The sequence below is a fragment of the Amphiura filiformis genome, chromosome 10, assembly GCF_039555335.1.
Source record: "Amphiura filiformis chromosome 10, Afil_fr2py, whole genome shotgun sequence".
In the NCBI taxonomy this organism is placed as follows: domain Eukaryota; kingdom Metazoa; phylum Echinodermata; class Ophiuroidea; order Amphilepidida; family Amphiuridae; genus Amphiura; species Amphiura filiformis.
The window spans coordinates 18749620-19037977 of record NC_092637.1 but is presented as its reverse complement, the minus strand read 5'-3'; the positions used below and the strand labels follow the sequence as shown (position 1 = coordinate 19037977).

General features: G+C 38.7%; 5 protein-coding genes across 5 annotated transcripts; 3 read left to right on the top strand and 2 right to left on the bottom strand.

The window, feature by feature from the left end:
• Positions 1-7677: 7677 nt before the first annotated feature.
• Positions 7678-20079, bottom strand: LOC140162607 (diamine acetyltransferase 1-like). The gene is made up of 5 exons (XM_072185875.1): positions 19986-20079; positions 15227-15355; positions 11687-11875; positions 10268-10308; positions 7678-8025 (listed from the first exon to the last, which is right to left on the bottom strand). Exons 2-5 carry the CDS (start codon positions 15345-15347, stop codon positions 7759-7761), a joined length of 618 nt encoding a protein of 205 aa, XP_072041976.1. The 5' UTR covers positions 15348-15355; positions 19986-20079; the 3' UTR covers positions 7678-7758.
• A 44900-nt stretch (positions 20080-64979) lies between these two features.
• On the top strand, positions 64980-77439 carry LOC140163240 (E3 ubiquitin-protein ligase TRIM56-like). The gene is made up of 3 exons (XM_072186637.1): positions 64980-65249; positions 76149-77348; positions 77425-77439. The coding sequence occupies exons 1-3, from the start codon at positions 64980-64982 to the stop codon at positions 77437-77439; spliced, it is 1485 nt and encodes a 494-aa protein (XP_072042738.1).
• On the top strand, positions 77426-80332 carry LOC140162148 (uncharacterized). Its single transcript, XM_072185422.1, has 3 exons — positions 77426-78706; positions 79507-79750; positions 80222-80332. Exons 1-3 carry the CDS (start codon positions 77448-77450, stop codon positions 80276-80278), a joined length of 1560 nt encoding a protein of 519 aa, XP_072041523.1. The 5' UTR covers positions 77426-77447; the 3' UTR covers positions 80279-80332.
• A 3351-nt stretch (positions 80333-83683) lies between these two features.
• On the bottom strand, positions 83684-246307 carry LOC140162614 (transformation/transcription domain-associated protein-like). Its single transcript, XM_072185881.1, is given in 82 exon segments — positions 83684-85881; positions 86889-87027; positions 88989-89042; positions 89925-90130; positions 91174-91315; positions 92619-92834; positions 107826-107858; positions 108657-108773; positions 109245-109352; positions 110003-110204; positions 110684-110981; positions 111469-111568; positions 112180-112367; positions 114300-114548; positions 124360-124508; positions 126229-126417; positions 129266-129376; positions 129915-130127; positions 130815-130930; positions 131709-131826; positions 132493-132707; positions 133514-133609; positions 134311-134538; positions 135109-135170; positions 135173-135266; positions 136841-136990; positions 137449-137592; positions 138011-138130; positions 141876-142034; positions 149849-150028; positions 151359-151469; positions 152305-152407; positions 153265-153407; positions 154732-154910; positions 157359-157528; positions 158844-158937; positions 160656-160794; positions 161135-161206; positions 162084-162354; positions 163545-163645; positions 163875-164076; positions 165644-165825; positions 180955-181108; positions 181635-181819; positions 182581-182733; positions 183833-183944; positions 185253-185377; positions 186208-186423; positions 187468-187587; positions 188133-188318; positions 189359-189529; positions 190642-190763; positions 191965-192061; positions 193018-193254; positions 194001-194192; positions 195418-195615; positions 196621-196796; positions 199512-199607; positions 201168-201268; positions 201612-201763; positions 201917-202006; positions 202709-202819; positions 204030-204119; positions 204993-205159; positions 205738-205903; positions 206756-206850; positions 208060-208249; positions 208773-208900; positions 209050-209373; positions 210230-210387; positions 211012-211103; positions 212067-212271; positions 213800-213878; positions 214896-215034; positions 215807-215903; positions 216199-216365; positions 217322-217450; positions 218227-218283; positions 241314-241502; positions 243055-243165; positions 243639-243688; positions 246192-246307. Coding segments are annotated over 82 exon segments (11988 nt in total). The 5' UTR covers positions 246280-246307; the 3' UTR covers positions 83684-85771.
• Positions 246308-253096: 6789 nt separating this feature from the next.
• On the top strand, positions 253097-284591 carry LOC140162606 (ribonuclease P protein subunit p25-like protein). Its single transcript, XM_072185874.1, has 6 exons — positions 253097-253235; positions 259660-259842; positions 260795-260922; positions 261982-262023; positions 263250-263324; positions 283435-284591. The coding sequence occupies exons 2-6, from the start codon at positions 259681-259683 to the stop codon at positions 283700-283702; spliced, it is 675 nt and encodes a 224-aa protein (XP_072041975.1). The 5' UTR covers positions 253097-253235; positions 259660-259680; the 3' UTR covers positions 283703-284591.
• Positions 284592-288358: the final 3767 nt, after the last annotated feature.

Genomic DNA, 288358 nt, shown 5'->3' with positions numbered 1-288358 from the left:
GTGAATAATTTTGTAAAAGAAGGGAAATCAAAGTTGAGAATGACTCAAAAGCATCTGTATACATTAGCATGATATCACATTTAGCTCTTTAAACCTAAAATTTGCTTGTATGTGATATTTTGTTTGGAAAACTAATAAATGATCCCATCAAACAACCGTGTGGTGCCTATAGAAAGATTCCTATTACTAAACCAAACTTTTAAGACAGTTTGTATGTTTAAAGATACAAAATTAACCATAGGGCACGCTGTTTTACCGTTGCAATCAGAAATTGCAGTCAATACGACTCATTTCTGAGTTTGATTGACAGGTGGTGTCAGACGCAAACTATTTCTCAAGAGCCAATTTATCCCGTCATATCTCGCTAACATAATGTCAATTCAGGTCAAATACGTGGGGCCAGATGACTGTAGAGCTTTTTGACTGTGCCAATTAGTGGTAAGCCTAATGGGTGGCAGGGGGAACTGTCCCCTGACAACTCGATAAAAGAAAAAGAAATATTCTTTGTTCGTAGTACTGTTTAAATATGCACACATTCGGTAAACACCTTGATTTGGGTATAAAATAGAGTAAAAATGCAAATTTCTGTGCAAAATAAACCCAATGTGTATCAACTTTCACTTCATATAGAAAACTGAACATCTTTATAGTAGGGCATGATTCGCACACAAGACTCCACTCTTCCGTTCATACAAAGCATCATTTAAAGAGGAAGCCCCGCCAGAGCAGTTCTTCTGGGGTGAACCAAACCTGCCTGGTTATCAAATTAATCAGTGACAAGGTTATCTCTGAATTTGACAGGTGTAATTAATGTTTAAATATCATTTCATCAATTAGCACCTTCAAATTCATAGGTAACCTTGTCTCTGATTAATTTGATAACCAGGCAGGTTTGGTTCACCCTAGCAAACTGCTCTGGTGGGGCTTCCTCTTTAAAGACTTGATTTTCTGCTGTAGTATAAACTAAAGCTCTTTTTAAAACCAACTGTAGTTAAGAGTCACATTGAAATATGATGCAAGATTCTGATGTATTAGTGATGATTCAAAACAATGAAATATCATGAAATGAAGAATTTCTTAAATGTAAACCATGCACTACACCATATCAAATGTTTTACGTAGTTCCAATGTATTATGTCTATAAGAACTGTATGAATCACACCCAACATGGTATTAAAAAAACGATGAAACATATTGCAAAAGTTATACAAGTGTTTATCGTATCATTATTTTATCTGTTACAAAATGATAATCATCCAAAATATTTGGGCTATTCCAGTTGAATTCCATACCTGCACCCCTATGGAGGACATTACTTTAATCATAATCGAACATAATACTACTACTAATATGGGGGTACGGTGGCCAAGCGGAACGGGCACTGACTCATAATCGAAAGGTTATGGTTCGAGCCCGGCGACGCCATCGTGTTGTGCCCTTGAGTAAGGCACTTTATCTCGATTACTCCTCTCCACCCAGGTGTTTAAATGGGTACCGGCATTCTTAAATGCTGGGAAGGTAACAGACTCGGGCTGTAGAGGAGGTGTAGCGATCCCCTATAGCAACATTATATGGAGGAGTCTGGCCCAATCGCCAATGAAAGAGAGATGGGCACTCCGATCACTGTTTATACAGGATCGACTCCTTTACCTTTACCTTATGGGGGTAGGCAGTCTGACCAGAAAACTTCATTCGAAATATGATCACAGACCCTACAATTAGGGTCTGTCTCTCCCCACATGTATGAAATCTATACCTAGCACCACCACACCACCTCAGGACACCACCACCACTTTTGCAAGGCCTGAATAGTACATATTATATACTTCATTAATATATTCTTGTTCATTGATTGGTTAAAAGTGGATCACATGACCAAAAATAGTTCTACCATCAGTACTCTTATCCGTAAATAGTACCTCTAAGCCGTAAATAGTATTTTCAATGTCCCGGATGAGCCGTAAATAGTACCTCCAAGCCGTAAATAGTACTTTTGACCATGCCTTCGGCGGCGCGCATTCGATGCGACGGAACAGTTCACGCAGCGAAACTGCCATAGCGTGGTTTCGCGCTGCTGTAATTGGTTAGCCCTTTTAGCCTATTCGATTTTTTTTGAAGGGCAAAATATAGGTTGTGCTTAAATTGGTCGTGCTGTTCACTCAGGATAGAAGCTGGAGAGTCAAAACGTCAAATAATTTTCTTTTAACTAATCAATGAACAAAGAACATATCAATGAAGTATATAAAACAAATATATACTGCCTTTATTCGAAGTTCTGGTTAAAACTATGGTCCCTCGTTGAGATCAATTAGTACTATTGATCTCACCTCGGGCCCATAGTTTTAACCAGAACCTCTCATGGCAGTATATATTTGTATACTATACTACTAAACTAGGGTATAATAGAAATATTATATTATGTTTGTTTGCTTCGTATGAGATATGTTGTCATATTGCCAGGTGAATAAATAAACATCTCAAAAAAAGTAACTAACCCCCTTAAAGGAGTATCTCGTGATCCTAGCATCCTCTATTTATGTCATTTTTCATTAGATATCCACGAAAAAACCTATTCCCAAAATTTCAGTTGATTCCGATTTTGCGTTCGCGAGTTATGCATGATTATGTGTATTACACTGCTCCATAGACAAAAAATTATCCGTAGACAATGCGTTGTAATTTCGTTCCGGTGCACCAGAACTAAATTCAAATTTCACGATATCTTTGCTAAACGAATTAATCTGCAAGAAATATTTTGTACATAAACATTATGTAGCCAAAGGTTTCCAGTGATATAAAAATCTCAACTTTTTTGAGAAAAGTGGGGGGATGAGGCTGTGGATCACGAAATGCCCTTTTAAATAATGGCTATTATTCAAAAAGGGGCTATTGTATAACAAATCTGTAAGATGCGTTGGAAGCAGAATTCATTTCCTTCCATTACACTGAATACAAAATCAATACAATGTACTGCAACTTTCAAATCTTGGGTTACATTGATTTAAATGTACGATGTGACGTCAATATTAAGTCAATTGCTGCAAATGAGGTGTCAAAATGTGCAGAAATAAATTCTGCTTCCTACACATTTTACAGATTTGTAATACAATCACCCGTTTGTGAATAATGGTCATTATTTAAGGGGTTAGTTACTTTTTTTGAGATGTTTATGAAGAGGATATGGTATGAATGCAAATAAGTTTGACTGTGCATTTTAAATCCCAATGTACGATTTCCTTACAATTTTAAATTTGTTATCCTATACTAAAAATGCTGAAATAATACTAGTAATAATTGTTGGGAAGGGCTTCTGTCCATTTTGAGCTGAAATAACAAGGTAAAGTGAAAGAAACCCTACTGGTTATTTTCGCTGTTTAACATAGTTCTATAGAAGGACATAAAGTCATAATGTTGACCTACAAACGCAACAATTTTGGCTGAGTCTATTTAGGTGCAAGTTGGGACATGTGTAAACATTACAAATATGCTAAAAAATGAGGTTTGACAAAAAATAACCAATTTCATATTATAAGATCGTACATTATGGCTTTAACTCTGATGTTTCACTGTGTCAGTGAACTCACCTTCTGATCAGTACACTGTAAAAAATATTTTACTCAACTCTGAGTAAAAAGGTCACAGCTCAACAGTTGAGTAAAAAATTACTCAACATTGAGCTCATATCGGTCAGAACTCAACAAATGAGTAAAAAATTACTCGATGTTGAGTAATTTTTTACTTAACAGTTAAGTTGTTACATATTATTTGTTTGTTTGTTTGTTTGTTTACCCAGGTTGGTCCGTGAGGAACACATGCTAATCCATGGAAAACCATGGACCGTTCCAAGCTCATACAAATGCACAAGCCTGGATAGCCAGTGTAGGCTAATATATGCATGCTTGCCTAGATAGCTTTGATAAACAAAGCAAGAAATGGAAGAAAATAGCTAGGAAAAAGAGAAAAGAGAGAAGGCCACTCCCAAACACAATTGTACAATTTTACTCTTAGCCCTTACTTCGTGAGAAAGGAAACTGGAATTCCAATCTCAGGCCCCGATGCAAAGGCTGTTGATGAGCTCAATGTTGAGTAATGTTTTACTCAACTGTTGAGCTGTGACCTTTTTACAGTGTAGGGGAGTGTCGAGTGAAGCCATAATGGAATACAGTCAATTTTTAATTTTGTTATTCTTTGCAAAAAATATTACATAATACTAGTAATAACTGTCAAGGAGATTTGATTAACTTTCAGTCTAAATTAATGGACAACAATTCAGACATTTTACATAATATTTTGGGCAAATTATAACTAAAATTTGTTGAATTTTGCCCAATAAGTTTGACTGTTCATATTAGACCTAACGTCGGGCAATGCTAATTTGCAGTGTCAGTACCAGAGAAGTATACAGTGAAAGGAACAGGATAATACATAGGCCAATACTTGATAAGTTTCCAATTTCGTCGAGATATTGCTCTCAAAAGGTCATAGAAAACCAAGTCGATTTGTCTGGAGAGTAATTCCGTCTGTCATAATTCATTGTCAATGTGAACATTAATGATTTATTTGATGTTCTCTGAGTTGAAAGTACTTCTAGTGTTGTGTGCTTAATTGCTTTGAGCGGGTTGTTTCTTTAATTGAAAGCTTTTTCACCAGCCTTCATTCGCAAAGGTCTTTACACCAAAAATAGGCCCAAAATGCCAAAGCTCCATCAGCCTATGTTCACAAAGGTCTTGGCACCAAATATATGGTCCAAAATGCCCAGGCTCCATCAACTTTCATCAACAAAGGTCTTGACACTAAAAAGTCTAAAATGCCCAGGCTCCATTTTTAACACATAGGGGCGCTATAATCTAAGACCCAATTAAAAGGATTAATTTGCGTCTGACATCAAGGTAAACATGGTAACAGCGCAGCGTGATTGGTTGCTGACCTGCGCAGTCGCGAATTTTCGGTCTGGTTGACAGGATAACGCAAACTAATCTTTTTAATTCGGTCTCAGATTATAATGGTGCAGGTGAACTTGTATTATATAAATACCATATTTAGCGCTATATACGAGTAAATACTGGTTTCATAATGCATGCCGCTTGTTGCTGGGCGAAGTGACGCACGCGCATTGCAGACAATCGGATACAATCAAGGCTTGTCATTGGTTGATACGTCATGCTGCGACAATCGGCAGGAAAGTCTGACATGGGCATATTAGCCTATTGAAAAAAGATGACAAAAGAAAGATAGCACTGACTATCTGACTTATACCGAAAAACCTCGTCTACAAACATATAGAGTGCCTCTGATAAAAGCTAAATTATTCCAGGCACCATTATGGAGTTAGAGCAAATAAATTACAGATCCAAGCATATGCAAACAAGTATTATTGTATGACCAATCTATTGTATTGGTATATTTACGCTTGTTTCGTATTAATCTAGCTTTAATCAAAAACACTATAGGCATATATGCTTGCAGACGAGGTTTTACATCGTGACGTAGAGGAGTTTTCTTCAGAAGGGACTTTTAGGCGGGCATGGTGAGGGAAGGAGGTGTGACAACATTTGACGAAAATTGTCACAAATGATTGGAAAAGGCTTAAAAATTTGATATATTCAGACGACCTGCATCTTATATAGAGGGAGGACAAGATGGAGCAGGATGTTATACAGGGGCAGATGTCCATTTAACACCCTTTTTGGGTACCAGCACCCCTTTTTGCTCCCTCTACTGCATAGGCCTACATCTTATAGCATCGCGTCAATGGATTGATTCTAATTTGCTTCTTGAAGGGCAGTTGGCTAATACAGTACGCCTATACAGTGCGACGTTTTACGTGTCCTTCGGTGGCGCGGCGGTACCGGCTTCGGCTCACAATCTGAAGGTCGCGGGTTCGAACCCAGGCAGTGGTGCTATAGTGGTGTGCACTTAGACATTGTACTTAACCTCTATTGTCTCTCTTCACCCAGGTGTATATCGGTCATTGGCATTTTGCCCCCCCCCTTTTTTTGCAGTTCAGGGTATGCCCCTGTTTATATTAGGCCTATATAGGCATTAAGGTCACTATAACTATATAGCTTTAAAATGTCAAGTGAAATCAAGGTCATGCATATGCTGTTTGATTATAGCCGTCATAATTTATATATTTCATATACAAAATGATTTGCGAGTTGAAAGCACTTCCCTAAGTCCTCATTAAAAGGTCTTGACACGTTTTTCACAAATAAATGCAAATCAGTACACCAAATATGAACCATTTCGACAGTCAACCGACCGAGTAAATTAGATTTTGATTCAAGGGTGGCACCATAAAATAATTTCTTTTTACAGTCTATGGTGGCACCCAAACACTAAAAGCAGACGTCACGTGTTTGTCGCCCGTATTTCTTGTTTTCAATCATCAACATTATACCACCCATTACCAGCACTTCTTTTGACTCAAATGGCTTTCAAAAACAAAATTGTCCAAATTTGATCAAAATCGTCAAGTCGCTGCAAAATTGCCGCAAAAGCGCCAGAAAAGACCACTGATTAAGGTAATTTGATCATTTTGCATTAAAAATTGTTTATATGATTCGGTATAAATTCCTACTTAATTGTTTAGTGACATTTTTAGAAACACAGATGGCAATTGCCCATTATGATTGATTTAGTAAAAGACCATGTATGTATGTATCATGCATGAAAATCTGAAAAATCTTTTATAATTCGAATTTATGGTAGTGACTAGTGAGCCCTCTATAGTTGTAGCTTATTGAGAATCTACAGATGAGAGCGCAATGCAGAAAAAAATCAATGGAACTTGGAAGTATAGAAAAATACTGGATTACTCAGTCGTGTTCACAAAAAATTACATTATTATCTAAATGAAGATACTGGAAAATGTTATTCCATATACCACAAATGAAAAAAAACCCATCTTGATGGAGAAGTACTAATATGATACTGCTAATTGTATAAAATTATGTTAGAACACACAAAATAATGTTACGGAAGGCAAACGTTATGGTTAATGTCTTTATTACTCACTATCCCTTCATCAGTACATTGTACCAGTTGTAAATAAATATGACTGTGTCTATAATAAACTTATCGTGCGTCATGCACTAAATCCCAACCCCACACAAGCCACACTAACGCAGGCTCACCCCCCCCCAACATACCACTATCCAAACACCTCTCTTACTTCGTGCAAATTAAAAAAGTAATATAAAAATACATGGCAAATGTAAGACGAAACTTACGCCTACTCTTAAAACAAACAGGAAAATGAAATGGCGATTATAGAGTTGCTTACACATCTTTACTCAGATCACAATTTATTCTTTTGCTCGAGTGGGTCAAAGTAAGAAAGGTGGTCCCACACAGCGTCATCATCCCTATATCTTCGTGCCAAAAATTGCCGTGATAGTACGACGAATCCTCTCGTTTTTCAAAAGCTACGCATAGCGATTTTGTTCGAGATAGGCCGAGCGGCTCAGGCTAGGCATACCATTTACACGATATGAGATACCACAGAGTTTCTATTCTATACGTTTTTACGATTTGCGCCAGCTCAGTACCCCATATGGTGTTGCCATTACAAGAAAATTCGATTTGTTGTCAGGTAAAACCCAGGTTTTGTTTCCAATACACTAACTGTGAATGCAATACACTAATTAGCGGCGATTGCTGTTTGCTGCGGATATATTTTACTGCATTTTATCCATAACGATTCATCAAAATTGTGATATATTTTTGAATTTCGCACTGGGTTGATTTCGTTTTCACCTACAATTTGGCGTTATCGAGATCATCAATGATTATGTGAGTTTCAGACGAGGCGTCGTCATATTCACATTTAGCATAGAGTGCCTGTACTTCTTTCATGTGCGCCATCATTGAATCCAAAGACGCAGCGAAGTAGTGTTGTCTCTCGGCGTCAGGGACCTCTGTGGAGTAATCGATGGCGCCAACAGCGCTATAGAATCGCCTGGCACCAGTGTTCCATTCACTAACTATACCGCACATCTTCACCACCTTGTTGGCTTTGACAATCTAATGCAAACACCCGGAATAAAAAAGTGACAAGTTAAGGGATCTGGAATGAGCGTTTCGACAGTATTTTTTGTGGGACATGAGAGCACATCAGACGTATCGAATTGCATTCTGAATACGAAGAATGTCTTTCTAATATTTTCATCCCACTTTAAGTATAAATCATCAGATTTATAAAGTTTACTTCGAGTACTGTTAAATATCAAAAATATCAATTTTTAATCATTTGCCATAAAATGTGTATTACATTGCGAATTTCAAAAATCAAAATTATTTGATATCAGAAGGACATTCTTCGTATTCAGAATGCAATTCGATATGTCTGATGTGCTCTAATGTCCCACAAAAAATACTGCCGAAACGTTCATACCCCATCCCTTAAGCACAACATCAAATTTGGTCCTATAGAGCTATCGATGTCCCGATGGCGCTTTCTATCGTACCCTGAACACTATGCAAATGTTAATTATTACGCTTGTTAAAATAAAACTCTAATTAATTTCGTGCTATTAATTTTGTTTAAATAGAATCCGTACTCATTTGTTCTTGATCCCGTGCTGCAACACAAGGCTATCAAGAACCTGCACCACATTAAATTAAATAAATTATTCGTTTTGATGAGATATACTGTTCATTTTGTATAAGAAGTATGTTATCACTTTGAACCGATACTCTTATCAAAATGAATAGTTTCCGTTTTATTTTAACAAGTAACTATATTCAAATTGACAAGATATTCAACTCATTATTTGACAAGATTATATACGGTACCCATTTTATTTTGTCACGATTCTGTTAAGTCTACCTCTGACAAGACAAACTATTCAAACTTGATTTTATGGTCATTTTTGACAAGAAAAACTACTCCAATTTGATAAGATGTGTTATTTTTGACAAGAACCTATTCATTATTTTAAATGACAATGGAATCTTATCAAATTTGATTTGGTAATTCGGGAGCCCGCCGTATCCGTGAAGCAATCTGGATAAGGAAGAGAGCACCGAACATCATGAACAGAGACGAGGGGGCCCATTACCTTAGTCATGTGTACGACCCACTTCTGGGCGCTGGTGCGCCCTCTGTTGGTGTACAGAAGTCGGAAAAAACATCACTCTGAAGATGACCATCGTCCAAGATGGTCGAAACTGTCAGGTCAGTAAAACAAATTGGTTTTGTCAAGATGAAATATTGTATTTGAGTTTCTACAAACCTAATGAACCTCTTCAAGAATACATTATATCGATTATGATAAACATTTTAGGATGGGCGGTCGTAACCAAATCTCCAAAGGCCAAAAAGGTCCATTTGGCGATCGTTGCGGATGGGTGAAAAAACAGTTTTTTAAATGGTTTTTCGGCCAAAAAAAGGTCAAAATTTGCCCATTTGCATGCAAGCGGAGCGAGCGATAAATTATGTTAAGCATAAAGCTTTCTTGGTCAAAAAAGTTTTGAATGTCCACTTTGCGAGCGTTGCGGGTGTCGGTACAAAAATTGAACTTCGTCATTGGTGTAAGTGTTGGGAAAGTGATAATATCCCAGCAAACACAAAACGTTTTCGACATCATTCGCAAAAGGTTATAAAAGGTTGTCAGAAAACGTTTAAATGTCGGGTTATATAAAGGGTATATTAAGGGTATAAAACGTTTTCATAACCTTAAAAAACATTTTTGATAATCTACTGCTCAGCAAACAAAAATGCTTTATAGAAAACGTTTAAATGTCGGGTTATATAAAGGGTATAAAAACGTTATAATAACATTCCAAAAACATTCTTGAAAACTTGATACAAAACATTCTAAACAGAATGATATTTTGGGATTGAAAAAATATTTTGCGTAAAATGTTTGCACAAAATATTTTCAATAACGTTTTAAAAACGTTTTCATGACCTTTATATAACCCGACATTTAAATGTTATTAAAAGGTTTTGAAAAAACATTTTAAGAACATTTCTGTGTTTACTGGGTTCAAATATTTTAACATAATGTTATTTAAGTATTGACACAATATTTGGCAAAAATGTTTACAAAAATAGTTTACAATGACATTTTTGAAAACATTTAAAAATATTGTTGTAGTGTGTTTTCATACAAAACGTTTTAAAACGTTATCATGACCTTTATATGACCCGACATTTTAATGTTATTAAAACGTTTTTACCTAAACCAAAAGCCAAAATATAACTTATTTAAAACGTTTTTAAAACGTTTTTGTGTTTGCTGGGATATTGATTTAAACTTACCAATCCAAGTCGCATTAGAATAAGGAGGCCCAGTTTTGTGGCTGAAAGAAAAAAATCACAAACCATGCCAATCAGAATGCAGCGACCAGTGGCGTAGATATTTTTAGACATTGGGGGGGGGGGGGGGGGGTTGAAAAAAAATTCTTGAAGTACGTAATTTTGCCATTTTGAAGCTAAACTGTTGAAATATGGTGCAAAAGAGGAATAAATTCGCGCGAAAACTTGCTCTTTGGGGGCTAATAGGCAAATATGAGGTTAATTTGGTCAGAAACCCACATACAGACCTCAACATTTTGGGGTGGGGGATGATTGTATGGACCATCCCCCTTGCAAGATATTGGGGAATTTATCCCCCCCATGCCCAGGGATCTACGCCTATGGCAGGGACGTGGAAAGCACATAACCCTGCCACCGTCAGTGGCGTAGCTAGGGGTCGTGGCGCACGGGGCCAAGGATACATAATACCATGCTACCCGGAAAGGCTCCTGTTTGTGGACCATGCAGCTTCCAGCTCGAGAGACCTCTAAATTTGACTAAAATAGAGCGCTGAAAGACCCCTGATTTTGATAATTTCAGCTCTAAAAGACCCCTAAATTGCTCATTCCTCACATTGCTGGTATTTTTAAGGCAATTTTCAACCACAAAGCCAAGAAAGACCCTTGATTTTGACTGCTCGCAGCTCCGAAAGACCCCGTTTACGCCGTCAGCTCCCAAAGACGCACCATCTCCGAATTCCGGGGGGGGCATACCCACCCTGCCGCGCCCGCGGGAGCTACCTGCACACAAAAGCGGAATAACTTGATGTGTCCATTCGACTGAGCCTGAATGATACTAGATATCGATATCATTGAGAAATTTTAGATGTAACAATCAAAATGAGCTTTAAAAAAAAAGCAAAATAGTATTTATCGGGTCAACACTCAAATTTTGTGTGGCGTTGTCCCTCACATCCACTTACTAAAATTAATAAATAAATTTGACAAAACGAACATTATTTCTTTTAAGACCCTGAGCACTACCTGCCGATCTAGCATTGCCTCTGATTGGTCAATTACATGATATCTTCACTTAAATCACCAATCAGAATGGAGCTTTGCAAATAATTCACCCCAATTTTTTTATGTCAGTATGTGCCACTGGGTGAAATTATTCTAACAATGTTGCTGATTGGTCCAATTGATAATGAAAATTTCTTTTTGGCCAATCGGCAGGTAGTTCTCATGGGGTTTTAAAACTCTTTTAGTGTTGCCACTCTTTGACATTGTTTGAGGCACGCAGAGCCAGCAAGATATTTTTGATAAATTTACAGCAATGAGATATGACAACATTTTCAGTGCGTAGGGCCCCTTAATTTTCGTGGGCCCCACGACCCCGGGATCCGGATTCGGGGGTAACACACCCCCTTGTCAGAACGCTTACCTCTATGGTCATCAGTAATATAGAAATCAGTTACATTCAGCACTCGACCTTTCCATCCATCGTATCCAAATGTGTACATGACAAAGCCAACGATCTCCTTGCTCTCTTCTCTGCTTCCCTTGTTTTCTACATATTCTGCCACAATACACTTAAACCAGGATTGCTCCCCAAATCCATCGGCCATCAGTGCTTTTAGAAAAACAAAAACATAGTTTAAGCCGGTGAATTGTCTGTACTTGGGACCAACGAGACAATGGTACCACTTTTATGAATAGCATGTCGGCAAATCAAATCGGCATCAAATGAACAATGCGTTACGTAATCTATTTTTCTCCATGTTTATATAACCTCCTTGCTTGAGACCACAAGTTATTTCAACCTGTCATTATATTTCCTTTGTTTCATTTCGGAGATAATTAAGTCATTTAAAAAAAATGCCTTTTCATTTTCGACATTTTTGTCAGATAATGTGGCTTCCTTTCAAGTCCTAGAGTTGTTGAAGTTGAAAGATTTCCCGTTTCCACTCAAGTTTAAGGGATCTAGAATGAGCGTTTATGGCGTTTCGACAGTATTTTTTGTGGGACATGAGAGCACCTCAGACGTATCGAATTGCATTCTGAATACGAAGCATGTCTTTCTGATACCAAATAATTTTCATTTTTTGAAATTCACGATTAAATTTTATGACAAATTATCAAAATTTGATATTTTTCAAATTTTTGATATATAACTGTCCTCGAAGTAAATTTTATAAATCTAATGATATATTTTAAAGTGTATGTAGCTGGGAGGAAAAGCCGACGATCAATTGAAAATTTTGACCTTTTATATTGAAGATATGGATTTTTCCCAAAAGACCTCATTTTTTTGGTGTTTTGGGAAAAACAATCCATTCTTCAATACGAAAGGTCAAAATTTTCAATCGATCGTCGGCTTTTCATCCCACCTACATACACTTTAAGTATAAATCATCAGATTTATAAATTTTACTTTGAGTACTGTTAAATATAAAAAATATCAATTTTTAATGATTTGCCATAAAATGTGTATTACATTGCGAATTTCAAAAAAATCAAAATTATTTGATATCAGAATGACATTCTTCGTATTCAGAATGCAATTCGATATGTCTGATGTGCTCTAATGTCCCACAATAAATACTGTCCAAACGTTCATACCCCTTCCCTTAATGGTAAGTTTTATTTTAATTTTAAGGCAGACTCGGGATCTATTGTTTCTTCCTGCCTAAAACAAGATATCTTCACCATGTACTTTCTGTAATCTGACGTTTTAAACACATCATTTTACTCTAAAAGGCCCAACTTTTTGGGTGATTTTGCAGTGTCCGTAGACTGATTTTATGCCAATGCTGTTACGTAATCAGTATGTGCTTGTGGTTTATACATACGTGGTTTGAAAGACAGTGTTCATGTGATAATAAAGATATTCCATCAAAATATTCAATATAATCGTCGGCCGTATCACATAGTGACGTATTCGACATTTTTAACATTTTTGAGAAAATTGGTATATTAGTTTGTTATGTTCTACTCTATATATTCACCAAAAACCATGCCTCAAAGTGGCTTAATTTGTAAGATATTAATCAATTTAATTATGTCGTATTTGCAAAACCTTGAAATGTCTGTATCACATAACGACGTATTTGCCGATCACATACTGCGCAAGCCTAGTATGTCGTATCTGCAAGCATTTGCCGTTTCACATAGTGACGTATTTGCACGACGTATTTGCGCGACTTTGTAAATGCATGGTAAAATTGCTGTTTTGTGCTTTTCCCATACTCACGTATTTGCGCAACTGTTTCACATAGTGACGGTTGCACGAAGTATTTAATTTAATATTGATATTTTGTAGAGTACGTAAGGGAACAAACCAAAAGATCGATGACGTCCTATAAACGTAACTAGTTTCGTTTCTCAGCCAACCCCCTCCCTCCCTGCCAGAAACGTAATAAAGAAATGTTGAAAATTTTGACATAATAATAATAATTACACATTCTTCAGACCGATGTTTTTGTACAAACGTAATTGAGTATTTTTACCCCCTCCCCCCTAAACGAAACTAGTTTCGTTTATAGGACGTCATCGATCTTTTGGTTTGTTCCCTAATGCTCTGACAGTGATAAGTCAATTACATTGAAAATATGTGACGTATCATGTCAAAAGGAGACACTTTTGGGCAGGATCGTAAATGGAGAAATAGCAAAAAATCTGCCCGGGAGTGATTTTTTCACAATTTGGGTTTGTTGCGGATTTGTGATGTTCTTAATGTTAAAAATATTGTCTGATAGTTTCAGACCGGAATATAACTGGCATCTTGTATTTTTGAGACATTTTTCAAAGTAATTCCTACTCTCAACATTGTCAATAATATTTTTAAAGGCCGATATTTCAATTTCCAATTTTATAATACCATAACTTACGAACTCAATATCTTCGCTTAGGAATGTCCGATTTCATTGGGGAAAACGGCGTTGTGGAGCAAAATACATTTATATTTAAAATAGGTAAAAACCTCAAAATTGATAACCTGCCCAAAACTGTCTCCTTTTGACATGACACGTCACATATATATTTGCATTACTTTTGACCAGGTTTTAATCAATCGACAATAATTAATCAAGATTATGCAGCAAATGAAAATTGCTAAATTATCACATTCGATTTTCTCGAAATGCGTATTTTGCAAACACGTCAGAATGTGATATGGCCGATAAGGTCAAAGGTATTGCTGTTTGAAAATATGACCATTTAAAAAGTGTCCGACCAAAGTTACCCCATTTTACGGTAATCTATGTGCAATGCAGAGGAACGGAGTAACGTCTACACGGTTGTTTGATGGGATCATTTATTAGTTTTTCAAACAAAACATAATGTACAACCAAATTTTAGGCTTAAACAGCTAAAAGCGATATCATGCTAATGTATACAGATGCTTTTGAGTCATTCGCAGCTTTACTTACCCCTCTTTCACAAAATTATTCACTTTTATAGCATTTTTTAAAGCTTTTTCGGATATAAAATGTGCCTATTATTGACAAAATTGGTGGCGCTATTTAATTACAGTAAATTACTCTTTCAAGCTTTTAATACAAATAATTCCTTTTATTGTTTGATAAAATATGTTTATAGGCCTACAATTTCCTTGTTGCTTATTTCACCTATTCCATCTGTTTTAATGGCAGTATTAATCACCTACCTCTTGCAAATAAAGAAATATGATTTAGGATAAATAGCGCCATCTATAGTTTGCATTTAGTTAATAATGAAGCCAATTCTATATACATCAAACAACCGTGTCTAGTGCAGGGCAATACATTCAAAAATAGTTTAAACCCCATCAGCTTTTTCGAGATATGGCGGACACAATAGGATGGCGCTGCACGAAGTGGGTAAAGTCTTTTGAATGTGTCGTCCTTTTGTGTACGCCATACATCGAAAAGGCTAATTGCTATGATAATTAATCCTGTTACATCACTACTTCAACAGTGAATTAAAGGGAAAAAATATCACTTACTCTCAATATTGTTTTGATAAGCTTCTGGTTTCTTGTCGTATTTGGTGAATTCTTCAAGTAGGTTATGAATCCTACGACAATCATCAATACACGCTTCACGTAAGATGTATTTGCCAGCCATTGTTTCACCTAATTAAGAATACAATAATATTATGAATCTAAATTGGGGAATTAGTCCAAGGGAAAAGCAGATGTACCAGGGATAATCAACTTCATTATCTTGGGAAAATCCCTTGGATTGTGAAATGGACATAATTTTGGAAATTCCCCAGGAAGTAAATGTGACAGAATGGTGTATTAATAGATTGTGTGTATAAAAGGTGAAGATTTGGAGTTTGGTGTTACAGAATGTCATGGGAGATTGTGAAACTCCACATGTGTGTGTTGGTCTTCGTGCTTCAAAAAAGAAGTACAATTTAACCAGTTTACATAGGCAATAATTGAGCTATTTTAATACAGCAACGAAGGAGATTTTTGAGTACACAAATGTGCTCTTCTTCATCGAAGGATTAAAGTTCTTCTGTCGACTTGCTGGAGTCTGGTAATTGTTTTAAACAACACATCTGTCAAATACAGTGGAGCAATGCAGAAAAAGCCTGTTCCCTGGAGAAAGAGTGATTGGTGAAAGAAACACCATTTTTGGAGAAAGCAGCGTAAGGAGATAAATTTGTCCTGAAGAAGTCAGAGCTACTCCTGACGAAAGCTTGACAGTTCTAAACTTGTCCGACGGCGAACCCGCTAAAAACCCACTAATTGTTATGAATTCCCGTCGTAAAAGCCTATCCCACAAATTGCAAGAACTGTTATCTTCAAGAAGAAGAATGCTGGTTAAGTACTGATTAATTTTAAAACTATGATTGTGTGATTATTTTTGTATGTGCATTTGTTGTCATATTGTAACAATCATATTTTGCTTTCAATTAAGGGCTGGGGTATGAGCGACCTTGAAGTTCCGGTATCTGGAGAGGGGAAGCAATGAGTTACCCCAAATCACAGCGGCAGGTAGTGACTGGGCCGCCGAGTGCTAATATATATTTATTTTGGAAGGTTCGTGTTTGTTTTAAATTTTGGGGCGTTTTTCCAAAATTTGATATTTTTGGTCATATTTCAAAAAGCGACATGCCAAAGACAACTCTTTGGGCACATAGTTTGTTATTGTTATTGCAGTTCTTTTCCACATACCTACGTTAACATTCGATTGGGTGATTTACTAATATTATATATTTTATGACTGCAATTTGGCGTTTTCAAGCGTTTTACACGTATCATGAAATTAACGCAAATATCTAGTCACGCTGCTTTTAGAAATTTTACCTGATCGTCGGCTTTTGCAGGCAACAGAATGCAGATTGGCTCACGATAGATGTCGTATTCCTCTATGTGGTTCACTCATTGATAAAATGAGTTTGCATTCCTTGTGACAACACACACATTGCCGTCTGGAAACCGGGTCTGGTACTGATTTTGGGACAGCCAATAGACTTCAGCGCCGTATCAAATCTCATAAAAACCACACGACTGACGACTATGTGTTTATGTTTCCCGCACGAAAGCTTGTGTCTACATCTATTACTATACTTCTTTGGAAACGTTGACCTTTGACCATTCTTTGTATAACGCCCTGAAATGACCTTGATATGTTCGCTTGATTGGGTACGTTATAGCATCCATTTCATTGAGGTGTTAGGACTTGGTCAGTACTATACTTGCAGGGATACAATAGTTTAACATGGTGTGTGAGCATGGTGAAAGACTCATTATTGATTAGGCGCGGACATATTAAAGGCACAGGTCCTTTGCGTGTATAGCAGAAAATTATAATAGAATGTGTGAATAGAATGTTTGAATTTTGCAACTAAAATACTAACTGCATTCTGCATTATGTATTTATTTATTTATTTAGGCCTATGCCTATTTATTTATTTACTGACTTATTTATTTATTTTATTTATTTGGTATATTAGTTAGTAGGCCTAGTTAGTAATATTCCATGATAGGCCTACGTCGGTTTATTATTGATTGTTGATAACTTGACAACTTGATTGATTGATCGATTGATAGTCATTTCACATTATATTCCTAGTTTATAGGCCAATTTGAATAACATCGTACATTAGATAAATAGACCTATCAGTATTGATTTATTCTATTCAGCAATATCAAGGATTACTATCAAACTTCTCATAGCTGATTGTAAGTTGGCTCAGTGGTAACGCAGTAGGTTTTACAACACCGAAGTCCCGGGTTCGATTCCCACCTCTGCCTATTTTTTGCAAGGCTGAGAAAAAAATGAAATTTCTGGACTGCAAACTTATTTGGCGCGCGATCTGAGCTGGTCCTTTTCTGGTGGCTGTGTCTGTTACAGGCACACTCCCTCTGCATCCAAACCAGGTTCACGCTCATTACACCTCCCTTAAAGACTTAGATTTTATTAGCTTAAGGTGGTACTACACCACTTGATAAATTTGTGACTATTTTTGCATTTTTCTCAACAACTAATAAAACACTGGTAACAAAAGTTATGTATATTATAGGGGCAAGGAATCCAGTTACTACAGTGGAATTTCAGTGACTCAAGACAAGTAGTTATTGATTTATTGATTGGGTTTCCCTCATTTTCGACTCGACTATAACTCCACAACTGTTGTCTGTGTTGAAACAAAATTTTCAGTGCAGTAGTTGTAGTTCTTGCCCCTATAATATACATATCTTATTTGTCACCAATGCGCTATAATTTTTGAGAAAAATGCAAAAATATGCACAAAATTGCCCAGGGGTGTAGGACCACCTTTACCAAACAGTGTATTTGTGTTGTGCATTCGTGTGAATTCGGGTAAAAGGTGATTTTGGCCTTAAGTCAAGTACAACTCGTAACAACTGAAGTGTACAGGTGTTTGGATATAACCATGATATTTTCCTAAACAGTGGCACAAAAGGGTTTTCATACATTGTGCTTAGTGAAGCAGATCTCTGGATTGCCGAAACCAAAATGCATGAAACAAACAAACGGTGTTTGAAAGCTAGGACTGCTCCCTTGACGCACAGTGTCGACAGCGTCTAAATAAATACTTTTTCCCTGAAATGAATCACGTCCTAATACTCCGTTGGTGAGCGTGGTATTTCACTAATAAGAGACCTCGCCTTTCCGAACGCAAGAAAAGGAGTCCTATCTGATTGGCTAGAAACCGATCGCCAGATCGCTCAGTGACGAGTGTACAAACTCATGTATTCAATTCCATTTAAATCAATAGTCAATTATTGACGCAGATAAAGAAAGTTTTATAACTATTCAATGTGCTGTATTGTATTATAGATTTGTGATTTAATATTCTATTGCCAGTGTACAGCACCGTGGTCTTAGCTGAATGGGCTTTCATTTCGTTCTTTTCATAAATAATATTCTCAAACAGTTTAATATATCACAATTTTGATGCACGATTTAAAATCTTTATGCTGAAAATGCAGTAAAATATGTCTACACCAAACAGCAATCCCCGCTTATTAGTGTATTGCATTTCCAGTTAGTGTATTGGAAACAAATCCTGCGTTTTACCTGACAACAAATCAAATTTTCTTGTAATACCAACACCATATGGCGACGGTTCGCTATCTCTAAGGTCCGCTATCGCTAATTTAAAGTAAGGTCCGCTATTTTCACACTCCCAGTATCCCTAAGGTTCGCTATCTCTAATTTTTAAATAAGGTCCGCTATCTCTAAGGTTCGCTATCTCTAAGGTTCGCTATCTCTAATTTTAAATATGGCTCGCTATCTCTAATTTTAAATAAGGTTCGCTATCACTAATTTCAAATAAAGCCCGATATCTCTAATTAAAAATAAAGCTCGCTATCTCTAATTTAAAATAAATCCCGCTATCTCTAATTAAAAATAAAGCCCGCTATTTTAACCTATCTAATTTAAAATAGGGCCCGTTATCTCTAATTCGTAATGAGGTTCGCTATGATCAGTAATTTTATTGTTCACGGAGTGAACATTTACAGTTTATCCCTTACATACACTGTGTCTTGAATAGCTATTGTATCCCATCAACCCTGTGGTTAAGAGGCTAGGAAATAATTCCTAATGTCTCATACCCAGGTTTGTATCCCTTTATCTAATCTTGCTCCACATGACAAGTATTTTTTAACACATCTTATCTTGTATTGAGACAATGGCAGCCAGGACTATTGTTTTGCCTTTTTTCTAATTTACTTTTTTACTATGATGGATTGAGCCATCACATGATTATAATAGGCTTTATTGATTGATGGGTAAGGTCAACGCTATTGTTTATTTTGGGATACGGCTGAGCATATTACTGCATATATGAAAAATACACTGCTATTTTGATACAGGCGATTTACTCAATTTAATACTAGAGATAGCGGTCCTTAGAGATAGCGGGATGTCACTCACCATATGGGGTACTGAGCATGCACAGATTTCATAAACGTGTATGAATGGAAACGCTGCGGTATCTCATATCATGTAATTGATATGCTTTGCCTGAGTCGCTCGGCCTATCTCAAACAAAATCGTCATGCGTAGCTTCTGAAGAAAGAGTGGACTCGCCGTACTATCACGGCAATTTTTGACACGAAGATATAGGATGATGACGCTGTGTGACGTTGATGTAAGCATGCAACACAGTATTTTCTGATTGCCAAAGATGGCCACTTGCACATATTTTAGACAGGCTGCATTGGCTAAAATGTCACTCATTATGGAGGTCAAAAATATTTAAATTAATGAAAATCTTACCTGCTTTGCGACACACAATAACAACGCAACCAATGTTCCTTTTTTCCTCGTATGGCTGCCAATGTCATCATACATATAATATACGGAATATATAGCAATCTGTCATTAATTGGATTTTCCGCTCCAAAGAATATCACACACAACTGAACACAGCACAAAAGATTTTATTAGGTTTCAAGTTCAGGTCCAAGGTGAAACTGGTGATCCGTACCATTTCCAAAATAGACAATATGTTACCTAATTTTGGATTTGACCACTTACCCCGATCGGAAAAAATGGAAACATATTTTTTATTTCATTACTTGCCACCAAAATAACTCCTGAACTAAGCACCCTTGAGCATGTTGAGCAATATGTCAATTGACTTTTTTTTTATTCCTAGCAAGGGCTGTGCAATAATTATGAGCCCCGGGGGAATTTCAAATGGGTCGTCAAAAATTGCTTGCCCTTCTCGGCTTGCCAAAAATCGCTTACCCCCTCTCGGCTTGCCAAAATATATATCTTTGCTCAGTCTAAACCTCGCAACATATATCTAGCCCATGTTGCGAGCGCAGCGAACAGGAAAATTTGCATAGAAAATTTGCATAAGCGTTTCCATACTGTTTTCCTAAGTCTTTTTCAGAGCGATTTATTTAAAGTATTTGTCTTTACAAGGACAAAGTTCACGGATCAGGTGTCATAGTACTTACCTTCTCTACACTGATTTGACAATAAATAAGTGAAAATAGTTTTTTAAACCTAATTTTGCACTAACGTTTTTGAGCCACCTACAGGAAACAAATTTGGCTATTACTACCGAAGAAAATCACATCAAAATATCCACTATATCAGCCCATCAGATGCTATTTCCCGTTGGATGCCATATTCCTTTTTAAAAGAAGTTTTTTATTTGGAAGCATATCGCCTAATGTGCTGCTAGATGCCTTATCACTGAAGTATACAAATTACACATGCATTGTGGTCTTGCTATAGCTTTTGTCAGGGATATTTGTCTCATTTCCTTGATTTCTTGAACACGAATTATCGCCTATTGTAGCTTGCTGAATAGTTTTCTATACAGATGATATGCCTTATCACTAAGTGAACAAATTACACTGACCATTGTGACCTGCCTATAGCTTTTATTAACCAATCAGTTACGTGTATTGTCAGCATGTGATGGCTATATAAGCCAATTGTAAATATGTTTATAAAAAGATAAAAAAATCCTACACTGAACAGTCTCACTACCAGATTAAATGGGCTAAATAGTCCTTGTCATGTGGGGCAGGATTAGATAAACGTATACAAACGAGGGTATGAGACATTAGGAATTATATATTTCCTAGCCTCTTAACCACAGGATTGGTGGGCTACAATAGCTATTCAAGACACAGTGTAGGTAAGGACAAACTGTGCATATGAGATGTGGGTGCAAGTGGCATTAACGTTCACTTGCGTGAACAAAAAAGGCGCTCCATGAATGTGTGCCAAAAATTGCTAATACGATATCGTCTGCGTGATTATGCGCGGACCTTAACGCCCATACATAAGCTATACGCTGGCGAAGTTACGTAATTAATCGGATTAACTACCATAGCAATAGGTCAAAACAATTTGAACATATCGCGCTGCACTACAAGCAGGTTGAACTAATCACCTGTGTATGTCTGCAATCATAGATTGAATACAATACTGGTCTTTTCAAAGATACTAATCTTACAGGTGCAAGTGATCAGCATGATATGGTTCAATGCAGAGGTACCGCGTGAACGTATCATTGCAGCGCGGTATATTCAACAATTGTTTTGACCTATTGCTATGGTAGTTAATCCGATTATTACATAACTTCGCCAGCGTATTGACAGTATTCATGGTATTGCCAAACCTACTTGCAAACACACGTACATTGGTCACCATATAAAAAGGTGGTCATCTATCACAGGGCTCCAAATGGAGGACGTGGCAACACTGATCTAGGCTATTCCAGGCTCAATCCACATGCCTCCGCTTAATAACCTATATTGATATATGTGAAGACTTTTAATTGACTAAACGTTGCTGAGTACCAGTTTTGATAACAAAAACGATGTACATTGTACGGCTGAAGCGATGAAATCGCCACTAGATTTATTGACATTTTATGATTAAAATGATATTTGCTATATGATGATTGGGCCTATCTATATTGCAAAAACTGTTTTGAAATATGATACTATTACTCCTAAAATTTGGGGCACACAACCCATAGGCCCTATTATACATTATTATGTTTTGATGAATCCAAGTGTGTGAAAATATTGGATCCAACACATAATAATGATAAAATTGGATGCTTTACGCCCAATATTTATTGGTCTCGCTATGAGTTTTGAAATATTGGACTCGACTACGTCTCGTCCAATATTTCAAAACTCATAGCTCGACCAATAAATATGGGCTCAATCGATCCAATTTTATATCATTATGACGTGACTAATAATGTGATCCACTAGTTCCAAAGATTAATTACAATGTTTCAAAAATTATGCTAGCCTAAGACAAGATGCTAAGACTAAATGCAAACTGGACCAGATAAGTTAATTTATATCAAATTAAGAATGTATTTATTTATTCAAAAAAAATAGTCTTTATGCTTTCAAAAAAAATCTTACAATTTGTTTCAAAAGATACATATACTGGATCTCAGCACCCAAGTTGCAAAGTGGTAAAATATAAAATTTTGGTGTCACAACCCTATGGGTAAATGAGCTCCCTACATGTTGATCGCAAAATATGATTGGTAAAATATATGACAACGAATGCATATCCAAAAATAATCACACAATCACAATAATTATTTTATGGCTGATGTAAATATCCTTAATCACTTGTCCTGCGAAAATCAGCGAAGTCCTTTGTACACTTGCACCTATAAATATCCTTGCGTATAAAATCCCCCACAAAAATGGTGCTGCTTACTCCAAATAATGATCTCCCTGCGCTGCTTTCTCCAAACGCATATCTCCTTGCGCTGCTTTCTCCAAACGCTGATCTCCTTGCGCTGCTTTCTCCAAACATTTATCTCCTTGCGCTGCTTTCTCCAAAATGGTGTTTCTTTCACCAATCAGTCTTTCTCCACGGAACAGGCTTCTTTAACACTGCTCCGCTGTATTTGACAGATGTGGTGTTTTTATAAACCCAGCAAACTCCAGCAATTCGACAGAAGAACTTTAATCCTTTGATGCGGAAACCCACATTTGTGTACTCGAAATCTCCTTCGTTGCTGTATTAAAAATAGCTCAATTATTGGCTATGTAAACTGGTTAAAATGTACTTCTTTTTTGAAGCACGAAGACCACACACATGTGGAGTTTTACAATCTCCCATGACATTCTGTCATAATAAAGGCTATTGCAGCCTGTCAGATCTGTATCCAGATGATAATAATTGTAACATTTTCCATAAAGTCCTTCACAATCCGCAGTAGACCGTATGTCTCACTTTGGTCCATTTTCATAGCTTATAACCATACCAAGGGGGTGACACTAGATTCACGGTTGTTCTATTATCAACGCAAACCTATGACATATCCCGCTGGCTTGCTACTTAGAAAATGAGGCCAGTTATCGATCGGTTATGGATAATTAATTTCGATCCCTTGATCATGTTAATTAGGGTTGGCGAATAACGACGCCGTTAGTTTTGCGAACTCTGCCTGTTGAATGCGAGTAGCAAGCTTGAAAGAGCGCCAGCTAGCAGAGCAGGGAGCAATCCGGTGATGGCGTACTAGTATTTCCCATCAGGCACCAGTGATTTGTTTTTTACAGAAAGTCTACTAATTTGATAATGGAATAACCTTTCGCAATATTAATGTCGAAATTGGGAATTGGTGTCAATTATACGACGGTAGTGTATCACTTGAATTTGATACGATATACAGCCAGCGATTTAGCGATAAAAACCTTTGACCACTGACCTGACCTACCGTCACGTGAAGCGCCATATTCGTTTGTTTTATTTCCTCGTGTGATAATAAATATCATTCAAACTATAGTTGTCGGCCGTAAACGTAGTTTATTACTGGCCTATGAAGTTTATTTTTAAAAATAAGTAAATAATCATTACTCACCGTTCTATTTGATCTTGTGGATTTCTAAACACGTAATAAATTGAAACGCCACAACCGGATTGCTCTCAGGTAGTAAAGCGGGCGCACTTTCAAGCTTTGAAGCTTGCTGTTCACTACCGGTAGTAATATTAATTAAGTGATGTCACTGATGTGCAGAGTTTCTGGAATACCACTTGTATCGCGCATGTATAATTTGAATGCAGCTTGCTGTATTTAATATGTGTAGGCCTATTACAAGAGTTTAGGCCCATCGAAAACAAGATATTCCTGTAAAAAATTGGTGTCAGTTCCAATTTACAATGTAATTATTATTTGAATGTTATGTTAAAGATGGTTCCGAAAAATGGCCCAAAGCAATTCGACAAATAAAAAAATAGGCAAATGTGGTGACTAATTTGCATATCTTGCGACAAAAATTGCATCGGATCTTACGACTGCCGCTTACCACAACCTCATCAAGTTACATCCCTATACACCTCACCAGTTCTTCGAAATGGCAAAAAAACCACTTAAAAACAATTTTAAAGTTAAATATGCAAATTAGTTACCTAATTTGCGCCAAAAATTGCATCAAGTCTTAGGGCAGCCACTTACCACCACCCTACCAAGTTATACCCCAATACACCTCAACAGCTCCGTGAAACTGCCGCTTACCACAACCTCATCAAGTTATATCCCTATACGCTTCACCAGTTCTTCGGAAAAAAAACCCAAAAAACAATTTTTCAGTTAAATATGCAAATTAGCTACTTAATTTGCATATTTTGCGCCAAAAAATGCATCAAGTCTTAGGGCAGCCACTTACCACCACCCTACCAAGTTACACCCAGATACACCTCACCAGCTCCGAGAAACTATTAACCTGGAAGCCAAAGGCATTTAAAAACAAAGTTCACACAATACAAATGTATAAGACCCCATTATAGCATAAGGCAATTTATAAGTCATTTTAAATGATTTTGAATGTGACGTATACAATTTGTCTATAACACAGGGAGATATAAAATGTAGGGATTTGGGTACTTTTTGTTCAATTTTCACAGAAATTGAAGGATTTTGACTTATGTTTTTGTTTGTCTGTTTACCCCTGGGTCGCTGAAACAAATAATTATATTAATTAAATCACATAATTTATAATTAATAAAGGACAAAGAAAGATAAAAGCAAAAGTATGCTTCATTTAGTTAAAACAATAGTAACATCCCTGTTGTGTACAAAAATATAACTCTATACGACAATGCAAATCAGGATCAATTCATGCACAGGGAAATGTTGAGTATGTAAATTAAATGGAACAACCAAAATGCCAATGGGTATGTAATTTCACTAGAACAGCCTTAAATTGATATCGATATTAATATTGACGTCACAGATTCGATTTGTCACGTGATCGTCAAACCTGTACTAAAGGTGTCAGTTCTGCAGGAACTGACACAAAAACAATTGAATAATTTTGGAGATTATCAGGGGCTGTGCAATAGTTTTGAGTCCTGGGGAGGGTAAAATTAGGTGGGGGAGGGGTGCGATTTAAAACGCTTTATAAAAGGCTTAGGATAACGGGGGGTACTTGGATTATTTTTCGACGGGGATGTGCGGCCCGAGCTTCCGAACCCATAACCATTTCTAAGGGTCACGATTTTACCGAAAATAGGTACCCATATCTAAGGATTGTTAGGAAAGTAAGGACCCATATCTAAGGATTTGAGCTTGAAAATAGTAAAAGCAACATGTTTTCCCGCATGTTTTTCCTTTCCACACATAGCACGGAAAATCTAAAAGGGAGACCCATGTCTAAGGATTTTTTCTTCAGTAGACCCATGTCTAAGGATTTTTCGTGGGAAACCTTGTACGTCCGGAAACGCTTATGATATGGAAATTTTATTTTGAACAAAAATTATTTAATCACTATTGACAGTTTCGCCTACCATGGTCAATAATGAGTAGAATATCGGTTTATTTTTTTAAAAAGTTTTCTTACTGTAGGCCTACATCAACAAATCTGATGTATTTAATCATTATTTGGAATCCCAATAATTTGAATGTCCAAGGGGGGGGGGGGTCACAATATTTTTGGCAGGCTGAGAGGGGGAAGCTATTTATTTATTTATTTATTTATTTATTTATTTATTTATTTATTTATTTATTTATTTATTTATTTATTTATTTATTTATTTATTTATTTATTTATTTATTTATTTATTTATTTATTTATTTATTTATTTATGCAAGAAGTATCAAACTGCCCGGTGGAAAAGTGCTCAATTCATTTGAAGAGCGAAATATAGTATTGTCCAAAAGGCAGATTTATAATTTACATTCTAGCTAAAACAGTTTCATGTAGCAGTTTGCTGGCAATCATCGAATTTGTAAAAATTTGCACACATTGTTATTATGTGTGGAATATTTTACACCAGTTCGATGATTGCCAGCAAACTGCTGGCATGAAACTGTCAGTAGCTAGAATGTAAATTATAAATCTGCCTTTTGGACAATACTATATTTATTTATTTATTTATTTATTATAATTATTAAGGCTTGTTCAAGTAACTCGCCGCTAACATTTCACGCACTCACTTGCACCGGCTCAACAAATCAATCAATCAGTTAATTAATCAATTAATCAATCAATCAATCAATTCACAAACAATGAATATGAATAAATTATATGATATTCAATTTCGATCAACAGACGTATCAAACCATCAAACAATGAATAAATGAACTGATCGACCAAGAGCCTTTTTTTCTAAAGAGTGTGAGTGAGTGATTAAACAAAATAAATACATAATTATTTACATTTAAAAAAAAAAAAAAAAAAAAAAAAAAAAAAATAATAATAATAAATAAATAAATAAATAAATAAATAAATAAATAAATAAATAAATAAATAAATAAATAAATAAATAAATAAATAAATAAATAAAATTGAACAAATGGTATCGTACCATTGCATTCACAAAAATAAACATTGCTGACAGGAGGACTCGAACCAACAATCTTGGCATCATTAGTCTGATGCTCTACCACTGACCTACGATGGCAGTTTGTGGTGAGGATCTGATTTTTAGCCTATACAGTGTTCGTCTGTGATAATGCCGCCTCGTGAAATAAATAAATATAAAATAGACAAGTTATTTTGATATCAATCTTTTTTTTCAATAGAGCCGTAACATTTTGTTTAAAGATCTCAATTTTTATTTTCTTTAGAGCAGGGAAAAATATTTCCCCTTTTCTACCATTTGAGCCCAAAATAAGAACCTACTTCTTTTATTACTGATTTAATGTTACACGTCTCACAACAGATATTTAGCTGGCTTAGTGTGTCTTGCACTGTGCTTTTTAACCGGGAGGTACCGAGATCGATTCCCAACTCTGCCTACAATTTTTTTTTCAAGCCTGGGAAATAATAAGTTTATTTGGCTTCACAACGCTAAATTATTCATGACTTGCCTAACCTGGTGGTGTAAAGTGCTCCACATAACATATGAATATTAAGCAATAACAGAGTGGCTAATTTAAATAAGAATGCGGCACATGCAAATGAGGGATTGCCCTCTCCAGGAATTGCTTCATGACCATACTTCCAGCTTGTCGGTGAAAACCTCCATCCATCTTCATCGCTCAGAGCATGGAAGAAAGAGATAAGAAGGAACCACAACGACTTCGATCGGCCAAGTTTTAATCCGCTTATCTATTGACGCATGAAAAGAAAAGCTATCAATGGTACTTCCTTTCATGTATGATCCATTTTATTTATACCGCGATCGATGCGTGGCGAAATCATTAGTGGAAAAAACTATAACAAACCCATCCACGAACAAACAAACGTTACCCGGAAGTAAGATTCTGGAATTTCACTGATGCTCTAAACATGTATAGTAGCTTTGTTTTAGGATCTACAGTCAAACTGTTTTCTTGACGGTGTTGTGTAGAAAATGTACTTTAAAACATCGAAAAGGTCATCAAAATCGGCCGTTTTTTTTGCTGAGTTTCATCTTTATCATATAATGTAAGATTTTGGTGACTTTTTCGATGAAAAATAGATGTAAAATGTTCTTAAATAATGCACAATGTTCCGGTTGAGTCAGGTACATGAAACCTGTTTAATTTAAAAGCTTACATGTGTATAATCGTAACTAGCTAACTCGTTTCAGTGCCAAAGACTGCCAACTCTGAGAAAAAAGTCATCAAAGTTCGGGAAAATTGGGCAAAATGGAAGAAAGAGATGTAGGCCATCAATGACCGATGATCACGTCACCAGAGAAAATCCTATAGGGTGCTTGCACGGAAGGTCATTTGTTCAAATCATCCCAGGAGGGTGAAAGTGCATAGGAACAATGCCGGAAACTACGTCACTCTATTGTTCGACTTAAACTACATCATTTTTAACGCATGCGTGTTCCTTAATACAGCTTTAGTCTCCTCCACCTTCTCAACATGGTACGTGGAATGTCTGGAATCACACTGACGGCGGAGGAGAATACTAGTTGGTCAGACAGTTTAATTTTATCAAGCATATAATACCTAAACAATCACCGTCATTTGATCGATTTACTACAGAATATAATTGATTATTCAAAATATAATTTTAATATTGTAAACATGTTAACTTATATATTTGTGTACTAAAGTATAAGGACACGTGAATAAAATCATGTCGAAGACAAAATGGCCGCTAATCCGCCTATTGTCTAGACTTAAACTACATCTTCCGGTTTGTTACGTAATACTATAGGATGCCCATCCCTTTGTATCGATCCCTGATCATCCTCCAGACACGCTCCAGAAGACATGCAAATGCATGGAGTACAATACCAATCACCTATTTAACGCGGGGTATTGATCAAAGTAAATCCTCATGAATAACAATGTCAATTAAATGTCGGTAAAGGGAGTGGACAAAGTGAATGCGTTCGTTGTGGTTCCTTCTTATCGCTTTCTTCCATGCTCAGAGGCTGTTTTAAATAGCACTGTAGGAAACTCATGATCTCCATGGCACACCGTCATCATCCCTATAGACGAATCTAAATTCACGCATTCCTACACCTGACTAGCAGCCTTTAGTTGGGTAGCGTCGGCTACAATGCACTCAAAATGTGAAATTATTCAGCCTTGGCGGAAATTTTAAACTGCATTCCATCACCCGTTTTACACCTTTCGCGAAAACACAGGTAGACAAAAGAATAACACAATACAGTTCCCTTCGACAAAACACACAGCATGGTCTATTCGTTGTTGAAGTGACATATTAATAATCGGATTAACTATACGCGGTATCTATGCATTGACGTACTTGCGAACAAAAGGATTATATGTATGTATAGATGCGACGGGATTACCTGCGGAATTATCTCCATTATATATATTATTAGCTATTATTCTATTAACCCTCCTCGTCCTTACATCTTCTCTAGGTGTTAGGCGGATTTTATTTGCACAATTGGACGCTCAAAACATCAGGTTGGTGCTAGCGGCTACCCAAAGATGTCCGACCAAATCCTGACCATGACTTGGCTACTTGGATTCGTCTATATCTTCGTGTTAAAAATTGCCGTGATAGTACGATGAATCCTCACGTTTTTCAACAACTACGCATGGTGAATTTGTTCGAGATAGCCCGTGCGACTCAGGCTAAGCATACAATTTGAGATTTTGAGAGCCGGCCACACTGTTTCTATTCTATGTTTTACGATTTTCGCATGATCAATATATGGCTGGCCGTAACCGCCACAACGTGGAGCTGCTACGCGTAGCTTACTTTTCGCTTCGCGGAGCTAAATTGACCAATCATGTTAGATCTTTTCATTACGCGGAGCCAGTGGATGCATCCTCGATCCAGAGAGAAAACTCTTGCCAAAATTAATGTTTACTATGGGGATTTTAAATGAATCGATTGTAAATAAACCACGACCAGTTGTACAGGATCAATACCATTGTTTGATTAGTGTATAGCTAATGTTACCTTGCATGCATGTGTCATGTGTGTGGCGTGTTTGTTTGTCTGCTGTGTCAGGCCAGGATCACTGACACCCACGGTACTGATACTCTCATACTATCACGGTGATCATATTGTTGAATGTTGTTGACTTTAAAATAAATAATCATGATACAGTCATGTCTACAGTAGAACTCACCACGACCTTTGAAGGACTTAAACCCTATTAAAAGCTATTAAACCAAGATAACACTCAATGAAAACAGCTCAACTATGTTACATCAGATCTTCTCTGGTTAAATACACACTGCACTTGTGTCTGTTTTACCTGTGCAATGAGCAATGAGCTGGTATTATAGTTTCAGTTGGGTGAACGATTATAAAGCGAACGCAAGGTAACAATACTGTGGGCTTTTGTTTACGAAATGAGACAATAGTCTGCTTATTGTTAACCAGCGTTCTTGAAAATGAGAAGCTTAATGACTTAACACGGTTTAGAAATAATTTCTTCATATTTTTTGGTGTTATCTGTCGTTTACATATCCTTCCTAAAACACTAAAGTACCAATATTTCCAAACACCTAAATTAGCTATAAAAATTTAGGACATGTTACAAAACTATATTTTCTAGAATTTCAGAGAATACTTTAAATATTGGCCGGTTATTTTTTACACAGTGACGTCAACTAGGCAATGGCCTATATTTCTAACATACACTATTTGTAGAGGTCACGCGTCAATGGTGAGCGCACTGAGTATTGTGTATAGGAAAACGGACAGTAACTACAGTATGTATGGCCTACTACTAGTATATAAAGTAAATCCGAACTGGTTTGCAGTTTGCTGAAGGTCGAATTCCGCAGGGACACCGCGCAAGTTATACAAATTAGCTCCCGGCGATACACTGCAGATCGCAGAACTGTGTGCATAGTTTACCACCACTCTGCCTAGCTATATAGTTATGTACAATACTGTATGAGTTTCTTATGAGTGCATGTCCATCTTAATAATAAGTCAGTTCGTACTTTTCATAAACTACTTTTTGAATCATAACTTTCGTGACCGAGGATATCTTGCAACTACGTGACGCTCGTCTGGCAAATTCTTAATGAATAAATTCGCTTCACGTAATGAGTAAGTCGTACTTAATTAGTCAGTTTTACCTCCGAGTAATGAAAAACTCTAACATGATCATGATTGGTCAATTTGGTTCCACGGAGCAAAAAGTCAGCTACGCGTAGCAGCTCCACGTTGTGGCGGTTGCGGCCTACCATATCAGTATCCCATATGATATTTCTATTGCAAGAAAATTTTATTTGTTGTCAGGTTTTATCTTAAATACACTAACTAGAAATTAAATACACTAATTAGTGAGGACCGGTATTTTGCTGTGGATATGTTTAACTGCAATTTGCGGGTAAAAAATTTGAAATCCTGAGTAAAAATTGTGATCATATTCAACTCTTTGAGAAAAATTTATATAAAAGAATGCATGTAAAATCCAGCTGCAATACAATGTACATTATTGACACACTATCACTCTCTTTATCTACGGCAATAATAGAATATCGATTTCAATCGAATTGAATACGATGCTCAGTTTTGAGTTTGTAGTTGACTACTAAGCGACCTAAGCGATCGATTGCTAGCCAATCAGATAGAACTCCTTTTCTTGCGTTCGGTGAAATACCAGTCGCCCGTCGCTCACCAACGGAGTATTAAATTTATATTTATCGTATAGGAAGTCGACACTGTGCATGGTCACACTCAGTAATACTCTTTGAGTATCCTGATTTTAACTGGTCAACATTATTTACTCTAAGAAGTAAAAAGATTAAAACTTTCAACTGCACTCACCAGGTTATTTTCCCAAATATTTCAGAACCAACTGGTTCCTTCCTCAGTGGGTGATGGTGTGTGAGATGTTGCTGAAATCAGTGTTTCTAGAAGATCTTCTACTAGAGTTGCCAGTTAGTTTCACTGATTTCAGCAAGCTGTTGTAAACTGGAGATAGTTCATACCCCTGCGAGGTGTTGATTTTGGGCTGCGGGTCTCTCCTAATGTGGATCGCTTCGCGAATTTTCCTTGTATCGTTCCTGCTGTCCTTTTCCAAGATAGTAACTCCGTCCCAGTCAATATTGTGACCGGACTTATTATGAGCAGATACAGGAGAATTGGCGCTTGGAGCAACTGATTTATGCTCCTTAAGTCTGAACTTGAGTTTCCTTCCGGTTTCACCAATGTAAACAGAGCTACAATCCGTGCATGGAATGTGGTATATAACTCCTGTTTGATCTTCTTTTCAGTGCGGTCCTTAGGTGCTACCAGATTCTTACGCAGCGTGGTGAGGGGTCTAAAGGTGGAAAAAACCCCATACTGCTGAAACACACGGCGAAGTTTCTCACTGGTACCCTTGACATATGGCAAGTTGATATTAGCTTTGCATTTGGTGTTAGCATTCGCCGCAGAAGAGTTATCTGTTTGTTTTTTCGGTTTGCGAGCTTTGTGAAATGTCCAACGCTCATATCCACAATTCTGGAGCGCGGACTGCACATGCGAGATTTCTTTCTCTCTGTCTAATGGGTCCGTAACTGCGAAATACGCCCGGTGGAACAAGGTCCTGATTACGCTCAACTTATGCTCTAGCGGATGGTGGCTGTCAAAATTGAGGTACTGGTCAGTGTGTGTAGGTTTACGATACACACTGACCCGTAATGAACCGTCCTCGGAGCGCTTGACCAAAGTATCTAAGAAAGGAAGCTGCCCATCCGCCTCCACTTCACTTGTGAACTTTATGTGATCACTTTGCGAGTTGATATGCTCTGTGAATTCGCTGAAATGCTCCCGTTTAATAACTACGAACGTGTCGTCCACGTAGCGAAGCCACACTCTGGGTGGATGTGGTGCAGATTCAAGGGCTAAGCTTTCAAACTGTTCCATAAAATATTGCATGTCGTTGGTGAAACAGGACCACCCATGGCGGCGCCATGTTTTTGTTTGAAGAATTGTCCGCGGAAAACAAAATAAGTTGTATTTAGACAAAACTTTAACAGTCGAAGCACTTGCTCGGCGTTAAGATATGTCCTGGTTTTCCACGAAGTATCCTCCTCTAGGCGTGCGCGAATTGCTTCAATAGCGTTGTCTACAGGTACACTGGTAAACAATGCAGTGACATCATAAGAAACAATCAATTCATCCGGGGCAATATTGAGGTCACTCACAAAATCCACAAATTGCTTAGTGTCTTCATGGAAGAAAGAGATGAGAAGGAACCACAACGACTTCGATCGGCCAAGTTTTAATCCGCTTATCTATTGACGTATGAAAAGAAAAGCTATCAATGGTACTTCCTTTCATGTATAATCCATTTACCGCGATCGATGCTTGGCGAAATCATTACTGGAAAAAACCCAGAAGTAAGATTATGGAATTTCACTGATGCTCTGAACATGTATAGTAGCTTTGTTTTGGGATCTACAGTCAAACTGTTTTCTTGATCGTGTTGTGGAGAAAATGTCCTCTAAAACATCGAAAAGGTAATCAAAATCGGCCGGTTTTTTGCTGAGTTTCATCTTTAGCAAATAAGGTAAGATTTTGGTGACTTTTTCGATGAAAAATAGATGTAAAATGTTCTTAAATAATGCACAATGTTCCGGTTGAGTCCGGTACATAAAACCTGTTTAATTGAATAGTTTATATGTGAATAATCGTAACTAGCTAACTCGTTTCAGTGCCAAAGACTGCCAACTCTGAGAAAAAAAATCATCAAAGTTCGGAAAAATTGGGCAAAATGGAAGAAAAAGATGTAGGCCATCAATGACCGATGATCACGTCACCAGAGAAAATCCTATAGCTGCTGAAATCAGTGAAACTAACTGGCAACTCTAGTAGAAGATCTTCTAGAAACACTGATTTCAGCAACATCTCACACACCATCACCCACTGAGGAAGGAACCAGTTGGTTCTGAAATATTTGGGAAAAATAACCTGGTGAGTGCAGTTGAAAGTTTTAATCTTTTTACTTCTTGTTTACTACCTGCACGTATGAACTTACACAACTGTATAATTATTTACTCTCTTTTTGAGAGCTATAGCTACATCCATTCACATTACAATCATATTGATACAGGTCTGCCAAGAATTACTACCAACATGATGTTTTGTAGTAAATCTTGGATTTTTCCAATGTTTTAATAATAAGCATTAATATTTCACTTTACATCACTTCCTGTGGGTTTTTCCCGTGATGTCATTCTTTCTTTACAATCTCAGGGATTTCCCCTTGACATAAATAGTCTTGATAAATGATGTTGTTATTGCAGTCATCTGGGTTTTCCCCACGATGTCATAATAAACAAACTATTGCATGATCATAATAGGCCTAGGTAACTTCCCCTATTTCATGACATAGGATTATACAGGGTACGTCACAGTGTGTACACCACCGCTTTGACCGAACGCTAGCAAGTGAGGCTGCGCCTAATGAAATTCGCACAGTACTGACGTCACTGCCACATCAAGGTGAAAAATAGTATAGCCTATCGCAAACCAGCCAAATTTGTCATATGTTTGAATAGCTAGTAGAAAAACCGTGAATATGGTGTGAGAAATCTTAGTATAACCTTGTCGTTAATGTGATACCGAAGGCAGCGCCATATTTGGAATATATCCGAACCAGCAACGAACATTGAGTCAAGACTACGTGATCACGTGAGAAGTTTGGGGTAAGTAAAGCATTCTCTTGTTATAAAAAAAGCAGTCTTTTATCACAACGCGATATATTAAAAAATTACATTTTGAGAGGGCCTACGCTGGTTCTTTTAATTCTAGTTTAAAATCTGTTGATCGCCTGCAGTCTGATATGATATATGGTTTCATTGGAAAATAATGTGGATGGTATTTTGGTTAAAAAACCGATACTGTAAAAAATCAGTATTTATGCAAGCGACATTTCTAGTGTGTAAATTGAAAATTATCGGCTAAAGAGTGCATAAATTAAAATCACGAACAGTAATATCAATAATAACTATCTACATTCCATGCGGAAACGCTTTTCAAAAACATATCATCTTTTTTCGGGCAATCGCTGAAACCGAAATATGCAATTCCAGGCCATCTGTAAATAAGGTGCGTAAACGTAAATAACCATGAACTTGGTGTCAGACCTTTCATAGTGATACCACAATTAGCCCCCAATAGTGGCTTTCATTTTGACCATTATTTGTTGAACTGCGATTTTTACTTTTTGATAAATTAATGAACGTATCAAAAAACTTTTTGGAGATCGCTTTAAATGACCAGACCCGTTAAGCGTAAAATGTTGGAAAATGTTGTTGAATTTAGAGTGACAAAATAGAATGTTGGAAATTGAAGTTTCCAAGCGTGTAAAATCAGGTAGAATATTCTGCATTGATGAGGTTCAAACATGCGTTTGTTGATCTTGTAAGTTGTATATAAACATAATTCGTATTTTAGGGTTTTGAGTAGGGTTGGCGCGATTTAAATCAATTGATTTAAATCACGATTTAAATCACGATTTAAATCAAATGATTTTTTTTTTAAATCACTGATTTAAATCAACTTTTTCAGTTTTTACCGTTTTTGATCAATTTAAGTTAATTTCTATCTTGAATTGCCTGTTTTACTTCATTTGTAATGTTTCTACCATTTGTCTACTGTGATGTGCCCTCAGTAATTTAATTTAATTATTTAACTTTGTTTACCATCTGAAAGTATGTCATGAGATGGGAAACCCCCTTGTACGTGCAAGATAATGGTGTGGAAAGCAGGGGCGTAGCAAACGGGGGGACAGGGTGGACGAAGTCCATGGGTCCCGAGAGTTCAGGGGCCCCAAGCAAAAGAGAACATGAAATAAGCGCTGATTAAGGCGATGCTAAAAGGCAGGGCCGAATTTACCCGGGCCTGGCCAAAATTTGGAGGCCCCAAACTCACCGGGAGGAAGGCAAAAGAGGCCAAGTTTAATTTACAAATTGGGGGCCTACTATAAGATCGACAGTGGTGGTAGAAATTCCAGATTAAGCATGGATAAGCAAGATAAGCATATTAAATATACAAAATTTCAGACCATTTTAGCCCAATTTTAGGTAAATTCTGCTATGTGAAGGGTTAGAATTATATGCACAAATCGCGCAAAATTTTTTTTGCAATTTACCACATTTTGGTCCAAAACATGGTGAGGAACATGCACAGGCCCAATTGTAAATCTAGCCCTGCTAAAAGGGCCCCGCACTTTTCTTGTCCATGGGCCCCCGAGGCTCTTGCTACGCCCCTGGTGGAAAGTAATTTTTGGAATTCCCCCAAAATTATTGTAAACAAAATCAGAGCTATGTTTGGAACTTGGAAATCCCCAGTTCATTATTGCACCATCAGGAAAACCCCCAGGAAGTGATGTAATGTGAAAGGTGAATGTGTATAATTAATCTTGGGAAATCCCAAGATTGCAGCAATGTTATGAAAATGTGATTGAAGTAATGGTTTATTAATAGATGATGGGTTTTTGCATGAGTACTGATATAAAAGCTTGAAGCTTTTGTTTGGACTTTACAGAATGTCATGGGAGATTGTGAAACTCCACATGTGTGTGATGGTCTTCGTGCTTCAAAAAAGAAGTCCATTTTAACCAGTTTACATAGCCAATAATTGAGCTAATTTTAATACAGCAACGAAGGAGATTGCGAGCATACAAAAGTGCTCTTCCTCATCAAAGGATTAAAGTTCTTCTGTCGAATTGCTGGAGTTTGCTGGGTTTGTGAAGGCCACGCATCTGTCAAAAACAGCGGAGCTGTGTTAAAGAAACCTGTTCCCTGGAAAAAGAGTGATTGGTGAAAGAAACACCATTATTGGAGAAAGCAGCGCAAGGAGATATATGTGGAGAAAGCAGCGCAAGAAGATAAGTAATAGGAGCAAGCAGCATCATTTTTCGTGTGAGGATTTCATACGCACTGATATTTATAAACGCAAGTGTACACTGGACTTCGCTGATTTTCGCAGGACAAGTGAATAAGGATATATTACATCAGTCGTCCAGAACATTAACATTGCAAGAACTCTAGGATCACCAACAAGAAGACCGCTGGTTAAGTACTGATAGAATAAAACTGTATTGTGTGATTTTATTGTATCGCAATATTGTTGTTATATGTACCAAGCATACTTTGTTTTCAATTAAAGACTTAGATTATGTTAGCTTAATCAAACAGTGTATTTGTGTTGTGCATTCGTGTGAGTTCGGGTAAAAGGTGATTTTGGCCGTGAGTCAGTACGACTCGTAACACTACACCTTTTGGATACAATTAAATAATACCTCTATTGCTAAAAATCATTTTCAAGGTGCAGAATTCAACAGGTTTTTTCCCACGATTTTACCAAATTTTTTCTTTGAAATTTTCACATCTGAAAACATGTTTTGATTTTTTGTAAATACTTGATAGGATTGTGCATATGTCTAGCATTGCACTGGTCTCTTTAGACTTTATCATGGGGTATAGCAGTTCTTGGGGGAAAAAAATATATAAATATATGTCTAGATTACAAACCCCTCAAATTGACCACATTTTTACAAAAAAGATGCACTTATGTCTTAGAGTTGCTTAAAATAGATTAATATAATGTTTTTTTCGGCAACTCCTTAGATATGCATGGGTCTCTATGGCTTTTCGGGAAAATCGCTCAAAACAGATGAGTAAGAATGCAGACTTTTTATTAGACGTACAATATTGTATGTAACATATCTACATTATTTAATCTATTGCCATTCTATTTCCAGTAATGTTTAAGTTCTAACGAATGTTTGATGACGTAAAATCGATAATATATTTCTACCAGATATTATACGTAACATATTATCGATTTTACGTCATCAAACATTCGTTAGAACTTAAATATTACTGGAAATAGAATGGCAATAGATTAAATAACGTAGATATGTTACATACAATATTGTACGTCTAATACTCGGAGTCTGCATACTGCTTAAAGATAGTAAAACCTTCTGCGGTCAAAATTAAAATTGCTCCAATTTAGCTCGAATTTCATAAAACTTAAAACACCATATTGTTTTCGAGAACGTAGGAAAATCCGCTCCAATTATGCTAACGCTAGTTAAACTAATTGGCATCATATTGTTTTCGGGAGAGCACAATGAGCTAATCAGCGCTCATTACCACACTAAATTGGCACCATATGGTTTTTTAAAACGTATGAAAACCACGACAATTACGCCAACGCTAATTAAACTAATTGGCATCATTGTTTTTTGTAGCGAGAGAAATCCCAGAACCGACTTAGGCATACCACAATCAACATTGGGCTATTCCAGTTGAAATCCATACACCCTCTACGGAAGACATGACCTTAATCTCCCACACAGGGGGTGTAGATTTCAAATGCAGTAACCTATTTAGGTAACCCCATTTAAACTTCACACTCCCTGTGTGGGAGATTAAGGTCATGTCTTCCATAGGGGGTGTATGGCTTTCAACTGGAATAGCGCATTATTATTGTCTTCAGAATTACGCAATGAGCACGCACTTTTTTTTTTTATCTGCGAACGTATAAGTAAATTACTGCAGTATTACGATGCAATATGCCTCACGATTATGACTTTTAACAAGATGATAATTGGATGGTTTTGCATTATTCTATAAGTACCTTCTTTCATCATACACGCAGGGGACTGAAAAACAACTGTTGTCTTCGCAATCGATACAAAATTGATTGTCAACAAGTTTACAAGGAAACAGCATATTTCGCTAGTGAAATACTATTCAATCAATGATATAAATGTGAACTTCGAATGTATCCAGAATTAACAACATAAGAACCGAGCAACCTTATCTATCTACCGCAAAGAGCGTTTTTCCGGGAGATCGTCAATATATTCATATGATTTTTACAACATCTTATGTTTAGGACCCAGGAACCAGTATTCTTTCCGTATTATCCACGAAATAATCAACATTGTCAACACAATATATGCTGTACTCTGGAGGACCGAATAACCAGCATAATATTGTGTTATTTATGTAAAGATAAAATTTTGTATTGGACACCAGTGACACTGACAGTGTCTTTGACTGATTTGAACGAACTGGAAAATATCAGCCCAAAATATGGTACTGTGAGATTGGCAACTATAGAAAAACGAGCACAGGTCTGCAGGAGATAGTTTGTAGTGCAGCTCTTCCTCCAGGAGGTTTAGTTTGTTTTATTGAGATTGAGGCAAACAGCATATCTTATTACGCGCTGCTTAAACGCGAATACAACATTTTCTAACGCGTTTGCGCCACATGTTATATACACAAACATTGAAATCCTTGTACTGGGGAGTCGTCTTACCGCAGCAGCTAAGGGCCAGCTCCCCTTCTGAAAAATTTACCGGTCTAGCTGTTATGAGCGAAAGACATAAAGTGACAACGCCTAGATTCTTTCCGAATCACATGACATGCCCAAGTGAACAAACTCTGAAACGCCTTTACTTTGTTAATCGATAACAATTACGATATCGATAAACGCTTCTCAAAATACATTTTCTGTTAACTCAACTCAACTATCACGTGATCACAGAATGCGCATGACAGAGACGAGGCGGTTAAGTTACTGAGGATACGGATAGATCGGTTTTTGACATCTCCACGATGAATTACATGAAGGATCGACCCAACGATGAATATATTTAAAAGTATTTTGAAGCGCTGCTGGTGAAAATATTGGTTTATACAGTGTACATGTTGTATATTATCTGATCTATATAATATACATGAGTAACATCAGGTTTTATCCTAGACGCTATTATATAGAATGACAGTCATCGTCTTTCTAACTTCCAAAAACTAGTTCAGTTCCATTTGCATCGTTACTTCATTATTGTCGTTTTCGCCGATCCAAGTATCTGGTGAGAATTGTTGAGCAACAAAACGTAAAGGAAGATCTGGACATATCTTGCCTTATTTTCAACATATTTCCGATTTTAGATGTTATATGACTACCTTATTCTATGAACATTTTATGTCCTATCGATGCCGGGTATCGATGCCATTGAAACCAGAGTATCTTACGTTTCTGTTCTAACGCATGTGGCACATTACTCCATAAATCTGTGGTTCCCGATCTGTGCTGTGCAGCATGTTCGGGAAAACATTTGAAGAATCAGTTCTTAAATGACCTGTTGTAACCAACATTGTGACAAATGGATTAATGTTTCTAGCTGAAACATACAATTTAATAGTTTTGAATAAATCTGTGACTTCAATTCTGCGGAATTCTGTAGAAGAAAATAACCCAGCAAGATCTTGTGAACAAAGACGCGTTTCAACGAACAACGATTCGTTCAAACATGAAGAATAGGAAATGTCGAAATCTTTAAAAACTAAGTCTTGGATAATAGGTTAATGCAAAACGGAGGAGAGGAAGAGGAAAGAAAATCCAACATATCCGGAGAACAAGTGAACGAGAGTACTATGTGTTTCAACCTTGTATTTTGAAATTTGACAAGATGGAGCGATTGATCTCAATTTGAGAATCAGGAACTTCAGTCTTCAGTCTTCAGAAGGCTAAACTAGGAGGAAACTTGCCGATGACCTCTCGGCCGGTGCAGTATCATCTCAAGGGGCAGAATAAAGAAATTCAGGAGACGGGTGCCATCAAACAGATGTATAATACAGGAAAACGTGCTGGTGCGGATGCTGTAAAACAAATATATTACGTACTCTTGTAGCCTATAGCTTTGTATAAACATAGTGTAATCCTAATCTTGATGTTTTAAATCGCCATAATTATTTTCTCCCAAATTTGTATCTGAACATCTGCAGGACAAGAAACAAAATTAATATTTATCTCACGTATGTTTTGTCGTAATGAAAATTGTGAACTACGAGTGTGGCTACGAGTACATGTTGGAAAGCCATTGGTCTGGATGATCTTTACACATACATTATTTAAAACCCCGTGAGAACTACCTGCCGATTGGCCAAAAAGAAGTTTCCATTATCAAATGGACAAATCAGCAACAATGTTAGAATAATTTCACACAAAAAAATTGGGGTGAATTATTTGCAAAGCTCCATTCTGATTGGTGATTAAAGTGAATATATCATGTAATTGACCAATCAGAGGCAATGTTAGATCGGCAGGTAGTACTCAGGTGGTTAAGGATATTTCCAAGAGACTATCAAGAATCATTGAGCCAAGACTAGGCATTGCAGTCGTTGGACAAGTCTCGATAATGGGCATCAAAATATAAAATATCGACATTGCAATTTGTGGCAAATTTCACTACCATGAAAAGGAAACATTAAACCATGTATCCTGCAGAACCCTCCACGTTGTTCAACATTTTAACCGCGATAATAGTTGGCATAATATTCATCGTAATTCTTTTAGGAAATATATTTGTTTTATTGATCCTTCGCCAAGTGAATAGTTCTGGGATTAATGACGTCACCAAGTTTTTCATGAAGTCGTTGACAATCTCCGATCTTTTAGTAGGGCTATTCGTTGTCTTACCAAATGTAGGAAAATGGGCAAATGGCGGGGAATGGCCAAGCGAATACGGTGTGTATTTTCCCGCCTTTTATCTCAAGGTGCATATTCTTGTTTTGATGTCAGGTCTTCTATCCCTGTTGGTTATAACCGTAGAGCGATATATAGCCATATCGTATGCACTAAGATATCAGACTTTGGTAACTCAAAAAAGGGCGCGAATGGTCGTTACTGCCGTTTGGTTTATTTCCATAGTTTTTGCGCTAGCAATTCAATCTTCAACGGTATCACCAGACGACGTCAGCTCCGACGTTGACGTTAATTCCACGGTATCTATATCAAGTGACTACAAAGATGGCACAATCGATCAGCGAGTAGAAACTAAAACACAAGAGAGCATTACTTCTTTATGGACCAACTTTTTCTTGTTAGTAGCAGTTCCAATATCTACAATAATAGTACTCAGTATAAAGCTGTATCTTATCGCTAGAAAACAAGCGAGACGCATAAACGAGCAACAAAGACAATTTATAGTCGCTAAAAAGGATTACAAAGCAGCGGTGACATTTTTCATCGTAGCCGGTGGTTTTGCCGCGGCATGGTTGCCGAATTTTGTTCTTAGTTTGTACGTAGCTTATAGGGGTTACACCAATAGTGGTAACACCAATTCCACGGTTAATCCAGTTATATATTTTTTCGTGCGTATATTGATCTACAGTAATTCTTGGTGGAACGTATGTATTTATTATTTTCGTAATCGTTCGTTTCGTCACGCGGCGAGAAGGATGTTGATCACGCTGAGGCTAAGATGCAGGTGGTTTCGACCGAACGCCGTGGGAGAGGCGAACGAAAGCAACACTGCCAGTAGAAACGTTGTACAAGTTGTGCCGTCAATCGAAAGCAACACTGCCAGTAGAAACGTTGTACCGCGACCGTCAATCGAAATAATAAGTTAACATTAGATTTACACGTGCCTTGTGGCTTTAAGTTTATTATTAGTCTAGATAATGTGATGTCATTGTGCCAGCTCAGTCAATATGACAACGAAACTAAATTGCAGTGGTTAAGGATGGAGAATTTATGTTAATCGTCTTGACCCCAATTTGGGTGTCCCAATACCAAATTGATGTCTTTGATTTTGAAAGGTCCAATAGATTTCTTTATTTATATAATATGGCAAATTTTGACAAATTACGACATGAACGGGTAAAACAATAGGGTAATGTGCACCAAGTCTGCACGCAAGCCATTTGGACCATTATGTATTCAGACAATGCGTTGCTTTCGAATGCAGTGCGTTTCTTTCATGAAAGCAACGCCTTGTTGCCAATAGAAATGTAGCTTTTGGCAACGAGTTGCTTTTGAAAATTATATAAACATGCACTATCTAAAAGCCGCAAAGTTCAACAATAGACAATAGATTCTAGATAATACGTGCACACTTAAATACTAGAAATACTACTTTCACATTACTTATAACTTGTCTGTTCGATATATATACCATCAAAAAAGATACTAATATACATGCTGTGGTGTTAAAATAATTATAGTTTAAACATCAAATGAGAATAATCGAGCTTCTATTAATTAAAAATGGCTATGTTGGGGTTTGTATGCTCCCTACCCACCCCACAAACACCCAAGTCACTAGAGGGTATATCAACAAAAGGGGATTACGATGGTATTAAATGTTATTTTATTTATTTTTTTAACAAAACCTTTTTGTGGTAATTTTTATTCTATTAATTGTATATTTGTGTGTAAATTGAGGGCGCTATTTACATATATTTTGAGGTTTGATTTAGCCCAATAATATGAGTTTTTCCTTTTCATTTCATGATAAATGTGTTTAATTCCTTGCTATTTTGTAATTCATTTTTTTGATGTTTTAATATCTATATACAAGTGTCTATCCCTTGTAAAGATGCAAACAAGATTTACGATAAATAGCGCCATCAGTTACAGTTCTACATGCCATCAAACAACCGAGGTCATCTACTGCCAAGTTTCAAATGTTTTTTTTTTTGCTTTATAACTTTCAAATTGGTAGAATTGTCACTGGTGTTAGTATTAACTGTTGTTAGGACAAGATTGACTCACTAGTTTCTTATCTCTCGCTACAAACAACATTGTTATTTGTTTGTTGGGAGCCTTCTTTCTTGACGCTGTAGCAGAATTCAACCCAAGTGTGGTTTAACTCAAAACTCAAGTGTGGTTTTGTAAGTCAAGTGTGGTATAAGCATGATAAGTGTGGAAGTACATGTAAGACCCATGTTAAATATAACTATTCACATATAAAAATTCAAAATTCCAGAATATCAGTAGGCCAAAATATGCAGTGATGCTATTGTTAAAACGTTATTATTATCCTGTTGAAAACGTTGTATTTTGTTGAAAATGAAATAAAATAACAATACTTATTGCTGTTGATGTTCAAAATGGGACCAAGTTGCCAAAAGTGAGTCGATGCTTTTTAAACTTGCTGCTTTCTTTACGTTGTCAAGGTTTTTGTTGTTGTTGTTGTTGTTGTTGTTGTTGTTGTTGCCTAGCTTGGAAAGTTATCACGTTACGAAGTAGTCGAACAAAACGAGGAATGAGTGTTTGACATGAGGAGTGAAAATGAGAATTGAAAATGAGGATTGGGTGGTAGGATATTGTGTATAATTATAATACACCCACTCAACCACCAACCAAACAGGGAACAGTCCGGAGGGTCATTAGTCCAAATATGGTTAAGTTAAGGTTTACGGCATTCAACACACAAAACAAAGTAACAAGCAATTCAATTAAAATAAATTCAATTTAATTAAAAATTAATAAAATTACATATGATGAAACAAAGTAGGCCAATTGTAAGACATTCCTATAAATTCTGAAAATATCATTATCTGATTCAAATAATAATACTTCAACAAAATCATAAATGAATAAAAAAATACAAATACAAATAAATAAAATCACTGTTGCTACCCAAAAGTATTAAGCATGAAATATTATTTTTAGGCAATTTGAAGTAAACAGTTTGTGTCAATATTCAAAACTGGACTTTAACCCCTAGATATAATTATGCTAGAGGCTGAGGCGACATCGCCAAACTTTGTGAGCCTAAATTGCAGGGGGAAATCCCTTTAAAGGGATTGTTATTTAATTATGTGCGGATTTGCTAAACCAGAACCAAGGACCAGAACACGCTCGAATTCATAATAATTCAGATGTTTGCATTTTTGTCGCAAGCCTAGATGTGCTATTCGCTGTCGAAGTAGTGTAATAATCGAATTAACTACCATAGTAATAGGTTCAAACAATTTTTGAATATATCGCGCTGCACTACAAGCAGGTTGCACTTGTGTTTGGCATGCAATCATACTAGATTGAATACAATACCGCTCTTTTTAAAGATAATAATCTTACAGGTGCGAGTGAACAACATGATATGAATATTTTATAGAATTACGACCGTGTTTATAGTGGCTGTATGCGGAAAGATTATACTGTAATAACAATTAATTTCGCAGTACTTATAGGCTTACGCTATATACGCTAAATACCGGATAATCTGGCTCACTATAAACACGCTCTACGATCCAGGTCTTTATCCCTAATCTTTGACATCTATGATTCAATGCAGAGGTACCGTGTGAACGCACTAGTGCAGCGCGATATATTCAAAAATTGTTTTAATCTATTGCTATGGTAGTTAATCCGATTATTGCGTCACTTCGCTGACGAATTCACTGTCGAAGTGACGTAAATCACGTAATAATCGGATTAACTCCCATAGCAATAGATTAATACAATTATTTAATAGATCGCCCTGCACTACAACGTTCAAGCGGTACCGGTACCTATGCAGTGAACCATAGATGTCAAAGAAATGCTGATCACTCGCACCTGTAAGATTAGTATCTTTGAAAAGAGCGGTATTGTATTCAATCTATGATGGCAGACATACACAGGTGATGAGTGCAACTTGCTTGTAGTGCAGGGCGATCTATTCAAAAATTGTATTCATCTATTGCTATGGTAGTTAATCCGATTATTACGACATCACTTCGACAGCGAATAGAGCAAGCAAATGGCAAACGTTAATGATAGATATGAAATTCTGACATCAAAATGTAGGTTGAATTAAAGCCATAATGTGTGATTTGCTTCACAGCGACGCCCTCAATTTTACTCGGATTTCTACTTTTTGCATAATTATAGTGCCCGGTGGTATACTAAAATGCCACGTAAAAGACTAAGCCTGAAGTGCTTTAATAACAGTAAAATTTAATTTTTTGTATTAAGACCGGGTCGACCCGGTTTTATTTAGAGTTCAACGATCGAGTACTTGCTAACATGTACACGTCGAGCGCGACGCTCCGTGCAGTTACATGTAATACGATCGGCGAGCGTAGTACAAGATTAAATTATATTAGCAGTCGACGCCGGGGCTCGGGCGTACAATTTTATTGGATAAAAGTAATTTTATAAAAGTTTATATTCAGAGATAGAGATTATTGAAGTCCCAGTGTAACCGTGAAGTTGTGTACTAATGATTTCAAGTATTAAAGGAGGGTATGTTGATTCAGAATCTGCCAGGTGCCAATTAAAGAAGGCATCCTTGAGCAAATTGAGTTATTGAGGTCACACAGGATTGTATTTGAAAATGGTTTGATCAAGTTGTATTTCGTGATCCTAACATATTCTCTTTATGACATTTTTCAGTAGATATCCACGAAAATAGCTTATTCCCAAAATTTCAGTTGAGTTCCGATTTTGCGTTTGCGAGTTATGCGTGATTATGTATATTGCACTGGATCACGAAATGCCCTTTTAAATGATTATTAGTTAAAAGTTATTCGTCCCAAGGAATAGAAAATGTCAGTGGTCACGTATCTGCAGGATGCTTCTCCAGGATAGGTCAAAGGTACAATAACAATGTCATAGGTCAACTCTTTAAACTATGCCCCAAATTGAACAAAAATACTATAAACTTATACGTCTTTATAAATGATTATCATAATTACAAAAAATGTACAATTTGCTATATCGTCGGGTGCATTACATAGTGACAAATGTCAAACCCAGGGTGTTTTACATAGTGACGGATGTTGATCGCCAAAAAATGGGCATCGGGAAAACGTTGAGTAGGTAAATTGTATTGGGCATAGATCACAAACTAGCCATTAATGTTCAGCAATTCGTGTGTATTAAAAGTGGACTCTTGAAAGATATTTTCAAAACGTTAAAATGTAGTAATATCGTACATCTCACATAAGTAATAGATTGCCAAAGTTATCCGTCACTGTCTTGCGCAATTGAGATCTCAACATCCGTCACCATCCCGTAAAGTGCAGATCCGTCAGTATGTAATGCACCTGACGATAATGAGAAGTCATCTTATTCTAGAATCATGGACCAGGTTCAACCATACCTATGATTCTTGTTTGGAAGAGCTTTCTATTTACAGATGAAATTCACCCCAAGTGCGCCATTAGGCGAATCTCTACGGTATGATTGTTTATAATAATCATTTGGCATACAAAATGTATAGAAATCCTCTGATTGCCCCTTTAAATGCAACCACTGGGCATGTTGACATTCAATGATTAAAATGATATTGTTGATATAAATCTCTTTATCATATTCAAACAGCGTTTTGAAATATGATACAATTAGCCCAAAATTTAGGGTGAAAATCAATATTCTAAATCATGACGTGACTAACTAAGTTAGATGTGATCAACTTACTTCAAAGATTTAAATCAACTTTACAAGAATTGTGTAAGTCCATTAATGCAACAGAATGTGTAAGAAACAATACTTATTTATGATATGTAACAACAATATTATGTCAACACAATATCGATACTGCGCTACTGTCTGCCTGAGACGAATATACCTTAGTTATATTCGCCTCAGCTGTCTGCTAGAGAGCTATTTTAATTTGACACTTCGCTTACTACGCCCTTCTTGTATCCGCCATGGATGCCAGTGACTTTGTACAGAAACTTGATCGGGACTTTTTGAAATGTGGGGTCTGTTTACTTCGCTACAATAAACCAAGAGAACTACCATGTCAACATTGTTTCTGTCATGACTGTTTAAAGGCGCTTTGCGAAGGAAAGAAGGCAGTTATGTGTCCCATCTGTAAAACACTAATACAAGTACCAACAGAAGGCGTATCTGAATTTCCTGCACACTTTTTTATGAACACTTTAAAAGAAGCACTTGATCTGGAGAAACATAAGGTAAGAAAACCTACTAAGGGTCGAGGGATCTGGTTTACCACAGTGGCATAGCGTCATAGGGGCACGGAGGATCCAATCGAACTGAAATTTTAAAATATCCCACAGGAAAATTGCCAAAAAACGGCTTGTGCCCCCCAATCAGACCCGGTGCACACCGACATTGCCTGGCTAATAATTATTTGGTGCAGCAGAGATACTAAAATAAATACCCGGGATCGATACGCGTGAATTGCTATGCACGATTTTGATATCAGACGAAAATCTCCGGATACCGGGTAGAAAATGATGAATATCTCCCGTAAATGATTTCGTCTCAAGAAACCAGATCTGGTCTCATACACTTGAGAATACGTGTTGAACAGATATGATAGTCGTTAGCTTGCGTCTTGAGAAAAGGCCGTGCGTCTTGAACTCAAAAACTGACCAAAATCCTAATTTTATATTGCGTTGGTCCTGTATGGACTACAGCGCGCAGGCTATAGCAGGGCCGTGACACTCGTATTCAATCCCTGTATAAAAAGTGAAGTCACTTCGCCGGCAGTTTGATTGACATTGATTGACGGTTGCTATGCCGATTGCTATGCAATCCAGTGCGCAGCCTAAAACTTACGCACTTGTGCACGTATTCAATTAGCGTACGGCCAAAGGAACTTATCCTGTATTGCATTGACAGCTTTCGTCAATGATTGACAGTTCTTGAACATTTCAGTGCGCAAATTAGTCTTAGTTCCAGACGTGCAAGTACACATACGATTGTAACGCAATTTGAAAGTACGTTTATTTGTTTTAGGAAAGAAATATCCTTTTCATTACATTTTGTGTTAGTAGAGAGAAAATTAGACGCATTCTTTACTTGTTTTATTGATTTTCGAGCTCATTTTATGTACGAAATATGCACATTTAGACCGCTACAGTACAAACGACAGTCCGTCTTGATCAAGTCTAACATCGTCAGGCTAAAATCTCCTCAATCTTGAACGACTGTCGAGGAAGTCTACTTCGAGCTATTTTTCCAAGATGGCGCCCATCGACTGCCAATTATTCGGACCCTTTCCGGCAAAAATACAGCTAATTTAGCCAGTCTCGTCATAGGGTCTTCGGTTATAATATTTTCCTACCATATTGAGCTAACTCCTCAGCTATTTGGTATTTCACGATATGATAGTAATGGAAAGATTCGACCAAATGTTCGCCGTTTTTCGCCATTTAATTTTTTTTGAAACGATGACGTAAACATGCATCATCTCTTCCACAGAAAATACACTCCTACACAGCTATGCCATCACATGCATGAAGGCGCATAGGCTGAATGACTGACTTCGTTTGCGCAAACGAGTGGCTTATCCTATAGTATATTAGTACTCGAGAATCCTTGGCTATAGCTGCACTCACTACTCCAGTGGAGGCAGTATGACCAATTACCGCAATGTCGTATACAAGCTTACTCACACAGCGAGAAATCAATTACCCCGGCTATTGTCAGTAGACTTAGTCAGGTCACTTGGCTAATTATGCGTCTCATAAGGTCGGAATAAAATGGCCATGCGTGGCTGTGGATTCAACCTACCATGGCGATTTCTACCATGAAGATATCGGGGCGATGGCACTGTGCGATGCCCCCAATCATGGTCGGTGTCCCTCCATGTGATGACCTACGCTACGCCACTAGTTTACCAAATACTCTAAATCTGCCACTTCGAAATCAGCGTCGTACTTTTCGTTGATAAATTCATTGACCAATATATCTCGGGGTCTTTGTAAAACATTCGAGTAATTTCGCGCGCATGTCATAACCGCAACAATGTTTTCAGGGTTCCTTATTGGTATCCATATTAAAGACGTACGCTCGAGGAAAGGGTTTCTCGATCTTGGTAGGAAGTTTATCGCTGGGTAGAACATTTCCGAATATTTCGCGTACGATATGATCGGATTTCGCGCATCGAAGCAGATCTACCGTATCCATCTTAGTAATCGATGACGATGGATCGAGATTTGGTAATTTCCAGCATGGAATCCCACTCGGCATAGACTACCTGGTTGTTTTAAACGGCTTTTTTCAGGGAATTTGGAGCCGTGCCGTGTTGGCTTGGCACGGGCGCTTGAGTTTCGCCGAGGAATTCATATGACGACCGTGCCTAAGACGGGGGCTAGAAGAGCTCTGACAAATCCTCCCTTCTGGTTAAGAATGGCTCTCTTTCGTTTGTGCCCCACCTTTTTATCGGTTAGCGAACATAGACGCTGTTTGTGAAGCGAAAGTTTGTCCCTTGAGTACGTTGAGCGCGCATTCCCCGGGGCGCATTCGTACAACGAATCTACCAGAGCATTGTCGGCGTGATGTATGATGGCGAGGATTACATTTGACCAAGTAACGGGGAGCGTTGGCGTTCTGCTTCAGTCTCTTAGACATGTTTGTAGATGAATGAGCGTGATCGATGCGCGCGACGACTTTTATACTCTTGGCGTAGTCCTCTTGCACGTACTTGAACGCATCCATGAAAGATCAGTTTGGCTAGAAGAATAATGGTCCAGATGGTCTATGAGGGAGGTGTAGAAGTCCTCCTTTGCTGCAAAAAACTGATGATGAACACTCAGTAGGAGCATTATAATGCTTACATGAGGGTTTCCATGCAATGTTGCAAATAGAATTCTCTCAGTGGTGACTTCTACCCTCTGCAGGCAAGAAGACATAGTGCTCCTGGAGCTTGTGTGTTGACGATAACTCAATTAATCTATAGTCTTACTCTTTCACAGTGGGCACACCTGACGTTGAAATCAGGTTGAAATCACGTATTTGCAAATGGACTTTATTCAACCTGATTTCAGTCTCCTTAATTTTTGCATTGAAAGTTTGTTGAAATCAGGTTGAAATTTCAACTTTGTATCAACGTTGAAAAACCTGATTTCAACTAACCTCTAAGTTGAAATCAGGTTAGGTTGAAACTTCGACGTTGTATCAACGTTGATTCAACGTCCAAATCCTAACACGTGCCCACTGGGTTTTTATTAATCGATCAAATTTACTGATCGCTCTCCCACTTCCATGCTCTCCCCCACCGAGACTGTTTGATCTTATTTGAGATGTCCCTTCCAAATAATTTTCAAAATATATATGGTGACTTTGGTGTCAATAGAGGGTATCAACTTTACTCATGCGTGACTTCTAACAAAAGGCGCTGATTCCCGTAGTATTCCTCATTCAAACCAATTCAATGCACGACCTCGGAATTACCTGCATGACTTTCAGACTTTGGCGGGCTATTTTGAAGCAGTTATGGTTGCACATGCAGGTACTTCTTTTGAAAGTCCTAAACAAGGTATAGCAGTCGCTGATAGGATATGCAACTTATAGAACAAGGATAACATCTATTATGATATCCCCGCCCCATCGTCAAATCAAATATGGTTATAGTTATATTGTAATTTTTGCGTCCGCGACAAGTTGTTATCAATAGACTATCGATGAAAGCTTCTTCAAATATCTCATCACGTGAGCTGCATTGATTGGTTAGGCTAAGTAGCTGCTTAGGAAGGCATCTTTATTACCAGTCGTAATCCACGGACCCGAGCGAGGTTTAAAACCATGGTTAATATATTGCGAATGCAAGAAGTCGATGCCGGAAATAAGCATGATTATGTTATGGTTAAATTGACATAATTATTACGTTTACTGATCAACAAAACATTTCCCCAAATATTGGTGGTGCATGCAGTTTAGCAAAATATTTTGTAAAGAAAGTCCTATACGAGTCCAGGGCCTTTCCAAAAATCCTGAAGTGTGCCACCCCAAATGTATAACATTATTCATTGTTTTCATTTACAGGTAGGCCGGTGTACTAACTGCAATCTACCAGACAAGAAAGCCGTCGTCCGCTGCATAGACTGCAAGAAATACTTCTGCCAAGCCTGCCAAGAACGTCACGATGGCGTGGAAACCACGCACAATCACATGGTTGTCAATGTTGAACAGAAATGCGAGGATCATGAAGGAGAGACCAAGAAGTTCTACTGTGAGACTTGTAAGAAGCCTGTATGCCGAGACTGCATTGTAATGAGACAACACTGCCGAGATCATGACTATACCACTCTAAAAGAAGCGTCTGAGAAGCAAGCTGCAAGACTGGTCCAACTTGCGAAGGAGGGTGTGGAGCTGACGAAGAAATATCAAGATGCTGTAGAGGAGACTGAAGCAATAGAAGAGAGGCTGACTAAATCTTCAAAAGATGCCGAGAAAAGAGTGGATGATATAAAGAACCAACACTTACAGAAGGTTGCTGCAGTTTACGACAAGTATAAAACTGAGCTGAGAAAGAAGAAAGATGACAACTCTGTCAAGATACGACAATCCAAAAAAGAGCTTGAGACATCTCTAGCTAAAGTTGAAAACACCTGTGCCTTAGCCAATAAGGTCACCCAGATGGGATCAGATTATGAAATTGTGTCACATTACCCAACCTTATCAGCTAGTCTTGAAGAGATGAATGATATGGCCAAACCTGAAACTACAGATGAGATTTTGATGTATGTCAGTGTAGAGGAAATCAGAAAGCTAAAGGTTCCTGATGTGGTTAGTGTATTGAGCCATGCGGGATGGACATCGGAATATGCTAAAGGAATACAAAGAATTCCAGCTGACAGTCCAGAAAGTGCTGTTGGAGGCTCCTGGCTCCAAACACCAGAACCAGCGAAAAATATCAACTTTGCACCAATCAAATACCAGTTAAGACATGGTAGATTATCCTTCCGAACTTCCGAGGGTCTGAAGGTCAGGGTGTACCAAGGTGATATCACAAAAGAGAAGATTGGAGCCATTGCTAATGCAGCTAATGAAGGACTCATCCATGCAGGAGGTGTTGCAGGTGCCATTGAGAAAGTTGCTGGTCCTGCGATGACAACGGAATGTAAATGGCACATCACCAAACATGGCCTGATGTATCCGTCTCAAGTTGTTTGCACAAACGCAGGGAATTTACCATGCCGTTATGTCATCCATGCTGTCGGACCACGCTGGAACGAGTACAAGAATAAAGAAGAGTGCTATGAGACGCTGAAGACGACCTTTTTCAAGTGCCTAGAAGTAGCTGACAGAAAACTACTAGTGGCCGGAATTTGTATGCCTCTCATCAGCTCAGGTATGTCTTTAAAAAAATTCAAGAAATGGCATGGTGCCTTTTTGCCAATACATGATCTTTAAAACAAAAAGAAGGAAGATGGTCTGCTCAACATTCAAAAACTTCATCCCTACTATTTCTTCATCTAAATGAAGTTTTGTAGCAGTAGTGTAAAGTCAGTACTGATCTCACTAACCCTCGCCTTTAATACCAAGAGGGCTATCAAGGAGGGGGGAGGGGTTGTACCTCAATAACAGATTTATTCCTGGTACACTACAACACTAATACAAGCATTCAAATGATTCGAGCTGATAGTAAGTCCATCCCCTTGTGCTCATTTTAGCGGAAAATATACCTTGGCCGAGGGTAGGATGGTTGTTCAAATTCCGGTGAAAACCACTGGATAGAGGAGATCCATAGCTATCCATTGGTAATTAGAAGAACACCATAGGGGTTCTGAAACCTTCAGTCTTCAGCTGGGTTGTCAAGGTATTCTTTGGTTACACGTTTTACAACGACCCGTCTTCTGGAATTCAATATTAAAATTTAAGTGTGTCAAACAAAAGGGGGTACCAATCACGCTTTGGAAGGGCATTAAAGGGTTAAATATTTACTTTTATGCTCAAGAACGTTATTGCAATTTTAGTAAAATTATGATATTATTGCCAATTGACAGTTGTTGGAAATAAAACAATTTCTCTAAATTTCCTTACATTTGTTTCTGAAATTTTGGATACCAATACCAACGCATTATTTTACTCGATCTATATTTTTGTACAGGTATATTTGAAATACCTATTACTGCATGTATCGATCACACAATTCAGCCAGGTGTGGCAGCGAGATACAAACCTCTTGCAAGAAGTCAATGTGGTTGAGATAGACGAAGATTGCGTTAAAACGGTCCAAGAACATCTCATTGGCAAGCTTACAGGAGATGGGCATGGAGCGGTTGTAAGACACAGTGATCCTGGGAATCAAGAATCTGATGATGTTTTGGGAGACAGAAGATACAAAACAGGATCATCCGATGCGAGAAATTCTGATGGAAGAGGTAACCATGGTGATGGTAATATGAGACCATCGTCAACAGGATTGCTGGACAGACGGAATCAGCAAGAAGTAGATAACTTATTTGAGGCGAATCGATCCAGATTGATGTATGAAGGAAGCCAGACCAGTTTCCTATCTTCAAATGTTAAGGATCTTCACAGAGATAACAGGTTTCCTGGTCCTTCACAATCAGAGACAAATAATGATGATTTGAACAGATTTGGGATGCACAAATTCTCCTCTTTGCCAAATCATCGATCAAAACGTGATGATGGTTATATGGAAGATTTGCCAGGAAATTACAGGTATGGATCAGGATCAGGAGAAGGTTCCAGATCGACACATTTATCTACGCATAACATAGACGCTGGTACAACTGGTTATAGCAGAGAGGCATCATCAAAACAAGGTCATGAGAGATTGCTAAATGATATAGGTCAAAGAGAATATGGTATTCACACTACATCTGGACGTCCACCATCATATCACAGTAGTGTAGATGATTTAGCTCCTGGGGCCACCGGAGGGGTAGAAAATAAAAGCAACGAGTCCTTGGATGCAAGGGTCAAGAGGAGGGATGACGACGATGAGGAGTTCAGAAAATGCTCGGTGTGCTTTTCCAGAAGAGATTTGACTGCAAGAAAAGATTGCGATCATATGCTGTGCCGAAGTTGTCACAGAATTGGGTTATTCAAAGGGGCATGTTGTTTGTGTAAGAGTAAAAGTAAAAAAGTAGGACTCCAAGAGATGGTGATGATCAGAGAGAACGATCAAAGACTAAGAAGACCCCACTGCCAGATTCCAAGCGAAGTTTAAATACTCTACATGAACCTAAAGATTTTCATGGTGTCCACTGGGCTCCTGTGACTGGACATAGAAAAAAGACCTCTTCAACAACCCCATCATCAAGTCCTGATCTTGCTGGAGATCCTGCTTATCAGAATATGAGGTTGGATCCTGTTGGCCATGCACCTGAGAGAGGGACTGATTATTATAATAGGCATTTGTTGGGCAGCAGAACTCTTCCAGACAGCAGAAAGAATAGCTCCAGCACAGAGGCATGGGTGGCAACGTCTGATCTCGGATCATCTACCAAAACCTATGATCACACCAACATTTTTATGGATAATATAGGAGCCAGGAATGAAAGCTGCAGGTAAGTGTGCAGTGGGCTGGATGCAAGGGTCAAGAGGAGGGCCCGGGGGAGGGCACTCCAACTTTGGAGGTGACGCGTATGTAGGGCTGTTAAGATCCCCTTTTTCAGCATCGCTGTCACCCAAAGACCCCATATTTTTTTACAAACACATGCCCTGTCATTCAAAGACCCCCTATTTTTCCATTTGATCTGTCACCCAAAGACCCTTACAAGTTCAATTTGAGTTCTACTTCAAATGATTAGTGTAGTTCATTAATGGACAAAATTTAAAGGTTACGGTTCGCTATCTCTAAGGACCGCTATCTCTATAAGGTTCGCTATCCCTAAGGCTCGTTATCACTAATTACGAAAAAGGTCCACTATACCTAAGGTTCGATATCACTAATTTTGAAAAAGGTTCGGTATTCCTAAGGTTCGATATCACTAATTTTAAATAAGGTTCGCTATCTCTAATTTTAAATAAGGTCCGCTATCACTAATTTATTGAAGGTTCGCTATCTCTAAGGTTCGCTATCACTAATTTAAAATAAGGTCCGCTATCTCTAATTTTAACAATCCCGGTATCCCTAAGATTCGCTATCTCTAAGGTTTGCTATCTCTAAGGTTCGCTATCACTAATTTCAAATAAGGTTCGCTATCTCTAATTTTAAACAAGGTTCGCTATCTCTAATTTATAATAAGGTTCGCCATCTCTAATTTATAATAAGGTTCGCTATCTCTAATATGAAATAAGGTTCGCTACCTCTAATTTTAAATAAGGTATAGATAGCGGACCTTACTTTAAATTAGTGATAGCGAACCTTATTTTAAATTAGTGATATCGAACCTTAGAACTAGCGAACCTAAATGAGTGATATCGAACCTTAGGAAGTAGCGGACCTTTTTTTAGGTATAGCGAACCCTCTTCTCTATTAGAGATAGCGGGATTCTGATCTCCATAGACTTTACACGTTATAGATAGCGAACCTTAGAGATAGCGAACCTTAGAGATAGCGATCCTTAGAGATAGCGGGATGTCACCAAATTCAAATAGTATATTGTCAGCTGATTAATCAGATAAAGTACTCTTATGTTTCCTTGCACGGTTAAGTCGGTTAATCAGTTAATGGTTTAAGTACCTTATGATTTCTTGTACAGGTCATTGTACTTTTAAAATAGAAGAGTATTTTCGAGAGAACAGCGTGTACTTCAGACTCCTACTAACTTTCTGAAAATATATTTTAAATATTGATTTTTATAGGGCTTCTCGTCGTCAGCGAAGACGTCAAGAAAGGGAACTGGCAGCAAATCATTTACCTGAGAATCATGGGATGACATCAAGAGATCAACAAGAAGGAGACATGGGAGGAGCAACAGGAGGAAATGACACAGCTCCATCACCACCACCTAGTAACGCATCTTGTCCGATTTGTATGGATACAATGACAAATCCAAAGACACGCAGTGAATGCAAACATAGTTTTTGTGCAGCTTGCATAGACAAAGCTATGAAGGTATGAGGGGATCTCTATCGCTTTCTAGTTCACAAGGGGGAGTACCTTATTTAAAACATCAAAATGCTGTCTTTGTCTCTTTATCTTTTCCTCTTTTGCTGACAGATTTAGGAAATAATAAAAATGGATTCAAAGTAACACAATATTTCTGATTCATTTATTTCAGCTTAAAGCTTTGTGTCCTGTTTGTGGTGTAGTGTACGGGCAATTGTACGGCAACCAACCTGCAGGGACGATGACCAATGACGTTGAGCCAACTGACATACCTGGGTATGAAGGATGCGGCACCATTGTTATCAGCTATAGATTCCCTGGTGGCACCCAAGGGGTGAGTTTGAGACATATTCTTATGGAGATATTACAGACTATATACTGAGCAAGACCTAATAGTAATGGCAATTGCCTTTAGAGTGCTAGGTCCTGGGTTTAGTTCCCAGTGGTGGTGACTTTCTGGGTATTATTGACTAGGAAAAAAGTCTGAATTCAATTGGCATATCTGTGGTGCATATAAAATTAGGCATTATGAACCAAATAAAACATATCCAATAAAATTGGGTTCTTCTGCAGGAGGACCATCCTAACCCAGGCCAACCATTCAGAGGGATAGCACGCATGGCTTACATACCCAACGATATAGAGGGCCAAGAGATATTCAGGCTATTGGAGAAAGCCTTCAAAGCAAGGTTATTGTTCACCATAGGACAGTCTGTTACTACAGGAGAACAGAACACAGTGATTTGGAATGATATACATCATAAGACTAGGAGAACAGGTGGGGCTGAAAAGTAAGTGAATTACTAAGTCTATATAGGGTAATGACTATCAGCAATATAATACTTTTCAAAGCAAGGAACTAGAATTATTCGTTTAGGTTTTTATTTCACACAACTTTAATAGTATACAATTATTTAGCTTGCTGAAATGGGAAGTTTCCATAGAACTCTTTGAACATTACCAATGTGACGCATAGTTTTGAGTCATTGACACCAGATATTTTTAACAATCTTAGGGACTGTGCAATAATTATGAGCACTAGGGGAGGGAAAAATGGGGGGGCAAGACATTTTGGCGAGCAGAAAGGGGGGGCAAGCAATTTTGGCAAGCCGAGAGGGGGGGGCAAGCGATTTTGGCACACATTCTTGGGGCGGCTTTTAAAGAAAGCGCGTTAAAATGGCTTAGGAAAACTGTACAGAAACGCTTATAGTGGGAATTCCAATTGAATGAACGCAGCTTTCAATAGCTGTACTCGATCCAACCGCGATCATATATCGCGTATTTCAAACTACAACGCGAACGCACGACCTTATACAATGCTAACCAATCACGAGTGCGTTGGCATGGTTAGATTCACTTCCTCGTTGCTCACGCACAGTTGCACACGCTGGCGTATATCGCGGAGTGTACGCAAATATTCGTCATGCTATTGAAAGCTGCATTCATTCAATTGGAATTCCCACTATGCCAATTTTCCTGCTCGCTGCGCTCGCAACATGTATATAGACCATTTAAGGTTTGCAAATTGGGATCCCAGAAAATTGGCATGTGCAAAGGGTGGAGGGGCAAAGATTTTTGGCGGGCCGAGGAGGGGGGCAAGCGATTGTTGGCGAGCCATTTGGAAATTTTACCCCCCCTCCCGGGCTCATAATTATTGCACAGCCCCTTAGTGCAATTAGCAAAATATTATAAAGAGCAGATTAATATGGTAGTTTATAGGTACTGAACATGCGATTTCAGTTTGATGATATTTGAGATTGCTGATTGGTTACAGCATTGGAGTGACATCATATGTTCAAGTATGCATCCTGATATGATAAAACAGGCGTTGCCGTTTGAGCCACCGCTCGCCCAAACTCAATTTCTAGTGAGCGATTTTCCACTCGCCATAGGCACTAATATCGCTCGCTCGCTGCGAATCGCCCAAAATTGAACTACGTTCAAGTTTCAGCACTTTCAATATGTATTTGATTTGTCGTATATAACTTGGCCTTAATACTGGTATGAATGATCTTTCAGACCTAGAGAGTGATAGGGAGTGATTCAGCTCTGAAAGTGATTCGACCACTCGCCTAGCATCATGCTAGAGAGTGATTGACCACTCGCCTTTAAATCTAGACGGCAAGGCCTGTAAAACTGATCTTGTCATTTGTATTCTTTCTTGCATTGAATCTGTTAGACAATATCACACGGATCAAACGTCTAAATGTTAACTCTGTGTTGATACCTTTTGTTTTTAATAGCCATGGATACCCTGATCCAGATTATCTGAAGAGAGTGAGAGAGCAACTTTCTGCTAAAGGGATTAAATGACCGAAGGACTTATTAAGAAGAGTAAGGGGTGATTGTGATAATATGCATTACAATATCATTTGTATTTTATGAGGTGGCCGACGAATGACAGAGCAGAGATTCACAGAGCAGAGATCCAAGGCCAACTGGATCGGGTCAAACATCAAAAATCAGAAACAGTTCTTGCAATAGAGTTCATTTTCCACTGCAATGGATTGAGAATGAGAAAACATTAGTTGAGAAAATTTGGTATTATGTACAAATGATGTAAGGTCAAAATGTGGGATTGTTTCGCCGCTGCTTGTGAGAGGATAAAATTAAGACTCCACTTTTTGGCCCCACACATGTGTAGGGCTTATGTTGTAGGCCTAACTCAAATGGTGTGTACCGGGCTGTTTGGCTGTCCGTCCCCGGGCAGAAGCAAAACCATTAATCCACTCTGCAGCTTAAACGCAATAACTGATCAACTTCAAACTTAGCAAGGTGATAGAATATGGCTGCCTGATGTGCTGTATAGTTTTGTGTCATGTTATTTGCATGAATATTAATGAGCTTATTTGCATATTTTACCTACAGTTTTCATTGATCCACTCTGCAGCTTAAACGTAATAACCGATCAACTTCTAACTTGGTATGATGATATATTTGGTGGCATGGTGTGCTGTATAGTTTTGTGTCGCGTTATTCGCATATATATTTTATGAATATTAAGGTTGGTCTGAACCCTGGAATTATGGAAACTTTCGGGCCTCATAACTTCTAAATTGTTTGTCTAAAGTATATAAAAGTATACATATTTAGAATGGCAAAGACTGGATAAGTTCATCTGTGAGGTCAAATTTGGGCCAAAATGGCACTTTTGGCCCAACATCCCAAAAATACCGGTTTTTGGCCCACTTCTTTTTTTTGTGCACCGTAACAAAAAGTCTTGAGCAAAATTTAATTTTTATTAATTTTAAAAACTAGATCAAAATATCTAGGACCCGTTTTTCATTTTTTAATTTTGACCAATTTCACCAAAAATATTTGAAATTTGTGCCAAAATCGGGCTTTTTATGATTTTTTGAAAATCAACATTTTTTGACCATTTTTGGCGCAAATTTCTCAAAGTTAGTCGAAATTCAAAAAAATGAAAAAACGGGTCCTAGATATTTTGATCTAGTTTTTAAAAATTAATAACAAAAAAATTTTGGCCCAAGAATTTTTTTGTTATGGTGCACAAAAAAGAAGTGGGCCAAAAAACGTTATTTTTGGGATTTTGGGCCAAAAGTGCCATTTTGGCCCAAATTTGACCTCATCAGATGAACTTATCAAGTCTTTGCCATTCTAAATATGTATACTTTTATATACTTTAGACCAACAATTTAGAAGTTATGAGGCCCGAAAGTGTCCATAATTCCAGGGTTCAGACCAACCTTAATGAGCATATTTGCATATCTTGCCTATATTTTCATTAATCCACTCTGCAGCTTAAACGCAATAACCGATCAACTTAAAAATTGGTATGGTGATAGTATATGGTGGCCTGATGTGCTGTATAGTTTTATGTAATGACTTCAATGCCTACATAAAATTAGCCTACTGACAAGACTCTTTAAGGGATTATATAGCTTTATTCCATATGCTGTATTATCTCTTTCATGATACTATCTGATGTTGATTAGGATGAATACCTCATGGTAGTAGATCGCCATACTCGCATCAATGTTGGAAAATGTTATTCCTTCATGGATAATATTAATGTGATGGTTGCAACTGACGAATCCCCAGTCACTAAATAAACGGGTTTTTTTATTTTATGACTTTAGAGGCGAACATTATCAACTTCTTTGCGATGCAAGATCATCTTTGCCATTGCTGCTACTTATACACTAAGCCAAAAAAGAAACTTATAATTTTTCACAAGGTCATAAAATCTTGTCCAATCAAAATTACACACAGGATTGCCTCAATACTCTACTCTAAACACATGTCAGCCCAATAATTAGCACTCAGCACAAGAAATCTGTGAGAATTGTTTAACAGATGATAATTTACAAAACGTTGCTGCTTTCTGCTTTTAACGCACTTTCTTTAAGAAACAGCTCTTGTTCCACACTATTCCACATACTCTTTGGGAATTATCATCTGTGCAAGGACCTTGGTCACATTCTCACAGATTTCTTGTGCTGGGTGCCAATTATTGGACTGTGAATGCGGTTAAGGAAGCTGCTCCATGTCAGTGTATTTTGCTGTTGTGTCAGTTGGACAACTGCTTGGTTACTGACATGTGTTTAGAGTAGACTATTGAAGCAATCATGTGTGTAATTTTGGTTAATTTTGATGGACAGGATTTTAAGATATGACCTTGTGAAAAAATACAAGTTTCTTTTTTTGGCTTAGTGTATGTACCTTAGGAAAATCATGCACAACACCTCCTGTTTCAAAGGGGTTTACAGTATTTGTCAGTTTGGGAAATTATAATGATATCTCAGCCACCAAAACACATAATAAGTGTACATCAAAACTGGACCAATTTCACATGATCAATGAGAAAGTGTAAAAATATATATATTAAATATAGGGAAAAAGTGAAGGGTAAAAGGTAAGTCTAAACTTACTCGACTCATTATATCAGATCAGAATGACAACGAAAATACCACGATTCAATATTTGGATGTTCTATTGACATACTTTGTTTACATATTTATTCTTCATTTCATGTTCATAGTTTTTACATACAATAAACAGTATGCTTTATTTACATTGGTTTTTGTACATACATGTACAAGCCATTTGTACACAACATAAGCAATAATTGATCTTTTTAATTTAAAAAATAGTAGTACTGAAGTTCACTAAATCTCCAATTAGAGCAACAAGCAGCCAACAGGTATATGAAATGTAATAATGCGCCCTGTTCCCGCAAAATGAGAGGAAAGTTGCAAATCTTTGTTTTCAGGTTATGTCCAAAGGTGTATTTCACTAAACGTTTTGTAGCTCAAGTAACCGTTCGTAAGTTACATTCATATACCCTTTTACTAGACGTAACTTTAAGAAGGATCCTGTTGTAAACCCTATTACTTACAAAGGGTACCGATCATAAGTCTTTTTATTGAAATGTCGTAAGTTACGATTAACCCTAAAACCCTAAGATTTTTATCCGTCATAATAAAAACCCACGCGTTTACGCCCAAACGATCTAAGCTAATGCCATATCTTCGCTTGTAGACCACCGATATAAATAAATAAAGATTATGTAGTAGCTTAAGATATTACCTTGACGACCAAGTAAAACTCAAAACAATCAATACGTGATATGTTTGCCTAATAATATTTTCTAAATTGTGTTAATTTTTGTTACAACCTGTATAGCTTACCAGGATTGCTCCCTCAAAGAAGAATGTTCTATTCTTTATTGGCATGTTCTACCCTTTTCTTGTCTGACGACTTTCTGCTCATTTTGTGAAAACAGGTCTTAATGTTATATTTCAAAGTCAATTCGTGTGCCTTATTAAGGTTATTAATTATCTTAAACTGTTGTGATTTGGTAGTTCACAGCATCTTACGAATGGTAGTGAGCTTTGGCAAAAACTGCATTGCTCAATTCATAGCGAGCGTGTAGAAGAATTAAAATATCACCGATATACTTTTATAGGTGCTGCGGTTCTTGAGTTATGTTGTAAAGAGGGCTGAAACAACAACACTTTTGTAAAACGTACATAACTCATTAACAGCAATAAATTAAGCAAGTTTGCAAAGTATACAATTTGTAGAACTTTTGCAAAACATCAAGGTGTTAATTTTCAATAATATATTGATCTAGATAATGAAAATCGATTTTTAGGTTGCTTCGACCAACAATACCTCGTCTACCCTTAACATAGTTTGCTGGATACAATTACCGTACTTCAGGACATTTACTCAAGTATCGTACTTCGTGCTTTTTTGCAGCTAAATTCAAAAGCTCATGAAAATATTTCACCCAAATGGTAGGCCTATGTGTAGGTTTTTTTAAAACTAAAAACAGCAAGACAGTTCGGAACTACTAATAATAACTGTGAACAAATTAGCACAATATTTTGGCTTGTTCCCTTGTGCTGTTAGCAATCTTTTGGTTTGTTCCCTTCCCGTCAACAGAACACGTTCTGACCAATGTTGCAAGAAATACGCTTTTTATAAGTTATTCATACACTCTTAGATAGTGAGAACCAATAAAAGCAAATGTTACAAAAATGCGAACCATGCATTGATTGTATATAATGCACGGGTGCGCACTCTGCGTGCTTAAGGACACGCTCATTTTTCTTACAGGTTGATGCATTTATATTTTTGTCTGTATTTTCCAACATTTTTAGTGACAATTATGTTATACAAATATCAAAAATCATGGAATTTTTATCTCGTGTATGAAATAGGTTAATAAATGTGTATCACTTGCTGCTCGAGAAATTGTAAAAAATAATGCACTAGTACTAAGATGTTGGAGCCCCTAAACCCATATAGGCCTAATCCTGATAATAATGTAAAAATGGTGCACCAAATGTCTTCAATTGGGACTTCATTTTTCAAAATTCTTCACATAAATATTGCACAATCACTTTGTATTATTTAGTAAGGGATGAAATCAAAATTCGACCACCGGTTCCGGGCGGTTCCGTCCAGTTGGCGCGTCTATTGTTCTATAATGGGACGCGGTTCAACCACCGGTCAACAGGCGATCGAGTTTTGGTCTCTCGTAAGTATGTTAAACCCATTCTAGCGAAACAAGGAAAAAGTATAAGTATAAATAAGTATGATTACGTAAGTGAGTGAGTGAGTGAGTGGGGGGGGGGGGAGTGAGTGAGTGAGAGAGTGAGTGAGTGAGAAAGAGAGTTAGTGAGTGAGTGCGTGAGCAAGTATGTGTGAAGGTAAGTAAAAGGGCATATCTATTGCAAAAACAAGTTTAACTCCATTCGAAGAGAATAATTATTACATTACAAGTTGACACTCGTTGCAATTTTTTTATTCGTATTTCCCCTGAAAAAAGACAAATTGTGTTGGTAAAATGCTGGCTCGTACTGCCCTTTTCAGGATTCGAAGCGAAATTGATTTCCAATGAAGCAGACTGATGACGTAAATTTATGAACAGTTCACGGGCAGGCCTACACATGTTCATTGATGTATGTAATGCGCGACCTTGTACACGAGAAATTGGGAAGACACAGCAAAAGGTAGTTCCCGGGCCATGGAAATTGATCTAAAATATTATTTTTTAATTTTTAATCCAAGTATTTCTCATCAAGTTGATATACTGTACATATGAATTGTAATATCACAATTTACTAATATGTAATAAAGAAGCGGCCTGAATTTATCCATGTGTGAAAACCATTAAATTTGTAATACTTGATTCAGATTTTTTTTCTGATAACAAATACAGCATAGGTTCTGTGTATTGAGAGTTTTGACATTCCATTCTCTCAAAGCTGGCCATGTTCATATTTTTACGTCACTGTAGTTTCTAGGTCAAATCTGTCTCATTCGAAGGAACTCACCGCTTACAGTTGGTTTTTGCGGAATATCAATTTAAACGACTTTTTTTCTCAAAAAAGGAGTGATTTCCATTGTCCTCATCCAATGATATGATGTTGTCCGAGCAATATAGGCCTATGCCCTTTAAGTAAAAAAGTAAGTAGGCCTAAACAAGTAGGCCTACATAGCTATTTTGCAAAATATTTGAGAGACAAACTATTTTGTTTTTGATCTATTAAAGAATCTCAGGGAAAACAATTTGAATAAAATTGTATAGTCTCACCATCACTGATTGTTCCTTTAATATTTCATGCCACGCACATAATAGTAATCATGGTAACGCAGGTTCACGAACTTTCCTGGAGGGGTTCATGGGTAATGATGCAGTTTGTTTAGTCATTGTCCAATGACTCATAGATTTTAAAATCTATGTATGAATCCATATTGCAGCACAGGGAAATTCCCCGTGCTGCAATCCTCTTGACATGCACACGTTCAACATGTTCAAAAGCTTTCAAAGCAGCCACATAATGTATTCTGCAGTTGCCAGACATATATATAGCTACATGTATACCTGACATACTTTCTTATAGGCCTTGGTCTATGTATATGAGGCATCATTGAGATATTTATGTACTTAAAATCATGGCTGCAGCACATGAACTCATACAAAATCTTGATCAGGATTTGTTGGAGTGTGGGATCTGTTTGTATCGATACAATCAACCCAGAGCACTACCATGTCTACATTGCTTCTGTCATGAGTGTCTGCAAAATTACTGTGAAGCAAAGAAGCAAATTTTATGCCCAAATTGTCGGGAACCAACAGCAGTACCAAAAGAAGGCGTTTCTGGATTTCCTGCACATTCCATTGCTAATACTCTACAAGAAACACTCGACATGGAAAAACTTAAGGTAATAATAGTATACTTAAGCTACTGTGGCCTAATAAATTCTTCCCAATTATAGCCTGAATATGATACAGCTGAAGCCGAGCTGAAAATGATTTAATATTGTATTCATTATGCAAATAACCACTTTCCTTGCTCCACAGTATATCGTATAACAAACCCTTTGTTATGCTATAGCCTTCCCAATTATACGTGTTGAAGGCCACACTCTCCATACCTCAGTAAACATCAAAAGAGAAGCTAGCTGTTTTCCGTGTCAAAAATGACACGGAATTTTTAATATTAATGCTATCGAGAGGGCCGGGCCCCGGGTGGGTAGTAAAAGTAATGTATCCCGAGGCTGACAGCACGCAAAGGCCAAAAGTTAGCCAATTTTGAAACAAACAACTTGCAAGTTGGCAAATTTAAGGGCGGTGCAACAATTATGTTTTGGCCCTATTTGAGGGCAAGCATATTTAGCAAGCCGCAGGTGAGGAGAACAAGGAAACTTTATAATACTAGCATGCAGAATGTCCTAGTTGCCGTGCTCGCATCACACGATTTGAGTTCCCACAAATTTGTCAAAGCGAGGGTTTAGAGCAAGAAAGCCTTAACTCACAAAGGATTGTATATATACTGCGCCAATAAAGTATCCTTACACTTGGAAAAATAATCACAATTTCAAAACTGAACAATATTGGGGTAATTTTTTTTTAAATAGATGCACTATCTAATCCTGCACATTATGACACCACATTGAATCAAATGTGACCTCAAGAAGTAATGTTACAAGCAATTGAATAGACGATGGTCCCGTTTTAAAAGTGACAAACTGGCATATAAGGCGCAAAAAGATTCCAACAAGCGCAACAAAGAGAAAACACGGATTCTTCAATGAAGCGTTATTTAAAGCAATTTTTATTTCAGTTTTTACTTCTCTGTACTTTTCATAACTTTCATTTTATTGTCAGTTCTTTTGTTTCAGTTTTCTTTTTTGTTCCTTTTGTTTTAAATTAAAGCCAAATGCATAAATTAGCCATTTACCACTCTCAAACCAGATGTCTAGTCTGTGGAGTTTTGAATAGGCCAGTTTGTCACTTTTAAAATGGGACCATCGTCTAATCAAATGCTTGTAACTTTGCTTCTTGAAGTCACATTGGATTCAATGTGGTGTCATAATGTGCAGGATTAGATAGTGCATTTATTTAAAAAACAAATTTACCCCAATTTTGTTTAGTTTGGAAATTGTGAGTATTTTTCCAAGTGTAAGGATACTTTATTGGCGCAGTATAGTTCTAAACCCTCGATTTTTAAAGGAGGGAGGGGGCGCAATTTTGGTAGGTCGTTTTGAGAATTCTGCCAGAGATGCATCATTATTATTATTATTAAACGACACTTATAGAGCGTTATATTAAAATTGTCAAAGCGCTTTACAATAAAAAACATTAAAATGCAGATACAAGAATATACATCAAACTATATCTTAAAAAGTACATAATTATTAAGAAATATACATGATATACATATCAAAATCACATGAAAAATACACATTAAAAATTTAAGTAAAACCAAAGAACTAATGAGTGTGGCAAGAAAATCAAAATAATCACGAAACCTGGGGAAAATGAGGCAAACCCCTTCTGTCAACGTGTTTGAGAAGTAAATCCCTATTCAGGTGGGAAGAGGTACGTTTTTAGGTGCTTCTTAAACACGTTGACAGAAGGTGCGAAACGAAGATGACCTGGAAGTGCGTTCCAGTGGCGTGGGCCAGCCGAACAGAAGGCGTTGTCACCAATGGATCGTGAAGTGCGAGGAACATGAAGCATAGTTATTGCTGGATCGCATGCTATCTCTACCAGGAACGTAGAGGACGAGGTGATCCGACAAGTAGGCCGGAGCTACATCATGCAGAGCTTTAAACACTAGCAGCAGCACTTTGAAAATGATCCTTTCGGCAACTGGCACCCAGTGAAGGTCTCTAAGCAAAGGTGCAGATGGTTCCAGTCTATTGCATTTGTAGACAACTTTGCCGGCTCTATTTTGAAGCCTCTGCAGTTGTTTCCTACCCTTTGCCGAAATGCCAAGTAGAAGTGAGTTCGCATAATCAAGTCTAGACAAAATGAGAGACCTAGCAAGATGGTGACAGCTTTCAGTTGTGATATACCTCCGAATTCTGTACATGTTTCTGAGATGAAAGTTCACTGATTTAGTGAGTGATTTCACATGAGCATTCATGGACATTGTTTGATCGAAGACAACTCCAAGGTTCTTAATGGTCAAAGAGGGTCTAATGTCCATATTACCAATTTTGATAGATACAGTCTGTAACTTCTTTAGATTATGAGACGAGCCTGCTACAAAAAACTCCGTTTTGGAGTCATTGAGCTTCAGCAAATTCATCATCATCCATTATGTTAGTGTGTTTCATCATGCAGTGTTTGTATTACTGCTTTTTGATGGATAGTAAGACAAGGCCTCTTACTTACTTACCTACCTACCTACCTACCTACCTAGTACCTACCTACCTACCTACCTATATACACTGCCTACCTACCTACCTACCAACGTACCTACCGACCTATCTACCTACATGTACCTACCAACCAACCACTCTCCCAACCACCCAACCAACCAACCAATCAGCATTTCTGCATCTCCTTGACGTAGGAGAAACTTCCATATGACCCGGTCCTTATGTTGGCAACTTTGGCTACTTCAACAGACCATCTGGAGCCAAGTAGTCCCTTTGAATAACATTTTCTAACTTGTTCTAGGGTGTCCAGGTCTCCTCTTTCCTTGGGTAGGACACCAGTAATAGAGTGTTCTTGGGATGTGACTCCATCCATTCTCAGCAGATAGCATAATCACTGTAAGCGGCGCTTTCTAATGTTAGTGGTAAGCTTCTCTTGGTTTGTCGTGGATCTTATAAAGTCGTTGGGGATATGCCGTGTCCATTTCCCGCTTCTCCGTCCCCATGTTAGGTGTGTGTGTGTGTGTGTGGGGAGCAGTCTGCCCCCCTGCTCGCTACGCTACTGCATCTAATACTCATCTCTTTCAGTAAGAGTCCCACATTTAGAAGCATAGGGAAGGTTGGAAAGAACATAGTATAGTATGCATTAGAATTTCATCTTGGTGTCTAAATTGACGTTCCGGTCCTTTTACACCTTATCAAGTTCTTTAAAAGCACCTGATGCCTATGCCAATCCTATGATGCAGCTAGCTACATAGCATTTGGTCCGTCGGCGCTACAATATGCTCCCAAATACTGAAGGGTAGACTGGGTATTATTGGTCAAAGCGGCCATTTTCATTTTCTAAATCAATATATTTTTGAAAAATAACACTTTGATGTTTTGCAAAAGTTCATTCTACAAATCATATACTTTGACAACTTGCTTAATTTATTGTTGTGAATGAGTTATGTACGTTTTACAAAAGTGTTGTTGTTTCATCCCTTTTACACGAAACTCAAAAGACCTACAAAAGTATAGCTGTGATATTTGAATTCTTCCACACATTCGCTATGAAATGATCAATGCAATTTTTGCCAAAGCTCACTACCATTCGCAAGATGCTGTGAACTACCAAATCGCAACAGTTTAAAATAGTTGCTATAAACCTTACAATAATCCACAACCTTAATGGTGCCTTCATCTCCCATTGGAACAGAAGGTGCTCAGCTAGAATGACCAGAGTGACATAATTTCTATTTTCTTACAGCTCATTTTAAGTCTCAACGTTCCAACTGTTTCACGGATGGCTTCATTTGTTTCGGTCATCTTAGCATCGGATTCTTCTAGGAGGGGTCTGCATAGTCTAGATCAGACAGCTTTACCTCCGGATACACTGAGCTTCGCCTAGTTAGAAGGGTTATACCTTTCTTGTTTTCATATATGACTGACTTCATTACGAAGTCGATGGCAAGGCCAAAAAGCAGTGGCGACCAAATGTCACCATGTCTTACGCCAGAGACTGTACTGAAGAATTTTGATTTGATCGCATTATGTTGTGTCATGATAAGAATTAAGGCAGCCTTAAAGTTAATGAAGTTAATTAGGCAAGGCAGCGGTTAGTTCAGGTAATTCTCAATGACTTTGTTAAGGCTGATTGATCCTGGCATAAGCGTCCCTTACTAAAACCATGCAACTTGGTTTTCGCTCACTTTTACGTCAACGTCATCCTTCACTCTCAAAAGTAAGATTGTAGAGAAAACGTTGCCCGCAATGCCAAGTAGAGTGTGGCGGGACGGCCGAATAAAAGGGGATGACGAACAAACGGGACGAACCCTTGTTTTGAACGGACTGTCTCAATGTGTATTAAATTATGAAACCTGATTGGTCGGTAACTTGAGTATAAAGTCAGGTGGCCGGTTTGACACCAGTTCCCAAAATGGGAACACGAAAAGTTTTGTATTGAGACGTGGGCAAGTCGCGGGGGCAGAACCCCACCTTTGATTTCTTTTACAAACAGGAGTGCATCTAAACAAGTAGGTCTTTCCGATTCAACTTCAACAGTACTTTATTTACTTGTTTCCAGACTACAACATACAGCATTCAGTCACACCCCTTTTCAATACTCTGGGACCTCACTCCTACAATGGCTTCTGTAATTCTACTCGGCTAGCACCCTCCCTCACCTATCAATCGGATCCAACGAGTAAAAGAAAGCGTTAAAGCACGTTAAAAAGTGTTAAAATATGATCTCACATTAAAGACGTACAAAAAAACCCCCAAGTTATTTGGCACAAAATGAAAAATTGGGCAGCATGGCTCCGCTCAGCGCATGCTAATAGTAATGACACTTACGAACACATGCAAGCATGTATTAGTAAAGTATCATCATAAAATCTATCGAAAATCCTATAAAACACAACTACCTTTTGCCAAATGAAAATGGCTCCCCTCTAGGTGCTGACCAGATTTTCGATAATACATAAAAAATGTCACACCTGAGGTATGCATCTTTATGTATTATCACCATTTCATAATACACATAATAAAACAATATGATCCCAAAGGACTGTGCTTATCATCACATAACATAATAAAATATGTACCATGTAAAAATAAATTATCTCACCTACTGCACTCACAAAAATAAACTCCGCTCTAAAATATAATTTAAGAAAAATAAAAAGGGGGTAAATTTTGTACATCAAAATTTGTCCATGCCTCTTCCATATAAAACACCCTCACCTCCCTCTACTATAATGTAAAACTCGTCTCCTCCAATGTAAATAATTTGGCTCACAATTTGACTCCTCCCTCAAACGTAAAAGAATATATAACTCACCAAAAGAGCCACCTCCCTCAATCGTAAAATATATATAACTCACCAAAATAGCCTCCTCCCTCAATCGTAAAATATGTATAACTCACCAAATATATCCTCTCTTAATTAAAAAAACAACAACTTATGACTTACAAAATATACTCCACTCAGTGAATAGGCTCCCAGACCTCCTCTTTGTTGATATACCTTAGGCATAACTCCGGTCCACTAAGAACCAGTGTTACCCCTTTACTCCTCTTTGTTGATATACCTTAGGCATAACTCCGGTCCACTAAGAACCAGTGTTACCCCCTTACTCCTCTTTGTTGATATACCTTAGGCATAACTCCGGTCCACTAAGAACCAGTGTTACCCCTTTACTCCTCTTTGTTGATATCTCCTTAGGCATAACTCCGGTCCACTAAGAACCAGTGTTACCCCTTTACTCCTCTTTGTTGATATACCTTAGGCATAACTCCGGTCCACTAAGAACCAGTGTTACCCCTTTACTCCTCTTTGTTGATATCTCCTTAGGCATAACTCCGGTCCACTAAGAACCAGTGTTACCCCTTTACTCCTCTTTGTTGATATACCTTAGGCATAACTCCGGTCCACTAAGAACCAGTGTTACCCCTTTACTCCTCTTTGTTGATATCTCCTTAGGCATAACTCCGGTCCACTAAGAACCAGTGTTACCCCCTTTACTCCTCTTTGTTGATATACCTTAGGCATAACTCCGGTCCACTAAGAACCAGTGTTACCCCTTTACTCCTCTTTGTTGATATCTCCTTAGGCATAACTCCGGTCCACTAAGAACCAGTGTTACCCCTTTACTCCTCTTTGTTGATATCTCCTTAGGTATAACTCCGATCCACTAAGAACCAGTGTTACCCCTTTACTCCTCTTTGTTGATATCTCCTTAGGTATAACTCCGGTCCACTAAGAACCAGTGTTACCCCTTTACTCCTCTTTGTTGATATACCTTAGGCATAACTCCGGTCCACTAAGAACCAGTGTTACCCCTTTACTCCTCTTTGTTGATATCTCCTTAGGTATAACTCCGGTCCACTAAGAACCAGTGTTACCCTTTACTCCTCTTTGTTGATATTCCTTAGGCATAACTCCGGTCCACTAAGAACCAGTGTTACCCCTTTACTCCTCTTTGTTGATATACCTTAGGCATAACTCCGGTCCACTAAGAACCAGTGTTACCCCTTTACTCCTCTTTGTTGATATACCACTCAGTATATCCTACAAAGAGCAAACATGCACAAAGTCCGTTGGAATCAATAAAAATAATTAATAAATACTGCCCATCACTTACCACGTCTTTCCGTGAACGCTAAACATTCACAAAAAAAATATGAATATTTAAATACTTTTTCACACAACGCATAGGCCTAAATAGGATCATAGGCCCTGTACATGTCAATCTAGGTATACTTTCAACAATGCATAAATAAAATCACATGACATTTTAAGTATCTTTCTCCAAAGCAGAAATAAAATAAAAGTGGCTTACATGACAATTAGAATATTTGGTATGGGTGTGACCGATAATAATAATCCTAATTTTATATTGTTTTTACATGTTTTAGAGAACGTCAATATTCTTTGTTTACATATGACATGCATGTATTTATTTAAGAGATTCAAGATGCAGGACGTTAGAACATGACCAAACCTGCCTGTATATAATCTCAAAAAGTTTACATAAATGTCTGAGAAAAACTTGAGCAAGGCGACACACACCGACATCGCCTGGCTAATAATTATTTGGTGCAGCAGAGACATTAAAATGAATACACGGGATCCATACACGTGAATTGCTATGCACGATTTTGATATCAGACGAAAATCTTCGGATACTGGGTTACAAAATGATGAATATCTCCCGTAAATGAATTTTTCTCAAGAAACCAGATGTGGTCTCATACACTTGAAAATACGTGTTGAACAGATATTATAGTCGTTAGCGTGCGCTTTGAAAATTGGCCGTGCGCTTTGAAGTCAAAATTTGACCAAAACTCTCAATTTTATATTGCGTTGGTTCTATATGGACTACAGCGCGCAGCAGGCTATAGCGGCACTCACTCAAGTGGAGAGAGTATAACCATTGACCGCAATGTCGTATACAAGCTTGCTCACAGAGCGAGAAATCAATTACCCCGTCTATACAGTAGCCTTAGTCAAGTCACTTCGCTAATAATATGCATCTCATAAGGTCCGAATAAAATGGTCATAGGTGGCTGTGGATTCAACCTACCATGGCGATTTCTACTATGAAGATATCGGGGCGATGTCACTGTGCGACATGACATAAATAAATACAGCGCATTGCAATTAATAAGATGGCGAAAGGGAAGGATAACCTGAAGAAAATAATCCAGCAATTAAATGTCAACATAAACATTTGTGCCATCACACTCCAATAATATAAAATAGACATCCCCAGGTTAATCAGATGGTACATGCACACGCGCACTCATGCACTCAGCGCGTTGATTTTGAACTCAAAACATGGCGACTATTTTCATAATTTTTCATATCGCCAAAATATTTAAAATACCTTCCCCTTGGCCAGTCTGAGCGCCCCAAATGCAAACAATGATATCAAACTGGTCAGGAATATTTGCTGATCCGTATGAGCCCAGAGGTTTGACAATATTACGTGCACAGGATGACTTTAAAGAGAAAAATGGAAGACGCAATCTTTAGATTTTTGATAACCCACACCCTCACACACAGGGCCATGAGCGAACTGCAACAAGCAATTCTGACAAAATTTAAACAAAGATATTCATCTAATTACACATTTTACAACTAGACCACATCCAAAATAACTCATATGAAGGATCTATAACATATTCCTGACAGTCTAATATCACTTAAATTCATCCAAACCGCGATTTATGTGAAATATCTGAATTTTTAACAGCGAATCTCAAAAACTTGCCTATCAATCGGATCCAACGAGTAAAAGAAAGATTACCACGAGGAAGACTGGCAGGGCCCAGCCATCGCGCGCTCTGATTGGATGACGAAGATAATTGATTGAATACGTACGGCACGCTGATTGGCTGACGGAGATAATTGATTGAACCGAATATGCGCAGCGCGGTGACAATTAATTGAACCGAACATGCGCAGAGCGACCATAAATACGGGTTTCATTTCTCCGTATCGTATGTGCATTTATTGTTCATGTACAGGGTGTCCCAGAAAAAAATATCGAGTGAATAAAATTGAACGTAAGTCAAGAAATAGACATCAGAATCAAAAAATTTAAAATGTAGCGCATAGCCTATTTTGTTGTGCATCACATTCGAAATTTTGATTTGATTGGGTTGACTGGTTTCGAAGAAATGAACGATTGCATAAATGCGTACATCAATGCAGTTCATTCCAAGTTTGATCAACAGGCGCTTTTTTCATACTCGCTCACTATTTGTGTCTCTCATTAAATTTAGTCCACATTATCTATTAAAATCCGACGGTGTTATGTCATTCATGCTTTAATTGAAGATGAATAACAGTTTGAGAAAAGGCAATTGGAAGCTCTCCAGCTTTAATTCTTTATGTTGTGCAAATATATTATATTTTAACTTTACAAAAAAAAAAACCATTTGAGCCAAGAATGGCAATGATCAAGTGCTTACAGCTTTACGTGTGATTTTTGATACCATGCAACATTAATGTTGAAGTTTTGAACGATTTAAACTTTGCATTACAATTTCTTGAAAATATTCCGAAAACATTAATGTGTGTGAGAATTTTTTGCCAGCTGGAATTCTTTATGTAGAATTCTGTATGCAACATTTATATCAACATTAACGAAAAAGGATATTTACAAATACCGTGCATCATCTTACATGCAAGCTTTCATTTTCAATATCGTGCAGGTTTTCAAATTTGAACAAAATCTAATAAAATGTTTTTCAAGAAACATGTTGTTTAAAAAGAATGAAAAGGATTTCATAGAACAAAATATCAAGCCCATTGACAGTGTAACCACTAGTGTGCATTGTGTTGAATGATCTTTCTTTCAAACTTGGAATGAACTGAATTGACACATGCGTTATGCAATTGCTCATTTCTTCGCGATCAGTCAACCGATTCCAGTAAAATTAGCGTATATAAGATGCAGAATAAGATGGGCTACAGGCTGATATTTAGATTTGTGAATTCTGATCTCTATTTCTCGACTTACGTCCAAATTCATTTGCCCGGTAATTTTTTCTGGGACACCCTGTATACAATCATTATCAATCATATTTTACTTTTCATTGAAGATTCAGATATTGTTAATTTAATCAAACAGTGTGTTTTGTTGTACATTCGTGTGACAACTGGAAAAAAGTGATTTTGGCCTTGAGTCATTACGGCTCATAACACAGGTTTTACCCTGACCGGGCCTGTGAAGTTCAGTCAAAGCTACCAAGTCCAAATCGTAGTTGCTGTATTCTTCAGTAAGGACATCGATCTTTCCTGGTGAATTTAAACCTTGTACATTCCAATTTCCTATCCTCACTTGGCTTTGGTGATGTTTATGTGAGATGTTTCCTTTGCTTTGTACCTAATCTTCCCCGCTCTAGCTCTAGTTGGACTAATGGCTTTCTGAGGAGGGCTTTCACCACTAACCTTCATTCTGACTGGCAAGTCTGAGGTGGCTTTTCGGTACGAGTCATATTTGTTTCTCTTTCGTCAGGCTTCGTAGCTGCTCCCCCTTTATTATGACAATCTGCTGAAGACATTCTGTAAATACTGGTTTTAGATTTAGCCTCAAACTTATTTATTGCTAAATTAATTTTCCTCAAAGGGTATTTGTTGGGAAGAAGACACTTGACGTTTTAATGTTGGTGAATTCTACAATGCCAATCTTTCAAGTGACATTGTGTAACATGGTATTTAAGTTATAGTTCTGGATGTTAAACGATTTTGTTGAAAATGGTAGTAAACTTTATATAGTTCTGTATGTGATATGACCAACGAATTGTGTCCTTGATGAAAATAAGCCAAGGGGAAACCTTTGCTGGTTTAGGGTTTTACTTCCCATACACAGAGCCCTGTCGGTCTCCTCTAGCAGCAAAGCCCGATTTATTCACCTGGTATAAGTTAGGAAGTGGGGTTGAGTTGCGAGCAGAGAGGCGATTATGGAAATTACAGGTGGGCTGCTGGCATTGGCACATGTACATACAGCTGAGAGAGTTAAAGTGAAATAAGGAATTCTTATTCAATGAAGAGCAAGAAGGGGAGAGTTAAAGTGAAATAAGAATGAAGAGCAAGAAGGGGGAAGGCATGCAAGAAGAAATGCAGGAGTGTAATAAAACAGAGGTGGAAAAGAAAGAGAAAAGCAAGCTGGAACTGCTCATCTACAAGCCATTCACCAATTGCCCCTCTTACAAATCTTTACAAAACGATTAATGCAACATGGCAAACAATTGGTTAAAATATGAACAATAGTTTGTGACAAGATTGAAAAATATGAGCAGTTTCAAGATTTTAACCCTTGATGATGAGCCCAAAATTTGATGACCTTTTCTCACCAAAACTCTGGGCCGATGCAATATAGCTCAAGTGCTAAAAGGCCCGCGGATGGCACTTGAAAGTTTGTGGCTTATTTCTAACACTGGTTGATTTCCATTTTTTTACAGGTAGGAGAGGCTACAGCTTACACCCAGTGCTATAACTGCAACCTACCAGACAAGAAAGCCGTAGTCCGCTGCTTAGACTGCGAGGAATTCTTCTGCCAAACGTGCCACACATACCATGACTCTTTTAAGGCCATGCAAGACCACAATATAGTCAGTATTGATGCTTTTCAACCAGAATGCACTGTGCAGCCATCAGCAAAAAAAGGGGACCGGAAATGCAAGGATCACGAAGGAGAGAGCAAGAAGTTCTACTGTGAGACTTGTAAGAAGCCTGTATGCCGAGACTGCATTGTGATGAAACAACACTGCCGAGATCATGACTACGTCACTATGAAAGAAGCATCTAAGGAGCAAGCTGCAAGACTGGTCCAACTTGCGAAGGAAGCTGAGGATCTGAAGAAAAAATATCAAGATGCTATAGAGGAGACTGAAGCAATAGAAGGGAGGCTGACTACTTCTTCAAAAAATGCCGAGAAAAGAGTGGATGATATAAAGAACCAACACTTACAGATGGTTACCGCAGTTTATGACAAATATAAAGCTGAGCTGAGAAAGAAGAAAGATAACAACTCTGTCAAGATACGACAATCCAAAAAAGAGCTTGAGACATCAAAAGCTAAAGTTGAAAACACCTGTGCCTTAGCCAATAAGATCACCCAGATGGGATCAGATTATGACATTGCATCACTTTACCCAACCTTATCAGCTAGTCTTGAAGAGCTGAATGAGATGACCAAACCTGAAACTGCAGATGATATTTTGATTTATGTCAGTGTAGAGGAAATCAGAAAGCTAAAGGTTCCTGATGTAGTAAGTGTCTTGAGGCATGCGAGATGGACATCGGAATATGCTAAAGGAACACAAAGAATTCCAGCTGACAGTCCAGAAAGTGCTGTTGGAGGATCCAGGTTCCAAACACCAGAACCAGAAGAAAGTATCGACTTTGTTCCCTTTGATCAGGGAGTATTTGCCTACATGAAGAAGATGTTTGGTTCACAGATTAAAGATGTAGAGAAACAATTTAATGTGAAGATTACGACCGAAGATACGGATGTGAACGAAACCGCAACATTGAAGATCACACCAGTTGGGACTGCCAGTGAGGAGATCATCCGAGGAGCAAATGAAGCTATTGTTGATCTGTACTCATCAGTATTTCGCCAACTTAACCATCGAGTTGTGGAGCTGGAAGGTTCTTCGGTAAGGAAGGGAGCGCTTCAGAGAGCCATAGGGGATGTTGAAAAGTTATATCAGGAACTGATGGTGAAATTATCAGGGAGTAAAGTACTGATTTATGGAATGAAGGAACTTGATGTCAAAGTGGCAAATGCAATGATAACCAATAGGCTGTATGAAGCAGCAAGATTGGCACCAAGTGTTCAGCAGCAAACAGTTAGAAATGATGAAGAGACAAATCAAGATGATTTGAACAGATTTGGGATGCACAAATTCTCCACTTTGCCTAATCTTCGATCGAAACGTGACGATGGTTATACGAAAGATTTGCCAGGAAATTATAGATATGGGTCAGGATCAGGAGGAGGTTCTAGGACAACACAGTTACCTACGCATACTAACATAGAATCAGGTTCAAGTGGTAATAGCAGAGAGTCATCAAAGATGTCGCATGGACATAATTTCCAAAATGATACAGGTCAGAGAGGTTATGGCCTTCACGCTACATCTGGACGTCCGCCATCATATCAGAATAGTGTAGCTGATGCTACATCTGGACGTCCACCGTCGTATCAGAGTAGTGTAGCTGATTCACCTCCAGGGGCCACTGGCGGGGTAGAAAACAACAGCAACGAGTCCTTGATAGAGAGCATTTTGAATCGACATGAAAGCGGTCATCAAACTCCAGAACAGGTTGCAGAAACTCAAAAACTCCTGGATAATTTGTTGGGTGCTCAAGGCCGAAGCTCAATTGAGAAAAGTCAAAGAAGAAGAACACAAAGTTTGGATAGAGCTACCTGGAAATCTAAACAGAGAGATGAGGATTTAACTGGTTATGATTTGCATATGGATGCAAGGGTCAAGAGGAGGAATGATGATGATGTTCAGGAGTTCAGAAAATGCTCAGTGTGCTTTTCCAGAAGAGATTTGACTGCAAGAAAAGATTGTGATCATATGATGTGCCGAAGTTGTCACAGAATTGGTTTATTCAAAGGGGCATGTTGTTTGTGCAAGAGTAAAAGTAAGAAGACTAGGACTTCAAGATATGGTGATGATCATAGAGAACGATCAAAGACCAAGAAGACCCCTCTATATGGACATAGAAAGGGTCCAATGATTTCGCAGACCTCATCAAAAACCCCTTCATCAAGTGCAGATCTTGCTGGAGATCCTGCTTATCAAAATATGAGGTTGGATTCGGTTGGCCATGCACCTGAGAGAGGGAGTAATTATTATAATAGGCATTTGTTGGCAGGCAGAACTCCTCCAGAGAGCAGGAAGAATAGCTCCAGAACAGAGGCATGGGTGGCAACGTCTGATCTTGGATCATCTACCAAAACCTACTCTACGGACAATCTAGGAGCCAGGAATGAAAGCGGCAGGTGAGTTGATTGAAAAAATGAGTGAGTGAATGTTTTATCAAGTGGCTATACATGAGAAGTCAATGTTATTACATGCATCATCACTCTTATGACTTATGAATTGGTAAAGAAGAACCAGGTGTGAGTGATAGTGAAGCAACATGTGGAAGCTGATTAATTAGGTAAGTACATTACAATTCCCTGTACGAGCCACTGTACTTTTAGAATTACATCAGAAGACAGGCGCGTAGCCAGCATTGTCAGTCCGGGGTGGCAAACGTCAGTGTCATCCCATTTTTATTCTCCTCTCCTCCCTTTTCCCTCCCCTTCCCATTCTCTTTCCCATCTCCCTTCTTTTTCTCCCTCTCGTCCCCCTCTCTTGTCGCTTTCTCCCTCTCCTTCCCCTTCTTCTCGTCCCGATTTTTCCGTGTAGTCTGCCCCCCCTGCCGGCTACGCTACTGTCAGAAGAGTTTTTTTTAGAGATAAGGCAATAGAAACAAATTAGTTTGACGATTTTGATCTTTGGATCGAACATCTATGCTTACTATTTACGAAATCAATTAATTAACTACAGTTAATTGTGATAACATATGAATATTTGCCAGTATTGTGATATTGACCAATACAAATTTAGCATTTATTTTGATTATTTAGTTGTTAGTACATTAATAACAAGCATCAAAGCAACATCGACGGTTGATCTAAAGATCAAACAAATTTGGTTCTGGTGCCTAACAGTAAATGGTCTTTCATTCTCACTCTGGATGTGTCAGCTATACTTTAACTTTCTGAAAATATATTTTAAATTGTGATTTTCACAGGGTTTCCCCTCGCCAGCAAAGACGTCATGAAAGGGAACTGGCAGCAAATCTCTCATCTGAAGGTCAACATCAAAGGATGGTATCAAGATATAACGAAGGAGGAGGAGAAGCATCAGGAGGAAGAAGGGATGCAGGTACATCACCACCTTGTCCAATTTGTATGGATACTGTGATGAGAAATCCAAAGACACTCAGTGAATGCAAACACACTTTCTGTGGAGCCTGTATAGATGAAGCTACGAAGGTCAGTGTTCTCTTTCTGTCTATTACCCTTTCTCTTTCCATTTTCATGTATCAGTCTTATACCGTAAAACCTATATAGAGTGCCTCTGATGAAAGCTAAATTAATTCAGGTGCCATTATGTAGTTAAATTAATTAAATTAATTAAAGACAGATCCAAGCATATAAGAGCAAGCATTATTGCAAGACCAATCTTTTGCATTGGCATATTTACGATTGTTTCGTATTAACTTAGCTTTAATCAAAAACACTAATGCTTGTACATGTAGACAAGGTTTTACGGTAGTTGATCTAGACCAAGGCCATCTGGATGACTTGTTTGTCCATTGGTGTTCCACAATGGGGAGGACCTATTTTAAAACTAATAAAAATACTGTCGTTGTCTCTTTATCTTTTCCTCTTTTGCGGACAGATTTAGGAAATAATAAAAAAAGGATCAGAAGTAATACAATATTTCTGTCTTATTTATTTCAGCTTAAAGCTTTGTGTCCTGTTTGTGGTATAGCGTATGGAATACTGGAAGGTAATTAGGCTAGCGGTTATCTTACCACTATTTGCTCAGAAACCATTTAATTACCATTCATTCCAGAAAAGCATATTTAATAACACATCAAAAGTCCCCAAAAATCCAAGTTGTGAAACAGTGCTTAATTTGCATAAATACAAAATGGCTGCTTATTATGCAGGGGGTAAAATTTCAAGTTGGTCAAATCTTTTAAAAACCCATACCAATGTATTGCTCCCAACATAAGAATTCAGAAAAAGTAATGTTTGGCGTAACTTCAACATTCAGTTCTCGAGTTATAGGCAAAAAGGTCAAAGGTCAAATTTTGAGCTCAACATGCGTCTACAGTTAAAAAATGCTTCCACCTGATCTCAACTTGTTCCTTTGGCAAAAATGAATCCAAATGAGAAATGTTGCATTGTTTTAGATGTTTTGTTACATGATAAGTAATGTCACAAAATGGGTCAAAGTCAACAGGGCTCAATGGATTTTGATCTTTTTTGTTATGTTACCAAGGTAAAAAAACCAAAAAAACAAACCATCTGAGATACGGCAAACTATTCTTTTTAAAAAAAAATGTTCTTGCAAGTGGAGTAATCTGTTACCATTTTTTTAAAATCAAAATTAGGCACTGTGCCACTACTTGAATTTTCGGGGACTTTTGATGAGTAACTTAGTATGCTTTTCTAAAATGGATGGTAATTAAATGGATTGTTGCAATTAGTGGTGGGTGATTTCATACTTTCACTGGCCTAAATCTGTGAAGATTGCAGACTGACGAATGCCCGACAGCTATAAACTAGCCTTCTGTTTTATGACCACAGAGGCAGTGCAAAATCATTTTACATGTGGACGGTTTATAATGGATATTGTCAGTATGCGTAAGTCACAACAATATCTGATCCACCAAAACACTGATATAAGGCCAAAAAAAAGATTGTTTGCTTGTCCTCCACCGACCCTGATCTGGAAAATCTGGAAAAATTTTGTTTTGTTTTACTGTGCAAATGAATACCGACCCTAATTTTGGAAATTCCAGAAAAAAGTTTTCTTTTTCCTTTTCAACATTTTTGACATCCTGCAAAGTTTCTTTTTTTTTTACAGTTTCTACACACTTCTGTTTTAAAAACATGAATGAAGTAGTAGAGAAATATCCCAATTCACAACTATTTGGGCTATTTATTAAGCTTATTAAAAGCATACAGTACATGTTTTAGCTATGACTTAAAAAACAACAACATTACAACCGACCCAATTCTGAAAAAGTTGTGGAGGACAAGCAAACTATCTTTTTTTTGTGCCTAATTGTACACAAACACTTGAACCAACTTGACATGTTAAAGGAACTATTTATGATCCCAGAGTATAAAAATATTTTAAAATTAATAACTTACAGGTGAAGGGTAAGTCAGAACTTACCATTTAGACTTACCCCAGAGAAGATATCTTCCCCTTTCCAGAATCCTTTGCAACATAATACATCACCTCACTACATCAATGACACTGCTATTACTTTGTACAGGTTCCCTTTGTTTTCATGTTGAGAATAGCCTGGCTAACCATGGTTCGATAGTTAAGATCTGGATGTGCTCAAGGTACATTTCGTCACAATCGACCCATGTTAGCAAATCAGTACAGAGCATTGAGAGAAATGCATTATGGGAAGTGTCTACTCACCAGTATTACATCAGAATGACAATGAAAATAACAAGATTCAATATTTGGATGATCTATTGACATATTTATTCTTTGTTTCATACTTTTTTACATAGTACAGAGTATGCTTATTCACATTTTTTTTACACAATTCATTTTATAACATGTACAAGCCATTTGTTCACAACATGAGCAATAATAATGATCTTTTTAGAAAATTGTGTTCAAATTAAAAAATAGTTGTACATAAGTTCACTACCTAATCGATGTGAGCGACCAACACTTTGACACATACTCGGCCAATCAGGTCTGTTGTAGACAATCAAATTAGCCAATCAGAACCACTTTTACCCTGTGTATGCTCTCAAAGTGTAAACAAGCGCCATTCTTTTCTGCCAGAAAGTGTAGTCTCTTCAATTGGCAGAGTAACTTGTACACAAATTGACTCTCAATATTATTAGTTATTAGGTGAAGCGAAGGTATGGTACGGGAAATTATCGTGCGCGAAGTGTCATACTGGGCAGGGTGAAGCCGAAGGCTGACCCCAGTATGACACTGAGCGATCGATATTTTCCCGTACCATACCGACGCTGAACCTAATAACGAATTTATCATAACACCATGTCATTCTAAATATTGAAATAATGACATTTTTATACACTTTATTTGTTGCAAAATAAGAAAAACATTACAAAAATTAAATGACTGTTCCGCGTATTACTGGCGCCTGGTTTCTGTGAGTTGCCTTTATACGCCGTACCTCACCATATACACGTAACGTGCTTGCGCATTACGCTGTCACTGACTAGATATAAAGCGTAAAACGCACTCACTGACTAGATACGAAAATATATCCGGTTAGCGGTGTTCTTTGATGTTTCCCTTAGTGGTATGATAAAAATTCATTGAACAAGCTCAGACTAATATTATATCTGCGCATCCATTACGATTATTGGAAAGGATTTTGAGAATTACCAAAATGGTTAATTGAAAGGCATCAGGATCATATTAATGATCCGAGTTATTTCTAGCTCTTGACCATTCCATAAAATATATAAAAAGTACTGTAGCAATTTAAAAAAACAAACCCTGTAGATACCTCTTCATTCATAAACAGTCAATTCAACATTATAACATCATCTGAGACTTGTTGCCACATTGAATGGTAAGTTCCCCTTTTTAGGTTCAATTAAAGGAACAGCATCAATCAAAAATGAGTGTCATTTTAAATTTAATTCATTTCATGTTGCCAGTTTAAGGGATCTAGAATGAGCGTATATGGCGTTTCGACAGTATTTTTTGTGGGACATGAGAGCACCTCAGGCGTATCGAATTGCATTCTGAATCTGAAGCATGTCTTTCTGATATCAAATAATTTTCATTTTTGAAATTCACGATATAATACAAATTTTATGACAAATTATTAAAATTTGATATTTTTCAAATTTTTGATATATAACAGTCCTCGAAATAAATTTTATAAATCTAATGATATATTCTTAAAGTGTATGTAGCTGGGAGGAAAAGCCGACGATCAATTGAAAATTTTGACCTTTTATATTGAAGATATGGATTTTTTCCCAAAAAGACCTATTTTTTTTTATTTTTTTTTAAAAAAAATCCGTATCTTCAATACGAAAGGTCAAAATTTTCAATTGATCGTCGGCTTTTCATCCCACCTACATACACTTTAAGTATAAATCATCAGATTTATAAAGTTTACTTCAAGTACTGTTAAATATCAAAAATATAAATTTTAATGATTTATGAATTTCAAAAAATCAAAATTATTTGATATCAGAAGGACATTCTTCTTATTCAGAATGCAATTCGATATATCTGATGTGCTCTAATGTCCCACAATAAATACTGTCCAAACGTTCATGCCCCTTCCCTTAAAGCACCAGAAATATAGTCACTGTTTTACATGTGTTCCACCGTTGCTACAAACGAAGCAGAAATTTTACCCAGCAGCTTTTTCTGTAGCGGCAAAACGCTTCCGCAGGGATTTTTCACCGCAGAAAACATCAAGAAGAAAAACAAAACCCCTAAAATAAACATTTGAGCTAAAAATCAAAGCCTAGAACTGAAATAGCAGCCTAGAACTGAAAATTGCTGTAGAGAACCGGCAATCGCTGACGAGGACCGAAAATGCAATGTTTGTCGCAGCGGAAAAACACACACCAAAAAAAAAAAATCTGATAATCTACTGTCATTAAGAGACTAAAATAACCCAGCAAACACAAAACATGTTCACAAACATTTGCATATGGTTAGAAAAAGTTGTCAGGAAAATGTTTCAATGTCGGACTATATAAAGGGTATAAACATTTCAATGACACTTAAAAACAATATTTTGCGACAAATTGTTGCAAAACATTCTAACATATTGTTATTTAAGTGTTGACAAAAATATTTACACGAATGTTTACAAAACAAAACAATATTTACATGTATAAATTTTTTGCATTCAAAAAAAGATTTTCATGACCCTTTTATAATCCGACATTTACAGTTAAGTTAAAGTTATCAAAACGTTTCGACTTGAAACTGACAAAACTTTTTTTAAACGTTTTAAAAACTTTTTGTGTTTGCTTGGTAATATGTGACACGATCTGGTCCATGGGGGCCAAAGGAGGCATTTTGAAAATTGAGTTACTGTAATTATTACATTATACATACAATGGGCTATCATTTACTGAAAACACCAAAGGTCTAGCACACTTGGTTCTAAAGTTATGAAATTTTGTGATGTCTATTTTATTATGTATTTTATTGTTTTTTGACTCCATATTTTTGCCCTTATCAATCAGTATCAAATTTGCCGCCTTTGGCCCCATGGACCAGATCGTGTCACATATATTCTTTATGCTTGAAATACAAGGAAATAAACATTTTAAGTTCTCAATTTCTTAATTGAAATGTACTAACTGGAAGTATACATAATAAAAATAAGTTAGTGAATACAAAATATGTCATCCACAATGTCATGATTGGGTTCATGTGAATAGGTAGTTCTTTACAAGCCACAATCTGATACCAATTTTTACATTATTATTTTGAGTGCTTGGAACACAAAAATGTTAAAGTGCATTGATTTATAAAACAGTGTAATAACAAATATGTGCTCCAAACACTCAATTTATTTATTCATACGAGATGGTATAAAAACTGATTAATATTAGCACCATATCATCCAAGACTTAATAAAAGTGATGTTCACTTTCTTTGGGGAAAAGTACAACATATTTACTCAGCAATTATTAAGTCCATAATGGCAGCCCTCAGTCTGAACTAGAAAACGTAACAAATAAGCCAAAATTATCCGTACTGGTAGCAGCTACAGGTGGGTTGACACTTGAGGGCCATGTACTTAGGCTATAACCATGGATGCCAGGCTGTGTCTATTCTGCCCAAGTTATCTGGACTGGTAGCAGCTGCAGGCGGGTTGACACTTGAGGGCCATGTACTTAGGCTATAACCATGGATGCCAGGCTGTGTCTATTCTGCCCAAGTTATCTGGACTGGTAGCAGCTGCAGGCGGGTTGACACTTGAGGGCCATGTACTTAGGCTATAACCATGGATGCCAGGCTGTGTCTATTCTGCCCAAGTTATCTGGACTGGTAGCAGCTGCAGGCGGGTTGACACTTGAGGGCCATGTACTTAGGCTATAACCATGGATGCCAGGCTGGGTCCATTCTGCCTAAGTTATCCGGACTGTTAACACCTGCTGTCAGGTTTACACTTGAGGGCCATGTATTTAGGCTATAACCATGGATGCCAGGCTGGGTCCATTCTGCACAAGTTATCCGGACTGTTAACACCTGCTGTCAGGTTGACACTTGAGGGCCATGTACTTAGGCTATAACCATGGGTGCCAGGCTGGGTCCATTCTGCACAAGTTATCTGGGCTGTTAGCAGCTGCAACTAATGTGCTTACTTTGCTCTCTCCACCTTCAAATTGCGCAAGATCTGTTGGGAAAAAAAGCAGGACAATATTTAGCATAGACATGTTCAAAATAAACTCGGTATTTCCAAAACTGATGAATTTTAAATTGCTAAATATACTTTATTGTTTTAACCCTAACACTGGACCCTGCTTTTTGGGATCGGAAGTCAAAGAAGATCCGAAAAAGTCAAGGAGAAGAAGAATTTTGACTTGGCACCCCGGGATTGAACCTTTGACCCCTCGCATGCCAAGCACACGATCACGGACCGGTAGCTACACGGGTTATTGCTGCCCGGCCAGCAATTCCGTGCGCATATAACACTTAGGGTGATTGCGTCATCGCAGACCCTGGGATTCATGCATGCGCAGATTTTTTCATTGTAAGATTTTGTAAGATTTTTGGGTGTTAGGGTTAGGGTAGGCTCTAATCTGGAAAAATACATCTTAGTTAACCCTAACACTGGACCCTGCTTTTTGGGATCGAAAGTCAAAGAAGATCCGAAAAAGTCAAGGAGAAGAAGAATTTTGACTTGGCACCCCGGGATTGAACCTTTGACCCTCCCATGCCAAGCACACGGCCAGCAATTCCGTGCGCATATAACACTTAGGGTGATTGCGTCATCGCAGACCCTGGGATTCATGCATGCGCAGATTTTTTCATCGTAAGATTTTGTAAGATTTTTGGGTGTTAGGGTTAATAACAGCGCGATCTTGTCACAACAGCGTGGTACAATGGTGCAGTACACAGGCGCCGTTAGTCAGTCACGCTATGGCGCACAACCAAAGTCGGGAGAAAATATTTTCATGAGTCCAACACAATATTAACTGAGTTATTGAGTCAACACTACGAAGCATAACACAAGTGCATGCGCAGAGTAGACGACTGATGGAGTGGCTCTGAAAAGCAGGTGCCCCTTTCCTACTTAGAATTGGCGACTCTGAAATAGCCATTCAAGTGATTCAGTATATATGCATAAATTTGGATATGTAAACATCACACAATGGGTCATGTATGTCTGCAAGTACTTACTTTGTAGCCTTGTCATAATAGCATTGACTGCCTTAGTAACGGTTGCTATGAGTACTTCACTGTCCATATCTGCCTGGGTACTGCCTGCTGCAGCTACTGCTGCTGATGTTGATGTTGCTGTAGAACTATCACCACTCTTCTGTAAAGAATTAAAAGAATATTTTGTAATCACACCTAGGTTTCATTATCATTTTGTTATTTTTTCCGGAGAAGAGCAGATAGGGCAACTACTTTATTATATTTCTACATGTTCATACTATATGTGGCTGGACGCGGCGAATGAGCCGTAAACTCGGCAAACTTCATTTCGAGCTACAGGTGAAAATATTATGCAAATCTCGTATTTTGGCGAAGTTGAGATTTTTGCAGATTTGAAATGTTTAAGCTTTCTTCTAAACACATACAAAGTTTTATTTTAAAGAAATAAGTGTAAATATGAAATAATCTACATTTTCTGAGGCCCATCTGATGAATGGTCATTTTGCTTCCCTAACTTTGAACGCGTTTTTCTCGGTTTCGCGTTTTGATTTATGACAACCTATAACAAGCCATAACTTCGCTTCTGATTGTCATATGAAGTTCATTGAGGTGCCATTTTAATCCCTGAAATATGCTCTTTGCAACTATGTAAAAAAGTAAAAATTACCAAAGGGGGACTTTACGGCTTATTCGAGGTGTCCAGGCACATATACTCTGACAAGTTTAAGATATTAGCTCGGGTCATTTAAAAAAAAAAAATCACATTTTTGTTACTAAAATGGGGGTTATAGCGCCCTCAACAGGCATTCTCTCCATAGGGCTACATGTAAAGACCAGTTATAGAAAAATGGCCCTAAAATAAAAAGGCCCCATTCATTTTTCCTCAAATTTTGCATATGCTGTAGATTTAACATCTGGAATGTAATGTAAGTGGTGTCGTTGCTGCCCTTCTAAATTCATTTATAAAATGTCAGCCCAAGACCATGGTGATCTCTGAGATGAAAGGACCGCGATAAAATAAGCTAAAAGGTGAACTAGGGTACAAACTGACCAGCAGGGGCAATTTGAATGGACCTAAGAAGATTCAATAAGTGTACATCGCTAAGGAAAATAAATAATAAATTCTAATTCCAAAATTCGAGTTTAATGATCAACTATCGACCTAGGTAAACCTTTGTGCTGAGTATGATGGACTCAAGCACAAATCAGGTCCACGGTGACAACGTCTAACGACCCAACTATCGACCTAGGTAAACCTTTGTACTGAGTATGATGGACTCAAGCACGAATCAGGTCCACGGTGACAACGTCCAGGGACCAAAATTCAGGTTTAACAGGTCCGATGATTGAAAAACATCACATACATAATTATGACAAATATTGTTCATAAAATTCTTCATAGGCGGCAGAAAGTGAAATGTAAGGTTTCATTGGTCCATTCCATTGAAAATCTGCCATACCGTAAAACCTCTACAAGCATATATGGTGTTTTTTATGAAAGCTAAATTAATTCGAAGCAAGCGTAAATATACCAATACAATAGATTGGTCTTAAAATAATACTTGTTTGTATATGCTTGAATCTGTAATTTATTTGCTCAAACTCCATAATGGCGCCTGGATTAATGTAGCTTTCATCAGAAGCACTCTATTTGCTTGTAGACGGGGTTTTACGGTATGCCTAGTGGAAAATTTAAGACAAGTCTTGCACAGAGGGAGTATGGTTTTCAAATTAAATTGGCTATGGGTTAATGATTTAACTCCCCTTGTACATGGCTTGACCCGTATCTTCCACAACTGGAGCAGTATTTTCAAATTCAAGTGACCCAATTATATATTCTATTTGAAACTTATACTCCCTCTGTGAAGACTTAAGCTAAATCTTCCATACACTAGGATCCACAACATGCTCATCTATCAGGGCACAGTTCTTTAACCCCAATACATTTGTACATTCATTGAATGACCTTTGAAAATTTGGGTACAAAAACTCATACCCTGCAACTTGAGGTCAAATTTTGCACTCTGATTGTTTAGTTGAGGTTATTGAACTATGCCATTGTGCTGAGGCCATTGTGGTCCATAGTGATAGGTAGAGTGTGGAGCCCATTAGAATACTTACAGAATCTGTAGATGTACTGGATGACTTGGCTGAATGTTTACCACGACTTGCATTCTGTAAAGACCCAGAAAAGAAACACAAAATGAATTATTGTTAAGGGGGTACTACACCCCTGCCCAATTTTGTGCCTATTTTTGCATTTTTCTCAAAAATTATAGCGCATTTGTGACAAGTAAGATATGTATATTATAGGGGCAAGGACTACAATTACTGCACTGGAAATTTTATTTCAGCACAGACAACAGTTGTGGAGTTACAGTCAAAAATGAGGGGAAACCACTATTTGATCAATAAATTAATAACTACTTGCCTTGAGTTGCTGAATTTTCAGTGCAGTAGTTGTAGTCTGTGCCCCTATAATATACATATCTTACATGTCACCAATGCACTATAATTTTTGAGAAAAATGCAAAAATAGGCACTAAATTGGCCAAGGGTGTAGTACCCCCTTAAAGTGCTTTAAAGTGTGCTACGCTCAGGCATACGTATAAACCCACAAGCTTCACTAGAATTACAGGTCTCACAGGCCTGGAAGTTGTCAATTTGCACAGATTCTGTATACTTTCTTGCTGCTCTCTGTTATACGGCTGTAAAATCTTCACAGGAAAACATGTTTCTGACAATATGGCACCTTGATTCCATGCTCTGAATGCTTAGAATGACATATCTATGCATAAAGCAGTCAAATGCCATCATTTAGTGTTATTACCCCATGTTGCAACATTCTTTTGTTGGGACAGTCAATACAGAATTACATGTAATTCACTTATCCAGATTTTTCACTTATCCAGACAAAGCTTGGTCCCATGGTCGGATAAAAGAGGTCGAATCTTGATATATTTTGAGTCTCACTCTCTGTATGACGACATCATTCACAATGTCAGATGAATGGGGAAGATTCACTCAAAATACTCAAAATTGGGCTAAAAATATTACCTTGCCAACTTTCTTATCCCAAGCGATGACCTCATCCTTCAGGATTGCCCGTAGTAACGCCGGCAGCTGGAATGTTGGTTGCACAAAGCACCTAGCAACAGCAATCATGGATGCTGTCAGGACTCCGTTTACTCCTACCGTGGTGAGGAATTCAGCAATGTTGGGAGTGAGACGGAATGGCACTGGACGATTGGCATCTAGCTCACCTGTAAAATCATTAGCATATTGATTATTAAAATATTACAGTCAAACTAAGAACAAAGGTGAATCATGAGAAGATTTTCCATAAGATTTGTCATAACTTGCTTGAAGGTGAGTTTCTCTTCTGTGGTGTAGCCAGGATTTTACCAGGGGGTAGGCAGTGATGGCAAGGGGAGCCAGATGACTTTCAGGCAGGTAAAATCTGACGACAAATGGCCAAAAATGGCCTAAAAATCCAACATATCATGACATTCAGCATCGGGGGGAGGGGGGGGGGCAAGGGTCAAGAGCAGCTGCCCCCCTTGGCCTTGCCAATTACTGTTACTGTTTTAAACAAACATTACCCCGATGCTTATCATCTGTTCTCAGTGATCTCTAACCTACCATAAAGTATGATGAATGAGCAGTATAATGTATCATTGGTGTATTGTTAATGTCAGTGCAAGCCATTTTTGTAATGGTACGCTTTGAACAGTCGACTGCAACTTAATTATTATAGTTCAAACGCTTTATTCAGATGCCAGAGGGTGGTGAGCAAGCAAGTCGAGTTTTCCTCTAACACTTTGAAAATATAAAGTTGCTCAATTTCATCCAAAGAGTACAATCATGTGTGAAATAGACTTTTGTCAAGTGGATGTTTATTTTACCCTTTATTAATGGTACACAATGTATTGTTGGTCGAAGCAGCCAAAAAAAATTATTTTCATTATCAAAATCAATATAATTATTGAAAAATAACACTTTGATGTTTTGCAAAAGTTCATTCTACAAATCATAAACTTTGAAAACTTTGAAAATAAAATTTATTGTTGTTAATGAGTTATGTACATTTTACAAAAGTTTTGTTGTTTCAGCCCTCTTTACAACATAACTCAAGAACCACAGGGCCTACTAAAGTATACATGTGATATTTGAATTCTTCTACAAGGTCGCTATGAAATGATCAATGCAAATTTTACCAAAGCTCACTACCATTAGCAAGATGCTGTGAACTACTAAATCGCAACAATTTAAAATAGTTGTTAACCTTAATAATTTATATTCTTACCAGTTGCATCATCCAGGTCAAATCTGAAGTAGAACACAGAGAGTAGACCCGAGTTCCTCTCTATCTGCAGAATCTCTGGGTTGAGTCGACTCAGATGAAGAACAAACTCAGCTAGGCCTATTTGAGCGAGCTGGGTGGTAAACTACAAGAAAATAGAATACACCATATTTTACTTGTTACAGTTTTAAGAAGCATTGTCACTGATAAGAGCACACTTGGTGATGTAAAAAAATCGAAAGAAGATGATTAAAAAGTTGAGATTCAAAATGTATACAGATTCCAATGAATATAAAGTCCAATTACCAGGTTACTTAGTACATTACTGTATTCATTCAAAACTGTTTCAAAATGTTTTTTGTTTTTTTCAAAATTTTGAATTAAGTTGCAATGAGTACAAATACGCAAATTCATACCATTTTTTCACGGTTCAGTCCCGGTCCCCGCACTCCGTGCATCCGCGGGTATTCATGCTTGTCGTAAATTTCGTGAAATACACAAAAAAGGGGTGTTTTTTCAAACCACATGTTCGCGAAATTGAAAAAAGGGTATTTTCATCGAGCAGCCTACGCGTATCTGCCAGAAAAGGGTATACTAGAAATATCGTTCGTGTTTTAGCGAAAATAGGGCTTTTGTCGTAGGGCAAATAATTCGCGAAATCGCTAAAAAAAGGGTTGTTTTTCCCCTAAAAACTTCGCGAAATGAGATGCAAAAGGCGATGTTTTTAAAGTTCACTGACAAGCATGAATACCCGCGGATGCACAAAGTACGGGGACCGGGGGTTCAGGGTAAACCCATGAAACATGTGAATCTGATCATCTGTTTCTTGCAAAGAAATCCCACAAAGCACATTGTTTTCCACCTTACCACATCTTATTCAACAGTCAAGGGTTTAGTGCAAGAAAAGCCTACCTGCAATAGCTGCCCTGTACAAGCCGTTGACCTCCGTTGACAACAAATCCGATTCAGAAGTCAAATTTGTATTTTTTTGTGGTTTGTCCCTTTTCAAATCGGCCAAAATACTACCATTTCTATAACTTTCGATATGGGGCCTCCAGCCAACAACAAAAATAAAGACTCTCCTCTACATGTCCATGTGTTCAGCTTCACATAAAATGCAATTTTTGCCAAGTATTTAACCTTTATTTTACCGAAATCGGCCCAGAAATTTGCTTGATTCTAGGTCAAAACAGAATGTAAACAAACTGAGTCAGCTCTGCTACAAGTCTTCAACTAGTCGCTCTGCTCCATGATCTATTGTGGGTTGAAAAGCGTAAGTGTAGCGTCATGTAAAATAAGTACCCGGATGGCCCGGGTCATCTATAGACAAATTGACCATTTATACATTCTCTATTGTACACATATGACACCTGGCAGCTATTGCAGATAGACCTTTCTTGCACTACACCCCAAAGTGTTCAAATAAAACCAAACATGGCTAGCCTTACCATTTTCCTGAATGCAAAGTAATCTGTAGCATTAGGGAGCGTGTGAATAGCCCATTCCTTCAGCATGCCTCTGGGTATCATGTTCGTCTGAACCTCCTTCAGTACATCCCGTAACACTTGGTGGCTGACTTGTGAGCCTCGGGATTGGACGGTTGCTAATCTCTCGTAGTAACGGTTGATGGGGGCGTCATACTCGACCTGTCCTTTGGTTGCACGCTGTGGGGACAAAACAGAAAGTTGAATAAAATCTTGTTACTTAATTTCATAGTCATAATTATAATGAGTTATGCAAATGAACCTCAAAATATGTTAATTAAGGAAGTAAGCAGATGTGTTATAAATAGCTACAAAAATTTGGAAATTATCCATTAATTGCACAAGTAGAAGCATGTAATATGTGCAAGAAAGTTTATTGTAGTGAAAAGCAGATTTCATGGATGAACAAAATTCCTCTTTATCCCAGGAAATGGTCAACATGTAGATGCATCTTGCGAGTGCAGCAAGTCAGAAAATTTGCATATTTAAGCGTTTCCGTACTGTTTTCCTAACTCTTTTTTAGAGCGTTTTATTTAAAAGGTGCCCCTAGAATTGGTGCCAAAAATGTCTTGCCCCCTGGCTTGCCAAAAATTGCTTGCCCCCCCCCCAATTTTACCCTCACACCAGGGCTCATAATATATTGCACAGCCCCTAAATAATGCAAAAGTTTGGTGTTTAAAAATGTGACAATATAATAATACAGTCTGCATAATCATGTGTGGACCTTAACCCCAGATATAAGCTACTGACAGATTGTATTGCCAAACATTCCAGTCTAAATTTGAGATAAAAGTAACTACTGATCACCAAATACTTAAGTATCAGATATGTGACCATCTATCAGGGATCAAGTTTGAAAGGTCATCTGATATCTCTAGTGACTATTAGTTTGTTGCAGGAAACCATTCAAATATCACCCAATTGGGCTACAAATGGTGGGTGTGGCAACACTTATTTCACTGGCTTAGAAACATTTTTAAGTTTCAACAAAGGGGGGGGGGTAATCAATAATATTGGGGTCCTCGGAGTCAGAAAATTTTGCAAAATATAGGTCACAAACACCCATTTTCCCTCTATTTTATCACAATTTTTTAACTTCACCGAGGATTATTGGGGGGGGGGGGGGCTGAAAGGTATTCCAACCCCCGCACCAAAATTATTGAGGGGGCTGAGCTCCTCAAGCTCCCCGGTCCCTAAGCTTATGCATTTATGTTAGTTCAGGGGCATTCCAAAATGCCTCAGTTCAATGTCCTCATGATCCAATTCACTTGTGAAAAGACTCAACCATTAACCACATGTTGTTGGCTACAAGATTTTATATAAACAATGAAAAGTTTATAACATGGCAAAGTGGTGAATTATTCTGCCTCAGTGTTCAGAAATATACCCTGGTGGGGGTCAAAAAAGTTTTAGATCTCTAAAAAGAAGAGGGGGTGAAAAATGTTTCTGGTTTGCAAAAAAGGAGGTGCCAAAAAGTTCCCATTCATAAAAAAAATATTCCAAGTCCCGCCAAGGTATATCTGAACACTCCCTAAAGCATCACTAGGTATCGTATTATTGACAATCAATGATGAAAATGATATTTGCTATGATTATGATAACAGTGTTTTGAAATTATGACACAATTACCTACAAATTTGAGTAAAAACCCATATTCTAAACTATGATAAATAAGTGATAATTCAGTGATCCACTAGTTAAAAAGATTTAAATCAATACTTCAAAAATTATGCTAACGAGCAACAAACATTATAGAAAATTTAATTTACGATATGTAAACATATGTCAACACAGCGTTGTGACTTTTGTTTACTGCTTGCATAGAGGTGCAGGTCATGCCCCTTTTGATCTGACATGGCTGCCAGTGCAAACATAGAAAAAAGTTGATCTTGACTTTTCATCTTTAGCATGTTTAGTGTGGGATGTTAAAATACTGCACATGTGCTATGTTGCAAGGCACAAAGCATAACCTGCTGGTTTGACAACCAGCTGAACTTTGCTAAAAGTTCAACTGAAATTCACTGAGCGTGAAAATGTAACCATTGCGGTGAAAGGGACTTTCCCTTGTTTGTGCAACATAATTACTGCTGTGAATGACACGGAACTTGATGCAAGGGAATTAAAGTTGTTTGTTCATGCATAAAGTTGACAGTAAACTCCCCCCTTTTCAAATCTGTAATGGCTGATCATGAACTGATACAAAAACTTGCATTGCATAGCTACTAGCAACCAAGAGGACTCCCCTAGGTCCCTGGCTTTTGCCACAGCTGATTGGATTAAGATATTGTAAAGGACAGAGACAACTGTAGGAGTTAGTAACGACAGGAGGAGTGTCTGGATTCCCTACAGAAGGAGTGTCTTGATTCCCAGCTCATTTCATCATGAATACTTCAAAAGACACTGTGCATTCGGACAAACTTAAGGTATGAAAAAGAACAAACTTTGTAGTTTTTAAATGCAACAAATTTCAATAAGGCCTAAAAAATTGTTTGATTGGCATAAACCGACCGACTCTAAAAATAGGCCCCACCCTAGACATTTTTTCATATTTTTTTTGCAAAGAATTTTTAAAACAATTGAAATAAAAAAAAAAATTTAAAAAAAAGTTCCAAGGCATTTATTAGAGGGCCTCTAGAGACGCAATTTACAGCTTAAAATGCGTGTGTAAAAAAAATGCTGACCGACTTACCCTAATTTTTTTTGTGTTATGCCAATCTTTTAGGCCTAATTGGGAATTAACAGACCCCAAGGGTACAGGGGCATTATGAAAATAGCGTAATTACATTCCGACTATGATATAAAATTGGATCGATTGAGCCCATATTTATTGGTCGAGCTATGAGTTTAATTAAATATTGGGTGCACTGAAGAGGCTGCATGTCGCAATTTTGGCCCAGTGAAAATTATATTTGATGCACACATAAATTTGCAATGTTGTAATACAATCAGGGTTGTTGATTTTTTTGATTTAAATCGGATTTTTTTAAATTTAAATTGATTTTTTATATTTTTTTTATTCCAAGAACTGCTATACCCCATGATAAAGTAAAAAGAGTACCAGTGGAATGCCAGTCATATGCACAATCCTACCAGGTATTTACAAAAAATCAAAATGTGTTTTTACATGTGAAAATTTCAAAGAAAAAAAATTGGTAAAATCATGGGAAACAAATCTGATGAATTCTGCACCTCAAAGGTATTTAATTGTATCCAAAAGTTGTAGAAGCATTAAGAATGAAGTTAAACAGTCAATTTAAGCTAGAAATTAACATACATTTATCAAAAATGGTAAAAAATGGAAAAAGTTGATTTAAATCAGTGATTTTTATTAAAAAATCAAGTGATTTAAATCACTGATTTAAATCGGCGTGATTTAAATCAAACAACCCTGAATACAATTGGTCAATTTGAAGAATTACTGAGCCAAAATCGGGCAAATTTTTTGGGAAAATGCATCATTTGGCACACTCAATTTCCAAAGAGAGTAAACACTGATTGGACGAGATGTCAAGTTAGTCTCAGACCTCCACTCAAGTGGGAAAAGTCAACTACTTTTGGTAAAAACTTTGAAATAGGCCTTCTTTGAAGGAAAAATTAACCAAAGTTCTACTTTTGAGCCCAATGTATCCCGCCCCAAAATAAATCCTCACTATGGGCTTGAATATGGCCAGTCGACTCTGGAGATAGCAAATTAAAGTTCCAAGTAATTTTCAACATAAACACTTAGTGCACTGACGATTAAATTGACTTAATTAATGCTTGTTGAATGTTGAACAACGCAGTGAAGTAAAATGTTTTGTAAAGAAAGTCTGATTGTGTTAAGCCCAAGAATCACTGGCCTTATCAATTGAGCTTTTAGTTAGAATGTGAATTATCTTACCCTCTCCACACGGCTAATCAAGTTTTAGATTTGCTAAAAAATTAGAAACATTCAGAATTGTTAATGTCATGACCATATTTGGAATCAGCATGAAAAATGAATTAAAATGAGTACAAACAAGCCTAGTATTGGTTCAGTGGTTCTTGTGAAAGCCCTTGATATTTTGAGTAAATATCTCAAAACTTGGACTTTTATGTTGAAGCCTATGGCTAGCAAGCCAAAGTCTTTCCTCAAAATCTACAATTATGCTTTCCCAAATTTACAGCTTAAAACTCATTCTTTTTTCTTTAAAGGTAGGAGACGCTTACACACAATGTACCAACTGCAATCTACCAGACCACAAAGCAACAGTCAACTGCTTAGACTGCAAGGAATTCTTCTGCCAAACCTGCCACACATCACACAACTCTTTCAAAGCCATGCAAAACCACAACATAGTCAGTATTGGTGATCTAGAATCACCAAGTACCTCGCAGACATTTGCAACGAGCCAAGATCATCAATGCAACGATCACAAGGGAAAGACCATGGAGCTCTACTGTGAGACTTGTAAAAAGCCTGTATGCCGAAACTGCATTGCGATGAGACAACACTGCCGAGATCATGACTATACCACTCTGAAAGAAGCATCTGAGGAGCAAGCTGCATGGCTGGTCCAACTTGCTAAGAAAGGTGACAAGCTGAAGAAGGAATGCCAAGATGCTATCCAGGAGACTGCCAGAGTGGAGAGGAAGCTTATTACTTCTTTAGGAGAAGCAAGTAGGCAGGTGGATGTCATTGAGTCCAACTACAAGCAGCAGGTGGATCGATACCGACAAGATCTAGCTGAAATAGAAGATGCCAGAATGCTTTACCTGCGTCAAACAAAAGAAGAGCTTCTGGAATCTCTGGCCGAAGTTGAGAATGCCTGTGATCTTGCCGCTAAAGCCACCCAGAGGGGATCAGATTATTCCATAGTATCATTTTCCCCGAAATTATCGGCAAGGCTAGAGAACCTCGATAAGCTGACTAAACCTAAGGCTGCAGATGAGATGTTGGGGTATGTTGATGTAGAGGAAATCACAAAGATACCAGTTCCTGATGCAGTTAGCGAGTTGAAAGGTGAGAGATGGAAGCAAATCGGACAGTTTAGTACAAAGCCTGAATTGAATCGCCCACTGGGAATTGCTGTTCACCCAGACGGCGATATTGCAGTAACGCATTCCAAGAGTTCCGTAAACAACAAGTACGCCAAAGTATTTTCACCGACTGGAGAGGTCAAGCATACCTTCCAAGGTCCATTTTGCGCCGACCTGTACGACATAACCATCACTCCAGATAATAGATACATCCTCCCAGGCAAAGCTAAGCTTATATTTTATGACAGCCAAGGGAAGAAGCTGAATAGTCCCCAAGAAGGAGGGAGGGATGGAGGGGAGGAGGGAGGGATGAAAAGAGGGATATCACTAGCAGAGAGAAGATTGAGAGTGGACGGGAGGAGAGATTTAGAGAGGGAGGGGAGGCATGTACCTATGATACAAACAACCAACCATCCACTCCTAGGGCACTAGCTGTAGACTCAAGAGGCAGGATCATAGCTGGGTTACACGGCAAAACAATCTCCATCCACTATGCAGACGGCCAACTCATATCCAAGTTTGCTACATCTGATGCACCGGATTGGCTTGCTGTCACCTCCAAGGGAGACATTGCTGCTGCGATTGGTGACACCATACAACTGATGGATTACTCTGGGAATAATGTCAGAGAAGTGCAGCCTCCTCAAGGAGTCACTGATTGGAAGCCTTACGGTGTCTGCTGTAGTAGGCAAAGCGAGATATTTGTTGTGAATCGTGGGAACCCTATAGCCGTGTATCGGTACACAGCAGATGGTGATCAGTGTCTGGGATGTGTCGCCACCGGACTTGATCAGCCTGAAGGTATCACTGTATCTGAGGATGGAAAGCAGGTATATGTAGCAGAACACAGGCTGAGTGTAGTAAAAATATTTCAAAGACAATGACTTGTTTTTCAGATGGTCCCCCAAGAAAAAATATGTATGTCACAAAGTTTTAAAATCCAATGCGGAATGCAATTTTCCTACTCTCCTCCGACTCAAGTTTGAAAATATACATTCATTCTTATACATAATGAAATATTTTCACTAATACTGTTAATTATTTTGTAAATTAAATCTAATACTTGAACAAAAATTTGCAACTCATTTTGCTGTGTTTTGGTTTATGAATGGGTCCTTTTTTCAAAAATGTTCTCAATTTTCTTTTTGGAATATATCCCCATTTTGCCTCACTGTAGCCACAATTTTAAAGTTTCCCAAAATTTATGGAAAAATTGTAAAAACTAAGAAAATTTGTGTTTGACTTGGCAAAACAATTTGTTTGAAAAATTGGTCTATTGATTGCTATAATGCGCCTGTGAAGTGCAACCGAAAACTTGAAAAATATATCTTTGGCAAACATATTTTGAAAATGTTCGGAATTGTTTACAACAAATTTCAGTCAAAATCATTTGGCCAAAAAATGGTGGAATTTTGCATGATTTTAGCAAACTAATAAAAAATATTCTCCCAAAATGCAAAATCTGGGTCAGTCGGCCTGTACAACAGGATTGTTTTTCATTGCTGCAAATAATCCTACTATATCAATACAATCAAAGATAGACCTTCATATCAAGTTTTTTTTTTATCTCTAATTTTACGACAGTTGATAAATAAAGTCTCCAACTGATGTACTTTTAATGAGTCTATACAGAGCAAGGGATGGTACAATTAGGCCAAAAAATTGTTTGATTGGCATCACTCGACCTAACCTAAATATACTACCAACCTTGCCAATATTAAATGCTCTAAAATGGAGCAAAGTAGTTTGTGACAGTTTGAAGTTGAAAAGAAGTCAAAAATAAAGAAAATAACTATACATTTTAACCGTCTCATAATACCCTGTATGTATCACTGTCTCTTCGTTTATGAAAACTGATAAGATTTAGTAGTCTTTAACCAAAAAAATACCAACCTACCTACCCCAATTTATTTTATGTTACGCTAATCAATTTTTTTTGTCTTATAGCATGTCACTGGTGTATTTGCACAATTGTAAGGTTGAGGTTTAAAATTTCACTAAGAAATTGGATAAAAGTGCATTCTGAATACGAGGAATGTCATTCAGATATCAAATAATTTTGATTTTTTGAATTTCGCGATAAATTGAAAAGTTTATGGCAAATTATTAAAATTTAATATTTTTGATATTTAACAGTCCCCGAAGTCAACTTAATAAATCTAATGATATATATACTTAAAGTGTATGTAGCTGGGATAAAAAGCTGACCATCAATTGAAACTTTTGACCTTTCATATTGAAGATATACATTTTTTCCCCAAAAGACCTAAATTGTTTTGGTGTTTTTGGAAAATAAATCTATATATCTTCAATAGGAAAGGTCAAAGTTTTTATATGATGGAAGGCTTTTTGTCTCAGCTACATAGTACACTTTTTATCATTAGATTATAATTTACTTTGATGACTGTGAAATATCAAAAATATCAATTTTTAATCATTTACCTTAAAATGTGTATTATTTTTCCCGAATTAAAAAAAAAAATCAAAATTATTTGATTTCAAAAGGACATTCCTTGTTTTCAAAATGCAATTCCATATGTCTGCTCTCAGGTCCCGCAAAAAATACATGAAAACATTGCTATCCGAGCCCTTAAAGTTTGATCCGCTGCAATTTTCAGCTTCTTTCTTCAACCTACATTAGTTACAGATATGTTTACATGATATACCCTAACTTAATGATACGATCATGTCCATCCTTGATAAATATTGTTATCTATCATTAATCATTTCGGCAAACAAGTGTTAAAACAACCTGTTTTGACCACTATATTTTCACTACAAACTTTAGTAAAACTTGCCATGACCTAAATACCCACTTGCGTAAATTTCTAATAATTTTCTAAACACATGACAAGCTAAGAATAAATCTACTGGGAATTAACCCTAGGATATATATATATCTACTATGTAATGCATAATCAAAACAAATGTTTATGCTATGCAATCACAAGTTGATAGTCTTACTGTGTAATGCGGAATTGTTATCACATTTTATTGTGGTAGCATCATCTGATACCAGGGTTGCTAAACATTGTCAGCCCAAATCGCAAAAAAAAAAACCCACCCAATTTTACTTTTAACCAATGGTTTCTATGGGGCACAATGTTACCAAAAATAACAAAAGCCAATGTCGAACATCCACCAATTTTTTTTCTAAACATTTGGTCTCTATGGGAGAGAAAACAGTTTCAATTTTGCGGGGACATTTTGGAAGTCGCCCAATTGGGCTACCAAATTGTGGTGTTGGCAACCCTGTCTGATATTGACATCATCACAAGGATGTTATCACAGATTTTATAAAGAAGACATTACAGATGCTGGGTTGCCAAAATGCACTTAAACCTCACAATTGGGCTACTTCCAATGGCTCCAAGCACCTCAGAAAAAGCCACCTTGCTGCAATGATACAAGTGTCAGAGCCTGGTATTTTTATGATATTTGACTTAAATTGATGAATTTTGCAAATTCTTATGACTGGCAACTTTATATTGATCAGTTTTAAGCATGTGGGCTCTTCTCTATTCAATGACTTCTTAACAGTTAAAGCACCCAAATAGTACGCTTTTCCCCATTATGACTTGAAATTTGGCTACTTGAGTGCCGCATGATACCACCTTAACAAGGTGCTTAATATACCACACTAACAAAAGTATGGCAACATGTACACAAGCTGATCAATCTCATTTGAGATCCATAATGGCTACCAGTAAGTTGGTGGAGAAAATTGACCGCGATCTGCTAGAGTGCGGAATCTGTTTGGATCGATATAAAGAACCCAAAGCTCTGCCGTGCCTACACTGTTTTTGCCATGTATGTCTGGAGCGGTATTGCAAAGAACAGAAGCACATTGTATGTCCGAATTGTAAGAGACCAGCGGTAGTCCCTAAAGAAGGCGTGTCGGGATTTCCTACTCATTTTATGGTTAATTCCCTCCAAGAAACTCTGGATTTGGAGAAACTCCAGGTAAGTACATGTAATGGGCTATTCTATCAGAAAATCACATGCCCCCTGTGGAAGATTTAGCTAATGTCATCCACAGAGGGAGTATGGGTTTCAAATACAATAGACAAATGGGTAACTTCCATTTAAAATACTTACTCTAGTTGTGGAAGATATGGGCAAAGCCATACAGGGGGAGTACGAGTTGCAAAATAATGAACCTTAGTCAATTCCATTTGAAAAACATACTCCCTCTGTGGAAGACCTTTCTTAAATCTTCCACAGGGGTGTGGCAATATGAATACACTTTCCTCAGTTTACTGAACTGATTTTGAACATATTATAGGCTGAATTGACTTTTGACCTTTCAAAGATGAAACTGTCTACGCTTGTACTTGTAAACTTGGTTTGCAGTTTTCTCAATTGCCGTCAGTGCGCGAGATATAACCAATTTGACTCTGGATGACCTTGAATGACCCCATAATGACCTTGACATTTTAAAATTCCAAGTAATCAAAATAGTAATGATATTTCCTCTCAATTTAATTTCAGCTGGATGATAACATGAACACCCCGGTACTGTGCAGTAATTGTAATCTACCAGACAGGAAAGCAACAGTCCGCTGCTTAGACTGCAAGGAATTCTTCTGCCAAACCTGCCACAAATCGCACAACTCTTTCAAAGCCATGCAAAACCACAACATAGTCAACATTAAAGAGCTCCAATCTGGAAGCATTGTGCTGCCGCTGACCACCAGCCAAGATCAGAAGTGCCAAGATCACGACGGTGAGATCAAGAAGTTCTACTGTGAGACGTGTAAGAAGCCTGTGTGTCGAGACTGCATGGTTATGAAAAAGTACTGTCGGGATCACGACTGTATCGGTCTGTCAGAAGCGTCCGATAAGCAATCGGCAAGACTCAGCCAACTTGTGAAGCAAGGGGAAGAATTGAAAAATAGATGCAAGGATGCTATTAAGCGGACAGAAGCGGTAGAGGAGACACTTGCTTCTTCATTGACAGACGCTAAGAATAAGCTGAACACAGTGCAAAGAAAGTACAAGGAACAGGTTGACGCTCTTTTTGAAAAACACAAAACCGGGCTGCTCAAAGTTGAAGCAGTAAGGCGGATCAAATTACAGCAGACTAAAGATGAGCTACAGGCATCTTTCGCAAAAGCTGAGAACGCTTGCGAACTTGTGAACGCAATAATCCAAATGGGATCAAAATATGACATCTCCTCTGTGTACTCTTCGTTAACTACCAGTCTCGAAGAGCTGAATTCGATGACGAATACCGACGTAGTTGACGAGATGCTCGGATGTCTAGCGGTTCAAGAGATTGGGAATATGTCTGTACCAAATGTGGTAGGTGTGTTAAAAGGTGAAAGATGGCAGCTAATGGCTGGGTTTAGTACATCCCCAGACGTCGCTTATCCGTCAGGGATCGCGGTGCATCCGTACGGCGATATTTCGGTCACTCGTAATGACTGGAGCAACATCAGAGATGCTAAAGTCTACTCAAAACACGGACGATTGAGGGGTACTCTCAAAGGCTCTTTCGATGCGCATCTATGTGACATTGCAATTACTCCAGACAACCGATGTATTCTCCCCGGTGACGGAGAAATCCTGTTTTATGATTGCCATGGCAACAGGCTGAAATACCATAAAGCTGTTACGTGCGATATGAACGAAAGACCGTCTAACCCTAAAGCACTCACTGTTGACTCAAGAGGTAGGATTATAGCTGCTCTATCATGGGGGAACACCATTTCCATTCACCATGCCGATGGCAAATTTATAACCAAGTTTGCGACACTCGACAAGCCATGGTGGCTTGCGGTCACCTCAAAAGGAGACATCGCTGCTACGTTCTTAAACAACAACACTTTACAAGTGATGGACTACGCCGGTAATAACATCCGGGTGGTGCAGCCTCCACCAGATGCCAGTCGCTGGGAACCTTTCTCTGTTTGTTGCAGTAAACAAGGCGAGATATTTGTAGTGAATTGGAGCGATAAGTCTGTGTATCGCTATGCGGCGGATCGTGAGCAGGGTTTAGGGCGCGTTATAAGTGGGTTGGACAATCCGCAAGGTATAGCCATGTCGGAGGATGGACAGAAATTGTATGTTACGGAGTGGAGCCAGCATATGGTAAAGGTATTTCAAAGACAATAACAATATATCAGTCTGAAAGACTTTGCTTCAAGCTAGTGTTATTTCGATTCAGAAAATGAATTTCAATTCAATTCAGATTCAATTCTTATTTTATAAAATCATTTTGATGCAATTTCAATTCAATTCTTCTCTGGTTTAAATCATTTTGATTCAATTCCAATTCAATGCATTGAAATTAACTGCTAACCAATTTCAATTCCAATTCACAGCATTTGAATTCAATTCATATTCAAATTCAATTCTTATTACCAACACTGATGCATTTTGCCGGGCATTTGGCTAAAAGCAGTTCAGGGAGAAAGTTTATTGTAACTAATATAAGCTGACAATACTGGTGAAATAGCAGAATCAAAATACAAAATATATTTTTGATTCAATGAATTGAATTGAAATGAACAAAAACACATTTTGATTCAATGCACTGAATTGAAATGAAAGAATAACAACATTTCGATTCAATGCATTGAATTGAAATAAAAAAATAAACATTTCGAAAAATCAATTTCAATTCGATTCCTATTCCAATGCGTTGAAATAACACTACTTCAAACTAGCACATTATGATTATATCATCACCTACTTAAATCATGAGCTATCAGATCTGTAAGAAATACCAATTTTTTTAAATGAAAAAAAGACCCAAATGCATAAATTCAGGGTGTTCATTATTATTATTATCTCCAGTCTGCACAATAAATAAAGTACCAGTTTTGGAACATGACCCCATGAACCTGACCCAAGATTTTTAATTTTTTCGGCCGGCCGCTGAGGGCAACCAAACAATATTTTTTGGCCTAAGCCCTAAGATGTTATCTTTAATTTGAGATATTAATAATGGCAATTGAAGCAGATATCGCCAAGTTATGAAGGAAACACCGATGGAAGGTAGAGATTCAAAAATTGCAATTTTCATCTATGTTTACTGTAGCATGTCCCATTGATTTATACACATTGTGCATGTCATGAGTGCACACACTTAGGGCCTACAGGACAATACCCCAAGTATCCTTCATGAGTACGGATAACAAGGCTTGCTGTGGTAAATATTTCATTTCATTGATATTTTTTATCATCAGAGATGACGATGATAAACCTATGACGAACAACAATGTCAACAACGACAATAAATAAATAAAATAAATACATAAATAAAATTAAAATCAATGATGTAAGAAAAGTATTGATGTTGTTGTCTTGCTCATATAAGGCCTGAAAAAATTGTTTGATTGGCGTAACCCCTAAAAATAGGCCCGACCCTAGACTTTAAAAAAATTAGTGAAAAAAAAAAGAAAGAAGAAAATTAAAAATAAAGAAACAAAAAAAAAGTTCCAAGGCCTTTATCATGTATACGCAATTTACCGCTTAACATGTGTGTAAACAAAAATTGCCGACCGACCTACCCAATTTTTTTATGTTATGCCAATCAAACAATTATTTTTTATGCCTAATGATGAAATCCTATTTTCACATACGTTGTTGCAAAAGTGTCACAAACAATAATAAGAGTAACAGACAAAGGGCTAACTATAATGAAAGACAGAGATAAAAAGACTAAATCGCGTCTGACGCCATCTGTCAATCAAACTTGTGCACAGTTTGTTTACAAGTGTTGTGATGATGACTTGCTGAACGCAGCGGTATTACCGGGTGCCTTATTGTTAATTTTGCACCTTCAAACATTTAAACCATCTCAAAAGTTAGGCCTTTATAGTAGGAAACTTTCTTTCCCGAAGGCACCATGTCAACAATGCCAAGAAAAGTTGCTTTTACCTTGAAAAAGTATGTAATTTTTCGCCATTTTTTGCTATTCCTTTTCTCCGATCGGCACCAGATAAATTGGCCTTCCTTTTACGCGCTATTAACCTATCAGGGAATTTGATTGACTGTGACGTCAGACGTGATTTAGTCTTTTTATCTGTCTTTCATTATTCATTATACATCATTATTTATGAATCGACTAGAAATATAATGAGCATGCAGAACAAAGGAGTTGCTTCTAAGGGAACAAACCAAGAGTTCAATGACTTCCCAAAAACCGAAAGTAATTTAGTTAGGAGGCTGACCCCCCTTCATGAAACGTAAGTGTGAAATGTTGAAAATTCCAACCCAAAAGTAATTATTTTATTTCCAAAGCATGGTGCAACCAACTGATTGAAAAGCCTGCCTGCTTACTATAAAAGGACAATCTCTGTGGTATGGATAGCACATGCTACAATATTGATCAACAGCTTCAAGATATAACACAAGAGAAATGTTTTTTTAACAAAAGCCTTCCCATACAAAAAATAACAGAAAAAAAAAATCACTGACCCTCCAGGATTTGAACCAGGGACCTTTGGACCACTGGACCGATGCTCTACCAACTGAGCTAATGAGTCAGATGGTGAAGAGCAATGATGTTATTATCTATAATAGGTCTTCATTTCAACACCTGCCCTCAAGAGCATCTTTTGGTCTTGGTATTGGGCTATTCCATTTAAAAGCCACACTATAATTAAAGACAGAGATAAATGCAATTTATCGCGCCTGATGTCACTATCAATTACGATCCTTGATTGGTTTACACAGGTTAATCAGCGCCAGTAAAAAGGAAGACCGATCTATCTGGTGCTGATCGGAGAAAAGGAATAGCAGCAAATGGCGAAAAAGTTCGTACTTTTACAAGGCAAAAAGCAGCTTTTCTAGGGATTGTGGACATGGTGCATTCACCAAAGAATGTTTCTTACTATAAAGCCCTAACTTTTGAGATGGTTTGCATGTCGAAAGGTGCAAAATCAACAATAAGGCGCCCGGTTATAAATCCGTGTTCAGCAAGTCATCATCACGACACTTGTAAACAAACCGTGCTCGAGTTTGATTGACAGGTGACGTCAGACACGATAAATTGTCTTTATCTTTGTCTTTCATTATACCCCTGTGGAAGATTCAGCTAAAATCTTCCATGGAGGGAGTATGAGTTTCAAATAGAATAGACAATTGGGTAGTTTCCATTTTAAATACTCACTCCAGTTGTGGATGATAAAGGTAAAGCCATAACACAGGGGGAGTATGAGTTTCAAAATGATTAACCCTGACCAATTCCATTGTTCCCCTATTGAACATATTTCCAAAATCTTCCACAGGGGTAGTGTGGATTTCAACTGGAATAGCCCATCCCAGTTGATATCCCTACACCCCTATGGAAGACATGACCTTAATCTTCCACAGAGGGAGTGTGAATTTCAAATAGGATTACCTGAATGTATGACTCCATTTGAAAGCTACACCCCCTGTGTGGGAGATTAATTCAGATATTGTCTTTTTCCATAGGGGGGTATATGGATTTAAACTAGACAGTTGGTCAATAGCACAAAACCAGAGCTCTATAGATAGAGGACATGCAACTCTATTTATTGATCAAGTTTATTTTTTGATTTCTTATCGACTGGAGTTTACATAGTTCAGTGAAATTGAAGCTCGAATATCTGTGACATGTATTTCAAAATTTAACCACACAAATTAAACCTATAAATGTGCAGGTGACCTTAGTGAAATAGTTTACCCAGTGGGTGATTCCAGTTGAAATCCATATACAACCACTATGGAAGACATGATCTTAATCTCCCACACAGGAGCAAATAAAGTCAACCATTCAGGTAACCCCATTTGATATTCACATGTCCTGTGTGGAAGTTTTAGGTCATGACTTTCACAGAGGGTGTACAGATTATAACTGGAATAGCCCATAGCCAACAAGTTGATAAGGAAAAAATACAGTAGAATATAAGGGACCATTCACAAACACTTGTAAGGCGGGACCTGATGCAAAAAAATTTTATCGCGAAATTTTTTTTGGGGCCCCCCTTTACAGACCTCAAAATTTTCAGGGCCCCCCCTTTTGACATGAAAATTATGGGTCAACCCCATAGAAAAGCATATAAACTTAATTTTTCCAGGAAAATTTGTGGTCATTTTTTTCCGGGCCCCCCTAGGGGGGGCAAAAATTTTGCATCAGGCCCCCCCCCCCCCTTACAAGTGCTTGTGAACAGTCCCTAATAGTATAATAGTTAGTCTTACCTTGCCCATCTGGTTCATAGCTTTTAATATTTTCTGAAAGACACAAAGTTTCAATTGGACTGGATGTAATTTATCTGTAATAAAATATCATCCTTCTCCAAAATAAATGATGAGTCCCAAGCAGTAAAAACATAAATAATGGGTGAGGCCCAGCCTAACCCATTATTTAAATGTTTTTACTGCCAAGGACACATTATTATTCTATTACCATAAAATAGTGTGATTAATAGAGAAAATATGATTTTAAGTTGTTAACTTCAAAGTTGAGCGCGTACGCGTAGCCAAAGACTACGTGACAGCGGGTATTGCGGAAATAACGAACGTGTAACCAAGCGCAATGTTTTGCGTAGAATGTGTAACAGCGCCTATACTGCATCGTGCATTGCTGTGCACTGTTATGTGAAAAGCAACTTATGTTTGTTGCCTTGGCCACTTTATTGTAATTTAAGGTCTTTCACATGACGCAATTTTAACAAATCACACTGCGCGATTTTGACTAATGGGTCATGGAGGTAATAGAATGTCAGATATGCCCAATTTTAATTTTTAGCTGAACAACTGATATAAAGCAAAAGAAAATCGCAATTGAATTCAAGCACTAATGTCACCAATGTGCGTCACTCCTTAGATCATGACTGAGGTCGTTCCTTGATGTGTTATGACCATCCCGCATGCCATGTACGTATACATTCTTATCAACACCATTAATATTTCGATCGTAGGTATCAAATTTGCATTGGGAGTCAATTTGAAATCTCTAAACCTGGACATATTCTAAAAATAAGTTGAGAATGAATTAGTTTGTATCCGTTTAATGCTGAGACTACTTACTTGTTTGTATATGTCTAAGAGAGATAGCGACGTGGGGCAGTCTTCTACTAGCCTCATCTGTGGAGAGACAGCCACAACGCGAGGCACAGTGAACTGAAGCTGGCGCTTCGCAGTTTCCTGAAAAAAGAAAAATCCATATTAATTAATATGTTTCTTTGTTTGTTGATTAAATTATTGTAATATCAATTTTCAATAATGATGACAAGGTAAGGCCAAAAAATGTTTTTTTGTTTGTTTTTTTGTGAAAAAAAAGTCAAATGCAAAATGTTTGTTTTTTTATCCATGTCTTCAAATATCAAAAATACCTTTTTTGCTGCAAATTGGAATGGGAATTAACAGTGGGTCTCTCCGACACACACAAAAAACTCATATTCAAGAATATTTATGATCCCCTTTCAACCTGCAGATTAAAATAGGTATTCTACTGCGCAAAATAAGCTGTCAAAAACGTAATGCGCGCACTACAGAAAACAAACTTTTTTTTTTGCCTAACGGCACCACACATAGCTGTACTACTGATGAATCCCGCTGTCATTTCCCAAACCAATTTATTCCCGGATAAAAGTGCTGTATAATGATCAATCCTACCTTTCTCTTTGCTAAGAAGTGATTGAGCATCCTTAGTAATTGTAACACTCTCTCTTCCCTCCTGGACTCTCCCATTGAAGCATCATTGACAACAAGATATGGATAGATCTATGGAGAAAAAAACAACACAGACAAAACTTTCATTATTTTCATGCAAACTCTGATGAAGTAGCTTCATTTTAAAAATACGTCTATGATGAATGCGTGTTTGAAGTTTCAAGACGGTCAAGTAGCGTCAGATTTTGCAGATTTGAGTCTTGTATATGGTTGAGTAAGACTATTACCATCTTTGCCCTAATTAGTGCTCTGGGCATTGGTAGTAAGGAGGTGCTTATTATTTATGGTGTTATGACATTTTCCACACTGCTGCAAATTTGATATAAAGAAATAGAATCAATGAGATGCAATGAAGCTAGATGAGCCATTTGTCGCGAATATTGATTTCGAGATACAGCTAATAATAAAATCCCACTTCCTTTGTATTGTTTTGAATAACACTAAAATGGCTGTATCTCTGGACTGCCAGTTAGGAAAAATGTTGCTTCATTTTTGGAAAAAAATTGGAAAATTGTGAAAAAAATTACTCATCCATATACCAACATTGGCCTAGAGAAAAGGGTCCACTGATATAATGAATGGCTAAAAAAGAGACCCATGTTTGCAGGACATCCACATAATTAACTGTACTATAGAAACCAATGGTTAATATAAAAATTGGGTGACTATTCGATTATCTGACCCCCGATTCGGACTCTCACCTTTCCATTGCTTCCTCTGATGTAGAGTCTCCTTGCAGCAGTATTATGTTTGTGTGCTATCTCAACCCTGGGCATAAACCTTGCTATCCGCACGTAATAATGACCATGCTTAGGGGTCAGGAATTCTCCCGGTAACTCCACGTCGGCCGTGCTCGAGGAGAAGTTGCTCAGGAAACGGCATTTCTCTTCTATCAGGAAAGACCTGATTGGGGAAATAAAATGCAGGGTGTTACAATTTGTTGTGTTAATGCAATAACGTTGTATCTGCAATTATGATAATTCCCATTAAAAATATCGCCAGTACCATCTGGCAGTGCTGCGGTGCTCCACAAACAATAAGGAATTTTAACAAATACTGTCAACACTTTCAATAGCAATGGCTACACACATATGAATATCATGAAATTGGCTATCGAATGTGCGAAAATACTGATCTATGCCCACATCCAAGGTTACAGACCCAGAGATAGACCACCAAAATGATGGCTAGATTGCATAATTAGGTCTTGGCTTGGCACCAACCCTAAACAGACAGAAATGGAGGGCCATTGTGAAACAGATGCAACCACTCAACCCCATGTTAGAGGGAACGGCTTAGGTCAAGGTCATGGAACTGTTTGGGGGGTGTTTATTTACAGAGAATAAGGTATTCAATAATTATATAACAAAGTTCTCACTTACTTTGGTAATAATTTGGTTCTAGCCTCCATAATCTTAATCCACTTTTTGAGCTTAAAGATAAGATTATGAAGCTTCATGGCTCCCGGCTGAGAGAAATCAAAGTCAGACGTAAACTGTGTCTTCATCTTCTGGAACACTGGATCCTGCGCCGTGGCTTGAGCGCGTCTCGCGAGAGACTCGGACGCTGCACTGGAGAATGTCGTTGCAACACTGCTGACGTTTTCAATTCCTACGCCGAACGTGGTGACGAGTTTCTTGACGAAACTGAGTGTGTGCGGTGTGACTTTGGCATCCACAACTACAAGGGCAAACAACAAAGACACTTGGATTTATTATTTGTACAGCCATAAATGTGATGAGATCTATCCATGCAGACCACATGCAGTAGAGCTATAATCACTGTCATTAACTTACTAAGTAATTAGCCCTAACATGTAACCCTGCTTTTTGATATCGGAAGTTAAAGAAGATGCGAAAAAGGAGAGACGATGAACAAAGAAGTCACTTGGCACCCCCAGGATTCGAACCTCCCCCCCCCCCAAATGGAATGAGCACATTAGGCAGCTCCATTTCAATTTCATACCCTCTGAGAAAGATTCAACCTGAATCTTCCATTGAGGGATGGTGGGCTTCAAATGGAACTGCTGTGTGAATTCCATTTGAAATTCATACTCCCCCTGTGTAAGATATTTCCAAAATCTTCCACAAGGGGAATGTGGATTTTAAATGGAATAGCCTATTATCTCATCAGATGCTGCCCTTTTTACTATAGAGGGCATACATACCTGCTCCTCTGTTTTCAAAGGCCACAGCCTGACACTTTGCCAAGGCTAACCTTAGCTGCCTCAGCACTTCTTCATACCAAGATTCACGGAACCAGACCATCTGTAAAGCATGAACAGAAACAAGTTTTATGTTAACATTTAGGGATTCAATCATGTTTCACCATTGTTCATCACTGTTTGACAATGACACATTGTCACCTGTGTGGTTTACTTTGCAAGACGTGCCACACAGACGCACAGGACACAAGTTTTTAAACAGTGATGAACAACAGGAGATTAAAGTGAAAGCCCTACTTTTGGTTCAAGTTCCTTGGGGAATTAGTCAAGGTTAAAATTTATCCATGTAAATTCTGTTCTGTCTCATCAAAGTAACAGGTGTATTGACAGTTCTTCTGTGGAGAACTCGCCAGACAGGGCTAACTGTTTAAGCTTAAAATAGCTGCAAGATCTATAATTTGGTTCACCTCAAGTTCGGTAGTGACGTAAGCGTGTATTTTGCTCACCGCAGTATCGATTCACCCGTGTTAAGTTAAACGTGCTGATTGTACACGCACACGTACAGAGGCGGTTTGCTGGCACGCTTGCAGCGCATACGCGAAAAAGGATTGAAATCACTACCAAACTTGAGGTGAACCAAATTATACAAGCTCTACTTTGATTGGTCACTCAGATGACTACACCATGTAATTGACCAATCACAGTGCCACTTACTTGATCCACAATTCCTTCCAGTGATGACAGTAATATAGGGTGTAGATCCCTCTGTACCTGCATGATCTTACTACATCTGACCATTGGTACCGATGCCCTTATGGGCCCTGGGTTGGCTGTGCTGGCCCCTAACCCTGTGGTGCTGGGGGTATGTCCCGTTGTTGACTTAGTACTTGGGGTTGATGCATCTGTAATTTTAAAAAAACAAATTGGTAAGAGAATAAAACCTCCAATAGAAAAATGTGGAAGTGTGAGAAAAAAACAAATAAAAATAGCTATGAAATTGACCAAAACTAAACACGGCAGAAAACGGACTGAAATTGAAGAGCAGATATTTAACAAAATTTTGGAAAATAACAAAACCGCATTAAATTTGAAAAACAGTAAGATTTTTTTGTAGTCTGTATATTAGCGCTCAAGGCGATGAAAAAAAACCAAACAATTTCTCCATTTTTCAGATTAAAAAAAAATTGCTGCATGCGTGTAAATTCAGCCATTTTTTGGCCAAAAGTGGATCGAGTTTGACAGAAACTGTATGCATGTAAAAATCAGCAAAAAGAAGCTTTTATTTTTACTGAAAAAATGTGTGCAAAAAAAATAACAAACAAAATAATAATTTATCCACATATTTTGGTGATTTTTATAGTCATTTGCTAAAAAAGAAAAAAAACAACCAAAACACCCCACTCGACCGACCCTACTTGTAAGGTCTGTCTGCCTTTTTTGTCACCTTAAAGTAGACTTTTTGGGTCTACATAGAAGATTTTATATTTTATTCTGCAAAAATGTGGAATTTTTTGGCATATTGTAGTATATTTCCATTAAAAGTGGATCTATTGGTTGATTTTGGGAAGTGGTGTTCTGCTGGGGGTCTGGAAGTGACTAAAATGCCAATCGCACTCACAGCCTCAGAAAACAAGAATCTGTTGTCACTCACTATACACTATGTGTGGAGAAGGGTATGTTATCATCATCGACTGAGTAATGCCTTAATAATTACCATATTTTGAAAATCAATCGGGATTTTTTTCATATATAATAGTGTAAAGAGAATCAATTTCAATGTTCATCTCTGAAGAAAATCTCAATGTTCATCAAGCCAATTATTTAGAATTCAATAGAGGTTATCTGTGTTCTATAAGCTGCATATCCTATCAGCGATAGTCCTATACCTTGTTTAGGACTTTCAAAAGAAGTACCTGGTTGTGCAACCATGACTGTTTCAAAATAGTCCGCCACTATCACTATGATATTAATGTCAATAATTATGTTAAATTCAGCCAAGGGAATGGGAAGGACCATCCCACCACTAGATTATCTTCCGATCCATTTAAACTCAAAATTCAACGTTGCAAAACCGAAGCGCACATGACTTTTTATTTTAATCGCATTGTGCAGCTTTGGAATCAGCTGCCTTTGTCTACAAGGGCAGCCGGTTCCTTTTCTTCCTTCAAATCCGGGGTGGTTGAATTTTTGAATTCTCATTTTACTCAAAATTTTTGTTCTTTGAAAACATGCTCTTGGAGCTCTTACTGCAGATGCTCGAATTGCAGGCTTATTTAATTTGGGATGGGGCTGTGATGGGGTTTTATTTCCAATAATTTGTTTTCAAAAATCGAAAGGTGGGATGGTCCTAGAGGTGATTTTGCACCTGTTTGTCCCATTCTTTTCGCTGGCATTTTATTCTTTACTTTGTCTTGATTATTAGTATGTGCAATATTTATATAATATATTTATCTTTGTAATTGTATATGAGCCAGTGATGAAGCATAATAAATAAATAAAATAAATAAACAAAGTCACGCAAGTAACACCGAGGTTGTGCATTGAATTGGTTTGAATGAGGAATACTAGGGGAATCAGCGCCTTTCGTTAGAAGTCACACATGAGTGAAGTGGATAACCTCTATTATACCCATGTATTGTTAAGTCTGCCTTGCTTTACCACCAAACATTAGTGGACTTGACAAAGGGCTACAGGTTTTTCTTTTTCTAATGCTGTATTGTGAGCCAGGCAAGACAAAGCTGTACAAATTTACATTTTGGAAACAACAAATCATGTCAAGTAGCCCACTTTGGGCTTCACAATAGTGCACCTAGCAACACCTACAGTTCACTTACAATTACTCTTGCTTGCATCACCAGCAGTAACTTTACTTGCTGGACCATCTCCGCTACCATCTGCAGAAGCTGCGGTGGTAGTAGTGGCTGTAGTAGCAGAGGACACTAGACTCGCAGCGGAAGAAGAGGTGGTACTAGTGGTTGATGCCGTAGTGGTTGTTTGGGATGATGGTGTCGCTGTCGTAGTGGCGTCTGACTTTTGGGCTGCTGATTGGCGCAACTGTGCCAAGGTATATTCGCTGCTCTTGACTGCAAAAGAAATCAGAGGAAATCCATTTAAAGTCCACACTCCCTCTGTGGAAGATTTTGGACTTATCTTTCACAGGGGGAGTATGAATTTCAAATGGAATGAGCATATTAACCCGCTCTATTTGAAACTCACACTCCATTTGCGGAAGATTCAGGTTGAATCTTTCTCAGAGGGTGTATGAAATTCAAATGGAACTGCCTATTATGCTCTTTCCATTTGATATCCATACTCCCCTGGTGGATGATATTTCCAAAATCTTCCATTTTAAATGGAATAGCCCATTTGACATGAACTTCTAATGTAATTCACCTTTTCTAAATTCCCAGAATTCTTTGCAATATAACCGAGACTTTGTCATTGTCAATGCGCAGATCATAACTGCGCGCATTGACATGGTTGACCGCCAGTATGCAAATGATGTAGTTTCGGTTTCATTTGCATAGTCTTTCAAGGTATACCAAAAGGTCAAAAGAAATGACGGTTACCTAAGAAGCTTGGATAATTAATAGGGCTCCCAAAGATTTTCCATAAAATTCCACGACTTATTAATGTCCGAATCACAAATTACTAGGAGATAAATACATCAACATACTTAAAGTTTATTTGTCCCTCATTGAGCCGGCCTTGCTTTCCACTTTTATGCTCAAACATTGTCTTCTCTGTTTCTTATTCATTTTTATAAGTTTGCGCTCTCACTTTCTTTTAATAAAAAAAGATTCTACAAATTTTTCCACGATTTTGCAAAATATCTTTGACCCAAAACAAAAGTCTATGACTTGTAATTCTTCTCTAGAACATGTCCAAAATTCCATGACTTTTCCATGATTATTATTTCCCAAGTCCAAAATTCCATAATTTTCCCATGATCATTTCCAAAATCTAAAATGTCATGTCAATGCAATAGTTATATACATCTAAACTAATAAAAATAACATTATGTAAATTACATTTATCCTCATATAATATTATACTATAGCAATTGATTCTACACATAATCTGTAACACATGATACCAGTTATGCATGCAGAATGTCTTATTTACCAAATATAGAAACAAGATAAGCTATCATAACCCTTAGGCCAAAAAAAAAGGAAGGTTTGTTTGTCCATAGAGGCTTATGAAACAGTTGGGTCGGTAGGTCGGATTTAAAAAAAAAAATTTTTTACAGATATTGCACTTGAAACTGACAATTTGAAGACTGGTAATTAAGTCAAACACACAGCACTTTACTGATTTAACTCTTGAGATGGTTCTGCATGTTATACTGTTCATTTTCTTTCTTTAAATTTATACTAACCACTGTTTTACTAGCACATTCAACGCAAATTACAAAAAAAAAAGAAACACGGTCGGGACCAGGGTACACGGTCGGTCGGACGTGGACAAACAAACAATTTTTTTTTTGGCCTTAATGACACGAAATGTCTTATGTTGCTATAAATATTCTATATACTATCAACATTTTTAGATAAATTTGTATGATCCTATGGCTGATATCACAGCCTGTGAAAATCGACAACCTAAAAGGAATTCATAGTCAACTACTGCCACACCTTGAAAGCAGCCCAAGTTTTTTTTTTATGCAGCCCGTTCAGGGATGAAAGCCCACATTTGACAAAAAGCCTGAATAAGCCTGAAAAACAGTGTAAAAATGACCAGAATGGAACAGACTGAAAATAAAAGAAATATGGATGACAAAAAAGCCTGAATTCAGGCAAAAGCCTGAAAACTTACATCTCTGCACGTTGCATACTGTTAGCACACCAATCTACAAGGTTAGAGGGCATGCATGCAACAATATAATTGTGCCAACTTTACAAACTGATTCCAGTGTAATCTGTGCGATGCACAATACGAACCCAAAGTCATCAGGAATAGAACCAACAGAAACAGGGTTGGCTTTCATAAGCAATGCTGATGAACATTTACAACACTATTACCATAAACAATCTTTTAGGTGTACTATACTACTTATAAGAAATCTAGAAAAATATAATAAGCTTCAGATTATTTTTGCCCAATTCTTCATTTGCATCGCATACTTTCGTATCTCAAAAGGCTGCCTTGTGTGATTTTTATTATCATTGTTGTATTCCATATTGTTATTTTAACCCTATTCTATTACCCCGACAAAAGTGGTACATTTGAGTGGTGTGGAGGTATCATATTAACTATTGCGTTGCAGTGTTATTGGTTGGGTAAAAACCAATAAGTGGCATACCATTGGCAAGCTTGGACTTTAAGCTTTTAGAAAAACAAGTTTAATATTTAATTATGTAAATTTTATGCAAATTAGCTCATGAATAATTAATGAGCTCATAGCCAAATAAGATCAAAAAATTATTTTCATTTACAATTTTGAAGTGTATGAGTACATCAATGTGGCATTTTTATGCAGTTTTAAATACACTGTCGTGTTTCTACATTATAATAAAAAGAAATCCGAGTTACTTTGGACCATATTTAAAAAGTTTATGGACATTTTTAGGCTATTTTTAGGGCAAAATTTGCCCTAAAAATGGTCAAAATATGCAGGTTTCCAACATTTTAAACCATTTTATGATGTGTTAATGGTAGTTATATTAAGAAAAAAGGTGTTTTGTTGATAGAGAAGTGCTAAATTATCAAAACTGTTCCAAAGATAAGACCTTATTTGTGTAAATATTTTTTTTACATGCATATTAAGCCATTTCGTGCCATATGGCACGAAATTGATAGGGGGTAATAGAATAGGGTTAAACAGCATGCTTCTTCCTCTAATACGAACAGATGTGAGCTTGTACTATTGTGATAATATTTCAAAGTATAAAATATACAAGTTAATTTAATAGTGTATCACAATTCTGACATTGATTAAAAAAACCCACAAAAGGCAGCCTTTTGAGATATGACAGTATGCAATACAGACAACGAATTAAGCTATCAAACATGCATCAAATCTGGTTTATTATAAGTGTTACTACTTTTCCATAGAAGAAATGAAATGGATGTCGCTCTAAAGGCAGCATCACAATTGTCAGAGTAAGCATCTGATATTACTCAATGTTAGTGCTATAAAAATTATCAATTATCGTCACAGAGTGACTAAAATTAACCTTTGTAAAATAAATATTCTATATAAAAAATAGGCATGCTTTAAGAAACAAATATTTTAACCAAGTAGTAATATTTCATTGCTTTATAGTGTGATGGAAAAAATATTATAATCGGAGGAGCAAAGTTGTAGCTTTTCTTTATATGTGACCCCGTTCACACTTCGATAATTACTTCATTCTCTGAAGATTTAAAAAATTAAAATTTTAATATCAACGCACCTTTCTCATATCACAAAGATTAAAATTCATTCAATTAAGCAAGGTTCTGAGGAACAAGTGGCTTCTTGGCTGTGTCTTACCATTTTGAGTGCTTAATTGCTAGGCAACTGCACATATACACTCATTCTGATCTCCCGTAAAAAATCGATAATAAGCACATGTGCCAATTTAAACAAGTTGCTCTGACAAGAACAAATTTTTACTTTAGCATGTTAAACTTTTTCATTGTTTTCTTTTAATTTACAAATATATGTGAAACAGATATTTCTAAATTAAAAGAATAAAAAAAGAGAAATGTTTTAACAAACTACCTAAAACTTTGTTCTTCTCTGAGCAACTTGTTAATAGGCACATATGCTTATTAGCGAATTTTTACGGTATGTTAGTTTGTTTAATGGGGTATTCCTGTTGAAACCCATACATCCCCTATGGAAGACATGACCTTAATCTCCCACACAGGGGTGTAAATCTCAAATGGAGTCACACATTCAGGTAATTAAATTTAAAAATCACACTCCCTGTGTGGAAGATTAAGGTTATGTCTTCCATAGGGGGTTTATGGATTACAACTGGAATAACCCATTTTGGAGCAGACAACACTGAATGGGTGGCTCCGTTTGAAATTCACACTCCCTGTGGAGCAGAAGAATAAGATCATGTCTTCCATAGGGGTGTATGGAATTCAACTGGAATAGTCCATGTGAACTGAACTGTATCTCCCTTTGATCCTCATCTAGCGTAATGTGAATGCACTCTCCATCAACTATCAACGATTAACTCATCTCCATCGAACAAAGGTATTTTCTAATGTGAACAGGGTTTTTGATAAGAGTTTAAAATGTGTCTTACGCTTGGCCCTCCGCGCCGCTAAACTGCCGAGGTGTAGCCCCATACTGCTCACTGCATTTGGTGTAATAGACATAATCAACATATTATATAAATAAGGAGAATGAAAAAGAAATGGGCCAAAACATATGTGACTATCATTTCATTGAGATGAGAATTTACAATGTATTAATTAAGCTTGGCTATCTACATTTTTGTAGGAGTTAGTAGGAGCATGTACCCATCTTATGGTAAATATAAAATCAGGCATGAGAATGGCTTTTTTGAAAAGTGCCTGAAAAAGCATGTGAATTCAGCCTTAAAAGGCCCAAAACAGGCTGAAAAAATGCGTAAATTTGGACAACAAAACTGCCTGAATTCAGGCAAAAGCCTGACAATTCTCATACCTGATAAATGAGTTACTCTTTTTTATTGGATGATTTTGATATTAATATTATATTGAGATATATATGATCCAGGTATTATTTGAACCTTTGTACCTCCTGTTAACCCAATGAGAACTACCTGCCGATTGGCCAAAAAGAAGTTTTCATTATCAATTGGACCAATCAGCAACATTGTTATAATAATTTCACCACACAAAAAAAATTGGGGTGAATTATTTGCAAAAGCTCCATTCTGATTGGTGATTAAAATGACGATATCATATAATTGACCAATCAGAGAGAATGTTAGATCGGCAGGTAGTGCTCAGGGGGTTAATAGCCTTCCAAAAATGAACATTGTTTGGTTTATGGAAGATTCAACTTTGATGCACTGCCTCTTAGTTGGTTCCGTGAATATCAAGAGCAGGCATGAGACTGCACATTCCTAAAAAAAACCCTGAAAACTGAAAATGCACTGTCTTGAAATTGGACAAAAAGTACCCAAAACAGGCTGAAATTAAATAAAGTTGCAGAAATTTTGACTAAAAAAACCCAACTGAATTCAGTTTTAAAACTGAAAATTCTCATGCCTGCAAGAGACCCAAACTTTTTAATTTATGACCCGTCCAAGCAACATTTGTAGTGCATAGGTGTTTAATTATACCCTGTATGTGATAATGATAATATGCCATAGAGTGCTCCATGCATGCTTGTAATGTGCCGATTATTATCAGAATTGTGTCATTGCCAAAAAATATCCGAGGTACACCATTTTTATTTCCAATGCATGACATTCCAGTATAGTAGATTTCAGAAAGTGTTATACATGTAAGGCCACTTATAAATAGAATCCACTTTTGCCAATTAATCAGGCAATGGAAGACATGACCATAATCTCCCACACACAGAGTATGAATTTTATGGGGTTACATGTACCTGAATGGGTGACTCCATTTGAAATCTACATCCCCTGTGTGGGATATTAGGGTCTTGTCTTCCCAAGGGGTGTATGGATTTCAACTGCAACAGCCCGTTGTGTGATTATAGAGTGCCCAATAGTGCCAAGTGTGTCTTGTGTGCCAGATTTTGTGGATTGCTTGCATTAAAAATTATTGGGAAGAAATTCAAGATTTCCTCTTTTTTGTTGTTGCCTTTGTTATAATAAAAAATTCACAAACTCTGGCAAATGGAACACACAGATAATTATCAATGTGCGGGTGCACTACCTCAAATTTTTATGTGCTATATCTATAGTTCAATCGTGGCTTCTTCACTGTATAGATGATTTTGTTTTTGCCAATAATGAGGGAATTTTTGATATACCTTCATTCTCCAAATCTTGTTACATTTCAGATGTTAATTTCTTCAACTAAAATATATAATGCTACTAGTGAGGTGAAAGGCTAGCGCTACCTTCAATATGCAAACATTCCCGTTTAAAAAAAGCTATATCTTTGTTCATATGTATAGCATACTAATTTGCTACCCTGTAATTTTGTTCTCTGTTTTCCCAAACCGCATGTGCGATTTATTTAGGAACCAGTAACTAAGGTATGATGTATTCACTATGAGAGCAAATTGTGAACAAAGTCTGATGCATAATCCTTCAGCATATATTGCTGATGTAGCATGCCGTGTGTGCAAATGGAGAGATAAAAGTTTTACTGAAGAATTTGGACAGACAGTTTATTAGTCAATAATGATAAGGCCAAGAAAAAAATTGTTTGCTTGGCCTCCAGTGGTATTTTGGTGGTGGGTGGGTGGGTGGGTCGGTCGGAACAATATATATATTTTTATTAATGACTCACTACAGTATAGGCCTGTGACATTGGTCATGTGGAAAGATAAATCAATACTTCACTTCAGACCTTCAATATGCAAGATACACCATAGATTCAATTAGAACGACTGCATACTTACAAGTATAAGACAGTACAGTTTAATGATTTTCTTCTTAAGAAAATGTTGTTGGTCAAATTTAGCTTTGAAATGAAATTTAGGCACAGAAAAAGTAATAAAAAACATTAAAATAGGGAAAAAAATTGTTTAAAGGGCCACCCGGATTTTGGCAAATTTTGGGTTGGTTGGTGGAGGGCAAGCAAACATGGATAAGCTGCAGTTGCAAAGCAGTGGGCTCTTTCATTCAAAAATCACAACCCATTGAGGAAGATTTTGGAATTCCAACCAAATTCCAGATTGAACAATTTTCATCCAGAAATAATGAAAAAGTTATGAAAGATTTTGGAATTCCCAACAAAATGTCCACAATGCAGGGTCAAATTGGGCAAAATCCAACTGGCTTTCAACATTTTGCACTTTTCAGTTGCATTTTAACATGAAATTTCATTGATTTCAAATTAAATAGCCCAATTTGTGAAAGTATCCAGGGTCAGAATTTCATTACATACTGAGAGAATCCATTTGGATTCCAGCAAAATATTTAAGTATTTTAAGAGAATCTTAGGATGCTCTTCCATTTAACTATATAGATATTTCCAAGTAATTTTGCCATGTGGAACATACTCATGGCGTTCATGTATCGTACCAAGACGTGTATGCAGTGTAAGGCGCATGTATGCAATCTTCTGGATAGTGGATATAGCATTGTACAGTACGCCTGTGTATTTGCTACAAGCATGCCGGGTGGTCCGCAAGGGCCAAGAAATATCTGTTTCTGACCCTAAATCCCTAAATTATTGTCAATTTTAGATACATATATACAGTCCAAACTCCCTAATCCAGACTTCTTTTACACGGATCTCTCCGTTATCCGGCCAAATGACCTCCAAAGGAAAATATGTTTTTCAACACCATGGCACCTTATTTTCACATTCTGAAGTACTCTGCTATTCCAGTAGAAATCCATACACCCCTATGGAAGACATGACTTTGATCTCCCACACAGGGAGTGTGAATTTTAAATGGGATTACCTGAAAGGGTGACTCCATTTGAAATCTACACCCCTGTGGGAGATTAAGGTCATGTCTTCCATAGGGGTGTATGGATTGTCACTGAATATAGCCCAGTTCTTGACACTTAACACTGGTATGAAGCATTATTTAATAACAGGAAATGTGTACACAAATCTCTTAATAATCATTGTTAAAATGGCTGCTTCCATTAAAATAGCCAACTTGTCCATTGCAATATTAGATTCGGGTTGGACTATAGTCTGTCCAATTTAAGGTGGTGCATGACCTATACCAAAATGCATGAATCTACACCAACGGGGAAAGGTCATGTTGCCAACTTATGGTAGCACATACTTTAGTTGTTAGCTAGATCATTTAGAGAAAGATGAAAAATGACGTTTGACAGGATGTATGAGATTACAAAGGTTTAACCCCATGAGAACTACCTGCCGATTGGCCAAAAAGAGGTTTTCATTATCAATTGGCCCAATCAGCAACATTGTTAGAATAATTTCACCATGCAAAAAAAATTGGGGCGAATTATTTGCAAAGCTCCATTCTGATTGGTGATTAAAGTGAAGATATCACATAATTGACCAATCAGAGGCAATGTTAGATCGGCAGGTAGTGCCTAGGGGGTTAATGGATGAGGTTCCACCTTACAGCCTATAGAATTTGTTACAAATGCTATACCAATTTGCAAAAACCTCTCGCACCGCCAGATTTGGTGCAGTTTACAGCGTAAACATGAAGTTGGGTTCTGATTGGCTAATTGAATTCACTTCATCATTACATCAACGCTCGTTCAACGAACGATCTGCGTAGCATCTCGTGACACATGCGTGACCTAGCTCTGTTTATGCAATCGGTCAGCCAGTGTGAAAGGTCTTTGCAAAATAGTGTAGAAAATTGTGGTAAGGTGTGATTGCTACCTGATTTATACAGTGTTAATAAAAGCCTACTATGGGGCATGCCCAGAAACCTTGAACCCAGGGGAGTGGGTGTTGCTGGGAGCATACCCAGAGCTGCCAACATTTGAATCTTGAAAAAGGGAGATTTCCTATTGCAATCAGGGAGATCTGTCACAATGTGTACATCTTAATGGACGAAACCATTTCCTTTTCAGGGAGATGACCAAAAATTAAGGGTTCTGAAGGTTTAAAAGTAGGGAGTCTCCTGCGAAAAGAGGGAGAGTTCTGGCATACCTGGGGAGGGGCCGAGAGGCTGAAATGTGCCTAAAATAGAGAGATTTTTACACTTTTGCCATAAATCCGTGGGGGAGGACTCGAGCCTTAAAGAAACCCTACTGGGCATGCCCCTACTACTCATGCAAGGGTGATTAGCAATCCATGCAAATTTGAAATGAAGTTGAAAAACAAGCAAAGATAAAGTTTGTTTGTAATTATTATTAGCATGCCATGTCTATTTCCAAGAATACTTACCAATTATCATTGTCACTATGCCATAAATGGGCTATTCCGTTTGAAAACCACACTCCCCCCAACAAGTTTAACCCATCTCAGATCCAACACTTTTCAACAAAAAATTGTGAATGTGGGGAAGTTTTTGGAATTCCACGTACAATCCCACAAATAGGTCCAAACTATGTAAAATCCAAAGTCACCCTGGATTAATTTTAAACTTCAGCTTGAATTGAGGGGAGGGCTGATTTCAAATGGAATAGCCCAATATTTGCGATGCATTCTAGCAAATAAAGTGCACTATACAATTGACCTTTTCGGTAAATCCCATAAGGCTTTGCAGGCAAAACTGAGCTGGCGTCACACCAATGTGCACATTGTTACTGCGCACTTTGTGGCTAAACAATGTACCCATCAGTATGACGTTACATGACGTCATCTCAGGTCTACTCGCAAAGGCTTATGGGATTTACAGAAAAGGTCAATTTAAAGAGATTACGCTTGAAGAATACGGACTCAACCATCATTTGCATGTTGCTCATGGAGGGGTAAATGGTGTACCTCCTCAATACAATGTACACTGAGGGCTACGCATGCAAACCTTTAACCCTCAAGCTTAAAGATGCAAATTGTCATTCAATATCATCCCTTTTCTGATAATGCCCAGAGATACAATATTACGGCCTCCATATATCTGACATCCAATATGGTGGTCTTACCACAGCAATACGCACTGGGCTCAGTGGCGGCATCAGGATTTTTTTCAGGGGTGGGGCATTGGGGAGCAAAGGAATTTCAGGGGGGGGGGGGGCGTCAACAATTTTTGCGAAAAATTGCTGCAAAAACGAAAATTTACGTAATTTTGGGGGTTTACCTTGCCCCCCAGCGCCACCACTGACTGGGCTATTCCGAGTCCGCATTCTTTAATTCTAATCTCTTTGCTATACTTACATCTCTCCCTGTGCTCAATTTTCAGCGTGAGATAGAGAGTCCTTATAGGGAAGTACAACGCCTGTGGGTAGACACGGCCAACCTGCATCAGTATATTGATGATGAGGTCTCCTTCACTGCCAACGAGACAGGTTAGCAATTGTGGTATCCTGGACAAACGAAAGATAATAATAATACTTTTGATAAATGTGATACAGTCTGGGATAGGCAGGAAAAGGATTTGAGGAGAGGAGAGGTAGGGATGTGAAGAAAGATAAGGAAGGAATGTGAGGAGATGGGAGGAAGGGATGTGAAGAGAGGAAGGAGGGAGGAGATGGAAGGGGGAAATTGCAGGAGATGTGGTTGGGAATGGACAGGAGGGGGATGAAATGGGAGAAGTACACAGCACATTTGCATAAAATAAATACGATAGTCTGGGATATGGAAAGATAGACAGGGTAGGGAGGAAAGGGATTTGAGGAGTAGAAAGGTTAGGATGCGAAGAGAGGGAAGGAAGGGATGTGAGGAAAGGAAGGGAGAGATGAGTTAAGGGGCAATTGGAGGTATGGTTAGGAATGGACAGGAGGGGGATGGGAGAAGTACACAACACATTAATTGCATAAAACTTTGAAATCCAAAAATGTCAAATATGATATCCTCCTGAAGTATGTAGACAAGAACATGCCAATTCTCTTTGAAAAAATGAGCATTTTTAAGTTTTGCATTTTGCATAACAATCAGTAACATCCCATATCAGGAACATCCCCTCTATGGCAATACAGGATTCCACCACAACCTTCATCCTGGCCCATACCCAAATGCAAATCTACACATCACAGTTTTTAAACTCTGGCTATATATAACACTGTGTATACTTTCAGTCATCTGGGATTTGATCAATTAGTAGATAATTAAATCTGGTCAACCAGAAAAACTCACTTTTGGTCAGATGGAATCACCGACGTTTCGGCCAAAACCTTTGGCCTTCAGCTGGGTGGATGATTTAGGGTCATGCGAGGTCAATCGATGAGGAAGTTGCTTGATGACCCGATCCCAACCATGTGACAGATTCACTCTAACGCCCCGCTCCTGTTGAGTGACGGTTGTTCGTACCCACACTGCTTCTTTGACTCCCCGTTCAAACCAACGGGGTTCACGGTCCAAAATGACAACGTCGTCATCACTACACACTTCAAGCCAACCAATACCCTGCGGCAGTCGCTAGTACACCCAAAGGACAAACAGCCCAAGGGCCGTTTAAGTGGTGTTGTGTATGGTGTCCTGTGCGCTGAAGATCAGGTGTGCCAAGAACATTACATTGGTGAAACCGCCAACCACTGCAGAGTCGCATGTCCCAACATAGACGCAGCGCCAGTTCAAGTGGCAACGATTCAGCTGTCTACAAACACCTTAAGGGCAGTGGTCACAGTTTTGACATTGACGACGTTGTCATTTTGGACCGTGAACCCTGTTGGTTCGAACGGGGAGTCAAAGAAGCAGTGTGGGTACGAGCCGAACAACCGTCACTCAACAGGAGCGGGGCATTAGAGTGAATCTGTCACATGGTTGGGATCGGGTCATCAAGCAACTTCCTCATCGATTGACCTCGGATGACCCTAAATCATCCACTCCAGCTGAAGGCCAAAGGTTTTGGCCGAAACGTCGGTGATTCCATCTGACCAAAAGTGAGTTTTCTTGGTTGACCAGATTTAATTATCTACTAATCTGGCTATATATATTTTGCTGATCATAACACTTACACGTATCAACATTATGAATTCCTACTCATACTGTGGTGTCCCGTCCTCCTGAAATCTTGCCATTTCAAATCCCGTTCTAAAGTTCAAGCATTTATTGAAGAAACAAATACTAGAAACACCCTTTACTTACCACGGCAACCATTGTATAGGAGGCACTCCTACTGAATACTTATCCACGGCCTCGGCTAGCGACTTTTTATCGTCGTCATAGGTGAGCAACCACAGCACCTTAGCGAGATACTTGCGAGATTTGGCCTCATTCTGATGCCGACACGCGTGAAGGAAACACACGATGGCTGACACTCCTATGGTGGTTTGCCTGTTAGGGAAGAGTTGGAAATCAAACAAGACTTTCAGTTTTAAACTTCCATGATGATCTGATCACAACATTCCAGACCAACAGATTTGAGAACATTCTTAACCCCATGAGAACTACCTGCTGATTGGCCAAAATGAATATTGTGTTCAATTTTGAACCAATCAAGGAGGGTATTAATAAGATCATCAGCAAATGCAAGTTTGACCATAAGTAGTTCAAAGCCTAGTCATAATTGGCAATTGAAATTAGCATTTCAAGTTATCAACCAATCAGAAATGCTGTTAGATGACCAGTAGTGTCCATGGGGGGTTAAACTCAGCCACTCTTTGTCGAGACTGACTTTGTTTCCCTCAATTACAAACAACAGTGTTTTTTTATGTCTCTCTTGTGCACTACAGCTTGAACTCTTCAAGTTTTCTTCGGAAAAGAATTACATGGTTTCTATTGTCAGTACAGATACCAAAATTAATCTTTCATTTTTTTTTTTTGTGATTTTGGAAAACTTTAGCTTAGTGCATGATTTGGTCAACCAGCTGAGAGTTGCCAGTTGATAGGCCTGTGATTTACCTGTTTATTAAAATGGATCAGTCTCATTCTGTTCATCTATTGTTATTTTATGTCAAGTGTAATAATACAATAGAACACTATCAAATATGCATAAGGTTAAACTAATTGTAGGCAAGCATACATTGTGAAGAGGAGTCCTCACTTCCAGACAAGACTTGTCAAGTGAACACACAAAATATTGTGTGTGTGTGTGTTGCAAAATTGATCGCATCATCAGTATATTTTGTGAGAACAAAATTGATTGTTCTTGTTTTATACCAGTATAAGACCTATCCAAGCCAAAGATAGGCTTTGCAATTGTTTTATTGTACCCAGGCAGAGGGTGGTATAAGTTGGCATAATTATTATCATCACACTATGGAGTTGTGAAGATAGAGCTGTTGGAGTCACACAGGTGTGTGAGTTTGAAATGCGATCTGCAACTGAATTGGAAGTCACCAAAACTGACGAATGAAGTAAGTTTATAAAACTCTTAATTGTTATTGCTATTGTGTTAAATTATATGCATGCTTGATACTGTATGTTGTTATTCTTAATGTATTATTTTAAAGTTTAAAACAAACTGGTGGAAATTGATTGTATTTGAAGAACAAAGAAGTTTAAGATTTCCCATAAAATTGGAGAACAAAGAACTTGCATGTTTACCTGATTGTTAATTGGAGATATACTCATGCACTTATACATGTAATATGAATAGAATGGAATGAGTATCATGTGTAATTATATATTATTTTAATGTCATTAAAAATGAGTCTGATAAAAACTATCCCAAGATTTGCTTGAATTGGTACTTGTATTATCACCACTTGGGTAATTTTATTAAATGTTTCAGTTCTCGACCGATACATCCAACCATGAACCAGACATTGTTACTGTTACCAACCAAATCCCTGTGAATTAATCAGCTGTACCATTTAAAGTGACGGTTTGGCCACCCTAACTAAGACAAACCAATCTGTAGAGATTCGGGGTCAGCACACCATCAACCAATTTCAGGACGGCTGTATACGAACATGTTGAAACATCCACGGTTCCAACTAAATATATGAAGTTTAAAAATGTCAGTATTGATTTTTTTTTTTCAAATTAAATAATGGACTTGAACTGAAATGAACTGAAATGAAATGAATTGAGAACTCCAATATTCAACTCAACTCAGATACTCATCTAACGAAGCAGTTGAATTTTGTACATCATTGTCAAAGATATTTAATTTTTTTTATGTGAATATTGTTATTCGTGTATGTTATATATTTAAGATTGAAATACACGAGAAAGTTACTTTACTCATCAAGACGAAACATTTGTATTTGGTTAATCATTGTCAAATACCTTTAATTTATTTTAAATTGTTATATGTATGGATATTAAATATGTGATTTTGAATTACACAACATTGATTGAAGATTTGATGTATTGATCACAATACTTCAACTGAAATTTATTTTTGAGTGAATTACTTCAAAAATAGGTCAGTGTATTATTTGATATTTTCGGCTATCATTTGTTTTTTTGAAATAATTTGCTTTGTGAATCAGTCAATGTCACCCATTCATATAAGTTGCAATTATTGAATTATCTGAAGAAAATCAATTTGTTTTCAATTAATCATTTATCAGTTGTTGTAAAATACAATTAGGGTAAAAGGAGCTGATTGATTCCTTACACCTTTAATACCTATTATATTGTTGCATGTGAGTTGAGATTAAGTATAAGGAATAATCACCTCTTACCCACTTTAACTTTTGATCATTTGAACAATAATACTTTGTTTAAATTGTTTGATTTTATGATTGGATCTAATCAATTAAGTCAGGTTATTGAAAGAAGTTGTATGTATGTAGTTTAAAATGTTATAATGTAAATGCAATTGTGTTAATATAAAAAAACAACAGAAGATATACTAATCTAAGAACATATTAAATGAAATAATCATTTAAAGATTTAAATTACTGTTGTCTTGTGTTCATAATTCTTATTTGTGTGAACAGTACCGCTGTTTTTTAATTATAATCCAACATGTTCATCCTTCGGGTGTGACATCTATATTGAAATCCCCATTAATTTCTGTGGCTTTTGACCCTTCTCTGGAAATTTCATGACCAAAAACAAACTTTCATGAATTCACCATGATTTTTGCCAATTTACAAGATACCATGAATTTCCCATTTCCAGACTCAGTTGTAACCCGGATGATAGCCCAATAAAGCTTAATACAAAGGGATGGTTTATAGTTAGCTCTTATTTGTCAGTATGTGTAAATCACTACACTATGACTCACCTCTCCTTGCAGTAAATCTGTTCCAAGTAGTCGCCCCAGAGGGCCCATGCTTTCACTAGGGTATCATGCATTTGTACTGCTGCCGAGAACGCCTTGTTTGCTTCATCAGACCTGTAGTGTAGAAAACACAAAACAAAAACAAATATTAAACATCTTTTTCTGGTAAATTTGGTTAATTTCTTTCAGACCTGATTTTTGACAAATTCAGGGTAGACATAAAGGAGCAATAAACAGCTGGCCTTCAGGCCAGATGGGAAGGTTTTGGGCTTGGCCAAGGGCAAATCCACTGGCCCAGATTCTACTTCATTGTGTTTCTAATATTGTAACATGTCAAAAATCCATAATTATGCCAAAATCCCAACTGGCCCACCCAGATGGAAAATCTCCTGGCCCAACAAGAAAACTACTGGCCAGGGCCAGCGGCTTAATCGACACCTGCAAGTTCACTTAATTTCCAACTTGCACGTGTACCTTATTAACTTAATTTTTTTTTTTTTTTTGAAACAGCAAGTTTGTTGTATTAATATATTTTATTATGAAAATAAGTCTCCTATAGAACTCCATGGTAAAACAGATAGAAAACTTTATTGCTTGACAGTTATTACTAACATAATTTTATCAGAGACTGAATACCATACACACTCCTTACCTTCCAACTTGAGCCAAGAACATCCCTTTGAGGGCGTAGAATTCAGCTGTCATCTCTCGTGAGAAATATTTCAGATTGGTGGATTCGATGACTTCTAAGCCCTCCTGCAGTTCCTGTTTGCCCATGGTACCTGCCATCTGTAGATAGCATTTCACCTGCTGTCGTATCTTCTGGAAGCAGTCCACTATGGGAACACTAGGGATGGTGTGGATTCTGTAAAGCAAGCAAAAACCACTTTGTATGATTTGCCTTGGAGGAGACCCTCATTTTTTCTAACAAAATTACTGAATGGCCAAATACTGTAACACTCCCTACACACACATCACATCTGGGAATTTCCCTTCCATCCACATGCCACCATGGCATGAGAATGGTATTAAATTATTCACAAAGCAAGTAAGTTTTTATGTTTTCATTTACTCACATATCCAAGATGGCCGCCATCTTCCTACAAGCAACTTGCAATATTACAACTTGCGGTGGGAGTGCGATTTCGTATAACAGTCCAGACCTGCCAACCTACTGTCAGAAAGAGGGACATTGAGGTCCAAACCTTGAACATGTACACAAACCAGGTACCAACAAATTCAAAGACTTGAGGTGTACAATACTTTCAGAATTCAGGGAAGGTTTTGCAGGTCTAAATTCATCACAATAGACGAAAGTGAAATTTGCATCATTTTCGGCTGTTCTTACATTTAAATTTGCCATCACTGAAATTTTCATAAAGCAGGACTGTCCCTCTTTTTCACTTTGGAAAACCCAAAATGAGGGACAGTCCCTCAAAATGAGGGACAGTTGGCAGGTCTGTAACACACAATATTGCCCGTAGTAGGAAAGTGGTGTCCGGTTGTCTGCTTTTGTTGTTGGTGTGTGTGTTGTGTGTGGGGGTGTGCTTACCTGCTGAGTGAGTCCAGTGAGGGTCCTATCAGATGATGTTTACGAGCTACTTTGCCATAATTGATGATGGACTGTGCTGAGGCGTGTACACCAAGCATAGCATGGTTGGAATGTTGCTGAAAAATAGAAGAAAAAACACCAAATGTTTACAAACATGTTATTACAAACACCATATTTTTTGTCACTTTTGGTACACAAGCAGCAAGGGATCTTCTTCCTAAGCGAATTTCAATGCTACATCTGCACTTCTACTTGTCATGAAAAGCAGACACACATCAGACAATATTTTATACTAAGGTCAAAAACATACATGACACTCTGACCTGGGCCCTGTTTCACAAAGACTAAGGATCGATCTCATGATTGATTGAATAGGGGATTATGTGCGGTAAATCAATCGTAAGGGAACAAACCAAAAGATCGATGACGTCCTATAAACGTAACTGGTTTCGTTTAGGGGGGAGGGGGTAAAAATACTCGATTACGTTTGTACAAAAACATCGGTCTGAAAAAATGTGTCATTATTATTATTATGTCAAAATTTTCAACAATTTTATTATTACGTTTCTGGCAGGGAGGGAGGGGGTCGGCTGAGAAACGAAACCAGTTACGTTTAAAGGACGTCATCGATCTTTTGGTTTGTTCCCTAAGATCGATCAGAAGTGACACAGGGCCCAGGCTATGATGTGGACATACAGACAGACACAAAGACATACACATACACACCCGACAGAAAGACATGCACACCCAGACAGAAGATAAGTACTGGATCAGCAGAATTCTGACTATCATAAGCCGACACTATTGCCTGGTAATGATGCTGACGCCACATAAAGATATCACTCTGACAATAAGACAGACACACAAACACACACACAGACAGAAGATACTTACAGGATCAGTAGAACTCTGACTATCATAAGCTGACACTATTGCCTGGTAATGATGCTGACGCCACATAAAGATGTCACTCCAATGTGTGAGATCATCTGATACCATGGGTAAACGATTTCTGTAAACATAATGATACAAAAATTATTCACATGTTCATATTGTGCACTTTATAAATGGTTATTTTCACAAGGTTTGTTTTTGTTAGTCTCAAGTTCCCTTTTTAAAAACTTCCAGACCATTGCAACCCCTGGCTATGCCACTGCTGAGTACCCCCTCCCCCGCCGAGACGTATGATTGGCTTAGTGTAGCACTCTATTTAACTGAGGAATGCTTTAAAAACAGGCATTAATGCCCATATGCCATGAACAAGGATAACTTGATTTATCAAAATAGTTGGTGACAATTGCTGAAGTCGCAGTGACTTGGTGTATATATATAAGCAAAATATGTCGGTTGCAACATATATGGCGTAGAGTGATTTTTCTAAACCTTCCGTTTCACATAGTGACATAAAGGTTTAGAGCTAGCTATATCCTATACAGTTTAATAGTTTGAACCTTAAACTTGAATTTCAAATTGAATCGAGCCACTGAGAGATAACAGTGGAGGCGTATTGACTCCGTTATTAGTAACATATCCTTCAAACACGTCTTTCTTGAAAAAGTATTTTGTCCTTCTCGTACACAACTACGTGTTGCGACCGACAAATATTTTGTATGCGAGTGTATGTTGCATTCAACAGTTACGCCACGCCAAAAAATGTTGCTTCTCATGCTGTACATACCGCCATGTTTTCACGATAGCCTTCATATCATGCAGGCTCTGATTGCGTCCCAGATTGGTCGGCTGCAATCCTTGGTGTATCTGGGCCGCTTCGTGTAGCTCCATGATTCTTTGAGCGGCTTGCAAGAGAGGCGTGTGCGCCTGGGTGACGTAGCGCGGCAGACGGCGCCATTCCTTGATGGCCTGGCTACTGGACATCTCAACTAGTCTCTCGATCTGTAAATTTATAATAAACAACATTGCAAAGTAAACCCCACACAAACATGTACCGTAACCACTCGGGTATAAGCCCACTCCCCTAGATGGCAGATTTCACTTCAAAAATGGGGGTGGGCTTATAACCGGGGAAGGGCTAGTGCTTGAATTTAAAAATAAGAACAATCACCCCCATTTGTATATGCCCAATGTACCAGTAATTTCTAACTTCTTTGTCAATTTCTTAAAATTATAAGTGTGGAATGTTAATTATCAACTGATATTTTTTATATTTGTTCTTAAATATGAGAGCAAAGCATTGATTTGATTTAAGAACTTGGCCAAAATTTAGTACTGGGCTTATACCTGAGTGCACACTTGTCCCCAGAATGTTTTGAAAAATAGGGGGTGGGCTTATAGCCGAAGGTGGGCTTATACCCGGGTGGTTACGGTATTATCATCGTCTGCATCATATACTGTCGAAAGGCTGCCTTGTGTGATTTTTTTTATTATTGTCATCCAACTGTAAAATTAACTTTATATATTAATTTTGAGGCATTATCACAATATTAAAATCTCATGTCCGTTCGTAAAAGAAAGAAAGAAGAATGCTGAAATATTAAATAATAACAAGATAAAATAAAAATACAACAATGATAAAAAATATCACACAAGGCAGCTTTTTGAGATACGGCAGTATGCGAGGCAGACAACGCCATTCCTTGATGGCCTGGCTACTGTACATCTCAACTAGTCTAATCATTTCCTCTGGGTGGCATATGGTAATGGGCTATGTATCATCTGTATAACTACCTGAGGAAACTTACCAAGCTAAGATTCTTTTCTTCTGGGTGACAAATGGCTATATATCCTCTGTATAAATTCACTTTCCAATTCATCTCACGAGGACAGCTTTGTTCAACCTGTACAAAAATGAGACACAGTCATGAAATAAATTTGTGTGCTTGTTTGTGACCTGTGAAGACAATCATGGGTTTTGGAACAACCTTATGGAGATAATTTGGAGATACAAAACAATGTTCTACAAGACAAGAAATGTTCCACAAGGCATTAGAAATTGCTGTAAATTGATTGCCCCAATAAAGTAAAGTAAAGGAATTTTGGGTTCAGGTAAAACCAATGGATATAATTTTGCTCCATAAAGAAAAAAAGAACTTTACACCAAAAAATGATCACAACTGTGTATCTCCTTTAAGTAAGGAGTTCACACATGAGTGTGTAGGACTGGTGTTCGACTCTTTGCCTTTCCTCTTGCCTGGTTACACCCCCCATTGGGTAAGATGCGTAATTAAATGGTGTAGGAGTATTTGGGGAGTGACGAAAAGGGCTATTCCAGTTGAAATCCGTATACCCCCTATGGAAGACATGACCTTAATCTCCCATGCAGGTAGTGTGAATTTCAAATGGAGTTACCTAAATGGGTGACTCCGTTTGAAATCTACATCTACATCTTCAAAAATTGAATAGAACTAGATATTGAGGGGAGGAAACAGAATATTTGGGAGAACACAAATTTGTGATTTTCCATCAGCCATGTAATGTATTGACAACTCCCTTAAGAATGAGTTCAGTATTTTGATTCTGTGCATATTTTTCACTATACCTGAGCTAAAGCTTCCTTCATGGCGGACCAATTCGGCACCCTCCATGCCGCTTCCAGTACCAGCCTCGGATTGGTCTGTCCTTTTGCCTGCCCATATTCCATCAGCAGATCCCACTGGCTTAACTCTCGAGAACACCGTATCCAGTGATCCTCCCACAGCTGGTATTCGGGGAACACCGATGGGTTAGCTGGACCAGAGCTGTGTTCTCCCCTTGCCTTACTCATAACCTGCAAAAGTTGTTGTGTAAAAGTAAAATTTAAACATAGCGTCTCAATAAGCTTAACTCTCTAGAACACCGTATCCAGTGATCCTCCCAGAGCTCCCAGAACACTGATGGTTTTCATATTTATTTGCATTCCGTATGTAAATTATTGTGCCTATAAAGCACAATACGCCCTACATCTGAAACCCTTAATGTTATTATGATGTAAAAATGCCTATTTTTTGACACAATTGGGAATATAGCCATGTACATAGCCTACGTACTGCGCTGAACATCGAGTACGTGGTCGACTAATATTTCCATCGTAATAATAAAACGACAGTTCCAGCGTTTTATTCAAAATCTCGGATTGTGACTAAACTACAGCACCTAGAGGCTTGATTTTTGCAGGGTATGTTAGTTTAATAAAGTACATTATAATTATGTAAGAGACAGAATTTTGAAAATATTGAGGCGTCTTCCTCAGCAAATGTTATAATATGGCTTTTTAATGACTGCTACGAACCCGGTGTTCAGCACTTGTGGATTAAAATTATATAATATTATGTGTGTTTCCTTAAAACCAATATCTCACCTGCTCATAAGCACTCTGAGCCTGTTCAAAGAACCCTTGTTGTTCATATGCTATCGCCGTCGCGTCTCTGGGAATTTACATCTTTTCTGCCACAATCCAGCCCACATGTCTTCCTCCTGGAGTTTCTCATACAACTCTGCTAATGAATCCAGGGTTTCCTATACTGGACAAAAAATAACAGTGTTAGGTTGCTTGCATATAAGGCTGGTTTGGAATCAAGATCTTAGGCTGAAAGTGCATATTACACACAGTAATGATGGCACGGGTCAGGGGGGCATGATGGGGATATTACCCCAATCTTTGAATTTACCCCCAGGCAAAACAAGAAATCTGCGCATATTTAACTATCCGCAAAGTTTGGGGCAAATGCTCAGAGCTTTGCACCCTTTTGACCTTTAATAATATCAGCTAGCAGTTAAAAAGTTAATGATAAATTCATAACCTCATGAATACATGTGATACACAAGACCCAATCAAACTTATTTATTTGCCAAAACATGAACGCGATGTGCAATTACTAATAAACAATTTACCTTAACTACCTTGTTTGTACATCGCATTATTATGCACTGTCGGCTATTTGATTTTTAAAGGGAAAATGAAAGGTAAAGTTAAAGTTGTATTTTATTTTAAATATGATAATATTATACAGATGGCAAGAAAACAAAGTGACAGTTATGAATGAGGTTAATGACTTTGCATCAATTACTTTTTGAGTATTGTGAAAAATATAAACATTTTGCTTGGACCTCTAAGCACCCCTCAGGTTATTTCTTGGTTCCAAAAGCTAAATGCTTCGAATTTTTTCAATACCCTCAAAACAACTGATGCGCAGTCATTAACCTCTATTCATAACCTCATTAATATACGCAGCAAGTGCGATCCAATCACAGATAATAACTTTTAAATACGCGGACGCAAATGCAGGTCATTGTGACGTAGCTAAAAGTACGCTCTACAATGACCGTGTTACATGACGTGTTACGCGATTGAACAATTTACGCGGATGCTGGCCGCCGTATTTGGACATCGCATGATTGCGTGCTAGTGTGATTGGTCGCTAGTGGTATTTCCTTAATGGGATATTCGATTTTTTACAGGGAAAACGACAGATAAAGTTAAAATTGTGTTCTGTTTGCTAATTAAGAGAAGAAAATGTGACATAAATTGAATTAAAAAAAAGTGAAAAGTAGCGGTTATGAATGAGGTTAAGGGGGTACTACACCCCTGCCCAATTTTGTGCCTATTTTTGCATTTTTCTCAAAAATTATAGCGCATTGGGGACAAGTAAGATATGTATGGTATAGGGGCAAGTACTACAACTACTGCACTGGAAATTTTATTTCAGCACAGACAATAGTTGTGGAGTTACAGTCAAAAATGAGGGAAAACCAATATTTGATCAATAAATCAATAACTACTTGCTTTGAGTTGCTGAATTTTGAATACAGTAGTTGTAGTCCTTGCCCCTATAATATACAGATCTTACTTGTCACCAATGTGCTATAATTTTTGAGAAAAATGCAAAAATAGACAAAAAATTGGCCAGGGGTGTAGTACCCCCTTAATGACTTTGAATCAGTTATTTTTCGGGTATTGTGAAATATCTAAACATTTTGCTTGGACCTCTAAGCACCCCTCAGGTTATTTCTTGGTTCCAAAGCAAAATGCTTAGAATTTTCTCAATACCCTCAAAACAACTGATGCGCAGTCATTAACCTCTATTATTTACCTGTTGTGTGGTGGCTGCATTGTCCGGCTCGTAGAAATCGTAGACATTCAAGCTACGAGGGCGGTGTTGTGTGCTGAATCCGCTCTCGATGGCGCTTTGCTCCAACATCAGACACGACCTATGCCACAGGTTGTGATTCTTTCCCAAATACTGAAAAACATAAAATAAATGTACACCGATTAACAGGTATCAACAGCCAAGATATTCTAAATTTTGAGTGTTATTATATATTGGATCATAAAACATATACAAAATCTAAATGTGTGATTTGTTACTCAGACATTCCACTTGGTTTGTTTAGACACGATCGCCATGACAACCCAAAATGAGCTGGTTTCCGGCACTTTAAATGTGCCTATTCAATATGTATAATACAGTATGTGCTATCGGGAGCCGGCAAAACTCGCTATCGAAATGAAGCAACGTTGCGGTGCGATTTTTTTACACTTCTTATTCATTTTATAATGGACAGCCAAAAAAAATGGCTTTTAGGTTTCACTGTTAAACCAGAATTCGGTAAAAACTCTGGTTGCGGACGATATCTTCTCATTTTAAATCTGCTGGAGTGGGAGAATGAACTCCGGTGATTTTGATTTCGATAGACTCACCTTGAAAATACATGGCCTAACAGCAATCTGTGGGACACACAGAGATATGGCTTCAACGAATGTATGCACTCCACTAGGTGTCCCCTCTTTCTGATAATGATGACTGCCGCTACACAAAAATGGACTCAATTCCTGGGTCAGCAACTGTGGGTAAAACGTTGAACAAGAATTATGCTGGGCTCCCATAAGCTATATAGCAACAGAGTTCATCATACTCTATCACTCTACCAAGTTTGAAGCTCAGCGGCTGTTGCGTTAAATGCAGTACAGATGATTAATGACATTGCTTGTGAACATACGTGCCCCCCCCACAATATTGTTCACCCTCCCCAATGGCAAATCAATCCATCATTGCGTTTAGGTGCTAGAATTGTGCAAATAACATAACACAAAACTACATATAGCAACAGAGTTCATTCATAACATAAGACTATATAGCAACAGAGTTCATCATACTCTATCACCCTACCAGGTTTGAAGTTCATTGTAGATGTGTTAATGATATTGCTTGCCCGAGACAGACGGACAACATTAAAAAAAAAGTCTGGTCAAAGAAGCTTACCGTTTGCTGCTTCTCATTCAGTATCTTCCACAGACGTGGGAAGAGAAACACAAAGAGTTGATGAGTCATGGCTGTGTCACTGTGGCAGAGTTTGGACATGGCTGAAAGGAAGTTATAGGTCTGAAAAAGAGACATGAATATAATTAGATACATTTCTTTAATAAACCACATGTAAGTATCAGATGCAATGGGTAGGTGGGGTATATGTACATGTATATATATGTCAATAAGGTCACATCATCAGCCCATATCGTCCCACTGCTTGGCAAAGGCCTCTCCCAAATTCTGCCAATCTTTTCCCGTCTTTTCCCAAGGAACTGACTATCTCATCTCTCCATCCATTATATACAAATTATTTCACTAAAATTTAACCCTTCATAACTCAGGCATTCGTTTGTTAAGTTACCAATACCCAATACTAGATGTAACTTTACGAAGGGTCCCTGTACATAGTAAATACCTACGAAGGTTACATAAGTTAAGTGAAATGGAACTTACGACGAGTCGTAAGTTACGAACGATTTCAAGACTTATGAAGCTTTGTAAAGTTTAGTGAAATGGACCCCAGGTATGTGTGTAGGTGGTTGAGTGTATGGGGGGGGAGGTGGGTATGTAGCGTTTGATGCGTACCTTAACTCTCGTAAACTCTCAATGAATTTCATATGTTTACTAATCATTAGCTGTAATTGTTGCCTGGGATCAGGCATCTTCTTCGACTGAGGTGTGCTAGGCCCTCCTGAGGTGCTGCCTGACTCTGATAGGGTTGAGTGTATGGGGGGGAGGTGGGTATGTAGCGTTTGATGACGTACCTTAACTTCTCGTAAACTCTCAATGAATTTCATATGTTTACTAATCATTAGCTGTAATTGTTGCCTTGGATCAGGCGTCTTCTTCGGCTGAGGTGTGCTAGGCCCTCCTGAGGTGCTGCCTGACTCTGATAGGGTTGAGTGTATGGGGGGAGGTGGGTATGTAGCGTTTGATGCGTACCTTAACTTCTCGTAAACTCTCAATGAATTTCATATGTTTACTAATCATTAGCTGTAATTGTTGCCTGGGATCAGGCATCTTCTTCGGCTGAGGTGTGCTAGGCCCTCCTGAGGTGCTGCCTGACTCTGATAGGGTTGAGTGTATGGGGGGAGGTGGGTATGTAGCGTTTGATGGCGTACCTTAACTTCTCGTAAACTCTCAATGAATTTCATATGTTTACTAATCATTAGCTGTAATTGTTGCCTTGGATCAGGCGTCTTCTTGGCTGAGGTGTGCTAGGCCCTCCTGAGGTGCTGCCTGACTCTGATAGGGTTGAGTGTATGGGGGGAGGTGGGTATGTAGCGTTTGATGACGTACCTTAACTTCTCGTAAACTCTCAATGAATTTCATATGTTTACTAATCATTAGCTGTAATTGTTGCCTGGGATCAGGCATCTTCTTCGGCTGAGGTGTGCTAGGCCCTCCTGAGGTGCTGCCTGACTCTGATAGGGTTGAGTGTATGGGGGGAGGTGGGTATGTAGCGTTTGATGGCATTACCTTAACTTCTCGTAAACTCTCAATGAATTTCATATGTTTACTAATCATTAGCTGTAATTGTTGCCTGGGATCAGGCATCTTCTTGCTGAGGTGTGCTAGGCCCTCCTGAGGTGCTGCCTGACTCTGATAGGGTTGAGTGTATGGGGGGGGGAGGTGGGTATGTAGCGTTTGATGACGTACCTTAACTTCTCGTAAACTCTCAATGAATTTCATATGTTTACTAATCATTAGCTGTAACTGTTGCCTTGGATCAGGTGTCTTCTTCGGCTGAGGTGTGCTAGGCCCTCCTGAGGTGCTGCCTGACTCTGAGAGGGTTGAGTGTATGGGGGGGGAGGTGGGTATGTAGCGTTTGATGACGTACCTTAACTTCTCGTAAACTCTCAATGAATTTCATATGTTTACTAATCATTAGCTGTAATTGTTGCCTTGGATCAGGCGTCTTCTTCGGCTGAGGTGTGCTAGGCCCTCCTGAGGTGCTGCCTGACTCTGATAGGGTTGAGTGTATGGGGGGAGGTGGGTATGTAGCGTTTGATGCGTACCTTAACTTCTCGTAAACTCTCAATGAATTTCATATGTTTACTAATCATTAGCTGTAATTGTTGCCTTGGATCAGGCGTATTCTTGGCTGAGGTGTGCTAGGCCCTCCTGAGGTGCTGCCTGACTCTGATAGGGTTGAGTGTATGGGGGGGGGAGGTGGGTATGTAGCATTTGATGACGTACCTTAACTTCTCGTAAGCTCTCAATGAATTTCATATGTTTACTAATCATTAGCTGTAATTGTTGCCTTGGATCAGGCATCTTCTTCGGCTGAGGTGTGCTAGGCCCTCCTGAGGTGCTGCCTGACTCTGATAGGGTTGAGTGTATGGGGGGGGGGGGGGGTATGTAGCGTTTGATGACGTACCTTAACTTCTCGTAAACTCTCAATGAATTTCATATGTTTACTAATCATTAGCTGTAACATTAGATATTACCGTATATCAATTATGGTATCTTAGCTTGGGGATGTCCATGTTCCTCATACATAAATGATCTTTTTAAAATTCAAAAGAGGGCACATCGTATTATAAGTGCAAGTGATTATAGAAGTAGCACAAATCCCTTACTGATTAGGTATAATACTTTAAGTGTCAGGGATATGTATACATTTGAATTTGGTTTATTTATGTACAAACATGATAATGGACTTTTACCAAGTGTTTTTGATGATTTATTTGTAAAACAGTCTAAGATCCATGACTTGAATACCAGATATAAAGATCGTCTGAGGCTTCCATTTATCAAAAGAGCTTTCTGTGAAAAATCTATTAAATATGCAGCTACTAAGTTATGGAATAATGTTGATAACAGTATTAAAAGTTCATCATCGATTAATCAATTCCGCCATGTATTTAAAAAACATCTCATGCAAAGTTACTGTTAATTCCTATTGTATCTGATTTATGTGACCACATTGGATATTTATATTTTATATTACTTATTGTTGTGCATTTTCTTATTTACTATTGTTTACTGTTATTTTTCATGTATTTAGGTTAATTCATATCAAGATATGACAGCTTACTGTTGCTTCTTCATTGAAATGACAATCTGCTGCCATGTGTAATGATGAATTAACCAATCAAGGGATCACAGACTTTCAGACCTCTTCTTGGCCTTTCCTGTGATTCCTTCACTCTCACTTGTATTATGATTTTGTATGTATCCTATGTATATTTGCTATTTGATGAGTGAAAAAAATAAATGAATGAATGAATGAATGAACTGTTGCCTTGGATCAGGCGTCTTCTTCGGCTGAGGTGTGCTAGGCCCTCCTGAGGTGCTGCCTGACTCTGATGGGGTTGAGTGTATGGGGGGGAGGTGGGTGTGTAGCACTTGATGACGTACCTTAACTTCTGGTAAACTCTCAATGAATTTCATATGTTTACTAATCATTAGCTGTAACTGTTGCCTTGGATCAGGCGTCTTCTTCGGCTGAGGTGTGCTAGGCCCTCCTGAGGTGCTGCCTGACTCTGATGGAGTTAACTCTATGTCAATCTCAACATCCTATGCAGGTATGTGTGTAGAGGGGTTGGGTGCAAGGGGGGGAAGTGGGTATGTAGCGTTTGATGACGTACCTTAACTTCTCGTAAACTCTCAATGAATTTCATATGTTTACTAATCATTAGCTGTAACTGTTGCCTTGGATCAGGTGTCTTCTTTGGCTGAGGTGTGCTAGGCCCTCCTGAGGTACTGCCTGACTCTGATGGAGTTAACTCTATGTCAATCTCAACATCCTATGCAGGTATGTGTGTAGAGGGGTTGGGTGCATGGGGGGGGGGGGGCGTGGTGGGTGATGACGTACCTTAACTTCTCGTAAACTCTCAATGAATTTCATATGTTTACTAATCATTAGCTGTAACTGTTGCCTTGGATCAGGTGTCTTCTTTGGCTGAGGTGTGCTAGGCCCTCCTGAGGTGCTGCCTGACTCTGATGGGGTTAATTCTATGTCAATCTCAACATCCTAAAACAAACAAACAAACAAACAAGATAAGTTTAGTGTATTTCCTTTATTGCACAAAATACATTAATCCCATGAGAACTACCAGCCGATTGGCCAAAAAGAAGTTTTCATTATCAATTGGACCAATCAGCAACATTGTTAGAATAATTTCATCACACAAAAAATGGGGTGAATTATTTGCAAAGCTCCATTCTGATTGGTGATTAAAGTGAAGATATCATGTAATTGACCAATCAGAGGCAATGTTAGATCGGCAGGTAGTGCTCAGGGGGTTAAAAACTGACATGTGGTACAAAAGGAAACACCAAACAGGCCCAAAAGCCAGAGTCCCTCAAACCAACATCTAAAAAAAAGTATATGAAAATAATACATGTATACAATTTTTAGTCAGTGGCTGTGGTTTAGCTGAATGTAGGATGCTGGCTGCACAGGCATCCACTACTCAAAATATTGGACCTGCCTGTCGTCTATGACAGGGTAGAGGATAGTAAAAACAAAAATTTATTTAGTTTATTCTCTAATTACACAAATATAACAAACCAACAAAATTGATATTTGTGTGGCCGTTAAAGTTGAAGTACTAAGAAAAACATATATTTCATTCTCAACATGTCACACCAAACATAAAACCACAAAATGATACGCACCAATGGGCAAACTTTTCCACAGATCAAATTCTCTCGTTTAATTTCAATCTAACTTTCAATTAAATTAAAATGTGACCCAACATGAGTAAATGAGGCTAAATAGGAAAAGGGAAATTGAGATATTTATATCAGCATTTTAAACTAATTAATAAAGAACATTTTGATACCACAATCAATGTTGTCGTAACCACACTGGAAGTGTATGCACTATTCATATGGGGCAATGTTATACACATTTTTCTGCTCATATCAAACCCCGCTGGAGCAATACAACTCAAAATTTGCAAACATATTGTTTTAACACGGCTGTGTACTCTAGACATTGTTTCTTTCGCGAAATTGAATTTTTCTGATATGTTTGTACTTTGTTATGTTTTTTATAAATACAAGGAATGAAATTCCAACTGCAATATTTTAAGGATTTTATTTCACTATTCCACTCGTGTTTGAAATTGAAAAGGAAAGAAAATCTTTATTGTACCAGCAGGGTACACACGCAACAACGCATCGCGTTGCGTATCGCGCAATTTGTTAACACACAAATACGCTACGCATACGCGACGCTTATCTGCATGCGCGGCGCATCTTATGGAAACACCACGGAAGCACTGATTTCACAAAAACCTAGTGTTCAAATGGCTCCGTTTTAGCTGATAAAATGTGGGTTTTCAAGTTCTTTCCCCCGATTTAAATATCAAGTTATGAATGGATTTCGCTCAAACTTCTCAAGGGGCCATGGATTTACCCGATGTTAGGTGTAATGTAAGGTAGAAAAGCGAAAACTGCCGCATTCTCCTGTGAGATTCGATGAAAGTGCAAAATGTGACCACTTTAAACTTCAACGGCCATTATTTCAATGTTCATTTCTCGGTAAAATGACGATTTAGGTACACGATAACTCAATAAATACAGCATCTATAGGTAAGCAAATATGATCATCGTAAGAAGCATGATCGACTCAAGAAATGGTTTTCCCATTTTTTTATATTTTTGGTTTGTGAATTTTAAAAAGTTCATTTCGATGCCTTATATGGTCAATATCTCAAAAAATAAGGCCAATATCAAAAAACTAAAAAAAAATGTTTTTGGAATGGAGCCTCAAGGTTGAGATAAAAACAAAATAAAATATTTTGGAAAGAGTGTTTTTTGTTATGATGTACCGAACAAATATTGCCAAAAACTCACTTTTTTGTGATTTTCTTCATAACTGTTGTTTTTACACCAAATCTATATTTATATTAAGATTCATTGATGTCTTAATGTAAGATAGAAAACAAATCATGCTGCAATGGAAGAAAGAAGAAAAAAAATACACACAAACATATTTTTTCCTTAAATTTTCCCAAAACTAAAGCCTTGAACCAATAGCATATTATTGAAGTGCATTATTATATAATTGACCCAGTTTTGAGGTTGTTCTACATTATTTGTGCTCATAATCAAAATATCACTTGCCGCATTTGCTAGCGTTGGGACACATATGGTATCACTGGCCGATATCGTTTACAGGTAATAAATTAAAACATGATAATGCATCAGCAGCATAGCCTGACTGTAAATTATCCTGATTAAAACGTGTAATTACACTGATTAATTTTCCAATAATTGAAGTTTCTCATCATTGGACTCATTACCAGATTGGTACAGTGTTGCCAAGAAATTTCAGCTTGAATTGCGAATCAAATAATCAGAAAGCTGCCCAATTTATCTTTTAACCCCCTGAGCACTACCTGCCGATTTAGCATTACCTCTGATTGGTCAATTCAATGATAACTTCATTTTAATAACCAATCATAATGGAGCTTTGTAAATAATTCACCCCAACTTTTTTGCGTGGTGAAATTATTCTAACAATGTTCCTGATTGGTCCAATTGATAATGAAAACTTCTTTTTGGCCAATCGGCAGGTAGTTCTCATGGGGTTAACCATTGGTTTCTATGACAAAAATAAAAAAAATGAATATTTTCCTCTACTCATTTCCTTTCCAAAAATATTACCTTTTGATACAGACCAAAAATAAAGTTTGCTGTTTTACAGAAAACGGACAAATTTCATGGAATTGGTAATTTCAAAAATTGAAAATGTAAATCTGAAATGTTGAAAAAATTATTGCAAAAAAATCAATAAAGAAATAAAACAAGTGCTGTGTCTATTATTAAAAACATGATTTTTGTACAACGATGATTATTGACCCATTGGTAATAGTAAGCATATGGAAAAGCAGAGGGCTATCTATTGACCTCAAGGTACGCCTACTTCGTGCAACTGTGTTTTCCATTGCTACTTATGGAAGCAAGTCTTGGGCTATGACCAAGAATGATAGGAAAAGAGTAGATGCTTTTGAGATGTGGTGTTACAGGAGGCTTCTACAAGTGACATGGAAAGACAGGAGAACAAATTCCTGGATCCTCGACAATATTGGTACAAGTCTAACCATCAGAAACGGCATAATGGAGAGAAAGCTGAAGTACTTTGGCTATATTGTGAGGAAACATGGAGATGTAGAAAAACAGATTTTGCAAGGGGCTATGGAAGGCCGACGAGGAAGAGGACTTTCACCAACATCTTGGACAAATGACGTGAAGCTGGTTTCTAACCAAGGAATGCAAGGTGCAACACACTTGGCATCAGATCGAGTGGGATGGCGTACTCTTGTGAAGACCACAGCAGCGCTACACAGCGCCACCTGACACACAGAGAGAGAATAGCAATTGACAGCCAAATTGTTCACACACAGAGAAGCCATTACCCAGGGTCACTAGTCGCAGCACAATACAATTATGTTTTGGAAACTTTTTTGCTAAAAATCATATGTGGTATAATCTAGGCATGTGCTTACAGAATGATGTAATATAGACCACTTGACAACATTGTTTATCAACAAAGACGAGGGACTGGTCTATCCATATGCTTGAACAAACCGTTTCATTATTCAGTGGCTTTCTTGTACTATATGAAATGTGGTGGGCAATTTAAAATGCACATGCCTGAGCAAATAACAATGCATGAACAAACTGCAGGGCAAAGAACATAGGAAATTGCCATAATTTGCGTGCATACTGCCAGGCAATGACGTCACAGGTCAAGTGGTATATAAGAACAGGATTACTAGTACTTAGTGTAAATCTATGCTCATTTAAATGATTGAAACAAGCATTTTTATAGGTTTTAATAAAAACCTAAAATCATGAAAATTTCATTTTTGTAAAACGAAATGTTACACGGAATTCAACTATAGTAAAACGGCAAACTTTGGGTTTTTTTTACTTTGGACTTCAGAAACAATGGAGTAGGAAAAGTTCCACATCCTCTGCCCTTACCGTGCCCTTTATTAAGACTTTAGTTAAAAATTGCTGCTGTCAGATTAAAAATAACCAAATTCATTTTAAAAGATTAGTGAATTACAGCTTTAAATTAAGTTGCCATGGTAAACTGTAATGTATCTTGCATGTTATAAATAAAATTGTATACGGTAGGATATCGTTAACATGGCGTGACATGGCGTGAAATTGCTGATTAAACCCAGCTGTGCTGACGTACAAAACATATCAAATTTTCTTTTCCTAAAATCAGAGATGCCACTAATTAGTACCACTCAAAAAGTCTGAAAACCTGAAATAGCACATACATTTAGAACAAAAGGGCCCAAAACGGGCTGAAAATATATAAAATTGCGTAAAAATTTTGACTTTAAAAAAGTAGGAATTCAGACAACAGTAGGAAAAGTGGCATCTCTGTAAAATGTAATTGAATCCAGCGACAACTTGGAAGGATTGAGAAATTTTCAAAATGTGGGTTTTTTTTTTTGCTGACAAAAAAATTGACTTTTGTGATTAAAGTCTTAATGTACGATTTCCATCAAATTTTAAATTTGTTTTTCTACACTCAAAATGCTGAAATAATACTAGTAATAATTGTTGGGAAGGGTTTCTGTCCATTTTGAGCTGAAATAACAAGGTAAAGTGAAAACCCCTACTGGTTATTTTGGCAGTTTAACATGCAGTTCCATAGGAGGACTTAAAGTCAGAATTTCATGAATTATGACTTTATGTCGAACTTTGCTCTGTTGACTTCCTAACACAACAAATTTGGCTGATTCCATTTAGGTGCAAGTTGGGACATGTGTAAACATTACAATATATGCCAAAAAATCAGGTTTGAAAAAAATCAACCAATTTCATATTATAAGATCGTACATATGGCTTAAAGTGAATTTGATCTGAGAGTTCACAAATAATGAAATAGAAAAAGGTTGACATCCTCTACCCTTACCCTGCCTTTAACTGAGACTTGAATTAAATATTGCGGTTGTCAGGTTTTAAAAATATTCACCAAATTCATTTTAAAAGATCAGTACCTTACAGCTTTAAATTAAGTTGCCATGGTAAATTGTAATCTATGTATCTTGCGTGTTATAAATTAAAATGTATACTCTAGGGGTATCGTTTACATGGCGTGACTTGAAATTACTTGATTAAACGGATCAGTGCTGACGTATAAAACAGATCAAATGTTCTTTTCCTAAAATGTAATTTAATCTAGAGGCAACTTGCCAGGATTAAGAGATTTTCAAAATGTGGGCTTTTTTGCTGAAAAAAAAAAGACTTTTGTGATTAAAGTCTTATTGTACGATTTCCATCAAATTTTAAATTTGTTATTCTACACTCAAAATGCTGAAATAATACTGGTAATAATTTTAGGGAAGGGTTTCTGTCCATTTTGAGCTGAAATAACAAGCTAGGTAAAGCGAAAAAACCCTACTGGTTATTTTTGCCGTTTAACATGCAGTTCCATAGGAGGACATAAAGTCAGAATTTTATGAATTATGACTAGGCCAAAAAAAAAAAAGTTGTTTGCTTGCCCTCGTCCGACCGACCGTCTCGGCAGTCCCGACCGTAGAACTTTTTTTTTTGAAATTTTTTTTGTTGTTGCGATTTTCCCAAAAATGGCATGTATTTTTCGTCTGAAAAACCGATGATTTAAAAGAAACGTTGTAAAATACCATAACCTGCATGTTTATGTGTCCGGCTGTACCTAACTGTCGGGTTCCGCAATTTCGTATACCACCTCAGCGTCTAAGCTCTAATACAATTTGCTATCCACCTGCACATTTCAGGCGGCGCATCTAGGGATGAGTTTATTTACAGGCAAAATATAACCGTGCATATCGTGCAAGAATGGATACAATATAGCAGATGTTAAATATGGTAAAAGTAGATAAAATTTGAAAACAGTTGTACCAGATATTCATTTCTTGTTTATAAATATTTAGATTCATGATATTTGTTCGTATCGACTAGGAAGTAACATTGGACTATTTTTTTCAACATGTTTGTTGAGGCTACTTTTATTAAGAGCACAAATCGCTCGGTATAGTATGATTTCACTTAAAACATGGCGGACACAACATGAGTAGCGCTAGCTGTACAGGTGAAGCAAGGGACCGAACACGCTGATTAATATGATAGTTTTGAAAAGCAGAAAACACTACATGTAGGAGAATTGTACACTTCATTAAACGTAGGCCTACATGTAGAAGAGCTACAATTGTTTAAGGTGCAAGTGGCGAGCACAGATATGGCGTGATGTTGCTGCTACGGAAATGCTTGAACCATTAATTGCATTCGGTATTCGCCATGTCTGTTTCTGGGAAGCGGAAAAAAAAAAAAAAAAAAAAACTTTTCCCGACCGACCGACCCAATTTTTAAAATCCATTCGAGGGCAAGCAAACAATTTTTTTTTTGGCCCTATTTATGTGGAAGTTGGGACATGTGTAAACATTACAAATATGCCAAAAAATCAACCAATTTCATATTATAAGATTGAACATTATGGCTTAAAGTGAATTTGATCTGTAACTTTGGAGTTCACAAATAATGAAATAGAAAAAGGTTGACATCCTCTACCCTTACCCTGCCCTTAATTAAGACTTTAGTTAAAAATTGCAGTTGTCAGGTTTTAAAAACATTCACCAAATTCATTTTAAAAGATCAGTACCTTACAGCTTTAAATTAGGTTGCCATGGTAAATTGTAATCTATCTTGTGTGTTATAAATTAAATTGTATACTGTAGGGTATCGTTAACATGGCGTGATTTGAAATTACCGATTAAACCGAGCTGTGCTGACGTATAAAACCGATCAAATGTTCTTTTCGTAAAATGTCAATTTAATCCGGAGGCAACATGCCAGAATTGAGATATTTTCAAAATGTGGGTGTTTTTGCTTAAAAAATTGACTTTGTGATTAAGTGAATTTTCTTTTTTGATTTATAAAAATGTTGACAAAAAGAAAGTGGAGCATCTACATATTTCTACCATACTAAGCATATTCTATGGGGGGAAATGGGACCTTTGAGTTACCCGTGACATGACTTTTAAGCATCCCAGACCAAATCCCTGTAAGCAGACCTCGAATGAAGCTACATCGCACTGCAATTTGTGCTTCACAGCTTCATGTAAACTGTCTTATTGTGTCTTTAATACAAGCAGGTTATGTTTGAACATCTATTCCAAGGTGCAAAAAAAAAGGAAAAAAAAAAAAAAAAAAAAAGAAGAGATACCATCATGCCAGGATTGAGAGATTTTTCTTATGTACTTTAAAGTTAAATATTTGCAAAATATTGTAATACCAGTAGTAACATATAGTTGACTACTTTAGTCGTGCAACTACACTTGCTGGCAGAAAAGATTGGCATTTGTTTACATTTTGAGAGCGCATACAGCGTAAAAACGAAAGTGGGGTTCTGATTGGCTAATTCAATCGTCTGACAATCATACCAACAGAGTGGTAATTCGATTGGCTGATAATGCAAGAAAATAAAACTGCTCATCGAAGGCTGCTGTATGTCGCTCATTAACAGGGTGCGTGCATCAATCCGGGCAACAGAGTAGCATACTTCTCTGGAAGCTATATAGTGACAAGCCTAAAGTTTGTTCGGTTTATATAAGGCGGAAAAAAATAAGACTCATAACACAGTGTATTGATATAGAATGGCATGCATGCAGTTGGGCGCAATGCTTAAGCTAGTTGTGTGTTGCGTAATGCATGACTGGCGCACGCTTATGTGAATTTATGCGAGCGTGAGTTGGGACTTTATTGAGGCGCGCAGTAACAAAAGCCAAATAATTTCTGCCTTATATAAGCCAAACAAACTTTAGAACTTACCTCATCTTTATGCGTGTCAATAGATTCCACATCCATTGGTTCATCCTTAATGTTCGCTGCGAGAGCAAACGCCGTCTTGTCTTGGCTGTCCGCTAGGTTGATGACGTGCGTTATGGGTGGTAACGGGGCGGAGTTTGCGCTGATGATGGACAATCCATTGACGCTCACTGCCATGATGAGCTATTGAAAGAAACAAGGAACATACTTAGTTAATAAGACCCATTCAGTGATCCCAGTGAAAGTGTAACAAATTTAAATTGTGTATAAATTGCTTAAAAATGCAGAGGGTCATGTCAGAGGGCGAGATATGGAACAGCCAATATAATATTTTGCAGTAACCTTTAACGAGCGCGTACTACCTTGATGTTGCAAAGTCGGCGCTAACAACGCGTACGGCGCAAAGTTCAATGATAAATTTTCACTCGGCAACAGCAGATCGCCTCAGCAAGCAATCAGAGACAAGTGCGTTTCAACGTAGTAAATACGCGATGTACACTTAAAATACGCTCTCGTCAAAGGTTTACTGCAAAATATTATAAGAGCCAATGTCATGATGCAAGTGACATCATGCCGACCGAGAATTCCAGACGTACACTATTTCTTCCCTCCATGAGCGACATGCTGGTGGACCCTGGACATATATAGTTCAATTGATATAATCCGAGACTAAATTAAAAAAGCCTAGTTTGTGACATTACAGTCAATCAAACTCCCTATGACTCTTGATTGGTAAGTAGTGCACAAAAGGAAGGTTGATTCATCTGGCGCCTTCATCGGAGAAAAGGAATCGCAGAAAATATAGGACATAACTTTTGGGACATTTTGCATATTTGAAGGCACGCTGTTTTACCAAAGCGTTCAAAGATTCAATCATAACGACAACTTGTTAAAAATAGGCGGTTCTCGAACCACACGATCCCCCTGGCTGGGCAGTCAGTAAACTTGTACCTCAGATGACCCCTGGTGACACCGAAATGACCTTCCAAAAATTTGGCTCTAAATGTAGACTGTACCCACCAAGTTTCATGCCCATCCGACAGTTTTTACTAATTTGACATCAGATGACCCCTGGTGACCTCAAAATGACCTTCCAAAATGTTGACTGTACTCACCAAGTTTCACGCCCATACGACAATTTTGACTAATTTGACCTCAGATGACCCCTGGATGACCTCAGTGACCTTGACCCACTAACCAATACAAACCGGTTCTGTCTCGGGTCAAGATGCACCCACCCACCAAGTTTGAGGAACGTGCGACCCCCTAGTCTCCGAGAAAATAGGCGAAAGGCAAAACCTAACCAAGATAGAACATACCCATACACACCCCTACATACATACAGAAGGAATACAGTACACTATCGCAATATCCCCTCATGGCTAAAGCCAGGGGGATAACAAACTGTTTCCGAGTTTAATTGACAGGTGACGTCAGACACAAACTAGTATTTTGATCTCTGATTATACCATTCCAAATGAATACTGTGCTTTTTTAAAATCTAGAATATTACCTCGATGCATTGTTTGATCCAGTAGTGTGTGCCCATTGCTTCCCAGTTCTGTGATGCTGTAATATAGAGAAGTCTATCAAACAGTCGCTTCCTAATACTGCCATTAAACACCTGCAAGGAGGAAGGGTGGATAACAGGGATTAACTTCATTATTCCCAATCCCACAGGATTCACACAGGATTGGGATTAATAGTAGCATTTCTTGAGTTTAGTGGGAGAGGACAGATTTGTTTTCATGGGTTAATTAAAGATGCGATGGAAGTACAAGAGTTTGAAAGCGCAATCAGTGGAATTTGGAGATGGTTGAACCTGGGACCTCCGATTGCAATTGGAAGTGATATTGGCCACCTATGCAGAAAGGGCTGGAGAAATGGTAGTTCATTATGATATTGGGTTAGCTGTTATACTTCCCCTATTGGCAATGTGGATTTTACTATATATTTTGAATTCTATTGTTTAACTTCTGTATTGTATTATTTTTGAAATGCCTCAATTTTAGGCATTAGTTCTGATTTCTGCAAACAGAATCCACATTTTTACATAACCAAAATCAAAAATAGACCTCAAGTTGTGCAGTTTCCATGCTCAAAGCATATAGAGGTCATTCTATGAGTGGGCAAACCAATTTGGGTCAAGGAACTGCAGAGAAAATACCTTTCCCTTCCTATAATAATTTGCAACATGATGCATCGCCTCATTACATAAAATGACACTGCTATTACTTTGTACAGGTTTCCTTTGTTTTTATGTTGAGAATAGACTGGATAAACATGGGTCAATAGTCAAGAAATGAACATATTTTGCAAGATCTGGCTGTGCTCTGTTCATTGAGGAACATTTCATCGCTATTGACCCTGCTGCACTAGATAGCAAATCAGCACGGAAAATTGAAATGGAAGAAATGCATTGTGGGAAGTGTAAGATATCATAACACTGAGATAGTTACCTCCAAGAATTTCTGCCTAATCTGTGGCTGACTACACCTTAGACCGGCCAAAAACGCTGGCTCCAATTTACAAGTAAGTTCACTGCCGCTTAGTGAGTCATCCCTGAAAAATAATAAGGAAAAAAACAACAATTAAAAACAACAATGAAAGACGGTTGTTTAAAAATTCATAATAAAAATGAAAGGTGTGCGATTGGACTGACAACCTCATCCCCCAATGTTACCTGTGTTTAAGATGAAAGTCATTCTCTTCCATTTGGGGTATATGGATTTTAACTAGAATAGCCAAATATAATAACAGTAAACCATCTTAAAACATGAAGTGATAAAGTAGAGAAATTCCTTATACTCATACATATTTAGGCTTAATTTTTATTAAGTTAATTATATATGTTTTGGCTATAATCTTAAAAAATAAAGATAAAACATCTGACTGACCCTACGAAGTGGAGAGGAACAATTCATAGGTTAATAAATGTGTATCAGTTGTTGAGAGAGAAATTTAACTTAATAATGCATGCATGTATGAGCCCCGCAGGGGGAGTACATTGGACTCATCAACATACAGTGCAAGAGTATTATTGTGCCAAATCTCTCATGATATTGACCAATTTCATACATGACAAAGAATTTCTGCGATTTTTATAACAAACAAAATACTAAAAATGTTTGAAAATTTGACCAATATCAATGAACCCACCTTCAAAAAAAAATGAATGCAATTATCGTACACTGAATATTTTTCTATCAGCTTTTCTGATTGGCTATGTTGTTCCAAACAACTTTTTATTCGCCATTTGCTCGGATCCGCCAATTTGCTACCAAAATGAGGTTCTCCTGCAAACACATGCGCAAAATGTCCATTTTTTTTTCTAGTGCCACGCCAGACGACTTTTACAACGCTTATGCAGTAATTAAAGCTTGCGCTTAACAGCTGTGCGATCGGCGAATAGGCCTTACCTGTACACCCAGTTGACTAGTTCTAAGAACTGTGCGTTAAGATCCGACTCATCCGGGAAACGCTTCTCCACATATTGCATCAATTTGACGAGAAGCACCGACTTCTCCCTGGGAGACGGTGATTGGTTCATCATAATAGGCGTCTGTTAAAAAAAAAGTTGCAGAAATTAAATTTTATGCTGGAAACTTTTTGGACTTTGAGACAGCATCTTCAATAGTTACAACAAAATGGTTATTCTTAATAAAAAAAAAATAAAATCAACAAATACTATTATTCTGCGAGGTTGGATTCAACCACAGAGGTCGGTATACACAAGAGCCGAACTACTGTACATGTTCACGTAACCGCCTGAACTCATTTGCATAAGTTTGGAGGTGGGCTGATCGTATTCTGATTCGTCGAACACCTAATTTGCATAGGTTTGGCATACCTGCCAACATTGAAAACCTAGAAAACAGAGTACATGGCGAACGTAGGGCGCGAAGCGGCCGTAGTATCGCTTCTGACGGCAGGGGGTCCAGGGGCAAAGCCCCGGTGGGGGTTGAGGGGGCGAAGCCCCCCAAAGCTAGAGGGTTTCTAACTAATGTTTACCTCTTCATCTATCACATTATTAAACATGCATTGGTTTTCCATGCATTTATAATATGTGCTAGATGAAGAGGTAAACATTAGTTAGTGGTTTGCATATTAAGGATAACAAACTGTAATTTTTTTCCAATTGTTTTCAAATTAACTGTGAATGATCCTAGCACTTCAGAATAGGTCCAGTGGTTCTCCAAAGTCGCCGAAAACTTTGGATAAGAAATTTTTTTTTTCTTCAGAAAATCGGAGTACTCCGATTTTCAGGGGTTTAAAACTCGGGAAATCGGAGTAACTCCGCGAAAATCGGAGTAGTTGGCAGGTATGGTTTGGAGGTTTCCATATTTGGGTTTACCTAATTAATTATTAATGACCCGGACGTTGTTTACATCATGACGTCATTAGAGCTGGTCACTTCGTCAACATCCGACGAACGAACGTTTGCAGTTTTCTTTTTATTACTGTTATATCGTGAAATACCATATAGCTGACGTGTTAGTCCAATATGATAGGAAAATATTATTACCGATGACCCCATGTTGACATTGGCTAAATAAGCTGTATTTTCGCTGGAAAGGGGCCGGGACGAGTCAGCCATTTTGTTTGCAAAAGGCATGTTCTTCTCCGCGTTATTCCGGAAGTGGCAGCACCAGAACAAATGACGTCATTTCTGGATTTCAGCCGGAACGGTTACGGTCACTGTCGTGCATCAGTATAGGCATCAGCGTATCTAGGTTTTACTAAAGTAAAACATCTTTGGATTCAACTGGGCTATATTTCAGTTGAAATTCATACACCCCCTATGGAAGACATGCAATACCGAGCTGACAGAATCGTCAGACGTGAGCTAGTTATTTTATTCCCCGACTTTTATTATAGTTTCTTACCTTAGCTTTGACCCACTCCTCTACCATCTTCACAATGGTTTTCAGCACTTTGGCATCTGGGGATTTCTCGATCAGTGACGTCAGAATCAACTGGATGAAATTGCGGCGCATGTCGGTACTCATGACGCCGATGCGATTCTTGACCAGATCGAGGCTGATGACCAGGAGTTCCGATGCCACTGTGTATGCAAAACAATAATAAAATGGATTACATTAACATCATTCTGTCAGACCAATGCACACAGCATGGTGAAAATAAAAGTGGAGTGAAAAAATTTAACAAACATATATTGACAAAATATATTTTTAGTGTTTACTTGGTATCTATTTGACAGTGGATTTGTGACACGATCTTGTCCATGGAGGCTAAACACTATTCATGTGTGAACATACCGTCACTCTCATGAAATTGAGATAAAAGACAAAAACGGGGAGTAAAAAACAATAAAATACATATGAAAATACATTTCACATAACTTCAGAACATTAGAAGCAAGTATAGGCATAAAATCAAATTACACTTTCATTTTTATTTTAATAATTGGTTAAAAAGGAAAACATGAAGCACTATTGCCAAAACTCACAAGTCTGTTTTTTTTATAAATGTTTATGTTAATGTTCCAATTTACACCTAAATGTGACACGATTTGGTCCATGAGGGCCAAAGGAGGCATTTTTGAAAAATGAGTTACTATAACTATTACCTTATATAAACATTAGGCTATCATATACTGAAAATACCAAAGTATGCCTTTATCTCAATTTCAAATTTGCCGCCTTTAGCCCCCATGGACCAGCAGATCGTGTCACAAATTGGAATCAGCTAAATTTGATACATTTGTAGGAAAACAGGACAATTTTGTACTATTTTATTAATTAATGTCCCATACAGCTCCATGGGTTAAAAGGTCAAAATATTAAGTACTTTTTCTTTCATTTTACCTCATTATTTCATCTTCAAATGGATAGAAAATCATCCCGACATTAATTAAATTCTATTATTTCATCAATTTTGTGAAACAACAATGTACAAAATTTGACTGCAATCATATATTATGACTTCAACCAACTGCCAACCAAATTGATCAAACAATATTATATTTGGCCACGTACATCAATTCAATTAAATTGTGTTATATGATCATCACACAGATAAAATTTCCAAAGTTCTTGAAACTTCAATTACTCAATTGCAGCCAAATTAGTCATATGATATCATAAAACTTAGCGGCTTGATATTAATTTGATTAATGCATTATACCAACACCCAATAGATTCAACATTTGAGGTTTTGAAATTTCAATCAACCATCAGCCAGCCAAATTGATCATACGATATCATCGTACGTCAACTCTGTTTCTTGCCATTGGTTTGATTCAATTTTCTCTCATTATTTTCACTTAAAATAGATGGAAAATCTTCTTGACAGTGATTTATTGATATAATTTATAATTTTTGTGATAAGATTGAACAGAAATTTTATATTAGGGCTTTTGGATCAAGCTAGTGTTATATTCATTTTATCTAACATAAAATCAAAAAATATCGCGATGATGTTATGACCTGCGTTTCATGACCTTTTATTTTATTTATTCGTTATTTATTCAGGAAATTCCATCAATACAAATGTACTGGTCTCCCTGGAAGACCTGATATATATATGTATACATGATAATATGAAAACAGTAGTAGATATACAAAATGTAGGAACCAAACATGATACAAAACAGAATGCAATAATGATGAGTTCAAATATAATTATACAAAAACTTATAGACCAATTGCATTTTTAAATTCATGCAAGCTCATAGATTTAAAATTGATACGAAGTTTGGAAGGAAGTTTGTTCCATGCAACTGACGATCTATAAAGGAAAGTTTTCTTTCCAGAAGAAGTTTTCCATATTGGAACAACCAAACTGTTTTGTGATTGGCCCCTAGTGCATTTAGAATGGGTAGAATGAGTGAAAATAAAATTTGAAGAAAGATACTCAGGAGCAATGTGTGTGAGACATTTGAAAGTTAAAATAATTAACTGATGCTCCCATTTACAGCTCAGTTTAGTTTAACCCATCATTAATCTCATTTCTGAGACACGTACCCGGTGGGTTCAGTTTGTATTTAAAGGTAGGACGTAGGACCATTCCAGGATTTGAAAATGACCCCCTATTTCACAGGGAATCAAGGACATTTGCACAATTTTACCCCCTATTTTGCACGAAATCAAGGAAAATTTCCCCCCAAATACGCCCCCTATTTTTATCATTTTGAGGATGCAATTTTGCTCCAAAACACCCCTAATTTGGACAATCGCGAACAACTTTGTCCTTGAAAATTCCGTGGATATTTCTTGAAAAGTACCCCTAATTGGACCCATCATGCGTACCCATCGTCAGTGAAGACTGAAGCCACCAGGGACACGTAATGCTATCAGCAGTGCACGGAAACTATATTGATTTTTGATGTTATGAATTGTTAAAAAAAAAAAGCAGAAATTGAAATCTGTCAGAAAAATGAAAAAAAATTGGATTTCCGCTAAAAATCAGAGATCTCACAGGCCTGCTACAAGCTCCAATATCTACAAGATATAATCACATATCATATAGCTGCAAACAGCACACTACTTACATGTGCTTGACTCGGACGAAGATGGCGACAGATGCTCCCTAGCCATTTTCTGCAGCGCCCTCATAAACACCGATATTAGTCGGTCTATGTAGGCGATATTATTGGTGCATGCTGCTTTTAAGATCATCAGTGTGCCGAATAAGCTGGAGGTTGGTGTTCCATTAGTAGCTCTATCAAAATAGCAAAGTTTAACAAATGTTAGATAAAAAAGTTTTGAAAGTGTTTCCACCCTGCAAGTGCAAGCAGCAATCCAAAATTATATAAACATCTCAAAAAAGTAATTACCCCCCTTTGAATAATGGTCATTATTCAAAAACGGGCTATTGTATAGCATATCTGTAAGATGTGTTGGAAGCAGAATTTATTCTGCACATTTTGACATCTCATTTGATACGATAGCCCAAAAAACAATAAAACGCCAGTCAATTTAATGTAGTAAGGTCCAGAATTGAAAATTGCACTTACAACAATACAAAAACACTCAGATATCATTACACAGATTTCCTTCCATTATACTGAATACAAATCAATATATTTTTTTCTGCAACGTTCAAATCTTGGGTTACATTGATTTAAATGTACGCTGCGACGTCAATATTTAGACAATTGCTACAAATGAGGTGTCAAAATGCACAGAAATAAATTTGGCTTCCAACACATTTGACAGATTTATAATACAATACCCCGTTTTTGAATAATGACCATTATTTAAGGGGGGAATTACTTATTTTGAGATGTTTATAAGAACTTCATCAGATTTTGTATGAATGATAACAATAATAGTCAAGGAGCCACAAGAAATGTGTTATTCCAGTTGAAATCCACGTGCCCCCTATAACATGACATGACCTTTATCTGCCACACAGGGAGGGTGAATTTCAAATGGAGTTACCTGAAAATTGGCCATTCCATTTGAAATCTACGCCCCCTTTGTGGGAGATTACGCTCCGAAACGAAAGACGGGGAACCTCTGCTGCGTGTACCAATCTTTATTTAAGCATCTTTCAGTACTTTGAATAAGTTTACTTGGATTGTTCTGAAACATGTAGTTCATTAGTCTCTTTCATTTAAAATCCACACTACCCCTGTGGAAGATTTAGCTAAAGCCTTCCATGGAGGGAGAATGAGTTTCGAATAGAATAGATAAGTGGGTAGCTTCCGTTTGAAATACTCACTCCAGTTGTGGAAGATATAGGTAAAACCATAATATAGGGGGAGTATGGGTTTCAAAATGATTAACTTTGACCAATTACATTTGAAAAACTTGCTCCCCCTGTGGAAGGTGTTTCCAAAATCTTCCACATGGGTAGTGTGGATTTTAAATGGAATAGCCCAGTAGTTGTATATTTACTCACTTTTTCAATGACTTTCCTCTGATAGTCAGTTTCTACAGACTGGCAACCTATACCAGTTATTTGCAAATTTCAGTAGGCAGATTAACGTTACTCTAATTTTTTTTTACTTTTACCTCAAGTATACACTTACTTTTCGTACGCTGTCAAGCCCTCGTAGATGACTTTCCCTACACTGGCATATAGACATTCCAACTCCTCGTATTTGGATGCCACATTGGAAGTACCTACATACAAACAAACAAACAAACAAATTTATTTGCATTCTGCATATATGACCCAACAGGATCCACTCAGGCCAAAGTTGGACATTTTGAAAATTTGAAACTTATATACTACCATTACTAAAACTTGTGCAGTGCCTGTACTTACAAAGGTTGAATCCACAGGTCTCTTGAATACTTGGTTGCAAAGTTATGAACATTTTATACATCCATTTTCTTATGATTTTTATTGTTTTTCTCATTATTTTTGCCTATATCTCAGTTTCATAATTGCCAACTTCAGCCTGATTGGATCAGATCTGGTCACATATATGCGGTAAATCACCAGACTATACGCTGACGAAGTTACGTAATAATCGGATTAACTACCATAGCAATAGGTGAAAACAATTTTTGAATATAGAACTACTGCGCTGCACTGATACGTTCACGCGGTACCTCTTCATTGAACCATATCATGCTGATTACTTGCACCTGTAAGATTAGTATCTTTGAAAAGACCAGTATTGTATTCAAACTATGATTGCAGACATTCACAGGTGATGAGTGTAACCTGCTTGTAGTGCAGCGCGGTATGTTCAAAATTGTTTTCACCTATTGCTATGGTAATTAATCCGATTAATTACGTAACTTCCCAGCGTATATACTGGTCTTTAGTCTATTGTAAAAGTGGAAATTTTCGCGCTACATTTATTTTCGTGTTCAACACAGCTACCGCAAAAATAAAATCGTGCAAATATTCCTTTTTTGTATTATAGTCAGGCATGAGACAGGAGTTTTACCAAAAAGGAGGAAAAGGTCAAAAAAGGAGGGAAAATAAATGATCTCCTATACTTTTGTAGAGAGGTGAAAATTTGAAATAGGAGGAATTCCTCCTATCCGAGATTAAGGATCTGAAGGGGCACAGCAACTTTTTAGGGCAAGTTGATAAATTGCCTTGGATTTTCACTGAAAAGGCAAGGCAGCATGGCAGTTTGTAATATTTCAAGAGGGCATCATGGCAAATGTTGAAAATTTGAGAAGGGCACAAGGCAATTTATCAAAAGCGAAGAAAACACACAAAAACACTCCGATAGATGATTTTATAATGAACGGGCAGGGCTGGGGCACCGACAGAAACTTCATTAGAGGACACGGCAAGTGACTGTCGTCGGTAAAGGACATATTTTGAGGACATTACGGCAGTGGGGATGGGCACCCACGGCATTATGCCATGGGTGCCGTGGGTTAATTCGAGGGCTGTATCCGAGGAGAAATCTCATGTCTGTAAAGTTCAACGTATGGAAGCTTAGAATCGCAAATTAAAAAAAAATTGACAAGTGAATTTTCAATGAAAAAAAATCGCAAAATATGACTTCTGGAACTTGCGACATATGACTTCCGGTTTGAAATACAACATGGTGGGCCTAAACAGGGACCACGTATTATCGGAAAATACTATGAAATGAAATCTGTAAGTGCATTTTTATGCAAGAATATGATATTTTTTGTTAAATTAATGAACACTCTACTATAATGTGGTGATGAATTGGATGGAAATGCAAGTAAGAATTTGTCCATACAATTTCGCGACCATGACATGCCAGTTATATATAAGCTTACTTATGGTGCCTACATACATGCTATGGCTTCGAAATTTCTGTATTTCAGTCACATTTTCTTTGAAAAATATATGGTGGTGTTTAATAGAAGGAGGCATTTAAATACGGCACTATACTTACTTGCTTCAGTCGGGAAGATACTCATAAGCTTGACCAGTAATGCATGTACAGAGCGTATGACCTTTGAGTTAGGGCAGGTCATGCATGCAGCGATACCACGCTGCAGAGGCTTAAAACTGGACAAGATAGTCTGCTTGTTCTGAAAAGAGGAGAGAAAAACAGAGAAAATTAATAAAACAAGTTATATTAAAATAGTTTTCAAACCTTTAAAGATAATTTAACAAATTTATATTACAAGGGCTGACCTAAGGTTGTTAGTAATTGGATTTGAGCTGTTCATGTACATTTGTAAGGCCATGTGTTTTCATTTCCAGCCTATTTTACAAGTTGACTTCAAATGACCTTTATTCTAAGTATGCAATCTTTAACACAAAAATTCTACAAAGGCCCCATAATGCAGACATGACCTCGTCTGTGACCAAAGTTTGGTTGCAATAGCATTTGAATGGGAAGATTTTTTATGTAGAAACTACACTTACCATAACACCTAGCAGAAAGTTGAGCACATCAAGCCCGGCGCATATATTGCCAAAATTTGCTGATGCCTGGTCCTGCAAGATTAGGAAAACAAATGTTTACATCTTTACTCGCAACATAATAGTCCTTGCCGTATAATGCGCCCTTCAAAAATCATCTTTAGCTGATCAGTCAGCTTTTTTTTTTTTTTTTTTTTCCACGATTTTAGAAACTTTTCCAGATTCTGTGGGAACCATGATTTGTATAAAATGTTGGCCTGTAAAGCTTGAAGAAAAAGGTGGCTCAGAATCCTTAATAAAACTTAACACCAGTAAATACCACAAAATACAACAAGGATGACCACTGTGCATGCATCCCACATGATGCCATGACACAATCACCTTAAGTCCTATATACACACAGAATCACTGGCCAGGCCAGCAAAACCCCTTGGCTACCGGTCGGTGATTGTGTGCTTTGCATGCATGGGGTCTAAAGAATCCCGGGGTACCAAGTGACTTCTTTGTTCATAACAATTAGTGGGTTTTTAGCGGGTTCGCCGTCGGACAAGTTTTTGAACTGTCAAGCTTTCATCAGGCATAGCTCTGACTTCTTTAGGACAAAGTACCTAAGAATGAGACATGTAGACCGCCCCTTGCCTATCCCACAATTTCTTTGTTCATCTTCTCTCCTTTTTGTTTCTTCTGTAACTTCCATTAGCAAAAAAAATGGACAGTGTTAGGGTTAATATTATGTGGTCTGCATGATTTGTGATATTACAGGGTTTCCAATAAAGACTTGGAAATAGAGTCTGAATTTGATTGGTTGCATCTCTAAATTAAATTCCGCTCTCTCCCATGGTACGTAAACATGAAAGTACTCCCTCTTATGGAGAAGATGTAATGCCATCAGTTCCATGTACATACAGAGAGCCAAACCTGTATATGTCCAATATCCGGTCTAATATCTTACCACAGTTAGGAACAGCTTGTCCATGAAATTCAACCGCAAGTCGCTGGTAGGCCACACGTCCGCACGAAGCGCCATCTTAAGCAATTGCACACATCTCCTTGACAACTGCTCCCCTGGCGATACCACCTGTGTCGTTGTTCCGGATTCATTGACCTGGCACGCAACCCGCAAGAGGAAGTTGACCACGGCGTCCGAGTAGACCTTGTCTATTGGCTTGCTGATTTCGCTACGAGTGCTGGACTGCTGTTGCGTTGTACCAGGTTGCTGTTGATGAGGGGTCAAAGGTTAGACATTAAGAAAAGCTGACTATTAAAGCTGACTATTACTATCACAAATAAATATGTGACTCCTTCCGGCGAAACAAACCTCTTTTAAGAAAGTGAGATTTACAAGTGACTGAAATAAGCCTTTTAATTACACCTTTACTGCAAGTCCTATTGCGGCCGTCTGCACTGATACACCATCACCAAGGTACCGCCTAGTACACACTGATTACCTACATGGTATCAATGCTGCTACTACAGTATCAATGCTGCTACTGCACAGGCTGCTACTGCACAGGACCCACCAGCAGTGGTACTGCACTGGTACTCCCCTGGTACTGCATATTGCACCAGCCATGTACCTTGGTGACGGTGTACCTGTGCAGGCGGCTGCAATGGGTATCTGGTAGTCTTGCTCAAGAAAAAGGAAGTTTTAGTCATGAAGTGATGATGAATGTAGTGACGATTTGCCTTACATTTTCTCTTTACTTCCGAAGCTTAAAATTGTCTCTTTCTCGAAACTTGCCACAGTGACTTCATAAACATGTTGCCAGAATGGGTCACAAATGGGCTATTCCAGTTGATATCCATACACCCCCTATGGAAGACATGACCTTAATCTTCCACACAGGGAGTGTGAATTTCAATTACCTGAATGGGTGACTCCATTTCTACACCCCCGTGTGGAAGATAAGGTTTTGTCTACCATAGGGGGAGTATGGATTTCACCTGGAATAGCCCATTCAAGACAAAGAGAAGTGACCGGGTAACATATGTCATGAAAATCAATCTGGCCCTTGACCAGACGGCTGACCACTTGGATCAAACATTTATGGGAATTTGTCCGAGGTATATGCTAGGTTTTTTCAAAAAATAAAAATTATTTTGTCAAATATCTAGAAAAGTTACATTTCTGATTTAGACATTATTCAAATAACCGCTCAGAACCCCACCCTGTGGTTTAAAATACCCAATACACATTCTACGTCTGCAAAAAGTATTAAAATAACTATAGTTTTCAGCACGGTTCTACAGCCGTCTGCCAATTTAGCGCAGTTCATGGTGTATACGAAAGTGGAGTTCTGATTGGCTAATTGAATCACATCATCAGCACCTCATTCGCTGGTCAAGCTGACGGACACCGCAGAGGGAATTTGCCGAAAAGTATAATATTTCATATAATAATATATTACTTACGGTAGTTGGACCAGATGTGTGTCTGGCTCTTTTGGGATCGGGGAGATCATCTGAGGTACTCGGTCTTTTAACACCAACAGTAATATCATCGCTAGATATAGTCTGCAGAGTTTAATGAAAACAAACAAACAAATGACACCTAAAGTATGAGAAACTTAACCTTAACAAAATAGTCATGCTTGTGTCATGTGTGATGAGATCACATAATTAGAGAAGGAGAACAGGGACTCGACTGCCATCTTGCGTGTTCCGTGATTTTTTCCCATTTTCCGTAAAACGGAAAACTTCGGACTCTAATCTACGGGCTAAAAATGATTTCTTGTTGGCTTACCTCTGATGGCTTTTCCTCCCCATCTTCTCTGATACGCTGCACCTCCCACTTGATAATGACCTCAACCAAATCCACTACCAGTTTTCTGTGCTCCAGGGTAGCGTTTGGTGTGTTGCCAAGACGTTGGATGGAATATACCATTGTCTGAATGAGGTGATGTCTGACAGGGTAGTACACTTTGTAGTGTCTCACTAAGAGTTGACTGTACAATGAAAATATATTGAGTCATATAAGTTTATTGGGCTAATCTATTTAATATTGGAAATCAATTACAAAAACATACTCCCTCTGTGGCAGATATTTCCAAAATCTTCCACAGGGATAGTGTGGATTTCAACTGGAATAGCACAATTTGGCCTCAACTGAGAAAACTTTGTTTGGAATTCGGTTGATTCACAATACGATGCGCCTCCAGCGGTTGCTGCTGGGGGAGAGGTCAAAATATGCAGTGCATAATGGGAAAATGTCGACATCAAAAGCCCGCGTACTACGAATACAACACAGGAACATAATGTAACAGTAATTTACAATTATAGTAGATCCATTTTCTATCTATTGATCACACAGAATCCTTCATGGAGCCAGAGTCTTAGCCAGAAATCACAAACCACCCGTCCAAGCAGATACCAAAATTTGACCCTCAAATATAAAACAACTTGTCTATACCCATGGAACAGAGGATGTTTAAAGACATTCCCACAACCCAATGGGGTTTCTGACCTTGTATGTCTGGCTTTTGTATACATGTGGTACAGTTGATCATGCCTTGCATTGGAATTGTGTGCAAATATCTGGTGTTTTCATCCTATTATTTAACATTCATAACATCAAGACTTAGGAATAAAATTAATGCAGTGGGACAATATGAATGTTTCCTGTAAGAAAATCAAATATCAGTCCTAAGTCTCAACTATTAGCTCGTTGGCTGCAGTTTTAAAATTACCATTTTGTGTGTGTGGCAATGGGGACTTTGCCATTAAAACTAGGGTATATAGATCAAATTTCCCAATCATAGTGCAGTGTAGGAATGCCTTTAAGCCTCCTCTGCCCATGGAAGGATCACTGGGGTCAATTTTGTCCTGATTTGGCTTTTACATGTCACTCTGAAATAGTCTTAAGTTCATATAACCTTAAAAGCATCTGTTTTAGAGCTATCACATCTGTAAAATCCATTAAAAAATCCACCCATCTAAAATTAGATTACCCCGTCTTAAAGACGGGTGGACGCATGGCTGGCTAAGACCTTGCATGGAGCTGTATCTCGCATGAAAATCCAATGGGGGCTAGAACAGCGATGTCGACCCTGCGCATCATATTGTGAATCATCAGAATTCCAAACAAAGTTTTCTCAGTTGAGGCCAAATTGGGCTATTCCAGTTGAAATCCACACTACCCCTGTGGAAGATTTTGGAAATATCTTCCACATATGGAGTATGTTTTTCAAATTTAATTGGTCAAGGTTAATCATTTTGAAACCCATACTCCCCCTGTATTATGGCTTTACCTATATCTTCCACAACTGGGGGAGGCTCGAGTTCTGACGGTGTGGGATCATCCGGCTCAGCTACTGGGTCCTGCTGAGACTCGAATCCGCAATAATTAATTAATGACTTTCTGGTGCAAAGGCTAGAGCGCTAGTGCATAGACCAAAAGAGGACTTCCCCGTCTGAACTATGACACTAACACACTTAAACCTCGGTGGCAATACTAATGATCACCAATCATTTCTAAATGATAACAATTTTTTTAAAGCCTAGTAAGATACATACAGCATATGCACAAGCTGGGCAATGGTGTAGCCTTCCTCTACTATTATCTTCTTGGTCCAGTGTGTTAACATAGCGTTGCCATCCTCCATACGATGTGGCAGAACTGGCGTCAGTATGTCGAGGGCGCTTCTCACCACTGATCTAGCTTCGGCAGCATGGGCCTTGAGCAAACTATGGAATACCTGAATAATAGACGAAAAGGTTACATAAGCATTGTTATAAGGCATGACAATGCCAATTGAAATCCACACACCCATATGGAAGACATGACCTTAATCTTCCACACAGGGAGTGTGAATTTCAAATGGGGTTACCTGAATGGGTGACTCCATTTAAAATCTAGAAGTTTTGGGTACGTTTTTGAACCACGGATCCCTCGGGTGCCACATGCACAGGGTTAGCTTGCCATGGGGGTCTACCTTTGCCGGTCAAGCTTTCTGAGCCCATACGTGACATGATCAAGGGGAATGAGTCGGATGTCGCTAATATTGTTTTTGAAATATTGGCAAAAACAGTGCTTAAATTCTTGTTTTATATTGTTTTCAGCCATTGATAAATTGCTCATAATTCGTTACCAGATGTCCGATTTTGATGGGGTTCGTAAATTGTAGCATTCGTAAACTGCCAGAAAATGATGTAAAAAACTTTAATTGAAAATTGCAGACATGTGATTCATTCCCCTTGATCATGTCACATATTTGTGTTTGTATGATGATGCAATTGCATCACATGGGATACCTCCAGTTGCAGCTGCTTTGTGAATTGAGCTTTTTTCAGCCAATTTTACAAGTTGACCTAAAATGACCTTTAAGGTTAGCCGAGAGTTTTTCATGCGCTTGATTTCAGAGGGGCGTAAGTTCATAACAGAAACAGCCATGCAGAAAATGTAGGCCTACTTACAATAGAATATTGATCCACGGTCAAGACATGAAAAGGCTATGAAACTTGGCTTAGCTCGTGCCCGGAGCTCAGATGCCGGGGGGTGGCACAAGCCGTTTTTGGCAATTTTCATAAGGATTTTATAAATTTTAAAATTGATTGGGGGCACTTCGTCAAGCTACGCCCTGGAAAATGTGTTGATTTTGAATTTATAGCCTTGATATCTTTGATGAAATCAATGCTGCTATTCCCCTGATTACAATGTAATAGGGTAGGCAACAACAACAATATCAAAAAGCAATTATTTGTAAATCGAATTTGGGATGAAAATCAACAAGACAGACTTAGCAGGCCTACAAATTTCTGAATTATATAAAGTGAAAAACAATCAATCACGATTCGCTGCACTCAGCGAATCAATCAAATAAAACTAAAAAGAAAGGAGCAAGAAAGAATAAAGAAATAGTGAAAAAGAAAGAAAGAAAGAGAACAAAAAGAAAAAACGAAAAAGAAAGAAAGAAAGAAAGAAATGAAAAAAAAAGGAATGAAAAAAGAAAGGGAGAAAGAAAAGAGGAAAGAAAGGAAGTAACAAGGCGGTTCTCGAACCACGAGTCTCGCCTGCTTTTGTGACCGCCTGCTTTTGTGACCGCCTGCTTTTGCGATAACTGTTGGTAGAGAGGTAAATGAATTTGGCGGTTATTGGCTGGGCACGATTATCTGGCTGATGGTAACTGTACTGTACCCACCAAGTTTCATGCCCATGCAACAGTTTTACTAATATGACCTCAGATGTCCCCAGGTGGCCCTGAAATGACCTTCTAAAATTTTGGCTCTAAATGTTGACTGTACCCCTCGTGCTAAGTTTCATGCCCATACGAGTTTTACCAATTTGACCTCAGATGACCACTGGTGGCCTCGAAATGACCTTCCAAAAATTTGGCTATAAATGTTGACTGTACCCACCAAGTTTCATGCCCATACGACAGTTTTCACTAATTTCACCTCAGTTGACTCCTGGTGACTCCGAAATTACCTTCCAAATATTTGGTTTTAAATATTGACTGTACCCACTACCCACCAAGTTTCATGCCCATACGACAGTTTTTACTTATTTGACCTCAGATGACCCCTGGTGACCCCAAAATGACCTTCCAAAAATTTGGCTTTAAATGTTGACTGTGTACCCACTAAGTTTCATGCCCATCCGACAGTTTTTACTAATTTGACCTCAGATGACCCTGGTAACCTCAAAATGACCTTCAAAAATTTGGCTTTAAATGTTGACTGTACCCACCAAGTTTCATGCCCATACGACAGTTTTCACTAATTTGACCTCAGATGACCCCTGGTGACCCCAAAATGACCTTCCAAAAATTTGGCTTTAAATGTTGACTGTACCCACCAAGTTTCATGCCCAGACGACAGTTTTAATAATTTGACCTCAGATGACCCCTGGTGACCCCAAAATGAACTTCCAAAAATTTGGCTTGAAATGTTGACTGTACCCATCAAGTTTCATGCCCATACGACAGTTTTTAATAACTTGACCTCAGATGACCCCGTAATGACCTTCCAAAAATTTGGCAAAACCAAACAACTATTTCATCAAAGTAATAAATCAAAACAGAAAGATGCTTCCTTTACGAGTTATCACTCATTGAAAGTGCTACTTTGCTATACTTTACATGGAAAGCGACTATCTTAAAGTCGTCATATTTCGTTAATTACATGACCGATCAAAGCTGTTATTTGGATATGTGATGCACAGTTGAAAGTTAATTATTAAAAGATTTGGTGACCTCAGTTGACCTTTGACCTTGTATGTGACCTTTGACCTCACGAAATTGGATCAAGTATGTTGCGCTGAAAAATCAAATTTGGCAATACCAAAGAACTATTTCATGAAATAAATCAAAACAGAAAGATGCTTCCTTTACGAGTTATCACTCATTGAAAGTGCTACTTTGCTATACTTTACATGGAAAGCGACTATCTTAAAGTCGTCATATTTCCTTAATTACATGATCGATCAAGCTGTTAGTTGGATATGTGATGCACAGTTGAAAATTAGTTATTAAAAGATTTGGTGACCTCAGTTGACCTTTGACCTTGTATGTGACCTTTGACCTCACGAAATTGGATAAAGTATGTTGCGCTGAAAATCTAATCAGGTCGAAAGTACCACTGGCCATAACTCCCCACCAAGTAACGTCACTGTACCCCATACGGATCTCCAGATAATCTGTTCATAAGGTATTTTGCTTATTACGCATATATTATGCAAATTAGGTACTTAATTACCATATTTTACGCTCAAAATCTAATCAGGTCAAGAACCTCTGGCCCCACTACTCCTCACCAAGTTACGTCACTGTACCCCATACGGATCTCCAGATAAGCTGTTCACAAGGGTTTTTGCTTGATACGCATCAAATACGCATAAATTATGCAACCGAGGTACTTAATTACCATATTTTGCGCTGAAAATCAAATCGGGTTGAGATCCTCTGGTCATACTATTCCCTACCACGTTATGTTGACCGTACCCACCAAGTTTCGTGCCCATACGACAGTTTTTAGTCATTTGACCTCAGATGACCCCTGGATGACCTCGGGTGACCTTGACGCACTAACCAATACAAACTTGTTCTGTCTGAGGTGAAGATGCACCCACCCACCAAGTTTGAAGAACGTGCGACCCCAGTCTCCGAGAAAATAGGTTTTTGCATTTTATGCATAAATTATGCAAATTAGGTACTTAATTACCATATTTTGCGCTGAAAATCAAATCGGATTTAGATCCTCTGGCCATCCTACCCCCTACCACGTTTCATCATCATAGGGCTTATGGATCTTACGGATCCCCAGATACAGCTCCATAAGGCGGATTTCTTCAGATTTCCAACCATATTTGTAGAATCGTTCGCATAAATTATGCAAATTAACAACTAAATATGCATACTTTTCGCGAAAAAACTAATCAGGTGATTAGCAGGTGTGTATCATTCCTGTCACCAGGTTTCGTTACCATGCGCCCGACGGATCTTGAGATAGTCTGTCCACAAACTCCGCTATCAATTTGCGCTGATTTTTGCATAAATTATGCAAATTAGCTATGTTAATTTGCATATTTTTCACCGAAAACATACGGTTACGGAGCAAACTTGGATACCCTTCCTCCCACCAAGTAGCGTCGCCGTAAGTCTTACGGTTCCCCAGATACAGCTCCGGACGGACACACATACATCCACACACACACACCCCCACACACACCCCCACGGACGGACGGACGGACAGACAGAAATAGTGATTACTAAGTCCCATCCTGAACAAAGTTCAGGCGAGACAAAAATGAGAAAAGAGAGAAAAAAAAGAAAATTCAGCCACACGGAGACTCGAACCCACAAAAATAGTTCATATTAGATTCCCAGTCCAACGCCGATCCACTCGGCCATACATCAGCTTACACAATTGACTGTTCTCAAAGCGGATGATATAACTATAATTGGATGCAATTACATGATTACAATCACGTCCGCATTATGGCTCTTAGAATAAACACGCATGTCGGCGCTGAAATTTTGAACGAACTGATGGAGGAAAACCTTGTTTTTTGCAAAACTAGCTTCAATTTGGAGTGAAAATCAAATGGAATAGCAATTGGCAGAATGTTGAGAAATAATGTAGGTATTCAGATGTCTAAATTAACGTCTCGTAATCAAGATATCGATAATTTCACAAACCAGCTTTTTCTCAAGCAAATTCTCCAAAATTTTCCCCCAAAACGGGCTTTTAAAATTTATTCGGTACTGTATTTGGTTCTTCCCCATGGCAACATTATTTCTTTGATCGATTTGTAATACAATACGAAAAAAAGAAAACAATCACTCGTGTGGATTTATACGGGCGCACATTTGAAAAAACCTCATGGAACGTGTTTTTGATCTTGTGAACATGGTGGGTAAAAATGCTTTAAACGAAGGATTTTCAAATTTATTCTAATAATTTGTATATAATACACACAAAAATGTTAAGCTACATCCAATGCACCAACATTTCACTCGCTGCGATATTTGATTACTGAGAAAACTCTGTTTTAGAGAACAACTTTATACGTCTTTTATACATCTCTTTGTGTAACCTTAACCTCAGTATATGACCTTGAACAAAACCATTACATGAAATTTCCCATAATTCAGTTTTGATATAAAATTGGATAGATTGAGCCCATATTTATTGGTCGAGCTATGAGTTTAAAAATATTGGACGAGACGTAGTAAAGCTTCCAATTTTGTCATTATTATGTTTTGGATCCAATATTTTCACACACTTGGATTCATGAAAACATAACAATGGTTGCAATTGGATGTGAACTATTCATTTGAGACCAGATATTGTATTTTCACCCTATTTAAAGGTTGACCTTAAATGACCTTTGACCTCAGTATAGGACTTTGAACACACCAATAGATGAGGGTTCCCATAGTGCAGCTATGACCCAAGTTTGTTTGCAATATTATTTGAACTGCTCATATCAGACCAAATTTTAACCAACAGCCTTGCGTAATTGTTGACGGATACAACATACATGGACGGACACACTGACTGACACACACATACGACTTGTGATGTGATAATGTCTTGTCCTTCGGACGACCTCATGCGACTCATGCTTGACCCACATTTGTACCAAGTACCCCCTGTTGTAACTCTTTGTTAACCCCATGCGAACTACCAGCCGAAGTTTTCATTATTAATTGGCCCAATCAGCAACATTGTTAGAATAATTTCACCACGCAAAATAATTGGGGTGAATTATTTGCAAAGCTCCATTAATATTCTGATTGGTGATTAAAGTGAAAATATCATGTAATTGACCAATCAGAGGCAATGTTAGATCAGCAGGTAGTGCTCAGGGGGTTAAATCGATCCTATGTTTCCATCAGCAGTTGAGTGAAAGTACAACACACACAGACAACATCAAAAAGAGAGACATTTGGTTTTTTTACAGTTTTATTTCTAATATTTCTGATTAATAATAAAATGGAACTGTACAGGGTGGCTCAGTGAGCATATAAGAGAACAATATATACACATAATAATATAAGTTCTTTATGTAAAACAAAATCTTTTGTCAAACAAAAGTGTTGTGGGAATAAGTGCAATTAGATACATTAGACTTGGCATCACTCCAAGATCAATTATTATTTTTCATCAAAACTGTGTGTGGGTTGACCTTTATTCAATCAAAATGTATTAATGATCATCGCACATATTAAAACTTTTTTTTCAATTTTAATCAACCATCTGCCAGCCAAATTGATCATCAGTGGCGGCGCTACTGGGGGGGGGCATTTGCCTCCCAAATATTTTTCTTGCCCCCTCCCCCACTTTTGAGGCAAAATCACGTAAATTTCCACTTTTTTGCGGCAATTTTGCACAAAATTTCCCAATTTTGCCCCCCTGAAATTCACTTTGCCCCCCCAATGCCCCCGAAAAAATTCCTGCCGCGCCACTGTTGATCATATAATATCAGAAACTAATTGGCTTGACATTTATTTGATTAATGTCAAGCCACCGAGTTTATGATATCGTATGATCAATTTGGTTGGTAGTTGACTGGGTTGACTGAAATTTATAAAAAAAATTAACGGGTGAATCTGTGGGATGATCGTATAACACATTAATCAAATTAATGTCTGCCAGTTGACTTAAAATTTATTAAAGGGCGTCAATTGGTGATTGTGTGGGATGAGCATGTAACACATTCATCAAATTAATGTCAAGCCCCTGAGTTTTTAATATCATATGATCAATTTGGCTGCCAGTTGACTTAATTGATTGAAATTCAACCGGTGAATCTGTGGGATGATCATTATAACACATTAATCAAATATATTTGAAATCTGTACACCCCCCTACAAAAGACATGACCTTAATCAACCACACAGGGAGTGTGAATTTCAAATGAGATTACTGGCATGGATGAATCCATTTGGAATCTACACCCCCTGGTGTAGGAGATAAAAGCCATGTCTTCCATAGGGGGTGTATGGATTTTAACTGGAATAGCCCAATTACACACAGTTTCCAATAAAAATTTCGAAATTTTTCAAAGCAATTTCAAACAATTTATTCCAAGAATTTGTGCATCTATTTATTAATCCATGACTTGTTTGCATGCATCATTCACTAGGATCCACAACATGCTCATCTATGAAGGCACAGTTTTTAACCCCAATACATTTGCACATTCATTGAATGACCTTTGAAAATTTGGGTACAAAAACACATACTCTGAAACATGAGGTCAAATTTTGCACTATGATCTTTTGATTGAGGTTATTAAACTATGCCATTGGGATGAGGCCAATAAGCCTCAATTCATAATCACAGATCTGTCCATATCATTGAATCAATATTTAATTTGACTGGCACTGACCATGTGAACTGTCTATGACCCCCTGATGACCCCGAGTGGAATATTTTCTTCCTGATTTTTTCGCCTGCTACATATCTTGCTGCTAGAAATAACCGATGCTAAAGTATACAGGAATGGATTAATGCAGGAATTGATTGGTAGGAGGAATGTAGCTAGCCAGGCATAGGCAACTGGGTTGACCTCAACCGCCCCAGATTGGGCTAGGATCGACAATATGCCTATCGGCACCCAGCAACAGAGATCTGTAAAAACAATGAGAGAGACTTTCGCAGCCATTCTGCGTTCTTCTTTTGAACTGACAGAACGGCCAGCTTTCCTAGCTGTTTGCCTGGCGGAGATAAAAATAGCCACATAACAAAAAGCTACGACAAAAAAGCATGCCAGGTTAAGGACAATGAATATGGCAATTGAAAAGTACATAGCTGACTTGCTCCCTGCACGCTCAACAAACGAATCTGTTATTGTAATTTCTTTCGAACTAAAATATGGTTCTTTAGTTTCTGATGATTCAATTGTCCTATAAGAATGCCGTCTTGAAATGGGTAACCCTACACAAATTTCTGACACTGCATATACATCCAAATTGCCTTGTGATAATGCAAATGTTGCTATGCTTATGCCGAATGCTACAAACCACAGCAGAGCAACCAAAACACGTGCAAGTTTAGTACTTATTTGCGTACTGAATGTGTACTTCACCCCCAGAAACCTGTCAATAGTGATCAGGGTTATGAAGAAAGCTGATGCCTCACTGGAAAATACAGATAATGCGCCAGCCATTCTACATAACACACTTGATCTCCACGATTCAGAAAATGATGGAAAATAGTATGTATAATACAAGTCTGCTGAAATTAAAATGACTAGATATATACCCATAAAAAAATCAGATATGGACAGGTTTGTGATTAGCAGGAATTGGACTTTGTTACTTCGCTTTTTATCCTTGTACTTAACGTAAAAGACCAAGATATTTCCCAGAATAGTGAGAGCACCTATAAACCATAATGCTATGCGAAGACCATGATACGGCAACAAACGCTTGCATGTGAGGAATGGAGATGGCGCTTTGTCACATGTGCAATTAGCTGATGCGAAACAGCAGATGGACGGGTCACTTACAATTAAATTTGCTGTTTCATTCAATTCTGCAAATGTATTTGGCTCAATCCAGCTAAGTGGATTGTCACTAATGTCTAGTCTTTCCACAAGCAAACAATGCAAGAACAGCACTGTTGGAATGTGAGTCAAGTTATTCGCTGACAGGTCCAAATGGCGCAAGTGGCTCAGGTTGTGAAAAATATCTTGTGGAAGAAGCTGCAACTGGTTGTGATGGATTTCAAGATGTCGGAGTCTAGTTTGATTTTGAAATGTGCCTGAATGTAACATGGAGAGGTTGTTATAGGACAATGACAGGAAAGGGTAACTCTTAAGTTTTAATGACAAGATGCTGATGTAGTATGGGGTATCATCAAGTAATTCAGTGAATAACTCGCTGAAGGTGCTAGGCATTATCTCTTCCAGATGATTACTTGACAGGTGCAACCCAAGCAAGCTTGTCAATTCACTGAATGCACCGGGCACTATTTCAGTTAGATTATTACTTGAAAGGTCTAAATCATACAAGAGTGTCAATTCACTGAATGCACCGGGCACTATTTCAGTTAGATTATTACTTGAAAGGTCTAAAATAAACAAGTCTGTCAATCCACTGAACACACCTGGCACTATTTCAGTTAGATTATTACTTGAAAGGTCTAAATCATACAAGAGTGTCAATTCACTGAATGCACGGGCACTATTTCAGTTAGATTATTACTTGAAAGGTCTAAATCATACAAGAGTGTCAATTCACTGAATGCACCGGGCACTATTTCAGTTAGATTATTACTTGAAAGGTCTAAAATAAACAAGTCTGTCAATCCACTGAACACACCTGGCACTATTTCAGTTAGATTATTACTTGAAAGGTCTAAATCATACAAGAGTGTCAATTCACTGAATGCACCGGGCACTATTTCAGTTAGATTATTACTTGAAAGGTCTAAAATAAACAAGTCTGTCAATCCACTGAACACACCTGGCACTATTTCAGTTAGATTATTACTTGAAAGGTCTAAATCATACAAGAGTGTCAATTCACTGAATGCACCGGGCACTATTTCAGTTAGATTATTACTTGAAAGGTCTAAAATAAACAAGTCTGTCAATCCACTGAACACACCTGGCACTATTTCAGTTAGATTATTACTTGAAAGGTCTAAATCATACAAGAGTGTCAATTCACTGAATGCACCGGGCACTATTTCAGTTAGATTATTACTTGAAAGGTCTAAAATAAACAAGTCTGTCAATCCACTGAACACACCTGGCACTATTTCAGTTAGATTATTACTTGAAAGGTCTAAATCATACAAGAGTGTCAATTCACTGAATGCACCGGGCACTATTTCAGTTAGATGATTACTTGAAAGGTCTAAAATAAACAAGTCTGTCAATCCACTGAACACACCTGGCACTATTTCAGTTAGATTATTACTTGAAAGGTCTAAATCATACAAGAGTGTCAATTCACTGAATGCACCGGGCACTATTTCAGTTAGATTATTACTTGAAAGGTCTAAAATAAACAAGTCTGTCAATCCACTGAACACACCTGGCACTATTTCAGTTAGATTATTACTTGAAAGGTCTAAATCATACAAGAGTGTCAATTCACTGAATGCACCGGGCACTATTTCAGTTAGATTATTACTTGAAAGGTCTAAAATAAACAAGTCTGTCAATCCACTGAACACACCTGGCACTATTTCAGTTAGATTATTACTTGAAAGGTCTAAATCATACAAGAGTGTCAATTCACTGAATGCACCGGGCACTATTTCAGTTAGATTATTACTTGAAAGGTCTAAAATAAACAAGTCTGTCAATCCACTGAACACACCTGGCACTATTTCAGTTAGATTATTACTTGAAAGGTCTAAATCATACAAGAGTGTCAATTCACTGAATGCACCGGGCACTATTTCAGTTAGATGATTACTTGAAAGGTCTAAAATAAACAAGTCTGTCAATCCACTGAACACACCTGGCACTATTTCAGTTAGATTATTACTTGAAAGGTCTAAATCATACAAGAGTGTCAATTCACTGAATGCACCGGGCACTATTTCAGTTAGATTATTACTTGAAAGGTCTAAATCATACAAGAGTGTCAATTCACTGAATGCACCGGGCACTATTTCAGTTAGATTATTACTTGAAAGGTCTAAAATAAACAAGTCTGTCAATCCACTGAACACACCTGGCACTATTTCAGTTAGATTATTACTTGAAAGGTCTAAATCATACAAGAGTGTCAATTCACTGAATGCACCGGGCACTATTTCAGTTAGATTATTACTTGAAAGGTCTAAAATAAACAAGTCTGTCAATCCACTGAACACACCTGGCACTATTTCAGTTAGATTATTACTTGAAAGGTCTAAATCATACAAGAGTGTCAATTCACTGAATGCACCGGGCACTATTTCAGTTAGATGATTACTTGAAAGGTCTAAAATAAACAAGTCTGTCAATCCACTGAACACACCTGGCACTATTTCAGTTAGATTATTACTTGAAAGGTCTAAATCATACAAGAGTGTCAATTCACTGAATGCACCGGGCACTATTTCAGTTAGATTATTACTTGAAAGGTCTAAATCATACAAGAGTGTCAATTCACTGAATGCACCGGGCACTATTTCAGTTAGATTATTACTTGAAAGGTCTAAAATAAACAAGTCTGTCAATCCACTGAACACACCTGGCACTATTTCAGTTAGATAATTACTTGAAAGGGCTAAAATTACCAAGCTTGTCAATCCACGGAATGCACCGGGCACTATTTCAGTAAGATGATTACTTGAAAGGTATAAATGAAACAAGCTTGCCAATCCACGGAATGCACCGGGCACTATTGTAGTTAGATGATTACTTGAAAGGTATAAATTATACAAGAACACACCGGGTGTTATCTCAGTAAGCTTATTATCCTGTATCCATAAATATCTCAGAGTTTGTAATCCATCAAAAACACCTGGGTGAAGGTAGTGAAGGCTGATATTGTTCAGATGCAACCCTTCTAGTGTTTTACCAAACATCAAGAATGCTTGTGGTTCGATATCAATCAATGTGCTATCATCCCAGTTCAGATAGACCACATCAGATGGGTACAGAATTGTAGTCTTTGATACATTGTCATGAGTACAGTTACTGGTTACTGTGTAGTTACCCAGGATACAGGTGCAGTCTGTAGGACACAGCATGTGGCATCTTGTACCATTGGCAGACCAGTACCAACGCCTCCATTCCTTAATATTTTCCTGCTCGCATGTAATACCTTCCTGCTCTTTATGATCGCGTGCAGAAGATTTCTTACCAAGCACCGGTAAAAACAGCAGCACCATCCATGTCGAGATTACACCGTAACCAAGCCAAGACATGATGATAGCACACAGTAAGGCAAAGTAAAGAGATTTCAAAATGTTTAAACGCTGAAAACGAATACTCCTCTGTATGTCTGTTGTACGCAACACTGCTCCTCTTGCAATGATAGTTGAATGTAAAAACACTGGTGCAGTAGATAGCTAGGCCCTATATTGTGATAGGTTTGAATTGTCTATTGTCGAAGTATACAGCAGTTCCACAATTGAAATTCTATAATACTAATTTGTCGGTGATCTGACAAAATATCAATGCAGGGGGGCTCACTGTTCCATAGCCAGCTCCTATTGGTTCTTTAATATCATGAATATTTAAAAAATTCATAAAGTAATTAATAATTAATGAGTTTATGAATTTATTGCAGACATCAGGTGGGAGAGCATATACCAATCTGATTTTGGGTTATTCCATTTAAAATCCACACTGCCTAATGTGTTCATTCCATTTGAAATTCATACTCCCCCTGTGGAAGATATTTCCAAAATCTTCCACAGGGGGAATATGGATTTGAAATGGAATAGCCCATTTACTAATATCATTTAACAGGATGCACAGAAACAAAAAAAGGTGTAAATTACATTGAGTGGAAATGATCAAGAAATTAATCCCTTCGTTTTTGCGACATAATTATTTTTTTGACATTATAAGGTTACATGTAACACTAGTGCTAACTGCTATAGCGGAAATTGTATACAAGAATTGTCATGAGAAGCAGCCACAATGTTGGTAATAATTTATTGTCTAATGCCAATTGGTAATTAGCACTCATGCATGTAAAGGTACAATTGTGACGTCCCATGTCAAAATGAGACACTTTTGGGCAGAATCGTAAATGGAGAAATAGCAAAAAATCTGCCCGGGGGCGACTTTTTCACAATTTGGGTTTGTTGCGAATTTGTGATGTTATTAATGTTTCAAATATTGTCTGATAGTTTCAGATCGGAATATAACTGGCATCTTATATTTTTTGAGACATTTTTACTCTCTACATTGTCAATAATATTTTTAAAGGCTGTTATCTCAATTTCCAATTTTTATAATACCATAACTTACGAACTCAATACCTTCGCTTAGGAATGTCTGATTTCATTGGGAGAAACGGCGTTATGGAGCAAAATATCTCAATATTTATGATATGTAAAATATTGATAACCTGCCCATAAGTGTCTCTTTTGACATGGCACGTCACAATTATACGGAAAAAGTGGAAACCTTCACGGAACATTAATTTCACTTTTAAACAAAAATGTGCAAATAATCTGTTATGTCCTCTTTTCCTTTAAAATCTGTAATAGCTCATTTTTAAATGACTCCCATTCTCTGGTTGCCAATACGCTTTCCCTAGATTATTGAACTTTATGCTGGGTACTTAAAAATCATTTATATTTTGCCATTTTTATTCGAGCTTTCAGGTCATGTGTTAAATTGTCATTTGATATATGTTATTAATTATTTTAAACTGTTGTGATTTGGTAGTTCACAGCATCTTACGAATGGTAGTGAGCTTTGGCAAAAACTGTACTGCTCAATTCATAGCGAGTGTGTAGAAGAATTAAAATATCACAGATATACTTTTATAGGTGCTGCGGTTCTTGAGTTACGTTGTAAAGAGGGTTGAAACAACAACACTTTTGTAAAACGTACATAACTCATGAACAACAATAAATTAAGCAAGTTTGCAAAGTATATGATTTGCATCAAGGTGTTATTTTTCAATAATATATTGATCTAGATAATGAAAATCGATTTTTAGGTTGCTTCGACCAACAATACCTCGTCTACCCTTAAAGGTGTATTTTGATATTCAATTGAAGAGTTTAGCTGAAAACTTTTTGCAATACCAGAAGACAATCCTGTGATAATTGGCGCAGATAAGAAGTCATGCTGTGGCGATCGACCAAAGTCACGCAAGAATACTTTCATTAGTTTATGCGATACGAACGCTAAATTTATTAGACGACAAAAGATTCCGTCTAATCATCTGGACATGTCATGTAGGGGCAGTAGTGGGAAGGGGGAGGGAATTAGTTAGAGGAATCTTTGTTTTTACTATCCTCTACCGTGTGATAGACGACAGGTAGGTCCATGCGCCGGCATGCACTACCTATCCGCTCCTATCGTTTAATTCATTCTCATTTTTAGTCAGTTAAATATTATTCTAATAGAGGCCGTCAGCCTTTCGCCATCTTGTGGGTACAAATGATCTGTGTGTTCAAGCGTCGGACACTACGCGCAGGGCGCAGCTTGCCACGCAGCTGTTGATCGCGCCTCAACGCGGTGATTTTGCTGATCACGCATAGAGATCGAACGACCATCACAGCGTGTACCCACAAGATGGCGGCATATGACGTCACGCTGACGGCCTCTATAGCTCAAGTTATCGTCATGAACACTTCTGAAATGAACGAAACTTGTTTACCCTTTTAGTTGCGCGCACATATATTTATAGAATATGCTACTAACTCGAGCTTCAACAAGCGTCTTCTGTGACGATGCGATTGCTGCTGTTATCGTGTGATAGACGGCATGCAGAAACCAATGAAATTTAGCGCTAGCAAGCTAAATCATAGCCACTGACTCAGAATGAAGTTTGACCTACCTGCAGTACAATCTCTCTTATGTGTAGCAAACTTAGCGATGTTGTGTGATAGAATCAGATAGACATAACATTTGGCTAGTATTCCAGTTGAAATCCATACACCCCCTATGGAAGACACGACCTTAAGTCATCTCCCACACAGAGGGTGCAGATTTCAAATGAAGTCACCCATTCAGGTAAACCCATTTGAAATTCACACTCCCTGTGTGGAAGATTAATGTCAAGTCTTCTATAGGGAGTGTATGGATTTCAACTAGAATAGCCAAGTTGCTACCACGGATGAACAGCACTGGCCAATATGTGCACCGTATTCATCACGTAATAAGAACTGTGTCACACCGGATCATGCATTGCTATGCGGCTAGGTTAGCGATTTTTAGCGAATAGGGCGTCAATGTTTGGTTCATTCAGATTCAATCAGCCAATCAGGACACCACTTCCGTGCTTACGCTGTTTACATGCCACATGCCAAAAATGTATGCAAGTGCTGTGTACTGCTCATCACAGTTCTGAATCAGACACTGTCATATTTGGTAGTTGGAAGGACGGGTTAGTGTAGTGGTCTTCTCACTCCCTTCTCACCACTGCGGCGCGGTTTCAACTTCCCGCTGTGCTAAATGTGAGTTTGGTTGCCGATCCATGCTCGTCCTCGCAGGTTTTTCTACGTGTGCGCAGGTTTTCCTCATGTATCTAAAATCGGATCTCTTCCCATTTCCCTGTCCCGTCATATCCGGTTGGCATCCCATGAATTCAGTTGCCTCTGAGCACTATTGGACTTTGCCTGGCTTTGGCCGAATGTTATAAATAAATAAACTGTAAGGCAAACATCATCAGACAACACAGTATGGTGCCTTGTTTCCTTAGTACGAGGACAGGAGGAAAGGGAGGGGAAGTTTGACCTACCTGCAGTACAATCCTCTTATGAATAGCAAACTTAGCGATGTTATGTGATAGAAGCAGATGGCCATGATATTTGGTAGTGGGGTCCACACAGTTCTTCTGAATCAGACACGGCCAGGCGAACGTCATCAGACGACGTAGCTTGGTGCCTTGCTTCCTGTAGATGAAACAAGTAAAATTGGTGGTTTTGGATTTTTGTGTGCAATTTTTAAAACTTAAAAATATGGACGGCTGGCCCAGATAGGTTGTCCTAAAGTAAATATTAATGTGAAATATTTTTTTGCATTTTTGTGAAATCCTTTTTTTTAAATTTCTGCCAATTTTACAAGCTGACCCCAAATGACTTTTGATCTCAGTATGTGACCTTGAACACCACCATTACATGAAAGCTCCCATCACAGATTAATAAATAAACAGATTGGAATTTTTCATGCCTGTGTCCTCTAAGCGTACTTGAATTCAACTGACGCCGGTACAGCGTTCAGACCGGGTGACATCGCGCAAAGTTTATTTCGTGTAAGCTAGCGCTATTTTTGAGTTTGCTCAAGCGGTACCTGACTTAGCGTCGATCCCCATGGGCAACATGCCAAGTTTCTACGGTATGGTTCCCATAATGCAGCTTTGTAGCATTTTCTTTTGAATAATCTATTTCCAACTAAACCACCTCTGTTACATGTACTCACTTATCTGCTGCATCGTGTATATGCGGTGCTGCTTTCTCCACCAGCAGTGCAGCAAATTGTAGCAGTAGTATGCGTACAGAGTCTGATGTACCGTAAGGATTCTCGGGGTCAATGACCTTGCTGATAAACACGCTCACCAGGTTCTCCGAGCTATCCTGGCCGGGGTTAGGTGGTCCGCCAATAAGCTGCAGGTATAATTACAGCAATTACATAGTAAGTTATATCAACAATAATTTTCTTTGTTATTTTTTTTAAGTTTAATAATCTTAATGATGTGTATTCCTTTCCTTTAATTGCCATTCCAGAGAAGGTACCTAAGTACCCTTCCCAGAATCCTTTGCAACATGATAAATCACCTCCTTTCATCAAATGACACTCCCATTACTTTGTACAGGTTTCCTTTGTTTTCATTTTGAGAATAGACTGGCTAAACATGGGTTGATAGCCAAAAATTATACATATTTTGCCAAATATAGATTGGATCTGTTTATTGTGGTACTTTTTGTCACTATCAACCCATGTTGCACTAGATAGCAAATCAGTACAGAAACTATAGGAAGAGTGTTATCCAATGCACATACTCACAAAGCGAGGACTCAGATTTTGACCTCACTTTGTCAAAATGTCCTCACTTTGAATGTGGGAAATGATATCTTGTCCTCGCTTTGAATGGCTCAGTGAACGCACCCCACAGCCCCCACACACAACAAATGGAGCTCATTTCATAGTCCCCGTTCCTTTGTCGGTAATAATAAGTAATGATTTTATTTCAGAGTGGAAAATGATGAAATTTTCACCATCTTTTACATACAAATCTTGGAGGAGAGGGTTGAAAAATATGCACTTTGTACATATAGGAAATGGCAAAAATATTGAACAATCCCTATCGGTGCAGTCAATTATGTGAAAGGTAAAATCAAGTTATGTGCACTAATCAAACACTCACCTGATCGCCTTCATCTTTGTCGAATGACACGGCAAACATTGGTATGATGACATACTGCAATGCTTTGGCCTTCAAATCCTGCGGGAAGTTCTTGTCGTGAAACAGATCCACAAATTTGAAGAAAACATGCCTCTTCTGCTCAACACTGTAGCCCTACATGAGCCAAAAACAAAAATAAAACTTAACTCTCTCCATGCGGGTGTCGACTGCAGATGACAAGTTTCTATTTTTTTAAATTAAAAACTATCAGAATTGTAAATTTTCATGACCATATTTGGAATCAGTATGAAAAATGCATTAAAATGAGTACAAACAAGCCTAGTATTGGTTCAGTGGCTCTTAAGATAGCTCTTGATATTTTGAGAAAATACCTCAAAACTTGGACTTTTTATGTTGAAACCTAAAGCCAGCATGCAGCATTAAAGATAAAATGCAAACTTATTTCAATTAAGGATGCATGCACGATCGGATCATGTTTGGTGGAATATATATTTACACTATATCTTTTACAGTAAGGAAGAAAAGTATATGAAAATATATTTCGGAAAGTTGACAATAAGAGGAATGAAACTTTGGCTCAAAAACTGCATCTTTCCCCAAAAATTTTTTAAAACCACCATGACTAAAAAGTGATGCTTGCACTTCTTTCATGTTAGATTTGTTTCATGCAGATATTCCTTAAACTTGTTCACAAATATTAATTTTACTGAAAATAATGAAAATGTTGACAAAACTTGAGACAAGAGATAAACAGGCAAAGCTAAAATAGCCCATGACCTAGAGTAGACCGGGTCCTTTGTTATCTACCTACTGCGTTTGTTATTATTGTATGTGTTATGTTTTTGAGTGGCAACTAAAAACAAAGCATACAAAAGTGACCAACTCGATATTTGTATGGCACTTTAAAGTGTGCCTATGTCTTCACGCACTGTTGTGCCAGTATCACACACTTATTCCGAGCAGGATATGTCTCAAATTTGATTAGAACACTCAGTGTGTGATCTTGGCAGAACGGTGCGCGAAGACATGGGCACATTTGGAAGTTGTGCTATGGCTCATGATTAAAGTCGGGTTGATGACTATGAAAATTACATATAAATGTTGGACTTTAAACATTTACCCCCTGAATCTGAGGCATTTTAGTAGCGTAGAAGTTTAATTTGCTTTCAATTTACATGGAACTCTCTCAGTCATCAACCCCAAACATTGACCAACTGAGGATGCCAGTCTTGGCCTAAAGAAGCGTTCCTACCTGTGCCACCTTCTCTTCCAAGTATGTCCTGAAGAACTGGAAGTTGGGCAAGTAGCGGTTGCTGAAAACCCGTAAGAGCTGGAACAACAGTTCTACATTGCTGGCATTATGTCTAGAATTAAACAAAAATAATTCATCATAGAGCGATAACAAGAGTAAAGTCTAAGCTATGGGTAAACTGACTTTTGAAATATCACAGGAACAAACCAAAAGTTTGATGATGTCCTGTTAACCCTATTCTATTACCCCCACGGAAGTGGTATATTTGAGTGGTGTGGAGGTATCATATTAACTACGTCCTGCGTTGCAGTGTTATCTGTTGGGTAAAAAACAATAAGTAGCATACCATTGCTAAGCTTGGACTTTAAGCTTTTAGAAAAACAAGTTTAATAATTAATTATGTAAATTTTATGCAAATTAGCTCATGAATAATTAATGAGCTCATAGCCAAATATGATGAAAAAAATATTTTGATTTACAATTTTGAAGTGTATGAGTACATCAATGTGGCATTTTCATGCAGTTTTAAATACACTGTCATGTTTCTACATGCATATTAAGCCATTTCGTGCCATATGCCATTTCGGGGCATGAAAATGATGGGGGGTAATACAATAGGGTTAACAGATGGTGCACAATCAAGAGGGATAAGTTTACAACGTTTTTGTTCATACCATCTTGACAGAAAAAGATCTCAGGCCTAAAATTTTATGGGTTATGAGTAACACTGTACACAGGAAAAATAACTTGGTAGCCATTGGCTCCTAAAGTTGAAAATCTAGTCCCCAGCAATTAAAAATGCTTTTTATAACATATAAGTTATGTCAAGTTACAGTATAAAATGTTAGATATTTAGTAACTAATAAACATGGTAAGTAAACTTACCAAGAATGTTGCTTTGAAAAGTAGTTAGAGTGACCTCATTAATAATCAAAATCGTGACATGTACCCGTATAATACACTGTGTGATATGCATTGTACATGTTTCGGGGTCATGAAAATACCACTATGTCACTAGATACGCTGCTGTAGGGGATTCCAGCGATCTACGAACAGGCGATATGTACTACAGGTGTAAATGCTTTGAGTAATTGGATTCTCGGAAGTCAGAACAAATTTTGTGTTGTTTGTTTGTTTTTCTGAATTTTTAAGCTTACTCAAAATTTGTCAAATACAGATTTGTATGTAGTTTTTATGTTTTCATACTGATCATAGTATTGCTTGGCGACTAGCTAGCAAATTTTTAGGTCGCATATGGCGAGTACATGTGGAAACATTGGTAAAGATTTTGTGACTGATTTGGTCGTTATGTACTGGGCTGGTTATGAGAGAAATACAAGCTTACTTCTGATGCAAATATTGCAATTTTGATGGAGTAAAGTAGGAGTTGTGCTTTAAATAAAAACAATAATTTACATACTCTGCATAGTTGAGAAGACATTTGACCAGCATTTTTGGCTCGTTCCAATGACCTACGCCAACATTGTCTGTGCGATGACGTTCTTGGAATGTATCCGAGACCCAGATGCGACGCAGGTGTCCAAACTACAAGTAGGAAGGGAAAAAAAGAAAGTGAGAGATTGAGACCTTATTAGAAGCAGATTAGCAATTCAATTCATTTTAAACTTTTAGTCCAATATCAAACAATATATAATATACAATACATACAAACATTGAGATGCTAGAGAGGCCGAAAAGGCCTGATGTGATCATCCAATAACTAAACCATCCCAGTAAACACCCCCACACAAAATCCACTTCTAAAATGCATTTGAGTTGTCTTGGTTATAGCCAGCAAACGCGGACATCCACGGTTGCACTGTGTGTAATTACAGACGCACCCGACAAGCACACAAATCATCAGCTACAAAATGTGATGTGGTATATTAAAGAGACACTTTTGGGCAGGTTATCAATTTGGCGTGTTTTTCATAATTATCTTAAATATAGAGATATTTTGCTCCATAACGCTGTTTTCCCCAATAAAATCTGACATTCCTAAGGGAAGATATTGAGTTCGTAAGGTATGGTATTATAAAATTGGAAATTGAGATATCGGCCTTTATCAGACAATATTTTAAACATTATTAACATCACAAATTTGCAACAAACCCAAATTGTGAAAAAATTGATTTTTTGCTATTTCTTCATTTAAAATCCTGCCCAGAAGTATCTCCTTTCTATATACATGTCACAAATAATAATGGGTTATTCCCACTGTGGGAGACATGACTTTAATCTTCCACACAGTGAGTGTAAATTCAAATTAATTTGCCCATTCAGGTGAAATTCACACTCCCTATGTGGAAGATTAAGGTCATGTCTTCCACAGGGGTGTATGGATTTCAAGTGGAATAGCCCATATCTTTACTCACCAGAGCGTGGTTCTGTGGCAGCCATTTATCATCATGTTTCACCAGTATACTACACATCTGTATGGTCTGGAATTGAAGCTCCAATTTGGCCAGGCTGTTAGGACTGCTGGGTCTAGTAGCTGGCTGAGGCTTGTTGAACGCAAGGTTGACCAACTTGACTGTGTTGTTCTGGACGACCTCTCGCAGTGGTTTCGCTTTGTCATTCTTCAACAAGTACTGTGACAAAAACATACAAGAATGTTTGATTTCATAACATGGACAAAGCTTCCATTGTAATATATGTAAGGCACCAGAAACAAATTGTTTGATCTTTGGATCGACCGTTGATGCTGCTTCAACGCTTATTATTAATGAACTATCAACTAATTAATCAGAATTAATGCAGACTACAGACACAAATTACCATTTTATCACAATTAACAATGATAAATTAATTGATTTCATAAAAATAAGGATCGACTAAGCATCGATGGTCGATCGAAAGATCGAACTGATTTGTTTATATTGCCTAACCTTTCATCTTTAATAACTTGGGTGATCCATAATAAGATTGGCCTTCATTAATAGGTGATGCTGAGACTTTACTTGTTGGTGAATGGTCTGTATTAGGCAGTGCAAATTCCTCATTATTTTCTTCATTGTTCCATACCAAAAGCCTATGGAAGACATGACCTTAAATTAGAGTACGAAGTTTACCGTTTTCTAAAATCCATTTTCCGTGTTGTAATCCGTGTTGTAAAATTTGTATATCCGTGTTTCATGAATAAAGCTTAAAATGTATAAACAACAATATTAATGCCACAATAAAGTGATCAATATGCTCCGATTGAAAATCTCACGTTAATAGGCCGACTGTTACGATGTTTGGATGGATATACGGGGTTCATGCCTTTGTAATATACCTTTATTTCGGTATTATTAAACAGTATTTTTATCATAAAAATTGACACGCACAACTCATGATTGTTTTTAACATTTATCTCTCTTATCTTTTATCAATTTTTGTCACATCATATAAAAATGTAATTACGCGTGTTGTACCTCCGATTCTTCCACACAAGGAGTGTGAATTCAAATGGAACCATCCATTCAGGCAACCCCATTTGAAATTCGCACTCCCTGTGTGGAAGATAAAGGTCATGTCTTCCATAGGGGGTGTATGGATGGCCAAACATTGGCTCTGGACTATACATCACGTATCAATCACAACTTTTCATGCTTATTTCTTTTGGGAAACATATTATAGATTTTGTTACGTACAGCAAAGAGTCGGCTGAAGGTCGGATTACGAAGGTTGTTTTCTGTCAGGAAGAAGTCCACAGTCTGAGTCGGATATCGCAGCAAATACTTCATCAAAGGTTCTCGGAATGGACTGCCAACCTGAGAAAATATAAAGTATTCATATGCATCACTATGTATTATCTTATTTGAATGAAAGGGTTCAAGAGTGGGATTATTATTCTTATTTTTGTCTCATACACAGGGTCTTAGCTAGACCATGGACATGGGCGATTCTATATGGAAATTCTGATGTGTGAGCTAAGGCAACTAAAAACAAACCTTGTTTTACGGGCCCGACCGACCCAGATTTTGCATTTTTGTTAGATTTTATTATTTTAATTTTTGTTAAATCATGTAAAATCAGCTGATTTTTTTCAGCGGAAATTTTTGACATAAAATTAAGAACATTAAAATATGTTTGCAAAAAAATATTTTTGGATCATTTTAGCCTCCAGAAAAAAAAAATCTTGACTGACAAGCCTACTTAAAAAGTCTGTGATGGGTAAGATATCTTTTTTGTTACAGTGTTTCCCCAGAAAGAAATCTAAAGCGCCTCTTAACAGTGATAAAATCATATACATTAATCACAGGAATCTAAACTTGATAAATTCAATTAAAGTAATGCCAACAAAATATTCCAATACCTCAATGCTAAGTGCACTCTCTGCCTTGACACTCAATGTAACTAGTGCCTCTAGTAGCTTGGATGAGGCTGCTGGAATGGCGTGGAATATGTTCAGAATGGCCGTGCAGATCTCAATCTGTTCAGTCGCTTTCTTTCCTGCGTTCTGTGCCATGATGGCGGTTTCCATCCACTTCTTCATGTGCGCCTATGACGAAAACAGAAACAAAAGCTATAAGTTGTGTTTGATGCTCAGTGTTAACCAACACTATACATACCGTAATAAACGCCCCAGGGCGTTGCATTTTTGCAAAAGGGGGACGTTTATTGAAGGTGAATTGTCAGTGAAAAAAACTTAAAAATCAGGTTAAATTTACCGATGGTGCTCCTGTAGAAAGGAGGGATTTACGACTATACTAATACTATTACCATGGCGGCGCTCACAGAAATCGTGTGGAAAATGATACTTTCCTGGTAAATACAACAATATTACACACGTAAGTGCATCATCAAGCAAGAATCTGGTGAAATTGTACCATAATTAGGCAATGGAATGGATGGAAGTTTGAGTCATAATAGGTTTTGTCCATGCAATTTAGCGATCCTGGAAGGGGCGTTTCTTAAAGGAAGAGCGTTTATTACATATGATATGGTACGAGCGAATCATAGTATTTTTACTATCGGCGAGTCGGTGATATCAGTGCTCATTGGGTTATTCCGGTTTAAATCCATACACCCCCTGTGGGAGACATTACCTTAATCTCTTACACGGGGGTGCAGATTTCAAATAGAGTCACCCATTCAGGTAACCCCATTTAAAATTTGAAACAGAGTTGCCTTACCCCGTTGACATCACTTGCTCACCGAGAGTAAAAATACTTCAGTATCAGGACTAAACAAGGCAGTTACTCTTGTGCCCTGTGTCATTACCACTCCACTTTTCAGACACCGCCGAACCACACAATCAGACAATAAAGGGAACCTCCAAAGAAACCAATCACCACTGCTGGCAAGAATTTTTGCACCACGTATGTTGAAGTTCACTTTTCATACAGTGTTTCTGATTGGTCCATCACATTAAATAATCATCTGAGTAACCAATCAAAATAAAGCTGTTAGATCTCTTGGCAATTTTAAGCTTAATTCTCTTCTTACACTACAAGGTCCCACTATAACAAACTGTCCTCGGTTTTTGCTATCGGAGCCTATCTAATTTAGTACTCTCAGGTCTAACCATCTTATACTCACCAGCATTTGTTCACAGAGTTTCTCATTGAAGGCATTCGGGAAGAGTTTCGTCAGGCTGTGTAGTCTCGCGATCACGTTCAGGTTGAGTGTACGGTGGTCACCAAGCATCAGCAGTGTTGGGCGTACACTGGTGTGCACCAGCTCCATGTCTATGGGGTGTCCAGTTATGAACTGAGAAAAAAAAGGAACAAGAGTATCAGCAAAATTCAAATTAGTCTAAAAATTAATTCATTCAAATTTTACCTTTTTGTGGGGATCACTGATGCTGCTGTTTAACCCCATGAGAACTATCTGCCGACTGGTCAAAATAAATATTGTGTTTAATTTTAAACCAATCAACGAGGGCAATAAAATCATCTGCAAATGCAAGTTTGACCATGAATATAGTTTTAAAGCCTAATCATAATTTTAGCATTTGAAATGAGCATTTCAAGTTATCAACCAATCAGAAATGCTGTTAGATGACCAGTAGTGGCCAGGGGAATATGGTGATCGTCTCTAACATTGAAAATAATAGAGAGTGCATCTGTGAAACAAGAGGACAAAAAGAGCATTTTTCACCCTGATGTGGCAGTGGCCTCAGTGCACATTTTATTGGGCGCAGACACACACGCAAATAAAGATGCCGCATAGATGCGCAAAACAGCTGCCTCAACATGTTGACGTCACTGCCACATCAGGGTGAAAGGTATTGCCATTTGGTCTTATACCATTTCATCTAATTCCCGTTAGTCTATATTCAATTGGTCTATTACCAGAAAAGCTAATTGCCACTTAGTCTAATCATCATATAGTCTAATGGCCATGTAGTCTAATATTGTTTGGTCTAATAACCGATATGTCTACTAACCATATAGTCTAATAACCATTTGGTATAATATTTATTCAATAACCATTCAGTCTAATAACCGTTTGGTCTAATAACCGTTATGTCTAATTTCTCGTATGGTCTAATAACCAGTTAGTCTAATACCATTTTGTCAATTTATGAATAAACTAAATGCTTGCAAGACTAAATGGTGTGTAGACTAAATGGGTATTAGCCCAAATGGCTATTAGACCTATTGATTATAGACCAAATGAGTATTAGACTAAATGGTTTTAGACTTATTGGTTATTAGACTAAATGGTTATCGGAGCAAATGGTTATCGGAGCAAATGGTTAAAGGACCAAATGATTATTGGACGTAGTGGATATAGACCTAATGGGTTTAGAAAAAATGGATGTAGACGAAATGGATATTAGACCAAATGGCATTAGACTAAATGGTATAGTGGCTTACCTTCTTCATGCACTCAGCTCCTGCTTCTTGTAGTTCTGATACAGTTGAATTCAAGGCATTAAAGAGTACTTTGAAAATCTTCTCTCTCACATGGGGAATGTAATGGCACGCAGAGAGCGCATCTGTGAGAAGAAGAAAAGTCAACATTTGAATTATAGTAAAAGTAGAATTTTTTTGTGTGGTTAATCATGAAATTTGTGTGGTTAATCACTATACACCTCTGAAAAATTGCACTTGCAACCTCAAACGGACGGAATAACGAACAAACATTACAGGGTTCGGTTTTTGCCGGCAAAGTGGCAAAAACTCACATACAATCACTGAAATATTAAAAAGTAACACAGAAAGCTTTTTTTTTTGTCTCATCAAGTCTTAAAATGACTAGCGGGATACCCGCGCTTCGTAAATGGGAGCGTTCACTATAACAGGAAGAATTACTGAACAGGTACATTTTATTTATATAAATCTGTCTCTTCTTACATTTCCTTTTTTCCTTTCTTTTCAGTTTCTTCTATATGGGGCTATTTTGTTCCCATTTAAACATTTTTTTTTTTGCTGCTTAGCTTGTGATTTTCCGTTTCCATGTTACTTATTTATTTAACCCTGTTCCCATTATTTTTTATATCTGTTATTTCTTACATTTCCCTTTTAGCTTCTTTTTTTTATTTGCTGCTTGTGATTTCCCAATTCCATGTTTTTTATTTAATTATGTTCTCATTATTTTAGCTTCTTTTTTCTTACATTTCCTGATTAGTTTCTTTCCTTCATTGTTTCGTGTCCGTTTCATTTAGTTACTTTAACGTTGGCCTATTACTCGTATAAATGTACTTCTTTTGTCATTTTAATTTCATTTTTCTTTATAGTACCGCTTCATGTTGTTTATTCAACACACATTTTTCCCGTATTTATTACGTCCTCTCATAGTGTGTATGCGACGCGCTGCCTACCAGCTGCAGTTTTTCATAACAAAAACCCTGTTTTTACCCATATTTTCACTGTTTTTGGCGACATTTGCATTCATACTGACGGAGCCTTTGACATATGCCACATACACACACACCCCCACACAACATTCCCCTATTTATAGTAAGATAAAGGTTTGAATTTGATATAAGCCACATTTCAGTTAAATGCACTTGAGCAATTTGTTTGTTTGTTTTATTTCTTCTTTAACCTGGGACACTCCATCAATTGAAAACATAATTAATCATCTGCTCTTCCTTGAGACCCAGGGAAATGAAAACACAAGCCTTTAATTTCTTAATATGTTACTTGTGGTAAAAAAGATCTCCGACAACTAAAAGCGTATCATGAAATACTTACTTAGTGCACTGATCCTGAGAGGCACAAGAGAGGGCACAGACTTATAACATGGAAGCTTCACCAGCACTGAGTCATCAACTTCACACAGGTTCATCAGCTGCAAATACAGAAACATTTTGTCATGACAGCGTTACCAAGCCTATTCGACAGCTAGAAGAACAGAAACGATAATAGTCTGTCTTGTTTCGAAGTTGAGAGTAACGCCATGTTGGATTTTGCAGTTGTAGATTTGAATCAATGCGTTTACATGGTCGCGTCGCCAGCATAAGGACAATACTGTGCTTCTAAGTGTGTGCATATGGCCCGCTGGATTAGGTTAGTATCACAGCAGCTGAAGGGAGTATCCCATTATGCTTTGCGGTATCATTATAGAACTGATTGTGCCATAGAAAATGTATACAAATCAACTTTCAATTACTCTCTTAAATCAGGGAAGCTTAGACTTTTGTTTGAAAAAATATCACCCAAAGAGTATTGTGAATCTATTAATAGCTCTCAATATCTAAGCGGCTCTTGTTTATATTTTATATACATTTGCTATGGAGCAAGCAGATATACTGCAATGCATCCTTTCAGCTGCTGTGGGTTTGTATATGCTACTGTAAAATCTGATGTGGCGTTAATCTCAACTTGAGACGAGACAAATAGTCATGGTGACGGCTTTAAAATGGCTATTATTTTCTTTGCTAGATTAACTTAATTTTCTAAGAGCATGTGCCCCAAGATACAGTTATTATTATTTTTTTTTTAAATTTGACCAAGTTTGAGAAATTTGCACTAAATATAGTTGGAATTTGGGCACAAATCTGGCTTTTTTATGATTTTTTTAAATTAAGTACTTTTAAACCATTTTGGTACAAATTTCTCAAACTTGGTCAACATTTAAAAAAAAGTCCTAGATATTTTATCTAGTTTTTAAAAATTAATTATTTTTTTTCAGAGATAGATAGAAAAAAATAGAGAAACCCAGGCAAACACAGCAAAAATAGAGACACACAGAGACAGAGATAAAAACAAGAGACAGAGGAAAGATAAAATAACCACAAAACTTACTTCCATAAAGAACACTTTATGCTCTGGCACACCCAGATCCATAGTAAACAGCCTCGGTTCCAGCGTAGTGCAGAAAGTATTGCTGTCCATCAATCCTCGTTGCGCATTGGCAGGTTGGTGGCGCAACAGGTGCTTCTTGGGCGGGATCATGTCGGCCAACACCTCCTTGTGCGGTTTCATGATGTTGGTCACGCTCTGGTTGGTGATTTTGGCGAGCGCTCTCAGAGATTCCATTACCTTGGGAAGAAGATATAGCAACAAGAAACGTATAATGGGCAAGTTGAAAAGCTGGTGGGCAACTTGTGACCCATAGCAATGGGTTCAATCTGTGCTAACCGGCACGGGCAAGTTGATGAAAAGGGTTAAGCATGAGCCCTGAACATTGGGCTATTCCTGTTGAAACCCATACTCCCTGTGGAAGACTGTACCTTAATCTGCCAAACTGTTGGTGCAAATTTCAAATGGAGTCACACGTGTAGGTTCCTCAATTTGTAATGCACACTCTCTGTGTGGAAGATTATGGTCAAGTCTTCCACAACGGGCGTATGGATTTCAACTGGAGTAGCCCATTTTGGAGCAGATGACACTGAATGGGGGGACTCCATTTGAAATTCACATTCCCTGTGTGGAAGATTCAAGTCAAGTCTTCCATAGGGGGTGTATGGATTTCAACTGGAGCAGCCTGTGTGGAAGATTCAAATCAAGTCTTCCATAGGGGGTGTATGGATATCAACTGGAGTAGTCCATTTTGGAGCAGACGACACTGAATGGGTGACTCCATTTGAAATTCACACTCCCTGTGTGGGAGATTAAGGTCAAGTCTTCCACAGCGGGCATATGGATTTCAACTGGAGTAGCCCATTTTGGAGCAGACGACACTGAATAGGTGACTCATTTGAAATTCACACCCCCTGTGTGGGAGATTAAGGTCATGTCTTCCATAGGGGGTGGATGGATTTCAACTGGAATAGCCCAATTCCTACCTGTTCTCTGACTGTCTGGTTGGGTGATGTCAGTTCTCGGACCAGCTCTCTGGTGACGTCATGGAAGGCCTTCTGTTGCACCATCTTCAGTCTTGGATTCTTCTCAGCTTCACCTGCGCTAGGAGGTGTGGCTGCTACCTTCAGAAGAGTCTCCAGGTTGCTTTTGGCCATGTCCAAGGCTCCGCTTGACACCTATATGAAAAGCATCATTAAGCATCATTAATTTGAGGGTTCAGAACCAGAAAGCCTCAACTCACTATGACCAGCTCTCACAAAATGAGCTTTAAGTTGGCTGCTTGCTTTGGTCTTCAAAAATCAATATTTCCTTGTCACTGATTAATTTGATAACCATGCAGGTTTGGTTCACCTCAAGAAGAACTGATCTGGTGGGGCTTCCTCTTTAAGTTGTTTACAATACTGCATGTATTATGCACAACGTCTACTTTTGGTTCTCTACCAATACACTTGGAGGATACGATTTGTACCGCTTTTTGTTCTTCCTTGTACCTTTTTTTTTTTTGATGCAGAAAAAAATGACACCCCAAAATTGGCCCAGGATGTTTATCCAAAAGAAACAACATACTGAACATTGGACTATATAGTCTGCCTTATCTCAAGTAGAGAGTAACACACGAATTTTGCATGGATGCAATCAGTTGCTTTGCCAGAGTATGCACAAATACGGGATTATGTTAGCGTCTGTGATTTGAAGATGCCACTGCGAAATCCAACATGGCGTTACTCTCAACTTGAGATGAGACAACTACCACTGTAAACTGAAAAGGTCCTAAGAAGGACAAATCAACCTAAGAGTTAATACCCTACTACAATGGGGAATTATCTCTACACTCCTTTGTGCCTCATTTCAACTTAGGTGAGGTTAGGTCATTAAAGAATTGAATTTAGGGCACTTTTTAGGACACCCACTTCACATAATAATGGAACCACTTCACTCCCAGGAAATCCACTTGAAGTGAAGTGGCTGTCCTAAAAGTGAAGTGATTGCCTTTGTTAAGTGAAGTGGGTGTCCTAAAAAGTGCCCTAAATTCAATTGTTTAGTGACCTAACTTTGCCTAAGTTGAATTACAATTCCCCATTGTAGTAGGGTATTAACTCTTAGGTTGATTTGTCCTTCTTAGGACCTTTTCAGTTTACAGTGTACCCAGCCTGTCTCAAAAAAAATTCCCTAGTAAAAGTGGCACAATTGTGATTTTACCCTTCCGTTGTTAACTAAACATATCTCAAAATAGAAACAAGCAAATTGAGCAGAACAAACGGCATTTGCGAGCTAAGACCTTGACGTTGATGTAAGCAGCATGTCACAACGGTATTTTCTAAATGCCAAAGAGGGTGCTTTTCACTTGCAATTTCTTTTTGGCTGTATATTACATGTACAATGGCCTCAAGTATATCTTACCTCTCCAGTCAGATCCATCATGACAAAGAGCAAAGCTTTCAGGAATTGGTAGAGATGAGTATGCACCCAACACGTATCCATGCGATCCATCATGAACTTGATTGCGATACATCCGCCGAGTTTGGCGTACCATGCACGTTCGTAGCAACAACTACACATACACTCCGCCATGTATTCAAAGAATGGCAGTTGACAGGCCTGTGAAATATAATAATGAAATATAGCATTGACATAAAGTGCATTATAGATGGAGTCATGCAGCCATCACAACCTTCATTGTGACGCATCCGCCAAGTTTGGCATACCACGCACATTCGTAGCAACAATTCGTCATGTATTCAAAGAATGGCAGTTGATAGGCCTATAAAATATAATAATGACATTATTAAATTGACATGAAGGGCAGTATAAATGGGAGCATCCATGTGCAGCCATCATATGAACTTGATTGCGAAGCATCCGCCACATTAGGCATACCAAGCGTGTTCATAGCAACAACTACACATACACTCAGCATTGTGCAGGATGCATCAAAATGATTGGTACCCATCAGTTTTTGGTGATTATAGACAAGACTTCCTTATCAAAATGTATCATAAGATCCACCAATGTGTGTAAGATTAATGTGATAAAAAGTTCTATAAATTCTGGCCATTGAAAGAGGATCCTGTGTTGCATTTGGAAGAAGCGGGGCTTCTCACACTAAAACTAAAACATCATGAAACAAATGGGTACCAATCATTTTGATACCACCTATAGGCAAAGAATGTCAGTTGACAGGCCTGTAAATTAATAATGAAAGATGACATAACTGGTTCTAGTTCTAAGCCCTCAAAGTGATGGGCTATTGACCTTTTTGGTAAATCCCATAAGCCTTTGCGAGTACACCTGAGAACTCATCATTTTACGCCGATTCGCACATCGTTGTTTATCGAACATCGTTACTGCGCATTGCAAGTCGGCGTGACGTAAAATGACGAGTTCTCAGGTGTACTCGCAAAGGTTTATGGGATTTACCGAAAGGTAAATTCCAGTTGAAATCCATATAACCCTATGGAAGCCATGACCTTAATCTCCCACACAGGGGGTGTAGATTTCAAATGGAATGACCCACTCAGATAACCCATTGGAGATTAAGGTCATGTCTTCCATAGAGAGTGTATGGATTTCAAGTGGAATAGCGCAGTCCAGCTTTGTACCTACCCGTTGTTTGCTGCCTAGTACCGTTGCTGCAGATTCCACTATGAATGACATGGCTAGCTGTCCAGTCTTGCATAGTTCTTTCTCCTCGTGGGCCATACACGTAGCGATGGCATCGATCAACACGGCTGGATCCAAACCATCTTGGATCTTCTGTCTGTTAGCGACTGGTAAGGGTCCTAACCAAAACAAACGCGAAAAATACAACACCTTTGCACAGTATTTTTTGTGGGGCCTGAGAGCACATTAGACATATTGAATTGCATCCTAAATATGTGACATGATCAAGGGAAATGAGCCGGATGTTGCTAATATTGATTTTGAGATATTGGCAAAGAAAGTGTTAAAATTCTTTTGTTTTATATTGTTTTCAGTGATTGATAAATTGACGTAACTTCAGGAAGACAAATGGTATCAACATGGGATTTTTAGTTTCTGAAACTCTAAATTTCCTCTTTAGAAACATGTGTCGACCAGGGCCGACATGTGACTCATTCCCCTTGATCATGTCACATATGAAGAATGTCCTTCTGATATCAAATAATTCAGATTTTTGAAATTTGTGACATAATACAAATTTAAATGGCAAATTATTAAAAATTGAATTTCTTTATATTTAACAGTACTCAAAGTAAAACGTATAAATCTAATGATATTTACTTAACACTTCCTACGACAAAGTGATTCAGAAGTGAATCACTTGGGTCACGTGACGTTAAAACGATATTGCCTGCCTTATGTCGCCAGTCATTGTTCGTAAAAAAATGAAAAACAATCTAGAAACGCCGCCGTCTTTTGGAAAATTCAACAATGTGATCTCGAAATGGCGAAGCGATGTGCAAACGCTGATCTAAACCGTGTTTTTCAAGATGAATTGGATGATAGTGAGAGTAAATTCAAGGATTTACGGAAGAATGATAATCTGGGCAACTTTGGGAGCAGTTATAGCTGTTGACAGGGATGAACAAGCATCGGAAGGTCTGAATATGTGTTGGCCACTGGGTGACCGTCTTAGCGGGTTGTAGTATCATGTATGCAATGCAATGCGTGGTACTGCATTCAATTCGCGTAGGACGGTTACTCTTTAGCCTACCATAAAAAACATCAGTGCAACGCTGTGTTTCGCGAGTAAGCAGTGATCATGCAGGCTACGTACCTCTGTATGTAAGTTTGTTATACATGTATTTCATAGTTCATAAGTCCGAGATTCGATCATCAAAATAAATATTCAATCACAGTACGTACACAGATTTTTTAGTTCATCTCAACTCAAGTTGAAATTTCGGGACTGCAGTATCGAATTGTGCGAGTAACATTCATCGCAAAGAGCGTACACGCAAGCGTACAAGTGCGGGTTGTCCACACGCTTGCGTCTCAACTGCGAAAAATCATTGACGTCATCGTCAATGCTCTACACCGAACTTGAAAGTCAGGAAATTGAAACCAGTGAAAGTTGAAGTGAACCAATGTATATACATGCAATGCATGCATATGCTTTACATTTCAGTGTTTATTTTATTGAAAATAAATGGCTTTCAATAAATTGACAGTGAAATACTAAAAAAAAATAATAACACTTACTCAAACTGATCAATTTTTATATTTTATTTGTATTTTTATTCAAAAGCAATTGTATAAATAATATTCTGATACATTTGAGTAAATAATATAAACTCGACACAAAATCTACACAATGTAGAGAATTTTATTTGCAAAAATCAGTAAACGGCAGCTATTATAAAAGCACCCAAAAACACCCAATTTTTCAAAATTGCTGCCCTTGGTCGTAGGAAGTGTTAAAGTGTAAGTAGCTGGGAGGAAAAGCTGACAGTCATTTGAAAATATTGACTTTTCTTATTAAGGGCTGGGGTATGAGCGTTTGGACAGTATTTATTGTGGGACATTAGAGCACATCAGACATATCGAATTGCATTCTGAATACGAAGAATGTCATTCTGATATCAAATAATTTTGATTTTTGAAATTCGCAATTTAATACACATTTTATGGCAAATCATTAAAATTTATATTTTTGATATTTAACAGTACTTGAAGTAAACTTTACAAATCTGATGATTTATACTTAAAGTGTATGTAGGTGGGATGAAAAGCCGACGATCAATTGAAAATTTTGACCTTTCATTATTGAAGATATGGATTTTTTCCCAAAACACCAAAAAAAAATTAGGTCTTTTGGGAAAAAATCCGTATCTTCAATATGAAAGGTCAAAATTTTCAATTGACCGTCGGCTTTTCCTCCTGCTACATACACTTTAAGAATATGTCATTAGATTTATATAATTTACTTCGAGGACTGTTATATATCAAAATTTGAAAAATATCAAATTTTTATAATTTGTCATAAAATTTGTATTATATTGTGATTTTCAAAAGATGAAAAATATTTGATATCAGAAAGACATGCTTCGTATTCAGAATGCAATTCGATAGGTCTGAGGTGCTCTCATGTCCCACAAAAAATACTGTCGAAACGCAATAAACGCTCATTTTAGATCCCTTAAAGATACACAATTTTTTCCCAAAATTATCTATCTAGCTATCTTCAATATAAAAGGTAAAAATTTTCAAATGACTGTCGGTTTATCCTCCCAGCTACATACACTGAAGGGTTGTCTGTCAGGAAGTTTGCCATACAACCGTGTAAAAGCACTATGTCACATGCCAGCAAGTCGAAGTACACTTGACTCGTAGACATTTGACCCTGGACTGGGCATGCGAGTGACTTCTGATTGGCTACATACTAGGCCTATATAGTGTGTAAACAATTATCATTATCAAGTGCCAAAAAATCAGGTTTGAAAAAATATTAAAGAAATGATTTTAAAAGATCATGGTATATATTATAGCTTTAATCTTGCCAATTGAATCCTTACCTGATTGTTGGCCTACGGCAACCAGGGTGAAATGCTTGCAGACGTTGACCATGAACGGCAAAGAACTTGACCTCAAATCTTTGATAGTTGCCGACACTGTCAAATACAAACCACACAAAATAAATGCTTTAATAACAAGTTTGTGGGAAGCAGTATGCGGTGACATCGCTCATCTGAGCCTACACAAAGCCGCACTTGTCAGCGCAAACTCTCTTTTGTGCTATTTTTGAGTTCGATAAACCACTCCTTACTTATCATCGACCCCAAACGCAACATACATTGTATTTACCTTCCACAGTATGGGGTTAAGTACATTATCATTTATTTAAGAATGACAATTTTGAGACAGAGCTGTATATCAATCCGGAGGGGGGGAGGGCACTCTCTAAAAATGGGTGACGGAGATGCCCTCATTTTTCAACTCCCTCTCACCCAATGACCCCCTTTTTGTTTTACTGAACTTCCACTCAATCAATGACCCCTTTTTGTTTTCCTGTCACCAAAAGACCCCCTTTTTTCAAAAATTTTAGGAAAATTACTGATAATCTCTCACTGAATGACCCTGTTTTTTTCTATATTTTTCTTTTATATTTTTCCCAAAAATTTTCCCAGTCTCACTGTATGACCACCTTTTTTGGTACGATTTTCCCCAGTCTCACGGAAAGACCCCCTTTTCGGGGGCTTTCTCACTGAACGACCACCCCTTTTTCGGTATCTAGGCTCTCACCGAAAGACCCCTAGTTTCGAACTGCTGTCCGCACATCCCGACACTTCTAAAGCAGAGTGCCCCAAACTCCCCCCTCCCCCGTCACTTCTATCATCTGATGTAACACTGTAGATACCATTATTGTAAGTGGAACAACTCAGCATTCTGCCTCATTGTTCTGAACGCAGAGATATAAGTGAGGTAACGATCTACTCCCTGAAAAACATGCGAGCCAAAGGCGAGCACCTCATCAAATTTCCGGAAGTGCAAGGGGGTTTGTCCAAGGAATAGGCTGCAGGGTATCACCCCCTCAAAAAAAGTTTTTTTTGCTCTTTTTATGACAAATTATCATCATCCAATCCCGAAATGTAAAAAAAATTAATTGGGAAAAAATTGTATTTTTTTTTTTTTCCATTTCGAATGTTTTTTTTTTGCCACATTTCCGGAAATTTCCGGAAGACTTACACCTCTGTGAACTTAAGGGGGTACTACACCCCTGGCCAATTTTGTGCTTATTTTTGAATTTTACTCAAAAATTATAGCACATTGGTGACAAGTAAGATATGTATATTATAGGGGCAAGGACTACAACTACTGCACTGAAAATTCAGCAACTCAAAGCAAGTAGTTATTGATTTATTGATCAAATATTGGTTTTCCCTCATTTTTGACTGTAACTCCACAACTGTTGTCTGTGCTGCAATAAAATTTCCAGTGCAGTGTAATTATTGTTTGCTTTGTACTATGGGCTGGAGGCCTACGTACTTAATAAAATACAATGAATGAATGAATAATAAACATATCTTACTTGTCCCCAATGCACTATAATTTTTGAGAAAAATGCAAAAATAGGCACAAAATTGGGCAGGGGTGTAGTACCCCCTTAAAATAATGGTATCTACCTTGTTATATATTTCTCTAAATATTGTGATAAAAATAAGTGTCCTTACCTATCATAGCTGTGAGCGCATTCTGACAGCTCTGTCTTGATTGCGTGTCAATGCACTTGTAGTTGGATACCGCATGACGTGGGATATCGCCATCAGAAAACCTGCAATGAAAACCATGATCGTTTTCAAATCTCACAAAGAAGATTAAGATATAATCAAAACACAAGGAACAAGTAAAACGGCAAAATAACATTGATTTTGGGCAGCAGAAACAAAGAGGGTTCTTTGGTTTAAATATATTAGTGTACCATCTTTTTAAAGAAATTTGGTTAATTATTTTCAAACTATTTGTTGGTATATCTATGTTTATACATGTCCCAACTTATGTAGATGATTTTCATATTAATCCGCGACGTTATAAGGCCCGCTGATTGAGAGCTGATCAAAGTATATGTATTGTACATATTTTAAATTCTATTAAAATAAAATGAGTGACAGAATTACCTTGAGTGAGTAAGCAGCTGCTGGACGGTGCGTTTGTTATCGTCAAGACTAATCATGCTAACAATGTAATGCTTGACTACCTCCCACGCTTGGCGGCGATAAAACGCTTCCGTTGTCGGAGACTGCAACTTGTTTAGGGCTGTCTCTATGACCTATAATGAAAAAGGTTGTTCAATAAACCGGCGATTAGTACCCACTCCAAAAATCCCACTGGAGGGCAAGCAAACATTTTTTCTTGGCCTTATCATGATTATTATTATAATTTTTTAAAAATATAAATATATAAAAAGTTTTCTAGTACATACATTGGCGATGGGTATGTGTACAGGAGACTTGTGATCCGGAAAATATATGACTATACATGGGCCGTCTGTATCCTCTTTCTTGAAGCTCAACTGGAAAATAAAAGAGAAATAATACAAACTTAAATGCACACCATCAATCTAACATGTATTTGATGAATTATCATTTTCTAACGTTCTTCACAATTTTTTGTTTTGTGACTGTGATGGTATAGTTTAAAGGTCCAATCAGTGATTTGCTCATCCGGACGATCGCAAAAATCATCAAAATTCAGATTGTGGTACCTTTGTCATTGTCATAGATGTGCTAACATAGCCTGCTAATGGTTCAGCCGAAAGCTGTGTATTTAAGACAAAATAAGGCATTTGCATGAATCTGTAATTTATATAGGCAGACGCTGACATCCGGGTGCTTAGTAACAAATTGAGCTAAATTCCCTAGCAACAAGTGAATCAAAATAAAAACATTCCATGCACGCACTCAACGTAAGCAGCACGCACGCGATGCGCAGTAGGCGCAATGTGCAGTGGCCTTTATAATTGATTTGCGCATATTGTTTTCACCGGGATTTGATTATTTTCACCGGCATGACGTAGCTCCACCCTTGGCTATACTGACAGTATTCGGAGGGAAAGTTTGCATTCCTAATAAACAAAATAAATTAATATGTAATAAATAATGGGAAATATTGCATTTTTGTGGGAAATTTATCTTTATCTCATCTGGCCACCTACCTTACATGCCTACATTAGCTTTGACAAAAAAAAAAAAAAAAAAAAAAAACCATTACTCACCCTCTGAGGTTCTTTAAGCATTTTCCTGTTTCCTCCTCCAAACTTGCCAAGGACTCTGAAAGCCACATGGGCGATGCTGTTGTTGGTATTACGTAAAGTCCTCCATAATGCCTGGTGAATAACAACAAGAATTGAAATTATACAGGGTGGGTTAACCCCATGAGAACAACCTGCCTATTGTTCAAAAAGAAGTTTTCATTATGAATTGCACCAATCAGCAACATTGTTAGAATAATTTCACCACTCAAAAAAATTGGGATGAATTATTTGCAAAGCTCCATTCTAATTGGTGGTTAAAATAAAGATATCATGTAATTGACCAATCAGAGGCAATGTTAGATCGGCAGGTATTATGTAAAGTCATCCATAATGCCTAGTAAATCAAAATCACACAAGTATAGGAATTATATAGGGTGAGTTCAAATGGCCTGTACCCAAAGAAATTCTATATAACTGAATATGGTGATAAGTATACTGATGCATGGCTGCAAACAAAACCAGCCCAGGTGAAACATGAATATTAATAAGCCAAAAATTGTGCGAACTGTAGTTAGGATAACAAAAATGACTGGTAAGCAAGTCTACTAAATAAATGACCTCAAAAGGTCAAGTCTTGAGAAAATAACAATGGCCGACAAGAACAGAATTTAGTCTCATTTGTATAAATATTGCAACACAGAAGAATTTTCGACACTTGTATAATCTTCATTACAAGGCAGAAACATGGATCTAAGGTTTGGGGAAAATAAAACCGCAGCGCTAGGGATAAAAAAACCTGTAAACAAGGAACTCTCACATCCATGATAAATTGTTTTAATTTGTTATTGCGCATTATGCTAGGTGCATTATGCTAGGTGCACTTAGCATAGGTGCATCCACAGCATTCTATATCAATCCACAATAATAGAATTCTTGCCACTAATACAAAGTATAAGAGAGGAAAAAATGTTTTCAAGTGAGACACAAAGAAATTAACGTCCACAGAAATTTTAAATTGTGTAAATCCAAAATTTTGACAGTTGCATCCGTGTGTGATGATACAATACAATACATCTGCAGATATACCATCTTTGATCGGTGTGTGTATCACATGAGGGCACTGCTGTCTCAAGGAATCCATATGGACTATAGGCTAAACATATCGTTGTTGGGCAGGAAAAACCTCCTATGTGTCATTGGCCCCAGAACATGAAAGCAAAACCTCCTGTTGTAACCTGTTGGCAGTTTTGTTTTAAACATGTTCAGGGGCCACAAGCATATATGGAACCTCAAAATGAAAATATTTAATCATTTTATTCAAATATTCCTCCTGTGCTCTTACCTGCATTAGGTCTGCTCTGACAGGCTGTAGATGCTCGTATAAGAAGTCTGGCTGTAGATTGTCAACACACAGTTCTAAAGTACGCAAACCCTGCAAGGAATGAAACAAGCAATCAACAATGACATTTTGGCATTTATAGAAAGCTAATATTTTGTCACAACTCCAGTAAGATTTTAGGCCTGTGATGTTTCTGTTATAGAGTGGTAGCCTCATTCCTGATCATAAGACAGCGTTAAGACCTATATAAACCTGGTTACAGAGGGTTAAGGCCTATACTAACCTTATTAAGTACAGTTAAGACATACGAGGGGGTATCAAAAAGTTTTAGAAATCGCCCAGAAGTGAAAGAGCTATATCAATGAAATTTTGTCAGTGTAATCACTGGTCCTTATGTACATTATGGTCAAAAATGGTCTCATAGGTATGTTTACTTTTTTTACAAGTGGCACTAGATGCCAATAACCTGCTGCCCCAGTTACTGCGCATAAACTGCAAGATTGAGAAAATTGAGGCAAGCAGCATTATTAAGACCCTGCTTTTGAAGGGTTACAGTGCCTAGAAAATTGATGATGAAATGAAAGTTATCTTCGGTGGTGATTGTGATATGTCACTGTCACTTTTTGGAAAAGGAATTTTTATTTCATCACAGATTTTCTGGGCACTGTAACCCTTAAAATGGAACTTAATCATGCTGCATGCCTCAATTTTCTCCATTTTGCTGGTTATGCGGTTGCCATAGGCAGGTAGTGACATCTAGCTCCTGTAAAAAAAAGTAAACATACTTATGAGACCATTTTTGCACCATAGTGTACATAAGGACCAGTGATTGCACTGACAAAATTTCATTGATATAGCTCTTTCACTTCTGGGCGATTTCTAAAACTTCTTGATACCCCCTCGTATAACACCCTGATCAAAACCTATACTAACCCAGGTTTAACCAAGGATCAGGATTATACTAACCTGATTAACCAGCGTCTGTGATCCGTTAAGTGCGGATACCAGTGGGTCCATCAGCATCGGTAGATAGGGTAACAGAGAGCTAAGACGGACTGGAACGGTGAGGCACAGCTCAACAAACAAGTCTTTCATATGTTGCTTATGAAGACCACTTTGTAATAGGTTTAGACCTGAATAATAAATACAAAAAAACAACATAATTAGGCAATCCTTCATTTTAAGACACATGGAAAAAAATAATATTGATTATTGGCTTCCTTGACTCACTTCCTGTAAGATCAATGTATTAATATTAAGAAGTTTTTAGCTGAGGTCTAAAAAAATTGTTTGATTAGTGTAACATAAAAAATGTAGGGTAGGTAGGTCAGGATTTTTTTAAAAACTTTTAAAGCTGTAAATTGCTCTAAAAAAGGCCTTTTTGAAAATTAAATTAATTTTTTGGTAAAAAAAAAACAAGGAAAAAAGTCAGGGTCGAGCCTATTTTTAGGGTAGGTCGGGTTACACCAATCAAACAATTGTTTTTTAGGCCTATTTAGTAAAACTAGACAAATATGGCTCTTGCCATCCCACTCACCATAACAAACTACAATACGTGACCTGCCACCACAAAATGAGCATAAGCACGTAAGTTGGTAGTTTCAAAACGCCCTGGCTATTGCATTGTGGTTTTTGTTTCCTTTGTGAATGGCCCAAAGAAAAATCTTTATGTGTCCTAGAACAAAATTGTAGAAATGAACTAAACACTTGCCTTGAAGAAGATTCGGCAAAAGTGGAAGGAACTCCTGGTAAAGTAGGTCATGACTCCCACCACCGATGGACCTAAACAGCGCCCTCAGGAGTAGGAAGTAATTGTACGGCTCTTTGGCAGTGGTCGCAAGTTCCATGGATCGGTTCACTATCTTGTGGAGATGAGGCTGTGATTGTAATGGGAAATTATTAAATTTAAACAAATGGTCAAGAAACGATTGGATTAAGTTCATTTGACACTTCCATGAAAAGAAAACATTGGGAAGAATTAAGTCTCAAACAAAGTTAATCATATGCGAAGAAAATTGCACCAGAGAACCAAAGCTCACGGCAAAAAAAACCCCGAAAACACAATGAAAAACACACAGAAAATGCCAGACTCTATACTCGGGGCTTGAAAAAATTTTCATTTTCGGGAAACAAGGTAAATTTCCAACAAATAGCATGTTTTAATATACAAAAAAGACACAATTTCCCTCCACATAACCAGAATTTTCCCTCCAAACACCAACATTTCTTGGGAAGGAGCTTCCCAAATTCCCCACTTTTTCGAGCCATGTCTACAAGCACCAAGTAACGCTAAGCGATCGTAGAACACGCTGAACATCAAAACTAGTGCCGCTGACTGGAGGTAGATTAGAGTGGCAAGTTTTCCGTGTCACAGAAAAACGGACAAATTCACGGAATTTCAGAATAAAACGGAAAACACGGAAATTCGCGGAAAACATGTTTTTTCCTTGAGAAAAATAAAAGTAAAGAAAAAAAAAATGAGATGTGAGGTTAAAATAATGAAAATGAAGTCCTGTCTTCAAAGATATTAGGCTTAAAACAACTAAGAAGATAATCCAAGTAACTTTTTTCACCCCGAATGTGAACACGGAATTGAAATTACATCACGGAATTTAGTATTTAAAACCACGCACAGAAAATCGCAGAATTCGGTGTTTTGAATCACGGAAAACTTGCCACTCTAAGGTAAATAGGCTATTATAGCCATAATATCTTTGAATTGTAACTACCTTGAGCATTTGTTCATTTTCAGCCGCAAACAACGAGACAGAACCAAACACCAGCTTGAACAGCTTCAGGTACAAGTTGGATCTTTCCATATTAGCTGAAAATAAAAGCAGAAACATATGTAAATGTATAAGAGTGAAGCCCTTTTTTTTTGGTAAGGCCAAAGCTCACACGCGCATTTGTAAAATCAAGAGATTTGGAAAAAAAGAAATGCGCAATTTTCTTTTATTTCAAAATTTTTTAGTTTTTTTTTAGTTTTTCCAGAAAAATTCGGCAAAAATCAGATTTTTTTCTCAAATACCATGTAAAAAGTCAGAAATTAAAAAAAAAAAAAAAAAAAAAATCGCATTTCACATTTGTTTTCAAACCATTCGTTAGCTTTGAGACAACCCATTTTTTTTTTTTTTTTAACCGGTACCTGAGGATCCAAAGCAATTTGATAATTCTTATGTAGCTTGAAAGTGTTTTCCATTAAAAAATTTCACGCAAAACCTTACCATTTCATGATCAACGAAGCTTCCAGGTTGGCGGTAGGTGTGGCTCATGCATGAAGAAACCATTAAGAAACATTTCATGTGGTGGTGTAAATATTACAAAATAGTGGTGTGAACTGAGCCACACACCCCAAATTTAGGACAACTCCTTGAACAATGTAACGAAAATTAAGATTGTGGCCCCATGTAGGCCGATAATATTCATATAGTCTTCAACAACTCTTCCTATACCTTTGTACAGGAGCCAAGCATTGTTAATCAGCGATGAATCCACGGTCCAGTAGCGTGTACGCGAACGCAAGGTTACTTGTATGTGTTAGCGCGTAAAATTTGTCATGCCTGAAACTTATGCGTAAACAGCATCTTATGTTGGATGTAGTGGCTTTAGATTTAAATACTGCTTTATTCTTTAGTTTTAATGCTGACATCATTTAGAGACTTCACCGATCTTCTTGTAATATAGAGTGACATTCCGATTGATAGAATCCTGTAAGCTTGATTTCGTTGTTGAAAGGGATTCAATCATGATTCACCGTTGTTCACCGCCGATTAACAACTCCCGTCTGGCGCGTCTGCGTGGTTTACTTTACTATGGCAGCTAAAGCTGCAATGGTGTAGTAAACGACGCAGACAAATCGTTGTTAACCTGTGAAGAAGAACGGTGAAACACGATTGAATCCGTAAGTGAACACCATCCCCAGCCAAACTCAATCAGAAATCATGCCAAATCTGACCAGAAATACTTCAGTGAACAACAAAAAGTGCAGTGAACTTGCAATCCTTTCTCTGCCATTCCTTCAAATGATACTTACTCCCCATTTCTTCCATCCTTTCGAGCAGATACTCCACCAGTATGGTCGCAAACGTAGCCGATGTCGCTGGGTTGGCCAGGAATGAGTTAGCGATGATCTGCAAGGCATAGTTGTGATATACTCTATCCACCATGAAATCTATTGTGGTCTGAAATATCTCACGGAATGTCAGCTGGTGCATCATGGTGAACTGTAAAATAAATACAAAGAGATATCAGTGTTAGGATCAGTAAGGACAATTAAGACTGATACCATCCGTTGACCGACATGTGTAATTTTCATGTTGAACTTTAACCATAGAATCTGGTTCATTGATTCTACAGAGTTGTTTCCACAGTTGACTGGAGCCCTCTGTCTGTAAAAAGTATGGTTGAACGAGTAAAAAGCATATTAAATTTTCGCCTGGATCTGGATCTGAATAAGTTGGCCAGGCATCCCAAAGGGAAACGTTCTACCAACTTTTGTTAACGGTAAGTTGCTCTAAACGTGGTGCCTGGTGCTTGGGTGAAGATGTTTGCTTCTTCCATCAGATTGGATTGGCCGATTTACAAGCAAAATGATCAGCTAATTCAGATCTAGATCAGTTCACACGTAAATACGTCATACCTTAGATCCAACCCTTTGTCATGGTTCTGAACCAATTGACCTGGCAATGATTGCAACACTACCGCGGCGAATTATGAACCACTCTAGCAGTGTAAACAAGAACTTACCACTCCAGCAAAGTGTTCCAATACTTCCTTCTCCTCCTTGAGTCTGACGCCTTGCATAGTGGACGGCCTGATTGACATCTGTCCACTAGCATTGACTTGGATTTGATATATATCAAGGGCTTTGAGTGCTGGAAAATACAATGGCAATATGTATTGTAAAAGTGGTAATTTTTGTGCATGTAATGTTTCGCGCTTTGCCGGCTTTGAACTATATTGCTTGCTTTTAATTTCGTGATTTTGCCTAATAACATTGAATAATCTTTTAAATTTCACTCACCATACTTGACAAGTTTCACAAATATGGCCGTTTCTTTGGGCGGGAACTGCTTGCTTTGGGCGCTAAGATTCCCTTCCTTTGCCGCCTGTCCAGGCACTTTGCACGAGCTCACGCCCCACGTGATCGTTTTCACGCCGCACACCACGGTCTTTACAAGACTCCGGCAATCCGTTACAGAGTAGGTGCTATAGATGGACGAACTCGATGGCACGTATGTCTTAGACTTCCCGTCTTCCTTTTCCTTCTCGGCGAGGATCGCAGACAACGACGGCGGTTGGGTCAGCACGCTGGGCGTTGCTGGTGTTGTGGGAGTCGGTGTCGTACCTGAAAACAAAGATAGTTGGACAAGATCATAATGGGCTCATTCATTTGAAATCAACACCCTCCACTAAAAAACTTGAAATCATTCCAAACCAAATTCAAGAGTTTAAATTATTCCAGATAACACCATTTTATTCCATAAAGGTGTGGAAGATCCAAAATTGTCATGTTGCATAGTTCAACTTTATTTTAATAAATTTCAACAATTTTCAACTGGAATTTCACATAAACATGAAAATAATTCCAGCTGTATTGACCATAAGGTGCAACCGGAAGCTTTTGTGCGATTTTGGCCCGATAATATGGTCCAGGACCATATGGTCCTGCACCATTGACTTATAAATATTTTCAATTTAATTACATGCTAAGTCATTCTAAGTCAAACATGCTTCTGGAGCAAGTGCTTGAATTGAAAGTATTTATAAGTCAAACGGGCCAAAATCGCACAAAAGCCAACTGTAACTGACAGGTAGAGTGATATATAGGATTAGGCTTTGTTAGCATGTTCAATTCATTATACTCTTGCCGGCGGATGGACCTTTCAAGTAGGGTTTGGTGGGTCGGTTGTTTTTTACTTTTGTCAAATGGCCCTAGAATCACCAAAATCTGTCAAATTTTTGTCACTTGCAATATTTGATTACAATGGAGAGTGATGGAAGTCAGTAATAATTTAGATGTTGTATTTTATCTGAATGTTAAGATGAGAAATATATACAAGTATACATTTTCAGAAAGGAAATGATGCAAGGAATCAAAAACATACCAGATTCCTGCAAAATTGTTTTGAGAAAATTTGATTTTACTTTACTGACTCAAGGAAGGTATACGGACTATAATTGGTTTATTTGGCCTTACTTACCTGGGGTACTTGGGGTAGTTGGTGTTGCACCAGGAGTCTGAGGTGTAGATGATAATCCGCCCCTCGTCAGTGGTAGTGGGTTATTGGCTTGTTTAGCTTGTTGCTGTGCTGCCGCCACTGCTGCTGCACGCTCCTGTATGGCCTCTTGATGATGTCGACTGTCAAATGAAAATGAAAGTTTTCTATATGATTAAAACTGAGATTCTATATAAGTTGGGTTTTAGGGAATGGGCTGAGAAGTTTAAATGACTGTGCATCATTTACTTGGTACTTATTTACCATTCTTATTCAATGGGTGCGTCTTGTAAAGAATTCACGTAATTTGATTGGTTTTCTGGTGTATAATATCTCACAATAGTTGAAAGTGATATTAGTCAGGGCTAGCCGCCACTTTAACGGCGGCACGCTTGTTGCTCCTCAATGATCGCGCTATAATGCGTTCGCGTAATACACGTGCGAGAACTAAGAACGCGATTCGGCGGCTTAGATGTTCGTGATGGTTTCGTTCATTTAAAACAACGGGGATGTCCTCGCAAAAGTAACTTAATTTATTTCTGAAAAAAGGCAGTTTTTCTCGCAAAAATTACATTAAAACTGTCATAATGGATGGACTGGCCAATATTTTTTATCGTAGTGCGCCGGCATCCACTACTCAGAATATTGGCCAGCCCATCCATTATGACACGATATTGGATAGGCAAAAGACAAAATCTTATCTTTTATTCTCTAAATAAAAATGTTTTAAGAAGCTTTTTTTAAAACAAATTATCTCTGGTACTCACCACCTTTGGAAAATGACTGGCAGCTGGTTCTCTGCAATGGTATGGAATTTGAGAACAAACACCTCCAACATCCTCATCAATATCTCACGAGCCTAGACAAAACAGGATGTAGCAGCATTAACAGTGGAAATTCAAATCATCAAACGATGCAAAATGCTTATCAGTTACATTACAGTAAAATTTATAAAGAAACAAAATAAAATGCCCAAACTCAAAATGGACAAAGGCATACATTGTTGCCTGTTAGGGGGGTACTCAAGTAATAAATAAATAAATATACCAATTTTTCAAGAAATTTGGACCCATTGATATACCAAAAGTCGAAATTTTCGGCCGAATTTAACCAAAATTTTCTTAGTTTTTACAAATTTCCCCAAAATTTTGAGAAAATTTTGGCTAGATTAAGGAAAAATTGGGCTGTTTTCCAAAAAAATTGAGAAAAATTTGAAAAAGGACCCATTCATATACCAAAATAGGCTTTGAAAAGGAGGTCATTGATATACCAGAAGGCTGAAAATGCTACCCATGTTTGCGGCACGTCCCCGTATGGTTATTTGTACTGAGTACCCCCCCCCCCGGGCTCAACCACTCACTGTTGTCATACGATGCTATGCAGTGCACTCAACGAATGAAGACATGATTCTATTTATAGCCAAGCACCTCTATATTTATGTGCAAAAGGAACTTGGATGAAAAGTGCATGTAGTTATCATCATTGAACACCACTACCTTCCTTACAGAGCCCCTGATTGGTTAATTATGTGATATAATCAACTGAGTAACCAATCAATATTGAGCTGTTAGAGCTCTTAGCAATTTTAAGCTAAATCCCCATCAGCCCAATTGACTATTCTAACCATATCTCTGATTGGCTCAATACATGATATACACCCAATTGACTATTCTAACCATATCTCTGATTGGCTCAATACATGACATACCCCCAATTGACTATTCTAACCATATTTCTGATTGGCTCAATACATGACATATCCATTTTTGTACCCAATCAAAACAGTTCTTACAGAAGTGCCCATGGGGTTAATAACACTTACGTTTGCCCCATCCTGTTCACTTTTCTGTCGTATACATTCCACCAGATTCAGCAGCAGTTTACATGACATGGTCTGGATGTTGCATGGTAGCGACTCGTCGTGTACGTTCTTAGAGAAGAGCTGCACCGCCATGGATAGGTGCTGCAATGGTAGGTGCTGCCGTACATGATGGACCAGGTCGGCCAATGTGCTATATGCAAGAGGTCTGTGGTGAAAAATGAGTGAAAAGAGGAGAGGAACGATTACAATTTTTGAGAATAAGATGAGATGGATAATGTGTAGTTGTCACCATGCCTGGCACTGTTCAAGTAGAATTAACTTAGTTCGGGAATAATTCTAGCTTGATCACAGACAAAATTCAGAAATGGGCTATTCCATTTAAAATCCACACTACTCCTGTGGAAGATTTTGGAAATATCTTCCACAGGGGGAGTATGAATTTCAAATGGAATTAGCACATTAACCAACTCTATTTGAAACTTGCCCTCCCTCTGTGGAAGATTAAGGTTGAATCTTTCTCAGAGGGTGTATGAAATTCAAAGGGAGCTGCCAAATGTGTTCATTCCATTTGAAATTTATACTCTCCCTATTGAAGATATTTCCAAAATCTTCCACAGGGGTAGTGCGGATTTTAAATGGAATAGCCCAATCTAACAATAATTGGCATCATTTAAAAGTGTTGTAGCGCTTATTGCAAGTTATGCGCACGTCATGTTACACACAGATAGATAGATGATGGTAGCGTGGGGGGGGAAGTGTGTCTGCCCGAGACTGCTGGGACTCAGCAGCCTAATTTGCCCTGCCATAATCCACCGAAACAACATTGTATATAGTGACTAAATAAATTCATCAGGTTTGTTGATAAACATTATAGAAGATTTCATTGAAACAAAACCAAAAGTAAACTCACTGTTTGACGGTTTCGCCTATCATGGTCGATAGGCATCATCAGAATGATGGTTGCAGATCCATACTTCCGGTTGGACGTATCCCGACTGAAGAGGGTGTTTTATCAGCCAGGAGAGGATCATACACGTGACTAAGGAAGTGGGCCCCCTCGTCTCTGTTCATGACGTTCGGACCTCGCCTCCTGATCCAAATGGATTCTTTAATTCTTCTTGTATTGGCATCATCTTCCTTACAAAGAATTTTGGCATTGTCCCAATTGATAACATGGTTTTGCTGGACCGCATGATCCGCAATAGCCGACTTTGACTGTTCACTCGCAGATTGCTTGCGGGTTTGACGAGGGGGCCCACTTCCTTAGTCACGTGTATGATCCTCTCCTGGCTGATAAAACACCCTTTTCAGTAGGGATACGTCCAACCGGAAGTATGGCTCTGCAACCATCATTCTGATGATGCCTATCGACCATGATAGGCGAAACCGTCAAACAGTGAGTTTACTTTTGGTTTTGTTTCAATGAAATCTTCTATAAAATTGTATATAGTGGTTTTCATTTTATTTCAAAAAGCATGCACTTTTAACGTTAAGAATTGGCACCTGCTGAAGTCCTAATTTAAGTCTAAGGCTATTCAGTTGAAATTCATACACCCCTACATAAAACATAACCTTAATCTCAAACAGAAGGAGTGTAGATTTCAAATGGGATCACCCATTCAGGTAACCCCATTTGAAATTCACACTCCCTGTGTGGAAGATCAAGGTCATGTCTTCCATAGGGGTGTATGTATTTCAACAGGAATAGCCCAATCTTTTGGCAAGCTACATACCTGAGTGACTCCTTACTTGTCCATCCATTGCCAACCAGTATAGTTTCATCAAACAGCTTGTCTATGTTAGGAACAAACTCTGAAATAACAAATAAATCGAGATGACACGTTATGAAATGGTAATACCACCAGTTGATAATTGAATACATGAATACAAAACCCACCCAAGTCCATACTTTGGCCAAATTAGGTTAAGCATGGGAAATTGTTGCTTATACATAGGGCCTATCATATGTATAAATTATGTTGAATCCAAATCCACCCTCTATGTGTGTCTATTGAGCATATGAAATCCAGCATGTATACCCAGCATGTATGATACACATTTGTTTTTTCAATTTTCTCAATATCACTTTCCATGGACTTGGGTGGGATTTGTATTCAGGCATTCAATTATCAGAAAAGGTGATGACCTAATGACCTACTTATTGACACATGATGAAAATTATTTATTACAATTTCTTACAAATGCCCATACAAGAACATTCTGGGTAAGGTCGAGTGGTCGATGGAACCTTTTCTTTCCTCTTGGTTAACAACACAAATAATTTATCCTACAACGAGAGGTCAATATGTTTTGTAAATTGTAAAAGAAAGGAAAACACATTGTTGGCTATATTTTCTATTCAGGCTGCTTTCAGTTTCAGTAACAAATCTGAATATTTGGATCACATTTTGACATTTTAGCCAAGCAATAGTGATATTCAATTTCCAAGGATGTAAGTAAGCCTGAAGAAAAAAACCTGATAATTGGGGGAAAAGTGTGTAAATTCGGGCTAAAAAGCCCCAAAGCAGGCTGAAAATAAAACAAAATTGCGTAAATCTGGACTACAAAAAAACCTGAATTCTGTAAAAATCCTGAAAACTTATATCCCTCAACTTCTTTTATCAAAAAACCCAACCCCCCAAAAAAAACCCAATAGTGATTTTACTTGATATTCAACTTATTATTCAACTTTTATCAAAATATATAAATAAAAACATAAAAAAATAAAAAAGGCCAACCACATTTTGAGTCAGTGGTACATGGGCAACGGAACAATCTTCTTTTTTCCCTCACCAAACACGACTTCACCAAAAATAAGTTGATACTTACTATTTCTAAGATCAGTAGCTAATATGTGCCTAGCAGCAATGAGCAACTCTTTGCGTAAATGCGCTACTTCACTGGGACAGTTAGCAAACAGTCCCAGCATGCCTTTCACCATCTGCTGTGAGTATGAGTTGACCAATTCCTGCGAGAAAACAAAGGATAATACAAACTATAAGCAAAAGTTTTAATTCTTAACCACAAGAGTATGAACCTATTGCAAACACTGCATCCAGTGAACTTTTCATGGAATAACACCATCAAGACCTTCCCTTGTCCTTTCCAAATTCGTAATGCAACGTTTTTCACCACAGAAATCCATTTTACACAAATGAGATTTTATTTCATGAATTCTAATTATCACTGCATGAGAATTTCTGTATTAAACATAAACTACTGACGTATTTTTAAAAATTTACCTTCAACCTCAAGTTTCTGGTGTCCACATTTCAAATTTTTGTATTTCCCTATTGGGATTACACAGTTAAGCCGTTTACTCTGGTCACAATTTGGAGTTGAAGGAGGCCCTCTATAGTAAGTAATGTGGGCATGCCTACCATAGTGTATGGTGAATGCGTTGTATGCTCAACGCAAATATCTGTACCAAGTGGGCTCGGATGATCGAGAATTAGATATTTTTATTATAATAAAAATATGTTTATTGAAAATGTATATTGCACCCTGTGTACTACATGCAGTACTTTAATTTCCAATACATTCATGTTACATAGGATTGATTCATTGCTTGTATTCTGTGACATGTTTTGTAAATATTTTGTTAAGAAAATTGCAATAATACTAATGGCAGGATTTGGAGGAAATTGGTTAAAAACTGTGTATTACTTTTTGCTTGAGATAGGAAGCGAAGGGTTCTTCTGTGGCACAGCAAATGAAATTCATAGAGACACACAACATACCTGATAAATTCTGATGATGTAAGCTAGGAAAGACAGAGTCTTGATTTGTGCTGCAATGAAGTCAACATACATCTCCTTGTTGAAGTTTGGTGATGCCCTGGATAGAAATGAAATCAAATTTGATTACTTTTTTCACATTTTTTGATTGATATGTGCCACTTCACTGGGACAAGCATGCCACGCATGTTTTGTGGCTGATTGTGTACAATTTGATACATCAGAACAACAATGATGTGTTTTACTCTGTGTTTTATACTAAGTACAAAATCTTAACCAACCTATGATGAATCATCACACCCTTGCTACATTGTGTACCTAAACTTTGCTTGTACAGTAATACACTACCAAGTACATAACCTTAACCAACCTAACATAAATCATCACATCCTTACCGTGCCTGTGGTGTTGGCTGCAGTGTGATCGTACTCATAATTAGTGGTATGAAGTCAGCCACTACATTGTGTACACTTTGCTTGTAGAGTTGATACATTAGGACTACAATGATGGGATACTCTGCCAACACCTTCAATGAATTCACTCCTTTGGGGAGGATGGTTTGCTGAAGGAAAAAAAATGGAAAATGAATATTTAAATCTGTTCACCTTATGCTGGTTCATACTTTGTGCTTCTTGCCGCAGAGCTGAGTGACACTTCGCCATGCCACAGCATGCCGCTGAGCGGCAGCGGCATAGTGGCTCTGAAAGCCAATGTTGCTGCTCATCACCACTCCATGCTCAGGGGCTAAAATCATATCCTATTCTCATAATTATGTCAGAGCGGCACCGCTCCTGAGTTGACTTAAATTCAATTCCTGGCGATCTGCTGCTTTGGGGAAAGTGGTGGAGTGATCGATATATCGGCTTGTAAGATAGATAGGCTAGCTCACATCACACACTATAGGTGGCGCTATTCGTCCATAGGGAAGTGGAATGTGCATGTACGGTCCAAAAATGGCTTTACTGTGGGGCTCAATGGAGAAAATCACTTAATTTTGACAACCAAAACCTAAGTGATGTTGACTTATGTTGGTACTGGCATGATACTGAATTCATAAACTATCACATAGTGCAATCCATGTTCCACCAAGTCGACACTCGATTTAGCTCAAAAGCTTGTGTGTAAATCAAGACCATCCAAAACAGCTTTCTTATAGTAAAGAATAGGAGGTCATCTGGGGTCACATACAGTAGTGTGCATTGTACATGTGCCTGCTGTAACAATTTCACACACAAAATTTTTGGGCAATTTGATGACACTATTTTTGTCTGTAACTTCAAAAGTATATGCACTAGAAACATGATTGACCCCTTATTGTTTAGGTAATTTAATTCTCTTTCAAATGAAAGAACTATCAGCTAAAAATATTGAACTTCAAAATTTTATGAACATCCCTAAGATAGAAAATGGAACTTGAAAAAAATCAAACCACGCTCCTTTAATCATATGAAATATTATGACCACTGAAACAACTGTGGTCTATCTGTTAGTGTGGTTTTTATTTCATAACTATGTTACCTGTTGTTTTTGGAGATCAGGCTGTGTGACAGTAATAATGACTTGATGCGCGAAACCACTCCTCTCCACAAACATCTGGATGTTGAGTGCATCCGCTGTAGGTATAGCCTGCACCACTTCAAGAGTTTTCTGCAAGGTACAAACATTAATAACACGGATAACACACAAGTTAAACCAGGAAGTTAACTTTGAAATATAATCAGGACTCAATTAAATGGGGGAAAAGGGTGATTTTTCCATGGAAATGGCAAAACAGCTCTAGAAGATTAAATTACAGGGGGAATTTTTAATAGAAGGCATCATCCGAAAGAAACTATATTGAAGCTTGTGGCTCACTCTATATAAATGGGAATTATGGGTATATAGCCCTACGATCCCAAAAGTTAAATTACACGGGGGATTTTTTTAAAAAAACATAAAGTTGTTTTCTTTAAACTTCTGTGGTCGTGCCTGTGCGAATCGCGTACACGAGCGTAAACACAAAAGCAATCAACAATCACGCTGATTGGCTGATCCATGCACTTGACAACAAGCCGGCTGACCCATTGGTCTTCTGCGCGGCGCGTAGTAGGCGACCTTGTCACTTCTACGCGATCGCAATTCACCAGCGCGTACCCGGACCACGGAAGTTTAAAGAAAACAACTTTAGTCCTCAAAATACTGAAAAAAATGACGAAATTTAAAGGCCTGAAAACATAGGATATCATTCTGTCAATCATATGACGTCATCAGTGAGGAATATCCCGATTGTAGACAAGATATCATCACAGCATCACTATCTGCTGAAGACGCTAGTCGGACTAGTGAAAACTTTCCAGGTGAGCGAAAAATAGTGTAGTGTTGAAGTTAAAACTTTAATTCAACAATTGTAAGGTTAAAAATAAATAAATGATAAAACAACTCACCATATTTGCTGGGATATCCTTGTAAGTATTTTTCACAAACTGTAAAAAATGTTGAATCTGAAAGAAGAAATAGTGTAAAAAGTTAAATATACACAAAGACCAGATGGAAAATGTCTTGTGCTTTCACCAGCGAGATCATCAGTTGATTGCCACCTGTCTTGGGGAGTTTCGGCCCTCTTATAATCAAGACTCCCTCGAGGTGGGGGCCGGCAGTGAAAGAAACACCACCTCCGCTGGTGAGCTACTAAATAAAACTAAAACTCTGCTTCTAGCATCTGTTGCTAAATAAACAATCTGCTTCTCAGAAAATGAAACCGGCACAGGCCAGCTAACCAAAATAGAAGATCAAGCACCAGTTAGCACCCATACTATGTCAGCATGACAAAGCAAGACGCTTTGCCCATATGGGGATACGCCATCACCGTCAAAAGGGGGATCTGTGTATATGTACCCCCAGATGACCAAACTAGTCTGTAGTAAGCAGACGGGATAAGGCGCCTCTAACCCTACCATGCAGCTGGAATCACTTAACCCTAGCTAACTGGAGTTGATATGAAGGAATGAGAACAAGTAAAAGATATGGCTAGCTGGCCTGCCTGCTCTGGCTGAGGATACTGATGATGTACTTCACTTCCAGATTATCTACTTCTCTGAATGTACTTGGACCACACCCACGACGATCCTGATTCTGCAGCCTCTGACGCTGCCCTGCTAACTGACTTTAGCTCTCTCCTGTTGAAGCCTAAATCTCGCAGCCACTTCTGCAAAGAGTGTGCAACAAAACCACGGCAGCCGACTTCGAAAGGGTAGCAAGAAGCCTTCCAACCTCTATCCTTGCATTCTGCTCTCAATTCTGAATACTTGGTCAATTTTCTCTCATGAGCTTCATCAATGTTGTCTTCCCATGGAACAGTCAGCTCTCCAATGATCACTTCTTTTCCAGCCTCTGACCATATGGCTGTTTTAACCGCTTTTGCCAGTTTTTGCCGGCAAAAATGGCAAAAACTAAAAAATTGATCTATAGTTCAGTTTTTTCATCTCAAATTAGTAAGTTACAAAAATCATTTCCTGAGTGTAACAAGGCCAGATTTTGTAATTATGATTAACATATTAAGGAATTAAAGATATGCGTTTTTATTGCTCAAGCGCATTTAACCAAAATGTGGCAAATATCGTATTCAAAGCTTTTTCATTTTAAGGACTTGATGAGACTATGTGTAAAAGTTGTATGCTGCTGTTTATGAGCTTTCTGTGTTATTTTTATCATGTTTGAGTGACTATATGTGAGTTTTTGCCGGTTTAAAACCAGGCAAAAAACAGGTTTTTGCCAGTTTTAGCCACCGGCAATGGCAAAAACAGGTTTTTGCCAGCAAAAACCGAACACTGGGGAGGCAAGGATCAACTAAAATGATTAATCAGGACATTCTCTTCATTTTCCAGCTCTAGGTGAAACATTACGCTCTCAGATCTAATGGATGTATGGACGCAGGCATTTTTGTTAGTATACATACATACAAACAAAAAAAAACACAAACACTAACCTCTGGCTGCATTATAGGCCTATACTGTTTATGCAGCTCTATAATGACTCTCAGACACACCAGGGCCAAAGTCAAGTCATGTACACCATGTGTAACAAAGCGGCAAACAAACAGACAAACACACAATCACTCACCTCTGGCTGCATTATAGGCCTATACTGTTTATGCAGCTCTATAATGACTCTCAGACACACCAGGGCCAAAGTCAAGTCATGTACACCATGTGTAATAAAGGTGCAAACAAACAGACAAACACACAATCACTCACCTCTGGCTGCATTATAGGCCTATACTGTTTATGCAGTTCTATAATGACTCTCAGACACACCAGGGCCAAAGTCAAGTCATGTACACCATGTGTAATAAAGCGGCAAACAAACAAACAAACACACAATCACTCACCTCTGGCTGCATTATAGGCCTATACTGTTTATGCAGTTCTATAATGACTCTCAGACACACCAGGGCCAAAGTCAAGTCATGTACACCATGTGTAATAAAGGTGCAAACAAACAGACAAACACACAATCACTCACCTCTGGCTGCATTATAGGCCTATACTGTTTATGCAGCTCTATAATGACTCTCAGACACACCAGGGCCAAAGTCAAGTCATGTACACCATGTGTAATAAAGGTGCAAACAAACAGACAAACACACAATCACTCACCTCTGGCTGCATTATAGGCCTATACTGTTTATGCAGCTCTATAATGACTCTCAGACACACCAGGGCCAAAGTCAAGTCATGTACACCATGTGTAATAAAGGTGCAAACAAACAGACAAACACACAATCACTCACCTCTGGCTGCATTATAGGCCTATACTGTTTATGCAGCTCTATAATGACTCTCAGACACACCAGGGCCAAAGTCAAGTCATGTACACCATGTGTAATAAAGGTGCAAACAGACAAACACACAATCACTCACCTCTGGCTGCATTATAGGCCTATACTGTTTATGCAGTTCTATAATGACTCTCAGACACACCAGGGCCAAAGTCAAGTCATGTACACCATGTGTAATAAAGGTGCAAACAGACAAACACACAATCACTCACCTCTGGCTGCATTATAGGCCTATACTGTTTATGCAGCTCTATAATGACTCTCAGACACACCAGAGCCAAAGTCAAGTCATGTACACCATGTGTAATAAAGGTGCAAACAAACAGACAAACACACAATCACTCACCTCTGGCTGCATTATAGGCCTATACTGTTTATGCAGTTCTATAATGACTCTCAGACACACCAGGGCCAAAGTCAAGTCATGTACACCATGTGTAATAAAGCGGCAAAGCAAACAAACAGACAAACACACAATCACTCACCTCTGGCTGCATTATAGGCCTATACTGTTTATGCAGCTCTATAATGACTCTCAGACACACCAGGGCCAAAGTCAAGTCATGTACACCATGTGTAATAAAGGTGCAAACAAACAGACAAACACACAATCACTCACCTCTGGCTGCATTATAGGCCTATACTGTTTATGCAGCTCTATAATGACTCTCAGACACACCAGGGCCAAAGTCAAGTCATGTACACCATGTGTAATAAAGGTGCAAACAAACAGACAAACACACAATCACTCACCTCTGGCTGCATTATAGGCCTATACTGTTTATGCAGTTCTATAATGACTCTCAGACACACCAGGGCCAAAGTCAAGTCATGTACACCATGTGTAATAAAGGTGCAAACAGACAAACACACAATCACTCACCTCTGGCTGCATTATAGGCCTATACTGTTTATGCAGTTCTATAATGACTCTCAGACACACCAGGGCCAAAGTCAAGTCATGTACACCATGTGTAATAAAGGTGCAAACAAACAGACAAACACACAATCACTCACCTCTGGCTGCATTATAGGCCTATACTGTTTATGCAGCTCTATAATGACTCTCAGACACACCAGGGCCAAAGTCAAGTCATGTACACCATGTGTAATAAAGCGGCAAACAAACAGACAAACACACAATCACTCACCTCTGGCTGCATTATAGGCCTATACTGTTTATGCAGTTCTATAATGACTCTCAGACACACCAGGGCCAAAGTCAAGTCATGTACACCATGTGTAATAAAGGTGCAAACAAACAGACAAACACACAATCACTCACCTCTGGCTGCATTATAGGCCTATACTGTTTATGCAGTTCTATAATGACTCTCAGACACACCAGGGCCAAAGTCAAGTCATGTACACCATGTGTAATAAAGGTGCAAACAAACAGACAAACACACAATCACTCACCTCTGGCTGCATTATAGGCCTATACTGTTTATGCAGCTCTATAATGACTCTCAGACACACCAGGGCCAAAGTCAAGTCATGTACACCATGTGTAATAAAGGTGCAAACAAACAGACAAACACACAATCACTCACCTCTGGCTGCATTATAGGCCTATACTGTTTATGCAGCTCTATAATGACTCTCAGACACACCAGGGCCAAAGTCAAGTCATGTACACCATGTGTAATAAAGGTGCAAACAAACAGACAAACACACAATCACTCACCTCTGGCTGCATTATAGGCCTATACTGTTTATGCAGTTCTATAATGACTCTCAGACACACCAGGGCCAAAGTCAAGTCATGTACACCATGTGTAATAAAGGTGCAAACAAACAGACAAACACACAATCACTCACCTCTGGCTGCATTATAGGCCTATACTGTTTATGCAGCTCTATAATGACTCTCAGACACACCAGGGCCAAAGTCAAGTCATGTACACCATGTGTAATAAAGCGGCAAACAAACAAACAAACACACAATCACTCACCTCTGGCTGCATTATAGGCCTATACTGTTTATGCAGTTCTATAATGACTCTCAGACACACCAGGGCCAAAGTCAAGTCATGTACACCATGTGTAATAAAGGTGCAAACAAACAGACAAACACACAATCACTCACCTCTGGCTGCATTATAGGCCTATACTGTTTATGCAGTTCTATAATGACTCTCAGACACACCAGGGCCAAAGTCAAGTCATGTACACCATGTGTAATAAAGGTGCAAACAAACAGACAAACACACAATCACTCACCTCTGGCTGCATTATAGGCCTATACTGTTTATGCAGTTCTATAATGACTCTCAGACACACCAGGGCCAAAGTCAAGTCATGTACACCATGTGTAATAAAGGTGCAAACAAACAGACAAACACACAATCACTCACCTCTGGCTGCATTATAGGCCTATACTGTTTATGCAGCTCTATAATGACTCTCAGACACACCAGGGCCAAAGTCAAGTCATGTACACCATGTGTAATAAAGGTGCAAACAAACAGACAAACACACAATCACTCACCTCTGGCTGCATTATAGGCCTATACTGTTTATGCAGTTCTATAATGACTCTCAGACACACCAGGGCCAAAGTCAAGTCATGTACACCATGTGTAATAAAGGTGCAAACAAACAGACAAACACACAATCACTCACCTCTGGCTGCATTATAGGCCTATACTGTTTATGCAGCTCTATAATGACTCTCAGACACACCAGGGCCAAAGTCAAGTCATGTACACCATGTGTAATAAAGGTGCAAACAAACAGACAAACACACAATCACTCACCTCTGGCTGCATTATAGGCCTATACTGTTTATGCAGTTCTATAATGACTCTCAGACACACCAGGGCCAAAGTCAAGTCATGTACACCATGTGTAATAAAGGTGCAAACAAACAGACAAACACACAATCACTCACCTCTGGCTGCATTATAGGCCTATACTGTTTATGCAGCTCTATAATGACTCTCAGACACACCAGGGCCAAAGTCAAGTCATGTACACCATGTGTAATAAAGGTGCAAACAAACAGACAAACACACAATCACTCACCTCTGGCTGCATTATAGGCCTATACTGTTTATGCAGCTCTATAATGACTCTCAGACACACCAGGGCCAAAGTCAAGTCATGTACACCATGTGTAATAAAGGTGCAAACAAACAGACAAACACACAATCACTCACCTCTGGCTGCATTATAGGCCTATACTGTTTATGCAGCTCTATAATGACTCTCAGACACACCAGGGCCAAAGTCAAGTCATGTACACCATGTGTAATAAAGGTGCAAACAAACAGACAAACACACAATCACTCACCTCTGGCTGCATTATAGGCCTATACTGTTTATGCAGCTCTATAATGACTCTCAGACACACCAGGGCCAAAGTCAAGTCATGTACACCATGTGTAATAAAGGTGCAAACAAACAGACAAACACACAATCACTCACCTCTGGCTGCATTATAGGCCTATACTGTTTATGCAGCTCTATAATGACTCTCAGACACACCAGGGCCAAAGTCAAGTCATGTACACCATGTGTAATAAAGGTGCAAACAAACAGACAAACACACAATCACTCACCTCTGGCTGCATTATAGGCCTATACTGTTTATGCAGTTCTATAATGACTCTCAGACACACCAGGGCCAAAGTCAAGTCATGTACACCATGTGTAATAAAGGTGCAAACAAACAGACAAACACACAATCACTCACCTCTGGCTGCATTATAGGCCTATACTGTTTATGCAGCTCTATAATGACTCTCAGACACACCAGGGCCAAAGTCAAGTCATGTACACCATGTGTAATAAAGGTGCAAACAAACAGACAAACACACAATCACTCACCTCTGGCTGCATTATAGGCCTATACTGTTTATGCAGTTCTATAATGACTCTCAGACACACCAGGGCCAAAGTCAAGTCATGTACACCATGTGTAATAAAGGTGCAAACAAACAGACAAACACACAATCACTCACCTCTGGCTGCATTATAGGCCTATACTGTTTATGCAGCTCTATAATGACTCTCAGACACACCAGGGCCAAAGTCAAGTCATGTACACCATGTGTAATAAAGGTGCAAACAAACAGACAAACACACAATCACTCACCTCTGGCTGCATTATAGGCCTATACTGTTTATGCAGCTCTATAATGACTCTCAGACACACCAGGGCCAAAGTCAAGTCATGTACACCATGTGTAATAAAGGTGCAAACAAACAGACAAACACACAATCACTCACCTCTGGCTGCATTATAGGCCTATACTGTTTATGCAGCTCTATAATGACTCTCAGACACACCAGGGCCAAAGTCAAGTCATGTACACCATGTGTAATAAAGGTGCAAACAAACAGACAAACACACAATCACTCACCTCTGGCTGCATTATAGGCCTATACTGTTTATGCAGCTCTATAATGACTCTCAGACACACCAGGGCCAAAGTCAAGTCATGTACACCATGTGTAATAAAGGTGCAAACAAACAGACAAACACACAATCACTCACCTCTGGCTGCATTATAGGCCTATACTGTTTATGCAGCTCTATAATGACTCTCAGACACACCAGGGCCAAAGTCAAGTCATGTACACCATGTGTAATAAAGGTGCAAACAAACAGACAAACACACAATCACTCACCTCTGGCTGCATTATAGGCCTATACTGTTTATGCAGCTCTATAATGACTCTCAGACACACCAGGGCCAAAGTCAAGTCATGTACACCATGTGTAATAAAGGTGCAAACAAACAGACAAACACACAATCACTCACCTCTGGCTGCATTATAGGCCTATACTGTTTATGCAGCTCTATAATGACTCTCAGACACACCAGGGCCAAAGTCAAGTCATGTACACCATGTGTAATAAAGGTGCAAACAAACAGACAAACACACAATCACTCACCTCTGGCTGCATTATAGGCCTATACTGTTTATGCAGTTCTATAATGACTCTCAGACACACCAGGGCCAAAGTCAAGTCATGTACACCATGTGTAATAAAGGTGCAAACAAACAGACAAACACACAATCACTCACCTCTGGCTGCATTATAGGCCTATACTGTTTATGCAGTTCTATAATGACTCTCAGACACACCAGGGCCAAAGTCAAGTCATGTACACCATGTGTAATAAAGGTGCAAACAAACAGACAAACACACAATCACTCACCTCTGGCTGCATTATAGGCCTATACTGCTTATGCAGTTCTATAATGACTCTCAGACACACCAGGGCCAAAGTCAAGTCATGTACACCATGTGTAATAAAGGTGCAAACAAACAGACAAACACACAATCACTCACCTCTGGCTGCATTATAGGCCTATACTGTTTATGCAGTTCTATAATGACTCTCAGACACACCAGGGCCAAAGTCAAGTCATGTACACCATGTGTAATAAAGGTGCAAACAAACAGACAAACACACAATCACTCACCTCTGGCTGCATTATAGGCCTATACTGTTTATGCAGTTCTATAATGACTCTCAGACACACCAGGGCCAAAGTCAAGTCATGTACACCATGTGTAATAAAGGTGCAAACAAACAGACAAACACACAATCACTCACCTCTGGCTGCATTATAGGCCTATACTGTTTATGCAGTTCTATAATGACTCTCAGACACACCAGGGCCAAAGTCAAGTCATGTACACCATGTGTAATAAAGGTGCAAACAAACAGACAAACACACAATCACTCACCTCTGGCTGCATTATAGGCCTATACTGTTTATGCAGTTCTATAATGACTCTCAGACACACCAGGGCCAAAGTCAAGTCATGTACACCATGTGTAATAAAGGTGCAAACAAACAGACAAACACACAATCACTCACCTCTGGCTGCATTATAGGCCTATACTGTTTATGCAGTTCTATAATGACTCTCAGACACACCAGGGCCAAAGTCAAGTCATGTACACCATGTGTAATAAAGGTGCAAACAAACAGACAAACACACAATCACTCACCTCTGGCTGCATTATAGGCCTATACTGTTTATGCAGCTCTATAATGACTCTCAGACACACCAGGGCCAAAGTCAAGTCATGTACACCATGTGTAATAAAGGTGCAAACAAACAGACAAACACACAATCACTCACCTCTGGCTGCATTATAGGCCTATACTGTTTATGCAGCTCTATAATGACTCTCAGACACACCAGGGCCAAAGTCAAGTCATGTACACCATGTGTAATAAAGGTGCAAACAAACAGACAAACACACAATCACTCACCTCTGGCTGCATTATAGGCCTATACTGTTTATGCAGCTCTATAATGACTCTCAGACACACCAGGGCCAAAGTCAAGTCATGTACACCATGTGTAATAAAGGTGCAAACAAACAGACAAACACACAATCACTCACCTCTGGCTGCATTATAGGCCTATACTGTTTATGCAGCTCTATAATGACTCTCAGACACACCAGGGCCAAAGTCAAGTCATGTACACCATGTGTAATAAAGGTGCAAACAAACAGACAAACACACAATCACTCACCTCTGGCTGCATTATAGGCCTATACTGTTTATGCAGCTCTATAATGACTCTCAGACACACCAGGGCCAAAGTCAAGTCATGTACACCATGTGTAATAAAGGTGCAAACAAACAGACAAACACACAATCACTCACCTCTGGCTGCATTATAGGCCTATACTGTTTATGCAGCTCTATAATGACTCTCAGACACACCAGGGCCAAAGTCAAGTCATGTACACCATGTGTAATAAAAGTGCAAACAAACAGACAAACACACAATCACTCACCTCTGGCTGCATTATAGGCCTATACTGTTTATGCAGCTCTATAATGACTCTCAGACACACCAGGGCCAAAGTCAAGTCATGTACACCATGTGTAATAAAGGTGCAAACAAACAGACAAACACACAATCACTCACCTCTGGCTGCATTATAGGCCTATACTGTTTATGCAGCTCTATAATGACTCTCAGACACACCAGGGCCAAAGTCAAGTCATGTACACCATGTGTAATAAAGGTGCAAACAAACAGACAAACACACAATCACTCACCTCTGGCTGCATTATAGGCCTATACTGTTTATGCAGCTCTATAATGACTCTCAGACACACCAGGGCCAAAGTCAAGTCATGTACACCATGTGTAATAAAGGTGCAAACAAACAGACAAACACACAATCACTCACCTCTGGCTGCATTATAGGCCTATACTGTTTATGCAGCTCTATAATGACTCTCAGACACACCAGGGCCAAAGTCAAGTCATGTACACCATGTGTAATAAAGGTGCAAACAAACAGACAAACACACAATCACTCACCTCTGGCTGCATTATAGGCCTATACTGTTTATGCAGCTCTATAATGACTCTCAGACACACCAGGGCCAAAGTCAAGTCATGTACACCATGTGTAATAAAGGTGCAAACAAACAGACAAACACACAATCACTCACCTCTGGCTGCATTATAGGCCTATACTGTTTATGCAGCTCTATAATGACTCTCAGACACACCAGGGCCAAAGTCAAGTCATGTACACCATGTGTAATAAAGGTGCAAACAAACAGACAAACACACAATCACTCACCTCTGGCTGCATTATAGGCCTATACTGTTTATGCAGCTCTATAATGACTCTCAGACACACCAGGGCCAAAGTCAAGTCATGTACACCATGTGTAATAAAGGTGCAAACAAACAGACAAACACACAATCACTCACCTCTGGCTGCATTATAGGCCTATACTGTTTATGCAGCTCTATAATGACTCTCAGACACACCAGGGCCAAAGTCAAGTCATGTACACCATGTGTAATAAAGGTGCAAACAAACAGACAAACACACAATCACTCACCTCTGGCTGCATTATAGGCCTATACTGTTTATGCAGTTCTATAATGACTCTCAGACACACCAGGGCCAAAGTCAAGTCATGTACACCATGTGTAATAAAGGTGCAAACAAACAGACAAACACACAATCACTCACCTCTGGCTGCATTATAGGCCTATACTGTTTATGCAGCTCTATAATGACTCTCAGACACACCAGGGCCAAAGTCAAGTCATGTACACCATGTGTAATAAAGGTGCAAACAAACAGACAAACACACAATCACTCACCTCTGGCTGCATTATAGGCCTATACTGTTTATGCAGCTCTATAATGACTCTCAGACACACCAGGGCCAAAGTCAAGTCATGTACACCATGTGTAATAAAGGTGCAAACAAACAGACAAACACACAATCACTCACCTCTGGCTGCATTATAGGCCTATACTGTTTATGCAGTTCTATAATGACTCTCAGACACACCAGGGCCAAAGTCAAGTCATGTACACCATGTGTAATAAAGGTGCAAACAAACAGACAAACACACAATCACTCACCTCTGGCTGCATTATAGGCCTATACTGTTTATGCAGTTCTATAATGACTCTCAGACACACCAGGGCCAAAGTCAAGTCATGTACACCATGTGTAATAAAGCTGCAAACAAACAGACAAACACACAATCACTCACCTCTGGCTGCATTATAGGCCTATACTGTTTATGCAGTTCTATAATGACTCTCAGACACACCAGGGCCAAAGTCAAGTCATGTACACCATGTGTAATAAAGGTGCAAACAAACAGACAAACACACAATCACTCACCTCTGGCTGCATTATAGGCCTATACTGTTTATGCAGCTCTATAATGACTCTCAGACACACCAGGGCCAAAGTCAAGTCATGTACACCATGTGTAATAAAGGTGCAAACAAACAGACAAACACACAATCACTCACCTCTGGCTGCATTATAGGCCTATACTGTTTATGCAGTTCTATAATGACTCTCAGACACACCAGGGCCAAAGTCAAGTCATGTACACCATGTGTAATAAAGGTGCAAACAAACAGACAAACACACAATCACTCACCTCTGGCTGCATTATAGGCCTATACTGTTTATGCAGCTCTATAATGACTCTCAGACACACCAGGGCCAAAGTCAAGTCATGTACACCATGTGTGTAATAAAGGTGCAAACAAACAGACAAACACACAATCACTCACCTCTGGCTGCATTATAGGCCTATACTGTTTATGCAGCTCTATAATGACTCTCAGACACACCAGGGCCAAAGTCAAGTCATGTACACCATGTGTAATAAAGGTGCAAACAAACAGACAAACACACAATCACTCACCTCTGGCTGCATTATAGGCCTATACTGTTTATGCAGCTCTATAATGACTCTCAGACACACCAGGGCCAAAGTCAAGTCATGTACACCATGTGTAATAAAGGTGCAAACAAACAGACAAACACACAATCACTCACCTCTGGCTGCATTATAGGCCTATACTGTTTATGCAGCTCTATAATGACTCTCAGACACACCAGGGCCAAAGTCAAGTCATGTACACCATGTGTAATAAAGGTGCAAACAAACAGACAAACACACAATCACTCACCTCTGGCTGCATTATAGGCCTATACTGTTTATGCAGCTCTATAATGACTCTCAGACACACCAGGGCCAAAGTCAAGTCATGTACACCATGTGTAATAAAGGTGCAAACAAACAGACAAACACACAATCACTCACCTCTGGCTGCATTATAGGCCTATACTGTTTATGCAGCTCTATAATGACTCTCAGACACACCAGGGCCAAAGTCAAGTCATGTACACCATGTGTAATAAAGGTGCAAACAAACAGACAAACACACAATCACTCACCTCTGGCTGCATTATAGGCCTATACTGTTTATGCAGCTCTATAATGACTCTCAGACACACCAGGGCCAAAGTCAAGTCATGTACACCATGTGTAATAAAGGTGCAAACAAACAGACAAACACACAATCACTCACCTCTGGCTGCATTATAGGCCTATACTGTTTATGCAGCTCTATAATGACTCTCAGACACACCAGGGCCAAAGTCAAGTCATGTACACCATGTGTAATAAAGGTGCAAACAAACAGACAAACACACAATCACTCACCTCTGGCTGCATTATAGCCTATACTGTTTATGCAGCTCTATAATGACTCTCAGACACACCAGGGCCAAAGTCAAGTCATGTACACCATGTGTAATAAAGGTGCAAACAAACAGACAAACACACAATCACTCACCTCTGGCTGCATTATAGGCCTATACTGTTTATGCAGCTCTATAATGACTCTCAGACACACCAGGGCCAAAGTCAAGTCATGTACACCATGTGTAATAAAGGTGCAAACAAACAGACAAACACACAATCACTCACCTCTGGCTGCATTATAGGCCTATACTGTTTATGCAGCTCTATAATGACTCTCAGACACACCAGGGCCAAAGTCAAGTCATGTACACCATGTGTAATAAAGGTGCAAACAAACAGACAAACACACAATCACTCACCTCTGGCTGCATTATAGGCCTATACTGTTTATGCAGCTCTATAATGACTCTCAGACACACCAGGGCCAAAGTCAAGTCATGTACACCATGTGTAATAAAGGTGCAAACAAACAGACAAACACACAATCACTCACCTCTGGCTGCATTATAGGCCTATACTGTTTATGCAGCTCTATAATGACTCTCAGACACACCAGGGCCAAAGTCAAGTCATGTACACCATGTGTAATAAAGGTGCAAACAAACAGACAAACACACAATCACTCACCTCTGGCTGCATTATAGGCCTATACTGTTTATGCAGCTCTATAATGACTCTCAGACACACCAGGGCCAAAGTCAAGTCATGTACACCATGTGTAATAAAGGTGCAAACAAACAGACAAACACACAATCACTCACCTCTGGCTGCATTATAGGCCTATACTGTTTATGCAGTTCTATAATGACTCTCAGACACACCAGGGCCAAAGTCAAGTCATGTACACCATGTGTAATAAAGGTGCAAACAAACAGACAAACACACAATCACTCACCTCTGGCTGCATTATAGGCCTATACTGTTTATGCAGCTCTATAATGACTCTCAGACACACCAGGGCCAAAGTCAAGTCATGTACACCATGTGTAATAAAGGTGCAAACAAACAGACAAACACACAATCACTCACCTCTGGCTGCATTATAGGCCTATACTGTTTATGCAGCTCTATAATGACTCTCAGACACACCAGGGCCAAAGTCAAGTCATGTACACCATGTGTAATAAAGGTGCAAACAAACAGACAAACACACAATCACTCACCTCTGGCTGCATTATAGGCCTATACTGTTTATGCAGCTCTATAATGACTCTCAGACACACCAGGGCCAAAGTCAAGTCATGTACACCATGTGTAATAAAGGTGCAAACAAACAGACAAACACACAATCACTCACCTCTGGCTGCATTATAGGCCTATACTGTTTATGCAGCTCTATAATGACTCTCAGACACACCAGGGCCAAAGTCAAGTCATGTACACCATGTGTAATAAAGGTGCAAACAAACAGACAAACACACAATCACTCACCTCTGGCTGCATTATAGGCCTATACTGTTTATGCAGTTCTATAATGACTCTCAGACACACCAGGGCCAAAGTCAAGTCATGTACACCATGTGTAATAAAGGTGCAAACAAACAGACAAACACACAATCACTCACCTCTGGCTGCATTATAGGCCTATACTGTTTATGCAGCTCTATAATGACTCTCAGACACACCAGGGCCAAAGTCAAGTCATGTACACCATGTGTAATAAAGGTGCAAACAAACAGACAAACACACAATCACTCACCTCTGGCTGCATTATAGGCCTATACTGTTTATGCAGCTCTATAATGACTCTCAGACACACCAGGGCCAAAGTCAAGTCATGTACACCATGTGTAATAAAGGTGCAAACAAACAGACAAACACACAATCACTCACCTCTGGCTGCATTATAGGCCTATACTGTTTATGCAGTTCTATAATGACTCTCAGACACACCAGGGCCAAAGTCAAGTCATGTACACCATGTGTAATAAAGGTGCAAACAAACAGACAAACACACAATCACTCACCTCTGGCTGCATTATAGGCCTATACTGTTTATGCAGCTCTATAATGACTCTCAGACACACCAGGGCCAAAGTCAAGTCATGTACACCATGTGTAATAAAGGTGCAAACAAACAGACAAACACACAATCACTCACCTCTGGCTGCATTATAGGCCTATACTGTTTATGCAGCTCTATAATGACTCTCAGACACACCAGGGCCAAAGTCAAGTCATGTACACCATGTGTAATAAAGGTGCAAACAAACAGACAAACACACAATCACTCACCTCTGGCTGCATTATAGGCCTATACTGTTTATGCAGTTCTATAATGACTCTCAGACACACCAGGGCCAAAGTCAAGTCATGTACACCATGTGTAATAAAGGTGCAAACAAACAGACAAACACACAATCACTCACCTCTGGCTGCATTATAGGCCTATACTGTTTATGCAGTTCTATAATGACTCTCAGACACACCAGGGCCAAAGTCAAGTCATGTACACCATGTGTAATAAAGGTGCAAACAAACAGACAAACACACAATCACTCACCTCTGGCTGCATTATAGGCCTATACTGTTTATGCAGTTCTATAATGACTCTCAGACACACCAGGGCCAAAGTCAAGTCATGTACACCATGTGTAATAAAGGTGCAAACAAACAGACAAACACACAATCACTCACCTCTGGCTGCATTATAGGCCTATACTGTTTATGCAGCTCTATAATGACTCTCAGACACACCAGGGCCAAAGTCAAGTCATGTACACCATGTGTAATAAAGGTGCAAACAAACAGACAAACACACAATCACTCACCTCTGGCTGCATTATAGGCCTATACTGTTTATGCAGTTCTATAATGACTCTCAGACACACCAGGGCCAAAGTCAAGTCATGTACACCATGTGTAATAAAGGTGCAAACAAACAGACAAACACACAATCACTCACCTCTGGCTGCATTATAGGCCTATACTGTTTATGCAGCTCTATAATGACTCTCAGACACACCAGGGCCAAAGTCAAGTCATGTACACCATGTGTAATAAAGCTGCAAACAAACAGACAAACACACAATCACTCACCTCTGGCTGCATTATAGGCCTATACTGTTTATGCAGTTCTATAATGACTCTCAGACACACCAGGGCCAAAGTCAAGTCATGTACACCATGTGTAATAAAGGTGCAAACAAACAGACAAACACACAATCACTCACCTCTGGCTGCATTATAGGCCTATACTGTTTATGCAGCTCTATAATGACTCTCAGACACACCAGGGCCAAAGTCAAGTCATGTACACCATGTGTAATAAAGGTGCAAACAAACAGACAAACACACAATCACTCACCTCTGGCTGCATTATAGGCCTATACTGTTTATGCAGCTCTATAATGACTCTCAGACACACCAGGGCCAAAGTCAAGTCATGTACACCATGTGTAATAAAGGTGCAAACAAACAGACAAACACACAATCACTCACCTCTGGCTGCATTATAGGCCTATACTGTTTATGCAGTTCTATAATGACTCTCAGACACACCAGGGCCAAAGTCAAGTCATGTACACCATGTGTAATAAAGGTGCAAACAAACAGACAAACACACAATCACTCACCTCTGGCTGCATTATAGGCCTATACTGTTTATGCAGCTCTATAATGACTCTCAGACACACCAGGGCCAAAGTCAAGTCATGTACACCATGTGTAATAAAGGTGCAAACAAACAGACAAACACACAATCACTCACCTCTGGCTGCATTATAGGCCTATACTGTTTATGCAGTTCTATAATGACTCTCAGACACACCAGGGCCAAAGTCAAGTCATGTACACCATGTGTAATAAAGGTGCAAACAAACAGACAAACACACAATCACTCACCTCTGGCTGCATTATAGGCCTATACTGTTTATGCAGCTCTATAATGACTCTCAGACACACCAGGGCCAAAGTCAAGTCATGTACACCATGTGTAATAAAGGTGCAAACAAACAGACAAACACACAATCACTCACCTCTGGCTGCATTATAGGCCTATACTGTTTATGCAGTTCTATAATGACTCTCAGACACACCAGGGCCAAAGTCAAGTCATGTACACCATGTGTAATAAAGGTGCAAACAAACAGACAAACACACAATCACTCACCTCTGGCTGCATTATAGGCCTATACTGTTTATGCAGCTCTATAATGACTCTCAGACACACCAGGGCCAAAGTCAAGTCATGTACACCATGTGTAATAAAGGTGCAAACAAACAGACAAACACACAATCACTCACCTCTGGCTGCATTATAGGCCTATACTGTTTATGCAGCTCTATAATGACTCTCAGACACACCAGGGCCAAAGTCAAGTCATGTACACCATGTGTAATAAAGGTGCAAACAAACAGACAAACACACAATCACTCACCTCTGGCTGCATTATAGGCCTATACTGTTTATGCAGTTCTATAATGACTCTCAGACACACCAGGGCCAAAGTCAAGTCATGTACACCATGTGTAATAAAGGTGCAAACAAACAGACAAACACACAATCACTCACCTCTGGCTGCATTATAGGCCTATACTGTTTATGCAGCTCTATAATGACTCTCAGACACACCAGGGCCAAAGTCAAGTCATGTACACCATGTGTAATAAAGGTGCAAACAAACAGACAAACACACAATCACTCACCTCTGGCTGCATTATAGGCCTATACTGTTTATGCAGTTCTATAATGACTCTCAGACACACCAGGGCCAAAGTCAAGTCATGTACACCATGTGTAATAAAGGTGCAAACAAACAGACAAACACACAATCACTCACCTCTGGCTGCATTATAGGCCTATACTGTTTATGCAGCTCTATAATGACTCTCAGACACACCAGGGCCAAAGTCAAGTCATGTACACCATGTGTAATAAAGGTGCAAACAAACAGACAAACACACAATCACTCACCTCTGGCTGCATTATAGGCCTATACTGTTTATGCAGCTCTATAATGACTCTCAGACACACCAGGGCCAAAGTCAAGTCATGTACACCATGTGTAATAAAGGTGCAAACAAACAGACAAACACACAATCACTCACCTCTGGCTGCATTATAGGCCTATACTGTTTATGCAGCTCTATAATGACTCTCAGACACACCAGGGCCAAAGTCAAGTCATGTACACCATGTGTAATAAAGGTGCAAACAAACAGACAAACACACAATCACTCACCTCTGGCTGCATTATAGGCCTATACTGTTTATGCAGCTCTATAATGACTCTCAGACACACCAGGGCCAAAGTCAAGTCATGTACACCATGTGTAATAAAGGTGCAAACAAACAGACAAACACACAATCACTCACCTCTGGCTGCATTATAGGCCTATACTGTTTATGCAGCTCTATAATGACTCTCAGACACACCAGGGCCAAAGTCAAGTCATGTACACCATGTGTAATAAAGGTGCAAACAAACAGACAAACACACAATCACTCACCTCTGGCTGCATTATAGGCCTATACTGTTTATGCAGCTCTATAATGACTCTCAGACACACCAGGGCCAAAGTCAAGTCATGTACACCATGTGTAATAAAGGTGCAAACAAACAGACAAACACACAATCACTCACCTCTGGCTGCATTATAGGCCTATACTGTTTATGCAGCTCTATAATGACTCTCAGACACACCAGGGCCAAAGTCAAGTCATGTACACCATGTGTAATAAAGGTGCAAACAAACAGACAAACACACAATCACTCACCTCTGGCTGCATTATAGGCCTATACTGTTTATGCAGCTCTATAATGACTCTCAGACACACCAGGGCCAAAGTCAAGTCATGTACACCATGTGTAATAAAGGTGCAAACAAACAGACAAACACACAATCACTCACCTCTGGCTGCATTATAGGCCTATACTGTTTATGCAGCTCTATAATGACTCTCAGACACACCAGGGCCAAAGTCAAGTCATGTACACCATGTGTAATAAAGGTGCAAACAAACAGACAAACACACAATCACTCACCTCTGGCTGCATTATAGGCCTATACTGTTTATGCAGCTCTATAATGACTCTCAGACACACCAGGGCCAAAGTCAAGTCATGTACACCATGTGTAATAAAGGTGCAAACAAACAGACAAACACACAATCACTCACCTCTGGCTGCATTATAGGCCTATACTGTTTATGCAGCTCTATAATGACTCTCAGACACACCAGGGCCAAAGTCAAGTCATGTACACCATGTGTAATAAAGGTGCAAACAAACAGACAAACACACAATCACTCACCTCTGGCTGCATTATAGGCCTATACTGTTTATGCAGCTCTATAATGACTCTCAGACACACCAGGGCCAAAGTCAAGTCATGTACACCATGTGTAATAAAGGTGCAAACAAACAGACAAACACACAATCACTCACCTCTGGCTGCATTATAGGCCTATACTGTTTATGCAGCTCTATAATGACTCTCAGACACACCAGGGCCAAAGTCAAGTCATGTACACCATGTGTAATAAAGGTGCAAACAAACAGACAAACACACAATCACTCACCTCTGGCTGCATTATAGGCCTATACTGTTTATGCAGCTCTATAATGACTCTCAGACACACCAGGGCCAAAGTCAAGTCATGTACACCATGTGTAATAAAGGTGCAAACAAACAGACAAACACACAATCACTCACCTCTGGCTGCATTATAGGCCTATACTGTTTATGCAGCTCTATAATGACTCTCAGACACACCAGGGCCAAAGTCAAGTCATGTACACCATGTGTAATAAAGGTGCAAACAAACAGACAAACACACAATCACTCACCTCTGGCTGCATTATAGGCCTATACTGTTTATGCAGCTCTATAATGACTCTCAGACACACCAGGGCCAAAGTCAAGTCATGTACACCAGAGTGCAAACAAACAGACAAACACACAATCACTCACCTCTGGCTGCATTATAGGCCTATACTGTTTATGCAGCTCTATAATGACTCTCAGACACACCAGGGCCAAAGTCAAGTCATGTACACCATGTGTAATAAAGGTGCAAACAAACAGACAAACACACAATCACTCACCTCTGGCTGCATTATAGGCCTATACTGTTTATGCAGTTCTATAATGACTCTCAGACACACCAGGGCCAAAGTCAAGTCATGTACACCATGTGTAATAAAGGTGCAAACAAACAGACAAACACACAATCACTCACCTCTGGCTGCATTATAGGCCTATACTGTTTATGCAGCTCTATAATGACTCTCAGACACACCAGGGCCAAAGTCAAGTCATGTACACCATGTGTAATAAAGGTGCAAACAAACAGACAAACACACAATCACTCACCTCTGGCTGCATTATAGGCCTATACTGTTTATGCAGCTCTATAATGACTCTCAGACACACCAGGGCCAAAGTCAAGTCATGTACACCATGTGTAATAAAGGTGCAAACAAACAGACAAACACACAATCACTCACCTCTGGCTGCATTATAGGCCTATACTGTTTATGCAGCTCTATAATGACTCTCAGACACACCAGGGCCAAAGTCAAGTCATGTACACCATGTGTAATAAAGGTGCAAACAAACAGACAAACACACAATCACTCACCTCTGGCTGCATTATAGGCCTATACTGTTTATGCAGCTCTATAATGACTCTCAGACACACCAGGGCCAAAGTCAAGTCATGTACACCATGTGTAATAAAGGTGCAAACAAACAGACAAACACACAATCACTCACCTCTGGCTGCATTATAGGCCTATACTGTTTATGCAGTTCTATAATGACTCTCAGACACACCAGGGCCAAAGTCAAGTCATGTACACCATGTGTAATAAAGGTGCAAACAAACAGACAAACACACAATCACTCACCTCTGGCTGCATTATAGGCCTATACTGTTTATGCAGTTCTATAATGACTCTCAGACACACCAGGGCCAAAGTCAAGTCATGTACACCATGTGTAATAAAGGTGCAAACAAACAGACAAACACACAATCACTCACCTCTGGCTGCATTATAGGCCTATACTGTTTATGCAGCTCTATAATGACTCTCAGACACACCAGGGCCAAAGTCAAGTCATGTACACCATGTGTAATAAAGGTGCAAACAAACAGACAAACACACAATCACTCACCTCTGGCTGCATTATAGGCCTATACTGTTTATGCAGCTCTATAATGACTCTCAGACACACCAGGGCCAAAGTCAAGTCATGTACACCATGTGTAATAAAGGTGCAAACAAACAGACAAACACACAATCACTCACCTCTGGCTGCATTATAGGCCTATACTGTTTATGCAGCTCTATAATGACTCTCAGACACACCAGGGCCAAAGTCAAGTCATGTACACCATGTGTAATAAAGGTGCAAACAAACAGACAAACACACAATCACTCACCTCTGGCTGCATTATAGGCCTATACTGTTTATGCAGCTCTATAATGACTCTCAGACACACCAGGGCCAAAGTCAAGTCATGTACACCATGTGTAATAAAGGTGCAAACAAACAGACAAACACACAATCACTCACCTCTGGCTGCATTATAGGCCTATACTGTTTATGCAGTTCTATAATGACTCTCAGACACACCAGGGCCAAAGTCAAGTCATGTACACCATGTGTAATAAAGGTGCAAACAAACAGACAAACACACAATCACTCACCTCTGGCTGCATTATAGGCCTATACTGTTTATGCAGTTCTATAATGACTCTCAGACACACCAGGGCCAAAGTCAAGTCATGTACACCATGTGTAATAAAGGTGCAAACAAACAGACAAACACACAATCACTCACCTCTGGCTGCATTATAGGCCTATACTGTTTATGCAGCTCTATAATGACTCTCAGACACACCAGGGCCAAAGTCAAGTCATGTACACCATGTGTAATAAAGGTGCAAACAAACAGACAAACACACAATCACTCACCTCTGGCTGCATTATAGGCCTATACTGTTTATGCAGCTCTATAATGACTCTCAGACACACCAGGGCCAAAGTCAAGTCATGTACACCATGTGTAATAAAGGTGCAAACAAACAGACAAACACACAATCACTCACCTCTGGCTGCATTATAGGCCTATACTGTTTATGCAGCTCTATAATGACTCTCAGACACACCAGGGCCAAAGTCAAGTCATGTACACCATGTGTAATAAAGGTGCAAACAAACAGACAAACACACAATCACTCACCTCTGGCTGCATTATAGGCCTATACTGCTTATGCAGCTCTATAATGACTCTCAGACACACCAGGGCCAAAGTCAAGTCATGTACACCATGTGTAATAAAGGTGCAAACAAACAGACAAACACACAATCACTCACCTCTGGCTGCATTATAGGCCTATACTGTTTATGCAGCTCTATAATGACTCTCAGACACACCAGGGCCAAAGTCAAGTCATGTACACCATGTGTAATAAAGGTGCAAACAAACAGACAAACACACAATCACTCACCTCTGGCTGCATTATAGGCCTATACTGTTTATGCAGCTCTATAATGACTCTCAGACACACCAGGGCCAAAGTCAAGTCATGTACACCATGTGTAATAAAGGTGCAAACAAACAGACAAACACACAATCACTCACCTCTGGCTGCATTATAGGCCTATACTGTTTATGCAGCTCTATAATGACTCTCAGACACACCAGGGCCAAAGTCAAGTCATGTACACCATGTGTAATAAAGGTGCAAACAAACAAACAAACACACAATCACTCACCTCTGGCTGCATTATAGGCCTATACTGTTTATGCAGCTCTATAATGACTCTCAGACACACCAGGGCCAAAGTCAAGTCATGTACACCATGTGTAATAAAGGTGCAAACAAACAGACAAACACACAATCACTCACCTCTGGCTGCATTATAGGCCTATACTGCTTATGCAGTTCTATAATGACTCTCAGACACACCAGGGCCAAAGTCAAGTCATGTACACCATGTGTAATAAAGGTGCAAACAAACAGACAAACACACAATCACTCACCTCTGGCTGCATTATAGGCCTATACTGTTTATGCAGCTCTATAATGACTCTCAGACACACCAGGGCCAAAGTCAAGTCATGTACACCATGTGTAATAAAGGTGCAAACAAACAGACAAACACACAATCACTCACCTCTGGCTGCATTATAGGCCTATACTGTTTATGCAGTTCTATAATGACTCTCAGACACACCAGGGCCAAAGTCAAGTCATGTACACCATGTGTAATAAAGCGGCAAACAAACAGACAAACACACAATCACTCACCTCTGGCTGCATTATAGGCCTATACTGCTTATGCAGTTCTATAATGACTCTCAGACACACCAGGGCCAAAGTCAAGTCATGTACACCATGTGTAATAAAGCGGCAGACAAACACACAATCACTCACCTCTGGCTGCATTATAGGCCTATACTGCTTATGCAGTTCTATAATGACTCTCAGACACACCAGGGCCAAAGTCAAGTCATGTACACCATGTGTAATAAAGCGGCAAACAAACAAACACACAATCACTCACCTCTGGCTGCATTATAGGCCTATACTGCTTATGCAGTTCTATAATGACTCTCAGACACACCAGGGCCAAAGTCAAGTCATGTACACCATGTGTAATAAAGCGGCAAACAAACAAACAAACACACAATCACTCACCTCTGGCTGCATTATAGGCCTATACTGCTTATGCAGCTCTATAATGACTCTTAGACACACCAAGACATTCTCCTCATTTTCCAGCTCCAGGAGAAAAAACATCAGCTCCAATATCTGCTGCACATATGGACGCAGGCATTCGTTGGTAGGCATACGATGCAGAAGCTCCAACAGCAGCTTTCGAAGATGCTGCAAAATGGAAAAAAAGTTTATTGGAACCATTACCCAAGTGTATGGGTGCTAGTTTGGAGCTGGCAGTCAGTTAGATAACTTGAGGTAAAATTTGTAATACTTGCGTGGTCTATGCTATGTGTCGGGCGTACATGAGTGCAAACATATAAGTGATAAAAAATCACACTGCTTGGACGCCCAACAGGCATTGATAATCGGCAAGTAGAAGGGGAGGGGACCTAGCCTCTTTTAAGCGATCAAGCATCACCATTTCGTACCAGGACCATGTAAGTATTAAACAATTCTCTTTAGATTTCACATCTGCCTGCCTGCCTTTTTGGATCTATAATTATTATTGGAAAATTAGGTATTAAAAATTTGTGAAGATAAAACGAGGCATGAAATAGCAAGTGTTTGAAGGGGTGCATTAGAATCTTGCCTAAATCATAGTATACTGCGCCAATAAAGTATCCTTACACTTGGAAAAATAATCACACTTTCAAAACTGAACAATATTGGGGTAAATTTGTTTTTTTAATAGATGCACTATCTAATTCTGCACATTATGACACCACATTGAATCCAATGTGACCTCAAGAACTAAAGTTACAAGCAATTGAATAGACGAAGGTCCAGTTTCAAAAGTGACAAACTGGCCTATACAAGGCGCAAAAAGATTCCAACAAGGGCAACAAAGAGACAACACAGTTTCTTCAATGAAGCGTTATTTAAAGCAGTTTTATTTCATTTTTACTTCTCTGTACTTTTCATAACTTGCATTTTATTTGTCAGCTCTTTTGTTTCAGTTTTCTTTTGTTCCTTTGGTTTTAAATTAAAGCCAATCGCATAAATTAGTCATTCACCACTCTCAAACCAGATGTCTAGTCTGTGGCGTTTTGAATAGGCCAGTTTGTCACTTTTAAAACTGGACCTTTGTCTAATAAAATGCTTGTAACTTTGCTTCTTGAAGTCACATTGGATTCAATGTGGTGTCATAATGTGCAGAATTAAAGAGTGCATCTATTAAAAAAACAAATTTACCCCAATATCGTTCAGTTTGGAAATTGTGATTATTTTTCCAACTGTAAGGATACTTTATTGGCGCAGTATATTTGCTGTGTGTTGAGCCTGCTCATGTTCATTAAATAACAACTAGAAACTAAAAGCAAACTGATGTACTTCCAAGCCCCAACAACTTAGGCTGAAAAATCAATGAAAATAAAAATTCCACTTAGCGCGCAGTCTGATTTTCTCAATAAAAAAAGTGCATACTGCATTGGACTTTCTTTTTCCATTTTCTTCAAACCTTTTGCCTATTCAGCGATTTGCTCATTCAGAAAATCATCTGCAACATGTATTTGAATGGGGCTTCAACTTAGTCAATACTGCAGTTTTTCTGGGCTTTTTTGCCAAAGTCTTCATTTCAAAGATACCTAATGACAATTTTAATGACTTATCATTCACTTGTAAGCAATTTATAAACAATTTATTCATATTTTACACTCATGCTGGGATCAGTGAATGGGCTTTAATAATAGGTCTTATAGAAAACAGAGTATACTGTACAAACCTGCATAGGAGATTCTGCAATATTCTGTGGTTTCTCCTCCTTGAGCACCTTGAGAAATAGAGGGATGCAATACTCCAAGAAGGCTGCATACTGAGGGTGAGCTATGATCACCTGCCAAGAGAAATTATAACAACTTTCTTAGTCACTGAATGCGGTTTTGTTTGTAGGCGCTGAATTTCATTGGTTTCTACTTGTCTATCACAGGGTACACTGCCATGTCTGTGTCGTTGGAGACAACGCTTGTTGAGGTGTGCACTAGCCGCCAGTATGTAGTGTTACAAGCATATTTAACATATTTTGTAATAATCTTGTCAACAACAGTTTTGTTTTTACTAAGTCCTGCCTGAAAGCACAGGTTTAAAACATTGTACATCAAGGTCTATTGTAAATTGAAGAGATATAAAAAAATATGATGTGACGCTGCAATTGCATTGTATTGGTATATCTGACAAACAAGAAGGAAAAAAAAGTGGCGAACATGAAAATCATGATTTTGAGACACAGAAAATAACTTTTTCAGTTGGAACGTTTAATTTGGGCAGTCGGATGAAGATTTAAGCAAACAATCTTTTTTTTTGCCTTACCTCGAAATTTTCACTGATCTCTTGTGCAGCCTTGAGACGAGCATCTTGCTCTGGAAAAAGAAGAAATATATCAAAGGAAAGATGACAATAAACAATGTAATATATCTTCAAGTTAAATGCATGTTAGTGTCTGTGTATGTGTGGGGGTGTGAATGTCAGATATGATACCAAACTATATAGAACCAGAGGTCATCATACTCAATCACCCTACCAAATTGCACCAGAACATTGTTGCTGGGACCAAACATGCTAATTGATTTTACTTGCTATAACTGAGTCATTAGGCTATTCCAGTTGAAATCCATACACCCCCTATGGGAGACATGACCTTAATCCCCCACACAAGGGGTGAATATCTACTTCAAACGGAGTCATCTAATCAGGTAATCCCATTTGGAATTCACACTCCCTATGTGGAGGATTAGGGTCATGTCTTCCATAGGGATGTATGGATTCTAACTGGAATAGCCTGATCCATTTCCAAGCAGTCAGATCTTTTCAGCTATGATTTCATCACCCTGGATTTAAGCAGGCCCCATGTTGGCATCTCATTAAATGGCAAAACTGATGACAGGATGATTAATTCTCCTTCGGAACGACCGGTAAAACAAACAAACAAACAATTAAGCCAATGATGCCAACATGGAGAACTGCCACAATCACTAGGTTCTCGCTTCAAAAAATCATCATTCTGCTTTAAAAGTTAACGTTTGAGAAGTCAATTGACATTTTTCTTCTTGGGTATAATGGGCTATTCCAGAAATTAATGGCACCCCCCTCCTAAAGAAGATATAAGTTTGTACCATACATTTTTGGGAATTCCCAGACCAAACTTTTATCAAAAAAAAAAAAAAAAATGGGAATTCCCATTCTGACAATAAAATGATTAAAAAATTGGGAATTCCCTGTGTGAAGACAGGCAAATTTTTGCAAAAATATTTGGGAATTCCCAAGCCCAAAATTAAAAGGTGTCTTTTTCTTGAGAATTTCCATGTCTTCTTTAGGGTTGTGAAAATAATGACCATTTTTTTTTGGGCGGGGGGGATTTCCAGAGTAACAAATGGTGAAAAATTTTGGGAATCCCATGTCTTCTTTAGGGGGTGCCTTTAATTTCTGGAATAGCCCAATGGCTGCAAACTCCTCTTACAGGATTGCACATTGTAAACTACATGGATTTACCTAGACTAGGCATTATTTTTTGAAGCCTCTCTGCCCCCACACAAATTTTTCTTCTTGAGAACTGCACATTGTAAACTACATGTACAGGGTGAGTAAAAAAAAGCGCAATAGAGAAAAGAATCCATTTTTACTTATGAACCGAGTTGAACTTTTTAGTTTTGAAAACATTTTATATATAGTATATCCATCATTGACCTTGTGTGTAAAAATTAAGGAATTAGCATTTACCGTTTTGTTTTTATAGCACATTTTATAGCGCTACCCAATTTTAATGTTTGTCCAAGAGACATCTAAAATTTGAATGTCAGCCCACTCTGTGTAAGGTAGATTTGGAACAACTGCCATTTTCTTACATGTAACTTCATTGTCATTAAAATAAAATGGAGCACCCAAAGTGTTATTGCCCTTGGTCTTGTTTAAGGAGAAGAAACATTATTTGTTGTTATTTTCATTTTACCTTTACTTTAAAGATGTTTATTCTCTATCAAAAACATACAAATTTCCAGGCGGGTTTTTCAAATGTCAAAATGAAATGCGCGCAAATTGAAATGGAGTGAATTACAAAATATCCAGTAAATTGGACATTTTGGGATTTAAAAAAACTGAGTTGGAGTCGAGTGAGGTATGAAGGACTTAAAGTAATGTTAGAAAGTTTGTTTGAACAGAAAAAAATAAAATAAAATAAAATAACGCAAAATCAACCTTATTTAAGTTAAAGTCAGTTTCAGAATCAGATACCGTAAAACCTCGTCTATAAGCATATAGAATGCTTCTGATGAAAGCTAAATTAATCCAGGTGCCATTATGGAGTTTGAGTGAATAAATGACACATCCGAGCATATACGAACAAGTATTATTGTAAGACCAATCTTTTGTATTGACATATTTACGCTAGTTTCGTGTGAACTTAGCTTTCATCAACAACACTACATGTATATATGCTTGTAGACGGGGTTTTACGGTATGGTGCCTTTACCGCGCACTGTGTGCTCTCATTCAAAATACATGGTACCTCGTGGACAAATAACGAAATTGGGTATCGCAACAAAAGGACTCATCAAAATTAAGCGGTAGTTGCGATTCACTTTATATTTTCACAGAAGGTGGCCATTGAGTGTAGCATTTATAGAATCTTTCAATATTGGGAAAGTTCGATTTGGTTCTTACATAAATATCGATTCTTTGCTCTATTCCAGTTTTTTTTTACTCACCCTGTATTTACCTACATTGTACACTAGGCTTTATTTTTGAAGCCTCTCTGCCCACCACCAATTTTTTTTTGAAAATTACAAAAAAATATTTATCAACAAATCAGAATTTGGACAAAACTTGAGGGCGTCCTCCTCAGCAAATATTACAATATAAATTTCTTACCATTTGTCCGTTCAGCCAAGATGGCTACATTATTGCGATATTTCTGCATGACTGGGATGGTAGTTTCTCCTGTCCCGGTGGGAATCATTTTTACTCCTTAGCCATGAGATGGTGTCTCCTAAAACATATGAAGAAATTACAAGCTGTTATTAAAACTACATGGTAAGGGAGGGCTCCGACTCGTAATCGGAAGGTTGCGGGTTCGAACCCCGGTGACACCGTCGTGTAGTGCCCTTGAGTATAAAGGTACTTTATCTCGATTACTCCTCTCCACCCAGGTGTATAAATGGGTACCAGCATTCTTTAATTCTGGGAAAGTAACAGACTTGCTGTGGAGGTGTAGCGATCCCCCTACATGTCACTGTTGTGCACAACTATCTCATTTTGGAAAATGGATCTCATTTTGAAAATCATCTCAAATTAGATAGAATTGAGACCCAATTTGAGAATGAATTTGAGTACCAATATGAGATCCATAATCACCCAATTGGTGCTTAATACATTGGTGCTACCAAATGTTTGTCATTTCATGGTCAAAGAAATTGGGGATCACCAAAATTGTATTTTTGACAGAGCAAGGCCTAATTACTCCAATTTAATAGCTGAAGCAGTATTGGGAATTTTGTGCTTGCAGATCAGGTTTCTCTGCCAAGAAGACAAGGTCAATTATACTATAAAACATCTTACTGTTGATACATGTACATACTTCAAATTTATGTATCCCAATAAACATCATGGTTTTGTTATTTCCACATTAGTTGTTGTTCTTTTCATTTTTTGTAGCAAACAACCTGAAACCAACTATCCTCCTAGTTAGTCCTTTGTTAGTGATTGAGTTTGCGATTTTCCAGGGCAATTTTATGAGTATTCAGATATTAAGTTTGTGAGATATTCTGACGCTTTAAATAATTTGAAAACATTCTCTTGATTTTTTGTTTTGGAAAGGAACAAGAAAAACATTTTTAGATCAACTTTACCATAGGGTCACCTTGTGTATACTCAAAAGACCATGAACAGCAATTAAACATATACTTGACCATGAGAAGTCTAGACACTGGTTCCATACAGTACCATACTTCATCAACTATATAGTAAGCAACTTAGCACCCAATAAAATCTAATTGGGTGGATTATATCTCAATTTGTCACTCAAATTGGATCTCATATTGGATCTCAAATTGCTTCTCAAATCTATTCAATTTGAGACGATTACAAATATGAGATCCATTTTCCAAAATGAGATACTTTTGAATATCAGTGTGTACAGCAACATTACATGAAGGAGTCTGGCCCAATCGCCAATGAAAGAGAGATGGGCACTCCATTCACTGTTTATGTAGTGTACTAAGCGTGTACGCAGTGTAAGGCGCGTGTATACTTTCTTCTGCACCGCGCTATATTCGCGTGTGTTTATCGCGGAGCCACTAGCGTTCACAGTGTTCCAGTTTGACCAAGAATTACTTATTGCACTTTTAGAGGGGGCCTACCTCTCAGAACAACAAATAAAAAGAGGCCTCCTTCTTTTTCCAGGCATTATACGCTAAAACAGCTCTTATTATGGGTATTTCGTGATAAAAAATAAAAAGCCCCCTCCTCCTCCTTTTTTTCAAAAATCCGGACGTGAAACATGTTTTTGATTTTACTTGGCCTTATCTTTTGAATTCTTTCATGACCACTGCACTGAAGCATAGTCAAACCTGTCAACAAGGTCAAGGACACTCGGCGTGAATTGAAATACCATGTCACTCGCCACAAAAGAATGTCAAAGGTCATAAACACCAATTTGGTGTACTTCCGCGCTTCAGAAAATTATGTTTAAGGTTTAGGCCATGGGAATTGAAGTAGTAGATTTGCGTCCAGAACTTTTTGAAATCCCATACGGCTTTTTTTCATTATTCATTATTTCTATTCTACTAGGCACAAACGAACTACCCCCATTCACTAGTGTTGGCCGATCCAACCCAAGATCGGATCTGCCGATCTCCGATCTGAAAATTAGCAGATCGGGCCGATCCGATCCCGATTCAGATTCCTTAAATGTTATTTTACAACCAGTACAAGTTCATTCAAGTCGGGCCCCAGTAATGTTAACGGTCAAAGCTTAATTCCCCAAACATGTAATTAAGGTCACGTGTCTTATGGTGGGACCCCAAAATACCTGGTGACGTTACATTTTTCCCTCCTCTTTCCGATTTAACTTGTTGTCACAGAGCTATTCTTGGTCTAATTGCATCAAGTTTGGGCTCATTATACAGCCTGATTATTCTAATTTTCAAATATGTTTCTCAATTTGGAATGTCAATTTGTTTAATTAGTGAAAAATACCAAAATGTTAACGAAGATAAACCTGGTGGATAAGCGGTGGAGGATAAGCGGTGGAGGAGTATGTGCATTCTCTATGGGAGACATGGCATCCTTTTGAATTTTAAATTATATCATTGCCAAATTGCATGCTATACTTGCAAATCATACCTCAAATGAAAGCTTGATCATTCATTATTCATATTCAGCTATTAATTTTATCTAATCGTGTTAACAAATATTCACTTAGAACCGCAAGTCACAAGAACCTCAATTTTTCCCTATTCACTTACACCCAAATGCCAAGATTTTCAGTCACGACATGCGTTTTGGCTTTCAATTGTTGTATCTTGAGAATTATACACACTAAGATAGGAAAAGTATACATTTTGGAAAGCTTTTTACCCCAGGAATCCAAATATGCAGTTAAAATAAATGTAGGATACACTCTAAAGAAAAATAGAAAATATCTTCAAACAACAACATTTTGTGCGTGAAGTTACGTATATTTTCACACCCTGTATCACCACTTTGGTCAATCATAACATGGCAAAAGTATACATTTTATTTAAGCTCATAGTGTTGCCTGCCACAAAATTAGATTACATTTGAGGTATTCCATATCAGTAGCAAATGCAATAAATTATGAATTTACTAGTAAAATTAATTTTTTCATGATATCACCCTATATATTTTCTTACGCACCCTGTATACCAACTTCATTTATGCATAGTTGGATTCCTTGGAACATAAGCTTTCCAAAAATGTATAGTTTTGTTGATGTGAGATGTATAGTTTTAGAGATGTACATTTTTGTAACAATTTAAGTGAAAAGGAGGACAAATGATCAAAATCAGTGCTTGTAACGCAAATGTGCCCCACCATATGACACATGACCCTATGTAATATGATGACCGTTTTTAGAGGTTTTTCATGTCAATATCAACCCAAATAAAATACCATTTTACACCCCAAGTCCCAGCGTTACTCACTCAGTGCCTCCGATTGTCGGAAGTTTAATCATTAATCGTACGGTTTCGTAGTTCTATGCCACTAGTTTTAATATTGACAATGTGGCGACCGTCTATAAATAAATGATCGCGCATGCTCAGTTATGACTTAAGAGCTAATGGAATTCCCCGTATGTTACTGGAGGGGGTAGGTATATTGGGCAATTCACAGATCCCTTCGGCCGAATGATGGCAGGCTTTATTTTTGGAAAATATTAGTCTTTGCCCGCGAGCGTGCAAGTTCAATTGATAAATACAACAGCAAGGTTTGCAGTATGTGCAAAAGGTTACAGATGTCAAACAGCAACAAGTCATGACGACAAAAGCGCAAGCACAAGACAGTGAGACACGTGATTGTTTGTTTACATTTTAATTCGGTCTATCAAAGGGTGGATACATACATAAAATACAGTATGAAACGACAATACGACATGATTCTTGCGGTGGTAACAACGTTTTTTGGAAATATATTGGCATTAAATAGTAGTAATGTTACATAAGAAAGTAATGGTAAGCTTAAAGAATTGTTGTGTACTTTTATTACTGTCAAGTTCAGAGATCGGTAAGCTAGATCGGCAGCTGAAAGCTCATCTGCCGATTCAGATTCAAGGCCGATGCAGTCCATATCGGCACCGATCTCCGAATCACAGATCGGTATCGGCCAACATTACCATTCACGCTGTACAAAGTTAGAAGTAAAGGAGCTGGTTAGCACGCCAGGCACCACAAAGCATTCAAAGTGCATAGCATCGAAATTTTGGTGATCCCCGTCATCTTTTTTACCGTTTGAGGCAGTATCGCGCTGCTCATTAAATATTCTTAGTCAGTGGGAGTGGTCTAGTTCGTAGACACATTTCTGATTGGACAATCGCATGATTTCGGGTGCCGTCTATCAGGCCGTAGACGACCCCTTGTCATCATGCGTCTTGAAAATGCGAAACACGCTTGTAGAGGTGCGTGTGGTGGGCGTAGTGGATACCGGCGCGCCGGCATCCACTACTCAAAATATTGGACCTGCCTGTCGTCTATCACACGGTAGAGGATAGGCAAAATAAAAATTCCTATCGTTTATTCTCTAATTCATGAATCCAATTACGTCACATTCACGTGGTCTTAATCGGTAGCTCGGAGTGGTTGGGATTGACCAGGCATGTTTTATGAATGAAATTATGACCTTCACAGGCATTAGGCTAATGAAAGTCGATTCCCAGTTTCCCGTTACCCTACTCCGCTCAAAACAATTTGCTGGCCAAATATTTCATTATTTTGAATAAAATGTTGATTTCTAACAAACTTTAACATACAAATAAATAATTGTGGTTTTAAATATATCATAAATCTCTTTCTGTTGATTTTCAGGGATTTTCTTTGCAGTAGGAGCATGGTATACGGTTAATAATGAATTATTAACGAATACCTACTCAATTCTCTGTCCCGCACTTTTTGATTTGCTCTGATCTCATCCCGTAAAAAATATTGTGAAACTTTTGATAATAGTTGTACAATCATCATGATCACCTTCATGTGGTTGTAAACTACATCTGTAAACTACAAACGGTGATTTATTACATGTATACATGGGTAGTTATTGGTTTACACCTGTAACAGATGCAATAATGAAATGGTATAAAATAATGAATAATGAATAATGAAATGGTCACCTACACAGTCATGAAAAATAATGTAACGGGAAACTGGGAATTGACTTTCATTAGCCTTAGCATATATATTCATGTGTATTTTTTTCAAGATGGCTGCTGGCTACCAGCTTTGCCTGCCCGAGACTCGCGGTGAACAACCAACACGGGTGAACAACATCATTGCAGACTCATTTTCACATTTTTTATGACTGTTTTACCAACTTGAAACTTGCTGATTTTATGTTTGAAAGCCATTTTTAATTCTTGTTTCTGGTAAATAATGAAATTTTTTGCAAATAATGAAAAAATATGCGGTAGGTTTTGGAGCATGCGGGCGGTGGACGCAAATCTACTACTTTAATTCCCATGGCCTTAGGACTATAAATATTAAATTCGTGTACATCGTGGAACATTTAACTACGGCCTACGGCTACGCTTTTACTCCGCGACTAACATGACTCTACATGTAATCATGGCATTCATGCTAACTACACGCGCGTACAACGCTACTCTACGCGTCCATATTAGCGAGGCTACAAAAAAAATGTATCTGCGCACAACTGCATACTACGCACAGCCACGCAAAGAGCATGTTCCACGATCGATGTACTAGTTGGGATTATGCACTTTCAGTTTCTCACGCGTTTGAACGGGAATTGGATTGCGTACTTTTTCGAATAGTGAGCAAATTTGTTCAATATTTTGAGAAAATGATGTCAAATTTTCTATTCTATATTGTTTGGTAATAATGTCTTTTGCCAATAGTATGTTTAAAGTTGTAATTTTGTGGTTTTGATCGCAAAGATCGGATATTTTCGTTCGATTCAATTCTGAACCCTTCGCATAAAGGGTGCCGATTTGCAGAACTTTTTGGACACTAAAATGCATTTGATCCTTAATTTTGTTTCAACCGAGTCTTAAATTAGCAAGCACAATAAGGTTGGTACCACTTTTATATACATTGATTGTCTTTTTTTGATAAAATTTGTAAGATTTTTTTCAAGTTTCTAACCGTATAAATCGTTAAGTGTGTATTTCCCATTGACATCCAAAATGGCGCAAGCCAGTCCTTAATATACATAGGTATGGCGTATATAGGACTGGCAAGCAAGTCTAACGATGTACACGAATTTGATAATTTTTCTATAGATGAATGTACATGTAAGGCGTAGGACTGCGAATCCGAGGGTCAAGGGTTCGAATCCCAGGTCCGGCTCTTTGTGTCCTTGAGCAAGGCACTTCACTCTACTTGCTTAGTGCTTGGAGGGCACTTTATTTTTTAAGCTGTCGGTCCCGTGTACATGCATATTTTCTCACATTAATGTAGTGTGCACGTTAAAGAACGTCACAGGCTATTCGAAAAGAGCAGGGGATCATCCCGGTACTGTTGACTGTACTTCAAAAATACAATCATTAACTCTAGGTTCCAGAGTTCTCCTCGCCTGGTTACAAATGTAGCGTTGAGGAGTATCGAAGCAGAAGCAGAAGCAGAAGCTTACCTTACAACATTTTGTACAACAACTTGAACAAGTTATGTTTATTTTACGACTATACGTCTAGATTTAGCCTCCTGTTTAAGTTACCACGATTTCAAGATATTTAGGAAAATACTATAATCAAATATAAGAATAAAATGGAGCTTACCGAACCGCAATAATGTTCAAATCTGTAATTTTAAAGTGTTAATTCCATTACAAACCGCGGCACAAAAAAGCGACCTCGAAAGCACACCATCAGAAATGATGGTGTACAACAACCTCTGTCAGCATAATTATTTAAACAGTAATAATAATATATCATTATTAAAATATTTTGACCAATTAATTAATATAATACAAAATGTTTTATTTGAATTATATTATTGCTATGAAAAAATGCAAAATGATTTTGCAATTTTAGTTGAAAACGAACGAAATATTTTAATCGAGTCACAGGGTCAAACTGTAGAGGTCAAACCCAAACAACAACACATGCATGCATGAAGATGATGTGCCCAGAATAAATGCTGCAAACATGCAAAGCAAAGCTGCATCTGCACAGCTGGGAATAGGCCACAAAAATACATAGAAAACAACTTTCTTCTGTATTTTATTGTAAGTCTAGCTGTAGTAAATTTTTTATGGGAAAATGTTTAAAAATCTTGAATGAGGAAAATCATTCAAGAAAACATGCATGATCATGATGCATATACTATATAAATCAAATTAGGCAATTCTTGGCCAAACTGGAACATGCGAGTTGCGTCTATGTAGTGTACTATGCGTGTACGCAGTGTAAGGCGCGTGTATACTTTCTTCTGTACCGCGCTATATTCGCGTGTGTTTATCGCGGAGCCACTAGCGTTCACAGTGACACTGTGTTCCAGTTTGGCCAAGAATTACTTCATTTGATTATAGGGATAACCATCAAAATTTCATGTTGCCCCTATTGCTACAAAAGATTGTTTTCTGGATAGAACTCATCAATAGAAGTATTTTGGTGGTTAAATGGTCAAAATCGGTCAAAAACTTTTCGAATTATGAATTTTCAAAGTTTCCCATTCTGACCGGTCACATTGGAACGAAATAAAATGACAATTAAAAGGTCCAAAAATATCAATTGGGAGCAAAATTGGCATAAGCATATATTTACCTTTATATATTTCTTTATTTTAACATAATATGCAAACATGAAACAAGCATATTGTGAAAGTATCAAAGGGTTTCTTATGAAATGGCACTTTACTAGTCAATGGCATAAATTATTTTTTCAAACCGGCGTTGAAATCATGCATTTAGCGAACATTTGCCAAAAATCATCCAAGATGGCCGATATGGCACAAAATCAAAATTGCACTACATTCCAGGTAAGCTTTTTTTTTTCACAACCAAAAATTTCGATGTTATTGGGTTTAATATGACCAATTAGTAGGTGTATGCAAATTAAATCTGAAGTGTCATTGAAGGTCATTGACTCATTCACAACAATAGAGGTTATCCACTTCACTCATCATGCTCATGTGTGACTTCTAACAAAAGGTGCTGGTTCCCGTAGTATTCCTCATTCAAAACAATTCAATACATGACCTCTGAGTTACCTGCATGACTTTCGCGGGCTATTTTGAAACAGTTATGGTTGCACATTCAGGTACTTCTTTTGAAAGTTCTAAACAAGGTATAGCCAGCAGCAAGTTGTAGATGGTATGGGCCTAAATATAAGAAAACGTTTAGGGTTGAAATCAGGTGAAAAATACATCAAATGAGCACGAAACTTCACATTTATGTTCAGAAAGGTGTCTTCTTAGCATGATTCGAAAGGAGTATGGAAATTCCAAAGGGAAGCTGGTGATTTAATTTGTAACTTTCGAGATCTACTTGTTCAATATTTTAACCTTTTTACAGAGGGTATGATAGAGGTATTACTGGCAACTCTGCCAAATTTCAGCTCAGTAGGCCACGTTTTTCACCTGAAATTATTGACATGAATATTTTGTGCCATTCTTGAGCAGTGCTTAACTCAGCCACTGGCAATTAAGCGCACTGTGGCGATGGACCAATTTTGACTCGCACTTACAGGAAAATGAAATAAGTTATGTTGCTGTAATTTGCAAGATAGTTACAAAATATAATTGGCATTAACTTCCCAATTTTTACAGAAAAATATTGAAAAATAAAAGAATGAGATCAATTTAGAAATGTCTGTGCAAGCAGTGCACAGTTGAGCTCCCTGCATGTCTATGGGAGTGTTCTACATGTAATCAAGTTGATGGTTCATTGGTCATCCCTATATATACCCAGTGTGGGCCAGCATAACACCAAAGTAAGATATAAGGTGGACAAGCTGTCAAAGTTGTTTACATTCCGAAACACGATATCTGCACCAGTTATGAGAATTCCCACACACCTACCACCTTCAAAATGCACTAAAACCCTTATTCCATATCTGAAAAATATGATCCCCAACTTGTACTCACTTTGTTCAAGAAAGTTTAAATATCCACAGTCAAATTTCAGCTGTATATGTTCAATGTATATGCTCCAAAACATAACCCACACCTCAATACAGCCCAAGGCAGTGCAAGCAATAAAATAGTCACTGTCTACAGAGCACAGTAATCCATAGCACCAAATGTGTGCAGAAAGGCATGAAATGGCAACCCTTTCTAAATTGCCAACATGTTAACTCCTGATTGGTTAATGCTTGCATGCTTGAGTGGAGGGTATTTCAAGACATAGCATGCAATCAGGACCGCGACACTCCGGCACTTGTTGGAAGACATATGGTACAGCAGACAGTACATGTACAATGTGATTCTCTCATTTATAATTAGGATTACGTCATTGCCAGAGCTTGTTTATTTGTTCATTAGAATGATTGACAGCGGTGGGCGGACTTATACTCTAAAAATGTGATTCTCGGATAAATTAATTTCGGACCGTCTCTTCCTCAGATCTCTATGTAGGACTCTATGGTATCTTCTCATTACACGATCGTAGTAAGACTTGGCCGGCGACGACGCTTGCGAATTGCCTGTCTTCAGCTGCGGTATACATGTAGCACGGTATAGGCAGTTTGTAGAGAGTGTCCTATCTCTATATTTTAAAGGATCTCTGATGCAATGCATGTGCAATGATGTGTGCAATATTGCATCATTATCTGGAACATGTGTGCATATTATCATCATTATTTGAGGCATAGTTCTTATTCTCTGCACTAGATGGTATTGAAGAATAGGTCAGCCAGTGCAAGGAATGAGATGGAAAAAAACATCCTATCCTGCATTTGGGAAGAAGGCATCTCCCAATGAGTGTGGTTGGGAGTTGACATCGCAATTGGGAGGCTTGGTCAAGCACATTGTCATAGAGGTCAGAGCATGCATGCTATGATAACATCTCTGATCAATTCATGAAAGTTGGAGATTTAGGAAGCTGCTGGTGGGAATATTGACATGGAATTATCATTTTTGAAGGAACATAAATGTTGAAAATGGGTTCTATCAATTTTTCACCATGTGGTGGTCAAGTTTGGACCAAACAAGAAATGGTAAGTGAAACATATTTGGGAGAAAATTACAGCTGTACATTGAAGGTGGCATGTTGTGGTAGTCCATTGGGAATGTTAGTTAGTATGATTTTGCGAGTATAATGCATATATGCATGATGTCAATTTGAATGTCAAAATAATGAAAATTCATGATATTTCAAATACATCTTATGTTCATGGTTTATCATCAATCATGTCAATTATGAAACTGTTTTGTTTAATGTTAAATGTTGTAGTACATCTATGTGTACTGCCATTGAGAGTTTGTTGACTTAAGTAAAGTTTCTTCTCTATGCCAGAATTTGTGCTGGAGAAACGATTTGTTTACAAGTATTACAGGGGCGGATCCAGGAATTTTCAATTTAGAGGGGACGCAAAAGTCAGGCGCCGCTCTGCAAAAATACACAAAGTCAGGCGCTACTCTGCAAAAATTAGAGGGCGCGCCGGGTGCACCCCCTTCTAAATCTGCCCCTGTATTAAACAATCCCCTTGTCTGAAGTTGTCAATTCCGAAACAATATTATACATGTAAGTGATGCGATCAAGCAAAATCAGTCATGTCAGTTTCTTATACTAGGATAGTATTAAAAAGCATATTTACAAATCTCTATTTTGCAGAAAACCCCATTGATATTGAACACCCAGTTCCAAAGATATTCGAGCAATTAAACTTAAAGAGTTTCCAAAACAAAATTTTGCTTTGGCTTGATCGCATCACATATATATGAAACCTGATGGGGATTAATATATCATGTACATGTATGTATATATTCCATGCATTTGGCACACCCCATGCATAGTTGTTCATGTCCAACTTAGTTTCGTCAGCAGACTAACCTTTTTTTAACGGAACACTAATAGCCCTGTAGCGAAGATTGTGATGATCCCTAGTAAGTTTATCCGCACAGCATGCTTGCATGACGCAGCGAACTGCGGGAAGGTTTTCATTATTATTATTATTTCAAGGATTTATTGAGCGCATTTCCACAAAGTCCAATGCGCTTTTCATAATAAAAACATACAAAGTACAACTACAAGAGACATAAATACATATCAAAAGCCTTATAAAAAAAGGAAACAATTACCAATTTCAACAACAAAAATATACATTCTAACATATCTGCATGGAAATTCAAAAGAATAAATTATTAAACCTTTGTATTTATATGAAACATCAGTTAGTTACCGGTATTAAAAACCAACATACATAAAAGTAGCCAATTAAGTGAGAAAAAAAAAAACTCAAACAAATGACTTGGCTTAAACCTTTAATTTTTGGAAAAAGAAACATTTTTAAAGCACAGTTTTTACCCACAGTAATTGAATTTGTGTGGCGGTGCTTGCTATCGGGGTAATGTATTCAACAAATTCCCACCGTAGTGAGATAGACACCCGTATGATAAAGGACGAGATGGTGGAATGTTTCTCACTACACATGCATGACATGGTCACTCAGGATGTCTGCACATGGCCTGATGCTGGAGTGATGTAAGATTAACAATGCAGCGGCGTAGCTGGGATTTTTTCCAGGGGGGGGGCAAGCCTGTATAGGGGACGGGGGCCCAAATCCACCAAATTTCCCTGCACTTAGGGGGTGGGGGCCCAAATAGACAATTTTTGCCAGGCTTATTGATAAATAATCGTATGGTATTGCATATCGTATGTATTACCCCATCTCTCTGCCCCTCCTCTCCCTCTCTCCTCTCTTTTTTCCTCTCTCTCCATCCTTTTTCCTCTTTTTTCCTTGCACTAGGGGGCGGGGGCCCAAATAGGCAATTTTTGCCAGGGGGTAAATTGCCCCCCTGCCCCCTGGCAGCTACGCCACTGTAACAATGATTGCTGTTAATATGAATGGGAAATGAAAAGTGATAACTGTGAAACAGCAGCCTAATTTTTGTGAAGTTGTCCAATACTATACAATGTAGGTAGGGCTGCTAAGAATAGGCAATTGCGTTATTTGCGCCGCAATTTGCGTATTTTGGCTCCAATTGCATTTTTTTGACATTATTGAAAAAGATTTTGCGTTTTTGGCGGGAAATCACAGATTTTTGCTTTTTTTTGGAAAATCGGGGTGCGTTTTTTTGGCCTCCAGAATCGCGTATTCTTAGCAGGCCTAATTATAGGTATGAAAGGTAAACCTCAGTTTAATAACACATTTGCTCGTCAGCCAAATTGGCCCAAACCGGTTAACCGGAGCCCAAACACAATACATATTTTACATAGAAAATTAAAAAAACAGACTTTTCAAGGAAACCTACATTTATGTATACTTCACTTGACCCAAATATATGATTTATTTTTGTGATGAGATAATCGCACATGGAATATTAGAGGGATTTTGATAGCAGTTCCACATAGAAAAGCTGCTCTATTATGAGACTATGCTGTTTTGTTTTTTAATTGATGCATTAAAAGTTGGCTGAATATTTTTGATGAGAGGCAACCTTTTACAAGATGTAACTTTGCTACGGAAAGTTCTATGACAAAATGGTTTTCAGTTTTGGCTTTCTTTATTCAAGGGCTTTAATTTGATAAAATGATGTGGTTTGATGGCAAATTTGAATTCATCTTTCATACCTATATTCAATATTGTCCAGTTTGATACTTCTCTCAATTTGTGTTCAAGAAAATATGTCAATTTGTGTCAAACCCAGCGTTCGAAATAAGCCCTATTGCGGTACAATTTGCACCCCATTTGCGAAACAACTTTAAAAGTGTGGTGCAAAATTGCGATGCCATATACCACATTGTCAGCGACTGCACTTCTTCAAGATTCTTCTTCATTCTTAAGGGGGTACTACACCCTTGCCCAATTTTGTGCCTATTTTTGTATTTTTCTCAAAAATTATAGCGCATTGGTGACAAGTAAGATTGCACTGGAAATTTTATTTCAGCACAGACAACAGTTGTGGAGTTACAGTAAAAAATGAGGGAAAACCAATATTTGATCAATAAATCAATAACTACTTGCCTCGAGTTGCTGAATTTTCAGTGCAGTACGTAGTTGTAGTCCTTGCCCCTATACATATCTTACTTGTCACCAATGCACTATAATTTTTGAGAAAAATGCAAAAATAGGCAAAAATTGGCCAGGGGTGTAGTACCCCCTTAATAGTTGAGTCGGCAGTTTCAGAACTAGCTGTACTATTGCCAACTTATCCAGGAACCTAGGATTGAGTGCAGATATATCATAACTGGGTATGGTCCCCAGGCCCTTCTCTTTTCGAATAGCTCTGACACTTCAAATTGCTCTAGCTGCGTCAGTCAGATAAGGTAAAAAAAAATTATTTGAAGACTGGTCAGACTTGAAAGAATGTAACCTGTAATTTCCATATACACTCCAATGCCAAGTTTCCCTAAAGTTCCGGGGAGTACATCACATAGATGGATTGACGGATTGTCATACTTGGTATCAAATTTGGTATAATTAATTATTCAAAAACTGTAATTAAAGCTATTGTCTCTCTCTCTCTCTCTCTCTGCCTCTCTCCTTCAGATTTGTGAACAGGTGATAATAATGGAACACTATGAGAAAGGCGAGTTAGTAGAAGTTGAGCTCGATGAGAGTCCATTTGCGGGCGTTGAAGGCATTGATGATATTAACAGCATTGTTGTTATGAGGGTCAAGTATGGCAGTAAAATCAGGAATCTCATGGGGTATGCTATGAGAAAAATAAAGGTAGGTATATCTTGAATGGGCTATGTCAGTTAAAATCCATACACCCCCTATAAAAGACATGACCTTAATCTCCCACACAGGGAGTGCGAGTTTCAAATGGAGCTACCTGAATGAAAATGGAGCTACCTGAATGGGTGACTCCATATGAAATTTACACTCCCTGTGTGGGAGACTAAGATCATGTCTTCCATAGGGGGTGTGTGGATTTCAACTGGAATAATCTGATGTGAATTTGGGGTGCAATATATATCTGTCCTCATTTATTTGTGAGGAAATTGCAGCCGACAACAAACCAAAGTCTGCAGTCAAAAAACAAAAAGTTATTTAAACACAGGGCCGAAAATGTGATGCATTTGTGGGACCTGAGAGCACACTCATCAAATTGCATTCTGAATACAAGTAATGTCTTTCTGATATCAAATAAATTTGCGATATAATACAATTTTTATGGAAAATTATTAAACATTTATATTTTTGATATTTAACAGTCCTCAAAGGTATTTTATATCATCAGGACATTCCTCGTAGTCAGAATGCAATTTGGTGTGCTCTCAGGTCCCAGACAAATACTGTGCAAATGTTGACTATCCGATTCCTTAACATAATTTAGGTATAATGGGGTGTAAGTTATTTAAAAGGTGCCCAATAAATGTGTGCCAAAATTGCTTCCCCACCCTTGGCCTGCCAAAAATTGCTCCCCCTCTCTTGGCCTGCCAATAATTCTTTGCCCCTTGCCCCCTAATTTTACCCTCCCTACAGGGCTCATAATTATTGCACAGCTTTGATAGTCAATTCTGTTTATCCTGTTTCAGCAAGCAATAACAAATATAAGTAAGATTGATTTTAAAGCACCTAAAGGAGAGAAGTTAAGGAGAATAAAAATGCAGAAGTCTTGAAACAAGGCTAAAATGTTTGTATTTTGAACCATTTTATAATTTCATTTTGACTATAGGAGGAGGCAACTAAACACATAATATTTTCCGGGTCAGGGCCAGCAGTGACCAAGACCATAACATGTGTGGAAATTATGAAACGTAAAATGAAGACTCTCCATCAAATATCAAGAGTGTATTTCAAGAGGTGAGTTTAGAGAAATTGTTGCAGAACTCTTTTACATGGATCGTTCTGTTATCTGGCCATGTGCTCTTTTTAGGAAAATGTTCCCAAGTTTGACAGCTATGAGTTGCGCGAGATCAAAAAGTACCCCGGGGAGTACTCATTATTTGGTTTGGGTAGGGGTTTGCTGCTGAGAAGTTGAAAGTGGACCCATCGATATACCAAAATCCAAATGAATTAAACACAAATTGTCTTATAAATTTTTACTTGAACTTCTCTCCCCCAATTGTTTTGACTGCAAAGGATTAGGCAAAATTGGGCTATTTTCCAAAAAAAAAAAGGACCCATCCATATACCAAAATTGTACATTTTTTGATCAAATAAGAATAAAAAGCCTACCTTAATTATACTTTTGCAAATGCGCACCTCCCATACCCCCACTGCGTATGGGCATGATTTCATGTTAAATTATGACTGATGTTCTACATAATGAAGTTAAAATTTCAGTAGGTCACCTCTATACTAGTGCCGTCGTCGACATGCCTTATGTCGACATAATGTCGACATCAAAAAAATTCTAACAAATAAAATATATTATATATATATATATCTTTTTTTTTAATTTTCAAAAAATATTTTTGGCCAGAAAAGCAAGTTATAGGCCCAAAATGACTTGTTATTCAAGGTTGGAAACCAGAGAAATACTGCTACTAAAAAAAATGCCAATTTTTTTTTACAAAGTTGGATAAATTTGTATATTTTGATTACCTTTGCTTCTATAGAACAGTCAGGGACACATTTTTTTTTTGAGTAGCAGTATTTCTCTGGTTTCCAACCTTGAATAACAAGTCATTTTGGGCCTATAACTTGCTTTTCTGGCCATAAATATTTATTGAAAATTAAAAAAAAAAAAAAAAAAAATTTGTTAAAGAATTTTTTTTTATGTCGACACACTGTCGACGTCGGTATACGAATTATATCGACATGTCGACATTAAAAAAATGGTGCCAACGACAGCACTACTCTATACACAGTCTTTGAATGTGCCTTTAATTCGATTTGTTTGTTTATTTGTTGCGACAGGATAGAAGAGTTTTGGGAACCTAAGGATGAAGGATTAGACAGGTAAGAAATGGGCTCTTCCCTTTGAAATCCTTACCCCCCCCCTATGGAAGACAGGATCTTAATATCCCACACAGGGGTGTGTAGATTTCAAAATGGAGTCACCCATTCAGGTAACCCTGTTTGAAATTCACACTCCCTGTGTGGAAGATTAAGGTCATGTCTTCCATAGAGGTGTATGGATTTCAACTGGAATAGCCAAATAACCATTAATGCCAAATTAATATAGTGCCAGGTTGATGGTGTTTATAGAATGATATTTGGTAAATATATGATTTGTATACTATAAATACAATTTAAAAAACCAAAAAAACTTGCGTACACTGTATGTTTTTAAATCAGGATTTTGCCCAATAGGCAACAGGAAAAAATAATACTGCAGGCTCGACTAGCCCAGCCTTGCGAGTTTTTTTTTCTGTATTTATCTGAAATCATTTTTTTTTTTGACTAAAATGGTTTGATTTTGACTAATGAGGGGTGTGCAAGCTTTTAAGCTGATTTCAGCTTGGTTAATTGCCAAAATGTATGTGTTTTCTTTCATATACAGCCCATACAATATGTACATGGCATTTTTTAGGAGTAATTTTCCTCAAGTGAAAAATTGACAATTTTGGTGATTTTAGGGTCATTTGATAAGAAATCAATGCCTGGCCCTACTTTAAGGATATGTCCTCCCATAAAACCTATAGAATTATAGATTTTCTTCAGCGTCAGCAAAAAATGCAATAAAGAAAGAAATCCTGCTTTATAGTGCATATAGCTTTGCAGTGGCGTACCGTGGCCGCCCCAACCCCGGTGGGCTGAAGAAGAAACAATTTTGCCGCCCCTTCCTTAACAGCCCGAAAAGGTTGACCCAATTTTTTTCACGGTCGTTTGAAAAAGTGAAAAAAAAAAAAAAAAAAAAGATTTTAGGAGCTAAGCGCTCTCAAAGCAACATTTTTCACAATTTTTATGCATTTTCAATTTTTTGCGCCCTTTTTCTTTGCTAATTGGTTTTGCCGCCTCCATCGTTTTTGCCGCCCTGTTTTTGCCGCCTTCTTCTTCCGCCGCCCTTCGTTTTTGCCGCCCTCTACTTTGACCCGGGGCTGGCGCTAAAGCCCCACCCAAAATACGCGCATGTTTTGGTTTGGGAAGTAAAAAAGAAAGGTCATACCGCATTGTGCTTTTCCCCATTTGCTTACGATGTATATTCTATATTTCTAAGATATTACATACCTTTTATTTCATAGGTTAAAGGTGACTCGTAATATCCCGGCCATATCAGTGTTACTCTCCAAAGAACAACTTGACCCAAAGGAACCAGGGTAAGTGTGTGTTTATATCGTCAGGGGGGGTCTTGGGTGACTCGTAATATCCCGGCCATATCAGTGTTACTCTCCAAAGAACAACTTGACCCAAAGGAACCAGGGTAAGTGTGTGTGTTTATATCGTCAGGGGGGGGGGGCCTTGGGTGACCCTTATTATCCCGGCCCTATCTGTGTTACTCTCCAAAGAACAACTTGACCCAAAGGAACCAGGGTAAGTGTGTTTATATCGTCGGGGGGTCTTGGGTGACTCGTAATATCCCGGCCATATCAGTGTTACTCTCCAAAGAACAACTTGACCCAAAGGAACCAGGGTAAGTGTGTGTTTATATCTTCAGGGGGGGTCTTGGGTGACTCGTAATATCCGCCATATCAGTGTTACTCTCCAAAGAACAACTTGACCCAAAGGAACCAGGGTAAGTGTGTGTTTATATCGTCAGGGGGGGTCTTGGGTGACTCGTAATATCCCGGCCATATCAGTGTTACTCTCCAAAGAACAACTTGACCCAAAGGAACCAGGGTAAGTGTGTGTTTATATCGTCAGGGGGGGGGTCTTGGGTGACTCGTAAAATCCCGGCCATATCTGTGTTACTCTCCAAAGAACAACTTGACCCAAAGGAACCAGGGTAAGTGTGTGTTTATATCGTCAGGGGGGGTCTTGGGTGACTCGTAATATCCCGCCATATCTGTGTTACTCTCCAAAGAACAACTTGACCCAAAGGAACCAGGGTAAGTGTGTGTTTATATCTTCAGGGGGGTCTTGGGTGACTCGTAATATTCCGCCATATCAGTGTTACTCTCAAAGAACAACTTGACCCAAAGGAACCAGGGTAAGTGTGTGTTTATATCGTTAGGGGGGGTCTTGGGTGACTCGTAATATCCCGGCCATATCTGTGTTACTCTCCAAAGAACAACTTGACCCAAAGGAACCAGGGTAAGTGTGTGTTTATATCGTCAGGGGGGTCTTGGGTGACTCGTAATATTCCGGCCATATCAGTGTTACTCTCCAAAGAACAACTTGACCCAAAGGAACCAGGGTAAGTGTGTGTTTATATCGTCGGGGGGGGTCTTGGGTGACTCGTAATATCCCGGCCATATCAGTGTTACTCTCAAAGAACAACTTGACCCAAAGGAACCAGGGTAAGTGTGTGTTTATATCGTCAGGGGGGTCTTGGGTGACTCGTAATATCCGCCATATCAGTGTTACTCTCAAAGAACAACTTGACCCAAAGGAACCAGGGTAAGTGTGTGTTTATATCGTCAGGGGGGTCTTGGGTGACTCGTAATATTCCGGCCATATCTGTGTTACTCTCCAAAGAACAACTTGACCCAAAGGAACCAGGGTAAGTGTGTGTTTATATCGTCAGGGGGGTCTTGGGTGACTCGTAATATCCGGCCATATCTGTGTTACTCTCCAAAGAACAACTTGACCCAAAGGAACCAGGGTAAGTGTGTGTTTATATCGTCAGGGGGGGGTCTTGGGTGACTCGTAATATCCCGGCCATATCTGTGTTACTCTCAAAGAACAACTTGACCCAAAGGAACCAGGGTAAGTGTGTGTTTATATCGTCAGGGGGGGGTCTTGGGTGACTCGTAATATCCCGGCCATATCAGTGTTACTCTCCAAAGAACAACTTGACCCAAAGGAACCAGGGTAAGTGTGTGTTTATATCGTCAGGGGGGGGTCTTGGGTGACTCGTAATATCCTGGCCATATCTGTGTTACTCTCCAAAGAACAACTTGACCCAAAGGAACCAGGGTAAGTGTGTGTTTATATCAGGGGGGTCTTGGGTGACTCGTAATATTCCGGCCATATCAGTGTTACTCTCCAAAGAACAACTTGACCCAAAGGAACCAGGGTAAGTGTGTGTTTATATCGTCAGGGGGGGGGGGTCTTGGGTGACTCGTAATATCCCGGCCATATCTGTGTTACTCTCCAAAGAACAACTTGACCCAAAGGAACCAGGGTAAGTGTGTGTTTATATCTTCAGGGGGGGTCTTGGGTGACTCGTAATATCCCGGCCATATCAGTGTTACTCTCAAAAGAACAACTTGACCCAAAGGAACCAGGGTAAGTGTGTGTTTATATATCGTCAGGGGGGGTCTTGGGTGACTCGTAATATCCCGGCCATATCTGTGTTACTCTCCAAAGAACAACTTGACCCAAAGGAACCAGGGTAAGTGTGTGTTTATATCTTCAGGGGGGTCTTGGGTGACTCGTAATATCCTGGCCATATCTGTGTTACTCTCCAAAGAACAACTTGACCCAAAGGAACCAGGGTAAGTGTGTGTTTATATCGTCAGGGGGGGTCTTGGGTGACTCGTAATATCCCGGCCATATCAGTGTTACTACTCCAAAGAACAACTTGACCCAAAGGAACCAGGGTAAGTGTGTGTTTATATCGTCAGGGGGGGGTCTTGGGTGACTCGTAATATCCCGGCCATATCTGTGTTACTCTCCAAAGAACAACTTGACCCAAAGGAACCAGGGTAAGTGTGTGTTTATATCTTCAGGGGGGTCTTGGGTGACTCGTAATATCCCGGCCATATCTGTGTTACTCTCCAAAGAACAACTTGACCCAAAGGAACCAGGGTAAGTGTGTGTTTATATCGTCAGGGGGGTCTTGGGTGACTCGTAATATCCCGGCCATATCTGTGTTACTCTCCAAAGAACAACTTGACCCAAAGGAACCAGGGTAAGTGTGTGTTTATATCGTCAGGGGGGTCTTGGGTGACTCGTAATATCCGGCCATATCTGTGTTACTCTCCAAAGAACAACTTGACCCAAAGGAACCAGGGTAAGTGTGTGTTTATATCGTCAGGGGGGGTCTTGGGTGACTCGTAATATCGGCCATATCTGTGTTACTCTCCAAAGAACAACTTGACCCAAAGGAACCAGGGTAAGTGTGTGTTTATATCGTCAGGGGGGGGTCTTGGGTGACTCGTAATATCCCGGCCATATCTGTGTTACTCTCCAAAGAACAACTTGACCCAAAGGAACCAGGGTAAGTGTGTGTTTATATCGTCAGGGGGGGTCTTGGGTGACTCGTAATATCCCGGCCATATCTGTGTTACTCTCCAAAGAACAACTTGACCCAAAGGAACCAGGGTAAGTGTGTGTTTATATCGTCAGGGGGGTCTTGGGTGACTCGTAATATCCGGCCATATCAGTGTGTTACTCTCTCCAAAGAACAACTTGACCCAAAGGAACCAGGGTAAGTGTGTGTTTATATCGTCAGGGGGGGGGTCTTGGGTGACTCGTAATATCCCGGCCATATCTGTGTTACTCTCCAAAGAACAACTTGACCCAAAGGAACCAGGGTAAGTGTGTGTTTATATTGCGGGGGGGGGGTCTTGGGTTACTTGTAATATCCCGGCCATATCTGTGTTACTCTCCAAAGAACAACTTGACCCAAAGGAACCAGGGTAAGTGTGTGTTTATATCGTCAGGGGGGGGTCTTGGGTGACTCGTAATATCCCGGCCATATCTGTGTTACTCTCCAAAGAACAACTTGACCCAAAGGAACCAGGGTAAGTGTGTGTTTATATCGTCAGGGGGGTCTTGGGTGACTCGTAATATCCCGCCATATCTGTGTTACTCTCCAAAGAACAACTTGACCCAAAGGAACCAGGGTAAGTGTGTGTTTATATCGTCGGGGGGGGGGTTGGGGGACTCGTAAGATCCCGGGCATATCTGTGTTACTCTCCAAAGAACAACTTGACCCAAAGGAACCAGGGTAAGTGTGTGTTTATATCTTCAGGGGGGGGGGTCTTGGGTGACTCGTAATATCCCGGCCATATCTGTGTTACTCTCCAAAGAACAACTTGACCCAAAGGAACCAGGGTAAGTGTGTGTTTATATCTTCAGGGGGGTGTTGGGTGACTCGTAATATCCCGGACATATCTGTGTTACTCTCCAAAGAACAACTTGACCCAAAGGAACCAGGGTAAGTGTGTGTTTATATCGTCAGGGGGGTCTTGGGTGACTCGTAATATCCCGCCATATCTGTGTTACTCTCCAAAGAACAACTTGACCCAAAGGAACCAGGGTAAGTGTGTGTTTATATCGTCAGGGGGGGTCTTGGGTGACTCGTAATATCCCGCCATATCTGTGTTACTCTCCAAAGAACAACTTGACCCAAAGGAACCAGGGTAAGTGTGTGTTTATATCGTCAGGGGGGTCTTGGGTGACTCGTAATATCCCCGCCATATCTGTGTTATTCTCCAAAGAACAACTTGACCCAAAGGAACCAGGGTAAGTGTGTGTTTATATCGTCAGGGGGGTCTTGGGTGACTCGTAATATTCGGCCATATCTGTGTTACTCTCCAAAGAACAACTTGACCCAAAGGAACCAGGGTAAGTGTGTGTTTATATCGTCAGGGGGGGGTCTTGGGTGACTCGTAATATCCCGGCCATATCTGTGTTACTCTCCAAAGAACAACTTGACCCAAAGGAACCAGGGTAAGTGTGTGTTTATATCTTCAGGGGGGGTCTTGGGTGACTCGTAATATCCCGGCCATATCAGTGTTACTCTCCAAAGAACAACTTGACCCAAAGGAACCAGGGTAAGTGTGTGTTTATATCGTCAGGGGGGTCTTGGGTGACCGTAATATCCCGGCCATATCTGTGTTACTCTCCAAAGAACAACTTGACCCAAAGGAACCAGGGTAAGTGTGTGTTTATATCGTCAGGGGGGTCTTGGGTGACTCGTAATATCCCGCCATATCTGTGTTACTCTCCAAAGAACAACTTGACCCAAAGGAACCAGGGTAAGTGTGTGTGTGTTTATATCGCCATATCAGGGGGGGGTCTTGGGTGACTCGTAATATCCCGGCCATATCAGTGTTACTCTCCAAAGAACAACTTGACCCAAAGGAACCAGGGTAAGTGTGTTTATATCGTCAGGGGGGTCTTGGGTGACTCGTAATATCCCGGCCATATCTGTGTTACTCTCCAAAGAACAACTTGACCCAAAGGAACCAGGGTAAGTGTGTGTTTATATCGTCAGGGGGGTCTTGGGTGACTCGTAATATCCCGGCCATATCTGTGTTACTCTCCAAAGAACAACTTGACCCAAAGGAACCAGGGTAAGTGTGTGTTTATATCGTCAGGGGGGGGGGTCTTGGGTGACTCGTAATATCCCGGCCATATCAGTGTTACTCTCCAAAGAACAACTTGACCCAAAGGAACCAGGGTAAGTGTGTGTTTATATCGTCAGGGGGGGTCTTGGGTGACTCGTAATATCCCGCCCATATCTGTGTTACTCTCCAAAGAACAACTTGACCCAAAGGAACCAGGGTAAGTGTGTGTTTATATCGTCAGGGGGGTCTTGGGTGACTCGTAATATCCCGCCATATCTGTGTTATTCTCCAAAGAACAACTTGACCCAAAGGAACCAGGGTAAGTGTGTTTATATCTTCAGGGGGGGGGGTCTTGGGTGACTCGTAATATCCCGGCCATATCTGTGTTACTCTCCAAAGAACAACTTGACCCAAAGGAACCAGGGTAAGTGTGTGTTTATATCTTCAGGGGGGTCTTGGGTGACTCGTAATATCCCGGCCATATCAGTGTTACTCTCCAAAGAACAACTTGACCCAAAGGAACCAGGGTAAGTGTGTGTTTATATCGTCAGGGGGGTCTTGGGTGACTCGTAATATCCGGCCATATCAGTGTTACTCTCCAAAGAACAACTTGACCCAAAGGAACCAGGGTAAGTGTGTGTTTATATCGTCAGGGGGGTCTTGGGTGACTCGTAATATTCCGCCATATCAGTGTTACTCTCCAAAGAACAACTTGACCCAAAGGAACCAGGGTAAGTGTGTGTTTATATCGTCAGGGGGGGGCTTGGGTGACTCGTAATATCCCGGCCATATCTGTGTTATTCTCCAAAGAACAACTTGACCCAAAGGAACCAGGGTAAGTGTGTGTTTATATCGTCAGGGGGGTCTTGGGTGACTCGTAATATTCCGGCCATATCAGTGTTACTCTCCAAAGAACAACTTGACCCAAAGGAACCAGGGTAAGTGTGTGTTTATATCTTCAGGGGGGGTCTTGGGTGACTCGTAATATCCGGCCATATCAGTGTTACTCTCCAAAGAACAACTTGACCCAAAGGAACCAGGGTAAGTGTGTGTTTATATCGTCGGGGGGGGTCTTGGGTGACTCGTAATATCCCGCCATATCAGTGTTACTCTCCAAAGAACAACTTGACCCAAAGGAACCAGGGTAAGTGTGTGTTTATATCGTCAGGGGGGTCTTGGGTGACTCGTAATATCCCGCCCATATCTGTGTTCCTCTCCAAAGAACAACTTGACCCAAAGGAACCAGGGTAAGTGTGTGTTTATATCGTCAGGGGGGGGTCTTGGGTGACTCGTAATATCCCGCCATATCTGTGTTACTCTCCAAAGAACAACTTGACCCAAAGGAACCAGGGTAAGTGTGTGTTTATATCGTCAGGGGGGTCTTGGGTGACTCGTAATATCCCGCCATATCAGTGTTACTCCAAAGAACAACTTGACCCAAAGGAACCAGGGTAAGTGTGTGTTTATATCGTCAGGGGGGGGGTCTTGGGTGACTCGTAATATCCCGGCCATATCAGTGTTACTCTCCAAAGAACAACTTGACCCAAAGGAACCAGGGTAAGTGTGTGTTTATATCGTCAGGGGGGTCTTGGGTGACTCGTAATATCCGGCCATATCAGTGTTACTTCCAAAGAACAACTTGACCCAAAGGAACCAGGGTAAGTGTGTGTTTATATCGTCAAAGGGGGGGGTCTTGGGTGACTCGTAATATCCGGCCATATCAGTGTTACTCTCCAAAGAACAACTTGACCCAAAGGAACCAGGGTAAGTGTGTGTTTATATCGTCAGGGGGGGGTCTTGGGTGACTCGTAATATCCCGCCATATCAGTGTTATTCTCCAAAGAACAACTTGACCCAAAGGAACCAGGGTAAGTGTGTGTTTATATCGTCAGGGGGGGTCTTGGGTGACTCGTAATATCCCGGCCATATCAGTGTTACTCTCCAAAGAACAACTTGACCCAAAGGAACCAGGGTAAGTGTGTGTTTATATCGTCAGGGGGGGTCTTGGGTGACTCGTAATATCCCGGCCATATCAGTGTTACTCTCCAAAGAACAACTTGACCCAAAGGAACCAGGGTAAGTGTGTGTTTATATCGTCAGGGGGGTCTTGGGTGACTCGTAATATCCCGGCCATATCAGTGTTACTCTCCAAAGAACAACTTGACCCAAAGGAACCAGGGTAAGTGTGTGTTTATATCGTCAGGGGGGTCTTGGGTGACTCGTAATATCCCGCCATATCAGTGTTACTCTCCAAAGAACAACTTGACCCAAAGGAACCAGGGTAAGTGTGTGTTTATATCGTCAGGGGGGGGCTTGGGTGACTCGTAATATCCCGGCCATATCAGTGTTACTCTCAAAGAACAACACTTGACCCAAAGGAACCAGGGTAAGTGTGTGTTTATATCGTCAGGGGGGGGTCTTGGGTGACTCGTAATATCCCGGCCATATCTGTGTTACTCTCCAAAGAACAACTTGACCCAAAGGAACCAGGGTAAGTGTGTGTTTATATCGGCGGGGGGGGGGCGTGGGGAACTCGGTGTATGCCGGCCATATCAGAGTTACTCTCCAAAGAACAACTTGACCCAAAGGAACCAGGGTAAGTGTGTGTTTATATCGTCAGGGGGGTCTTGGGTGACTCGTAATATCCCGCCATATCAGTGTTATTCTCCAAAGAACAACTTGACCCAAAGGAACCAGGGTAAGTGTGTGTTTATATCGTCAGGGGGGTCTTGGGTGACTCGTAATATCCCGGCCATATCTGTGTTACTCTCCAAAGAACAACTTGACCCAAAGGAACCAGGGTAAGTGTGTGTTTATATCGTCAGGGGGGTCTTGGGTGACTCGTAATATCCCGGCCATATCAGTGTTACTCTCCAAAGAACAACTTGACCCAAAGGAACCAGGGTAAGTGTGTGTTTATATCGTCAGGGGGGGTCTTGGGTGACTCAGTAATATCCCGGCCATATCAGTGTTACTCTCCAAAGAACAACTTGACCCAAAGGAACCAGGGTAAGTGTGTGTTTATATCGTCAGGGGGGGTCTTGGGTGACTCGTAATATCCCGGCCATATCAGTGTTACTCTCCAAAGAACAACTTGACCCAAAGGAACCAGGGTAAGTGTGTTTATATCTTCAGGGGGGTCTTGGGTGACTCGTAATATCCTGGCCATATCTGTGTTACTCTCCAAAGAACAACTTGACCCAAAGGAACCAGGGTAAGTGTGTGTTTATATCTTCAGGGGGGGTCTTGGGTGACTCGTAATATCCGGCCATATCAGTGTTACTCTCCAAAGAACAACTTGACCCAAAGGAACCAGGGTAAGTGTGTGTTTATATCGTCAGGGGGGTCTTGGGTGACCGTAATATCCCGCCATATCTGTGTTACTCTCCAAAGAACAACTTGACCCAAAGGAACCAGGGTAAGTGTGTGTTTATATCGTCAGGGGGGGTCTTGGGTGACTGTAATATCCCCGCCATATCTGTGTTACTCTCCAAAGAACAACTTGACCCAAAGGAACCAGGGTAAGTGTGTGTTTATATCGTCAGGGGGGGTCTTGGGTGGTAATGCCATATCTGTGTTACTCCAAAGAACAATGACCCAAAGGAACCATATCTTGGGTGACTCGTAATATCCCGCCATATCTGTGTTACTCCAAAGAACAACTTGACCCAAAGGAACCAGGGTAAGTGTGTGTTTATATCGTCAGGGGGGTCTTGGGTGACTCGTAATATCCCGCCATATCAGTGTTACTCTCCAAAGAACAACTTGACCCAAAGGAACCAGGGTAAGTGTGTGTTTATATCGTCAGGGGGGTCTTGGGTGACTCGTAATATCCCGGCCATATCTGTGTTACTCTCCAAAGAACAACTTGACCCAAAGGAACCAGGGTAAGTGTGTGTTTATATCGTCAGGGGGGTCTTGGGTGACTCAGTAATATCCCGGCCATATCTGTGTTACTCTCCAAAGAACAACTTGACCCAAAGGAACCAGGGTAAGTGTGTGTTTATATCGTCAGGGGGGGTCTTGGGTGACTCGTAATATCCCGGCCATATCTGTGTAATACATTTCTCCAAAGAACAACTTGACCCAAAGGAACCAGGGTAAGTGTGTGTTTATATCTTCAGGGGGTCTTGGGTGACTCGTAATATCCGGCCATATCTGTGTTACTCTCAAGAACAACTTGACCCAAAGGAACCAGGGTAAGTGTGTGTTTATATCGTCAGGGGGGGGTCTTGGGTGACTCGTAATATCCCGGCCATATCTGTGTTACTCTCCAAAGAACAACTTGACCCAAAGGAACCAGGGTAAGTGTGTGTTTATATCGTCAGGGGGGGTCTTGGGTGACTCGTAATATCCCGCCATATCTGTGTTACTCTCAAAGAACAACTTGACCCAAAGGAACCAGGGTAAGTGTGTGTTTATATCGTCAGGGGGGGTCTTGGGTGACTCGTAATATCCCGGCCATATCAGTGTTACTCTCCAAAGAACAACTTGACCCAAAGGAACCAGGGTAAGTGTGTGTTTATATCGTCAGGGGGGGTCTTGGGTGACTCGTAATATCCCGGCCATATCTGTGTTACTCTCCAAAGAACAACTTGACCCAAAGGAACCAGGGTAAGTGTGTGTTTATATCGTCAGGGGGGGTCTTGGGTGACTCGTAATATCCCGGCCATATCAGTGTTACTCTCCAAAGAACAACTTGACCCAAAGGAACCAGGGTAAGTGTGTGTTTATATCGTCAGGGGGGGGTCTTGGGTGACTCGTAATATCCCGGCCATATCAGTGTTACTCTCCAAAGAACAACTTGACCCAAAGGAACCAGGGTAAGTGTGTGTTTATATCGTCAGGGGGGGTCTTGGGTGACTCGTAATATCCGGCCATATCAGTGTTACTCTCCAAAGAACAACTTGACCCAAAGGAACCAGGGTAAGTGTGTGTTTATATCGTCGGGGGGGGTCTTGGGTGACTCGTAATATCCCGCCATATCAGTGTTACTCTCCAAAGAACAACTTGACCCAAAGGAACCAGGGTAAGTGTGTGTTTATATCGTCAGGGGGGGTCTTGGGTGACTCGTAATATCCCGGCCATATCTGTGTTACTCTCCAAAGAACAACTTGACCCAAAGGAACCAGGGTAAGTGTGTGTTTATATCGTCAGGGGGGGTCTTGGGTGACTCGTAATATCCCGGCCATATCAGTGTTACTCTCCAAAGAACAACTTGACCCAAAGGAACCAGGGTAAGTGTGTGTTTATATCGTCAGGGGGGGTCTTGGGTGACTCGTAATATCCCGGCCATATCAGTGTTACTCTCCAAAGAACAACTTGACCCAAAGGAACCAGGGTAAGTGTGTGTTTATATCGTCAGGGGGGTCTTGGGTGACTCGTAATATCCCGCCCATATCAGTGTTACTCTCCAAAGAACAACTTGACCCAAAGGAACCAGGGTAAGTGTGTGTTTATATCGTCAGGGGGGTCTTGGGTGACTCGTAATATCCCGGCCATATCAGTGTTACTCTCCAAAGAACAACTTGACCCAAAGGAACCAGGGTAAGTGTGTGTTTATATCGTCAGGGGGGGGCTTGGGTGACTCGTAATATCCCGCCATATCAGTGTTACTCTCCAAAGAACAACTTGACCCAAAGGAACCAGGGTAAGTGTGTGTTTATATCGTCAGGGGGGGTCTTGGGTGACTCGTAATATCCCGGCCATATCAGTGTTACTCTCCAAAGAACAACTTGACCCAAAGGAACCAGGGTAAGTGTGTGTTTATATCGTCAGGGGGGTCTTGGGTGACTCGTAATATCCGGCCATATCAGTGTTACTCTCCAAAGAACAACTTGACCCAAAGGAACCAGGGTAAGTGTGTGTTCATATCGGCAGGGGGGGTCTTGGGTGACTCGTAATATCCCGCCATATCAGTGTTACTCTCCAAAGAACAACTTGACCCAAAGGAACCAGGGTAAGTGTGTGTTTATATCGTCAGGGGGGTCTTGGGTGACTCGTAATATCCCGCCATATCAGTGTTACTCTCCAAAGAACAACTTGACCCAAAGGAACCAGGGTAAGTGTGTGTTTATATCGTCAGGGGGGTCTTGGGTGACTCGTAATATCCCGCCATATCTGTGTTACTCTCCAAAGAACAACTTGACCCAAAGGAACCAGGGTAAGTGTGTGTTTATATCGTCAGGGGGGTCTTGGGTGACTCGTAATATCCCGCCATATCAGTGTTGTTCTCCAAAGAACAACTTGACCCAAAGGAACCAGGGTAAGTGTGTGTTTATATCGTCAGGGGGGTCTTGGGTGACTCGTAATATCCCGCCATATCAGTGTTACTCTCCAAAGAACAACTTGACCCAAAGGAACCAGGGTAAGTGTGTGTTTATATCTTCAGGGGGGGGGTCTTGGGTGACTCGTAATATCCCGGCCATATCAGTGTTACTCTCCAAAGAACAACTTGACCCAAAGGAACCAGGGTAAGTGTGTGTTTATATCGTCAGGGGGGTCTTGGGTGACTCGTAATATCCCGCCATATCAGTGTTACTCTCCAAAGAACAACTTGACCCAAAGGAACCAGGGTAAGTGTGTGTTTATATCGTCAGGGGGGTCTTGGGTGACTCGTAATATTCCGGCCATATCTGTGTTACTCTCCAAAGAACAACTTGACCCAAAGGAACCAGGGTAAGTGTGTGTTTATATCGTCAGGGGGGGTCTTGGGTGACTCGTAATATCCCGCCATATCTGTGATACTCTCCAAAGAACAACTTGACCCAAAGGAACCAGGGTAAGTGTGTGTTTATATCGTCAGGGGGGTCTTGGGTGACTCGTAATATCCCGGCCATATCTGTGTTACTCTCCAAAGAACAACTTGACCCAAAGGAACCAGGTAAGTGTGTGTTTATATCGTCAGGGGGGGGGGGTCTTGGGTGACTCTTTTTATCCCGGCCATATCTGTGTTACTCTCCAAAGAACAACTTGACCCAAAGGAACCAGGGTAAGTGTGTGTTTATATCTTCAGGGGGGGGTCTTGGGTGACTCGTAATATCCCGGCCATATCAGTGTTACTCTCCAAAGAACAACTTGACCCAAAGGAACCAGGGTAAGTGTGTGTTTATATCGTCAGGGGGGGTCTTGGGTGACTCGTAATATCCCGGCCATATCTGTGTTACTCTCCAAAGAACAACTTGACCCAAAGGAACCAGGGTAAGTGTGTGTTTATATCGTCAGGGGGGGTCTTGGGTGACTCGTAATATCCCGGCCATATCTGTGTTACTCTCCAAAGAACAACTTGACCCAAAGGAACCAGGGTAAGTGTGGGTTTATATCGTCAGGGGGGGAGTCGGGTGAGTCGTAATAGACCGGCCATATCGGTGTTCCCCGCCAAAGAACAACTTGACCCAAAGGAACCAGGGTAAGTGTGTTTATATCGTCAGGGGGGGTCTTGGGTGACTCGTAATATCCCGGCCATATCTGTGTTACTCTCCAAAGAACAACTTGACCCAAAGGAACCAGGGTAAGTGTGTGTTTATATCGTCAGGGGGGGTCTTGGGTGACTCGTAATATCCCGGCCATATCTGTGTTACTCTCCAAAGAACAACTTGACCCAAAGGAACCAGGGTAAGTGTGTTTATATCTTCAGGGGGGGTCTTGGGTGACTCGTAATATCCCGGCCATATCTGTGTTACTCTCCAAAGAACAACTTGACCCAAAGGAACCAGGGTAAGTGTGTGTTTATATCTTCAGGGGGGGTCTTGGGTGACTCGTAATATCCCGGCCATATCTGTGTTACTTTCTATGGAAAAAGTTGCGGCAACGGACGCGGGGTAGGTTCGTTTTTTACTCGTCGGGGGGGGGTCTTGGGTGACTCGTAATATCCCGCCATATCTGTGTTACTCTCCAAAGAACAACTTGACCCAAAGGAACCAGGGTAAGTGTGTGTTTATATCTTCAGGGGGGTCTTGGGTGACTCGTAATATCCCGGCCATATCTGTGTTACTCTCCAAAGAACAACTTGACCCAAAGGAACCAGGGTAAGTGTGTGTTTATATCTTCAGGGGGGGTCTTGGGTGACTCGTAATATCCCGGCCATATCAGTGTTACTCTCCAAAGAACAACTTGACCCAAAGGAACCAGGGTAAGTGTGTGTTTATATCGTCAGGGGGGGGGGGTCTTGGGTGACTCGTAATATCCCGGCCATATCTGTGTTACTCTCCAAAGAACAACTTGACCCAAAGGAACCAGGGTAAGTGTGTGTTTATATCGTCAGGGGGGGTCTTGGGTGACTCGTAATATCCCGCCATATCTGTGTTACTCTCCAAAGAACAACTTGACCCAAAGGAACCAGGGTAAGTGTGTTTATATCGTCAGGGGGGTCTTGGGTGACTCGTAATATCCCGCCATATCTGTGTTACTTCTCCAAAGAACAACTTGACCCAAAGGAACCAGGGTAAGTGTGTTTATATCGTCAGGGGGGTCTTGGGTGACTCGTAATATCCCGCCATATCTGTGTTACTCTCCAAAGAACAACTTGACCCAAAGGAACCAGGGTAAGTGTGTGTTTATATCGTCAGGGGGGGTCTTGGGTGACTCGTAATATCCCGGCCATATCTGTGTTACTCTCCAAAGAACAACTTGACCCAAAGGAACCAGGGTAAGTGTGTGTTTATATCTTCAGGGGGGTCTTGGGTGACTCGTAATATCCCGCCATATCTGTGTTACTCTCCAAAGAACAACTTGACCCAAAGGAACCAGGGTAAGTGTGTGTTTATATCGTCAGGGGGGTCTTGGGTGACTCGTAATATCCCGGCCATATCTGTGTTACTCTCCAAAGAACAACTTGACCCAAAGGAACCAGGGTAAGTGTGTGTTTATATCTTCAGGGGGGGGTCTTGGGTGACTCGTAATATCCCGGCCATATCTGTGTTACTCTCCAAAGAACAACTTGACCCAAAGGAACCAGGGTAAGTGTGTGTTTATATCGTCAGGGGGGGTCTTGGGTGACTCAGTAATATCCGGCCATATCAGTGTTACTCTCCAAAGAACAACTTGACCCAAAGGAACCAGGGTAAGTGTGTGTTTATATCGTCAGGGGGGGTCTTGGGTGACTCGTAATATCCCGCCATATCTGTGTTACTCTCCAAAGAACAACTTGACCCAAAGGAACCAGGGTAAGTGTGTGTTTATATCGTCAGGGGGGGTCTTGGGTGACTCGTAATATCCCGCCATATCTGTGTTACTCTCCAAAGAACAACTTGACCCAAAGGAACCAGGGTAAGTGTGTGTTTATATCGTCAGGGGGGGTCTTGGGTGACTCGTAATATCCCGGCCATATCTGTGTTACTCTCCAAAGAACAACTTGACCCAAAGGAACCAGGGTAAGTGTGTGTTTATATCGTCAGGGGGGGTCTTGGGTGACTCGTAATATCCCGCCATATCTGTGTTACTCTCCAAAGAACAACTTGACCCAAAGGAACCAGGGTAAGTGTGTGTTTATATCGTCAGGGGGGGTCTTGGGTGACTCGTAATATCCCGGCCATATCTGTGTTACTCTCCAAAGAACAACTTGACCCAAAGGAACCAGGGTAAGTGTGTGTTTATATCGTCAGGGGGGGGTCTTGGGTGACTCGTAATATCCCGGCCATATCTGTGTTACTCTCCAAAGAACAACTTGACCCAAAGGAACCAGGGTAAGTGTGTGTTTATATCGTCAGGGGGGGTCTTGGGTGACTCGTAATATCCCGCCATATCTGTGTTACTCTCCAAAGAACAACTTGACCCAAAGGAACCAGGGTAAGTGTGTGTTTATATCGTCAGGGGGGTCTTGGGTGACTCGTAATATCCCGGCCATATCTGTGTTACTCTCCAAAGAACAACTTGACCCAAAGGAACCAGGGTAAGTGTGTGTTTATATCTTCAGGGGGGTCTTGGGTGACTGTAATATCCCGGCCATATCTGTGTTACTCTCCAAAGAACAACTTGACCCAAAGGAACCAGGGTAAGTGTGTGTTTATATCGTCAGGGGGGGTCTTGGGTGACTCGTAATATCCCGCCATATCTGTGTTATTCTCCAAAGAACAACTTGACCCAAAGGAACCAGGGTAAGTGTGTGTTTATATCTTCAGGGGGGGTCTTGGGTGACTCGTAATATCCCGGCCATATCTGTGTTACTCTCCAAAGAACAACTTGACCCAAAGGAACCAGGGTAAGTGTGTGTTTATATCGTCAGGGGGGGGTCTTGGGTGACTGTAATATCCCGCCATATCAGTGTTACTCTCCAAAGAACAACTTGACCCAAAGGAACCAGGGTAAGTGTGTGTTTATATCGTCAGGGGGGGTCTTGGGTGACTCGTAATATCCCGGCCATATCAGTGTTACTCTCCAAAGAACAACTTGACCCAAAGGAACCAGGGTAAGTGGAAGGAACCAGGGTAAGTGTGTGTTTATATCGTCAGGGGGGGGGTCTTGGGTGACTCGTAATATCCCGGCCATATCAGTGTTACTCTCCAAAGAACAACTTGACCCAAAGGAACCAGGGTAAGTGTGTGTTTATATCGTCAGGGGGGGTCTTGGGTGACTCGTAATATCCCGCCATATCTGTGTTACTCTCCAAAGAACAACTTGACCCAAAGGAACCAGGGTAAGTGTGTGTTTATATCTTCAGGGGGGGTCTTGGGTGACTCGTAATATCCCGGCCATATCTGTGTTACTCTCCAAAGACCAACTTGACCCAAAGGAACCAGGGTAAGTGTGTGTTTATATCGTCGGGGGGGGTCTTGGGTGACTCGTAATATCCCGGCCATATCAGTGTTACTCTCCAAAGAACAACTTGACCCAAAGGAACCAGGGTAAGTGTGTGTTTATATCGTCAGGGGGGGGTCTTGGGTGACTCGTAATATCCCGGCCATATCTGTGTTACTCTCCAAAGAACAACTTGACCCAAAGGAACCAGGGTAAGTGTGTGTTTATATCGTCAGGGGGGGGTCTTGGGTGACTCGTAATATTCCGGCCATATCAGTGTTACTCTCCAAAGAACAACTTGACCCAAAGGAACCAGGGTAAGTGTGTGTTTATATCGTCAGGGGGGGGGTCTTGGGTGACTCGTAATATCCCGGCCATATCAGTGTTACTCTCCAAAGAACAACTTGACCCAAAGGAACCAGGGTAAGTGTGTGTTTATATCGTCAGGGGGGGTCTTGGGTGACTCAGTAATATCCCGCCATATCTGTGTTACTCTCCAAAGAACAACTTGACCCAAAGGAACCAGGGTAAGTGTGTGTTTATATCGTCAGGGGGGTCTTGGGTGACTCTGTAATATCCGGCCATATCTGTGTTATTCTCCAAAGAACAACTTGACCCAAAGGAACCAGGGTAAGTGTGTGTTTATATCGTCAGGGGGGGTCTTGGGTGACTCAGTAATATCCGGCCATATCAGTGTTACTCTCCAAAGAACAACTTGACCCAAAGGAACCAGGGTAAGTGTGTGTTTATATCGTCAGGGGGGGGGTCTTGGGTGACTTGTAATATCCCGGCCATATCTGTGTTACTCTCCAAAGAACAACTTGACCCAAAGGAACCAGGGTAAGTGTGTGTTTATATCGTCAGGGGGGGTCTTGGGTGACTCGTAATATCCCGCCATATCTGTGTTACTCTCCAAAGAACAACTTGACCCAAAGGAACCAGGGTAAGTGTGTTTATATCTCCTTTGGGGGGGGGTCTTGGGTGACTCGTAATATCCCGGCCATATCTGTGTTACTCTCCAAAGAACAACTTGACCCAAAGGAACCAGGGTAAGTGTGTGTTTATATCTTCAGGGGGGGTCTTGGGTGACTCGTAATATCCCGGCCATATCTGTGTTACTCTCCAAAGAACAACTTGACCCAAAGGAACCAGGGTAAGTGTGTGTTTATATCGTCAGGGGGGGTCTTGGGTGACTCGTAATATTCCGGCCATATCAGTGTTACTCTCCAAAGAACAACTTGACCCAAAGGAACCAGGGTAAGTGTGTGTTTATATCGTCAGGGGGGGTCTTGGGTGACTCGTAATATCCCGGCCATATCAGTGTTACTCTCCAAAGAACAACTTGACCCAAAGGAACCAGGGTAAGTGTGTGTTTATATCGTCAGGGGGGGTCTTGGGTGACTCGTAATATCCCGCCATATCTGTGTTACTCTCCAAAGAACAACTTGACCCAAAGGAACCAGGGTAAGTGTGTGTTTATATCGTCAGGGGGGTCTTGGGTGACTCGTAATATCCCGGCCATATCTGTGTTACTCTCCAAAGAACAACTTGACCCAAAGGAACCAGGGTAAGTGTGTGTTTATATCTTCAGGGGGGGTCTTGGGTGACTCGTAATATCCCGCCATATCTGTGTTACTCTCCAAAGAACAACTTGACCCAAAGGAACCAGGGTAAGTGTGTGTTTATATCGTCAGGGGGGGGCTTGGGTGACTCGTAATATCCCGGCCATATCAGTGATACTCTCCAAAGAACAACTTGACCCAAAGGAACCAGGGTAAGTGTGTGTTTATATCTTCAGGGGGGTCTTGGGTGACTCGTAATATCCCGGCCATATCTGTGTTACTCTCCAAAGAACAACTTGACCCAAAGGAACCAGGGTAAGTGTGTGTTTATATCGTCAGGGGGGGTCTTGGGTGACTGTAATATCCGGCCATATCTGTGTTACTCTCCAAAGAACAACTTGACCCAAAGGAACCAGGGTAAGTGTGTGTTTATATCGTCAGGGGGGGTCTTGGGTGACTCGTAATATCCCGGCCATATCTGTGTTACTCTCCAAAGAACAACTTGACCCAAAGGAACCAGGGTAAGTGTGTGTTTATATCTTCAGGGGGGGTCTTGGGTGACTGTAATATCCCGGCCATATCTGTGTTACTCTCCAAAGAACAACTTGACCCAAAGGAACCAGGGTAAGTGTGTGTTTATATCGTCAGGGGGGGTCTTGGGTGACTCGTAATATCCCGGCCATATCTGTGTTACTCTCCAAAGAACAACTTGACCCAAAGGAACCAGGGTAAGTGTGTGTTTATATCGTCAGGGGGGGTCTTGGGTGACTCGTAATATCCCAGCCATATCAGTGTTACTCTCCAAAGAACAACTTGACCCAAAGGAACCAGGGTAAGTGTGTGTTTATATCGTCAGGGGGGGTCTTGGGTGACTCGTAATATCCCGCCATATCTGTGTTACTCTCCAAAGAACAACTTGACCCAAAGGAACCAGGGTAAGTGTGTGTTTATATCTTCAGGGGGGGGCTTGGGTGACTGTAATATCCCGCCATATCAGTGTTACTCTCCAAAGAACAACTTGACCCAAAGGAACCAGGGTAAGTGTGTGTTTATATCGTCAGGGGGGGTCTTGGGAGACTCGTAATATCCCGGCCATATCAGTGTTACTCTCCAAAGAACAACTTGACCCAAAGGAACCAGGGTAAGTGTGTGTTTATATCGCCAGGGGGGTCTTGGGTGACTCGTAATATTCCGGCCATATCAGTGTTACTCTCCAAAGAACAACTTGACCCAAAGGAACCAGGGTAAGTATGTGTTTGTATCTTCAGGGGGGGTCTTGATTTTAGTTGGGTGGGAATGTGTGACTAGGATTCTGAAAACTTACCCTACATATATGTGACCCATTCTAACAAAACCAGGAACAAGTCACATTTTTGACATTTCATGATTTGAATAAAAATGTAAGCACGGGACAATAAGCTTCAAAATGATACCAATATTATATACATAGCATCAATACTTTTCAAGATATGGATAATTTTGTAAATGATACCTTGATATTTTTGCCGAACTGCTAATCTGAGTAATGGGCTAATTAGTTTCCTGCTTTACACAGGATCGAATAGGGATGTTCATAGTTCAAGTGTCAATTATTAAATAAACCTCTTTTTAATAAGTACTTTCAAGGATTTGAAAGTCCAATCGACAGTCCCAATATCAAATACCATGAAATTAAGAATCCCAAAATTTGATTTTTTTTTATGGGAATATCATCTTTAGCTATCTTTAAAGGCCTACTCAAAAACATGCCTGGCGACTTGTTCCGGGTTTTGTTGGAGCTGGTCACATATGTGACATGATCAATGGGAATGAGTCGCATGTCGGCGATTTTCAATTTGAAGTTTTTTACATCATTTTCTGGCAGTTTACAAATGCTACATTTTTATACAAACCCCATCAAAATCGGACATCTGCTTACCGAGTTATGAGCAATTTATCAATGGCTGAAAACAATATAAAACAAAAGAATTTGAACACTGTTTTTGCCAATATCTCAGAAACAATATTAGCGACATCCGACTCATTCCCTTGATCATTTCACATATGCTAAATTTCCTACCAGCCGAAACTATCTTTCTAGCCTATTTTACTTCACCGCAGAAGCAATGCTTCTTCATCAATCCTGGGGGCTTTTATATGTAAAGATGGTATGGGTATGTGCGGCGGTCAAGTGTTCCTTTTTCAGGCTCTCCAGCAATTCCTTAAGACCCACATTTGGATCTGCTCCAGTTCTTTAAGCTCAAATTTGGAATTTTTTAGCTCCACAGCCTATAATTTGGCCCTAATTTCAGTTCATCAAGCCCCTAATTTGCCAGAAAATCAGTTCTTAGTTCCCAAAGTTTGATGCTCCTCGCAACCCCAACCACAATTTCAGTTGAGTGCCCCCCCCCTGCATCGATCTTCCATTTTAAATTTTTACTCTGTTCAGCTGTTAACTTGAAAAATAACAATTTATGCACAGAATACTTTTCACATGGACAATGTGAATGGGCTATTCCAGTTGAAATCCACTCCCCCTATGAAATACATGACCTTAGTCTCCAACACATGCAGGGAGTGTGAATTTCAATGGTGTATATGTTACCTGAATTTGAAATCTACATACCCTACATGCATGTGGAAGATTAAGGTCATGTCTTCGAGGGTGTGTGTATTATGCACATGCACTGCTGCATGTGCTAATTTGAACTTCAATTGATATTTCATTTTTGATTTCTTGTTTTCATTTGCAGCTACCAAGCCCCAGGTTCCTATGACGCATTGTGGGCAGAGCATGCAAGCCAAGAAAAGGCAAAAACAGCAAAAGCGCCACCACCACCATCAGCGAGTAAGAGAAAGCGTAAAGACAAACCTCAGCATGGTTCTAAATCAACAGATGGACAATCTAACCAAAAGAAACCACCGCGAAGGAAAAACAAAAACCAGGGTGGGGATAAATCACAAAATAGGGGGCAAATGGACGGGAAAGGGGATAGTAGACCTAGGCAGCAACAGCAATGAGGTCAGGTCAAAGGGTATAGGTTAGAAAGATTATACAGACATACTTTGTACTTGGATGATAAACAGGCCATTCAAAAGGAAGGATGTGACACAAGGTAGCAACAAATCATGTTTCAGTACTAAGAAAAATGTGATTCCAGACCTTGCCGAGCTTGCTTTTGGCAACGTCTCTGGTTGGGTCCAGTGATGGCTCTACAAATCAGTGGTTTATAGTATCCAGTTGCGGGCTTAGGACCTGTAGCCCTTTTCATAAAACACTTCACTGGTGGTGCAATGGGATATTTGATTAAATCCATACACACTATAGAAGACACAAGCTTAACCTTCCATACAGGGGGTGTAGATTTCAAATGGTTGCTCATTCAGATACCCTATTTGAAATTCACATTCCCTGTGTGAGCGATTAAGATTATGTCTTCCACAGGGTGTATAATGGATTTCAACTGGATTAAACCAGTTTTGAACTCGGTACAAGGAACTTGGAATTAAAGATTCAATAAAAAATTTGAAATGTTGAAGGAGTGTTGAGATGAAGATCATGTCTTCCACAGGGGGTGTATGGATTTCATAGTCCAGTTTTGTACTTGGTATAAGGAACTTGGAATAAACGAGTCGATAAACAATTTGAAATATTGAAGGAGTGTTATTTTTATTAATAATTCCACCTGCTTCTTGGCAAACAGGTGACTAAAACGTATGATACAATAACACATTGGTAAACTTTGTCACCAGAAAGGTATTTTTTTCTTCAAAATATACATACATATATCCTGATAACTTGTTGATAGGTAACCATGACAACACAATACAGTAACTATGGTAACTTATCTCATTTGGTTTTGCCTGGCACACATGGTTTGTTGTACAATGTTTCTGGTCATCATCATAATTCCAAAAAAAAACTTACATGAAATATTTGGTTTCAATTGTGGTTCTTATGAAGGGGTTATTGCAAGACACTATGGACCACAATGGCATCATCTCAATGGCATAGTTCAATAACCTCAGTTAAACAATCAAAGTGCAAAATTTGACCTCAAGTTGCAGGGTATGAGCTTTTTAACCCAAATTTTCAGAGGTCATTCAACAAATGTACAAATGTATTGGGGTTAAAGAACTGTGCCCTGACAGATGAGCATGTTGTTGATCCCAGTGAGAAGGCCCTGCAATAGCTGTCATGTAGACCTTAGACAATTTCTGCATTCTATCTATATTGTACACATAAATATATGACACTTGGCAGCTATTGCATGTGCTTTCTTGCCCTAAACCCTTGTGTACTTTTATTTGCAGGAAAAAAATAGGAAGTGGATTAACATCAAGAGATTAATAAATATATAATTAAAATATGTATATTATCTGAAAAATCTATGTACATTTGATCTTTTTCAGTTAAAAGATCTAAATACATGCAAAAGTGAATAATCATAGTGAGTGTCATTTAGAGCGTAGTTCACCCAGTTGGGTAGTTTGAACCGTATTGTAAAGCGTAAATCACACAATTGGGCGGAAAAGCAAATGACTTCTCGTACTTAATTGAAATTTACTGATCAATCAACTCGAAACCTTTATAATTCGGCTAAATTGAAAGAAAAATTACTTAAAAGGGCATTTCGTGATCCACAGCATCATACCCCCACTATTCTAAAAAAAAAATTGTGATTTTTATACCACTAGAAACCTCTGGCTACATGTTTATATACAAAATATTTCATGCAGATTAATTTGTTTTGCAAAGATATCGTGAAATTTGAATTTCATTCTGGTATACCAGAACAAAATTACAACACATTGTCTATGGAGCAGTGTAATACACATAATCATGCATAACTCGCAAGCGCAAAATTGGAATCAACTGAAATTTTAGGAATAACCGTTTTTCATGGATATCTACTGAAAAACAAGGCGGTTCTCGAACCACGAGTCTCGCCTGCTTTCGTGACCACCTGCTTTTGCGATTACTTTTGGTAGAGGTAAATGAATTTGGCGGTATCGGCTGGGCACGATTATCTGGCTGATGGTGACTGTACCCATTAAGTTTCATGCCCATGCAACAGTTTTACTAATTTGACCTCAGATGACCCCTGGTGACCCTGAAATGACCTTCCAAAAATTTGGCTCTAAATGTTGACTGTACCCACCAAATTTCCTGCCTATCTGAAATTTTTTACTAATTTGACCTCAGATGACCCCTGGTGGTCTCGAAATGACCTTCCAAAAATTTGGCTTTAAAATGTTGACTGTACCCACCAAGTTTCATGCCCGTACAACAGTTTTTACTAATTTGACCTCAGATGACCCCTGGTGACCCTGAAATGACCTTCCAAAAATTTGGCTTTAAATGTTGACTGTACCCACCAAGATTCATGCCCGTACAACAGTTTTTACTAATTTGACCTCAGATGACCCCTGGTGACCTCGAAATGACCTTCCAAAAATTGGGCTTTAAATGTTGACTGTACCCACCAAGTTTCATGCCTGTACAACAGTTTGTACTAAATTTGACCTCAGATGACCCCTGGTGACCTTGAAATGACCTTCCAAAAATTTGGCTTTAAAGGTTGACTGTACCCACCAAGTTTCATGCCCGTACAACAGTTTTTACTAATTTGACCTCAGATGACCCCTGGTGACCTCGAAATGACCTTCCAAAAATTTGGCTTTAAATGTTGACTGTACCCACCAAGTTTCATGCCCATACAACAGTTTTTACTAATTTGACCTCAGATGACCCCTGGTGACCTTGAAATGACCTTCCAAAAATTTGGCTTTAAAGGTTGACTGTACCCACCAAGTTTCATGCCCGTACAACCGTTTTTACTAAATTTGACCTCGGATGACCCCTGGTGACCTTGAAATTACCTTCCAAAAATGTGGCTTTAAATGTTGACTGTACCCACCAAGTTTCATGCCCGTACAACAGTTTTTACTAATTTGACCTCAGATGACCCCTGGTGACCTCGAAATGACCTTCCAAAAATTTGGCTTTAAATGTTGACTGTACCCACCAAGTTTCATGCCCATACAACAGTTTTTACTAATTTGACCTCAGATGACCCCTGGTGACCTTGAAATAACCTTCCAAAAATTTGGCTTTAAATGTTGACTGTACCCACCAAGTTTCATGCCCGTACAACAGTTTTTACTAATTTGACCTCAGATGACCCCTGGTGACCTCGAAATGACCTTCCAAAAATTTGGCTTTAAATGTTGACTGTACCCACCAAGTTTCATGCCCATACAACAGTTTTCACTAATTTGACCCCTGGTGACCTTGAAATGACCTTCCAAAAATTTGGCTTTAAATGTTGACTGTACCAACCAAGTTTCATGCCCATACGACAGTTTTTACTCATTTGACCTCAGATGACCCCTACATGACCTTAGTGACCTTGACCCACTAACCAATACAAACCGGTTCTGTCTTGGGTCAAGATGCACCCACCCACCAAGTTTGAGGAACGTGCGACTCCTAGTCTACGAGAAAATAGGCGGAAGGCAAACTTTAACCAAATTTGTCACATACACACCCCCACATACACACATACGGAAAAGTGATTATATAGTCTCCTGCCTTATCAGGCGAGACAATAAGAGAAAGAGGATGCTAGGATCACAAAATACTCCTTTAAAATTACTGTTGCGGCCTGACACTTGCAAAGTAGCCCCTGTGTGACCTGTGAATATTGTGATCTGATTGGCTATTAAACACACTAATAGCTCCACCTACTTTCCATATAAGGGAAACTGGCAATCAGTGGCATATGATTAAAACTAGTGATTGGCAGTTACACAAGTAGCTCCACTTTCCATATAAATTCAGTGGCACATGATAAGAGCTAGTGATTGATGGTTACACACTAGTAGCTCCACCCACTTTCCATAAGGAAATCTGTCATTCAGTGTCATGTGATGAAAGCCAGTGATTGGCAGTTACACACTAGTAGTTCCACCCACTTTCCATAAGGAAATCTGTCATTCAGTGTCATGTGATGAAAGCCAGTGATTGGCAGTTACACACTAGTAGCTCCACCCACTTTCCATAAGGGAATCTGGCATTCAGTGTCATGTGATCAAAGCCAGTGATTGGCAGTTACACACTAGTAGCTCCACTCACTTTCCATATAAGGGAATCTGGCATTCAGTGTCATGTGATCAAAGCCAGTAATTGGAAGTTACACACTAGTAGTTCCACTCACTTTCCATAAGGAAATCTGTCATTCAGTGTCATGTGATCAAAGCCAGTGATTGGCAGTTACACACTAGTAGCTCCACTCACTTTCCATATAAGGGAATCTGGCATTCAGTATCATGTGGTCAAAGCCAGTGATTGGCAGTTACACACTAGTAGCTCCACTCACTTTCCATATAAGGGAATCTGGCATTCAGTATCATGTGATCAAAGCCAGTGATTGGCAGTTACACACTAGTAGCTCCACTCACTTTCCATATAAGGGAATCTGGCATTCAGTATCATGTGGTCAAAGCCAGTGATTGGCAGTTACACACTAGTAGCTCCACTCACTTTCCATATAAGGGAATCTGTCATTCAGTGTCATGTGATCAAAGCCAGTGATTGGCAGTTACACACTAGTAGCTCCACTCACTTTCCATAAGGGAATCTGGCATTCAGTATCATGTGATCAAAGCCAGTGA

Bases quoted from the DNA above. Each gene is read 5' to 3' on its own strand.
- LOC140163240 (XM_072186637.1), top strand. From the start codon at position 64,980: ATGGCTGCAGCACATGAACTCATACAAAATCTTGATCAGGATTTGTTG. The intron at 65,250-76,148 runs GTAATAATAGTA...ATTTTTTTACAG, and splicing joins TCGACATGGAAAAACTTAAG to GTAGGAGAGGCTACAGCTTA.
- LOC140162148 (XM_072185422.1), top strand. From the start codon at position 77,448: ATGAAGGAACTTGATGTCAAAGTGGCAAATGCAATGATAACCAATAGG. The intron at 78,707-79,506 runs GTGAGTTGATTG...TGATTTTCACAG, and splicing joins GCCAGGAATGAAAGCGGCAG to GGTTTCCCCTCGCCAGCAAA. The intron at 79,751-80,221 runs GTCAGTGTTCTC...TATTTATTTCAG, and splicing joins GTATAGATGAAGCTACGAAG to CTTAAAGCTTTGTGTCCTGT.
- LOC140162607 (XM_072185875.1), bottom strand. From the start codon at position 15,347: ATGGCTGGCAAATACATCTTACGTGAAGCGTGTATTGATGATTGTCGT. The intron at 11,876-15,226 runs GTAAGTGATATT...TTTTTCTAAAAG, and splicing joins TTATCAAAACAATATTGAGA to CACTGATGGCCGATGGATTT. The intron at 10,309-11,686 runs GTAAGCGTTCTG...TTTTTCTTTCAG, and splicing joins TATTACTGATGACCATAGAG to CCACAAAACTGGGCCTCCTT.
- LOC140162606 (XM_072185874.1), top strand. From the start codon at position 259,681: ATGGAACACTATGAGAAAGGCGAGTTAGTAGAAGTTGAGCTCGATGAG. The intron at 260,923-261,981 runs GTGAGTTTAGAG...TTGTTGCGACAG, and splicing joins TCAAGAGTGTATTTCAAGAG to GATAGAAGAGTTTTGGGAAC. The intron at 262,024-263,249 runs GTAAGAAATGGG...TTTATTTCATAG, and splicing joins AAGGATGAAGGATTAGACAG to GTTAAAGGTGACTCGTAATA.